At 36.9% G+C, this 248,340-nt stretch overlaps 2 protein-coding genes and 2 pseudogenes across 3 annotated transcripts; 1 reads left to right on the top strand and 3 right to left on the bottom strand.

Annotated features, from left to right (window-relative positions):
• Positions 1-922: 922 nt before the first annotated feature.
• On the bottom strand, positions 923-29,487 carry Dmtf1 (cyclin D binding myb like transcription factor 1). 2 transcript variants are annotated; one of them, XM_069996382.1, is made up of 18 exons: positions 29,398-29,487; positions 27,980-28,092; positions 25,602-25,718; positions 23,462-23,584; positions 20,912-21,006; positions 18,782-18,896; positions 17,919-17,995; positions 15,199-15,356; positions 13,841-13,873; positions 12,857-12,966; positions 10,724-10,952; positions 9,492-9,643; positions 8,487-8,696; positions 6,378-6,463; positions 3,142-3,297; positions 2,187-2,561; positions 1,283-1,427; positions 923-1,032 (listed from the first exon to the last, which is right to left on the bottom strand). In XM_069996382.1, the coding sequence occupies exons 3-18, from the start codon at positions 25,708-25,710 to the stop codon at positions 923-925; spliced, it is 2,283 nt and encodes a 760-aa protein (XP_069852483.1). In that variant the 5' UTR covers positions 25,711-25,718; positions 27,980-28,092; positions 29,398-29,487. The 2 variants fall into 2 exon arrangements, with proteins under 2 accessions (XP_069852483.1, XP_069852484.1); XM_069996383.1 differs by having other exon boundaries at positions 23,462-23,581.
• Positions 29,488-101,878: 72,391 nt separating this feature from the next.
• Elapor2 (endosome-lysosome associated apoptosis and autophagy regulator family member 2) lies at positions 101,879-248,073 on the top strand. Its single transcript, XM_069996381.1, has 22 exons — positions 101,879-102,251; positions 178,575-178,695; positions 192,124-192,319; positions 194,871-195,018; positions 197,431-197,517; positions 200,319-200,424; positions 201,443-201,595; positions 202,201-202,289; positions 210,566-210,746; positions 211,643-211,771; positions 218,513-218,603; positions 219,316-219,418; positions 222,881-223,018; positions 224,394-224,657; positions 225,316-225,489; positions 228,126-228,315; positions 229,686-229,782; positions 230,580-230,681; positions 240,666-240,792; positions 242,628-242,806; positions 243,772-243,937; positions 247,476-248,073. Exons 1-22 carry the CDS (start codon positions 102,060-102,062, stop codon positions 247,533-247,535), a joined length of 3,093 nt encoding a protein of 1,030 aa, XP_069852482.1. The 5' UTR covers positions 101,879-102,059; the 3' UTR covers positions 247,536-248,073.
• Positions 182,916-185,772, bottom strand: LOC138809994 (actin, muscle-like; annotated as a pseudogene).
• On the bottom strand, positions 205,030-205,507 carry LOC138810085 (mitochondrial inner membrane protease subunit 1 pseudogene; annotated as a pseudogene).
• Positions 248,074-248,340: the final 267 nt, after the last annotated feature.

Raw genomic sequence — 248,340 nt, 5'->3', positions numbered from 1 at the left:
AGCAAATTTTATTTTTCAAAATTGCTCAAGAGGGAGAATTATAATGTACTCCCACCAGGTAATGCACTAAGTGAATGACAACTCTAATAACCCCCCCCTCAACTATTTTTCTGGAAAATTTATATAGCAAAACATTTAATGAGTGATCATGTGTTAAATACAGGCAACATTATCTCTTTCTGTTTAACCGTAAATTAGTGAGTGCTTTCTGATGAGGGGGGAAAACTGCTCAGCTTCTGGTGGGTTTTGTTACTATTTTTATCCATATTCCCTTTCAAAGTAATGGATATATATAATATGTGTATTATATATATCCTGTAGTGAATTTTCTCAACTCTTTAATGCCTTCTTTACCCTGACTAAATTATTTCCCACTGCCAGCAATGGGTTAACTAAAAGTAACTGCCATACAATCACCTAAGTTTCTTGGTGTTTTTATGCTCTCAAATTAATACTATATACTCTTTTGAAGGTCAGTGATAAGCTCTACGGACCACTGAGATAGACTTTCAGAAATAAGGTGGGCTAAGACTCAGTAGAGTGCCATGTGTGATTGATCTATTGAGGTAAATATTACAGCTTTTAAACTAGAGGAGTTAAGTTTGATGGTTTTAAAAGTTTCCACTAGCTGGAGTGAATCAAATTCCCTCCTGACAACACTAAACACAAGGACGGCAGTCAATACTCCCAATACTCCCCTCCACTATGCAATCATAAAACTGGACCGCAAATGACAAACTTAAGAGGAGGTAAAAAGTCACAGCAGCAGCAGTGTGCGTGCATGGCTTAAATACTGTAGCTACATAAAAACCAAAAGAAGAGATGAATTAAGCCTCTTGAGAGTTGCTCCTATGTCTTTGGAGATATTGTAACTTCACAGAGTGGCTTCTTTGCACAACTACCTGTTTCTTCTAAGAATTACCTAATGGCAGTTTACCAACTCCTCAACATCTTTTGAGTCTTCAGAAACAGGACTGCCCAAACATGATCCAATGATATTTGATTCTTCCTGGTGATGTTGGAATATGGGATCTGTAATGAGTTCAGTTTCAAGTTAGTCAAATGTATATATATATTTTCACTATGTAACCCATAGTAAAAATGTACAGTATGTATTTTATAACAGGTCTTCATTGGTAAGTCAAGAAAAGACTAACACAAACTAAATGCTTAAAATTTTTATCACTATTTGCCCACTGTCCCTTGCTTTTTTAAGTTCTTAATTCCTTGTTATTTCCCTTATAATTTATCAGGCACATGATAAAAAGTTGTATTACAGTACCTGTTAGTGTTGTCAAAGGCAAGACAGATTCAGTATCAATGACATCAGATGCTTGGATAAAGCCATGAGGAGAAGGAACGATAAGTATTGTTTCATCATCTATTGTTTGATGAATTTGTTCTACTATGGTGGGAGACTCTAAATCCTAAATAATATTTAAAAGAGAAAAAAAGATTCTAACTCAGATTACTTGTTAGTTCTCATGATCCGGAGTACATCTAGATTTGACAGCACTTAATACTCAGGTATTTCATTTTAAAATTACAGTTAAAAAAGGAGCAAGATCTTAAGTAAACTTCAATAACGTCCTAATTTAATGCACTATTAAACAAATTCAAACATTGATACTTGAAAATAGAACAGTCTAGTTGAACTACAGGATGAGGTTCCTAAGTTGAACCCCAAAGATTAACTATACTCAAGAAGTGGGTTACAGCTGGGTACCAGTGGCTCACACCTGTAATCCTGGCCACTCAGGAGGCTGAGATGTGAGAATCACAGTTCAAAACCAGCCTGGAAAGGAAAGTATGTAACATTCTAATTTCCAATTATTTACAGAAAAAGCCAGAAGTGGTACTGTAGCTCAACTGGTAGAGAGCTAGCCTTGGCAAAAGGAGCTTTGAACTGCAAACAAAACAAAAAACAGTGGGTTACACAAATACTTCAATCTACTATAGGAAGAGAGAGCATCAATGAGAAAGTATGCTAAGGTGAAACTCTGTCCTGTCCACTTCTGGCAGCAACATTGGTAGTGCACTGCTAATTCTACAGTCAAGAGATGGGGTTGTAGTTTAAGGGAGGAAAAAAGGAAGTACCAGAGCCTTATCCTTACGAAGGGTTTCTAAGATTTTTTTTCCAACTATGTTTTAAGGCTCAACGTGCTGTTCTTATATATGTGGCTTACCTCGGTAACGTAAGCACTGGCTAAATCAGTGGGTGATCCTTCTTGTTTAAGGTCGGTGACGGAGATTTCTTCTTCTGTTCTGACCATAATGCTATTCATCAGTTCTGTGCTATTTTGGTCACTGAATTTCGATACATGAGTGTCATTAAATGATGGCTGTATAGTTAATTTAGGCTGATGAATTTCAACTGGGAAAGTGTCTGCTTCTAGTGCATCTGGAGGTTCAGGAAAATCAGATGACTGAATATCACCAACAGTTAGTTCTGCTTGGGATATAGAGGAAGTGATGTCCTCTGCGGCAACAGTCTGAATGATGACTCTTGGTGTGTGACACTGCACTGTAACATTGTCACTTGTGTTCAACAGATGTTCTGGCTATAAATGTTAAAGGAAAACCATTAATGGCATAATGAGTAAAAACTACAGGTGGTTTCCCATTGCTCCCTCCCATAACTTTCCCTTCTGGATCTGGAACTTAAGCTTTCTATGTGCGTGCCAATCGTGGGCTTGAACTCAGAGCCACAGCACTGTCTGTGAGCTTTTTTGCTGAAGGCTAGCGCTCTACTATTTGAACCACAGCTCCACTTAGGGCTTTTTCTGGAGGTAGTTTTAGGGGAGATCGATCAGAGTTTCATGGACTTCCCTGCCTGGGCTGGCTTCAATCCTCAATCCTCAGATCTCAGCCTCCAGAAAAGCTAGGATTATAAGCATAAGCCACTGGAGCCGGGCTTGGACTGTAATGTTTATAGTCAGTACTTTTATAAAACTCCTACTCTGTTGCCAATGTCCCTTTCTCTTCTAATTTCCCTATATATACATAAGTAGATACAGAAGAGTAACGAGACTTCAGTAAATGAAGAATTGTTTAGGTAACCTTATCAGTGTGGGTATTTATATCTGTATCAACAGATACATAATACATAACTCAAAAATCAAGTAAAACTATGTAACATACGGATAAAGCATGAACAATGATCTGTTCAGGAGAAGCAGGAGCAGCAGCTGTCAGGGTTACTGTGGGACTAGCAGTCAGAGTTAGGGGAAGGCCTTGACTTGAGCTTGTCTGAAGTAGGTAGGTGCCTGGAGTGCCTGTGGGCTGTAAATGGAAAGACTAAAAAGAAACAAAGATATTTTAACAGAAGTACAACAGACTACTGGCAAAGTCTATCATTTACTAGCCACAAATGTTCTTATCCATCATGTAGTTACAAACAAGTAATAAAAATTGTTAATCTAGCTGGGCGCTAGTGGCTCAGGCCTGTAATCCTAGCTACTCAGAGGCTGAGATCTGAGGATCGCGGTTCAAAGCCAGCCCAGGCAGGAAAGTCTGTGAGACTCTTATCTCCAATAAACCACTAGAAAACTGGAAGTGGCGCCGTGGCTCAAGGGGTAGAGTGTTCGCGCCTTGAGCTGAAGAGTGCAGGGACAGTGTCCAAGCCCAGAATTCAAGACCCACAACCAACCAAAAAAAAAAAAAAAAAGTTAATCTGTCTTAAGTCATTGCTCTGTTCAGAGCATTAACTTTACCCTGCCCTTTGCTCCTATGTATTTCTATATTCTGATTTTAGCTACTTGTTTCAGGGTACCAAGATAATAGGTGCATGGCATCCAGTCAGCCCACCTTAATACTTTTCTTAGGACTAAACTTCACTTTTCTAAAAAGGCACAAAAGCAGTGCTTACAGAGTGTTTTTTGTAAAACAATTTTAGTAAATATTCCTTATATTAAAGTGTAACAAAACAGCAATCAGCAGTGTTCTGAAGATGCTTATGTGAAAAGCTGGTTAGCTGATGTTTATCTCTTGAGATGTTAAAATGAGTACAACCAAGTTATTTGCTAACAGGTTTTTCAAACCATAAGCTCCTATGTAAAGATTTGAGGTAGGTTTATCCTAATATCCTAAAGATTCTTGTACTTAAAGTAGAGCTGGAGCTGAGTGTCGGTGGCTCATGCCTACAATCATAGCTACATAGGAAGCTGAGACGTGGACGATCACATTTGAAATCAGCACAGGCAGAAAAGGCTGAGACACTACCAACTAACTAGCAAAAAAGCTGGTTGGAGGCATGGTTCAGGTGGCATCAGCCATAAGCAAGCAGAGTGAGGAATGACAAGGATTCTAAGTTTATACCCTGAGACTGGCAAAAAAAAAAAAAAAAAAAAAGCTGATGGTTTTTCAGTACCTTTTGTTGGACCAAAACAACTCTCCTGTGTACAGAATCCCTGAATACAGATAACCTAATTGCTAATAAAGGATTATATCTGCCTCTCATGGAAAAGACAGTAGTGTTAGGATTATGAAAGTGCCTAGCACCTAGTAGGGACTCAATTTCTCTTTTCTTCTCGTAAGAGTGAAAGGCTTTATGTATTAATAAAGTATGACCAGGCATTAACATAAAATATATGTGTATGTATACATTAATTTAAAGCTCCGTTTAAGATTAGGTAACAGTGTCATCCTACTAATAAAAGAGAGAAGTCTAAACATTTGACCATGACGCCATAAGCAAAACCTGAACACAAACCTAAATGTACCTGTGTGTGTGTGTGTGTGTGTGTGTGTGTGTGTGTGTGTGTGTGTGTGTGTGTGTGTGTGTAAATATGTTTTTTTTGTACTTGGGGAAAGGAGTAAAAACAAAATAAAATTCTGTTTGCTAATAGTATCAAATGGTTATCATGTCCTGTACACCTCTAACTCTACTCTAGGTTGGGTTCTAAGGATGGAACAAGAACCTTCTGCCATGTTGGCCATTCTCTGGGGATTTGGTTATGGAGAGGATGAATAAACTCTTGCATTACTACCCTTTATGTTCTTCACAATAAATCTTTTTTTTTTTTTTTTTTTTTTGGTCAGTCATGGGGCTTGAACTTGCTGTCCCTGAGCTCTTCAGCTCAAGCCAAGTGTTCTACCACTTGAACCACAGCGCCACTTTTCTGGTTTTCTGATGATTAATGGGAGGTAAGAGTTTCATGGACTTTCCTGCTGGGGCTGGCTTTGTTGAACAGTGATCATCAGAGCTTAGCCTCTTGAGTAGCTAGGATTATAGGTATGAGCCATCGGCACCTGGCTCAGTAAATAAGTCTTGAGGCACTTTAATGTTATATTCTTACTAAAGTATATGAACTGTTGGATTTACTTACTTTAGAAGGCAGCATAGGCAAGGACTAGAACTTTTTTTTAATTTTTAAATTATCACTAAAAGACACTCCATATCATAAGTTGTATGTTCCACTTGTACCACCCAGTGGCAATAAAGGGGAATATATATAGATATCCTCTCCAATTTTTGATGGAATTATTTTTAGATAAATCCATCAGAAACATTGTAACTCAACATGCATTTAATATACCTAGCCTGCTGACCACCACAGCAACACAGTACACTGTGGAGTGTTCTTTACCTTGTGATGGTGTGGCTGGCTGGCTGGGAGCTGCATACAGTTTGCTCCTTTTGCCCAGCCAGCATTGTGACCACATATTGGCTAACACAAGATCAAAATTCAAAATTGAGCACTCATATATGTTACTATGTAGACAGATATCTACATTTTTTTCTAGACATAACTTGAGATTAGAAATGGTAGATCATTTGCTAAGAAGAGGTAACTTTTTAAAAAAACTACAAGACTTCCTCAAAGTGACTTAACTATTTGAGATCTTATAGTGCTTACTGAGAGAATGTGTTCACTAACAGCTCATAAATTGTCCATAAACTTTGCTTAAATAGCTAGTAGGTACTTATGACTTAGTACAAACCATAGTACATACTCATTAGCAATGTTATTTAAGAACACAGAGCCAGGTGCTGGGGAATCCTAGCTACTCAGGTGGCTGAGATCTGAGAATCAAGGTTTGGAGCCAGCCAGGGTAGATAAGTCCAATAGACTTATTTCCAGTTAGTTACCAAAAGCCAGAAGTGGAGGCATGGCTCAAGTGTAGACTGCCAGTTCTAAGCCAAAAAACTGAGGGAAAGCAGAAGGCAAACAAACAAAAGCAAAACAAAAAAGCAAACCTCAAAAATATGCATTGGCTAATGTATATATGGAGAAAAAAGTATGAAAGTGGAAATCTGATTTATGCTTCATCCAAAATCCATTTGTCCTCAAATTTTTAATTTCATCTGCTTACATGATAGCATTTTAAAAAATGATACCAATTGGCCAATATCTATTAGATGAAGTATTACTCACTGGAAGAATCTCAAATGTCTGTAGTGTTCCACTGTTTAGTGTTACTGTTTCTGGGTCAACAGTAGCAGCAGGAGAGTCTGTTGAAGCTGTAGTAAGAACAAGGACAATAATAAAATGTTTGTCATAAAGGAAATTTCATATTGAATAATTTGCTTGCAAACCTGAAGTCATCAGAATTTCTTCTGAAAGAAATCTAACGGATTTATCTAGGGTGAAATACAGAACATATTTATGCACAATTGTCATACACAGCCAACTTAATAAAACAGAAGTATGCCCACTCATTCATGTTTTAAGTACTCGGTATTTAAACTACAGACTACTTGTATTTGTGAGATATCTTAAGGCTCACAAAGCCTAAAAAACTTGTGACTATACAAAATTTTTGCTGGTACTTGGTATTTACCATAAAAGAATTTCTAATGTTAGGAAGCAAGAACATATCAGGACAAACCTGAAGAGATAAAAGGAACTGGCACAATGAATTTTTGTGGGCATTCTGACATACAGTGTAGATGTTTGGATTGGTATTCATAACACTAGGTATGAGTTCAAGTGACACTGCTTCCTAGCTGTATAAACCTTGGAAAATAACTTACTTGATCCAAACTAATGTCTATAGAGATTTTATTGTCTTGCTTGTTTCATATTAGTTGTTCTGAGGATTAAAAACAGGTTTATACATAGTAAATGTAAAGTGTTTTTAGTTCAAAAGATCACATTTGGGGGACTAAACAGGAGATTTTGCATACAATGCTAAATAAGAGTAATAGTTAGAACACAGTCATATTCACTTATCTTGCTGGAAAAAATAAGATTAATATCAAAGCACCATTTACACAGTATTTGCTGTCTTCCTAATAGGTATTGTCAACCCAAGGAAAACTAAATCTTAATGCATTATCAGTTGTTGGCCCACAGTAACTCATTTATTTGAATTAGTAATATCACTAACTTTGCAGTTCTCAGATTACAAAACAAAAACAAGCAAGGCCAAAGGAAAATTTTTTTCATTATTTATTACATTGGAAGGAAGATGAAACAACCAAACTCATATTAGGATTTAAGATGTATGATTGTTTTCAACATCACCCCTCTTTTGGTTTTGGTGCCGGGATCAAACTCAGGATCCCAATCATGATAGACAAATGAACTACCACTGAGTTATCCAATCACATGTACAGTTTTATTGTGTGAATAACAACAGCTGTTTTTAACCAAGAGACCAGACCATACATTTGGAAATGTGTGGGATATTTCTCTTATGATGGTAAAGCACTACTGGTATTTTGTTGGTAAGGTCAAGAGTGTCTATGCATTGAGCAATCTGAAGGACAGTTTTGCATACATTTATTTGTCTCAATGCCAAAGGAGGGGGGTGGGGAGGAGACTGGTTGATAATAACACAGTGACTGGTACATTTATGAGTAGTAACCATTTCATAGGCACAAAGCATTATAGGATCTCCACCTATTTAAATACAAGTGAGATAAGGATTAAATAAGGATAAAGAACAGTGAAAAAGGTATGAAAAGTCAACTTGGTTTAGAGCTAAAGAAAATATTTTGCATCTCAACAATAAATTCTGGGTTCTCATAAATCTTATTAAGTATAAAATTATCAAAAGCTAAGGAAAACAGAAGGATTATTTTTTCTGACACTAGCCCTTTTATTCCCTAAAAAATAATTTCAACCTCAATGAAACCAATTTTCCTTTGATAGTTAATACTTGAAATCTATCCTCAATTGTGTGTGCTCTGGTGAACTTACTATATACCACCTGTGAACTCATTTCTTTCCTTGATATAATTTTAGGTAGTTTCTATTAACCATTAATTTTGATTTCTACTTGAGTGGCTCTTATTAAATCCTTTATTATAAAATCTAGAAAGATGTTAAACCATCTTTGACTGTGATTTATAATGGCCAAGCCTGCCATATACCCATACATTACACAAATATTAACTGAACATAAAAATGCCTTAGATGTCACTTAATCAATCATCTTGGGCACGTTTCTATCAGTACCTTAGAAGACTGAAAGTATCAGAGCCATTAACCATATCATACAAGTCCAGTAACAAGGAGTCTTGAGGTCCCAACACTTACAGACATGGGTAATCTGGACTGGAATCTGCAGTGCTGTCATGGGGCTTGGAGAGATGGCTGTATTATCTTCCAAGCGCGCGACTCTGATCTGAACATGTTGTACACTGGAATTGGAATTACTGTTTGGAACTCCAGATCCTGATTTATTCTCCAAAAGCACTGGGTTGTTTTTTTGGTTCTCGTGTAACTGTTTAAGACCTTTTATTAAGACTGAAGGGAGATGGGTAGACAAAAAAAAAAAAAAGAACATTGACTCTCGGTAGACTACCATCTAAGCAACAAGGGACACAGGGTGAGAGGGAAAGTATTTGGAATAAATTTTATTTTGGATGTAATAACTTACCAAAGAAAATAGTAAAATCATGGCCTGAAATTATTAGAAACATCCATCATAGCAATTATTTGAGATAGAGCTGGTCTCAAATGATCCTTTAGCTTCAGCTTCCTGTGTAGCTGGGGCTACAGATGTGTATATGCCAGATTTTTTAAATCCTCCACTTTCATCCCCCCAATTTTATCCTCCCACACATGGGATGATAGGCAAACACCACTCCCACTATTGGTTCAGATGGGATCTTCAATTTTTATTTCCCAGGCTGGTATTGAACCACCATCCTTACCATCTCAGCATCCAAATATCTGAGATTACCAGCATGAGCCACTGGTATATATGGTGAATGTCTTTTTAAATTTAGTTTTCTTTGAAAAATAAAAGTTGGTGTTTATACTAAGGGGAATGAATCTGATAACACAAAGTGTGTTTCCTCTTCATAGTTTATGTGAAAGAACAAGAGTATGTGTGTAAATGTGTATACTTTCATCTTATGGGCCTTGGAAATCACAAATCATTAACTCTTCTCTATGAAAACAAGGACTCAGGGCAGATTTTTAAGTAAAAAATCTGTTTTGATGATTTTCTTCTGAGGCAAAAAAACTTCTAACCTTTAAACTTTCAAGAGGTAAGTACAGTAAGGGAAGGACTTTAAAAAGCAAGTAATACATTACCAGGGAATGAAACATCCTTATGGTTTGCAATTTGCCTTTTGATGGTCCACCATTTACTTCTAAGCCATTGTGGTGAACGGACGCTGCTCCATCCCTCAGCTAACAGATCCCAGTTTATGTCATTTTCATCAGCTACATCAAGTTCTGCTATCCTACAGGTTACAAAATAAGCATAGATTAGATGCTAACTTTAATTTCTCAGTAAGAACCCTCTTCTTCTTGTAGGTGACAATGACACAAGAAATAAAGGGAACCTTTACTTATACCAGTGAGATGCTATATTAAGTTTGTATGAGGGAAAGGGTTCCATTTACAGACATGCTTTCAGAGCTATGAGTTAAATTGCTATCAGCAACACCCTTTGTTTAAAGATCTAAGTAGTGGCTGAATGGTAGATACATGGTTAGAACCAGATGAAGCATTGTAAAGGAAAGGAAACAGGCTAAAGGTTAGAAGCAGATAAAAAACAGTTTAGTTGTAAAATGATTTGCAATATTTCATGGTGTGGCCTCTGAGCTTTTCCATTTGTAAAAATGTTCAGAAACAGCCATTTAAAAGAAGACAGTTGAAATAGGGAAAAACCTGTACCTGTATTTAAAACAAACTGATAGACAAAAACTATCTGGGGATTTAAAAGTCTTAAATTTTTCAGTTTTAACTGCTTTGATAATTTTGATATCCTCAAGGTATAGCCACAATAATGATATTTAAGTTCAATATCTTAAATATTTTCTTGCTGGTGTTTTGGCTTATTTGGTTCCTGAGTTTTATTGGTTAAACAAAATACCTTGATGTGTGTTTAACTGAATTTGAAAGTATATGCCCCACATCTTGGCAATTTTAAGCACAGTAGCCAAGGATTGAAGGCTATGGAGACTGAATAGGCCTCTTACCCTAAACATGTTCCCCCTAGGCTAGGACTGAGGCACATTGGTGGGACAGTGGAAAAGCTGCACTGTCACTGCCTGTGCCATACCTGTTCTGTGGATATAGAGGACTTCAGTCTCCACGCCTTCAATCTGGTACTTTGCCCCGGCACTAAATCCACTAAAAAGGAACAAACACAAAACAAACAAACAAAAGAGCTCAATATGGAATACTTTAGATCATAAATAAAAGCTCTAAGGAAAGGATGCTTTTCAGATATCAAGCATTTAGGAGACCAAGGAAGAAAGTCATCAAGACTTTTACAAAATTAATCAAGTTTTGGCATTAAAAGATTTAGTACAAACCTAAGGATGAGATTGATTTCATCTTCCTTGGTCCATTCAGTACCCCCACTCTGTTTCCAGTTCAGGTAGTTGAGCCATTTAGAACGACATTGTTTTTCTGAGCGGGTACCCACTCGTTCAGCCACAGCTGCCCAAGACACACCCTGTGTGACTATGTCACCTGGCTCAGTGCTTGTCAATTCATGAACCACCTCTGCAAGTCTCTTTTCTTCATCTTCTGTCCATTTCCCTGAAAGAAAGAAATCATCCAGACTACCACTGCTTTTTTTTTTTTTTTTTTTTTTTGCCAATCCTGGGGCTTGAACTCAGGGCTGTCCCTGAGCTGCTTTTGTGCAAGTCTAGCACTCTACCTCTCAAGCCACAGTGCCACTTCCAGCTTTTTCTGTTTATGTGGTACTAAGGAACTGAACTCATGGTTTCATGCATGCTAGGCAATCACTCTACCACTAAGCTACATTCCCAGCCTCACTGCTACTTTTTTGACTTGTATAGAGCTGATTCAGTCCTATATTTCCAAGTACTGATAGGAAGCATCCAGGAAGATTTCAATTACCCAAAACACAACCACAAAGAATTTTATCAAGTTATGTCAAGTCTCTTATATGTAAAACACATCACTGGGAAAACCTTTACTCTACACACAACCACAAATAAAAAACGAAGTGGTGGATAGTTCAAGAGGCTATTATTGTAAGAATAGATACAATAGGAGCTACAAATACAATATCTTCTCACCTATTTAAGTAATGATCTTTTATCATCTTGTTCAAACTACTGTGATAAAATATCAAATTCTGAAACAAGTATTCAAACATTTTTATTCCTGAGCCTGTAAATTCACTAACACACTAAATATTCCTCTCCATTTAAAAATAAGAGTTTGTGCAGAAAACTAATAAATAAGAAATGTTAACTTTTGACTTAATTCAATTACTAGTAGATAATTATAGGGGTTTCAAAAAAGCTTGCTTCAGGAATAAATTAAGCAATTTTTTACTGACTACTTAGATACCACTGACGGATTCAAAACAAATCTTATTATATTAAATAGCTTGACATCAAAGGAAACATACAGAGTGTCATTCATGGTATAGTACACAAGAGAAATTCACCAGAAGCAATGTCATAACACGAAAAGGAAGCCAGCAAATCAATGGTAGTGTCCTCCCAAATTATGTAACAAAAGAAGCACTGTTCATAGTACTGTATGTGAAAACAACTTATTTATGTTAAGTCATGTATTACCCTAAAAGTAAAGGTCTGATCCCTACATTAAGCTAGCTACACCCAAGAATAACAGAGTAAAATTTAGGCCCTCAGTGTCTTGCTGATAACACTAATAGTGACAGCAACAGCTAAGGACAAAATGGTCTTGTTTAGTGGGGTAAGAGATAAGGATAAAAATTATATGCCTGACAATGAAGTTAAAATGGAGAACTCCTTTTTTGTTTTTATTGAAAAATTGAATTTGGGATTGATAGGGCAAAGTGGGAATTATGATAATGAGGCTCAAAGATCAAGTGATAGTGGCAGAGACAAAGTACTATTTATTGTTGGTAAAAAGGTTAGCTTTAACACTATCCATACATTTGAGTACATTTAGAAACATTTGTAATCTGGGTGGGTGGGAAAATGAAAGCCCTATTATTATAGGTTTGTTTTATGGAAATGTATACTTTGAACTTGCCCTAAAATAGATACAAACCTTTGAACGGAACTTCTATTTTGTGACTTGTCTGTTGCTGAAGTTTGCATAAACCTGAATTGAATAATAAGCTGCTGTTGCTGTTCAGTTAGATTGGCCTATATTAAAAATCACCTCTTGTATGTATGTCGTAAAAAGAAATATTTGCCCTATTGGGACACAGCTTTGAATTTCTGAAAACTGTAAAATGGTAAATGTAAATCTTTTGAAATGGAACAGATGTCATGTCCTTATAAGTAATGCCACCTTATATAAAAGAATAAAACCAAGGACTATAGTTTGATCTGTCTATTAAAGCTGAAAAAAAGGTGAAGACTAGGAAATAATTCACCTTAAGCCAACATTTTTTCCTTCAGATAAGAAAGCACTATCTGATAGGCTAGAAGCTTAAAGAGTGATAAGAAACCCTGCCAGTGCACTCACAGTACCTGTGTTGCAAGTATCCTTCATCAGTCTGCACCGATCTTTGACAGAAGATGCGCTTCTTCCTAGCGCCGCCCCTATTGTTGCCCAGTCATTGCCATGCTTTATCCGGAGCCTAAAACAAGAGTCTGCCAATCAGCATTTGGTTCAACTGTTTTCTCCCTTTTAATTTCATCATTTATTCTTCATTCTTCTTCTTCCCATTTGACTGGTTTGGAAGTTGTGGGCAGCAATACTTTGAGAGCCAAAGTTTGAAAGTGTGGCCTTTTATTGGGGTCCACAGTTGTCTGTGGGTGAAAAAAAAACAGGCAGCAATTGCCCTTTTCCTGGGTCAGAGAAGAAATAAATAACTTGGATATGTGTTCAAAAAAGATCAAATTTCCCCTCAGGTTACTGATACAATCTCCCAGGCTAGCCCCAGATTTTTTTCCCTTTTGAGCACACACCTAACAAGCTCTTCTTTAGATATGTGAAAAAGCTTCACAGATCCTTATCATCATAAATAGAATGTACCTTCAAATTTTTTCATGATCCATAAAGTCCATTAAACCTATTTTATGGCTCTAACTCAATGAAATAAAATCATGCTTGACTTGGCAGTCTTGACCAGCATAAATATTTAGTGAAGTATTTGCCAAGTCATTATTTTAAATTAAGCTATGAAGCAAAACCCTGTTTTTTAATGTTGGTATATAAATCCCCCAAATGTAGTCTTAGGCCACCAAAAATGTCCATTTTATCTTTCTGGAAGCCCTGTTAATGGTCTGAGGAAGTATCCAGTGACTAACAATAGGAGGTTAAATTTGTATGTTATGGGCATAGCCTTATTATATTAGTTCTATAGCTGATAAGCTCTTAAAATAGCCAGTTATGCTTAACAACAAGATTATACCAGTCTGCTACAAACTGCCCCTCTTTCATATTAAAAGTTTAAAATTACAAGACAAAAAGCAAATAACAGAATCAATAAAATAAAATTTAAAACTTACTCCTTGAGCTTCTCAATTTCACCAGGTGTATATCTAAAAATTCAGAGAAATTATAAAAATTAAAATGAGGAATTAAATACTTTAATATGTCAGAATTTTAGATACCTCATTACAATCACTTAGCCTATTGACATTCTTAAAGTGACCCATTTTATTGAAGTGAATAAAAGTTAAAAATAATTCTCTTTTGTTAAAAGGAAAAAAAGGGCCATTACTTTTAGGTGTAATATACATACTATAATTTTCTCTAGAAATATTGAATGTTTAAAACATTTGTTCCTATTATTGCCTGGCTTTTATTTCAAAGTTGTTAAGGCACTTGAAATCATAGCTCTTCTGAAAGATTTATGGATGACAATCGAAATGACAGGTAAAAAGAAAATCCATGGAAAATTCTCTTAAGACACTGAAAAAATTGACATTTTCTTCATTTCCCTCAGCAAAGCATTGACATCTTTGACTGTTTCAATACAGCAGCTGCAATGTCAATTTATTTACAATTTTTCCCCCACTGTCATAATACATAAACTATTTTCTTCAGCTTTCAAGTATATTTTCTTTAGCAGGCTGCTGAAGAGCTAGAAGAAAACCAGTATCAGTAGCTCAGTCTTAGTAGTATCTAGTAAGTCATATTACTAGCACTGAAACTTCCCAAAGACAAATAATATCCAGGCATTGTCTCTAGATAGCTATTCTCCACTATTTTCATTTACAAAAATGGTCTCTGTGCTAATAAATAGTATACTATAAAATCAGAAAGGTTCCAAGGAATACATTTAACACTTTCTACATCTTCAACAACTATGCTTCTATATTTTTTATGCTACTACCTTTTACTTTATTTTTTATGCTGCTTTTTTGGCCAGTCTGTGTCTTTTGAACTCAAGGCCTGGGAACAGTTCCCGAGCTTCTTTTGCTCAAGCTAGTACTCTACCTCTTGAGCCATAGTGCCTCTTCTGGCCTTTTCTGTTTATGTGGTAATGAGGAACTGAACCCAGGGATTCATGCATGCTATGCAAGCACTCTACCACAAGGCCACACTCCCAGCCCCAGCCCTTTATGCTACTTATTTAATACTTTTATGCTACTATACTTTTTATGTTACTTTCTTACAGAACAGACTTTGTCATAGAAAGTTGAACCTTTACTTTAACCTAATAGTAAGACAATTCAGTCTGATTTCCAAAAGAGAGTTTATTCTTTTCAACCTAGAACTAGAAGATCAAATTCTTATGGATAATAATCCATAGCTGTCGCCACTTAAGTCACTGATTGTTGCTGTATTTTAAAAATTAACAGATTCTTTTCACTAGTTCCCCAAATTACATGAAAACATGCAGCATTACAAGTTTTCATACTTTCCCACATGGTTTCTGTCATCATACATGCGAAGCACTCTTCTATATACTGCAAACAAAGGCCGGTTCAGACCCCATGCTATAGTTCTGTAGAAATCTTTTCTTTCGTCCTTTGACATCTCAAAGATGATTTCTGTAGCATCTTTTATTCCGCGTGCCTAAATGGGTTACATTTCTTTCATTTAGGGATTTCTGATAAAATCATGTGAATATACTATGCTTTTAAACTTGCTTTAATGTTAAAGATCATCAAAGGCATTTATTAAAAAAAGATATTGCTAGTTAGTAATGGTTATAAATGTTAAAATGTTTAGGTAATAAATTAATATTTATTGTTCCAAAAATAAAATAATATTCAACAGATTCAATTTAAGTGTTTTAAACTTATTGAAAAAATTTAAATAAAGTAGAAAAAAACATACAAAAAATAAATCTAGAAATTGTATTTTTGATAGTAAGAAAAAATTGAAACAATTTACTTCTAGCAACAAAATAAAACAGAACACAACTGTAAATAATATAAGAATCAAAAAAGTAGGGCCTAAGTAGAGAAGCTTCAGAGATTGAGACAATAAATGAACATTAACAATTTTGTGGCAATAACATCTGAATGTCTATGAAATGAACACAGTCCTAGAAAAAAAAAATCAACTTACCACAAATGACTAGGAAAAATAGCAAATCAACTAGGCACAGACCAACAAGAAACTTTCATAAATTCATTATCATCATCTTTCCACTCTGAAAATCCTAAGCCCAGAGTATAAATTGTAACCAATAGTTAAGAGAAACGTAACTATGATCTTAAATTATTCTACAGTAAAGAGAAGAAAAATGCTACTTCCTTGCTCATTTTATCAGGCTGGCATAATCTCAATGGGAAAATCAGACAAAGACAGTTTCAGAAAATAATTGTCAGGTCAAGCTCATTCATTAATATAGATCCTTTCTTCATAGTGTAGCACAGTAAACCCAACAATGTATAAAGTTAATACATCAATGTCAAAGAAAAGGCAAATGCAAAACTCCCAAATTCCTTTACCCCAGAAATACAAACTCATGTCAGTTTCAGAGAAACTACTGATGTGATTGGTCATATCATTGCATGAAAAAAGGGTAAAATTTCAAAAGATATGGCAAAAGCCACTCACAAATGACTTTTTTTCTTTGGTGCTGGTTCTGGGGCTTGAGCCCTTGAACTCAGTGCCTCATACTATTGCTCAGCTTTTTCCCCAAGACTTGTACTCTACCACTTGAGCCAAACCCCAAGCTCAACTTTTGGCTAATTATTTGAAGATGGAGTCTCTTAGACTTTTCAATCTTCCAGGTTACAGACTGAGTAGTTATGATTATAGGTATAAGCCACCACCAGTACATGGCTCTAAATGATTTACAATGTATTTCTGAATACAATGTTTACTATTTCTTTTTCTAAAACAATAAACTCAGTGAAAAGATCTTTATTCACCAGTAAATAATAAAGGATTTTAAACTTTATAGTTTTCAAATCTTAACTTGTAGTCAAAATTAAGATGACAATATACTTATATATATTAAATAAATGGTTAAATACTGTACCTGTCCCCCACTCTCCAAACAGTACTAATGATGTACTTTTCAAACATACACTATTTGAACCCTTATATGGGGAATCAGTAAGTCTCTTGGAAAGATTTCCATAAGGAAGAGTATGAATCCATCCCATCAACTTCTTACAACTCAACTTGAAAGCTTTAATGCTTTATCTTTGCTTCAGAATAAAGTTCTAATTGTTTGGTCTTGACTTCGAAGTCCAGTTTTACAGGGGCATTTACCTGATTCAAATTAAAGGGGCTAATTTAGTTTAATGTGATTTAGTGTTTTTGATCTCCGATTGCTTGCTAATCAGCATTTATGCTGTTTCCTCTAGTTAATCATATTTAAATTCTTTTTTAGACCTAGCTCAAATCCTTACTCTTCCAAAAATTTTGAACTCTTGTAGTGTAGGTCACAGGTATCACTCATATGTTAAAATCTTGTACCATTCACATGTTTTGTTTTTCTAAATAGATGCTGTTTTGTTTCAAAAGCATATACTGCATATTAAGGAAATTACTGCCTTCAGAGCCACAACATTTTATGTTCAATGGACAAATAACAAAGAATTTTGAGTTTTTTGTTTTTGTTTTTGGTCAGTCATGGGGCCTGAACTCTGGGCCTGGGCACTGTCCCTCAACTCTTTAACTCAAAACTAGTGTTCTACCACATGAGCCACAGTGCCACTTCTGGCTTTTTCTGCTTTACGTGGTGCTGAGGAACCAAACCCAGGGCCTCATGCATGCAAGGCAAGCACTCTATCACTGAGCCACCTTCCCAGCCCCGAATTTTGAGTTTTAAGTGGAAAGAAGATATTTACCCTCAGGCTAAATTACATAAAATAAACTATTTTTAAGTTACTTGAAAAGACAAGGCCAAGCTGTTGACAAGCTACAAAGATTTTTGCCTAAACTCTAGTTGGTAACGAAAGCAATTTTTATTACTATTTTATGCTGAGAACTCAAAAAATTTAAATGTATTATACTCTTAAGTATAAACTTGTGAATTATTAAGACATAATTTATTGTAAATCATCTATTATAAAAGTTAATGAAAAGCTCCCAGCAAATCACAGGTAATACTATTTGGATATTTTTGCCATCAATAAACAAAGTGGTAAACATAAAAACTATGCCATGGAGTACCTTTAGATAGCGTTCAATGTTGCTCATCAAAATATCAATTTCTTCCTTGGACCACATCCCCTGCTTCCACTTATGTCCTTCAAAAAATTTTTAAAATATTACCTTTACAGAATATAAGTGTTAAAAGGAGATTTATAAAATCAAGAAAGTTAAAATAAAAACTTTTTTCCCCATAAAAAATATTTTTATAAGCAAAAGATCTTAGACAACAAAATGAAATAAACTGGATACCAAATAAATTCATTCTTGAAGAGTACTATATAGTATAGTTAGGAACAATTCTATCTACTTCCTTCCTTACTTCAAAATGGCATATATACAAACCCTAGTGTTTTTTGTTTTTTGGGTCCAGTGGTGGGGCCTGAACTCTGGGCCTCGGCGCTGTCCCTCAGCTCTTCAGCTCAAGGCTAGCGCTCTACCACTTGAGCCACAGCGCCACTTCTGGCTTTTTTCTTTTTGCTTATGAAGTGTTGAAGAATTGAACCCAGGGGCCTCATGCATGCAAGGCAAGCCCTCTACCACTGAGCCACCTTCCTAGTGTTTTTTAGCAGCTTTTCAGCTCTGCTAAAAACATGGTTAATTAAAATTTCAGACTAGTTAATTGACTTCTTTCTATTCTCAAGAGTGATAACTGTATTGCTTTTTAAATACCACCGAGCCACATTTGTTCAAAAATAAGCAAGACAAAACCTACTTTGTATTAGAAAATTAATAATTATTGAAAATCAAGTCATTCAGGGTGAAATTTAATTCATTTAGAAAATCTCAATGGCTACGATTTCACAATGATGAAGGTCCTAAGCCCTTTATCTTCTTTTCTTTTTCCCTTCTTACTGGTAACTAAAATGCATTGAACATCTTACCTTTGTTAGTTAGTGAATCCTTATCCTCTTTAGTTGTAAACCATGCTTGGCTAACTGCTGATACTTCCTCATTACCCAAGGCAGATATTTCATCTAGTTGTTCATTCTGTAAAATCTTAAAAAGGTGGAAGTGAAAAAAAAAAGGGCAGTTTGAATCTACCCAACTTAATTCATCTTTGTTTATAAACCATAGCCATTATAAATGCTAACAATAAGGAATTGACATTTTTTAGATACAGTGGCCTCAACTTTTTATAATGTAGGCCAATTACATTATTTAAATAACTGTGGTACACACTTAAATAATTGTGGTACACACTTGTAATTCTAATACTTAGAAAGTTGAGGCAAGATTTCAAGTAGTTCAAGGTCATCATAAGCTCCATAGCAAGAACTTGTCTTAAAAAAAAAAAAAAATATATATATATATATATACACACACACACATATGGATGATACTTATTTACCTCGGTAAAATGAGCTTACACATAGTCATTCCAGATAGGAAAATAGAAATACTACAGTTGGATGCTATTATTGAGTAATATAGTCAGAAGTGGTTTGTTGCTTAAAGATAGTCATCTATAATTTCTTGATAGACAAGATTAATAGGCTCAATCACAAGATGTTATTATGTGATCATTATCTGCTTCTAGTATAGTGATTACTGAATGTTTTATAACCTTATTTATGTATCTGCTTCTCAAAGAACTGAATGGTACTAATAACACTACAAGCTAAAGTAACTTTCTTGTGTAACCCCAACACTGGTCACATTTTCAATTACAGACATACCTTTGTCTAACAAATTCTGCAAATTTTAACAAAGCTGCTTTTAATACAACTGACCTTGGCCTAAAGGAGTATCCAGTAAATGAGTAAGACTTAGTAACTACCATATCAGACATGAACCTATCATAGGAAGACCAGGATAAGAAGAGTTACTGAAGTCTATCTTACTTGGAAGTCTTTATTATAATGTGTGTATATTTATGTTTATAATTGTATATTTATATTTGTATTGACCCAGATACAGAGCTATAGACCTTTTCATTCTTGTTCCTGTGATTCCTAGCTGAATTTAAAAATACTTCATAAATACAGTATGTTGCTACCTGGTAGAAAAATGAAATAGTAAGAGTAGAGGTTCTTATTGTGCTTTAGTTGTTCACTAATATCCTATTCAAATTACTTGCTGAAATCAAAGAGTGAATTGTAAGGAGCTCCTCCATCCTTGTTCAAAGTTGACATTTGAGACTCCCTCCTTTGGTAATTTTGTGATTTTTGGAACTTTTTTGATATTTATTACCAAGGGCAAAGGTTCAAAGTAATACAATGACATTAGGGTTGTTTTTGATGCTACATATGATAACTACCATATTAAATGGTCATTGTGAAGAGATGAAGCAAAAGGAAAAGCTACTTAAACCAAAAGGCACAATCAGGAAGACAAATTTTTTTTTTTTGAGGGGGAGGGTCTGGTCGTGGGGCCTAAACTCTGGGCCTGGGCGCTGTCTCTCAGCGTTTCAGCTCAAGGCTAGTGCTCTACCACTTGAGCCACAGCGCCACTTCCGGATTTTTTCTTTTTGCTTATAAAGTGCTGAAGAATCGAACTCAGGGCCTCATGCATGCAAGGCAAGTGCTCTACCACTGAGCCACCTTCCCAGCCCCAAGATAAATTTTTAAGAAATACAAATTTAAGCTTTAGACTATGTAAGATGGCAAAATTTTCTGATTTTGACCAACAGTAACTTAGGTGGGACTGAAACAATAAAAAAGTTTACTAAATCCTAACTACTTTCTAACCTCTCAACACATGTTATTTAGTTCTATAGACATAAGAAATCACAGTACTAACATACTGTTATTGATTAACAGCTCATCACTAACACATAATGAATGTCCTTATATCCTTTCCTGTTTCAACAGATGTGAACCACTCAACAGGGATTGAATTTTACTAAATTATGTTTACAACTGATACTCATATGTGGGGGACTAGAAACCTCAATAAAGTGCTGTCTTTCATTTTATGATTGTTTTTGTCCAAAAACGTGTGTTCTTAACATTTTAAAATATAAACCATATATAAATGATCCTCCTTTTGAGGCCTTTAAAGATCTACTTTACCTGGATCTGTGTCACAGTTCCCTCAGTAAGATCATCATCTGCCACCTCTGTGGTTGCAGTCATGGTCACCTCAAAGCTCTGATCATTTTCTGAAACTTCAAGAAAAGAAGAATTTATCTTTACATTAATGACAGTCTCTAATTATAATAAGAATTCTTGCAAAAATATGACCACCTAAATTCCCATTATAATTATCAGTATATCCCATATGGAAATACCTGTTTCATGCACACTACTTGTACATCAAATTCATGTGAGGTACAGAAAAATCCTACCTTTGTGAAGCTTATATTCTAATAGAAAAAGACCTAAAATGGACATACCAGTAAGGGGGATGGTACTTACATGGTAAGAAGAAAAATATAAAAACAAGAAAGTCAATGTGTTTGAAATTTTGGACAAGAAGCTGGGGAAAATGACCAGTACTTGACACAGAGAATTAGTAAAGGAAACTAGTCATGAAATATCTTCAGGAAAAGTATTTCAAGAAGGAAAGTCAAACACTAAGACTCTGATGGGGAATGCTTTGAGAGTTCATAAGAATAGCAAGCCCAGTGTTACTACAGTAGAATAAGCATGATTAGTAGATTTTGTGTTAGAGTAAGGACTCTGGCTTCACTGTGATGCAGGAAGAATTTGGATTAAGTAGTGTTTTACAATGACAGTTATTTGCCAAACATAGGTAGCTTATGCTTGTAACCTAACTATTCAAGAGGCTTACATCTGAGGATTGTAATTCAAAGCCAGCCTGAGCAGGAAAGATAAAACTATTATCTCCAAATAGCCAACAAAAATCTGAAAGTGGAAGTGTGGCTCAAATGGTAGAGCTCCAAGTGAGAGAACCATAAGGCCCTGAGTTCAAGTACAGGTAAATACATACATGTATACATAAATGCAATTACATCTGTAAAATTGACCAAGACTTAAAACTGATTTAGAACTTGACAGTCAAAATAGGAAAGAATTAAAAAACCTGTCAACCATTAGGAGGAAAGATCATTAAATTAGAAATATTTTATATTCACAAAATATGTGAACTGTTATTAAGTTTTTTTTATAAAATGTCACAATGGGAGTGGGGTGGGAGGGCAGGGATGGTAAGGGGAAACAAAGGAGGAGGAGGCAACAATGCTTGATAAGAAATGTACTGATTACCTTGGCTCATGTAATTGTAACGCACAATAAAAAAAAACTTACTAATAAAAAAAGTCACAATAATTTTTCAGTGCAATTTAACAAAGAATTGAGTCTAAACACAAAGTACATACACATCTTCAATCTTCAATTTTCCAAAATAAAAATTCTGCCAGTTCTGGTGCTTGAACTCAGGGCCTGGGGTACTGTCCCAGTGAGCTTCTTTAGTTCAAGGCTAACACTCGACCAACTTGAACCACAGTGCCACTTCTGGCCTTTTCTGTTTATGTGGTACTGACGAATCAAACCCAGGGCTTTGTGCATGCTAGGCAAGCACTCTACCACTAAGCCACCTTCCTAGCCCTTGGCTTGATGTTTTAAAATAAAACATAGTATTAGCTATGGCACAACTCTTTAACAACAATTTGCCCCATTCTACCACGGATGAAATCACATACTCTGGCTTTGAAACCAGACAAAACAAAGCAGAATTACAACCTAAGTTGCAGTTATAGTCTTTTGTCAATGGTGTTCAACCTGAGGTATTTATGTCCTCTGAAATCTAGTTTGTTCTAAACAATGTTACAATATAAACATTTAACTTCTACACTGAAAATTAATTAGGCATCTATCTAAATTTCTTTTAGTCATATGCTAAATCTCCAGTACAGCACTGAACTAAAAGTACATACTATATAAATCATAATGCCTAGATATGACTACAGACAAGTTATTAATTTCTCTGTACCTCAGTTTCTTCATTTATAAAACAGAGATGATAATAAATAGTGCCTACTATACAACATGCTTTCCTAATGAGAGTAAATATGGTCCTAGGGAAGGGGTGATACACACATGTATATAATAAACTTAATAGCTTCTATAGGGCCAATTGTACTTTTTTTGGGGGGGGGGGGTGTCCGGTCGTGGGGCCTGAACTCTGGGCCTGGGCACTGTCCTTCAACTCTTCAGCTCAAGGCTAGCGCTCTACCACTTGAGCCACAGCGCCACTTCTGGCTTTTTTCTTTTTGCTTATGTGGTACTGAGAAATCGAACCCAGGGCCTCAGGCATGCAAGGCAAGTGCTCTACCACTGAGCCACCTTCCCAGCCCCCCAATTGTACTTTTCATGGGGAGAGTGTAATCAGCAAAAAAAAAAAAAAAGTCTAAAGAGGCTCCTTATGTAGTCTACAGGTTAAAAATTTAAGAAGTATTGAGAAGATTAAGTTAGCTAACATAGGTAAAGCATTTAGAATTATGCCTGGCATATAAGTACTCATTATGCATTAAAGCTTTTTTTCTTTTTACTAAATGAGTAAACTGCCCAGGCCTACCTGAAAATGCCAACTGAATCTCTTGCAAACTTAAATTTGATTTCAAAAGGCAAACTCTGTGCTCTTAATACATAGTGACTTACTTGGGAGTGCAACAACTGATATGCAAGGAGTAGAATCATCAATACTCTGATCATCCTCAGAGGACAAACAAAGCCTCTTATGTGGAGGTTCAGCACTATCTTCTGAGTCTATTTCATCAGCTTCTAGTAAAAGGAAAAAATATAAATAAAAGAATCTCAAAACCTACTAATCAATTAGGAAAAAACAAAATCTCCATCTGGTTATGACGATAACAATTGTCTTACCCATTAAAACAACGTTTTTATTCAACAATTTAACTAAACCCACCTATAGAAGGAGGACTCAACAGACATTGCTTTCTCTTTATCTACTGACAAGGAACCAAGAACAAAGATAACATATTTTTAAACCAACCAAGTATTTCATATAAAAAACAAGGCTGGGGGCTGGGAAGGTGGCTCAGTGGTAGAGCACTTGCCTTGCATGCTCGAGGCCCTGGGTTCGATTCCTCAGCACCACATAAGAAAAAAGCCGGAAGTGGTGCTGTGGCTCAAGTGGTAGAGTGCTAGCCTTGAGCTTTAGAGCTGAGGGACAGTGCCCAGGCCCAGAGTTCAGGCCCCACGACCGGACCCAAAAAAATAAATAAATAAAAAACAAGGCTGGATTCGTTTTCAAACCAAAGATTAGAAGTCATTCATGATGTTCTAATCAGAACAATCTAAAGTACTGTGAATAATATACATTCTAAGTTTGTTTCTAGAAATTGCAATTCAGTTAATTTAAGTGAATATATATATATATCTAACATATATATGCTCTATAAATGTATAGTGCATGTATTTAAATAAATATTAAATACAAATATATTTGAATAAATATAAACATATTTGAATAAAAAACCAAGGCTGGTTAGTTGATTCATTGATAAATATTTACTAAATGCTTACTATGTTCTAAGTGTTCAAATAGACAATGAAGGGTAAACCCAGAATATCAAGGAGCTTATGATGTAATGGAGATGAGCAAATCAACAATTTCAAAATAATGAATGAAAAGGCCCTGTTAGAGCAGAGCAGTTTTTCACAGAGTGGAAGCAAGGGAGGATTGTCTAAAGGAAGTAACTTAAAGTTGAAAAAGAAGGGAGCCATGAAAAAGTGATTACTTTTCTGGGCAGTAGAAGCACCATTGAACCATGAAAGGTGTAGGTGTGTTAAGACAATGAAAATAACTCATCTACTAGAATGTAAGAAGGAGGTAAGGCTAGGAGGAAAAATGATACATGGAAAGGTCTATGTACCAAATTAAAGAATGTATATTATCTTCTATTCAATTTCATGACCAATTTTATCAACATTTTGACAATTAACTAGAAGTAGGGGACTGGTTATAAGAGATACCCCAAAGAGAAAATAAACTGAAATGACTTGAAATAGAGGAAGAAGATAAAAAAAAAGGATTACAAAATGCTATATAATACAACAATAAACTTCCATGATGGATGGATGTGAGTCAAGAAAAGAAATTTATTCTTAACTACATTTTATAATCTAAGACAATAAATATAAAAGGGAAAAGAAGTATGTGAAAGAACTTGCTTTATGTGAAATTTAAGATGCCCATGGGGAAAACAGGAAACTCAAAATTAGCTACAATTTTGAGTCATCTGGATAGGGTAGTAGGTGAAACCATGTTTGACTGAAATACTTCAAGATATAGAATAAAAAGATAGAATACTAAAGGTGAACCTAAAATAAAAAGTGAGTAATACAAATAAAATGTAAGGAGAGACTTTTGAATCTTAAATGAAATCATACAGTTAGTTGTATAAAATCTTTTAGGATCATTAACAATACCAAGAACAAATATCTGCACTATGTCTACATTTTATGTTGTGTTAAATATGCTACTAGTACTAAATGATATAAAAGAAGCATATTATATTTATTCCATAATTTTGGCGACTCAACAGATCTCATTTATAAAATAGTTGTAAAATTGATAAAGGTTAAAATTACGGTAAATTTTAAAATACTAAAGCCTATTTAAAAATAAGAAAATAAAAAATATGAATTTATATTAATCTACAATCCCTAAAGATCATCCTCTTTTGCCACTAAACTATCAAGGTAATAGGGATCAAAGGTGACAAAGAATTCATAAATCTTAAAAGTCATAATATCTGCCAATAAGTTTTTCTACCATTCTGTGGGCAATGAAGAATAAGGTTCCCTTCTGTGTCTTGAGTCAATGTCACGGAATTCACAGTTTCTACAGTCACTGTGTCAGAATCCTCTTCAACTGTGCTCATACTCAAATCTGTGTAAGAATAAACTCCAGATTAGAATTTTAAAAAATATTTCAAGACAAGAACATTAAGTATCTCCATCAAATAAACACTATTTGCCTACAGTGTTCTGTGTGGGTGTGGGTGTATAAGCACATCGCATACAGGCAGTACTGAAACTGAATCATAGGAACTTCTGCCTTCCTTTGCACAAATTAGGCACTCCACCACTTTAGCCACACCTACATTTCCAGCTTTTTACTAATTAGGGGTATCTCTCTGATTTATCTGCCCAGGCTGGCTTCGAAACACGATCCTTTGATCTTAGCCTTGAAGAGTTTGGAATTAGGCTTTCTTTCTTGGTTTCTCCTTTCCTTTCCCCTCCCTCTCTCCCTTCCCCCTCTTTCTTTCTTATATCAGTAATTGCGTTTAGACTCAGGGCCTGGACACTATCCCTTACTTTTTTAGTTCAAGGCTAGCAGTCTACCAGTTGAACCACAGCTGCACTTCCAACTTTTTCAATGGAGAATTAGAAATAAGACTCTCACAGACTTTCTTGCCTTGGCTGGCCTGAGACTATGATCGATCCTCAGACATCAGCCTCTATAGTAGCTAGGATTATAGGCATGAGCCACCAGCTCCTGACTTAGGCTTTCTTTTGAAAAAGAGAATGCTCAATGTTTAAATTCGTTATTTTTACCCACTATTTTGTACATACATCCTATTATTTTGTTCTTCTTGAGACAGACTGAAAGATCAGGGTCCAGAATACAATATGTTCTTTTATAAGCCAGTAATGGGCTTGAACCCTTAATCTCACTTGGGTTTATTATTATTATAAAAGTGATGTATAGAGGGTTTACAGTTACATAAATCAGGTAAAGAGTACAGTTCTTTCTGAACAATGTTGCCTTGCCCAGTTTTCCCCTTCCATCCTGACCCACAAGTTGTATAGTTCATTCACAACATAATGTTCAGTGAGTACCATTGCTGCATTTGTTTGCCCTTTGCCCCTCCATTTCTGTGCCTCCCCTTATACTACCAGACATATAAATGAACAAATAGAACAAAAAGGAAAGAAAACAAAAACAGCAAAAAAGTAAAAACATCCTATTTTATTTCCTGGATAAATATTATTTTGTATGATCAGATGAACACAGGCATGCGCCTTTCTGTTCTTTTCCTAAGAGTATCTCTGTGTGAATACCTGTATTCATTTGGCTTTTCTTAACACATTCAGTGTTCTCCCATTTGAGCCACACCTCTAGTTCAGTATTTTGCTGGATAATTAAAGATAGAGTCTTGGGGCTGGGAAGGTGGCTCAGTGGTAGAGTGCTTGTCTTGCATGCATGAGGCCCTGGGTTTGATTCCTCAGCACCACATAAGCAGAAAAAAGAAAAAACCTGGAAGTGGCACTGTGGCTCAAGTGGTAGAGTGCTAGCCTTGAGCTGAAGAGCGCAGGGAGTGCCTAGGCCCAGAGTTCAAGCCCCATGACTGGGCCCCCCCACCCCGCCAAAAAAAAAAAAAAAGAAAAGAAAAAAGATAGGTCTCAAAGACTTTTTTGCTCAGGCTGCTTTGAATCCTGATCCTCAGATCTCATCTTTTTGAGTAGCTAGGATAACAATACAATATTCTTTTTTAAATAATAATTGTTTATTGAGACTAAATGATTACATAAATTTCACAGATTTCACAATATTGTAGGATAGTGATACTTAAAGTTACAAACACATTTTAACCTTGACAAGGCAAATTGTCATTATCTTGGTCTATAAAGTTTGTGAAATCTACAAGATTTGACAGTACAACTACAATATTCTTACAGTTGGCAGGGGTAAATGTATTTGACTATTAGTGGCCTTGTTATCTTCAGAATAACCACATAATAGTCCATGAAGTTCTTGCTTCAGTACTCAGTTTGTGTCCTATCAAGTGAGCAAAACAGATGACTTAAATCTTAACATGTATTCAATTAATCCCTATTTGACTCATATATGGATATTAGTTCATTTGATTACAGTATTGGCTATTTAAATGGATATATTTTCCTTTGGCTGAAACCCCCCCCCCCAACATTTATATGGTGAAGATCCAGTGATGTAGTTTATTGTGAGCTAATAATGTATTATAAAATTTTACTACACAAAAGGACATCACTCATTTTACAATTGTAATAACTCAGGTCTTAGGGTGGAAATCATTTAATCATGATTATGATTATACCACAATTATAAATAAAATTATGAGTAAAATTTGCAAATCATGAGATACCTTGCAACAAGGATAGGCTTACCTAGACAATGGTGGGATCAGCTATAGCCCTTCCCAGAGAATCAAGTCGCCTTCCCTTAGACAGCAGCATCACTTTCATGTTATCCAGACTGTGTTTCCCCCATGATCCTGTCTCTGCAACAGTCAGAAAAAGTAACAAAAGGCATTATACATTAATGCTTAGTAAAAGCAAGTAATGTATGCATGTATGCATGTATGTTGATAACAATTGGCCTCTAAGCTTTGTGACTCTTCAACTGAAAGAGTAAGACAAAACCCCAACTCTCTTTAGATGAAGTAATATTGTGGAAAACAGCCTGAAAAAGAACTCTATAATAAAGAACAGGAACAATGAATTCTTGTACCTACTAAGAGTTCAATTTCTCAACCTGAAGTGGTGTTAAGTAAACATTCGATGAAAAATTGGGTTTAGCTGTAGACCTTAGTAGTTTGTTTTTTTTGGGGGGGGGGGGAGGGGTCTTGGTCGTGGGGCTTGAATTCATTGCCTGGTACTGTCCCTGAGCTTTTTTGCTTCAGACTAACATTCTACCACTTGGAGCCATAGCTCTCACTTCTGGTTTTTAGGAGGTTAATTGGAGATAAGAGTACCTCGGACTTTCCTGCCTAAGTGGCTTCAACTTGGACCCTCAGATCTCAGCCTTCTGAGTAACTAGGATTACAGGCATAAGTCACCAGTGACGGGCTCTATTTCTTTCTTTTATTAACATAAGGTAGTTCTATGATGGAAGCTCACTGATATTTTCATAGTCACAAAATAGTTGTCAAAACCTTAGCCAAATGGCTGTTGTTAGGTCTGAGAGCTTCTTCCAAACAAGTCAAGGATCATCTCTCATTTGACAAAAAAGAACACATCTCTTTACAAGAATATATTTTATCTTAAAGTATTAACATGTAATATTTGATCAGAAACCATTATAAAATGACAGATGTATATAGAACTCTATCTAGGAATCTGGAAAAAATAAAATGGCATCAAGCAAGCCAGAAAGGGGAAATTTCAAGATCTTCAATATGAAATGAAACCTTATAAAATGTGGGAAAAAAAGGTCTTCAGAAGGATTTTTAACAGTAATCTGATCTTTACTACAAAAGGCCAATCAAAGAAAAGAGCATAGGATCTCAGTACAAGGATTTTCAACAAAATTGGATTAAAATGTGTGTGTGTGTGTGTGTGTGTTTTGCAGAAATCAAATAGAATTACTATCTAAGATGGTTATAGTTGAGAGTTCTTATATATAATTAAATTTGCAGTGGAAGTTTTTAATCTTGCAAGAGAAATCTCTAAGTAGCTATTTTGTTTGTCTCATTCTTGAAGGCATTCTTTACTTTTAAAGCTGGTCTAAACACCTACTGGAGAAGACACAGAAATATAGAAGACAGGTGAATATAGGAAAAAGGAAAAGTACCCCATAAACTTACCAGAAAATGAGAGCTTTCACTCTGGTATAGTTCCTTTGTATCTTACCCGTTGGTGTATGTGTGAGACTACAATTTTATATTGTCCTTTTTAGAGTCCATTTACACTGAAAAGTACAAAGGAAACAAATTAATCATTTACAGGAAATTTTTCATTTGTAACTTCTGCATTAAAAAAGTAATATCAAATTCCTTATCGCTGGACATTATGTTGTTCTCAAATTTCTTCAAATCATATTGAAAAGGCATTCCTTAAGTATAATAATTTCATTATGCCCAAGGGATGGCATGGAACCTTTCATTGTTGGAGTCTAGTGGAAATTCTTTTTTTTTTTTTGGGGGGGGGTCCAGTCGTGGGGTCTGAACTCTGGGCCTGGGCGCTGTCCCTCAGCTCTTCAGCTCAAGGCTAGCACTCTACCACTTGAGCCATAGCGCCACTTCCGGCTTTTTTCTTTTTGCTTATGTGGTGCTGAGGAATCAAACCCAGGGCCTCAGGCATGCAAGGTAAGTGTTCTACCACTGAGTCACCTTCCCAGCCCCTAGTGGGAAGTTCTTAATCAGTTGGATAAGTATCCTCAATAATTATTAGATTTCCATCTCTAGCTTCCTGTTTTAAAGTATTCTCTCTTCTGAGAATGCTCCTGATATTTATTTTGGGGCCTTTCTAGAGCCAGCAACCTATACTTTGGACTTCCACTTTCTAAAACTGAGCTAAATGAAGTTCTTTTCTTTATGACATGAACTCAGTATTTCATGATCATGACAAAAAAAAAATTAAACAAAAAAAGACAGGGTAGATACAAAAGGCTTTGAAAATCCTAGTTTTGAAACAGGGAATATTATTTAAACTTTCTAACAGATAACTCAGATTGTAGTATATAGAATGAAAAAGTAAATTATAAAACATGAAATCCAAGAGATTGTGGTTTGGAAAAAGTAGCAGGAATTAATGAAAAATGGTTGGACAGAGGATATTGGTTTTTGGCAGGACCAATAGTATTTGTTAAATGAACACATGGAAAGATGTGGTAAGAGAACTAAAACTATCTCAATATGATTTTCTTGGCTTCTATCTTGAATTGATATGAAACATCCATATGAAAGTGCTAAATCGATAGCAGTATATGTAGAAGCTCAACAGCCTAGAAGAGCACTTCTGAAAGAAGATTGAGAGATGTCAATGAGTAAGTCAACTTGTGATAATAGGGTCAAAAGTTGAGCAATTTCACTCAGGAGGCTGAGATCTGAGGATCAACCTGGGCAGGAAATTCTCCGGGCAGGCCGGTGGGTACAGTTGCTGAAGTGAGCTGTGATTCAAGTGGCAGAGTGCTAGATTTTAGCAAAAAAACTCAGGGACAGGGCCAGACCCAAGGTGGGGGGGGGGGCAATTTAGTGCCTGTATTATAACTCATTATACACAAACTATGCTAAACACCATCAATTCACTTTTATTTCCCCTTCTTTTGTAATGAATTCTACCATGTGTCACTTTTATATTACTTACAAATCAAAATATATAGTGCAGGAAATGAAAAGGGATAAGCCTATAATGAAATAATATTCTTGATTTAACACAGAATTCAGTTATTCATGTTAGGCTTTATCTCAGCATTGATGATAAAGTTGTCTTAGTACTGTCTTATCTTAGGTTGGTTATTTTCATTAAGTCTACATTCAAATCAGCTAAATATCTAATGCTACCAGGTGCAGGTGGCTCATGTCAGAATTCTAGCTACTCAGAAGGCTAAGATCTAAAGATCATGATTTGAAGCCAGTTGGGCAGAAAAGTCTGTAAGACTCTCATCTCCAATTAATCATAGAAAAAGTGGCACTGGCTCAACTGGTAGAGTGCTAGCCTTGAGCAAAACGGGAACTCAGAGACAGCATCCAGGCTATGTTCAAGCCCCAGGACTGGCCAAAAAAAAAAAAGTCAAGTATCTTCTTAAAAAAAAAAAAAAAACACAAGAAAAGATACATTTCTTCCTAGTTTGAGACCTAACTTTTGGCTTTTTTTTTCCTTCTTTTTTCTGGCCAGTAGTAGGGCTTGAATTTGGGGCCCTAAGCTCTTGTCTCTTTTTTGTTTTTGCTTATGACTAGTACTCTACCACTTAAGTCAAACCTCCAATTCCTGCTTTTTGCTTGTTCACTGGAGATAAAAAAAAATCAGATTTGTCTGCTTTGGTTATAACTGGGATTCTCAGATCTCAGATATCCCAGTAGCTAAGATTATAGGTTGTGAGCCACCAGCACTCAGCAACAATACATTTTTTTAGGCCTGAGACTAGGACTCAAACTTGGTACTTGATGCCTTTGCTCACTGGCTAGCACTGTACCAACTGAGCCACTACTCCAACCAACCAAATTTTTAAAAAGTAAGTTTTCAAAAGCCCAGCAGGCAACATTTTGCTGACAGCAGATGCTGTCATTATTCTAAATTGGAAAATAAGTCTATATGGCATTAGTTTTTGTTGTTGTTAGGGTAGTACTGGGGTTTGAATTCAGGGCCATTTACTTGCTGGGTAAGCACTCTGACCACTTGAGCCATATCACTAACCCTTTTTGCTTTAGCTAATTTTCAGATAGGGCCTCATTTATGCTAGCCTGGCTTGTATTGAGATCCTACTTATGCTTTATAACGTCATAGCCAGCTTTATTAAATGAGAAGGGGGGGTCTTGGGAAACATGGGTTGTCCTTGAACCATGACCCTCATCTCAGCCTCACAAACAGCAAAGTTTATAGATGTGACCTGCCATACCCAGTAATACACTATTATCATGGAAAACCTACCAAAATATATGGTGAGTTAAAGACTGAAAAGCAGAGACATTAATTCAATAATAAGCAAGGAGACAATCAGTTCCTATTCCCTGATATAATATCAGTTTTTCATATGCCTCTTAAAACTTTTTTATGTTACACTCCTAGTCTTTTAACCATGTATCAGAGTAACTTTGTTTTTATAATGATTCATGATACTCCTGCCTTAGCCTATGTACTTGAAACTACCATGCCTGGTTTCATAACCTCCTCTCTACCCATTTTTTTTTTTTTGCACCATTTACTGTAGCAGGAGCAGTTTCTAATATTTTTAATCCTCACATTTTAAATGGTCACATTTAGTTTGATCAGCAAATATCGAACTTTTTGATTTTGACATACTATTTGTAATAATTTAATCACTGCCATACCTATATTTATACTATTGTATGATTTTTTAAAAATGTTTCTTGAAGTATTCTTATTTTGAAAGAAGAATCTCTTCCAAATAGAAAAACCTTACTGGCAGGTTAACACGTAACACAGGTATACATTCTACATAGGGATACACAGACATCAGAAAACAGACAAGGCCACAGTATTACATTTTGAGTACTAGTTTTATTCCATACAGAAATACAACACTTCATACTTGAGGTAGAATGCTTAGTACATGGTTCCAGAGCCTTGAAATTGTGTCTTTATATAATCTGTGAAAAAGTTTAAGAAGCAGATTTATGAAGCATACAAAATTAAGGTACTTAATGTTCATTGACTTAAACACTGGGGTTGAATGTAGGTCCGTAAACTTGCCAGGCAGGTGCTCTGTATAGCTTGGTTTTTAAGATGAAAAATGACTATAAACTATAATGTGTCAATAATGTTTATGAGTCTATTCTAATAGGTTTCTTTAGTATATGTGTGCATGCATGTGTGCCAGTATGGGGGCAACTCAGGGCCTGGGCACTGTCCTTGGACCCTAATCCTCAGATCTCAGCCTCCTGAGTAGATGAGATTTCAGGCATGAGCCACTGGCACAAAGCTTTCTAATAAGTTTTAATTGCTTCAGATGTAATTATTATTTGAATAAGAAGAATTACTTGGTAATCTAGGTCATTTTAAGGTAAAAGTTTTAATACCTGACAACAAAACTACTGCCTGCTAAAAAGTTATTTTTCATCTAGTGCATGATTTAAGGGTTTTTGTTTGCCTATACTATCAGTTATTCAAGACTGAGCACTTTTATACAAGACACCAACAAAAGCTCTATAAAAGGAAATAAAAATTATTTCCCAGTTCCTCTGATTTACATTCGAGTTAATTTTCAAAGCACATTTTCCTAGCAGATACTTAAATACACATAGGAAATAATTATAGCTAATGAGTAGTTCTTTTACTACCTATTGTGTTGTAAAACAAGTTAATGATTAGGTTTGACCATTAGTGACTGGGAAAAATGGTTCAACAACAGTACATTTAACTAAAATATTTTGTAAGAGGATGGTTTGAGCCAGGCACTGGTGGCTCATGCCTGTAAGCCTAGCTACTCAGGAGGCTGAGATCTGAACATCGGGGTTCAAAGCCAGCCTGGGCAGAAATGTCCCTGAGACTTATCTCCAATTAACCACCAGAAAACTGGAAGTGGCACTGTGGCGCAAATGGTAGAGCATTTGCTCTTCAGCTCAAGGACAGCACCCAGGCCCAGAGTTCAAGCCCAAGAGACAAAAAAGAAAAAGAAAAAAGAAAAGAGAATGGTTTAAAAACAACAGCAGCAAAAACAACAATGAAGTAATTCATAACTACCTCTCTAGTGTGTTTGTCTAATTCCTTTCTGGTATCCAGTCTTGGAATGGGCTATTTTCCCACACATTTGGGGACCAGGGAGTCATGATTAATAGGTACTGTTTGAATATTATCAGTTTATCTTTTTGAAATCAAAGCAAACAAATCTATTTGTGACTTCTATATAAATTATCTTCATAAAGTTAAAACACTATCAATACTGACGGAGAAATTGCATTAAACACCAGATATATTTTAGAACTGCCTTTTTTGTTTGTTTTTGAGATAGGAACTGATCTTATATCCAGGCCATGATGAATTGTAATCTACCTACCCATTTGTGATTTCCCTTGTCACTGAGATGATAGCTCACCTCATAAAGTCCAGTCATTGATCCACATATTGCTGAAAACTTTTTTGTCTAGGCTGGCCTTATATGACTAACTCCTCCAATCTGTGCCTCCCAAGCTGCTAGGATTTTATGCTTAAAACACTATGTCTGACTCCTAAAAATGTTTTATAAACAATGCTAAAAATTATAGAAATAAGAGAAAATAGACCATTAAAAAGGAAAATGCAATGATTAAAAAGGCAGGGTAACATCTCAGTACAAATTAACAGCAACTACAGCATATAAAAATTGGACCGAATCTTTCTAAGCTTTTTTGCTCTTCTGAAGTTTTGATTTCTATACAACAGACAATGATACATATTTAATATGTTATTCTGGTCTTCAATACTTTAAAAAATGTTTTAAGTGTCCTCAATATTTCAACATCCATATTCCAAGGCTGTAAATCCTAAGGATGCTTTTTTTTTTTTATTCATTCATACAAATGTAAACTCAAGCCAGTATACTTAATGGACCAAAAGAAAAGGAACTGTTCAAAAAACTTTTCAAGAACAATTACACATCAATAAATATTAGGGTATGTAATTGTTTGTGAGATAAATGAAGCTATAAAGTATTATGTAGGAAATAGTTTCTTGTTGGTAATTACTAAGTAGTGCCTAATTTGATGAATACACTTATCCCCTCCCCTTTTAAGTGGTGGATTGAAATAAAATGACATTTCTCCATCTTTTTTTTTTAAAAAAACAAAACAAGTAATGTCAGGCACTGGTTTCTCATGCCTGTAATCCTAGCTGCTAAGGAGGCTGTGATCTGTGGATTGAAGTTCAATGCCAGCAATGACATAAGACTCTCAACTGAGCACCAAAAACTACAAGAAATGGTGTGACTCAAATGGTAGAGTGCTACTCTTGAGCAAAAAAAGCTCAGGGGCAGGAAGTGCCAAGCTGAGTTCAAGCTCCAGTACACAGACACACACACACAGACACACACAGACACACACAGACACACACACACACACACGAAAAACGGAAAGAAAAAAAATACTTCTAAAACCTGAATACCAGGAAGAAAAAGGTTTATATAGTCTATACTTTTTTTTGCTTAAGGCTAGCCCTCTACCACTTGAGCCACAGCTCTACTTCTGATTTTTCTGGTAGTTAATTGGAGATATGAATCTCAGGGACTTCTTTGCCTAGGCTGGCTTAGAACTGTGAGTAGCTAGGATTACAGGCTTGAGCCACCCTCACCCAGTCTATATTATTCTCAACACTGCTAAAAGTATGCTCTTAATGTCTAGGCTGATGAAACATAGCAAATAATAGCATCTTGGCTCCATCAACTAGTTTCTTCAATTTTTAACTGAAGACCTGAAGGTCCTAGATTGGTCCCTTAGAGCAAACTTTAAGGTGAGCCTATCAACTAAAACAATGGGAAAAAGTTAGCTTGCTTGGTGGCACAAAAAAAGCACCTGGGATATAAAAATGGGATGAAATCAGCACAGAAGGTGTTAACTTTTTTTCTTCATAACAAACAAGTATTTGGTACTCTCTCAGCATTAAAATGTTCTTAATTTTAGAGTTGTTTTCTAAATTGTAACTAGATTTCTAAATGGTAACCAACTATATGAAATTTTATCATTGCTTCACATTATAATAAAAAGCTAAGATTCTGGGGTGTTATCACCTCAGGAGTTGTATAAAATTAAAGCTGGGTGGAACATTACTCAATTACTAAAACAATCAAGATACAAGAGTGATTATTTAAGACACACACCAAAAAAAACCAGCTTAAAGACATTTAATAGGAAAACCCAGAAAATGCTAAACTGAAGAAAACGAATGGGTTCCTGAAACATTCAACATGAACAAAAATTATTTCATGTGAACTGGTGCCTAAAAGCTAAAGACCGTAATTCACAAATCAAAACTCTTTAAGTGTTACGGGGAAAAAAATCCCAAACGGCATTATTTTTCTCCAATTATGGCAAGGAATAATCACAGTATAGAACGTGCATCCTCCCCTCGGCCCCCTCCCCCCCCCCGTCCCAACAAGGAGGTATACCATGAACTTTCCAGAAAAGCCATCACCCGAATACAGGCTGGGAAGGGCTTCGAGGAGGAGCGGTGTCCATTTTCACAGAACCATCGCCGTTCCCTCATTTACAACTACATGAAGACGGGTTTGCGGCCAGTTCTCTCCAATACCTACCGGAGACGGGGCTACCACTACCTAGGTCCCCCAGGCGATGGTCAAGCAAGTCCACTCGGCTCCCGGCACAGTTCCAGATAGTTCCTGTCTGGCAGGGGCGTTCGGTTCGGCTAGGGCCCCCCCCCCGCCCCCGCCCCGCATCCCGGCCGGTCCCGCGGCCCACCTCCCCGCACGCCGTCCCGGCCGGGTAAGAATGGGAGGCCATCAGACTAGCAAAACCCCGACTCCTTCGGTCGTGAGTAGCCGAGCAGGGCTGCACGCAAACTGAAGCGAGACGAGGGTGATCAGGAGGGCGGTTAAAGGGGGACAGGGCGGGGAACGCAGGGAGAGCCAGCGGGGGAGGGGGCGGGGGGCGAGACCCGCCCCACTGTCAACCCCACCCAACCCCGCGCCCGCCGCCGGGCCGCTTGCAGCCCCGGACCGGCCAGCAGCCCGTCCGAGGCACGCCGCGGGCCGGCCCCCGCCGGCTCCGGACCACCCCCGCTCCCGGCCCCCGCTCCCCACCACCGCTCCCGGCCCACCCCCCCCAGGGGTCCCGGCGCCATTTAGCTCCTCCGAAGCCGCCGCCATTTTCCGCCCCCGCCGAAGCGCGGATCAGCCCGGGCCATCGCTCGATCGCTCGTTCGCTCCCCTCAGTTCCGCAGCTCCCATCGCCGCCGCCTCAGCTCGGCTCTGAGGAGGAGGCCGCCCGGGCCCGCACGCAGCCGGAATCCGGCAGCTTCCACCTCACGGAGACTCAGCTCCAGCCCTGCCGCGGCGCCCCGGCGCCGGCAGCCGGCCAGCCGCAGCTGAAGGGCCGAGCAAAGGGGGCCGGGCAGGCGCCACTGGGCGGAGCGGCTGTGGCGGCGGTTGGGACCTGAAGGTTCCATCGCGCACTTACTTCCTGTTTTGGGTCCGGGCACTTTGGAAGAACCAGGATGGAGGCTCCAAAAAATACCAGGATGGAGGAAGCAACCACGGGCGAGAGTGGCTACAGCTGCAGTGAGCGAACGCGACGAGCCACCGGAAACGGAGCTGCGACCGCGCCCCGCCTCCGGAACGCTCCCTCCCCCCTACCGCCCTCCGACCCGCCTCTCCCGTGGGGCGGGCTCCGCGCTGCGTCACTTCCGGCTAGAGCTGGGAGCGCGAAAAAAGGGTTTCGCTGGGGTCTACCTGGTGCTCTCGGGGCACTTTTATCTGTCTTCAGGCAGGACCTGGTCTCTCGTGTCCACTGCTGCGCTGCGGATGCTCAAAGGGAAATGGTTTTTCTTCTAAAAATTTGTTTTCTTCTGCAACTGTGGTTCTGTGGGCTCGTGAGAACGCAGGCCCCGCGGGCTTTGGTTCTCTGGGAGTCTCGTTGTGAAACTGAACGCGTGTGTCCGGGCCTTCGTGCTTGGTTTGCCTGGTGTCTCTGGACTTGCTGCTCAGTTTTGTTGTGAACATTAAACTTTTAAACAAAGGTTTTGTTAAAAATTAATGTGAAAGGGCTAAGCTTCCTTTTTTTTTTTTTGTCGGTCGTGGGGCTTGAACTCTGGGCCTGGGCGCTGTCCCTCAGCTCTTCAGCTCAAGGCGAGCACTCTACCACTTGAGCTACAGCGCCACTTCCAGTTTTCTGGTGGTTTATTGGAGATAGGAGTCTCATGGTCTCTCCTGCCTGGGCTGGCTTTGAACCGCGATCCTCATATCTCAGCCTCCTGAGTAGCTAGGATTACAGGCGTGAGCCACCAGCGCCCGGCTAAGCTCCCTTTTTAATATGTACTGTTGATAAGTAATTTTAATATAAGCTAACCTATGGGGTAAGATAATGTCATGCTGTAGATGTTGGAGTCAGACCGAGGTGAAATCTTTGCTCCATTGACTGATGGTGTGTTGCTTAACTTCTCGAAGTTTCATTTACCTTAGACAAATGGGAGTCAGAAGATCCACTTTCAAAAAATAATGTAGACAACATGTTTGCATAGAGCTTGATATATGTATGCTTACTAGCATAAGAAATGGAAACTATGAAACGAAGTAGAAAAGTAAAAACTACTCAAAAGAGCAGTTCTCATGCAATAATGACATGTACACCATGGTTGACACATTGATGAGAAAGTCGTTCTTAATTAGCAAGAGTTTTTACTAGCCAACTACACAGGATTCTTTTCACTAAGCCATAAAAGTCATACCTACATTGGTTGTCTGTTCTCTTTTACAAAATCTTAGATAATCCTGAACCCTTGTGTTTAATTTCCTTAACTTTTAATTTCATTAACTCCCTTTCTAGGTGACTTTTTGGCTTTTTTTTTTCCTTAACTATCTTTTCCCAGAGTCAGTTGGGTTTTACTTAAGACAAGTATATTTTAATATTAATTAATGCCTAACTGAAAAGCAAGGGCTTGTTAAAATTTTCTTCCACTAGCAATTGATCAATAAATCTGGGTATCCAGCTGGGTACCCTTCAGTACTGACACCACTAGAGGTAGCATGAAATTCCAGAGTATGATCTCAGTTCCCAAGACTGGTCTCACTGCCTGTACTATAGATGCCATTTGCAAGCCCCAGACTGTTTTACCAATGCTTCTGATCAACACACTGTAAAATTTTATTTCTCCAACTGCATCCACAGGTTTGATTAATTTGTTTGAGCAGCTCACAAAACTTAAGAAAATATTATGCATGAATGAAACAGACATTGTGTTGAAATGTGATTGGACAAAAGGAGTGTGATCTAATGCTAATAGATTGAGGAAGGAGACCCAGAATGACGTCTGTTTAGATTCATTGTGCAACATTCCATTCTTAAGGGCATGCCATGGGGCTGTATTTCTTCTGAAGTAGGGTCTTTTCATCTGCTATCAGATAAGGTAGGTCCGAGAATTTCTTCATAGCCATCTCCAAGGCAGAAAGATGGAGGAGATAAATAGAGTTTCTGTGACTTGCTTTAAGAAAGTCTACTTTTTATGGCTTGCATTGGGGGGGAAGTTACAAGCTGAGAATCGAGAATGAAAATAAAAAATATATAACATAATAATTTTAATCTATTATAACAAAATCTTTATGTCTTTAATTCGAATAATCAATGTTCAAAAACTATCCATACAATTTAAATCATAGAACTTTCTGTAGTTATACATACCTCACTACTCAGCCAATGGGTACCTAAGTAAAGCATGAGACTTTATCCTAAGATTACCTAATTAGGAATTAATGCCTGGTAGAGAAATGAGAAGTATTTCTATCACAAACAGAAATTGCTATATTATAAAAGTAGAGTACAGTTACGGTTTTGCTGCATTTGCTAGCTATGCTTATCTCTATAGCTAGCAAATGAAGCTAGTGTTGGATTTCATATTTTAAAATTACACTTTCATGAACTAGCTGAATACTGATGAAATTTTTGTGATAGGTTGGTATATTAATATTAAAATATCTCAAATACTGAGCTATGGGATTTTTTTTTGTTTCAATATTTATCATGTGCTAGATTCTGTGGTTCAGAACAAAAGGATATGTTTCAAAGTAAGAGAATAAAATTTCTGGGTACTTTTCTTTCCACATAATCCAGTCCTGTTAATAGAATAAATGGGTTCTGGAACACCTTCTCAAACTTTGGGAGACCTGATGGGGATTCCCATTATGTAAAGCAGTCTCATTAAGGCCCTCATACTAGGCTTTTCCAGGCTGAGGCCCACATCAGATTCTTTCTGTAGGCTCTCCTCTGAACCTTATGGCATTCTAGCTCATAACTATTTTCTCACATTTCCATTTTGTATCTGTCTTACTTCGATACTCCTTTTACATGGTCACCACCTCTTCCTACCCTCTTAACGTCTTTACTGAAACCTATTAACAGAATATTAGCAAAACCTGATTTCTCTTCTAGTTAGGGAAGACATTCTGGTGCTCGTACTCAGTGAAGATAAAAGCTTGGAGGCTCTGAAAGTGAGCTTTTCCAGTGAGAACTCAAGATTAAGCCTTTCTGAAAAAGTTTAATTTAGGCAGAGGCTAGAATGGCAAGAAGAAAAGTAGGTGGGAAGTAGAAGATATTTGTCATACTAGTACAAGAAAGAAGATATTTGTAAAAAGAACAGACCTATGTAATATCAAATAGAACATATTACTGGCTTAAGTTCTTTGCAGATGTTAACCAATGTTTTTTTTTCTTAGTTTTTTATTTTATTTCATGTACGAACCATTAAGATCTACCCATTTGCTAGGTGTTAAATACACTATTGTTGACTATAGGTACAATGTTGTTCAGCAAGTCTCATTCGTCTTGGAGTATTATTCTGGTTAATAAGTAGCTCTCCATTTCTTCCTCCCTTCAACTTGTGCTAACCACATTCCCTTTCTCCTCCCTTCAGTTTTTAGTGCAGGTCTTGCACTTGCTAAGCAGGCACCACTTGAACCACACCTTTAACCTTTTTGTGACTTTTATTTTTAAAATATTATTATTATTATTATAAAGGTGATGTACAGAGGAATTACTGTTTCATAAGTCAGATAATGAGTACATTTCTTTTTGGACAATGTCACACCTTCCTTTGCTCTCTCCCAGTTATACTTTTAGTTTTTTAATGTAGGGCTTGGCATTTATGTTGGGGCTGACCAGGACAATAATACTCCTATTTTTGCTTCCCACATTGCTGGGATGATCGATGTATCATCATACCTTGCTTTGTGGATCTGATGAGGGAGGAAGGTCTCACAAACTTATTGCCTGAGCTGGTCTCAAACTACTGTCCTGATCTCAGCCTCCCAAGTAGTTAGGTTTAAGTCATGAAACATCTGCTATCTCTGCCATGTCATAGATTTAATTTGCCAGCATATGGCACAGTGTTTTAATTCAGTAGATGCTTAAACAAAACATTCAGTCTTAAACCAGACACTAGCAATTTATATTATTTTGCAATAGCTACTGTCTACAGGAGATCATAGTCTTGAGAATATTACTGGACAGCTATGAAATAAAACAAAAGTTAGCTTCTATTGTTCAAGTAGCAGGGGGTTATTTTAGCACAGTATCACATATAGGGTATGACTGAATCTATTGCTCAAATCTCATCTGTTTAGATGCAATATTTTATAGGATAGATCATGTCATTTAACCAGCAGATGTCTCTATTGCTCAGCAAGATTTTCTTTTTTTTAACAGAAAAGTAGCTTCACTAGTAGATGAAAATTTTAGGGAGTTGAATTGCTACTGACAGAATATAGCAGGCCACGCACAAGCTTTAACAATAATAAAACCAAAGGGATAGGAATTATACTTTCAACGTCAAATATGACAAAGCTCTTTAGCCTGGAAAGACTTGTTAGATTAATTGCCTTTTCTGCTTTTCTATGCAAGTCTAATTTCCTCAAAACAGGTAAGGAAATGACAAAGAAACAAGTTACCCCTATGATTTTTGCACTTTCAGAAATTTGGATATGTGATATCATTCAACAGATATGCCTGAGTATCTACTTGTGACAAGCACTTTTCTAGGCATAGAAAATATGGTAGAGATCAGGAGACAAGGTCCTTTATGTTCAAAGAATATATATTGTAGTAGAAAGCTTATAGTAACATACCAATTTACTAGGTTCCTGGCACCTGTCTTTAAAATTGTTCATAATTAACAATAAGGCATGGTGATAAAATAATATAAAATTCTAATCACTTGGAATCAGCAGATAAGCTAACTTGCAAATTCTAGGAAAGAGCCAATGCCCATTGCCACCACTGCACCTTTACAGCAAATAGTAAATGATCTGAAAATATTAGACATTATTTGTTTTTACCCATCAGTTAATAATTAACAAGACAAAATTGGTGTTTTGTGTGTCTTTCACTGCTGTGTGTGATCGTTTACAAATGCAACTTATTTCAGTGACGAGACATCAAAAAATGTCTATTAGCATACTAAAATAATGGGCAGTCTATCTAGAGACCATTTTAACTTATTTCAAAATTGTCATCTAATGCCAATGGTATAAAAGGGGATATTATAAATTTCATTTCTATATTTATTTTTATTTCTTCTTGGAAATTGCCTAGCTTTCTTGCTTCTGGGTCAATATTCTGTGTTTACAGAAAGAGATGTGGCGGGCTGGGAAGGTGGCTCAGTGGTAGAGTGCTTGCCTTGCATGCATGAGGCCCTGGGTTCGATTCCTTAGCACCACATAAGCAGAAGGCTAGAAGTGGTGCTGTGGCTCAAGTGGTAGAGCACTAGCCTTGAGCTGAAGAGCTGAGGGACAGTGCTCAGGCACTACAATCAACCAAAAAAAAAAAAAAAGAAAAAAGAAAGAGATGTGGCCTCTTACTTGAGGACTTTTCCCCTGCTCCCTTTTTGAGATAGTTCCAACTCCATAGCATAATCTAGTCTAGAATTTGATTTGTGGCCCAGGTTGGCCTGCAACTCGGTCTGAGGCCTTCCTCAGCCTTCTAAGTGTTGCAGGCATCTGTTCCCCAAATCAATATCCTAAGGACTCCCTCTCTATTAGGTTCAATGGAAACTCTTAATATACATGCAAAAGGTACGTATATCCTCTAGAATGCATGCATGCTAAATTTGTTACTTAACATCAAAACCTAACAGAAAATACTATGAAGCAAAATATTGTTACCCCCACAAAAAAGTTGCAATCTCTAATATCTGATCATCTAATACCTGACTAAGACTATCTACATTATATTATATTTAACACGATTAATTTTAAGCATAATATTTTTATTATAATGATTGTAACCTAGTCAGGTCTTGTGAAGACATGTAATATGTAATTTTTAATGAAATTAAAGCTAATAAGATTAGGAAAGCAGAGTTTTAATGTGCCATCTGTTCAAGCTAGAGGATAACATTATTATATATAATTGTATTTTATAATTGTAGTCAAGTCATTGCAGAGGTATTCTATCTATATTAACAAACAGGGTAAGGAAGATATGTAGCTTTGGTAGTCAGACAATCGTTTTCTTTACTTTTTTCTTTTTTCTTTTTTTTTTGGGTCCGGTCGTGGGGCCTGAACTCTGGGCCTGGGTGCTGTCCCTCAGCTCTTCAGCTCAACGCTAGCACTCTACCACTTGAGCCACAGCGCCACTTCCAGCTTTTTTCCTTTTTGCTTATGTGGTGCTGAGGAATCGAACCCAGGGCCCCATTCATGCAAGGCAAGCCCTTTACCACTGAGCCACCTTTCCAGCCCTCTTGTTTTCTGTTAGGTTTATACCAACCTAGTCTGTTCTGTGTTGGTTCAACCTAGTGTAAAAGGACATAAGATGATCACAGTTACTATCTGAATTAAGTTGCAACTCCTTTCTCATTAGAACTAAATAAACTGTAGTTTTTAATAGGAGTCCATTTTCATGTGATGCTACAGTCTTTTTCTTTGTCAAAGAGTCATCTGTGATAGAATAATTCTTTGTTGAGATTTTTTTTTATATTTAATGCCAGTACTGGGGTCAAGGCCTCTCTAGCTCATAGAAGTTAAGCAAGGACTCCTTTACTGTACTGTACCTCCAGTCTGTGTGTGCATGCGTGCATGCATGTGTGCACACATGGGAGAGTGCATCCCAGTAACTCAGTGCCTTGTCTCATTCATCTTTATTACAGCTGGTACTTGAACTATGCTTCCAGCCTGGGATTTTGCTGGTTAATTGGAGATAGAGTCTTAAGGACTTTTCTGCTTCTGCAGACTTTGAATCTTGATCCATCAGGTCTCAGCTCCTAAAGTAGCTAGGATTACAGATGTGAGATACTGCCCAATTGCCTTGGTTATTTTTGATGTAAGGTCTCACTCCTTGTCCAAGTATGCATATGTACCATGATTTATCTGTTTTAGTCTTCCCTTTGTTCCTGGAATCACAGTTTTTTCCATTGAGAAGAAATCTTGCCAACTTTTCTAACGGACTGGCCTTGACTATGATCTGTTTGATTTCAGCCTCTTCCAAGTTGCTAGGATTATAGGCATGAGCCACTGGCACTCAGATTTACTAAATTTTGAATAGAAAGTTAAATGATTGATTCTATTTCTTCATATTGTTTAAGCAACTAAAAGGGGAAATTTAATTTGAGTGAATCTTGAAAGTCATAGGTTTTCCATTGTAACTCTGTATTAAATATATGGGCTTGTAGCAAGCCTTTGGAGTGTTCTTTAGACTTTGATGGTTTATCTTTTTTTAAATCATTTTCTAAAAATTCCTTCTCCAGTGACTTTTACACATAAGCTTCCTCAACAACCTCCCCATGCTTTTGCATTCTTGTGTGCTCATTCTTAACTCCTTCCCTTCCGTCCTACTGATGTTTCTTCTTTTATTCATGATAACCCTTTCTTTTGAACTTTTGATCTCATCTCCCAGTAGGACTGTGCTTATTACTTCTTTTATGTTTTTAACCACTGTGGGTACTATGTGCACAAACTTGCCAATGAAGTCCATTAACTGACCTCCAATAGCTAAAACAAATGAGCAATTTTGTATGGGTCATTTTAACTTACTATTGCCAGCCATATTTGTTCATGAGATAATACCTTCTTCCTTTTTTAGTTACCCTTTTTCTTGGCTTTGAGATACAGTACATTTTTTATAACCCACCAAACACTCTTTACTAAGCTGGCTTGTAAATTCATAGTCATCCCTGTTGATTTACTAGGTTTATACCTCCCATTGCATCCTCTTTTTTTTTGTCTATTATGGGGCTTGAACTCAGGACCTGGGTGTTATCTCTGAGCTTTTTCACTGAAAGCTAGTGCTCTACCCCTTTGAGCCTCAATGCCACTTCCTGGTGTTAATTGGAGATAAAGAGTCTCACGGATTTTCTGGCCCAGGTTGGCTTTGAACTGCAATCCTCAAGAGTTGCTAAGATTACAGGCATGAACCACCAGGGCCCAGCTCATCCTCCCTTCTTAAATAATACTGTCTACTCCATTGTCTTGAATTGCTCTTTGTAAATTAATATTTCCTAAATTTATAACTTTTCATTTGCTATTCAAATACTCTATTATAAATTCTGAAACCTCTCTATGAGACTTTCAGTGTTAGAGTACAATTTATAAACATGGCTGTAAAAGTAACTCCCATTCAACAAGTTCTTCATAAAATGAGACTTTGACACCTCTCCCAAGGAGTATGACCTCTGCTCCTCTTGAAACTAGGACAGCTTTTGTGGCTATTTTATATAATCAAGTATGCAAGAAGTGGTATAAGCTGACTCCTGAAAATAAGTACAAAAAAGGGAGGGTGCTATTAGCCACCATACAATATTACCAATGATCAGATACCATCCTGGGAGAAAGCTTGAACAGCCCTTAGAAAAAAATCCCAAAGGCTGGGAAGGTGGCTCAGTGGTAGAGCGCTTGCCTTGCATGCATGAAGCCCTGAGTTCGATTCCTCAGCACCACATAAGCAAAAAGAAAAAAGCCGGAAGTGGCGCTGTGCTCAAGTGGTAGAGTGCTAACCTTGAGCTGAAGAGCTGAGGGACAGTGCCCAAGCCCAGAGTTCAGGCCCCACGACCGGACCCTCCCCCCCCAAAAAAGAAAAAAAATCCCAAAGTCCTGGAACAATATCAATAGAGAAGGATTACTGGAGAGCCCCTAAATACTCTAGTCACCTTCCATATTAATGATGTATTTCTCCATAACATATTGTCCCCAAATATAGTAGCATGAAACAGATAACCTTTATTACCTCATGCATCAGGAATCCAAGAGTGGCCTTGAAGTGCTTTGTATCTCATGACATTGCCATTAGGAAGTCAGCTGAGACAGCTATCATTTGGCAGATCTAGTACCAAAATGGCTTATTGACATGGCTGTTGGCAAAAGGCACCATTCCTGGATGTTGACTGTAGGTTTCAATTCCTTTCCATGCAGTCCTTTTCTGTAGGGCTCTTGAATGTCTTCACAACATTTAGCTGTTTTCTCCAAAAGTAAATGACACTAGAATGAGAGCAAGAAGAAAGCTTTAAGCTTTGTTACCACATCTGGTTTGTTCTGTTCATTTGTAGTGAGTCTCTAAGGCAATCCAAGAGAAGAAACATTAGGCCTCACTGTTTTAAAATATATTTTTATTGATTCATGGTAATTGTATGTGTTTATCAGGTTCAAGTGACATTTTAATAATGCACATAATGTATAATGATTAAATCATTATTCATGAATAAATGAACTACCACTTTAGATATTATGATTTCTTTGTATTGAAAATACTCAAAAGTCCTAGTAGTTATTTAAAAATATACAGTTAGCCAAGTACTGGTGGTTCATGCCTGTAATTCTAGTGACTCAGGAGGCTGAGATCTGAGGTTAACGGTTCAAAGCCAGCTCAGACAAGAAAGTCCAGAGACTCTTATCTCCAATTAATCTTCAGAAAACCAGAGGTGGTGCTGTGACTCAAGTGATAATGTGCTTGCCTTGAGCTGAATCACTCAGGGACTATGCCTTGGCCCAGAGTTCAAGCCCCATGACTGACATATACATCTATCTATCTATCTATCGATCGATCGATCGATCGATTGATCGATCTATATAGATGTATATATATATATACACACACAGATATACATATATATACACACATATATACATATATATAGTTATCAACTGACCATAATTACCTTGTTATGCTATAGAATATTAGAAGTTATTCATCCTATCCAACTTCCCACCAATACTTAGCATCTTTCTCTTTCCTGCCATATGCCCTTTACCCTGTTAATCACTATTTGTTAATCACTATTCTACCTTCTCCTTCTGTGAGATTGGTTTTTTAGTTTCCACATGTTATTTCACTCAATATAAGGCCCTCCAGTTCCATCCATATTGCTTCAAGACTATCATTGTGATTGCTGAATGACATTCTTTTTTTATTTTAAATTATATTATTAATTAATTTTTTATTGTGAAAATACCATACAGAGGGGTTACAATTACCTGGGCAAGGTAATGAGTACATTTCTTATCAAGCATTGTTGCCTCCTCCTTTGTTTCACCTTCCCATCCCTTCCCATATTCTAACCTGTATATATATATATATATATATATATATATACATACACACACACACACATACACACACACACACACATATCTTTTTTATTCACTCATCTATCAATGAACACTTAGATTGATTCCATATCTTGATTATCATGAAATGAATGTGAGGATGTAGTTGTTTCTTTTACATATGGATTTCATTTCCTTAGTACACATACCTTGTAGTGAAATTGCTGGATCACATGGCAGTTCTGGTTGTTTTTTTTGAGCAACCTCTACAGTTTTCCATACTGGCTATGTGTTGCTGTTAAAGACTTCATGTTTTGTAGTATTTGCTTTTAGCTCTAGCTAATTAGAACCTTGAGGCTTCTGTACAAAACCCTGGAGAGTCTAGTTTCTTCTGTAATGTCCCATAAAATGTCTGGAAGTTCCTATTCCTTTCTCTTCCTCTGCTCTTAGAGCTTTACTCCAAAAAGGAAGTAGATGGTGGATATTCCTTCTCACCTACCTCCTGACACTTAATGGCTGTCAATGCTTTCATTTCTTTCTTGTTGGGAAGATTGATCATATGCCATTGTTATTCTTTCCTTGTTCTAATTGATGATATGAACTCCAATCTAGGTGGGCTAAGACATTCTCTTAGCTTTCAAAGGAAAGATTTTAGGATTCCAAGTCTCTGTTTTTCTAAAGTTCTTGGCTCTTAAAGATCAAAAGCTCTAGATTTTTAATATTAATGTATCATAAATTTATAAAAATCCATGCAATGGCTGGATGTATAACTCAACAATAGAGTACTTGCCTAGCATAAATGAGGACCTGGCTTCATTCCTCGACACTGCCAAAAAATCTACTGAAAAAATTTAACTTATTTCTTTGTTCTAGCCTTCTCTGAATCAATGTTAAAGCTGCCTTTTTGATAAGCAGAAGGTAATGGGTATACAAAAGTATGGGAAGAAAGAATATTTTATAGCTCAAAATTATGTTAAAGGATTATTTTACACACATTTACATTATTTTTATAAAATAATGTTTGTACAAAGTGTGTCTATATGATGTAATGCATTATATCTCTTTTCAATGACTTAATTTGGAATTTGGGAGATACTCAGGATTGGAATTCCAGTTGACATCATAAGAAAGGGAAACTTAAAAGAAACCTGTAGCTAGAAATTAGTGTATTTTTAAAAGACAGATAGCACAGATGACAGATTTCCAGACTACATAGATCCTCCTGGATCCCCAAAGGGCTGGCGATGTAATTTTATGTGAACCTTTTGCAGGAGTTACAAGACAAGAAGTGGCTATCGGCATAATTTAGAGACACTAAGCCCCTCGCAAGAAATAAATGGGTTAAAATTATTAGGATTTTGAAATGTTATATGGTAGGGAAAAAACAAGTTGTATATTATTTTCAAATAATACGTTGAATATTATTTTTAAATAAAATTGCTACAAGCACTTGTAAGCCAGTATGTGCCAGAAAGGAATATTATCAGTGGACGCTATATTTCTACATTTGTCATATTGCTAATAAAGCTCATAAAAATTACTTGAATTCTATGTCAGTAATTAGTAACATACTGATTATCTGAACAGCAAGGTCAAAAACTGAATTGCCCATCAGTAGCTCAAATAAGAAGAGTGAGGTTCTGAGTTTTCTACTTGGCCAGATATTTTCAATTCTTCTCTCACAGTTCACATGGGAAGGACTGTACTCACAGTGTCAAAAAGGAACTTCTAAGAGGATCACCTGGCATTGTATCTGGTCAATACAACCTAGCATTCCTGATATACCTTTGTTTATATTTATTTGGATCTAACTAAACTTTTACAGGGCTTTTGCTGGTAATGAGCTTATTCAGCAGTGAATTATTCTGTAATCAGGCATGCCACAATCTATGAGAAATTCACAGTTGTTCCTCTGTTGTACAGTTCCCACAAACAGTATAAACCACAGTCCATTGGACTCTGGAAAGACTGGAAATTGACTCAGTACATAAAATGTGCTTAAGAGAAAATTTAGGTGACATTCTTAAATTCTGGCTACACTTATTCTATATTTTAGTTATGAAAGCAACTCATATTTCTTGTCTATATTCAGTAGCTAAAACTAACAGTTTTTTACTTTTTATGTTTTTTATTGTAAAAATACTGTACAGAGGGGTTACAGTTAAATGAGCAAGGTAATGAGTACATTTCCTATCAAGCATTGTTACCTACTCCTTTGTTTTTCCCCTACCATCCCTTCCCTCCCACCTCCACAACTAAATTGTAAAGTTCATTTTTCAACATAGTGTCTTGTACATCTCATTTTTGAATGAGTCAACCTGTATCCCTATTTAAACAATTTGTTTTTTCCCTTCCCTTCCACAAATTATACCAACATCAAATACAGTGAAAACAGGGTTGTACCATGGGGGAGGAACATACAAAGAAACAAAAAAAAATTACATGGCACATTATAAATACGTTAGAAACAATAGCAAGAAAGAAAAAACCACTTGTGTCCCTATCTTGGGATTCATTTCTCTTAACATCATCTTATCTGGTCATATGTACAAAGCTTTTGACCTTTTCTGCCTCCATGAGAAAGAAAAACGAACACTGTTAAACGTAACTAAACCTCTATCATATTGCTAACTTCATGGTTGCTATAATTAGTACAGTGGGGAATTCTGTAAGTAATTACATTTTTCATCTAGATTTAATCCTTGCTTTTTTGTTGTTGTTGGTGGTGGTGGTGGTGATGGTCATGGGGCTTCCACTCTGGGCTTGGGCACTGTCCCTGTATCTTTTGCGCAAGGCTAGTGTTCTACCACTTTGAACCATAGTGCCACTTCCAGTTTTGTGGTGGTTAAATGAACAGTCTCATGCATGGCCTTTCCTGCCCAGGCTGGCTTTGAACTTTGATCCTCAGATCTTGGCCTCCTGAGTAGCTAGAATTACAGGTATGAGCCATGAGCACCAGGATTAACCCTGCTCTGATCACTATTGATTGTTTAAATATTGTGGACTTTAATGGAAACATGATACTTACAGATCATCTAGGGTCTCCAATCTCCTACTGCATAAAATCAATGTGAGATTTTGTTTCTTTTATTTTTTTTTATTATTTTAAGGCCCTGATTGAGCATCTGAGGGAAAAACGTGATATATGCTTGAGTCTGGTTCATTTATCTCTACATAGTATTATCTACTCCTACCCATTTTCCTGCAAATGATACAATTTCATTCTTCAGTGTGAGATTTTCTTTGTATCAACTTTAGTTATACTCAAAGCTTTCTACAACTTTCTTCTGGTTCTCAAGATTTCACATTGTCATGGCTCTCTTTTTCCTCCAATTCTTGTAATCAGGCAATATGCTATTTTACCTTTAACAGGAGACTCTTCACAACTTACCATAATGCTTCTCATTCTAGGAATCTAGAATGAATACATAGGAAAGTTAAAGATTTCAAGAAGGAACCACAGTCTTCTACCATTTCTCTAGTTTCTTTCCTGCCTTTCCTACTCTCTCTGAACAATAACTGTTCATTTTTATTGTCTTACACTTAGTATTTTATCAGGCTGACATAGCAACACTTACTTGCAATAGTGACTATACTGATTCCTAGATTTATTCCTCCCCTCTTCTATTTTATTAGAATGTTTGAGTGCAAAGATAACAATTAAATTTTGTAGCCCTCTGTGTTAAGTATAATTGTGCTCAGCTCACACTTAAGAAATGGGAAGTTATTATATACTCTCCTCTTGCAGGCTGAACATTTATATAAATTATTAGGAATTATTCTCCACAGGAGATTGATCTATTTTGCCACTTTTACTCACTGATTTGTTTTTATTGATGTAAATCAATTGATAGTTATCATATATATTGGGTTATAATTCAATACTACTTTATTTTATTTTCTTGCTTAACTTTTCCAACTTTGTAATATATTAACATGGTTTCCAAAGAGAAAAAAACCCCTATACAATTTGACTTTAGCTTTTTATGCTGTTTGCCTTTTTCACCAGCCTCACTCGATCTGAATATTTTTCTGAACTTCTTGACTCATCTCATCTTTTTAAAAAATTTTTATTTTATTGTAAAGATGTTGTAAAAGGGGTTAAACTTATGAGTAAGGTAGAGTATTCTTGTTGAACACTGTTATCCCCTCCTTTGTTTTTCTCCTACAATCACTTCCCCCTTCACCTCCCTCACTCCTCCTCCCACCCTAAAATCGTAAAGTTCATTTCCAACATGGTGTCTTATGAGTATCATTGTAGCAATAGGTCATCCTGTGTCTTGTTTCAGCATTTTGTTATTCTCCTTCCCCTTCCCAAATTAGATAAATGTATATACAAGATGCAGGGTACCAAAATCAAATACAATGACAACAGGGGATTATATCATGGAGAAAAACATACAAAAGAAACAAAAAATCTCATAGTAAACTAAAAACAACAACAATAAAGAAAGACCTCTTTTGTGTCCATATCTTGGGGTTCATTTTGCTTAGAACATCTTAAATGGTCATACATACAGAGCTTTTGAGCTGTTCTGTTCAACTGATAAGATTATCCTTGACGTATACTAATTATTGCAAATATGGCAAACCATGGGACCTATATTTCTTTGGGTCTAGATGATTTTATTTAATATGATTTTTTTCCAAGTCTTTTCATTTCCTAACAAATGATGTGGTGTCATTCTGATGGAAGCATAGAATTTCATTGTATATATACACCACATTTTCTTGATCCATTCATCCACTGAGGGGCATCTGAGTTGGTTCCATATCTTAGCTATGGTGCATAATGATGCAATAAACATAGTTGTGCTGGTGGCTTTAGTATGGCCTTGTTTGTGATCATTGGGGTAAATGTCCAGAAGTGGGATTGCTGGGTCATAGGGGAGCTCTATGTGGAGACTTTTGAGGAACCTCCATACTGCTTTCCAGAGTGGTTGAACAAGTTTATACTCCCACCAACAGTGCAGCATGGTTCCCTTTTCACCATGTCCCTTCCAGCCATTCTAACTGGGGTGAGGTGGAATCTCAATATTGTTTTGATTTGCATTTCTTTTATGGCCAGAGAAGTTAAGCATTTCTTCATGTGTCTATTGGCCATTATTACTTCATCTTCAGAGACGAAGTCTTCAAGTCTTTAGCCCACTTGTTAATGGGGCAGTTGTTTCTTTGTTTGGGGGGGGATTTAAGTTTTTGAGTTCTTAGTATATTTTAGATTTGAGGCCCTTGTCTATTGTTATGGCTAGTGAAGATCTCCCAATCCATGAGCTTTCTATTGATCTTGCTAGCTGTGTCCTTTGGACTCATCTCATCTTAATGCTTGCTTTCCTCTCAATTCCTTCTCTGATTAAAACTGATCATGCAATAGATTACACATAAAACACTTAAGAACTAATGCTTAAATATTGCTTAAGAATGTAAATGAACCTTACAAAGGAAAGAGAAAGAAGAGGTGTTTTTGTAAAAGGATGTTGTTTGATATTTCTTTTTTGCTAACTCCCCATTCTATCTTTACTGGTTGTTCGTGTGTATGTATGTGTATGTGTGTGTGTGTGTGTGTGTGTGTGTGTGTGTGTGTATGTATGTGTGTGTGTGTGTGTGTGTGTGTGTGTGTGCCCACGCATGCACGTGCATGAAAGCTATCTAACAACCTTGTCAACAAAGTCCATCCACTATTTAACAAGTCGGAAGTGACTATTCAGTAAACATTGATGAGTGCCTACTATATGCTAATCATACTTCAAAGAGGAAGGAATGGATATTAAGTTGAATAATAAATTGTATAGTTTCTATCTTTGGAGACCTCAGTGTAATATAAAAATGAGGCAAAGGAGAAATAATGTGACCTTGTATTTGAGACCTCATAATCTATAATTAAGATATTGGAACACAAAATATTTTGAAGAGTAGATGATACTCAGAATTTGAGTTTTTAGCAATGGAGAAATTCCACTAGAAGGTAGCTTTTAAATTTAAAATTATTTGGGAGGATAGAAGTAGACTTTCAGTGGTCAAGTCTACAATATTAAAAAAAATCAGGATAGATGTTGAAGTCAAAAGATAATAATGTCAGGAGGAGGTAGAGAAAACTGCAAACTTTGAAGTGAAAATGTTATTGAAGGTATGGTACTGTTGGAATTTGGCAGGATACAAAGGCAGCAAAGTACTTCCCTACTGTCTGTTGGGACCTAAAGAATGAAAAAATAATTTTACTTCAGACAGCTTCAATCTTGACAGAGCTAGGAAAGGAAAAACAGTGGTAATTGTAGCAGAGGATAAGTTGTAGGCATGTATGAAATAACTGACCGGAGAATACAAGGGAAAATAAAATCCAATCATCACATAGCAGTAGTTCAAACTATAATATTATCCACTTATCATTACAGTGTTTTATAATCATCGGCCTAAATATATCTGAGACGATGTAGATATAGTGGACAAATCATAGCCGAGACTGCCAGGCTATCCAAGTACATGAAACAGGTGATTTAAGTATAAAGTATGGATGAAAAATGAGGAAGTTGCATAAGGGTAAACAAAGGGCAGTGGGATGCAAGGAAAGGGCTATAGTTCTTGTAATATGAATTAGAAAAACTAACAATTACCCCATTCTAGCAAGTTTCAAGGCTAAGAACATCTTCCGTGAAAAACCAGATTTTAAATATATTATTATACCCGATAAAACAGTTTTGGAATAGTTTAAGGCATAGAGAATTCACAAATAAACAGATGCAACAGAAAGAGGGAGGGAACAGATAGATTTTTAACACCTTCAGCCAAAAGAATACCTGTTTAAAAATGCCACTATCTCAGACTAGGGATTTGATAGTTAAATAAAAGGATAGAAATATCTTCTGACAAATGGCAAATCAGTAACTAATAATTGCTTGTTCAAATAGTGGAGACAAGAATGAATGAAGAGCATATGTTGCTTGATTGAGCTGTCAGCACTTAGATGAGCTGTTGATAAAAGTGAAAGGATATTAAATTAGAAACAAGATTTTGTGGCATTTGGAGAATACCGTGGAATCAGTGACACTTGAATGTTTAAGTCACAATGCAAATTACTTTTTATAATATGTAGAAAGTACATCATATGAAATGAGTCATGTCTATACTCCTCAGGTGGGAGAATGCTCTCCCATAGTACTTTCTCCCACAATATACATTCCCCACATATTTTGGGACCCATTTCTCCTTACTTGGGGGTTTCATTTGGAGAGAATGATAGAAAATGGAAAGTTGGAAAAAATGTGAAAAGTACACTCAGAGTTAAATCAGAGAAAAAGAATATCTTTCCTTACTTTCTATCTCTCCCCAGCATCCCTGGAGAACTGGATTTGTTTGACCTAAATCCAAAATGATCAAAGACCCCCATGTGCCTGCTTTGAACAAGACAATGAGAACAGAATCAGAAACTACATTTAAACTCAACTCTGAAGAGTAAAATCCTTAAGATTTTTTTAGAGGAAGAACTAAGCAATTTTATTTTTGATACAGAAAAGAGATTTATTACATGGCAGCCATGGGAAGATAGCACTTTGGTACATATTTAGCCATCTTTAGGGATACAACATTGCTTTCAGGTTTAATGGGGAGAATTGGGGACAGGGGCTGAGAAAGGGATGCAGAGTTAATACAGTCCCAGGTCACAGGTCTAGAACTAAACAATTTTAAATGACCCAAAATAATGTAATAAAATTGCCTCCTGAATGAAAGATCTTTGTAAATCTAGTCCAGAAGTTTTCATATGTTATTTAATTCTATATGTGATCATGACATTGTTACCTACCTTTGGGCAAAATAATTTACTCTAGAAAGTCAGTTTTCTTATTCATAATGTTCTGAAGACTCAAAAATAGTTCACACATATAGTTTTTCCCCTAGCTCTTAAAATTCAAAATAGAATCATGATTAAACTTAGAGCAAAGTGGAACATGTGGTATAATGACCTTCCTTTTTCATAAGTTATTTGAGAATAATTTGCTGATGTGATGTGCTTTTGTCAGTAACATTATAGAAGGAATGTCAAATCTCTCATTATATATTATTAGTTGTCACAAGAGTTTTATTCATTCCATGTTATTCACTTCTTATTACTGATGTAACAAATTACCACAAATTTAGTAGATTAAAACAACATGAACCTGTTATTTTGCACTTCTGGAAATAGAAACCTTAAATCACTTCATTGGAAATCAGGTATCAGCACAACTACATTTTTAATGGAAACTTTGGGTTCCAGAACATGGTTCTGTTTTTTTTTTTTTTCCTCATCTATAAGCTTCTTACAGCCTTTGATTTATGGATCTCTTCCATCTTCCAGATTGTTTTCATTGCATGTACAAGTCTTATCCTGCTTTTTTTCAAAAGTATATTTATACCACTGGATAGGTCAAGATGGGAAGATTTTCCCATCTTAAGATTCTTACTTTACCACGTCTGTAAAGTCTCCTTTGTCACCTAAAGTACAAGTATTAGTTGCTTTTGTTGTGGTGACCCAAAAACCTGATGAAACAATAGAAAGGAGGATTGTTGAATTTTGGTTCATGGTTTCAGGGCCAAAATAAGATTGAATGTTTTTTATGCTTGGTTGACCACATTCATTTGGGCAGAAAATCATGGCAGTGGGAACTAGTGCCAGAACTTTTCACCTCATGATGGACAGATGCAGAGAGACAGGCAGGGTGTCATGGACAAGATACTCTCAAGTTCATGCCCTGGCAACCTGTTTCTTCTAGGTAGACCCACTTTCCAATATTTCTGGAACTTCTCAGTACAAAACTATCAGCTGGGTAGTTAAGCTTTAGCAAATGAGTTTATGGGGTACACTTTATATTCAAACCATAACAGTAACACATTGAATGTTCTAGGAATAAGTATGTGGTATGTGGCAATGGATGGCATTATTCTGTCCATCACATCCATTTGGAGTCATGATTACTATAACACTTGGCTACCAATTTCCTCTGCTGTAAAGTTATTTTCTTTTTCATTGTCATTAATAACTTTTATGGAAGAAATTCTATGGATTTATTTAAATAGCCCATTCCTCATGGGATTTCTGTTTATTTATTTCACTAAAGACTCGTCAGTAAATTTTAGGATCTACAAAATAAAATTGTTTTTTGTAAAATAAATATATCAACACACCTGGACATGTCTTGTATGAGGTGCGTTCTCTGTCCCAACCCTTGAATTAGTCATTTCTCCAAAACTCCTGGGTTCCTTCCAGTGGAGGATTATATTTAGGAATAAAGAACTGGGTAATAAATGTGACCAATATGATTGGAATATTATTCCTAGATCCTCTTGGTGAGCAGAGCTTTACATATATCCTTCACTAAGAGAGCTGTGCAGAAACAATTATTCAGCTTTATTCATAAAAACTCAAAGCTAGCAGCAGCACAAATATCTACTGAGTGAAAGAAGGTAAAGATAAAAGAAAGAACAAATGGTGTAGGCTACTTAATAAATTTCAAAGTCATATTGAAAGGATCAACTCAGATGAAAACACTTACCATGACTATTTATGTTAAGTTCAAGAGCAGGTAAGACTATACTATAGTAATAGATCAGAACAGAGACTATCTACAGGGCTTGGAATAAATAGAAAGAGATGGTAATTTTCTGCCATAATGGAAATACTTTATTTCTTAAGTGTGGTGTCAATTATATAATATACCCACTCTGATTATACATAAGTGATATATGCTGATTCAATTTGAGGAGTGGGTTTCTTTTTCTGTCATTCATTGGGCCTGAACACTGTCCCCCAGCTCTTCAGATCAAGGCTAGTGCTCTACAACTTCTGGTTTTTTCTGCTTATGTGGTGCTGAGGAATTGAACCCAGGGCCTGCCTTGTGCATGCAAGGCAAGCACTCTACCGCTGAGCCATCTTCCCAGCCTGAGGATGAAAGGTTAAAGTTTGAGGCAGTGACCATCGCATGTTGCTTGTTTCTGTCTAGCAAAGCAACACGTGGTGATAATCAAAACAGGTGGTTGATTGTGTGCCTATATAAGACCTACAAATCCTGAGCTTGGGGCTCTCCTCCTAGGCTCCGCTGTGTCAGAGTGTAGGATGAGGCCCGAGCTGCAGCCCGTTTAAATAAAACAGCTGTAGAGTCTGACTCTCGGTGGTCTTCTTGGGGCGGGAGGGTCCTGCGACCTTGGCATTACAAGGAGTGTCTTTTGAATTCTGTCTTGGTCTTTCTTCCTTCCCATTCACTTAGAGTACCTCTAATAGGATTCACCAGAGAAAGGAACCAATAGGTAACATTTGTTTACTTATTACTTATTTATTATGAGGAATTGACTTGAGAAATTATGAAAGGCACATCCCATGATCTTCTGTTTATAAGCAGGAGATCTCAGAAAGCTGGTAGGATAACTCATGAGGTCTGAGAATCAGTATAATCAGTGGTATGATTCTAGTTTTCTCAAGTCCTTCACAGACTGTATGATGTCTCTTATATTGAGAGAAAACTATGTTTTACTTTGTCTTCTGAGTCAAGTCTAACCAAATTAATAAACAAAAAAAACAAACAACCTCACAGACACATCCAGAAGTGATATTCAATATAGCCACCCCATGGCCTAATCAAGTTGATAAAGAACTAATCTTTAAAGACTGGAAGCTGTTAGATAAGAAATGGCAAACCATTGTCAAAGTTCAAGTACCTCATAACTTGGTAGATCTACCATGGTTCCAGAATAAAAGGAGGCTAAAATCTTAATAGATTTAAGCCATTGTAGCTGAGCCTCAGTTAAAAGTCCAAACCATTTCATAAATGATGTTTCCCTTTATCTACTAGATTGGAGTATATTATTTCTATATTATTTCTAGATTGGAGTATATTATTTCTAAATCTATGAAGGAGAATTAAATAGTTATCTCACTTGGATTACTAATGCTGTAAAAAATGCTATTCTGAAGCTGGGTGCAGGTGTCTCACACCTGTAATCCTAGCTACTCAGGAGGTTGAGCTCTGAGGATTGTGATTCAAAGCCAGCTGGGGCAGGAAAGTCCTTGAGACTCTTATCTCCAATTAACCACCAGAAAACCAGAAGTGGTGCTGCTGTGGCTCAACTGGTAGAGTGTTATCCTTGAGCTGAAGAGGTGAGGGATAGTACCCAGGCCCAGAGTTCAAGCCTCACGACTGACCAAAAAAAAAATTCTGTATTCAAATAAACTACAATAGCTTTCTGCCCCCTCTCTTTTTCTTTGCCAGTCCTGGGACTTGAACTCAGGGCCTGGACACTGTCCCTGAGCTGCTTTTTTGCTAGCACTCTGCTACTTGAACCACAGAACTATTGGCTTTTTCTGTTTATGTGGTACTGAGGAATTGGACCCAGGGCTTCATGAATGCTAGGTAAACACTCTACCACTAAACCACATTCCCAACCCTACAATAGCTTTTTATGTGTGAATAATGGTATATTCTTGAGAATAATACATTTCACTCATTTCTCAACTATCTACTGGCCATGCAACCTTTTTCCCAATGATTCAACTGTCTGAAACAGGTGTGTGTGTGTGTTTTGTTTGTTTGTTTTGTTGTGTTTTTTTGGAAACATGACTCTCAACAACGTCTAATTCTAAACAGTTCTTCCTATGAGGATTTGCCATGTTCATTACCCTGCTTTTCTGGTTTCTTTGCTTTTTTTTTCTTTTTTGGCCAGTCTTGGGGCTAGAAAGGTCCTGGGTGCTGTCCCTGAGCCTCTTTGTGCTCAAGGCTACCACTCTACCACTTGAGCCATAGCACCACTTCTGGCTTTTTCTGAGGTTATTGGAGATAAAAGTCCTACAGACTTTTTCTGCCTAGGCTGGCTTTGAACTGTGATTCTCAGAGCTAAGCTTCCTGAGTAGTTAGGATTAACAGGTGTAAGCCACCAGTGCCTGGCAATTAAGTTTCTGACTCTTGATTTTTTTGTCCTTACTTTCATCTTGTATGTTTTTAAATGTCTGGGAAATGACTATTGTTAAACTAAACTGGTATTCCACACTCAAATATTAACAGTTCCACTTATTTCCCTTTGCTAACAATGCTATTTAGCTTCAAATAGCTTTGTACCTAAATAACACTTTGTAGATATGTGAAAGAGGCTAAAGAAGGAATGCCTGAAATCCAACATTTCTCTGTGTTATGATTATTTGGAGGTGAAATACTTGAGATTGCCTGCAGAGAATTAAAGTGCTAAAAAGATCACAGGGCAGTGTACCAAAATCTTCTCTAAAAAAAGAACGGTTTTCAAGCAAGTGATGTTGAACTGCAACCTGCTTGAAAATATTTGATAGCTAAAGAAAGAATATGTCAGTCAGATAGTATGCTAGCTTGGTTAGCCCGGAGATTTCAGAAAGAGGAAGATCACAGGGGTATAGGTTGTGCCTAGAAGCAGGAGACATTGGTCTAGACTGGTATAAAAAGGACATTCATTCCAAGACTGTACTCAAAATAAACCTCTTGATTACAATTTAGCTTTCCATATAGTGTCTTGATAATAAAGAAGATGTTGGCCAAGAGAACATAAGGCAACAAATACTTTTCTTTGCAAAATTAATATACTTAAATTGGGTTAGTGACATGCTGTGCAGTATTCTATAGGCCAGATTGTAGAGCTTTTAAGGCTGACAACCAAACCTGTTAGGAGTTTATTAAAGTAAATACAACCCTGCTGGGAGGTGAGTAAGTAAATAGCCCTGTTTTCCTAGTTATCTTCTTTCAGATCCCTGCTGTGGTGTAAATTCATTTCCTACAGATTTCTATGTGTAATTCAGATGAATCAAGTGTAGTATTGTGGCACACTGGTACTCACACCTTTTCCTAATCTTTCATAATCTCTTACTTTCACTTTGAGGTGAAAGTAGAATCAAACAGGCATTCTATAACCACACCTGGAAAATTAAACAGAAACAACAATTTCTTTTTTTCTTTTTCTTTTCTTTTTTTTTTTTTGCCAGTCCTGGGGCTTGAACTCAGGTCCTAGGCACTGTCCCTGAGCTGTTTTTGCTCAATGCTAGCACTCTACCACTTGAGCCATAGCACCACTTCTGGCTTTTTCTGTTTATGTGGTACTGAGGAATTGAACACAGGGCTTCATGCATGCCAGGCAAACACTCGACCACTAAGCCACATTCCCAGCCCACAAGAATTTCTTAACAGGTGCCTTTAGTTTTTAAACAACTTTCAATATTAATTTAGCTCCTCAATTAATTTGTGTTAGGAAAAGAATTCAACTACAAGTTGCTTGAAATAGCTATTTTGTTTTTTCTAGAAAATAGAAGTTGGGTCTGATGATTCTACTCTCTTTTCTAGTCCAACAAACATGTTTATTGCTTTCTTTGATATAAAGTACTATTCTGAGCAAGAATCTCTGCCAATTCCTATTTAGACTTTGGGTTGGGGTTTTCTGAAATGTCATAAACTGGGAGAGTAGAAATTAAAATATTAAACATTCTCTACTGAGGACTAATGTTATTAGGACTCTTCAATGGATTGTGTTAACTATAATGTCCTGAGTCACCCAAAGAGGAGCTAAACATTAGGAGAGGAGGAAGCCATCTGATAATCACTAACTTAGAGGTTCATGAGGGCAGAGCTGAGTTCATCACACATCTGTAATATAACATGTAGTCATACTAGATCACACCAACCCCTGCACTTCACCCTTCTGACCACAGTATTATTTTAAGGGTGGGTACATAATTACCCTATTACTAAAATAATATTTATGATGATACTTGCTGACCTGTCACATTAAGAGAAAGCTAACAAGAGCTAAAACATAAATGGACATAATAACTTATATATGACTCTAAGCATTCACATAGAGACCAAAGGAAGATACCCTTAAGAGAGAAACCCAAGGTGTAAGTCCTCTGAACATTTAAAATAGTATTTATCAAAATGAATTCCAGGAAATAGAAACATGTTTTGTTTATTGTTGTTGGTAATATTTGCTTTTGCTTTTTTTTTTTTGCCTTTTTGGGGAGAAGAGAGGGGAATTCAGAAAGCGAGGGAGGGAAGAAGGGTGAATAAATGCAGTCAAGTTATGGTATTCAATATGCCCTAAGTGGAAAGTGAATGATACAACTTATGGGCAAGGACAGGAGGGAGAAACTGGAGGAAAATAAAGGAAAGGCTGACATTGTCCAAAAAAGAAATGTACTCATTACTGACTTATGAAATGGTAACCCCTCTGTATAACACCTTAATCATAGCAATAAATATTAAATATTTAATTTTAATACTTAATATTAAATATTATTAAAAATAATAAAATAAAGCAAACAAGAAATTCAATTCTGGGTAATTTTAAAAAAGATGTCCCCCCTTTTCTAGTCCTCCACTCTTGGGTGGAGAACTATTGTGATATCATTTAGGACAGGCCAGGCCAGAGACATATGCTTCTCATCAGTTACCTGCAGCCATCTGCCAGGACTGATAATTTTATTTGGACCAGAAATGATGTTTTAAATATCCAAATAGACCTTGGCTGCAAACAATTTTTCCAGTCCTTTAGGGAAACATAAATTTGGTTTTATTGTAGTCATCAGGGAAATGCCAAAGCTTCTCAGGAAGGTCACTATGCAAACCTGAGGATAAAATCTATATTATACAAGGCAGAGTGGAAAAATGAAGAAAAAAATGGGTATTTGATGACACAGGTATATTTATTATTAAAGCCAGTTTGGATTGTTTATTTTTTCCTCTTATATGTAATGATTTTTAGCGGATTTGACAATCAAAGTATATAAGGATGCATGCAATGCAGTTTTTCCTGATAACACATATGTGTTAAAGATTGGATTCCAAGGAGCCACTTCTAAGGATCTTTAACCTTTCTAAGTGTTTTCTTATCATTGTTCCCTAACATCTACTACTTATTGTTCAATTTTTGAATAACTTCTGAAATTACTGTATATTTATGCCTGATTAATTTTCACATGAGATCGATTATACTTTCTTTTTTTTTTTTTTTTGCTTATGTGGTGCTGGGGAATCAAACCCAGGGCCTCATGCATTGCAAGGCAAGCACTCTGCCACTGAACCATCTTCCCAGCCCCCGATTATACTTTCTTTATGTAGACTGAAAGGCAAATGTCTTCAACCAACTGTTTGTTGAAGAACGGTCATGATTTTAAAGTAATTTTACCATTCATTTTTAAAGAACAGGAAGAGATAGCTTCTTGGAATCACTTCTTAAGTAACCAAAATTTCTGTTATTCCTATATTCTAACTATATCAACAGAAAGCAGGAGAGATGACTTCTGCTGAACAGCATGGACATCATTAACAGTTTGGCTTGTCTCCATTTTTTGGTCAACATTCTCATACCCTCCCCCATTCTATTTCCAGTATGTTCACGTTTTTCCCAGAATAGCTATGAAATCATGTAATTAGTCTCCAAATCAGCTATGCTGACACAGCCACTGGCAAAAAGTACAGAGAAATTGATTAGCTTATTTCTAAGAAAACACTCTTAAAAGAGTCAGGCCTGCTTCCAAACATTCTGATCTGTCAATTAATAGTATGTTTTTGTTAATGATATATGAAATGGCAACGTAAAAACTGTCCCCAGCATGGCTCTCAGAATTCTTGACCTTGGCTGCTGTAATCACACACTACTGGCTCACATTTCTGCACATATACAATAGCTTGCCCATTACTTGGCCACAATAGCTGTACTTAGAGAACTTCCAACCTGAGACAAAAGTGTATCCGCACAGGCGCATATCCTGGGGCTAGAACTGAGGGCCTGCGTGCTATCCCTGTGTTTTTCTGCTCAAAGCTGGTACTTTACCACTTGAACCACAGGCCCACTTCTAGCTTTTTGGTGACTATTTGTAGATAACAGTCTCATAGACTTTCTTGCCCATGCTGGCTTTGCACTGTGAACTTCAGATCTCAGCCCTTTGAGTAGTTTTGATTACAAGCAGTGCCTGTCTGTTCACTGACTGCATTTGAGACAGGGGTTTGCTTCCTGCTATTGCTGGGATGATAGGCATGTCTCACCATGCCCAGCTTCTTCCTTTGAGACACAGTTTCAAGGTCTTTTCTGCTTGGGCTGGTCTGAAACTGAAATCCTCCAGTCTTGCCATCCATATAGCTAAGATGATAGGCATGCACCACCATGCCCAGCTACTGGTTGAGAAAGGATGTCTGATGTGTATACCCACAATGGTGTTGAGCCATGCTTCTCCTGATCTCAGCCTTCTAAGTAGCTAGGATTACATGCATGGGCCACTAGCCCTGCCTTGCCAAGCATTTACTCTAGTGCTTTGTTCTGCATTTTACAATAAATGTTCACTATAGTTAGAGGAGATAGAGCAAGAAATAGCTGATGCAGAATATACAAGCAATGCTAGCAACTTGCTGCCTTTTCTGCATGCTCTTCCAGAGCTCTGTATATTTCAACAACTTTAATCTTCACAGTAGGCCTATATGCTAGACACTATTGTTATCCCCACTTGGCAAATTAAGAAACTGGCACCAAAATGTCACTTAAGAATATCCCCAAGCCGGGCGCTGGTGGCTCACGCCTGTAATCCTAGCTACTCAGGAGGCTGAAATCTGAGGATCGCGGTTCAAAGCCAGCCCGGGCAGGAGAGACCGTGAGACTCCTATCTCCAATAAACCACCAGAAAACCGGAAGTGGCACTGTAGCTCAAGTGGTAGAGCGCTAACCTTGAGCTGAAGAGCTGAGGGACAGCGCCCAGGCCCAGAGTTCAAGCCCCATGACTGACAAAAAAAAAAAAAAAAAAAAAAAAAAGAATATCCCCAAGATTTCAGGTAATGTTGGAGCTAAGGTAAATCTCAGAGTGCTAGGCATCAGAGTCTGGGTTCCTAGGTACCATCTTGTACTGTTAACATCTGTGGAACATGGAATGTGCATTCCAGGCTCTCAATTTTCCCCCCAGAAGTTTTCTTATCCAAAATTAGCCATCTCATGACTTTTTGGCAGGGGCGGGGGAGGGGAGGGCCGGTCGTGGGGCCTGATCTCTTGGCCTGGGCACTGTCCCTCAGTTCTTCAGTTCAAGGCTAGTGCTCTACCACTTGAGCCACACTGTCACTTCCGGCTTTTACAGATTATGTGGTACTGAGGAATCGAACCCAGGACCTCATGCATGCAAGGCAAGCACTGTACCACTGAGTCACCTTCCCAGTCCCATATCGTGACTCTTGATCTGTGAAAATGCTTATAATATAATTAGACAAATTTACATAATTGTAGATCTGTGAAAATGCTTATAATACAATTAGACAAATTTGCATAATTGTAGATTTACCAGGGACTTCTATATTACTTAAAAAATATCCAGCTTCGTCAAAGCAAACTTCCACTATTTTAGGTAGATGGAGTTTTATTTTTAATCAAATTTTGTAAAAGAATGTTTTCTTAGTCAGATTATAACATACATTTTCTTTATTTTGCTAATGTAATAAATTATACTGCTTTTCAAATTTTTTAGAGCTCTTTTTATTTCTGGGATATACTACATTTGGCTAGTTGTGCTATCTTTTTATATATATTCTACATCCTTATTGTATGAAAAATGCAGCAATTTATCCACTGCACACAAGATCTTGAGTCAATGGACATAAAATGATTTACATAATTCTTGTATTATTTTTTAATGCTGTAAGATCTGTCATACTATTTTATCTTTCACTCTTGATATTTGTTAAGTGTCATCAGGACTTGTAAAGGATCTGCTTATAAACCAACATGTTTGTCTGTTATAGTTGCACAGATACTGGCAGAAACCAAGAAGCCTGAGGGTTGGAAATAAAAGATAGTTTATCACATCAACTGCAGTAGCCAAATTAGACAACTTTACTTCTTGTAAATGATTAGTACTGCACTAAAATATTTGTCTAATCATTTCAACATCTGGCATCTTAAGATTGACACCTGGTGATGGCAGTTTCTCTTAAGGGTTCTTAGATCTTCTAGGTTTTTAGTAAACCAAACATTTTTTTATTTATCTTGAATATTTTGAGAATTATATGAGCCTCCAAGTCTTGTAAAAATATTGTGCAAATGTTGTCTTTGTCCTTTTCACTGTTTTAGCAGGCAATCAATCTGAGAGGATGCTTTTGTGGTAACGGTTTTGATAGTAGAATATTTACAGCTGTCTGGATAGATCACTTATGTGATAGTGGGTGCTAATCTGTCGTTCTATTCTAAAGCCTTCACCAGGCTAACATTGTGTTTGGGGTTTATCTTGAGCATGTACATGTTCTGAGTAGGCTAAGACTCAGTCATCCTGAGATGGTTTATAAGACAGGACATAGGTCTGGAGAATCTCCTTTCACCTCTCTTGTGAGAGAGCTGCCAAGTATCTCTTATTCCACTACTTTGGCTACAAGGCTCCATTTCAGTCTAAGCCTCTTTACACAGCTGTGTACTTCCTATAACTGGTTCTTTGGGACCCAGTGATAAGAGAACAAAGAGAAAACCCTGGGTTTCCTGCCCTCTTTAAGGGCCTTTTTTTCTAGCCTTCTAACTGGAGATTAAAGCAATTCCTGACAGTTTTTGGAGCCTGGAAGACCACTTGTTACTGTGCTCACACAGGGTCTTGCTTTAGGACAGGGCTATGAAGAAAGGAAAACACGAAAACAGAACACAAATGCAGAGACTCCTCTCATGCTCTCTGATTTGCTACTACTCAGTCCTCTTTCTCAGGAGGAGTGATTCTCTCGGAGATTTTCCTATCCACGTTTTAGGATGTGGGCTGCTCTTGAGATTAAGCTGGGAAACTCAATGGTATTCAGGTTATTTGACTTTTGGTTACATTCTCCAATATGCTTGCTCAGATTTATTTCCAAAGAGTTGCTTTTCATGTTCCATTTCAAGAGTTTAAACAATAATCAGCAGGAGAGTTAGATTGTAGTGTGTTTACTCAATTTAAAATGCACTAGAAAGTCCTAAATGGTCTCTTAAGTTGACACATTCATTTCTGAGTGATCTGATAAATTCAGTGTGACACTATGATATAAAACACTCTCAGCCACTAGAGTTATTGATTTATTTATTAACTAAATACTTGAATCTAAACTATGTTTTATATTCTGAAAAATGTGTCAGAATACATTTGTAAATAAGGCCCCATTGTCTGGTAGAAAGGATGCATAAATTAGTAATGCTAGTACAGAATAAGAGCTAAAGAGTACCTTGAATTTTGGAGGGGGGAGGAGAGGAGGAGTGGACAAGGCCTATATTGGGATTTATTTTTTTAAGCCTAAGCTCTTGGGAATATTTTATCTCTTTTTCTTTAATGTAGTCCAAAAATAAAATCAGTTCCAAGGCAAAACTAACTGTATTTCACAAACTGTATTTACACAAATGTAAAGTGTATACGTAAGCAAAATTAAAAGTAATATAGAACCTGACCCATCATTTTCCATTTCTTCTCCCAGTATTACCTTGCAGTCCTAAGGTATTTGATCTAATAATTGATCCTTTGAGTTTTACACAGGCTCAAGTTTCTACTTTCAACCTCTGAGGCAATGCTAAGCTATAGTTGCAAGTTTAAAGCTAGTGCTTCAGCACTCCAAACTATCCCTTGTTTTACTTTTGTATCATCAATAATAAATTACTCCTAAAGCATAGTGGATTTATATAAAAAGCATTTCTGCATACTTTCTATGAACCTGCTGCTGAAGGGTTCATGCTCCAGAACTCCTGTGAGGTTGTAGGTAAGCCCTCAGTTGGGGATGCAGACTCTGCCTAATCTCCACATGGATAGATACACTACCAACTTCATTGATGGGGTTATTGGCAGGATTAAATTTCTTTTGGGATACTGGACTTAGTGTTTCAATTCTTTGCTAACTTGTAGCTTCCTTCTACTCCTTGTTATGTGGAGGACTATTCCAGAAGGCTGATTCTAATATAACAGCTAAACTTTCAAAGAGTATGTAAAAAAAAACAAAAACAAGAGACAGTATCCAAGATGAAAGCCACAGTCTTTGCACCTGATCTCAGAAGTAATATGTCATTACTTTTGCCACGTCAATTTGTCAGAAGCAAGTCACTAGCTCTGCCTTACACATAGGGAAGCGATTATACACCTTGACTGCTTGGATTGATGAATTTCTTATTTGCTTTAAATAGAACTTCTTGTCTGTCCTGGGCTCAAGGCTGTCATAGTCTTTGCATGCCACCAAATATCTTCAATTCTATAGATGTTTATCTTTGTCTTTCAAATCTTATTTTTCTTAGTTATGAACTACTTCTTTCCCAATAGTCTAGATTGCATTAAAGTAGCTGGAGTACAAATTTACATGTTACCAGAAAATAATAATCTTCCTAAAGAAGTCTCTGATGTCTTCCAAAGCATATAAAATATTTAAGATCCTATACTTATCTTTGAAGAAAATATGCCTTATTTGATTTTTACTTGGTTGTTGCTTTGTACTTTCTATTTAGTTTCAGGAAATGGCATTTTGTCAGAAAGAAAATTTTATTTTTCTCTCTCTGACTCTGTCTCTCCCCGTGTGTGTGTGTGTGTGTGTGTGTGTGTGTGTGTGTGTGTGTGTGTGTGTGTGTGTGGTGGTTTGTGTGCACGTGCCAGTACCTTAAACTTGGGGCCTCATCCCCTCACTTGGCTGTTGGTCATGGCTGTCATACCATTTAAGTCATGCCTCAAGTCTAGCCATTTTTCTGGTTCATTGGAGATGGAGTCTGGAGATTTTTCTCCCTGGACTGGCTTTGAACTGTGATCCTCCAAATCTCAGCCTCCTGAAGAACTAGGATAGCAGATATGACTTACTAGCACTCTGATAGGGTAGGAAAGCTTTTATCACTCAGAATCACTTTAGATATAACTTTTCAGGACCTACGACTCTTTCTAGAAGAATTAAGACTTCAAATCATAATTATTCATGTATACATGCATAGCTAGAGAGTGCTCATCCACATCACAGCAAGAGCATTGCTGCCATGAAAAAGAAACATATTCCTTCCATTTCTGTACCAATAGGACCATCTCTAATAGAAAGTTAGCTATACAATTGGAATTATATGAGACAGAATAAGACACTACTTATAACCTTCTAGTATTAAATTTGTATCCACTTCAGGTTTTAATGAGTTAAGTATACCTTCTTTCCTACAAGATGCATTATTTCTCTTTTCCACACGGCTGTGTTTTCCCCTTAATTCTTCAAAGCACTCAATTTAACAAGACTAAATTTGGAGTGTCTGCCCTCTTTTATTTGCTCAGGCAATAATCTGCTTCATCCATATATTTTATAGTGATACACTGCACTTACATTGAGGTAAGAGTATGTAAATTCTGCATGGAGAAGTTACATTTTCCAGAAAGTCTTTCAGATGATTTCTGCTAACAGATGCCTTTCCTTTCTTTAAAATCATCATATAGAGGTAACATGGGATAGAGCAGTGGTCTTCAAATTCAGCAGGCATCAATCAAATCCCTGATGAGGAAGGATTACTAAGACATTGAGTCTTAGTTCAGATTTATTCAAATTTGGTAGGCCTTGGTGGACTCCAAGAGTTTGCATTTCTAAAAAGTTCATTTCAACTTGCATTTTTAACAAGTTTCTGATGCAGCTGGCTTGAGGACCAAACTTTAAAATATGACTATGGAAGTCTAGAAATACAGCCTTAGGGTAGATTATAATATATATCCCTGTTCCTTTGCTTACAGCAATGTGACACTGATGTAGTTATTATATCCCTCTAAAGCTTAGTTTATTTACTTATAAAAAGGAACAGCAACAATAACAACCTCATGAATTATACTCTCTTATTAAGGCAAAATAGAACAATGCATGGAAATGTTGTGAAATACTGGATAGCTCAAATATTGTTTTTGTGAGTATATGGTAGCTGTGAGAAAAACAAAAGCTTACATCAGAGATTTACTTTGACATCCATAAGCCAAACCCAAAGAGAATAAACAGCACTTCCAAGACCTGCATGTGAGCAAGCTTCATGGGAAATAGAGCAATTATTTACTAACAGTGGCTATAGTGACCCACTTCTATGTGCATGCGATTTTATTCTTAGCAATAGCAATGAATTACATTGATCTAATATAGTGAATTTTACTTGGGCAGAATTTCACTCCAAGTATCTCAAAGGATTAGCTCTTCTGATGTTTAGTTTGTGCCTTTAGTATAAACAATAATATCTGTTCTAGTGTGTATGTGCCTTTAGTATATACAATGATATCTGCTTTAGTCTGTGGCCAAAATGGTAGAGTAGGTTGTATACAGGAAGCATAAAATAGGTAAACTTCAGTCCAGGACTAGTCTTGGACAAAAGAGAGACCCTATCTAAAGTGGGCCAGAAGTGTGGCTCAAGGGAAAAGTACTTGCCTAACAAGCACAAAATCCTGAATTCAAACTCCAGAATGGCCTCCTCAAACTGATACATCTGAAGATATGAATGTGAAAACATTTACATAAAAAAAACAAATCCTAAACAATGCAAATAGCAAAATAAATGCAATATAAATAGGTAGTTCACAAAAGAGCAAACCCAAATAACCAATAAACATATTAAAGATGTCATAATATACTAGGAGTCAGAAACTGCAAGTTAAATTCGCATTCTCATTTTACTTTATAGCCTAGCATTGGCAAATGTAAAAAAAAAAATTAAAATATATAGTAGCCATTGCAAGCAAGGAACTAAGAATATACTCATAGCATGCTGGTGGAAGTGGATTTTCACACAATCTACCTCTCTGAATTAAATGTACACTTTCTTCCTGTTTATAGACTCTTTCCCTGTCTTCTCTAAGTCTACCATCTCTGTTTATTTCTGTCTAGCATGTCTCTTTTTGCTTCCTCAAAAGCAAGTGACCTATAAGCTTAAATACAGGTTACTGGTTTCCAGCACAATCAACTTCAATGATTAAGAAGCTGGAAAAGCTGCAGAATCAGCTTACATTTGGAAGGAAACAGAGTAAACGACATCCAGCTGTCACGGGTCTATAGCAAAGAGCAAATCCTTATGTGTGGGACATCAAGAACGCTGTTGTGTCAAAGAGGTTGCTTGCTAATCTAACAGACCTAGTTTGTTTCCAGTAAAATCTCCCTTTTTGGCTCTGGTACCTAGCTTTGGGTACTTGTAAGTAGAGGAGAAATTGTAAAGGATGCTCTTTGTTTATCATATTGTATAATTATGGGCAAGTCAGCTGCCCACTTGTAACAGTTTACATGAATATGTATTTGAATGACAGTACATCAAAATCATCATGTTGTGTGATTGTTATTGCTGGTAGGAGGGAGATATTACTTGTAATTAAATTAACACCTGAGGATTTTCAAAGATCAGTTATATGGTTATTAGGTGACTCTTCTTTTAGCTTCAGTCTTACTGTAATAAGTGATATTATTATGCATGACATACCAGTTCTTGAATGAATTTCCCAGAAAAGAAAAGTACTAGGACTTCCTAGATAAAATCAAGAATTGGTTACTTTCTCAATGTAAAGTTTAACAGAGTGTATGTTTGCTAACCCATGTGAAATTTCCCAAGGCTGGCTAATACATTATTGATTGTACTTATTTCTAATTAGTTCTAGAGAATGGACAGTCCTTGTGCTAGGTAGAAAGTGCAGGGGCCATGACAAATCATATTATGTCCCTTTATCTGATATCCCTGTTTTGTTAATCTAGTGTCATCAGATCACGAGAAACATAGATAGTCTTGGATATCTAGAAGTGTTATGATCTGAAGACAGTACAAAGAAGTAAGCAAGAGACCTCCTTTTAAAGCTGAGTCATATGAATGACAATAAAATGCACTCTGATGGGCTTAAGTCCAATCAATCAGAAGAATAAATTTTTCCCTCACCCCACGGCTGCTACCTTGAATTACATTTTCTTTCCCTTTTTTGGGGGGAGGGAGGGTGGGCAGTCCTGGGTCTTGAACTCTGGGCCTGGGACCTGTCTCTGGGCTCCTTTTGCTCAAGTCTAGCACGCTACCACTTGAGCCACAGGGCCACTTCTGGCTTATCTGATTAATTGGAGGTGAGTCTCATGGACTTTTCCTGCCTGGGCTGGCTTCAAACCATGATCCTCAGATCTCAGCCTCCAGAGTAGCTACGATTACAGGTGTAAGCCACCAGCAACTGGCTTGAATTACACTTTCAATAAGAGGAAAGGAGAAGAAAGGCAAGTAGCCCAAGGCACTTTATCTGATCTTCATATTCTACACCAGTGTTTCTCAAAGGGTTACCTTTCTTAGTGCATGCTTTGCTTTATCAATATGTAGTTTAAAAGCATCCACATAAACCCAAGCCAGGCCTTCCACCTGCAGCTCCCCAGCCCCATCTCTATTTTCTTTATTACTTTCTTGGAAGCCACAGGCCACTAGCTAAGAACAATGATCAGCTCTCTAAGAGAGCCTTCCTTTCCTTGGTAATAATTCCAGGTTGACTTATACACTCAGCTCCCAAAAGCAAGAATGCCAAGGGAAAGCCTGTGTGTAGCTTCGACATTTTAAATCTTCAGTGAATTCTTAGACTTTTATGTATGTTCAAATGAATATTTTTTAATCTTATCAATCTGATTAGTAATTCCTCTTTCCGTGAGGGGAAGAAAAGGATTAGTGTGATAAGGTGGGCAGAGTTGCAGGTAGATTTCATCTGTATGTATCTGCATTCATCTTTTTTTTAATTTAAATTTTATTGTAAAGGTGATATATAGAAGGGTTACAGTTACATAAGTCCAGTAATAAGTACATTTCTTTTTGAAAGTGTCCCCCTTCCCTCATTTTCTCTGTTTTTCCCCTCCAGCACCCTCTCCTCCCCCAAGTGGTATAATTCATTTTCAACATAGTGTCTAGAGAGTATCACTGCTGAATTAGATCACCCTTTGTCCCACCATTTCTGTGCTTCCCTTTCCCTTCCTCAAATCAGATAAACTTAAGTACAAGACAAACAGTACACTGACAACAGTGAATGAATTGATGGAAAAAAAGAAAAAAAAACACTTGCAAATAAATAGTGCATGCAATAAAAAACTTGGTTTCCATTTCTTAAAGTTCATTTTGATAAACATCATTTTATTTAAGTAACAGAAGTCTAAAGATGTGTGTGTGTGTGTGTGTGTGTGTGTGTGTGTGTGTTGGTTTGGATCTTGAACTCAGGCCTGGATGCTGTTCCTGAGCTTTGGTTGCACAAGGCTAGCACTCTAACATGTGAGCCACAGCTCCACTTCTGGCTTGTATGTGATTAATTAGAGATAAGACTCACAGACTTTTCTGCCTGGGCTGGCTTCAAACCCTGATACTCAGATCTCAGACTCCTGAGTAGCTAGGATTACAGGCATGAGCCACTGACACCCAGCATAGAGAATATTTTTGAATCTACCTTGATTTGTGTTCCTTTCCCTTTTGTCCTTCTCTGTATTGCATTTGTGTGTGTGTGTGTGTGTGTGTGTGTGTGTGTGTGTGTGTGTGTGTGTGTGTGTGTATACATACACACATAGTACTATTCTTTGAATTAATGAACTATGGGCTTTACACTTATGAGACTCATGTTCCTCTTCCTTCATCTTTTTGCTTTAGTTACTTTTGAGATAGGATCTCATTTTATGTCTGGGGCATCTTGGACCAAGATCCTTGTACTTATACTTTGTGAATAGCTGGAATGATAGATGTATAACACCATTCTCAGTTTTCTTTTATTTTTTTTGGGGGGGGGGGTCTGGTTGTGGGGCCTGAACTCTGGGCCTGGGCGCTGTCCCTCAGCTCTTCAGCTTAAGGCTAGCGCTCTACCACTTGAGCCACAGTGCCACTTCTGGGTTTTTTCTCTTTTCTTATGTGATGCTGAGGAAGCAAACCCAGGGCATCATGCATGCAAGGCAAGCGCTCTACCACTGAGCCACCTTCCCAGCCCCCATCCTCAGTTTTCTATTGATTGAGATAGTATCTCAAACACCTTTTCCCTGGGTAGACCTCAAACTGATCCTCTGAATATCTGCCTCTGCCTTCAAAGTAGCTAGGATTACAAGTGTGAGCCACTGTACTTGGCTCTGTATTTTGAATATGAATATGAATTATTACTGATTTATAAATCATTAATTATTTTGCCTGCTCTTGATGGGGCAGGGTCCGAAGGTCCAAGGTTGTATAATTATAGATAGATTTTATAAAAATGACTGAAAATTTGTTTATAAATATGATTTTGTTGAATAACAAATTCTGAATTTTTCTATTGCATATAAATATCTATCTTAATTATATCAAGACCAGGTATACATGTACTTCTTGGAATACTTTCCACACTAGAATTGATTATACTATCTTTGTTATCCTAGAAGAAAGGGAATAAATAGATGGAAATTATAGAAATCAAGACTAGATTGAGTTATAGAATCCCATTTGTATGTAACAAAGAGTAACCAGAGACCATAGCAAAGGAATGAGTATGCTTTTCCAAGAAGGAAGCCTTTTTTTGTGTCTGGTTACAGACACCTGATTGAAAAATAACATAGGCAGAGATGAGCACAGCACAGAATACATAGACAGTAGTCTCTTATAAAGGAATAAAAATTTATACCAAAGACATTTTCATGCTTAATTTTGGTTTCTATTTTGTGGTTCAAAGTTCCAAAATGGCTGTCAATTTTCATTTGGTTAAAAATTTAAAAGGTAGCCAGGTATCTGATAGCTCATGCCTGTAATCCTAAATTACCAGGAGGCTGAGATCTAAAGATTGGGGTTTAAAGCCAGCCGGGTTGGAAAATCTCCAATAAACTAATTAGATAAAGCTGAAAGTGGTGTTGTGGCTTAAGTGGTAGAGTGTTATCCTCCAGCAAACTAAGTTCAGGGACATAGCTCAGATCCTGAGCTCAAGCTCTAGGACTAGTAAATTCTCTCACTCTCTTCTCTCAGTCTCTCAGTCTCTCTGTCTGTCTGTCTGTCTGTCTGTCTGTCTGTCTGTCTGTCTGTCTGTCTCTCTCTCTCTCTCTCTCTCTCTCTCTCTCTCTCTCACACACACACACACACACATACACACACACACGTAATTAAATTACAAGATTTACTGGCTGTGTTTGGAAGGTTAAGATCCATAACTCTGAATTAGAAAATCATTGTAGATGGTGATAAAATGATCCAACCCTTTAACACAGCATTCAGGCATTGTTCAAAACTGGGGTAGTTTTTTGAGGGCAGGCATTGTAAAACTCTGTGAGAAGCTATCTGTAATGAGGAATATGAGTATTTCAAGGGGGGACATTCCATGCTCTTATCCTGAAACTACCAGAAAAATGTTTTCTAGAGCATTAAGAAACAATGTTTTGAAGGATGACAAACAGTACAATTCAGAGTGGTACAAGTAATGAAGTAAGGGATACTTCTTAATACAGCAATAAGGATTTTTCTGAGGGCAAACAACCATGAGATTGCTTAATTGTGTTGTGGTATCTTCTGTGAGAACACCCCCTCTCCCCAACCCCACCCTCCCTTTCCTCCCACCTCCTCTCCATAAATGATACCACAGCATAGTTTTGTATTTTCTCAAGCTTTACATTTTTTTCCTCTCATCCTCTTTTTTTCCTTTTCTCGGCCTTAGGACATCATTATTCAATGCTCCAGTTGTTACTCTTTGAATTAATTATCATAAGTTATAAAGATACAAGTTCTGTTATCTGTTGCACATCATTAAATTACTTCATTACAACATTAATTATATCAGGGTGAAAAATATTTGTTAGTTTTGCTCATTTATCCTTACAAACTCTGAATAGCCATCTGTGCAAAAATCTTGGGAGAAGAGAGAGACAAAACCCACAGAACCCTATATAATATACAGCTATTGAAAAAATACTGAGGACCTTGTCTTAGTCTGGTTTGTGTTGCTATAACAAAATATTTAAGTCTTGATAAGTTATTAAGAATAGACATTCATTTGCTCCATCATTCTAGAGGTTCAAGTGTCTGAGATCAAGGGGCTATCTCTGAATGAAGGCTTTCTTTCTGTGTCATAAAGTTGTAGAAGGAATCAAAAGGCTGGAGAGAAAGCAAGACAGAGTCAAACTTGCTTTAATAGAAGAACCATTGTCTCAGTAATGAGCCTATTCCCAGGATAATGACATTAATCCATTCATGAGGGCCAGAGCCCTTAGAAACTAATAGCTTCTTAAAGCACCCATATTATAGCCTGTCTATTAGAAAGTTACTAAACTTAGCAGAAGTGCTACCATAAAGGACTCTGAATTCCTACTCTAGGTAATTGGTAGGAGGAAGGGAGGCTACTGTGTGAGTAATATCCACATAGGCAGGGATTTGTTTGTTGCTCTGCAGTGATCAGAGTCCTAAAACTGGGTCTGAGGTCTACATCTATTGTGCAGGGTGGAGCTTCAGATGTCCCAGCTCTGATGTCAGAAATATCTATGCTGTTTTTGTAAAATAAATACACTAAGATTTAACATTTTATATGTTCTTAGAGTTATAAAAAATATTCACTAACATTTTGCTTGGTTACCTAAATAATGGAGGATTCATTATACCCCATAACTTCTAAAATCCATTTTTTAAAAAGTCAACTTCTTTTTTTTTTTAATTTTATTTTATTTGAGAACATACTGTACAGAGGGGTTACAATTACATTGGCAGGATAATGCATACATTTCTTACCAAGCATTGCAGCCTCCTCCTTTGTTTACCCTTCACCTCCCTTCCCAGCCTCCCCCATCCCCCCCACCCAATCATACCCCCCTCACCCCCCACACCGACATTGTAAAGCTTGCTTTGACATGACATTTTGTAATTCTCCTTGTTGCAACAGGTCCACCTGAATCCTTAAACGACTTGTTTGTCCCCATCAAAAGTCATTTTAAAAATTACTTTTGGGGAAGTGGTGCTGTGGCTCAAGTGGTAGAATGCTCACCTTGAGCTGAAGAGCTGAGGTATAGTGCTCAGGCCCAGGGTTCAAGCCCCACAACCAACCAAAAAAAATTACTTTTGGGGGGCTGGGAAGGTGGCTCAGTGGTAGAGCGTTTGCCTCGCATGCATGAGGCCCTGGGTTCGATTACTCAGCACCACATAAGCAAAAAGAAAAAAGCCAGAAGTGGCGCTGTGGCTCAAGTGGTAGAATGCTAGCCTGGAGCAGAAGAGCTGAGGGACAGCGCCCAGGCCCAGAGTTCAGGCCCCATGACCGGAACCCCCCCCAAAAAAATTACTTTTGGCTGCATGCTTGGGTATTACACTCTTGGCGAAATTGTGGAAATGAAACGTGTCTAGAAAAACTGTGTTTGAATCTTGACTCAAAGAAAAAAATACATTCTACTTCTACTGGGCTTCAGTTTTCCCATTTAAAAACAGGAATAATAATACTTACTTTACAATGTTATCATAAAATTAACATTAATCATAAATTAAGTAAATTAGTAGTTATAAGAAAATCTCTAGTATAGATCTTAGCACCAAGTGAGTGTTTAATAAATACATGTTGAATTAAAATTGGATTTCTGTTCTGGAGATATGCAGAGAAAAATCAAATCTTATAGGTTAAAATTGTATATATCATTAAATCATATAGGTCTTTTCTCTATCAGATACTTATGGTTAATTGATTTGTTTTGGGTTATGATTTCTCAAGTATAATATCTACATTCCCCACTGTCCTTAACATATTCTATTTTTCAGATTCCTTTTAAAGAAGGGGATTCTCAACTCCAATAGGCACTTCTGAAGTAACCTGGTTTGTTTCCTTTCACTCCATATATAATTTTTCTATTACACGAGTTCTCAAACCTGTATATATACAAGTATCATCTTTTTAAAAACCCACAACTGCTACATCTAGCAATTCAGTTTTAAAAGATTCTGAGAGAGCTGAGGATGTAGCTCAATAGAAGATTACTTGCCCAGCTTGTTCAAGCCCCAGAATCACAAGAAAGAAAGAAAGAAAGAAAGAAAGAAAGAAAGAAAGAAAGAAAGAAAGAAAGAAAGAAAGAAAGAAAGAAAGAAAGAAAGAAAGAGAAAGAAAGAAAGAAAGAAAGAAAGAAAGAAAGAAAGAAAGAAAGAAAGACAGACAGGAGGGAGGGAGGGAGGAAGGGAGGGAGGGAGGAAGGGAAAGAAGGAGGGAAGGAAGGATCACAAGAAAGTAAGAAAGAAAGAAAGAAAGAAAGAAAGAGAGAGAGAGAAAGGAAGGATCACAAGAAAGAAAGAAAGAAAGAAAGAAAGAAAGAAAGAAAGGAAAGGAAGGAAAGAAAGAGAAAGGGGGAAGGAGGGAAGGAAGGAGGGAAGAGAGAAGTAAAGAAAAAGAAAAAGTGAAAGAAAAAGAAAAAGAAGAAAAAGGATCCTGGTGAGGAGCCACATTTTAATGGGAAAATCAATGATGTATAAACAATTCATAGGAAAAACATCTCCATAGGATCTACATCTTCAGTAGATGTGGATCTGCTAAATACATAAATATTTTGGCAGTAAAATATGTAAGCATTAAGTGGAAATAACAAAGATTATAAATTACCTCAAGCAAGCTGAGACCAGATTTTGCAGCCAAATGAAATTTGGCACAAAATTTAAGGAGGAATTTGCAGTTTCAGAATTTCCAAATTGTAGATAATGATTTGTAGACCAGAACGAATAGCATGTTTTCAGTGGTTAGCCTGGTGTGCTACCTACTAGCGTATGAAATACATGCAAAGTGTTTGTGTAGCTTATTGGAACATTTCATAAAGTAAAATTTTCTCCACCAATTAGTACCTTCAGATCTTAAAAGTGAAAACAAATTAATTTTTAAAATGCTTAAGGATAATAAAATCAGTTTGGTTTGTTATTGTCTTTGTAGGAATTGTATTTTGGAATAAAAATATATCAGATTAGAGACTTTATTTGTTGGAGATTTAAGAGAACAAATAAAGTGATTTTTGAAGTCCATGATGTTGTGTACAGGGCACTGTTAAAATACTGAGTAAAAATTAAGCAAGGGATTAATAAACAGCTGAAAAATAATCTACATTTCACTAAGAATAATCAGGAAATGATTATGTTGAGTTTCACTAAATGTTAATGTTAACTGTTCACTTGAGATTAAGTAAAATAGAACCTCAGGTATCTACATAGACAGAATTAAGCAGAAAAAGTTAATTTAATTTAACTCCAACTTCTGTTTATCTTTTAAGGAAAAAAATAAAGAAAGGAGAGATATGTCAACAGTACAGACCAGGGAATCTCTAGTTGTCTGTGGAAGCACTTGGGCCAGCACTGGAGGCTCATGGCTGTAATCCTAGCTATTCAGGAGGCTCAGATTGATGAGGATTTCTGGTTCAAAGCCAGTACAGGCAGAAAAGTCTGTGAGACTTCATCTAAAATATAACCAGCAAAAAGTAAGTCTGGAGGTATGGTTTAAGTAATAAAGCATCAATCGAGCAAGTGATATGCCCTGTGTTCAAACCTAGGCAAAATTTTTTTAAAAATTTATTAAAAGCATTTGAGAGGCATTAAGCTGATGAGCTTTAGTGAGTGGTGCTCTGAAACCTTATTCCCAAGAGGAATCCTTCATATGTATAAACTTATATAAGCATAAGTTTTACTATAAAGAACCTGCTTATGTGATCATGGAGAATGTCTTGTCTAAAGTCTGCAGTGAGGACCTTTGGACTTGAGATTCTGGAGAGTCAATGGTGCAGACATTGGTGCAGATTCAAAAGGGAATCTGCTGAAGAATTTCCTCTTGCTCAGAGAGATAGGTCCTTTTTTTTTTTTTTTTTTTTAATTGAGACCTTGCACTGTTTGGATGAGACTCACCTACATTATAGAGGATAATCTGATCTACAGGTTAATCTCATTTCAAAACATTTTCTTGTTTAATACATGAAATAACTTTCCCCAATTTTTACATTCAAGATTATTTTTAGAGCCCTAAATGCACATTGATTGCTCTGTTGCATATATGTATATATATACATACATATGTATATATATATGACTTTGTAATGTACTTAGAACAGTGCCTAACATCACCAATTCTCCACAACTGTTAGCAATTTACTACTTGATTCCTTGATTTTAGATTTTAAAAGATTCTTTCCTGATCCTTTCTTTTCTATCCACAGAGCTAGAGTTCTTCGTTTATCTGTATCTTCAAGGGAGCTAACAGACCCTGAGACCTGTAGTCACCTCTTCTCCAGCAAAGCCTATAGAAATCCCTAGGGGAAAAAGTTGTAAGAAGCAAAAAGAAAGAGCCACCACCTATTCAGAATGATGAGAATAAGGCATGTAATGACACCAATAGGACTAATGGACAAAAGAGGAGGACTTGTAGGGATTGTCAGAGAGAAGAAAGAGAATACATGAAGACAAAGATGTGGGTGTAACCTCTTTTCTCCAGGGACTGAAGTTGGGGAGACAACCTCTTAAAGCGCATGAAGAAAAGAAGGAGACTCAGCAATCAATCTCATGTCCCTCTTCTCTTGATTCTCTGTGATGGGTAGTTTTCATCTGAACCACTGAATAACGAAACAACTTAAGCCATCTTTGGGGTCTAGTGTACACATATTTAGTTTGATCATAGGCAATATATGGTAGCTACACAGAGACAATGGTTATAGACAGACTATAGCATCAAGAGTAGATATCTGCCGGGGGCCTGTGGCTCATGCCTGTAATCCTAGCTACTGAGGAGGCTGAGATCTGAGGATCACAATTCAAAGCCAGCCCAGGCAGCAAAGTCCATGAGACTCTTATCTCCAATAAACCACTAGAAAACCGGAAGTGGCGCTATGGCTCAAGTGGTAGAGTGCTCGTCTTGAGCTGAAGAGTGCAGGGACAGTGTCCAGGCCTAGAGTTCAAGCCCCATGACAGACAAAAAAAAAAAGAAAAAAGAAAAAAAGAGCAGACATCTGAAATTGGCAACAGGCAAGAACAAGAACTTTTATATCTTGCTGATTACAAAGCAAAGTTGCCTCTTGATGATTATGATATAATTTTACCTCTTCAACTATTAACATTAACTATAAGAAATCTTCATAGCTTTAAAGATCTTTTAATATGTCAAATGTAAGAAGGCATAGTGCTCAATGACAGGGAGAATGTGGAGATATTAAAATTCTATATATTATTAGAAAGAATACATAGTATTACAGGAAAACAACAGGGAGTTTACTAGCAAAATGAAAACTAGAGCTACCAAATGATACATCATTTTCATGTCCAGGTATTCAGAAGAATTGGAATTAAGATTTCCAAGAGATATTAGCACTTCTACGTTTATTGCAGAACTAGTCAGAATACCCATGATATGAAAACAACTTCCACACATATTGAAAGATGAATGCAAAAAGAAATCATGGCAGACACATACAATAGAATATAATTCAGCCTTAAAAAGGAAATTCTGCAATATATGAAGACATGGGTAAACCTAGATTACACTAAGTGAAATATGCCTGACATATAAAGACAATTACTTCATGGCTTTTTGTAGATGAGTTACCTAAAATATCTAAAAATCATCTCAGTACAACTGAATGATTGGTCATTACTTGGGCTCAGGAATGGATGAAATGTGGAGTTAATTAATGACATACCATTTCAGGCAAGCAACATGAATAAGCTCTAGAGATCTGCTGTACAATCTTACACCTGCATTCGACAATAGTACACTTAAAATTTTATTAAGAGATAGACCTCATGTTAAATGTTCTTATACAATGGTAAGAAAGCAATCACATTCATTATATAAAATTGGAAAAGATATAAGAAAATAGAAAGAAGAAAAATTTATAACTCTTTGAAAGAAAACCATTGTTATTAACTTGTTTTGTTCAGCATTAATTTTAATTTAAAATGCTAAATAAATAAAGGATTTGTGCATCCATTTTCCTGTTTCTAGATTAACCTCAGATTTATTATTTATAGAATCTTTAGTTAATAAATAATTAGTTCTCATCTGCCCTTTTTCATATGAAATATAAAATTATGCATATTTTCTGAAAAACCAATAAACATATCTAAGATAGGCCATTATTTCCTAAATTACCGAAGTCATTCTGGAGATAAAGTTGTTTTTTGAGATGACTGATTTTTTTCATTATGCTACAAGCCTGGAATATTTACTACTTTGTTCCTTTTTTACTAGTTAGTCATATTTTAAAAAACTCTCAGGAAAAAGAAACATAAAACCTTGTATGACTATATCCATATTGGTGCACCTGTCACCTCATGTCCTTTGTTAGGATCTGATCTATCCTGTGGGGTTCTACAGTGCCTCCTCAGCTGGGCCTGCCCATAGACAAGGTATTTCATATTGGAATGCTTCTAAAGGGAAGCAATAACTGAGAATGTGCCAGCCTGAAGACTTCTCAAGTGATCAACCACTATTCAAACATCATCCATTGAATGAAGGTTTGATTCCTACCTAACCCTTGATTCCTTCCCTCAAGATTGTGCTCACATTTTCAAAGAGACTTTTAGTGAATACTCTAGTACTCTCCAATTCCTCTCCAATGACCTCAAATGTAGCAGCATAAACCAACACAAATCTATTACCTTAACATTAGTTTGCAAAATCAAAAGTCTGAAATGATCCTCATGAGGGTAAAACACTAATCAAGGCCTGGGCCTGACCATGCTTCTTTCTGAAGTCTCTGGGTATCTGTCTTCTTTCCTTTTCTGGCTTCTAGGCGTCTCTCATGCTCCTTCCAACTCCAGAATCACCAACAGCTGGTGAATTCTTTCACATGTCTTATCACTCTGACCCCAACAGTTCTGCCTCCCTCATGGAGCCCACTCTGGTTAATCCAGGATATCCTTCCCTGGCAAGTTCCGTAAGCTAATCAAATTTTTGGCATCCCTTCCAGCATGTAAGTTAACATATTAATATGTTTTGGAGATTAGAACACAAACCTTTTTGGGCTTGTCGAATGTTTTGTTTCCCTTATCACAAATATTTTCAAAGAGTGGATATTATCTGAAATGGGACAGAATCCTTGGGGAGATACTGTTTTCCTTTGGTTGTTTCTCAACCATGCAAGTCCACTACTTCAAATGCAGTAATAAAATATCCTTTTAGAGTAAAACTATTTTTTGTACACTCTGCTACAGGACTTCCCCAAGGCAAAATTATGAAGCAGAAATTTATTGGGCCTGTCAACATTTTCTTCTTGTACTCCTGTTTCTTTTTACCCAAATCGCTGTTCTCTTTTCTGATTCCAAGTCTTGGGCTAGGTCTGATAAGGTATTTCGTAATAGGAGCTAAAGTAATGACTCCCTGTGGACACCTGCATGTTTTCGAAAGGTTTTGAAAATTAAGATTTAAAGGTGCAGTTATAAATTCCAAAATGACCAATAATAGGATGACAACAAATTATATTCAAATATGTATTTACTATATTCTATGGTAGCTCCTGAGGGAACTGAAGCATAGCAAAATTTAGTTGCCATTCCAAAGGAATTGACAGCTGGTTGACTTAAAATTCATGTTATCAGATCAGAGGGCTTCAACCCCCGTTCAAGTTCTAGTCTTTCATACTATACAAATCACATGTAGATATGAGGATTTTAAAAACATTTTTTTCTTGTATGGAATTTTGGCAATAAAATGTACCTAAAAGCTTTCTGTATATTCTCATAGCATGGGAAGGAAGAGCTAGAATGTAAAATTTAAACTTTCTAGTATGCAGTATCTTTTGACAATAATCTCTCCAAACTGATTCAGCTTGTTAGACTAAGTTTTATTCTCCTTCCTCTGATATCTTTTCAAAATGGTATCTTGATATATTTGAGGGAGAGGTTTAAGTAATCCCATCATGCAAGGGTCTCTAGGTTTTAGGTAGTCTGTGATGTGGCGTGGCTATTCTGTTTTTTTCTTTTATTTTTGTTTTATTGTAAAGATGCTGTACAGAGGGGTTACAGTTACATGAGTAAGGAAATGAGTACATTTCTTGTGGAGCATTGTACTCCTCCTTTATTTTTCTCCTACTATCCTTTCCCTCCCCCACTTCCCTCACTCCTCCCCTACCTATCAGTTATAAAATTCATTTCCAACGTAATGTCTTGTGAGTATTGTTGTTGCAATGAGTCTTCCTGTGTCTTGTTTCAGCATTTTGTTATTCCCTTCCCCCTCCCCATTAGATAAATGTATATACAAGATGCAGGGTACCAAAATCAAATACAGTGACAACAGGGGATATAGCATAGGGGGAAGGACATACAAAAAAAAATCACATAATACATTAAAAACAACAACAACAAAGAAAGACCTCTTGTGTCCATATCTTGGACCTCATCTCATATGGTCATATGTACACAGCTTTTGAGTTTTTCTGCTCAGCTGATAAGATTATCCTAGATGTATACTAATTATTGCAAATAAGGGAAACTATGGGACCTATATTTCTTTGGGTCAGGCTTACTTCATTTAATATGATTTTTTCCAAGTCTTTCCTCACCTGAGATAAAATGGCTATAATCACGAAATCTACTAAGAGATTATGGAAGGGATGTGGCCAAAAGGGAACACTACTGCATTTTTGGTGAGAGTTTAAACTTGTTCAACCACTTTGGAAAGTAGTACAGAGGTTCCTCAAAAGACTCTACATAGAACTCCCCTATGACCCATCAATCCCACTTTTGGGCATTTACCCAAAGGATTACAAACAAGACCATACTAAAGCTACCAGCACAACTATGTTTATCACAGCATTATTTACCATAGCTAAGATATGAAATCAACCCAGATGCCCCTCAGTAGATGAATGGATCAAGAAAATGTGATAGATGTGAAATTGTGATAGATGTAGAATTCTATGCTTCCATCAGAAATAGAGGCTATTCTGGTTTTATACCAAGACTTTTCCTTTTCAGCAAAGTACACCTTTGTGGCCATTTGGACACTTGGCTGGCATATCCACTGTCCTAACTATGCATTTCGAGATATGATGTTTCCACATTTTATTGCCTCACAATCTCAACTTCAGGCTTTTCTAGTACTTCAGCTCTTTTAGCATTCTATGCAATCTTCTAAGAGCATATGGGGAATATTTGCGTCGTTTGCATGTCTTTGAGGATACTAAGAGTACAAAAATGTCATGTCAGACTTACCAAACCTTCACCAATGAAGCATTATTGCTTCTGCATCATGCTGGATGAAACTACATGTGTACTGTATGTAGGAACAAAGTCTTCCACTATTGGTTGGGTGCTGTATGCAGGATTACTAGGAAACAGGCTCTGCAACAAAAGTATGTGTTCAGAAGCGTACTATGGAGGGATTCTGAATCTTTACTTTTGAGGGAATGAGGAACTAAGGACTGAAGTGTGATAGAACTCAGCAAAGCCTCAGCTGAGCCTATGGAAAAGCTCTGTAGCTAGGATAGATGATAAAGCTATCATGAATGAATGTATGGGTCTGGATGTTTATAACATTGTTGGACCAGTTCTTGGATTTATTCCTTTTCTCTACATCAAAAAGGCACTTCCTGTGAACAGCTTCCTGAGAAATATTCAGTGTTAACTTTCAGGCACTGACAGTGCCCAGGGAAATGAATGTCTTAAAGGAGGAAGAAATGGAGGGGCACACCACAGCATCTGCTGTTCCAAGGAAGCCCTCAACTGGCCTTTCCTGATTCCAATTAACCTATCTGGATATTAACACTGATCCGATCTCCAGATTCCATTCTCCTGATCCTGAGAGGGAAGGAGTGGCATGGTTATTTGACCTTTTTCATTTTCTTTTCATTTATTTTTTGTATATATTATAAAGATACTGTACAGAGGATAACAGTTACATTAGTAAGGTAATGAGTACATTTCCTATCGAGCATTGTTATCTCCTCCTTTGTTTTCCCCCTATCATCCTTTCCCTACCCACCTCCCCAACTCCTCCCTCCACTCCCCTCAAGTTGTAAAGTTCATTTTCAACATAGTGTCTTGTACATCTCATTGTTACAATGGGTCAACCTGTATCCTTATCTAAGCATTTTGTTATTTCCCTTCCCCTCCCTAAATTAGAAAAATGCATATACATAGAGCACTGGAATCAAATACAGTGAAAACAGGGCTTATACCATGAGGGAAGAACATAGTACATTGTAAATGCATTTAAAACAACAGCAAGAAAGATAAAACTACTTGTGCTCCTATCTTGGGGTTCATTTGCTTAGCATCATCTTGTATGGTCATATGTACATAGCTTTTTCTGCTTGCCCTAGACATATACTTGTTATTGCAAGTAAAGGAAACCACGGGCCCTATTTTTCTTTGGGTCTGGCTTACTTTCGTCATGATTTTTTCCAAGTCTTTCCATTTCCTAACAAATGGGGCAATGTCATTCTTTCTGATGGAGGCACAGAATTCCATTATGTGTGCATGTGTGCGTGCATACATACACCACATTTTCTTGATCCATTCATCTACTGAGGGGAGTCTGGGTTGGTTTCATATCTTAGCTATGGTGAATAATGCTGAGATAAACATAGTTGTGCTGGTAACTTTAGTATGGCCTTGTTTGTGATCATTTGGGTAAATGCCCAAAAGTGGGACTGCTGGGTCATAGGTGAGCTCTATGTGGAGTCTTTTGAGAAACCTCCATACTGCTCTCCAAAGTGGTTGAACAAGTTTACACTTGCACCAACAATGCAGTAGGGTTCCCTTCTGGCCACATTCCCTCCAGCATCTGTTGTTATTGGATTTCTTGATTATAGATAGTCTAACTGGGGTGAGGTAGAATCTCAATGTTGTCTTGATTTACATTTCTTTTATGGCTAGAGAAGTTGAGCATTTTTTCATGCATCTATTGGCCATTATTTCCTTTTCAGTTTCTTTTCATTTCTATTTGCCCACACTCTGCCTGAACAACAAGGTATGGGATTTCCCTATGCTCCTCTTCTTTGGAGTGAACTTCTATACCACATTGTCAACTATGTGATATAAAACTATGTAGGACCTGAGTAGCTAAGATTACAGGCATGAGCCACCAGTGTGTGGTGAACCTGAGATTTTACTTTGTTCTCAAGATAACAGGTTAGCTTGCTGTATTTTCATGGATGTTGACATAATCCCCCTGAGACCTAGAGTAAGTGCTTCATTAGTCATAGGACATTACAAAGCATGAGTTTCATGCTTGTCCCTGAAGTTCCATGGAGCACTATTGATGGCCCTATTGGCCACAAACCCTCATAGCTGAGGTATTCCAAGCTTAGGAAAGCTCAAGTGGTTACAACTTTGATCCAGAGGGAGAATTTTTTTTTTTTTGTATTTTTTGTTGGTTGTGGGGCTTGAACTCTGGGCTTGGGTGCTGTCCCTCAGGTCTTCAGCTCAAGGCGAGTGCCCTACCACTTGAGCCACAGCCCCACTTCCAGTTTTCTAGTGGTTTATTGGAGATAAGAGTCTCACGGAGTTTCTTGCCCTGGCTGGCTTTGAAACACAATCCTCAGAGTAGGAGTAGGTACCTTACTCCTGAGTAGGTAGGATTATAGGCATGAGCCACTGGTGCCTGGCTAGAAATTATTATTATTATTTTTTTTTGGGTCCGGTCGTGGAGCCTGAACTCTGGGCCTGAGCGCTGTCCCTCAGCTCTTCAGCTCAGGGCTAGTACTCTACCACCTGAGCCACAGTGCCACTTCCGGGTTTTTTTCTTTTTGCTTATGTGGTGCTGAGGAATCGAACCCAGGGCCTCAGGCATGCAAGGCAAGTGCTCTACCACTGAGCCAACTTCCCAGCCCCTAGAAATTATTTTTTATTGTACTGTGCACCAAGATTTTTTTATTGTACTGTGCTTAGAAGGATATCCTATATTTCTAGGACTGGTCCTATAAGTTCATCTTTAAAAAGACAGTCCATAATAAAAGATTTTAAATGCCTCTTTTTATGAGATCTGACGAAATTTGAAGGATTTCTGGAGATTTGCTTACCTATCAAGGTCTTAAGTTTCATAGCTTAGTTGTATAGGTAGAAAAGTTAATTTTTATACATCATAAAGAAATCAAGATAGCTATCAACTTTAATGACAGCTTAACTATTATTATAAGATCCTTGGAATGACTAATAACTAGGTATTATTTGCCTTAAAATAAATTAGTTTCATATCTCCCAAACAGTGACCAAATTATCCATTGAATTTATTATAATTTATTTTTTCTATTATTAATACTTTTAGGAAGGCTACATGATGCTTGCAGCACAGAAATACAATCTTTACTAGGACAATAATAGTCTAAGTCATCTAACAGATCAGAACAGAATATATGAGAAAATATTTTCAAGAATAATTTAGATTTCCTAGTTTTCTTGTTATAAGGTTCATTTCATTTGATGTGATGGTTGTAGATTTGTTTTGTTGATAAATACACAAAATTCAATGTGTTTATAGAAAACAGCTAAGGGGAAATTAGGAAATTTTTATATTAAATATAAATGTTTTGACTAGAGAATCTGAATAATTTTATTATTAAAAGAATACATTTACTTAAATTATCAAAAATACTTGTAGGAAGATCATATGCAGCTTAATTTTTGCTTTGTTTGGACATATAAACTATCAGGTAGTAAAGAAGTTCATTGTACTATATAGAGTAATTAATATTAGCTGCTATGAGAAATAACTTCTACAATTCAGTGGCTTAATATGCAACAGTTCTTCTTCTTATTAATATGTTATGATTTGAGTGTGCTTCCCCCCACCCACAAATTACATGTCTTGGAAACTAATTCCAAATGCAATATAGTGTTGAGGGGTGGGACATAAGACGTGATTTAGGTGCTGGGAACTCTGCTTTAATGCATAGATGATGCCATCCTGGTAAATATTGGCTTGTTAATTAAAGAGAATTCCTCCCCTCAATCTTTTGCATGTTCTTCTACCTTTTGCCTAATGGAATAAGATATCCCTTGTCAGATGATAGTGCCACAGCCTTGGACTTCTCACCTTCCAGAATGGCTCGTCAATAATTTCCCATTTATTATAATTATTCATATCTGGCTTTCTGTGAGAGAGAGCAGTTCAAGCAAGCTAAGACAAGGTAATAAACCAAGAAGATCTGGAAGCTTTCTTAGTGGTCTCCACTTGGGCGAATGGATTGAATTAGGGATCCAGGTTCCTTCTTTCTGGTACTTACAATTTTTTGGGGGGGTAGGGTCCGGTCATGGGGCCTGGGCGCTGTCCCTCAGCTCTTCAGCTCAAGGCTAGCACTCTACCACTTGAGCCACAGCGCCACTTCCGGCTTTCTTTTTGCTTATGTGGTGCTGAGGAATCGAACCCAGGGCCTCATGCATGCAAGGCAAGCGCTCTACCACTGAGCCACCTTCCCAGTCCCTGGTACTTACCCTTTCCATGAGACCTCTAGATTCCTTTACTTTGTAACCTCCTTTGGGATAGCTAGAAAGCAGAGTTTGGAGGATCACATGGGATATTTCAGGGGTCAGGTGAGAAATCGGCAGGTCACTACCCATATTTCACTGGCCAAAATTAGTTCATCTACCTTAAATGCAAAGCATGAGAAAAAGTGACAGTCCGATTTTCTTTGATAAATTCTTAAGTATGTATCTGCCAGCCCAAAGTATTTATTGACAATTACTTAGTACATATTATTCTATCAAGCGCTATAAAATACATAAAAATAAAAAGCACATATATGTAGAAATACATAGGTAGACATATATATATATATATATATATATATATATACATGTAGATATATGTAGAAAGCACATTAAGGAATTGGAATTTTCCTGGTTAAGTAAGTCATTTAGTAACAGGGTGATTCTAAAGCTCCATTTTGGGATAGTTAACTTAGAAATCAGGGGCACATTTAGCCCACGGAGAAATGTACAAATGATGGTGGCACTATAGCACATGTTTTCTGAGATCAAATATTTGGGTCCTAGATGCCTGGTAGTGCTTGCAAGGTCATTGTCAACTGCAGAAATAGCAGAAAAAGATGGGCCAAGGAGTGTAAGAAATTAGTCATAATGGTTATAAGTTCTCTTTATAAGGATAAAAGGAGATGTTATATATTAAAGAGATAGTGGTAATCTAAACAAGTTAGGATTTGAATCATAAATGTGTGTGTTTGTGTGTATATAGGAAACAAATGGTAGGATTTGATGGTTTTCATCAATATGGCAAGGACTCTTATATAAAATAATAAGGGAAAATAAACTAGCACATGGTTATTGAATACATATTCAACAGCTATGGAAAAGAAAACATCACTAAAATTAGGATGACCTTTGTCTTACTGCAGACCTATAAGTGCATTCTGAATAAACCTCATAATTTATGGAATGAGAACAAGTTAAACAGCTGCTTGCTTTTTGAGGCTCAAATTTCCTCTTTGTTTTCTTTTTGAATAATCCACATGACCAAGTTGCACCATGACGGGAACAGGGAACTGATGTTATTTTTTGACTTCTCAAATGCTGGGCTCTCTATAGAAAGTTGAAGAAAATAATATATGTTTACTACTTTAATTCTTGAAGTACATCAGTGATCCTAGTAAGTTGGGAGGAGGCTCCGAGGCAGGCATGATTACTTTGTCTTGACAGAATAGAAAAATGAAGCCCGGTGAAGCTGCATCATTTGATGACTATGGAAGTAGAACAAGAAACCAGGTATTTGGACATCATCCACTGTTTTACAATGTGGTGCTGATACTAATATAAATAATTATTGTACTCTGCTCAATATTTTCAGCATTTAAAAACATATGTAAAGTAGAATAAAAGACTACTTACTTAAGCACTGAAAAACTTAATTGAAATGTGAAATTCAGAAATGTTGAAACGTATTGATCTTAGCACTGTAGAAAAATAGTGCATCTCTGTCATTCTATTATTCACATTTTATTATCTCCATTTTCCCTTTAATTTATACACTAATTATTCTTATTATTTTGTGTGTGTGTGTGTGTGTGTGTGTGTGTGTGTGTGTGTGTGTGTGTACTTGAACTCAGGGACTGGTGCTGTTCCTTAGCTTATTCACTCAAGGCTGGCACTCTACCATTTGAGTCACAGGTTAATTGGAGATAAGAACCTTGTGGCCTTTTTGCCTAGATTGACTTCAAACCACAATTTTCAGACCTCAGTCTCCTGAGAAGCTAGGAATTGATATCCAAAAAAGGATTAATAGAAGGTCCTTGGCTGATGCTAAGAAAAGTTAGAATGTAGTAAAATTATTCTCAAATTTGACTTAACTAGGTTTCTTGTTTCAGATTGTGCTGAACTTACAGTACAGATAAATGAGGAAAATCCTCCACATAACATGTTTAAAATGAATGAAACTATAATATATGCATTTTCTATAGCTTGCTTTTTGTTTTATACCATGTCCTTAGGATTTATCTACATTTTCTTTGAATAGCAGTGGTTTGTTTTTAATTTTGTATGTAAAATTCTACTGTGTATACTACAACTTGTTTTTCCTTTGTATTGTTGACAAATATTTGGGTTGCTTCCAGGCTTTTCTATAACCGACAATGTTGATATGTTGTGTTTCACATGTGCAAATGTTTCTGCAGGTGACATATATTCTTAGGGATATAATTGCTGGGTTACAGTGAAAATGTATCTATTTTATGTCATAGTTTCATAATGTTCCCAGAGTGTTTTACTAATATATACTTTCAATAGCCACATAATAGTTTTAATTTGTTAAAATTTTTCATTTGTCACTATGTTGGAAATGAACTATAACACTTGGGGGGTTGGGGTCAGGAGCAGAAGACTGGGAAGAATGAGGGAGTGGTGACATTGTTAAAAAATATACTCATTACCTGACTTATATAACTGTAATCGCTCTCTACATCACCTTTACAATATAAATAAATAAAAACTGAAAAAAGAAATAAGTAGAAAAAAAATTTCACTTGTAAAATTTTCCTCTTGTTTTGTTTGCTTATCTTTCTTCGGGTGCATAAGGGAGCCACAGGAATTGTGGGACAGAGGGTGAACAAATGCAACAGAGGTACTCACTAGACACTATGTTGAAAATGAACTATAAAGCTTTTGGATGGGGATGGGAGGGAAAAGCTGTGAGAGCATGAGGGAGGGAAGGGGTGACATTGTTCAAAAAGAAATGTACTCTATGACTTACTTAACTGTAATCTCTGTACATCACCTTTATAATAATAAAAATGCTCGCAGAAAAAAGTTTTCATTTACAATGACATTTAGCACTTGGTAATAGTTCCTTTTTCTTTTTTAACTCTTGCCAGTCCTGTAGGTCAGTATATAGTAGTAGTAGTATGTAGTCTGGTAGTTGTGTTTGAATTCTCATAACTTTTAGTCATGTATGCATCCATTTTGATTATTTTCTAAGTCATTTTTCTATTTTCACTAGGCTTATCTTTTTTATCTGTTTGGACAAGTGCTTTTAAAAATATATTGTGAATAGTAATAATTTGACAATAACTTGTGATGCAAATCTTCATTTAATTTTTATCTTTGTACCTTTTTTTTTGGTCGGTCGTGGCCTGGGCGCTGTCCCTGAGCTCTTCAGCTCAAGGCTAGCACTCTACCACTTGAGCCACAGCACCACTTCCAGCTTTTTCTTCTTATGTGGTGCTGAGGAATCGAACCCAGGGCCTCATGCATGCAAGGTAAGCACTCCACCACTGAGCCATCTTCCCAGCCCATCTTTGTACCTTTTAAATGACTTTCTTCTCTTGTAGACACACCCATTAAATTTTAATGGGGTCTATCACCTTTTCTTCCATAATTTGTTTTTATTTTGCACTAGTTATCAAACCCGTTCTACCCTAAGGTATTAAAGATGGTCTTGTATATTTCCTTCATGAATGTTTTATTTTTATCTTTTTACTTTTCCAATTAAAAATATATGTTATATTCTACAAATATACTTTTATTTTTATATGGGTACCCAGTTAAAGCACACACATTCTCCCCCATATTGTACTACTCTGTCATATATCAAGTAGCATGACTTGTATAACCCAAACTTGTATGGTTTGTATAATCCATGGCTTGTAAAATTCTCTCTTCTTTCCTTCATCCCTTCTACCTGTTTTTTTCCTTCAAAAACCAGTATTGTTTTATTAATACTTTATTTCTCTTTTATATTTTGAAGGATTTTTAAAATGCTTTTGTGCATTAAATATTTAATGTAATTAATACATGTAAGTAAATATTAATACTTTGTTAATATATTTGATAATTCTCATATTTCAATATATTGAATTTTTACATTTAATATATAAGCCAGGTACCAGTGTCTTACCTGTGTAATCCTAGCTACTGAGGAGGCTCAGATCTGAGAGGATTAAGGATTAAAATCAGCCTGGGTAGAAAAGTCCATGTGACTCTTATCTCCTGTTAACCACCAAAAAGCCAGAATTGGAGCTGTGGCTCAAGTTGGTAGAGTGCTAGTCTTGAGCAAAAAAAGCTCAAGGACATTGTCCAAGCCCTTAATTCAAGACCATGACACCCCCCCCACACACACACAATTTCATACAAAAAGAGAAATTTTTGATTTTTTTGGCTATCTGATATTTTTACTATTTCTCACTTGAGGGAATTAGCCTCTTGATGCCTTTTGTGAGTTTTAACTTCAAGTTCATATTCTTTAAAGCTTATTTGATGATTTTAAGACCTTTATTGATGATTTATGCCTTCAGCAAATATTTATTTGCACTTGCTTCTGTTAAATATAGGACCTAGGCCCTGGTTTAAGGGGAAGCTTTACCAACACAGATATACTTTAAATTTTATTGTCTTAGTTTTTTTTTTTTTTAACATATCTTCAGGTAGTATGAGATTTGGGCTACAAACTCAGATGGGAACCAGATTGTGAATATGAATCCCAGGAGGCAATTTTGTGTTTCTCTCTAGCCAATGCCATGAGTTATAATAGGTAATTTTCTTTGTTGTTATCTGATTTTATTTCTAGTTAACACATACTTTAAAGGTTCAGGCTGTCAGAGTTCCTATGAAGGTATCTCTTATTAAATTCTTCATTTCTTGGCATTTTCCACTCAGAATTTTTCTTCTGTTATCTGTAAATATGCAAGTTCAAATTTCTCTCATGAGCAAATATCCATAAGGGAAACCTCAGATTCAAACTCCTTGCGGGATTCCTAGAATTAGTATTGGGTTATACTTTCTTATTAGCACGTCAATGTGTTTAAAAAATAATTGTATTAGTATTTCCAGTGGTTGCCAAGGATGCCATATTACTGGAAAATGAAGGTTTTACAGAGTACTGGGTAGGTAGGTAACAGGGAGGGTCCTGTGTAACAAAAATGATTTAAAATAAATTTAATATTTGGCATGGAAATAATGGAAGGTAATCCTCTATTCATGTAACATAGTATGAATACAAGATCATACATCAGATACTTGTTCATTTGCTGGCTTTTATATATTTATTGGCATTCTGTTACATGAGATGCCATATTACACTGCAGAAGATACCAATAAATATATAGAAAAGCCCTGGATTTCAAACATGTCATATGTAAACGGGATCAATTTAATGAAAATGTTATAAATTTAATGCTCACAGTCAGGGAACTAAAGCAAATTATTTTGGAAAAGGTGATATTTTTATCTTAATCTGGAGGCTAGAAATAGGGGGATGAGTGGAAATTTATCTAGATAGAAGGAATGAAGGTGTAGATGTAAAAGAAGCATTGAGTGAATTTAGATGACTACTTGTCTGGCTGGATTGTAAGTGATCACAGGGAAATGGTTAGCAATGGGAGTGAAAAGCCAGACTGAAGTTTCAGCATGGAGAGGCATGAATTTCAGACAAAGCAATCTGAACTTAATTTAATAATATAATGCATTATTAAACATATATATTTATATTACTTATGGAATACATTTATAAACATTTACTACATAAAACTGAAAAACAAAGTATATTTAATAAAATAAGACTTAAAATGACATGAGTTTCAACTGAAATACAAACTCTTAATTTTATAATGTTTATAATGTGTCTTATGGAAGGATAGTAGGAAAGTCAAGGAATAGTCAGAAATTATAAATGAATAAAATGAGAACACAATGAAGTATGGGAGTATGAAAAAAGTAAAATATTGATGTATTTTTGTCACTTGAGGGGCTTAAACTCAAAGCCTGGTGCTGTCCTTAAGTTCTTTTGCTCAAGGATAGTGTTCTACCACTTGCTCCACTTCTCAGTTCTGAGTGGTTAATTGGAAATAAGAGTCTGATGTACTTTCCTGCCTGGGCTGGCTTCGAACCATGGTTCTCAGATGTTTCATTTGGTATTTTTGATAAGAATTATCTCCATTTCCAATGATAGCTTGATGTTTACATTTTTGCTTTAATTGCTTACTTACAACTATTATTTTCTTAATTTTGAAATCACATACTGCTTCTATCATGTGAATAAATTCAAGATTGAGTTGACACCTAAGAATGCAATTTTTAGAAACTGTTAATTTCTCATTTTCATTTTAAAGAGAGTGGATTGTGGCTTGCCTAAATAAGTTTGGTCATTTTATTAGGCTATGATACTCATTTAACAGGGCATTCCTATAAATTTCTTACCCCACCTTATCTTGTTACTAAAAAAAGAGAGTCATTAAATGCCAATTAAGATTTGTAGTATCAAAACCCAAGGTCTACTTTATAAATGCTAAGGATCAGAGAATTATCAAAGGAACATTAATAGACATACTATAAATGTCTGCTGTAATTTTTTTCCTGAATGGAGATGACAAATGAGAATGTGTGTCTTTTTCCACTCTATTACCAGGACCTCATTAGGATCTGGTGAACATGTGGAAAAATGACACAGCTGAGGCAAGATACATTAACATTGTAAATGAAACTGGTATGCATCTATCTCAAAGAGTATTTTCTCTCGGAGGTAGAGTAAGAATTACATTACCAGTACAGTTATTAAACTCTATTGAATAATTTTGTATTTTAGAAAAGGAAAGTGACCTTTTGTATCTCCCTAAGGGATAATACCATTGCAGATATATGTAAAATAAAACTAATTGGGATTAGGAAGGTAGTTAAACCAGCTTTACTTGGGGGAAATTTTGGTATTTAGTGAAAGAGCAAGTATTTAAATATTTCCTGACATTGGCTTTAGATGTAGGACTCTTATTTCTGTTTAGTGGGACAGCTCATTTTATGTTTTAGGTAGATGATGGAGAATGGAAAGCGACAATCTACAATTGTGTATTGCTTTGAAATATGAACATAATTATCCTCAATGATGAGCATAAGTATACTTTTCCTTTAATTGTCAGAGTTGCATGTTTTTCACATTTGGGCCTTCTTGAACTCTGGATATTTCTCTCAAAGTGATGTCAAAATGAATGTGCCCCAGGTTCTGGACTTCTTACAGCTCAATATATTTGTGAGTGATAAAAACTGGTAGCATTTAATATAATTTTTTTCCAAGCCTTTCCATTTCCTAACAAATGGGGCAATGTCATTCTTTCTGATGGAGGCACAGAATTCCATTGTGCATATATACCACATTTTCTTGATCCATTCATCTACTCAGGGGCATCTGGCTTGGTTCCATATCTTAGCTATAGTAAATAATGCTGCAATAAACATAGTCGTGTTGGTAGCTTTAGTGTGGTCTTGTTTGTAAACATTTGGGTAAATGCCCAAAAGTGGGATTGCTGGGTCATAGGGGAGCTCTATGTTGAGAACCCTAAGATATGTATTCAAATGTTTTTTTTTTCTTTCATGCGATTGTTTCTAACACATTTATAATATAATTTCTTTGTTGCTTTGTATGTCCCTCCCCCACAGTATAACCCCTGCTTTCACTGTATTTGATGTTTGTATAATTTGTGGAGGGGAAGGGGAAAAAAGTCGTTTAAATAGGGATACAGGTGGACCCATTGCAACAATGAGATGTACAAGTCGTTATGTCAAAAACGAACTTTACAACTTTGGTGGCGGGGCGGGGAGGATGGGGGGGCCGGGAAGGATGGGAAGGGATGGGAAGGAGAAACAAAGGAGGAGGCTACAATGCTTGATAAGAAATGTACTCATTATCTTGCCCATGTAATTGTAACCCCTCTGTACAGTATTTTCACAATAAAAAAATGCAAAAAACTGATAGCATTTAGATGTTTCAATTTTAACTTAAGTTTGCAATATTGTTTTAACTACTTAAAAGGTGTACTGTAATGAAGAGCTAAAGGAACCTTATTTCACACAAAGAAGAGCTATTAAATGAATGAAACAATGAAACTGAATATAGTAGAAAATACCCAATTATTATTGACTATATTATGTCATTTCAAAGCCAGAAAATACTTTATGACACATTTATTCATTTGTGGGTTTAAAGGATTTACTTAGGCCACAAACATCTATCTATCAAGACCTTCTGGATGACTTTCAAGAAAATGTAATTAATTTATAGGAATTGGTGGTTGAAGTAAGGAAAAAGTGGAACTATGATTTTAAATAGGAAATGCAAACATAACCCTATAGTTATACTGTTTATCTTAAAGATGACCAAGAGGTACAGATCACAAGCATGGCTTGATTATAAAGGCAACATATCATCAGATTGTCTAGCTAAAATCAAGGCAGAAAACTCTTAAGGCTCAGTAGGAAGATACTGGCACTCAGATTTGATGTCAGTGATGCAATGTCTTATATATAATTACATAAAGAAATATGTTATTATAACCATGAGAACAATTGCCTGTATAACTAACCTAGTGTTTTTGTTTCTCAAAACATACTATAAATGGTCCTGTTGGATCATTATCTGTAAATTACACTACAATATTTTTTGATTGAGTTGTTATGTATGAGCTCGGTTTGTCAATCCAGTTCAACACTTAAAAAACTCATTGTGTCCTTGTGGAAAAATGGAAAATATATGCTGGATGACAGTGTATTACAGGCTGGATGCTTTTAAATAAATTGATGGCATCTGAAAAAAGAGGTTTTTGCAGGCGTTTGGATTACTTTTTCCTAGGTCTTAAAGACATAGATGCTCTTCTAAGATTTGCAGTTATAAAAAAGTAGGATGCATCAAATTACTTGAGACGATGTATTCAGGAGCCAAAAACCATTGACAGCATAGAATGATGCACCAAATCCAGACCAATTTTTAAGAATCCAGAACAATTAACTTTTTAACGTGTGAGATCTTGAACCTGGGCATATGAAATCAACTTATTCAGATAAGCTCCTTTTTTAATGGCTAAGCATCTCACCAACCTTCCCCATGCCTCTATTTCTCTGTATATGAAATGGAAATAATTATTCCCACTGAGAACAAGGACTTGGCACAGTGCTGGCATATAGCAAGGGCTTGGTAGATTCCACTTATTACCTCTCCAGAAATCTTGGGCTTCAAATCAAACTTGCCACTCATGGGATATTTGACCTTGGGAAAGATGTTTATCCTTTTTAAGCTTCATTTTCCTCATTTGAAAACAGGAATAAAAAATACCTACCTCACTGGCAGTTGCTAGGAAAAGTAAATGATACGATGCCCTAGTTGAGGTGTTTGAGATGTTTGACACCTAGTGAGCTCCTAATGAATGTTTTCAATCATATTGAACATTAGGGTGACTACTTCAGAATCCACCTTGCTATTAAACTGCAAATATACAAATTATAATCTCTCTAGAAGAAGGGAAGTTATATATTCACTGCACTGTTACACAGACTAAACTTGTGTATTTTGTTCATTTGCCTGTAATGTTTAAGAGTCATATTGGAAAATTGAGGTAGTTGTCAAATCAGATCATGTGAAAAATAATGGAGGAAATTATTTTTAATCTAGAGAAGAGAAGTGTATAAAGGAAGGAAGCTATCTGAGAGATTGTCACAGGAAAAGGAACTAGTCTGGCCCTGTGTAGACCTTAGCATTATACACAGAGTACATACTTTCACTTTTTTCTTGTTGTTGTTGTTGGTCGTGGAGCCTGAACTCTGGACCTGGGCTGTCCCTCAGCTCTTCAGCTCAAGGTTAGCACTCTACCATTTGAGCCACAGTGCTACTTCTGGTTTTTTTCTGCTGAAGTGGTGCTGAGGAACAGAACCCAGGGCCTCATGCATGCAAAGCAAACACTCTATCACTGAGCCACCTTCCCAGCCCATACTTCCACATCTTTGAGAGCTTCTATTCCTGTGAGAGTTGTCCAAAGGTAGGATGGCCACTTCCTACCTTCCAAAGATAGTCACTAAAGGGCTTCTAGTTTTTCTTTTCTTTTTTTCTTGAAAAGTCATTCAGGGAGGGCTGTGAGAGAAAGGTGGCAGGAATTTGAGATGGGATTTTCTCAGTGAACTTTAAAGGCCAATCCTTCTCTAAGGTTCTGTGGTTCTAAGTCTATTGACTTCCTTACAGTACTTAGCATTTAAAACCTTTCTTAAAAAAAACCCTTATGCCCAGTCATCTAATCTTTCTTTCAGTTTATTTGACTGAAGTATCCCACACTAAGTAAGAATCACATATCCCTGACCTTTAAGGGCTAAAATATATTTCCTTCATTGATCTTATCTGAGATATTCAGGGAAATAAATTTGCAGAACGTGTATATGCAATAATACTTGCATTTCTTTCAAAATAGGAACACTGATGAAATGGTTAAAGAGCTTAAAGTCACAAGATTTCTAATGACACAGATTTAATATTGGCCATGTGCCTTCCCCCAGTAATAGGTGATAGATATGCAAAAATTGGGTAAATAAACAAGTCTGTAAGGCATTCTTTGAACAATATGTCTTACAGGAAAAATTGTGTTGACATTTTCTATCTCATTTTGCTTCTAAGTGATTCAGTTTTTCCTTTTTGTTTGTTTATGCTTTCTAGACTTAGAACTATGTTTTCAAAAACCGCAGGACCAGCTCCCTGCTTTGGTATTGATTAACAAATAAATCATGAGTGACCCTGAGGAACAATGGAGAAAGGAACTCCTCCAGAGGGCACAACAGAGTCCTCTGCCCAGGAGACGATGACCTAGTATCAGATTCAGACAATTCCTAGGTGGTAGTCAAATTTGGCTACATAGTGAAGGAGTTGTCAAGAGCATAATTTAAGGTCTTAGCACTCATGAGAGAAATGTTCCTCCAGAGGACAAAATTGAACTGGACATTAAGATCGCAAGTTGATTTGGTGCTCATTTTATAAATGGATTGGAAAGTGGGGTGACAAAGCTTACTCTGATGGTTTCTTCTCATTGTCTATGATGGAGCCCAGACACTCCTCTGGAAGTAATGGAAGACTACAGCAACTCTATAGTTAGAATCAGTTAGACTCTGATAACTCACAAATGAAGTTTTGGGTTGTCTCATCAGAGAATCTTGCCTGGATCTGATAATGACAGAGCACATAGGCACATGGAGAAAAAGTTACCAACTCCAAGAAATTCTAAGAGTAATTACAGAAAAAAATTATTATAGGGTGTTCATATTTTCTTCCTTGTTCTATTTATATGATTATTTATTAATATTTTCACTCTCTTGGTCCTCTAGCTCTTTTTCTAATAATAAATACCTCACATCTATAATATCTACCATATTGTCTGTTTTAGTGGTTGGTAATAATATCATTACATTTTACAGTTTATTTTTTAAAAATGTAATTTTGAAATGAACATAGTAAAATGATATTTTGATGTATATTTCTAAAAGTTTTAACAGATGTGTAGAATTCAAACACCTGTTAAAAGCAGGTTCATTGCCTCTAAAATTCTAAAAGTTGTAACAGATGTGTAGAATTCAAACACCTGTTAAAAGCAGGTTCATTGCCTCTAAAATTCTCCCTGTGTCCTAAGGTTTCATCTCCTTCCTCTCCAGCTCCTGACGATCACTGATTTCTATACTATAAGCTTTTCTTTTCTGAGAATGCCATGTAAATGCAATGATACAATAGGCAATCTTTTGACACTGGTTTACCTTAATGCTTTTTAGCTTCATCTGAATTAAAATATATGTCAATACCTCATTCCTTTTTATTGCTGAATAGCAATCCCTTAGTTTTTAATATATGATAGATTGGTGGTAGTTACCTTCATAATTCACCACATATTTTTAGGATAGCAAGATGGGGTTGTTACCAAACTAGAAAAAAAAGGACCATGACTTGGAGATTGAAGTTTTAATACACAAATGAGAGTGCTTTGATATGTTAAGTGGTAAGAAGGTAGACTGAGACCTAAACTTCAGTTTGATTTTCTTGTACCCTTCTTGTCCTGTTTAATGTACCTTGTTAAACTAGAGATTAGTTGAAACATTTCCAAGATCCCATTGTGACTAGATTGTACATTAAAAGTGGGTATTGTTAAGGAAACACGTAAGATACAGTAAGTGAACCAACATGAGGGAGCAGCTATGTGAACATAGATAAAATTCTTCAGGTAAACATAGCCATGATTTAAGAAGACATTATAGTCACCTCCCTTTCTTGGGTTTTTTGGACTTGAAGTGAGAAGTGTGTGTATGTGGATGTGACATGTATGGATGGACTTAGACGTCTATGACCATGATGTGCATGTGTATATGTACATGTGAGACTATCACACATTATTAAAAGAAAACCTAGACATATTCCATTGACAATTTCAGATTCATTTATATTTAGTGTACTAGGTAGATTTTTTTTTTCAGCTAATAAATTCTCCAGATAAACTTGAGTTGTACCTTTTGCTCTGGGCAACTCACTCATTCAAAGATGCTTAGATCAAGATGCTCTGCTACCAAAGAAGATATGCCCAGTTACTCTGTCACTTGACACCCACCACCTAATTCAGACTAGGAGAAGTCATTCTTCAGGAGGAGAGACAGCTTGTCCAGAAACGCAAAGGCCGACTTACTAGCCCAAAGTGACACATCTCCATCTCCGTGATACGCCACAGGCAACAGCATCAACACCAGCATCAACACTCAGCACCACAGCAACACATTTCACACCTACCACGTGCCGGGAACTCAAGGGCTTTATCTGTACCTTGTCAATGCTCACAGCGACCCTACTGGACTTTTTATTATTATTATTATTATCTTTACTGACCAGGCGAGAAAACCCAGTTACATCCTCTCTCTCTCTGTGTGTGTGTCTGTCTGTCTCTCTCTTTCTCAGTCCTCTTTTCCTCCCCGCCATTTCCTGAGGCCCGCCAGCCACAGGATCCCCCTGGGGTGGTTCCTGGGGCACATCTGGGTGGGTGTTTATGGCAGCAGGCATTTAAAGCCCAGCAGTCAGAAGCTCGAGCACAGATGACCCGTGTTTACGCTGGCTTCCAGGCTGTAAGCGCCCCTCCGGCGGAGCCGGGAGGATCTAGACACAGACATTTCGGGGTTCCTGGCTGCGCTTTACGGTATCACGCGACTCCCGCTCCGGTGGCCGGGCAGCCCCTCCAGACCCGCAGGGCTGGGCCTCAGCCCGGGTCCGCGCCACCTGCTCCACGACTCCCGCGTCCCCGCCCCGCGTCCCGCCCCCGCGCCGCGCCCGCGTCCCGCGCACCCTCTCTTCCCCACTCCCTCCCTCCGGCGTGACGGGAGACGGGCGCCGGCAGCCTCGGCCCGGCCCCGAGCGAGCGAGCGAGCGCAGCGCCGCGGAGCCGGCAGCGGGCAGGGGCGCGCGACCAGCCCAGCGCACCCTCCTCGCGGCCCGGGAGCCGTCGCGGCCGCCCCACCCGGAGAGAGGCTCCATCCAGCCGGGCGGCTCCGCTGCCAGCCCACCGCGGCGGGACGGAGATGCCGCCGCTCGCCCTGCAGCCGGCGCGGAGCAGGGGCCGGGGGCGGCCGGCCGGGGGTCCCTCGCTTCGCGGGCGCTCGCTGCCCTGGAGCCCCGCCTGGATCTGCTGCTGGGCGCTCGCCGGCTGCCAGGCGGCCTGGGCTGGGGATTTGCCCTCCGCCGCCAGCCGCCCGCTGCCTCCTTGCCAGGAGGTGAGCAGCACCTGGTCTCTTACCTGGAGTTTGCTGCTGGGGGTGGGGTGGGGCGGGGGCGAGGGCGGCCGGGGAGAGTGGGGCGCCTGCTCCTGTCTGTCTGCCATCACCCTTGGCTTTGCTGGGGTCGTGTCAAAGGATGAAGTTGCCCGCCCCTGGTAGCCGGCCGGGAGAGGGTGTGTGGCTTTGCTGTCTTCCTGGTGATGCTTTTCTGTCCGCGCTTCTGTGTTGGGGAGGGGAAGGGGGGTGCCCTGAAGGACTTCGCGGCGCCGTCTTTGGAGCGAGCTGGGGGTTCAGGACCTGGGGACGGGAGCGAGCGAGCGAGCTCTCAGGAAGGGGAGGAGACCGGGGAAGCCCCACCAGTGGGCTTTGGAGAACTGTCTCAGCGTTTTCAGAGGCACGGATACCCACGCGAGAGGGTTTCCCGCTACTCCCCACTCCCCGCCCCCTTTCTCCACGCCTCTGGGTCTGCCAGCGCCTTCACCCAGGCTCTCCTGTCTGGGTTTCCTGATAAGGCCCTGGGGATTTGCTCAGCCAGTGTCTGGTGTCATTTGACATTCTTCTGGCAAAATAGGGATATAAAGTTGGGGGGTGGGGGAGAGACTGTATTTAGGGAAGAGGCTGGTTGGTGAGGTAGAAAATTAGAAAAGACAGAGAATATGCTCCTTTAGGGAGATATTTTGTAACCTGGTTGAAGCCGTGCAGCTCCATATTTTATATCTTAAGATGATTGTTGATTTATAGCCAAGAAAGATGTATTATAGGTAATGAGATTTTTTTTTCTTCTCCTGCTTTTAGGAGACAAGGTGCTAAAAATTTACAGGGAGGGTGTCCTTGGTACTCGTATTGGGTGTTTATCTTTTCTCTTTAGTGTTCCAGAAAGTGCATCTGCTTAATGAAAATCAATGAGGAGAGGAAGGAAGCAAAATTTCTGACCTACTTTGTTTATTCTGGAGAGGATGTGAAAGGGTACTATGTTTTGCTAGGAATTAGGCTGGTAGGTCTTTTAAATTTATGTAGCCAAAATAGGTTAACCAGAGAGTCTATGAGAAAAAAGGCTAGATCTTGTTCTTTTGTACATATTGGGAAAACTTCAGCATTTTACCCAGAGAGTATCTATGGTCTAGATTTCACCCATCATCCTTGGAATTTCATCTTCCATTCTTACACCACAAGCCCCCAGACAGCCTGAAATGAAAGAGAATCAGATCAAAGGTTTGTGTATAAATGCCCAGAAGCCTTGTCAATGGGTAAATCAGGGCAAAGCCTTGGCAAACAGCTGTGTTTAATTTCATAACTTTTTAGTTATAATTAGTTCAATATGTATTTTACATCTTTATCTCCCACCTGGGAGTAATGTATTCCAGGCTTCTCCAGAAAGCTGCTTCTTGGACATCAAAAAACACTGTTACAGGATAAAGTTTTTCCTCCAGCCGCTCAGTGCCAATATGTAGAATACATTTTTTTTCTAAAGTTAAAGCTTCTGGTAATATTAATTCTTAGTAATGAGTCTTCTTGAAATGGGTAAAGATCACTGTCAGTAGGGGAGGTGCTTGGTCACTTCCACCAGACTTCTTACTCCTTTGAATGAGCATACATTCTCCACATATATACCCCGACAGAATAGAAGCAGGGAGACTGTATCGAGCCAATCGTGTCCCTTTATTGCATTAGCTTTAGACACCACGTTCAATTTCATTCTTTGAGGTCTCAAGTTTGAATTTTCCCTCTGAAAAGATGGATAATGAAATACACAGGAAGATGCTAGTGAGCTTGCTTTTAGCTAGAAATGGTAATGCTCAAATGTGCTTGTATTCTTTCTGATGATTGACAGACATTCCTGAGACCATTAGAAGTTCCTTTGGAAATAGGAGAGGCCTAGAGGCCTAATGGTCTGGGGAGGGGCAGAATCTGTTTGTTGGTACCCTGGTCTAAACAGATGATCAATTTCTTGTTGCTTTTCTTCTCTCTCTCTCTCTCTCTCTCTCTCTCTCTCTCTCTCTCTCTCTCTCTCTCTCTCTCTCTTTCTCTCTCTCTCTCTCCCTCTCCCCTCTTTCTCTCCCTCCCTCTCTTCCCTTCTTCTCCCTCTCCCTCTATCCTCCCTCTCCTCCTTTTTCTCCCTCTCTCTTTCCTCCCTCTTCTCCCTTTTCTTCCCCTCTCTTCCCCCTTCCTCTCCTCTCTCTCCTCTCTCTCCTCCTTTGCCCTTTTTCTCTTCTTTTGTAAGAAGATGACAAAGGACAAGTGACTTTCTTGGCTTTGAGGGTAAAGATTTGCTTGTCCTGGGGACAAGGAGGTGTCTTGCCAAACCCCTATGAACACAGTTTAAAGTAACAACTCTCTGTGCACTTCTGCCTATTTATCCCTTTCCAGTGCTTCTTACCATTAAAGGAGGTGAATACTGGCACAAAGGACAGCACCTGGGAGGGTGTGGGAAGGGAGTGAGAGCAGCTAAAGTTAGAGGCAGGACATGAAAGCCATTTCTTAATATGAGAACATATGTGAAGGGTATGGAACAACCAACAAGGGATTCTAAACCTTATGATCCCTAGTAGTTTGTCTCTCCCTCGTTTATCGGTATTTTTGAAAGAAAAACTAGTTATAGTTAAGTTAAAAAGACTCTCATTTTCCTTGTCAGCTTGTAGAGGAGAACAATGAAAGGAAAAGGAAAAGAAACAGAAAACTTGCCTGTGTTATAATCGAGTGATGATGGCTTCAGGTCAGAAAAAAAAAAAAGGCCCACCTGAAAGATAACTGGATTTGGAGAAAAAAAGAAAGATAACTGGATTTGGGTAAAAGTTTCATTTAGATATTTGGAGAGAATTGGACTCTGGGGTGAAATTCATAGAACACAGCTTCTGTTGTCCAAGTCCTTAGATTATGGAGTTGGAAAAGGGAGAGAAATGATTGCTTTGGAATGTTCAGCTGATGATCCCAAGAGCAGGGTGGAAGTACAAGCACAAACAGGAAGCCGTAGTTTGGAAGAGAAAAGCAAAGTCAATGTGCCAGCAGAGGAAGAGCAGGAATAGCGTGCGACTTTGGTAAAATGTATTAAAAAACAAAAACAAAAAGGAAAACTAGGCATCAGAAAACACAGAATTATCTGGCTTTTTGTATAGAGGAATTAAAGAAGGGTATTTTCTGGGTTTCTTGGCATTACTTTTTCACTTTTAAAATGGTAAGTAAAAACTTGACCTATCTACTTTTATTATGAGGTTGAAAAGAGATAGATCAAAGGAAAAACATACATAAATATGAGTTGTTTATTGTTGTGCTGTTGGCATATGACAACAATATGGAGTACGTTAGATGGATGGGAAATCAAAAGAGGTGAGACCTACCTGGAGATTGACACAAACACATAATGCAGTGGGAGCAGGACTTCTATTAAGGAGAGACAATGAAAATGGAAAAGAGGACATGATGTAAGAAGATAGAATTGACAGATTATTAAAGCTAGATGGCAGTATTTCAGGAAGGGTCTACAAGAAGACCTTTCATAGGATAGAAGGTTCATAGACTTACCCAACAGTTGCAATGGGGTTTTTAAGTCATACTTAATAGGTCTGCCAAAAGGGAAAAAAAAAAGGCCAACAGATGATTCAGAGTTGGAATAAGGTATTAAAAGAGTGCATGAGAGGAAAAAGAACAGAACTAAGTGAATTATGTATGCATTATTTAAATTGGACAAATTATATCATGAGATAGCTGATTCTTAGTTCATTGCTCTAAAATCTTACATAATGTAATTCTACTGGTCTCTGAGTCTTTATTGAAGGATGACTCTTGCTAACCGGTTTTATTCCACAAATTATCTAGCTTATGCTGAGTTGCAGGCAAAAATGTCATGATTTGAAGTTGTAAATTGAAAAAAAAATGTAAGTGGGTATGGTGGAGACAGATACGTAAACAATTTTGATTATGAGAGTATTGTGGTTCCAGGCTAGATCAGGCAGAATAAAAGCTGGTTGTGGTCGTGTGTACTTGTCATCCCAGCTGCTGTGAAAAGTATAAAATAGTCAGGTCTCTGTCCAGGCATGTACCTGGGTACCTAGGCAGGAAGTGACATCTTATCTCAAAATAGCCAGTGCATAAAAGTGCTGGGCATGTGGCTTAGCAGCAGAACACTGGCCTAGCAAGTACTTGGCTCTAAATTCCAACCTCAGTGCTGCCTCTGCCAAAAAGTTCCCACATAAAACAGGAGTCATAAAATATGCTTTAGACATTTGGCAACAATATGAAGGCCACAGTAGAGGGGCAGAGAATGTGGAGAATCAAAAGAAGTAAGACTATTAAAGAGGTGATCCTACCACATAATGGAAGGATGGCAGAATGTTCATTAAGGAGTGGCAATGAAGATGGAAAAAAATGTTAGAAGAATGGACAGTAAGTGGACAAGGAGAGTGGATGAAGGAATGAGAGGTTCTGGTTGTATTAGAAGAATATGATTATGACCCACAGAAAAAGAATATGAGAAAGATAAGGTACTTCCATTTGGGAGGCTGTTTTGTTTGGTTTTGTTTTGTGCTAGTGGTGGGGCTTGAACTCTAGATCTGGCTGCTGTCCTGGAGCTTTTGTGCTCAAAGCTAGAACTCTGCCTCTTGAGCTCCACTAGGGAGGTTGACTTGAGAGTTTTTCAGCCAGTTGGAAGTTGAGTGTCAGTCTATGCATCTCAGGATCATAATCTGGGCCGGTGTGGAGATCTCAAAGTCACTTGAGTGAAAGTCATGATTGAAATGATTGGGTTGAATAAGGTCATCCAGGAAATGAGAACAAAACTGAAAGTTAGCACCTGGGTTTTTACCAATATTCAAAGGAACAGAGATTGAGATATTCACACAGGAGGCACACAGCAATGAGTAGTGTAGGGAAAGTGTGACAGTAAAAAATTTTGACAAAAGGGAGATAACACATTGCAGAAAGGGCTGGGATGTGTGTGTGTCAGTTGCCAAAAAAGATCCTAATCACATGAAGACTGAATAGAGAAGTTGAATTTGGCAACTCTGTCACTGGTGACCTTTGTTAAAGTGATTCCTGTGGATTAGCAGGGCTGAGGTGATACTGATTTGGGTGCACGGCCTAGGGGAGAATTGGCCTTCCTAGATTTGGAAAGGGATCAGGGCTTCCAAGTCCTCATATATTAATAGACTTGTAAATGGCCATGTTTTCTGTGTTAGACTATGAAGGCAACACTTGAGAAATATCCTTCGTGCAATATGTCTTTGTAGGTCATGGGCTGTGGGGGAAGGTGTCAGAGATTTTAAAGTCACACTGTCACTGAAGGAGTTAGGTCTCTGCCTCTGTTTTCAAGCAGTTTGCATAATTAATCTTGCCTCTTATGCCTGTGGAGGTGAATTTTCCATTTCCAGTTCTCATGCTTCAAACCATTTTTCATGTTTTAGGCAAATGTGAGCAAGTATTCACACCATCAATATTTACAATGTAAAACTAAGAGTTGACAGATCTGTGAAGTGTCATATTTTAGCACAAGGGATGGAAATAGCACTGCATAGTATAAAGAAGCACGCTTCTCTACCACAAGTCTATTCTTCACTAGGGCTTGGATTCTTATTCTTTGTTGTCAGCAAAAACCAGCCAGATTTTGGTTGCCTTTTACTTTCCCTTGAACAAGCCATAGATACTCCTCTTTCTTTATTCCTCCCCTCCCCATATTTTAAAAGGGTCAATTAGTTGTACAAGGGGGGTTTGTTTTGACATGTCCATATGCAGATAATGTACCTGGATCAAACTCATCTTCTCCTTCACTCTTCCTTACCCCTCCCAGCTTTCCAAAGCAATCACAATGCCCATTGCATTGCTCCATTTCCACATAAGTGCATAAAGTATCTTGACCATACTTGCCTTTCTTCACCTTCTTTGTTTACCATTCCCCTCCCACTAGTACCCACACCCCAGACAGGACCTGTTTTACATACCTGTCATTCATTTCATTAAAATGTATGCTAATTGCTCAAAAATCATTTTAGCATATATTTCACACATATGTATACCACAATCACATTGACCCCTTTTCTTACTCTCACTTTTCTCATTCTCACTATCTTCTTATTATTCAAAAGCTTTCAGTGAGTTTCCTTCTTGCTATCTTCATTCATAGATGCAATGTATTTATATGTAACATTTCACAAGTATATATGTATATGTATAAGTATGTGATATATATGTATATTTATTATATACTTACGTACCAGATACTGATAGTAAAGTGATGCAAAATGTATGCCCTCTGCCCACATATGGCTAATAATTATTAGCTCTATGTAGGGCAGATTCAAACTAAGCTCACACATCATATACTTACATTGTCCTAAGTGCTGTAATTGAAAATCACTACAAACAGTGAGAATGTACAGCCACTTTAGTTGGGAACAAGCAGCAAGGGGATTTTCCCAAAGAAGAGCTAGTACTCATCCAAAGGATGAGTAGTAATGGTAGTTGGATGAAAGTAATAGATGGTTAGGGTAGAGTGTCTCAGATAGAAGAAGCCTCCTCGTCTAGATTAATTGTCTTGGCAGATCTTGGATTCTATAAGACCATGGGTCTTTTCTTTGAATTCTTGTCAGACCTTCATTTCTTCTATTACTTTCAGGCATCTATATTCTTTCATATTTATGTTTTGTTTTGCACAGGGTCATCCTGTGTGCATGGGCAAGTTGGATTCTGTACAACGACATTCAACTGAGGGGCAAAGACGTGCTGGGATCCTGGCACACGTGCCAGTGTGTCCTGGCACAGGTCCACATGTATATGGAGGAGGACTTGCCTTTTTCCAATTCATATGCTCAGTATGGCCATCATTTCCTAAAGCACTTTAAAGGCTCATATGCTCTTGGAGAGACTTTGAACACACATGCTCAAGCACATGCCACACATCCAAGTACAGATGAAGTCACAGAGGAAGAGAATCACATCATTTCATTCAGAAAACAGTTCTTTAGTGTATTTTTACTCTACTTTAAGGGGTATATGAAAAAGAAATATATAGACCACCTTCATTGGAAGTACAAATCAGTGCTTTAAAATATACTAAGTATACAGCTTCTCAATTTCTAGTTATTCAAAGAAATTAGTCTTTACATTGCACTTAGTCATAATTGATACCTTCTTTCAACTGTATCAGACTTAAGACTGAAATAAAAACCCAATGATGAGAATATACTGAAGTTATTCTCAGTTTATAACTGTGGAATGGAATATGTAATTAATTATTCAAAGTGGACTGTTATGGGCTCTTTCTCTAAGTCAGTAGTTCTTAAAGAACCCGCAGTGTCAACATTGCCCAAAAGTTTGTTAGACATGCACATTCTTAAGCTAGACTCTTGTAGCTCACACCTGTTAAGAGGTTAAGATCTGAGGATCATGGTTGAAGCCAGCCTGGGGAAGAAAGTCTATGAGATACTTACCAGCATCCAAATCAGAAATGCAAATTCTTGAGTCCTGAATATAACTTAGCAAATCAGAAACTGTTAGATTGAGGCTTACCCATTTGTGTTATAAACAGCCCTTGAGAGAATTACTGTGTGCTCTGAAGTGTGTCAGAACTGCTGCCCTCAAAATAAAAGTAAGGAATATAGTTTAGTGCCATGAAACACAGAGATTTACTCTATTGCAAAAATTCCTCAAACTGTCTTGCTGACTTCCAGCTTCTGTAGGGAATCTCTGCAACTCCTTAATCACAACAAATGGACTGTGAGCTCCACCCATGCCCACGAAGTACCTCAGCAAACATTTCTCATTTATCTTCTATACTTTAGGACCTGTGCAAGATACTGATGATAAAACAGATGCAGAAGAAGCTCACCGCCTAAGAGAAGTAAACATGGAAATTATTAAGTACATCCCCCTGGAATGGATATTAGAGTAGAAAATCCTGGTCATATTAAGTGTGGATGGTCAGTTTTTCTGAGAAATGTTTTCCAGAGTTTGCTGCTTTTTGAGGGAGAGGGTTGTTTACATTTTGCTTAAACTGCAAAATGTCTTCTTGATACAGTACAAGCAGTCCTGAAGGTAATTAAGATCCTGATTCAAATCTGAGTCTTGCCACTGGTTTATATGACCTTGAGTAAATGAGCTTCTTTGTATCTCTCCATGTCTGAAAATAGAGATAGTAAATCCTGCTTTAGCTACATTTAGAGTTGCTGTGAAAATCAAGCTACAGCGGTTTGAAATCACACTATAAATTCATCTGCAAAATGATATTATTATTCTCATGTAAAGTAGAGAACTGATTTCTAAGGGGTTGGATTATAGAATGGACAGAACTGGAAAGTGGATAGGCAAATTGTTTACTTATTGAAGTAGTTTATAGGAGATTCCCCCCTATTACTATGGATTGTGTGTGTTTATTGAAGTATTTTATAGGAGATTTCCCCCCATTACTATGGATCGTGTGTGTTGATTGTTCTAGCATTACTGAAACTTAGTTTCAAGCAAATCACACTCCTACTTTTTCTCTCACCCCTCTGTAATTCTCAGTCTTTGTCAGTTGTCTTTATCAGTCTAACTTCTTTCCACTGATATACTCCAAGACATATTCCTTAGCTTTCCATCTGTTTGTCCATTCTCACACACTCTTAGTATGTCACCATTTTCTTGGATTTCAGTAATACCTTCACAGGTAGCTTTCAAGTTTAACATCTCCTGTATAGACCATGCCTTTGATTCTGATGAATCATATACCTTGATGTCTTTAGTTGGAAAGGGGCCTTATATCTGACATGGCATAAATTGACATGACCAACTGAGCTCCAAGCCTTCCTCTTGTGATGGTCCTATTTTATTGAGTGGCAATTCTCCTTTCCTGTGCCTCCACTGACTTGTTTTCATCTACATCTTACATCTAGTCTATCAATAAATATCCTTGCTTGTAGTTTAAATTACCTATAGTCAGAACTCACCACTATGCCTGTGAATTCTGGACCATCATATTCTGCTTGAGCTATTGTCATAATTTTCCATCTTGATTATGTGCAGTTGAACTAAGAGATCACATTAAAATCTAAGTTAAACCCCTTCCTCTTTTCTTCTTGAAACTCTTATAAGGCTCTATTCACAAACAAAGCTGTGATGCTGGCATCTCAAGCTATGCTAGCCAGTTTTCCATCACTGTGACAAAAATATGAGAAAATGTTGGCTCATGTCAATGCATACATTGTCAGAGGGCATTTTTGCTTTTTTTTAGGCATTTGGTAAGGAAGAATATCATGTGGCAGGAGTTGAGTGTGTGATGGAGTTTGCTCAACGCATGGCAGCTGGAATTAGGGGTAGGCATGGGGGGTTGAGGACAAAGGAAAGGAAAAAGAAAGACAAAGAATAAAGGAGGATAGAGGAGCAAAGGAAGAAGGGGCCAGGGTTTCTATCTACACTACAAGGTGTGCCGCAGTGGTCGACTTCTTCTAACTACATCCACCTTTAAATTTCCCACCTCTTCCTAGTAGAGCCACCAGCTGGTGGCCAAGTGTTTGTCTGTTTGTTTGTGTGGTTTTTTTTAAACTCATAAGCCTTTGGGGAACATTCCAGTTCAAATATTGACAATGGTCCCATGTGATTTGGCCTCCATAACTCTGTGCTTGCACGTCTTATGACTTTATCTAAGTTGCTTTGTGCTACTCTGAGAGAATATCATAGACGGGGTAGTTTATTATAAACAGAAGTTTGTTTGGTTCACAGTCATGGAAGCTTAGAAGTTCAAGATCAAGGGCCACATACAGTAACGGTCTTCTTGCTGTGGGAATTCCTGGTGAAATGAGTAGTGAGAGAGTGAGAAAGAAGGAGCAAGAGCAAGACCAGGCCTAAGATTCTTTTACACCATAATAGCATGGAGTCCTCATGACCTAAATACCTCCTGTTAGGGCCCAAATAAAAATTCCACTATATTGGCCACCGCACTGGGGATCAAGCTTCCAACCAATGAACGTTGGAAAGCAGATTTAAACTATAGGATTCTATTTTTCTTTGTGTTCCACCCTCCATGGTGTTACTGTTCTTTCTAGAATGTGTTATGTAAATTCCTTTCTCCAGGTCTCTGCCCTGGCTTTTTCTTCAACCTGGAACCTTCTTTCTTTAGGGATTTACTTGGCTGTCTCCGTCATGTACTTCAGGTTTCTGTTTTCTTTGGTGGTTAGTGGGATTCGAATTCAGAGCCTTTTGCTTACTAGGCAAGTACGCTACCACAACACAACTTCAGTCCTAATTTTTGCCATATATTTCCTGCTCTTTGCCTCCTAATTAGGATTACAGGACTGAGCCACAGGCGCCTGTCTCGGGTTTCTACTTGACTATCATCTTTTTAGTCAGGCTTTCTTTGTCTACCTATTTAATATGGCAGCTTCTTATTTGTCTGTATTTTTGTTTTTCTGCAGGCACTTTCAACATCTATAATAAAATGCATTGTAATCATTTATTTTGTTCATCTGACTTCTGTCTCTCCCCCCAAACTGTAAGTTTGTGTGTCTATGTGTGTATATATACACATATATATTCATATACACATATATGTATATACACACATGCATTTGCATAAGTATATACATATATACATATATGCGCACACATATATGTGATACATATGTATCACTTTGAAGAACACCTTGTGTAAGACATATCAATTAATCAGTGAATACTCATTGAATAAATGAATGAATGAATGAATGAAACTACTTTGGGACAATTAGGTTGTTTTCAATTTTTCATAGTATGAAACTTTTATAATAAGAAATGTGGCAAAAAATGAATTTCAGGTCTCAAACTCATTATCTGGGATGACAGCAGAAGAATCTGAACTAGACACTAGATTTATACTAATTTGGTGGTGGAAAACACTACCATACTTATGTAACTTACCTGTCTTTAATCACTAATGAATCAATAATTTTCATGTTCCATAGTTTTTTTTTGTATTTTATCTTTTGTGTAATTTTTGCTTAAGTGTTTTATTGTGCTTCTTATGTATATGAGCTCTTATATATAGTGAGGATAACATATATACACTGAAAATATTCCCTAGATAGTAACCTTCCTGTTTTGATATATTTATATATCTAGAGAAAGCATTTATTTATTTAATTCAGAAAAATAGATATAGTTTCCCTTCACTTACCAAGTAGGAATAAATTTTACTTTAATCAAAGAATGTTTGGTACATTAAATTCCTATAATATATGAAGTCTTTCATGTGTTTGAGAGAGAAAATATTAAAGGAAGTACAGTGACTAACAATTCTTGTTCTGAGAGTATGTTCTTGAAATTGCAGTATATCTACCTCATTCCCTTATTTTCTCCCCCAGTGGTTATTTCTATGCCTCTTTCCTCATCATGTATTAGTCATAGGCCAACTCACACAAAACTCTAACATTATGGTTCATATGAGTTTAGCATTGTGATGATGTGCACTGGGCTCCATGGAAGCCCAGGGAACAGACTATTAAACCTGACAGGTCTTGGAGTGAGTGATGGTTCACCAGATTCTCAGAGAAGTGCTTCTCCAGATGTACAGAGGCAAACAAACATATCTCAGGCAGAGAAAATAGCATGTGCAACAGCAACAAGAGAACCAGTGATATGGACTATTCCAGGGCACTCTGGGTGAGAGCATGGGAGGTGCCCAGGTTATATGAAAAGCAGAGAGTGAGGGGCTTATGTAGGGTACACTACCATGTAGAAAGATTAGTCCCTCTCCAAGTGGGAAAATATAAAATGCGGGAAGATGTTAGGAGAATGTTGCTGCTTCTGTCAGGAGAAGACAAATGACAACAATAATAAAAATTCCTCCAAACAGAGCTATACAAATGCCAGTGAGGAAGAAGAGGAAGGAGGAGATGGGTTTGACATCTATTAACAAGAATCCATTTTCCGTCTGTGACTGGTGGATTCCAGTCTACCTTGACTTCCAGATTTTTGTTCTGGGTTGATGGCTACTGCTTTTCATTGAGACTGAAAATTCAAGCGCGGGGGTGGGGGGCGGGTGGGGGTGGGAAAGGAAGAGGAAAAAAAAAGGAGAAAGAGGAGGAAGCAGCTGGGAAGAAATAGAATGAGTTCAGTATTGTGTATCTTGTGTTTAAAATGCCCGAGAGACATTCCGATTGCTCTCCTGATGACAGTTGGAGATAGGGGAGTGCTGCTCAGAGATGACTGGGGAGCCCTGAGCACATAATCAGTAATTGAAGGCATCAGTGTTGATGAGATCACCTAGGCTGTGAGCACACAGCAGGAGCAGTGTTGAGGACAGTGCATAGGGAAAGGCCAACACTTAAGGAGCCTGCAGAGCGAGAAGAATTTGATGATACTGAGAAGTTGCTATCAGCACAGAAGCTGGCTCCAAGTGTATGGGGAAGCTGCCAGTAAATCTGGAGTGGGATACAGACATGGTGATTCTAGATATTCCGCAAAGCATTTGCATTGTTGGCCTGTCCTTGTGGGCAGGATGTAAAAAATGATGGTATCCTAGGCAGATTTGTGGCTATTTAAACATATGTAAGCTCATTGATTGAAGGAGTTGCTGATAAACTGGAACAAGTTTTCCAGTGTAGGACCTTTGGGCTTTATATCTAATCTTGGTTTGGTTACTGTTTTACTGCTACTATTGTAACCATTACTTTGGTTTTGTAAAATCAAAAGCTGGGAAGAATGCCTAATGAGTTGGAAAGCAGAATTGGGATTCAAATGATTTTGAAAGGTTATAATAATGAGCAAACAAACAGTTTCAATGTAGACTGTTCTTTTTGATTCCAAAAAGGAAATTATACCTTTAAGCAGAGGATGGCAAATCCTGCTTACTAGTGGCACCGAAGCCCTAGATGTCACATGGTTGCTAAAAGCAATGATGGACAGTCTCAGGTTGTATTGACATGAGCATAATTTTTGGTTGATGGGAGACAGGCCATTAACTTAGGTCATTAATTCAACTTAGATGTTATATTGACATACAGGGTAGCACTGGCTTAAGGTGCAAATTAGGAAGGTATACTTGGAGAGGTCGGCAGAGGACTAGTCAAAGTATTGGGCACGGTTAGTTTAAGGGAGTATGTCAGTTTCAAACACTAAGTGCAGTCAAGTGTAAGAGCCATTAATGTAAAGCTCATTTAGAGCAAAAGCTTTAGTAGGTAGTAGGCAGAAGAAGGAAGAGGTTTTGTATCTGTAGGAGCTGCTGATTATAGTTTGAAAATTGCAGGGCATCTGCTTTGTATGGACTCTTGGGTTGTATGAGAACAATGTGTTCTAGCTCAGTGCACTATACCTTTGTGACCAAGATATGTCCAAGGGGATGCAGGTTCTGTCCATACTTCCTGTAACCAGAGAAAAAGTATAGCTTTGCCCTTGCTAGCTCAGTCCTGGGACATCTCTTCTTATTCTGTCATGTTGAGCATTTTCTTCTAAGATTGCTACGATGAGAACAAAACAAGGACCTTTGGTGTTTATCATCCTTAAATTGAGAGCAGAGAGAGTTGGCCCTTTGAAATGGGAGCTTAATGTAGCCTTCTAAATAAATAATTCACACTAGGAAATAACTTGAATCAAAATAAAAACTGATGTATAATATATCTGGGCCATTTATGCTAGAGAAGTGCCTCCCTTATATTTATCTACACAGCAGATGCATATTAACATCATTCATTCTGTTTTTCTGGTTTCATTCTTACATTTGTCACATTTTAAAATTAAAGGTGATAAATGAGCATTCTAGATAAATGAAGCAATAAAAACACATGTAATTTACTAAGTACACAACTCTTAATAGTAGCATTGTAGCTTTTTTTTTTCTTTTTTTGGTCATGGGTCTTGGACTCTGGGCCTGGGCGTATCCCTCAGCTCTTCAGCTCAAGGCTCACACTCTACCACTTGAGCTGCTCCACTTCCGGTTTTCTGGTGATTAATTAGAGATAATAATCTCATGGACTTAACTGCCCTGCTGGTTTTGAGCTGCTATTCTCAGATCTCAGCCTCCTAAGTAGCTGGGATTACAGGTGTGAGCCACAGGTGCCCGGCCAGTATTGTATTTTTTGTAATAGTAATAATAAATCATAAAAACAATAGCTACATTATACTTCAAGTGACTCTTATATGTTAACTTGTTCATCCCTCCTCCTACTCAATGAAGAGTTCAGTCCTAATATTTTCCAGTCTGGGATAAATTACTGTGTAGTCAGGTTGCTATTCTACCCTGCATTCAACACCATGCAGACTACACTACAGGTAGCAAATGTCCTATGCATGGGTTTTGTTACAAATATACACTAATATTTATCTGAAAAATGAGAATATCCTCTACATACAATTTAGTCATTTAAAAAAATTGTAAAGGTGATGTACAGAGGGGTTAAAGTTACATAAGTCAAGTAATGAATACATTTCCTTTTGAATACTGTCACCTTTTTCTTTTTTCATATATAGCAAGTATTCTATAAACTTATTCCCATATTTGATTCATTAAGAATTTTATTTTATAGTTGATGAAAGTCTCTTTGTTTTCCATTTTGTAGTTCACATATTTTTTCTATATCATATATTGTATATGTGATTATGTACAATAAATGTCCATTATAGTTCATTGTTTTACATTTAATGGAGGATATATACACACATTTATTTGTGTGCTTTTTGTATGAAGGTTGCACACAGTTTTATATTCCTTGCTTTTGTTTCACTCAAAGATTTCTAAGCTGTTAACATTCATTTCATCTTCCAGTTCAACCTTAGAAAAATTTTGAAAAGTTCCACAATTTTTTTCAGGGCTTTGTTAAATCTCTATGTTTATTGAAGACAAATGTCATCTTTATTGTATTAGCTTCAATGGATGTAATCTTCTTGAGTTTTTAGTAAGTCCAGTACTTTTCAGTCTTTGTATTCCTATTTTATTAGATTTTTTAAAAATTTTAATTAATTTTTTCTTTTACGTATTGAAAAGCCATTGGTATTTCAGAATTAATTAAATATCTAGTTACATACACAACTGTCATGTCAGTTACTTTGATTTTCTTGATAGAAGGTACCATTTATTGAGTAGTTAAACATGTGAGACATAATAATTTAATTAACAATAATCCTCACAGCAGTCCATATTTCTGCATTTAGAGATGAGAAAAGTGAAACTCAAGGATAATTAACAACTTGCAAAAGATGACAAAGCTAGTCAGCTGGGAAATAACTCATCTGAAAAACCCCAGTTACCCTGAGCCTCAGTGCCTACCCTCTGCCTACCCAGAACAAATATGTGCTCACAGATCTGTACAACTGCCTCTTAGAGGCTACTTGTTGAATGTTGCTGGGTATATCAAGTAGCTATTTACACGTTTTCTCCTCATACTCAATCATTCTTAGATTAATCATGAGGTAGTAATCTCTTCCACATGTATTTCAAGAATCTTTCAATAACAGGGTAAATGTTAGTTTTCCACATGTTTCAATGAGGAGAAACCTATAAATCACAGGTTGTACACAAGCTACGCCTATGGCTATTGGTACTTCTCTCTCAAGATCTGTATATCTGTGCCAAGACTTTAGCTCAATTTTCCTTGTCTGCAAAACGTACTTCCCATGCTATGTTGATGAGATGCCACCATTCTAATTTCACAGAATCTTCATCAGGAGATTGTTTTATAGAAGCAGAGCGGCTTATGACTTCCAAGGAAAGCAGCATGTGGCACACACTGGACCTACGGCATTTTCTGCTGCTGTTTTTATCTGTGTAGTCCATGAATAAAGGTGGCAGACAAAGATGTAAAGGGGATTATGTTGTGAGAATCCGATGCTATCCAAAGTCAGAAATCTACAAAATAAGGACTGGCTTGAGTGGTAGAGTATCTGCCTAGCAAATGGGAAAGCCCTAAGTTTAATCTCTAGTAAACATTAAAAAAATTCAAAAAACAAAAGGAGATACTCTTGTTGAAAGCATAACACATACTAAAGAAAAATCTGAACAAAATGGGCAATTATTCTACCATATGATCACATTTTAATGTTTTGCTCTTTCTATACTTATATCTTTCTTTTAGGGCTTATCCATAATTATTATGGACCAGAAATTGTTCTAAATGTTTTAGACATATTAACCTCTTTAATACTCAATCTATTCATCATTCATCTGTGAGTGATAACATTGATTTAAAGTGCACTTCAGATATTTTATGTGAAAGGTTAAACCATTGCTTTAATTAATAAAAAAACTTCATTAAAGATGAGTTGAAATACATTAAGCTATGACTACTTGGTCAGTTTTTGACATAGTATCCACACATGAAATCATCATTATAATTAAGATGGTAATTTCTAATACTACCAAAGTTTTAACCTTTTTATTTTTACCTATTTTCAAGCAAGGAACATAACAGATTCAGTTGCCTTTTCTGGAATTTTAGGTAAATGGAATCATATGGTGTGTACTCTTTGTGTATATGTGAATGTGTGTATGTGTGGCCTGATTCTTTCACTTAGTGTAATGATTTTAAAGTTTATTCACACTGTGGTGTTTCAAGTTTGTTGCTCTTTACTGCTGAAAGTATTCCATTACATGGACAATTCACAGTTTATTACTTTACATTTCCCCCCCCTTTTTTTTTTAGCACAGTGTAATCATAGTACTTAATATTCTTTTTTTAGTACTTAATATTCTTAAGCTCCAATATGATAATGTAATCTACGAACATTGAGAACTAATTAGTGAGCATTCCAAATAGGCTATTTATGACGTTCAGAAGCAGTAGACTAAACTGTAAATGTATACACTATGAGAATGTTGACACTCTGAGATATTCTTGAAAGTGATTTTGTTTAGCTCATATTTAGAGCTACCCAGGAAAATCTTGATTTTTTTCTTATAGATCTAATAGATCTTATAGATCTAATTCAGGCAGTGGGAAACGCTGCCAGTTGTTAGGGCTATTTCCACTGCTTCCCTGTTTGCCTATAGAGCATGGTCCATGAATGAATCATGTCCTCAGAGTGCAGGTGAGAATGACGGCTCTCACATTACGGAGTAAGATATTAAAAATGAGGATGTTATTTCTCTGAAGAAGTCAAAAGGTATGTAATAACAAAAAAAATTTAAGACACAAGGGTGTTGAATGGACAAATACCAAATTATTAACAGAAAGCATGGAATATATTTTCTTCTGGGAGCCAGAAGCATGGAAATCGATTTTCTCATTTATCCATTTTTATTTTATATTTGTGGAACTGGTGATCAAATCAAGGTGTTGCACATGCTAGTGAAACATTCTACCACTGAACTATGTCTTTCATTTTATTATTATTATTTTTTTAATGGTCTTGTGATTTCTTTTTTTTTATTGTGAAAATACCGTACAGAGGGGTTACAATTACATGGGCAAGGTATTGGGTATATTTCTTATCAAGCATTGTTGCCTCCTCTTTTGTTTCCTCTTAACATCCCTTCCCATCCCCCCCCTTATTTTTTTTCATATACATATTTTTGTCAATCATGGGACCTGAACTCTGGGCCTGGGCACTGTCCCTCAGCTTTCCAGCTCAAAACTAGTGCCCTACCACTTGAGCCACAGCACCACTTCTGGCTTTTTTCTCTTTGCTTATGTGGTGCTGAGGAATCAAACCCAGGGCCTCATGAATTCAAGGCAGGCGCTCTACCACTGAGCCGCCTTCCCAGCCCCTATACCGTGATTTCTTTAATCCTCATCCTACTCGTCTCTAAAGCATTTGGTCCTGCTTCCAGGTCTCTTCTCTTTTGTTTTCTAAGACACTGTACTTGTGTATCATTCATTGTTATGCCCTTATTTCCTTAGCTAGCTGTTGTTCCCTTACCTCTTTAAGTGCTGGTTATCTCAGATTTGTGATATTGTCTTCTTTCTCTTTGCATTGTACATGTCTTCTCCGAGTGACATGTCCATATTTTTTTTATTAGTTCTTGTTGTTAATGGAGGACACACATACTTCTTTTATACAAACCTGAATAATCTGGAAAAAAGGCAATTACTTACCTGGAATCCCACCTGGGAAAGGACTGCTATGATTGTTTCATCTAACTGGCTTTGTTTAAATGAATCTTAACTCCAACTTCCAATGCCTAGTTTTCTATCAAGTACCCAAAGCAGACTTATAGCTCTTTTAAATATTAAAAATGATAACAGCATAATCCTTTCTTTAGGAGCTTATAGCCTAATTATGTGATTCTTGGTCTGCTTGCATACTAGAAATATGCAGAAATGATTTACTGTCAGTATAAGAATCTCTGAGGATAGGGACCAGGAAGTGGGCAGTGTGCAGCCAGGGTTAACAATCACTTGTATAATGGCTACTTTTCTAAGTGCCACTTATTTAACACTGACTTAATGACAGGCCATGTGATGCCAATTTACTCTTCCTACAAATATTTATTCAACTTCTCTCATGTTTGTTCCTGGTGTAGATACCAGGAGTACGTCAGAGAACAAAAAGTGAGATCTCCCTGTTCCTATGGAGTTTCTAGAATGACAGAGATAGATACTACACAAACACATGACGTAGTGATAAAGGGGAAAAACAAGGAAGGAGATAGATGGGTGGCTGTCTGTTTCAGATGTCCGGTAAAGGCTGTGATGCCATAGCATTTGTGCAGTGTCTGTGTAAAGGGAAGATTCAGGCCATACAGACATCTGGGGAAAGAGTTTAACCATTTCCATGGCATGTTCAAAGAAGAGACACTAACTGGGGCTGAATGGAGAGTGAGGGTTCATAGCAGGAGATGAGAACATAGAAGTCAGGTGGGTAGAGGTTGGAAGAATATATAATGGTTTTTCAGGGATTGCTAAACATTTTGTCTTTTATCCTAATGTTGGAGGATTAGAGTACCGAAGTAAGATGAGTTTTGTGAAAAGAGATAATTCCAACTGCTAGGTAGTAAATAGAGTGCCAAAGGTATGAGTGAGAAAAGGTGAACTTGATTGTTATGGTAATCTTGATGAATGATCTTAGACTAAGGTTCAGGAAGGGAGTGGTAAGGAGCTAGGAGTTATTCAATTCTTATGTATTTATATGTGAATTACATATTTGTATACTTTGAAAGATATAGTAGCTTTACTCACATATTTAGAGTGATCTTAACTAGGGAGAGATGAGGTCAAGGATCAAGCACTAGGTGAGTTATATCAGTGGAGAGTGGTGTCAGGGGCAAATGGAAAGAGTGTTCAAGAAAAGGGAAATAAGTGAATCAAGTATTGTTGTTAGATCTCAGGAAAAGAATACTGAACTTTGATTTTTGGATTTAGCAAGGTAGACGTCTACAAAGGTCTTAAAAGGGTGGTTTTGAGTCAGTGATAGAAACAAAACCAACTAAAAACAAACAACCAACAATAAACTGATTAGAGTATATTTGGGAAAGAATGAGAAGAAAGTTGGCAGATACTTAGAACAGCAATGCTATACAAGAGCTTTGGTAGTCCAGGAAAGAGGAAAGTGATGGTGACTCACTGGGTAAGCAAGTCTGTTCTTAATTTATCATATATGGTGTAAGAATCTCTTAATTTTGAATCTTTTTTTTTTGGTCATGGGGCCTGAACTCTGGGCCCTTAGCACTTTAGCTCAAGATTAGCACTCTACCTCTTGAGCTATGGCACCACTTCCAGCTTTTTCTGCTTATGTGGTGTTGATGAATCGAACCCAGGGCCTCGTGTATGCAAGGCAGGCACTATACCATTGAGCCACCTTCTCAGGCCTTAATTTTGAATCTTTTAAGCAGAGTCATTTTAATCAAGGGCCGCCCTTTCATTTGTAGTATGTGATTATTCCTATGTTTTCTAGTTTGGAAATACCCTCTTGTCTTTGTTAGGGTAGCCATGACACAAACACAACTGGGTGGCTTATAAGAGAGAAACTGAGAAACTGGTCTGGAGGCCAGTGGTGTCAGCCTGGTCTGGTCTCAGGGCCTAAGAATCTGTCCAGGTACTTCTCTTGAGCTCCCTGGGCTCCCCAGCTGTGTCTCTCTATGTATGTTTTTTATTTGTGTCCATCTCTGTGCCCAAACTTTCTTTTTTTTCTTCTTCTGCTTCTTCTGCTATTTTTCTTCTTCTGCTGCTTCTTCTCCTTCTCTCTCTCTCTCTTCTTCTTCTTTTTTTTTTTGTCAGTCATGGTGCTTGAACTCTGGGCCTGGGCACTATCCCTCAACTATTCAGCTCAAGGCTAGCGCTCTACCACTTGAGCCATAATGCCACTTCCACTTTTCTGGTGTTTATTGGAGATAACAGTTTCACAGCTTTTCTTGCCTGGGCTGGCTTTGAATCACGATCCTCAGACCTCAGCCTCCTGAGTAGCTAGGATTACAGGCATGAGCCACTGGCACCCAGCTCCCAAACTTTCTTTCATTTTTTTTTAAATGAGTTTTTTGTTGTGAAAATACTGTACAGAGGGGTTGCAGTTACATGAGCAAGGTAATGAGTACATTTCTTATCAAGCATTGTTGCCTCCTTCTTTGTTATTCCCCCCACCCCCAATTGTAAAGTTCATTTTTCAACATAGTGTCTTGTAAATCTCATTGTTGTAATGGGTCAACCTGTATCCCTATTTAAACAATTTGTTTTTTCCCTTCCCCTCCCCAAATTATACCAACTTCAAATACAGTGAAAACAGGAGTTATATCATGGGGGAGGAACATACAAATAGACACCACCTCACCCCAGTTAGAATGGCTATAATCAAGAACTCTAATAACAGCAGATGCTGGAGGGGATGTGGCCAGAAGGGAACCCTACTGTATTGTTAGAGGGAGTGTAAACTTGTTCAACCACTTTGGAAAGCAATATGGAGGTTCCTCAAAAGACTCCACTATAGAGCTCCCCTATGACTCAGCAATCCTACTTTTGGGCATTTACCCGAATGATCACAAACAGGACCATACTAAAGCTACCAGCACAACTATGTTTATTGCAGCAATATTTACCATAGCTAAGATATGGAACCAACCCAGATGCCCCTCAGTAGATGAATGGATCAAGAAAAAGTGGTATATATATATATATATATATATATATATATATATATAGAGAGAGAGAGAGAGAGAGAGAGAGAGAGAGAGAGAGAGAGAGAGAGAGAGAGAGAGAGAGAGAGAATTCTATGCCTCATCAGAAAGAATGGCATTGCCCCATTTGTTAGGAAATGGAAAGACTTGGAAAAAATCATATTAAGTGAAGTAAGCCAGGCCCAAAGAAACATAGGTCCCATGGTTTCCCTTATTTGCAATAACTAGTATATGTCTGAGACAAGCAGAAAAGGTCAGCTAAGATGATGTTAAGTGAAATGAACCCCAAGATAAAGACACAAGTGGTTTTTTCTTTCTTGCTTTTGTTTCTAACATATTTATAAGGTACCACGTGATTTTTTTGTTGATATGTATGTCCCAAACTTTCTTTTTATAATGTCATCAGTCACATATACAAGCTTATCCTAATAATCTCATTTTAATATTGTTAGTTCTGTTAAGACTACATCTCCAAATAGGATCACATTTATAAGTGTTAGAGGTTAGGACTTCAACATAGGAATTGTGAGGGGACACAATTCAACTCGTGTCAGATTTTTTTTGGATTTCCTTTTTTAAAAATTAAATTGAATTTTATGTGGATTCTTTTACTAGCTCCTTTTTAAATTTTATTATCTTTAAGTAGTTGTATAAAGGGTTTCAATTTAGCCTGTCAATTTATAATTCATCTTAATTAATGAAAGATTTTTCTTTAGTCTCATATTCAATATAGTAAAGCCAATAAATGAGTAGATGAAAATTGTCTTTTACTTTTCAAAGAAAAGATACTTATATGTCTTCTCTAGGTAAAATTCTGAATTAAATATACAAACCACTTCTTATTTTTATTGCAATGGCTGCACTACTTGTAAATAAAGACCAACCTCTGACATGAAAGTATATCATAATGAAGAAAAATTAGGCTTATTAAGGATTTTTTTTGTACCAAGAAAAATGTTGTATATATGGGTGTAATGTTTCCAGTTGACTTCTGGCTCTCTTATTTTCTCTGAGGAGTTGCTTCTTTTCTAGAACTGTTTTCTAGTGGGAATAAAGGCCATTAAGATATATCCTCATAAAGCAGTTTGTGACCATAATGGATTTTATTTGGAAACTGTAAAACACAGATTGTAACTAATGATTACAGATGTCAGCACATGGACCCATTAGCTCAAAGTTCTTTAGTGCAACAAGGGAGAATGTAAATTAAATCAGAATAGAAAATTTTCTTGCACCTCATCAGTCTCTTGTAGTCTTAAGGCAGAAAACAACGCCTGAAATGAACAAAACATTTGTAAGAAAAATGAGTATTACATAGAAGCCTTATCTTAATGTTTTTTGAGTTAATTGATGGTTTTGAATTCTAATTTTTGGCAGAGTCTTAAAATAACCCCTGAATAAATTTCTTTTTTTATTGTGAAAAATACCGTACAAAGGTATTATGAAAATACCGTACAGAGCAAAGTAATGAGTACATTTCTTATCAAGCATTATTGCCTCCTCCTTTGTTTCCCCTTAACATCCCTTCCCATCTTCCCTTCACCCCGCACCATGTCTACTCTCCCCTTCCCTCACCCCCCCAAAGTTGTAAAGTTCATTTTTCGATATAACGTCTCATATATCTCATTGTTGCAGTGGGTTCACCTGTATCCCTATTTTCCCTTCCCCTCCTGAAATTATACCAACATCAAATACAGTGAAAACAGGGATTATACCGTGCGGGGAGGGACATACAAAGCAACAAAGAAATCATCCTATGAATATGTTAGAAACAAAAGCAAGAAAGAAAAAAATTTGAAACCTTATCTTGGGGTTCATTTCTCCTAACATAAATTTATCTGACCGTTTCTGCTTGTCTCAGACATACACTAGTTATTGCAAATAAGGGAAACCATGGGACCTATGTTTCTTTGGGCCTGGCTTACTTCACTTAACATAATTTTTTCCAAGTCTCCATTTCCTAACAAATGGGGCAATATCATTCTTTCTGATGGAGGCATAGAATTCCATTGTGTATATATACCACATTTTCTTGATCCATTCATCTACTGAGGGGCATCTGGGTTGGTTCCATATCTTAGCTATGGTAAATAATGCTGCAATAAACATAGTTGGGCTCCTAGCTTTAGTATGGTCTTGTTTGTAACCATTCGGGTAAATGCCCAAAAGTAGGATTGCTGGGTCATAGGGGAGCTCTATGTGGAGTCTTTTGAGGAACCTCCATACTACTTTTCAAAGTGGTTGAACAAGTTTACACTCCCACCAACAATGCAGTAGGGTTCCCTTCTAGCCACATCCCTTCCAGCCTCTGTTGTTATTATAGTTCTTGATTGTAGCCATTCTAATGGGGGTGAGGTGGTATCTCAATGTTGTTTTGATTTGCATTTCTTTTATGGTTAGGGAGGTTGAGCATTTCTTCATGTGTCTATTGGCCATTCTTATTTCCTCTTCAGAGAAGTTTCTCTGTAAGTCTTTAGCCCACTTATTTATTGTTGGGGGATTTAATTTTTTGAGTTCCAGGTATATTTTAGGTATGATACCCTTGTCTGTTGTATGGCTAGTGAAGATCTTCTCCCAATCCGTGGACTTTCTATTGATCTTGCTAGCTATGTCCTTTGCCATGCAGAAGCTCTGCAACTTCATGCAATCCCATTTGTCCAACCTTTTTTTGATTTGTTGTGTTTCTGGGTCTCTATTAAGAAAATTGTGGCCTGTGCCAAGGAGACCTAGGGTTTATCCTATTCCATCCTGTAATATTTTCAGGGTGTCTGCTTTGACTCTGAGGTCTTTGATCCATTTGGAGTTGATTCTGGTGCAGGGTGATATATAAGGATCTAGATTTAGTTTTCTACAAGTAGTTAACCAGTTTTGCCAGCACCATTTACTGAAGAGGCTGTCTTTCTTCCATTCTATTTTTTTAACTCCCTTATCGAAGATTAGATGGCTAAAGATCTGTGGGTTCATTTCTGGGTTTTCAATTCTATTCCATTGGTCCTGAGGTCTGTTCTTGTGCCAGTACCAAGCCGTTTGGATTACTATGGTTTTGTATTAGAGTTTGAAATTTGGTATTGATATTCCTCCAGCACAGTTCTTTCTGTTAAGGATCATTTTTGCCATGTGGGGTCCTTTATTGAATTTTTGGATTGTCTCTTCTATTTCCTTGAGGTTGGAATATTGATAGGTATTACATTGAATTTGTAGATAGCCTTGGGAATTGTTGCCATTTTCACGATATTGATCCTTCTAATCCAGGATCACTGTATAAATTTCATAGGAGAGTCTTACTTTCTTATTTTATACTTTGTATATTTAGCTTAAATGATTTAAATTTTTATATTGTTTATCTGTTGTTTTTTCCTTTTTGGTTATATGTGGGTTTGAATTCAGGGCCTCATGTTCCACTTGCTTCCTATGTTGGTACTCTACAATTTGAGCCAGGCCTCCAGCCATGATTTTCCTAGTTTATTTTGGAGATGGAATCTAATGGGCTTTTCTACCTAAGCTGACCTCAAACCCCAGTTCTCTAGGTCAAGTCTTTTGAGGAGTTAGGATGACAAGCACCCAACTCACATTGTTTATCCACAAGCATTGATAAAAGATAGTTCAAGAGACCAAGTTCTAGAGTAAAACAGCAGAGAATGTATTCTCTGTTTTTCCCACAGATGAAACCAGGTAAGAGTTCAAAGTATGAAAAAAGAGAATTGTTACCAAGGGTTTCTTGTCCTGCATCCAGAGTCTACCTCAATGCCCAGTGACATCTGAGCCCGTGTCTGCATTTGTGAAATCACAACCCTTCCAACATATTTTCTGTGTATCCTTGCCCATGTTTAAGTGATATTGAAGAAGCATCTTTTCCTTCATGCTTTCTCAGTCACTGTGTAGATGGAAACACAAAGAGCATATGGAAGCAGATTATGCGTAGGTCTTGATTTTATGTTTTGATAGACTGGTTTATTGAAGCAAATGCAAAAGGAGAATGTTTTTGTTTAAGATTTTCTTTTATGCCAGCTGCTGTGTTTTCTATTTCCTGGCTTGGTCTGCCAGATATGTATACCTTTATTTCTGTGCTGTTTCACACAAATTTTCAGCTAGCAGGTTTTTTTTTTTAAATTTTGTGAATTAATCAGCTATTTTTAAAAAAAGATTTAATCTACATCTATCTATCATTTTTGAAGTATTGTGTCCAATTTGATTTTGTTTGAAATGAAATGTTTTTAATTTAATAGAGTTAATTGGCAGTTAGTGCTATCAGAGGCCTACTTGTTCTTATGTAGCGTTTACAGAATGGGCAGTAATTTATAACACCTCCAAAAACAGTCTTATTGTAATTACGTGGAAAAATTTTTTGTCACTATTTTTGGGAAATGAATTGGGTAAAGAGATAATGTTCTGTTGGTTGTGTGTAACAGTAATATTGGATTAACATTGAGTCAGGGGGCTCAGTTATGGGTGTTTGCCTGTCATTATGTGACTTTAGTAATTTGTTTTACCTTGGGCTCAATCTTTTCATTTAGAGAAGAAAGATTGATTTAGGTGACCTATAAACTCATGTCAAGCTTGACATCCTTTTTCCTTCCTGCTGGACACTGTTGATTGAATGGGGAGTTTTTCTATCCATTATTTTTGTACATAGCATAGGATGTAGGTCAGGTTTCAAGAAAATCAGCATTGTCTACACATAGTCAGCAAGTATATACAAGACACAGGGTACCAAAGTCAAAAACAGTAACAATGGGGGATTAACCAAAGGAAAAGAAAAAAAAATAACATCACACAATACATTAACAACAACAAAAACAACAATAACTTGTTTCCATATCTTGGGGTTCATTTCTATTACCACCATTGTATATGGTAAAGCTACCAACACAACTATGTTAATTACAGCATTATTTACGATATCTAAGATATGGAACCAACCCAGATGCCCCTCAGTAGATGAATGGACTGAAATATGTGGTGTATATACACAATGGAATTCTGTGCTTCCATCACAAAACATGACCGCCCCATTCATAAGGAAATGGCAAGACTCGGAAGAAGTCATATTAAATTAAGTAAGCCAAAGAAACATAGGCTCCATGGTTTCCCTCATTTGTAATAATTAGTGTATGTCTAGGATAGTTCTAGCCGAGGATCAGAATAGCCAATAGCTATGTACATATGACCATATAAAATGATGCTAAGCAAGATGTTTTTTTTGAATGTAGCCTGTGGTATTTATTTCTTTCCCTGTCTTTCCTTTTCTGATTTTCGTTATCTCTTGCAATGGTGTTTCCCCCCCTCTAACATTTCATTTAGTTATCATTTCATTTAGTTATCCAAGCCATTTGAAATGAGATATTTAGCACAAGCTACTTAATATTCTTCTAGGTTAGACTTTTGAAGACCTTCAAAATGTCTCACCTTCTGTAGGGTGACCAAATATAAAAAGAATTCATAATGCTAGTGGTAAATTACACTCATTGCAGTAAGCCTAGATATTTTTTTTCTTGAGGTCAAGTGATATGAGGCAAGCCTGGATGGTATTTGCTTTTCATTTTAATTCTTCTTCACTTATTCAGTAATCAATGGACATTAATTACTGAGGTTGAGTGTTCATGTTTGAAAATAATTCTGTCCAGCAAAGATATTTTAGGAGGCTGGAAATGTGGCTTAGTGGTAGAGTGCTTGCTTACTGTGCATGAAGCGCTGGGCTTGATTCCTCAGTACCACATAAACAGAAAAAGCTGGAAGTGGTGCTGAAACTCAAATGGTAGAGTGCTAGCCTTGAGCAAATGAAGCTCAGGGACAGTGCCCAGACCCTGAACTCAAGACTCAGAACTGGAAAAAGAAAGAGAAAAAGAAAAAAAAAAGCAAAGATATTTTAGAAGAACAATTCCTTAAAAGAAAAATCTGAACATTGTAAAGATGTGTACACAGCTCAATTTAATGTATATACATGAAGTAATCATCCAAAATCCTGTAAACATTTTTTTTGTCAGATGATACTGTTTTCTTCCTTATATGAATGCTTCTTTCATGACCATTATTGAATCAGTCTTTTTCTTAATGGCAACAATAGTTAAAAAAAACTATATGATGCCTTTAAGCCTAATTACTCAGGAGGCTTAGATCCGATGATCACAGTTCAAAGCCAGCCTGGGAAAGAAAGTCCATCAGACTCTTATCCCTAATTAACTATCAAAAAAGCCAGAAATGGAGCAGTGGCTCAGTAGTAAAGTACTAGCCTTGGACAAAACATGTCAGATACTCACTCAGAGACATAGTGCAGGCCCTGAATTTAACCCAGGACAGGCACAGATTTATATCTGTTTATCCCTATATATATAGATATATACGTTATATATAATTACACATATAAATATATACTATATATAATTTTTTTCTAGTTTTTATGTAATATGAAGTGTCTTTCCTTGCTCTTTTGGCTTTCTGCCTTTGTTTACTTGTTTTGCTAAGTCTTCTTTAGAATGTACAGAGACTCTAATGCTGTCTTGTATTGTCTGAGCATGAAATGGAAAAGCTGTTTGGCTCAGTATTTTTGTGACAAAACTTCTTCCAGTTAAAGAAAAAAACTATTCAGTTACCTAAGAGCTACTTGAATCATAGCTTAGATTTTCTGTTATACTGTGAAGACAGATGCGTATCATTAGAAAAAAGGGCATATCTGTGATATTTCTCAAGGAACCCATTTTTGTGATGGGTACTGGAGTCAGAATACATTTATTTAATCTCCACTTTGTGTTTTATCAGTGTCCAGGGGCTTAGAACTTACATTACCCTTTGAGGCCCTCAGATCCTAACTCTGCAAAGAAAGATTAAATTTCATTTGACATACTCCATTTACCCCTACAGGAAATTGAACTGACTCATTTTTGGGTGAAATTGTTTTTACCCTGTGAAACATCTCATTTTTTAGATGCTCAAGTTCTTTGCCTTTTATTCTAGATAGTTATTCTGTTCGTGTATACTAGAGACACAAATTTTGAGTTGATATTAACCTCAGTAATTGTGAAGCATTTTTTTCCCTTGCATTAAATGTCAGAATTGGAAGTGACTTTTCTGGAGGTGTGAAATGAAACATCTGTTTACTTCAGGTTGATAATGTTAATGACAAATCATCTAGTCTTTAACTTCTTGAATTTTTTGTTCTACTTCTGAATGGTGTTTTTCTTTGTACAAAAATAATATGATTTTATTATAAAACAATCAGGAAATACAAAATATCCACACATACTGAGAAAATTACTGTTAATACTGTTGCATATATCCATTCACACCTCTTTCATACTTACACAGGCATTCACACATTCTATAAAAATAGAATTGTATTATACTCTCCATAAAATGGGCATCTTGCCTTGTCAGAAGTAAATGTACACAACCAGAGCTAATTAAACAGAACTCTACTGTGTGGAAGTATCAGAATACATTGTAGCAATTCTCTATTGTTGGTTATTTAGAAATATTCTATTTTTTGTTGTTTCAGGTCATAATAAGGAATCTTATCATTAGTTCCTTGCTATATTCAGATACTGTCTTTAGACATATCCTTGGCTAAAGTTCTCAGAGGGGAATATATCTAATTTCGGAATCATCTATCTGTTTTGAGGAAAAAATGAGATTGTCAGGAATATAGGAGCTCTAGACTAGGTGTTTTATTTTTTTTCAAATTCAATACATGAAATCAAATAAAAATGTCTCTCTTCATGTAAAATCATTGTTTATTGTTCTGCTTCTCAATAGCAATTCTTCCACTCCAATTTATTTTCCCACCTATGGAAAACAAATATAGGAGAGATGATGAGATGATATAGTAATTCATGAAGATTTGCTTCCTATCTCTCCTTCCTTCCTTCCTTTTTTCCTTCCTTCCTTCCTTCTTTTCATTTTCTATCTTTCTTGAGCTGTTCCTGGGTTTTAACTCAGGCCTTGGGTACTGTCCCTGGTTGTTTGCTTAAGGCAGGTGCTCTACTATTTCAGCCACAGCTCTGATTCTGGCTTTTTTGGTGGCTGATTGGAAATAAGAGTCTCATGGACTTTCCTACTCTGGCTGACTTTGAACCGTGATCCTCAGATCTCAACCTCCTGAGTAGCTAAGAAAACAGATATAAGCATTGGAGCCCAGCTCTTTATTCTTTTTTAAATTTTTTTTCTTTTTTATTGTGAAAATACTGTACAGAGGGGTTACAATTACATGGGCAAGATAATGAGTACATTTCTTTTTTTTTTTTTTGTTGGTCGTGGGGCTTGAACTCCGGGCCTGGGCGCTGTCCCTCAGCTTTTCAGCCCAAGGTGAGCGCTCTACCATTTGAGCTACAGCACCACTTCCGGTTTTCTGGTGGTTTATTGGAGATAGGAGTCTCTCCTGCCCCGGGTGGCTTTGAACCGCCATCCTCAGATCTCAGCCTCCTGAGTAGCTAGGATTACAGGCGTGAGCCACCAGCGCCTGGCTGAGTACATTTCTTATCAAGCATTGTAGCTTACTCCTTTGTTTCAGCTCTTTATTCTTATTGGGAAGTTACTGGGGGGCATTTTAGGTTCCTTTTTGAGAAAAGTCCCTTTTTTGCTACCTGGATTTGAACTCAGGACTGCATGTTTGTGGAATAAGTGCTGAACTGCTGAGCCATACCTGCAATCCTTTCTTTTGCACTTTTTTTTTTTTTTTTTTTTTTTTTTTTTACCTAGACATGTGCCTGGACCATGATTCTTCTATTTCATGCTGGGATGATGGGCATATGCCATCATACCTAACTCCTTGTTTGGCCTCAGATGGAACCCTGTATATACTCTTTTGCCCAGGCTGGACTCAAACCATGATCCTTCCAAACTCAGCTTCTCAAGTTGCTAGGATGACAGGTATAAGCTACCATTGTCCAGCTGAGAACAAGCCTTTGGTATGGAAGATTTAGTTCTATCAACTATATCTACTCTGTCTTTTTAATGTCCACAGAAGTTTTACTATTGGTTCTGCTGCTGGCTGATTCCTTAACTTATTATGACTGCCTACCTTTTCCTTTTCCATGGACATGAAGAGCTTACCTTGGATAGTTGGTGGGTAAGATTATGAAGATGGAGGAGAGGTTTATTGCTTCTGGATAGTCATGTAATCTGGTGTGACAAATGTTCCAATAGTCAGTTCTTACATAATTAACAAGCAATTGGAACATTACCTGAAGTTATTTGGGAATTATTTTTTCCTTCCTATGGTTTCTAATCATTTTCCCTCACCCCCTATTTTTTGGAAAGCCTTAAAATATGAGCCTAGTACTTTATAATGATAATCTCTTTCTAGAAACAAAAATACAGCTTAGGCATATGACTTTTATTATATTTTGTTCACTGAAGTCAGCACATTCTTTGAAGCCCTGTCTACGTAAGTTGAGCTTCTACTATATTTTTTTTTGTTGCATTACAGTACTTGTTCAGAGTGATATATTCCACAGGTAAAAATGACCAATGATTCAGGAGAGACATAATTGTATACTTAATTATGTAGAAGGGGTAGATCTAAGCTATGTCATAATTTAGTCACTAGTCATGTGTGGTATTGCTCACTTGGTATGTGGCTAGTCAAAGAAATACTATATTTATAGAATACAAACATAATTTAGGTGGTTTATAGTAACATTAAATGATTGTAGTTTCTTTAGTACTATATATTCAAGCAATATAAGGCTAAAATATATTATTAAAATTAATTTTTTCTTTTTCTCAATGAAGTTACTGAAATTAGCTTATATTTCTATTGGGCAATGTATAACAGATAGCTAATCAGATGTTATGCTGGATATATAAAACAGCCAAACCTTGTCTATTGTTTCTTTCATCTTTCTTCCATTCCTATAAATATACCTGTAATGTTATTCTGTTGGGTAGAAGGTAAAGAAATGTGAAAAGCTTATTCACTGGTCAATTCCCTAGTGACCCACTAACCATATTCCTCATTGTAGGTAGTTGTTTGCTACCTTTGCGAAAGCTTTCAAGATACCAAATTAGGAAGAGCTGGGTAATTTAGACCATATTTTTAATATGACAAGGTTAATATGCCATGTGACACATTTGAGACTTGCTGTGACGGGAAAAGCAAAGTACCAAGTGTTTGTACTAAAAAGAGTTTAAATATCTGCAAGCCTTGCTCAGGCATGAGTCATCTTGAAGCTTGTTACCATCAGTCAAGAAGAACTGAATATTACCAGAGTGTTAATCAGTATTCAGAGTTTTCAAAATCTAGATGCTATTTACAGAGGTGGCTTGCATGTAGGCAAAATTATTTTGCTTGGTATAGCATCTCTGCAATATTATTTTGCTTGGTTTAGCATCAAGTTGTTTGCAGGTCTTTACACATGATGAATTATTGTACACTAATATATATATTAATATCATATATTAGATGCTGTTATAATTGACTTATTAAAACTAATGTTTTATGGACTAATTTTAAATTGTGTAAGTTTAAATAATAAATTATATTTTATAATAAAGGCTTTAGAAGTTTAAAAAACAAAAAAAAAGATTTGCTTCTTAAAGTTGTTTATTTCAGATCACATAGACAAGAAGTGTGACTAATACTGAAAATTGGCATCAGGGAAATGGAGTCTTTGCTGACAATAGCTGATAATGTGGTTCTTAATCCTTTGGAACTGATTTGTAAGAGAAATTTGGAAGTGGTTTGAGAAGCAGGCTAGAAAAATCCTAGACTTCTGTAAGTAGAGCTTCTTGGGCAATTTTGCCCAAGATTAGCATGCTAATCGAAATGTGGAAAGTAAAGACTACTCATGTGGTTTTGAATGGGAACAAGAACTGTTACCAAGAGTTGGGGAAAAATGGGAAAACAAACAAAGGGGTGTCATTGATCAGGAAGCATTGTACTCATAATCTGACTTACAGAATTGTAACCCCTTGTGCAATGACTTAATAATAAAAATTAAAAATGCAAAAATTGTATTAGAGGCTATTCCACTTCATTCTAGCAAGGAATTTGCCTACATTTTGTTTATGTCCTGAAATTTTGTGGGAGATTGAGATGAAAAGTGGTGGGCTAATTAATTTGGCAAAGGAATTTTCAAGACAACGTAACATCAGGCTATACCATGGGTATTGCAGGCTGCTTTTACCTATGAGAAATGGGAACAAAACTCAGAACTGATAGACTTGAAAAACTCACACATGGCTCAGAAAAGAAGCGTCTATAATGTTCAGGCCAAGAAAGTATGGCTGCTGAAGAGATTATAACCATTAAGAAAGAAGCAAAATATTTTACAACAGGACAATAGAAAGATTTGATGGTATCTTAGGAATTGTCCAACCTCATTCATTGTACAGATTCAAGGGTATATTTTAATTCTTTTGAAAAAACTTGTAGAAAAGGGAGTTGTAGTGTTCCCTGCCATAGAATTGCCTTAAGCAATTCTTCCTTGTCCTTAGCTGCCTGCTCACAAAGAGCCGCTGTCACCATAGACCAAGGAGGTCTGGTTGCCACTTACTCTCAGACAGAACTTGATGTAATTCTGTTCTATTCTTTTCAGTCGTGCACAGTTCAATAATTGTAGGGTCCTGGAGGCTTCCACTCAGATTTTGAGGCATGAGAAGCCAAGACAATTGTGTGGCAGGGCTATGACAGCATTTTATGAGGTTGTAAACTTATGGTATAATGGAGACCGAGGGTTTTAGAGATGCCCAAACGTGGAATATATGCCAAAGGAAGTCACAGGCCCAGGGTAGAGTTGATTTAGGCTGAGAACAGCAAGGCCTTAAGAGCAGGATTGTCTGAGCCTATAGAGCTCACATCGTGAAACTATGTGTCTCAGATGCTGGACATGGAGCTAAAGGATTTACTGTTTGGCCCTGCTGGGTTTCTGTGTTGCTTTGGTGCAATTCTTCTTTAGTGGTCTTCTAGTCTTCCATTTTGGAATGGGTGTGTTTACTCTATGCCACTGTATCTTGGGACTATGTAACTTGTTTTATATTTTACAATTTGTCACAGCTGAGAGCTTGTTTTAAGTCTCATGAGGCTTTGGATTTAAACTTTTGAACTACATTGGAACTATTAAGACATTGAAGACCCTTGGAGGTGAACAAAATGCATTTTGTATTATGCCATTGCTGTAAGCTTGGGGGCTCAGAGGCTGAATGGTATGTAATGGAATGATGTAAATATGAAATCTTCCTCAGGATTATGGGCTGAAAGCTTGGACTTTCACCACTAGCTGGTGGTGCTAGTTTAGGTGGTTGTGAAATAGTTAGGAGGTGGGGCCTAGGTGAAGGAAGTAGGTCTCTGAGTATGTGCCTTATTATACCTTCCCCTTCCTAGTTTCTATCTTGCTCTCTTCTTCATGTCTGCCATAAGGCAGCCACCTTCACCATACTTTCCTAGATGCATGGGGCCAAGCAACTATGGAATATATGTACATATTTGTATATATATGTATATACATATATATGTATATCTGTATATATATGTCTCCTTTAAATTGGTCGTTTTAGGTGTTTTGATTACAGCAATAAAAATGTGAACAACATAGTCCTTTTTATTTATCCACATTGTTACAAATAAGAACTCCTTTTGTCAAGGCTTAATAACATTCCTTTTACTTTATCCATTCATATGTCTATGGATACATCCAAATCCTGTCACTTCCTATTTTCTGATGGTTAATTGGAGATAAGAGTCTTACAGACTTTCCTGTCCAGGCTGGCCATGAACTGCAATCATCAGATCTAAGCCTCCTGAATAGCGTGCATGAAAAACATAGCTCTTTACAATCCTAATAGTAATTCTTTTGAATATATATATATAATGTATATACATATATATACATATATATATGTATATATATATATATATACCAAACATGAAACTGCTGAATCATTGGGTAGTTCTATTTGAAATATTTCAAGACCCTCCATACCATTTTTTTTCATAGAGATTTGCTACTCTATTTCTACATTATATAAGGATTTCACTTTCTCCATATTCTTGCCACTCCTGGCTCCTTTTTAATATTGGGCCCAGTCCTGGGGCATGGACTCAGGTGTGGGCACTGGTTCTGAGCATTTTTGCTCAAGGCTGGCACTCTTCCACTTGAGCCACAACTCCACTTCTCATTTTTTGGTCATTAATCAGAATTAAGGGTCTCACAGACTGTCCTGCCTGGGCTAGCTTCAAATAGCGATCTGCAGATCTCAACCTCTTAGCTGTAGCTAGGATTATAGGCATGAGGTTGGATTTCAATAGATGTTAGATGATACCTCAGACATTTCCCTGATTAGTGCTTACAATTATCCAGTGTCCATGTGTGTATCATCTTGGCAGAAGTGTCTAGACTAGTCATTTATCCATTTATTAATTAGCATTTTATTACTGAGCTGTCAGAGATGTTCTTGAAGATGTATGGTTCCTGAGGTCTGCTGGTTTCTCATGCTGCCTTATCATAATGAAGAATAATGCTAATTTGCAAGCATTGTTACTATAGACTGTGACATTGTATGAATTAGACTAGAGGAGGAGGTGCTTTCTGTGTGCACATGACCCCATCAGAACAGTGAGGACTGGATTTCAAGGTACTACTTAGTGCCTGAGGAAGGTAGAATCACACAATGTACAAACTACATGGCCAGGGAAGATCCAAGGCTCATGAAGTGGTAGGTACTGCAAAGAACATTTACATGCATCATCTAAATTTTCAAGCATTTCATTCATCATTGTATTAAATCTAGGCAAATTACTTATTCTTTTGGAACTATCATTTTTATTACTGCTTCTAATTATCTATGACCATAGAGGCATAGTGCTTCATATCCAGTAATTGGCAGATATAAAACTGATCTTGGAGACTCCCATCTCAAAAACCAAAAGAAACACTTAGTGACACTAAAAACTGTAAAAGTTCTTGGTGGTCTTTCATTAGAAATATATAACAATTTATCATCTGGTTTCCCCTTCCCCAAATGTTACAGAATGCTTGGTCTTCCTTTATGTGGCTTGTAATTGCAGTTCTGTGTTCATTAGGACATAGCTGAAATACACAGAAATTGCTACCAATTACACTTTTCTGTGTTCTCTGTTGCAGATTCATTTGACTCTATGTGTATCTGTGAAACCAGCTTAGTGTTACTTGAATTTCAGTTTTCAACTGATATCCAAGTGCATAACAAAACTATTGGTAGAGGTGGGAATTTTCAAGTCTTTTAGTTGTTTCTTTTTTCCTATTGGAAAGAGTGTTTGTTTGTAGAAATGGAGGCTAGTTTAGAATGATGAAAGGAAGGCAATGTTAGATTTGAATTCCACTGTGAAGTTTGACAATAGCTCTAGGCACAGATTTCATTTCCAAATCTGTAAAAGGATACTTTTGGAGAAATGAAATGCTTTCAAATTGATTCCACCCCCCCCCCCCTTTTTTAAATTAGTCTACCTGGAAAGAATCTTGAAAGATAGTGTTTATTAAAAGGTTTTTGAACATAAAAATTGTAAAAGGATGTTCTTTAAATCTTTCCTAGTTGTATTAGAGAAAAACAGAAGGGCTAATAAATTTGTACAAATATTGTTATTCTAGCATAGAGAGTGTTAACAGACTTCTTTAAAGATGAGATTAAAATGTTTTGTGAGCATTTTCCTGCTTGACAACTAGTAACTTGGAGCCTTTATATGACTAGAGGTGAGAGGACTAGAGAGTTCTAATAATAGTCTTTATCTATCCTTTCTTGGCATAGATATTTATTCTTGATTTTCTGGTGCAGTAGTTCAGGCCATTAATCCTATATACTTTGGAGGCAGAGAGAGAGGGATTCTGAGTTGAGGTTAACCTTTGTGAAAACAGTTTTGGAGATCCCATCTTGATCAATGGTTGGGTGTGGTGGTACACACCTGTTCCCCCAGCTATGGGGGAAGCATGAAGGCTTGGCATAGAGGCATAGGCTCATCATCTCAGTGATGAGAGAAACAGGAATATGAAGCTCAAAGTCCAGGCTGACCTGGGTATGAAAGTGAAACCCTATTTCCGAAAGTAACCAACACAAGAAGGGGGAAGAGAGGTGGCTTTAGAAATAGAGTTTGCTGTGGTGGCCAAGGTGACCGTGAACCCATACCTCACCCTATCAAGTTTGGGGAGTTAGGCATAAACTATCATGCCCAGCTAAATGTTTTGTTTCACTTGAACATATGACCTATGACTCATCTGGAAGTAATTTTTATGTATCAGTATGAAAACGGGGTTGAGGCTTGCTTATTTTTCCATTGGATATTCTGTCGTTCCAACACAATTAGTGAAGACTTTTCTTTCCCCATTAAATTACTTGGACACTATTTTGAAAAAGTTACCCATATGAGGGTGGGCTCGCTGAATAAATTTGCTTACCACCATGGCTTTGATTTTCATTGAGCTGTTACTTTCAGAATTCATAAAGACTCAGTATTTACCTACCAACAATTTGTTGTGCTTTGGCTACCTTCTTTAAATGTCAGAATAAATTGGAATATGTTCAGCTTGAAGATGAAATTTATTGTAGTCTAGCTCATGTGCCATTTGCTTTTCTCAATGTTGTCCTTTGCCAACATTGAAGATTTCCTGGGTAGTTGCTTTTTAAATCATATTTAAGAATGCAGATTTTAATGCTGTATTAAATTAGTTTTCCATAAACAAAGGAGGAGGCTGCCATGCTTGATAAGAAATGTACGCATTATCCTGCCCATGTAATTGTAACCCCTCTGTACAGTATGTTCACAAAAATAATAATAAAATAAATAAAAAATTAGTTTTCCATTTCTATCAATGCATTATGAGACATGCTTATTACAGTAAACAAGGTGAAGGTTTGGGTGTGCTTTGGTTCCTCTAGTCCCTGCTTTGGTTCCTCTAGTCAGTGCTTATGTATCAAGCTTCTATTATAAACTGCTTTGCTGTGGATTCATAGGATGAAGGACAATTGGCTTTTTGTGGTCATATTTTATAAACCATCAGGAAAGTTCTCAGCAAGTAGACAGGACCTACATTTGGCATAATAGGAACCTCCTCCTGGCCCATATAAGTGTATGTATGTGCCTATACTTCCCCGATTCAGTGGAAGAACTTGGAAATTGCTTTGGCAATGTCATTACTTCTAGCTTCAAGCTACTACAATGAAAGGTCACAGCTTTCTTTCTTATTGCTTACTTTACAGGACTCATTTTCCAAAAATTAATGATTTTCCTTGAAGTCTATTTATACTTTGTAGAAAGGTATTTAAAGTTGTATTACATTTTTTTCTTTCTTTCATACCTAATACAGTTTTGTCTCCTGTTTATATGCTTAAAGACTTTCATGGGAAGAATGTGCTATCTTCAATTAGGCATGTAGATACCACCAGCATGTGGCCTTGATAGCCTGTACGTGTCAGAAAAAAATGTGTTGGGCAGCCATTGTTATCTGCTGCCTACCCCAAGTGAGCAAGAATAATGGCAGCTGACTGGGCATGCAGGTTCAGGGCTCCAAGAAGAGCTGGTTTCTGTAGCGCCTTGTGTACAATGGCCTGTCAAAGATGCTTAGAGTTTATGTTGGGGCACCATATAGCTGACAAGGCAGCAGCATCATGTTTGGAACATGGACAGGTATTGAATTTATATTAGCTTCTTCTGTACGGCAAAGTGAAATTACATAATGAAAGAAGTAACATGTGTAGAAACATTGATTTTTGTTTCATTTGGAGCAGATAGGCCAGGCCTGTTCCCTGGTGCTTGAATGAGAGTTGGTCTTTAGCCTGCAGCTATTTTGCCTTCATTTTAGAAAACAGCATATTCTTCCTTTGTTGTTCCCAGTCATCCAGGAGAGGCATCTGTTGTCATATCCATTATTTATCTGGGAGAAACAGTTTTACTTAATTATCTTCTCTGCTGCTGGAGGCCAGCCTGGCTCTCCCCCTTTAGAAAAGATAATAGGAGGCGATGCTGTAAATATGTTTTAATTAGTAAGCTTATGGCACAAGCACCACCTCACTTAGCTTTGTGAATAGCCTTGTAGATAAGAACCTCTACCCCTGGAAACCAGGAAGCTGGGTCACGTGGGAGGGGCACTATTCTCTAGAGCCAGCTCACATCTTACCACAGCTGCGGGCAGAGCTCTCTCAGCACCATGATTCCCACCTCATTCTTTCAAAGTGACACAGACCTGCTTTCTAGTTGCTTCATGTGGCTCCTTTGCATTGTACCTTAACCAGCTTTGGAGAGAAAATAGCTCTTTTCTTTCCCCCAGCCTAGCATAGTTCATATTCTAGGACAAAAACATATTTTCATTTCAGGGTCCTAGCACTCTTACTTTAAAATTTAGGCATTGGAATCATGATGAGTTTCAGGCACTTGTCAACTCTAACTTTAGAGTCCTTGATGACTGTTGAGGTTTTCGAGATTTGTAATCCATAACATCAGAAGCTCTGAGGTCCAAGCAAAGGCCATTAGTTGGCATTATGCTTGTGGAAAAATTGTGGGTTCAGCCAACCTTTTTAATGTTAAACTTGCCTTTGCTTTTGAGAAAATGCAGGGCCTCTGGCCTTCCAATGTATGATTTACTCCTTATCTTTCTTTGAAAAAAAAAACACAAGGGGGTATTTTTCTCTTGGACTACTAACCTGGGCTTTTGTAACCTCTTGGTATCCCAAATGCTCTCACTATCTGCTCTTACTGAGCAGATAGTATTATCTCTCTCTCTCTTTTTTCTTTCCTTTTCCTGGATGCTTTTGTTCTTTTTTTTATTGTGAAAATACTGTACAGAGGGGTTACAATTACATGGGTAAGATAATGAGTACATTTCTTATCAAGCATTGTAGCCTTCTCCTTTGTTTCCCCTTCCCATTCCATCCTCCCCCTGCCCTCCCACCCAGCCCTCCTCCCCCCCTCCCAAAGTTGAAAAGTTTGTTTTGGACATAACGACTTGTACATCTCATTGTTGCAATGGGCCCACCTGTATCCCTATTTAAACTATTTGTTTTTTCCCTTCCCCTCCACAAATTATATTTGAAGAGGAAAAATGCAGACTTTTGACAGATCAGGTTACTCTCCCAAGCAAGACTGCCCTGCTAATGCACATAATGAATGTCTGGGGTAAGACCCTGTTTCTAGCTCCTGATATTAAACCTGATAATAAAGGGGTTGCATGATAATGTAAAACATTAGTAAGGTGCCCTGACTTTGGAGATTTCTCACAATTGAAAGCACAAGAAAATGTATTGCTTGTGTTTTAGATTAGATAAATGCCCTCAGTGTTGCCAGTCTTAGAAAACATTGCTTGCTAACCGAGAGCAGACCCGCAGCATTGGTGTAACTCTCCCTGTCTACCTGTCTAAGAAGTGAAGTCTCCAAGGAGAGCAAAATTGTGACAGTATCTCTTTCCTCCTATTAGGCTCATTTATCTTGTTCCTCTCCAAAGACAAGCCCTAAAAGGCCAGGAGAGTATCTAGTCCGCATCTGTAGTGGTGGATTTTGAAGGAGTGTGTGTCACTTTTCAGGTGGGGGCAGTTGTTGGCTGGTGACTCGCAGTGGTGCCCTATGCTATTTTGGAACTCAGAGCTGGCAGGTGGGCTTTTATATGTGCTAAGGTGTTTCACAAAACCCCAAAAGACTACAACTGGAAGGTCTTTAGTTTCCTGATGTCATGCATGTTAAGATACACATTTTTTTTTGTGGGGCACAGGGGTTGGTGGGGGCACTGCCTTAGAAGATTTATCCCTACTAAATGAAGAAGCGCACATGTAATGAGTGAGTATCCAATTTATTCTTGGTGGGGTCTAGAAGATTGTGTGCTCATTTGTAGGAATAACATTTAGTATGATTTGCCTCCCTCAGGAATGCTAGGGTGGTAGGAGGCATCCATATTTAGCACTCATATATGATGAGTAGCCATGCCAAAGGCTGTTGCAAGAATGATTGGTCATTGGCATCAGATAGAATAGAAGATTGCTGCCACATGTCCCCTTGGTTTCTCCTGGCTGTTCTCAAGAAAACCTGTGTGTGAAATGTCGAGGGAGAGAGCAGACCACTATCTTCCTATCTCAAGAAGCTACTCTTAACTGAGCAGAAGTGAATCTGTGTTAGAGGAGTACTGTTTGAACTGATTTGGGCTACAATTTAAACTGGAAGTGATTAGAAATATTATTGGTTTAGACAGAGCTATGTCTAATTGGCAAGTTTAACTTTGCTGTCCAGCTGGTTGGGTTGCTTGACATAGAATGGTAATATTTAATGAACCCCCTGCCTCCCCCCTCCCCCCCCACAAATCAACTGCATCAGGGCTGTGTATGAGACTCTTCAGTTAGAATGACATAATAGCAGATTGACATTGACTCGTAGTTCTGGTAGATCATATTGTATTACATTAAGTTTAGATATGTATGGAAATAAAAACTTCAGTTTTTAATAGTCAGTCTTCCTCAAAAGGCTCCCAATCCTGCTGAATCAAAAGGACAGTGGACTAATTTTAGAACATTTAGGCAAATTTAGTCTGCTTCCCAAATGAATTTAAACAGATATCTTTAGTAGCTCAAATTTTTGTGAGGGAGGATAGATGTTCCTTCTTTGTGATTTGAGCCCATACTGTTGTCTGTAATGACATTTGAATGAGTTGGGATGGGGCTGGGTGTTGAGGATCTCATCCTAGAAATAAGAGGGACAGCTGTGATCTATGAGGCCAATACTGAATTTTTCTCCTCACCTAAAACTGAACAATGAAGTGTGAGAATCCAGGTTTCTTTTTTTATTTGGACTCCATAGTCCTGCTTGTTGGCTTGCTACTGTGGACATTTGACTCCGTCAGCTATGTACCATGTCATTTTCTCTGCCAAGTCATCTCTCCACATTCCATGTCTGACTCCAGGGTCCTATAGAAAATTCTGGGTCCCTTTCCTCCTTAACTGAATACAGGAAGCTGGAGCATGCACCTTTCGACTCTTGACTGATCTCACTGCTGTCTTGGATTGTTATAGAGGTGCCCAGGGAAATGTTCTCACCCCAGGATTTCAAACATGAATACTTGTGAGAATTTTCTGCCTGTGGCATTTCTCTCAACCTGTCTAACACATATCTATGCTGTCTAGGACTTTAGCTTCATCAAGGGACATTTAGAGTCATGACTCACCTCTTGCCTGTCTCTCTGTGCCTGTCTTCCTCTCAGTCCTTTTGGGGCTTTAACATAGTGGGGGTTATTGTTTCTTCCAGTGACACCAAGAATTCCTTTATGCCATTCCATGCAGAATGGTTTCTATCACACCTAGTTTATGAAGGAAAATATTAAAATTTTCCCTATCTCTCCTGTCATGGCATCTCCTTTCATCATCCCACAGTTCTGTGCTATAGTATTTTCAGTTATAAATTTAAAAAAATTATAGATGAATGTCAAAAGCAGACTTGAGAGTAATATCCCTCACTTTACTCAGTCCCTTTTCTCTCCATAATGAGCATACACTCCAGCCCAGCTCTCATGATTACAATATCCTAACTTTGCCAGAAATTCAGCAATGTAGATACTTTTTATATGGGTCAATGATGCTGTTTGGTTCCTGTGGTTGAAAATGCTGAAATGATAGTGCTTTCCCTATGTTTTTAATTAGCAGAGCTGAAACTTCTGAGGCGAAGCCAGTGGCTGGAGTTTATTTCCTATTTTATATTCAGAACAATATGTGGAATGGGGTCGTCACTTATGCAGGTTAATAGCAAAGGCAGAGTAATATAAACAGCAGCAGCAAAATAATCGACTGGCTCAGAATCCCCAGTAAGTCAATGACATTGCAGGGTTGAGTCAGATGCAGATTTGGGCCAGTGAATGAATCCAAGCTGCTCCTCTACAGGCTGTCAGGCATGTCTGGCAAGAGTTGTGTTTGCATGACACCTTAATATTTACTGGGAAGGAGATTCAAGAATCTCCATCCCTGGATTACAAAATCACCTAGGGAAAAGATAAAAGCTATTGTATTTTGTCTATGTCTTAAAGGCTATTTTTCTAAATAGAAACCTATTAAGACTACATTTACCCCATGCAGCTTCATTTACATAGTGTGCGCATTTAAAACTGTTTCTTAAAAGAAGAATGATGAATATTAAGGTGGACAGTTTCACAAGAGGTGGTGTGATGGCTTGCAGGCATGGTCATCAACTGTCACATTTAGTATTCCCTGGTTTGTGCAGCATTTTGCCTTGCATATGGACAGTAATGTGCTCTCTGTAAGGTTAATCTGGCTCTTTTGGATGTGTTTTTCAGTGAAATTTAGGAAGCGCCATATGGCACTGTTTTTGTTCTTACATCATTTTTTTAATAGAAGTTAACCTTTGGACCTGAAATTGGTCTGTTCTGAAAATAGATGAAATATGAATGAGAACCATCTCTTGTGTATGGATTTCTGTTATGAAAATGCAAAGAGTTCATCCTCAGTACTTTAGGCCATGAAGTTATTCCAAACCACAGATGAATTCAGATGGGGGAAGAGAATAGGGTATATGATCCACCTAAAACACAGGTAAAATATGATACAGAAACTACATTGAGTGTTGCTGTAGACAGAGCTGGTTATTGCTCACTTTCCCCTGGGGAAGTTTAGAGCTTTATTAGATATTGTTGAAAGAGTTAGTGGGCTATCTCCAGAAACCATTGCTTATTTCTAATAAATAGAAGCAGAAGGGAAACCCAGAGTACGATTATGAGAACTGACCTCATTTTCTATGTCAAGCACTAATTCCAAATCATTTATGTTCTTAATTCAGCATTTTTATATATCCAATTGATTTTTCTAGTTGAATAATCAGGGTGGTAATTGATAGACTGTCTCATTATTAAAATTAGTTGAGTTACCTTAGAAGATTTACTGGAGAGGGTATATAGTTTTCATTTTAACTATTTCTCATCTGGGATATTTGTTGAGAAGCTTTTAAAAAAAATGTTTTAAAATCCCTGTACCAACCAGTGCTCATAGTAGAAGTTAAAACAAATCTGTTGTTAAAGAATGTTAGAAGAGCAAAACACTGGACACATAGCATGAATACTCCACATTAGCGGGACTCCATGTTCAGTGTTTTTAAGTGTCATCTTGGGGAATGCCAAGTAAAGGTTACTGCTACCAAAGCTGTCTTTTTTTCCATGACTGATACTGAGAAGGTAATTTTTACTTCTTTTCAATGGCTGTAAGATACGAGTAAGACCAGAAATGGGAAGAGATGGATAGAGATAAAGAAGCAGTTTGGTACATTAAAAAACAAAAATTTAAGAAAAATGTCATCTTTTTTCCTCTTTTCCCCTCTTTTTATTGTTTTTATAAGGGTGCTATGCAAAGAAAAATGTTACTTTCAAATAAGCCTTGAAAGCTGCTCATAATTTTATATTTTATTTTCCCATTCTTGCATATTGCTGCTTAATTCTTTCAACTCCCAGAGTAGACTTAGCTGCTCTCTGATTTGCTTCCTGAGATAATTATCACATGCTGTACATACCAAGGGCTTCTTCACAAACAGTAAATAGTGAGGGGAACTTTCCTTCATCATAAAAAAGAATGATTTGAAAGTTATGATTCCTGATTCTGTGTCTGGATATTGTTTTGCCAGAGGTGATCACAACTACTATGGGCATCTTATTGCCAATTTAAAGATGAAACCAGCCCTGCCAAGAATCATAGATAGAAACTGAATCATTGAGGACATCCTTGAGTCATTAAGTCAGTCAACTTTGAAAAATCTTTGGCCTTGATGACTTCATGTTATATGTAAAGTCAATTTTCTTGTTAGATAACTAATTAGAGTACACATTTTCTGTTACTTGTTGCCCAAGGTATTCTGACAGATACATTAGTACCTAACATGCTGGCACCCTGACATGTTGAATGAATAAATGAGGTAGAGAGAAGAAAGTGTAGCCCTGTTATTTTACACTGGTCATGGGGAATCCATTAGTAGGAGGATTGCTTCATATGTGTATCAACTCAAATTTCTTCCCCTCCCTCCCTCCCTCCCTCCCTCCCTCCCTCCCTCCCTCCCTCCCTCCCTCCCTCCCTCCCTCCCTCCCTTCCTTCCTTCCTTCCTTCCTTCCTTCCTTCCTTCCTTCCTTCCTTCCTTCCTTCCTTCCTTCCTTTCCTCCTTCCTTCTGGGAATTAAACTCAGGGCCTTTGCTTGTTAGGCAGATGCTGTACCACTTGAGCTACTCACCACCCTGCCAGCCTCTTTTTACCTTTTCTAGGGTTGTATATAGCCTAGATTGCAATCCTGCTATTCACGTTCCCCAGTGACGGTGGGGATGACAGGCTACTGAATCTGGCCATTAGTTGAGATGGAGTGACGTCGACTCTCATGTCTATCTAGCCTCGAACTGTAATTCCTTCATTGTCCCTACCAAGTAGCTAGCATTATGGGCTTGAGCCACTGTGCCTAGCTGATGGAGTCCTGGGGCTTGAACTCAGGGCTTTATCCCTGAGCTTTTGTGCTCAGTAGAGCCTAGTGCTCTACCACTTGACCAAACAGTCCACTTCCAGCTTTTTTTCCCTGTTTAATTGGAGATAAGAAAGAGTCTTAGGGACTTTCCTGCCCAGGCTGGCTTTGAACCATAAGCCTAAGATCTAAGCCTCCTGAGTAGCTAGGATTGCAGGTGTGTTTCTTAAAATGTGTTAGGAAACAGTAAAAGAAAATGACATCATGATTTAGAACACAGATAAAAATTATTTGGCCAACTCATTTTTTAGAAGTGTATATGTTAGTTGAAATGTATATTTGATTCATGCTCTGTTACATTATTAAAGCATCTAAGATGAATGATAAAAACATTGTACTAAGATTACAATTCCTATCTGAAAATTTCAAACTACCTGATCAATGGTTTTATTTGATTGTAATACTCCAAAATGCAAAGAAATGTTTGAACTTCTCTTTTTAGCACTGTGTTTAGAAGATAAGAAAGTCTAACACACTTTTCTCATTTCTCAAATGAGCATCTCATTTCTAAGCTATTCTTCTGCCTTTCCCTCTGTGAGTAGACCTAAGGGATTTGATTGGTAATTGTAAAAGTAATTTATATTCATTGAACATCTCTGCTATTGAGATCAGATGATACAAAGAGATTAAGATTTGCAGTAAGAAAGCATACCTGACAAGTTGTATCAGGACAAAAAGAAACTTCAATTAATAAGCGAAAAAGCTCAAAGATAAGGAGAACTTGGGATTTCCACTGATTTTATCAAGAGAGCTGTTGGGTGGACTTAAAGCAGGTTAATTTAGCTGATAGTGTGCATACATGCTCTAATTTCTTCCCCAAAGACTAATCTACTAATGATTTGGTACTCAGTATAATGCCATAGTGATTTGGTACTCAGTATAATGCCATAGTGAAACGATGGAACTATAAAGAGTTATGGCTTAGGGAAGGTCCTTAGGTCATTGGAGGTAGATCCTCCAAGCACACACTAAGTTCCTGACTTCTTCTTTCTTCTCTTTTGCTACTTGGCCCTTAAGTGAGAAGTTTTGCTCTGCCATGAACTCATGTCATGATATGCTTGCTGACTTGTCATAGGCCCAAAGATCATAGAGTAGAGCTTCCTAGGGAGCCAAAATAAACCTTTCCTCTTTATATCTTGATTGTCTCAGGTGTTTGTTATAGTGTGCATGTGTGTGTGTGTGTGTGTGTGTGCGTGTGTGCGTGTGTGTGCGCGCGCGCTTTGAGTGGGAAAAATTTGTTCAATAGTAGATAGGTCCCATGGTAGGTAGTTCCGTAGTACACTTAGAAGTTAGAAATAAGATCAGTTTTACTGGAGTGTTGGGATTGTTGTATCGATTTTGAGAAAGTTTGGAGGGCTAGATAATGGAGGATTTGAATGATGGGCAAGTTATCAGACCTTTTATTAAAATCAAGTTCATGAGCTGGGTGGTGAGGCTCAGGCCTGTAACCCTTGCTACTCAGGAAGTCAGATCTGAGGATCACGGGTTGAAGCCAGCTTCGATAGGAAAGCTCATGGGATTTTTACCTCCAATGAATCACCAGAAGGCCGTAACTGGAGCTGTGGCTCAAGTAGTAAAGTACTAGCCTTGAGCCAAAAAAGCTCAGGGACAGAGTTCAGGCCCTGAATTCAAGCCCAGGACTGGTGGATGCACACACACATGCACATGCACACACACATATACACACACACAAATTGAGTTCATTATTGTCTTTGGTAAAAGAAAATGAGAGATAATAGTGCTGGGTTCCAGTTGCTAATGCTTATAATCCTTACTAAGGAAGCTGAACTCTGAGGATCGGTGATTGAAGCCAGCTCAGGCAGGAATGTCTGGGAGACTCTTATCTCCAATAAACCACCACCAACCCCCCCCCCCAAAAAAAACACAAAAAACAGATTTGTCAGCATTGGTAACTGTTAGATCCCCTTCCACCATTTGAAGATAACTCTTACATTAATAACTGTGAGTTTCATTTTCTTCTCTCTTGAATGTCTACATTCAGCAGTTATGGTATTTTATAGGAGCAACTTATCTTTAATTTTTTTTGTCCATTTGTTCTAAAAGATAGGGCCATATCTCATTCACTGTCATGCTTGTAGAGACTCTTTCCCCCAATTAACCATGCAAAACACAGAAGTGGCGCTGTGGCTCAAGTGGTAGAGTGCTAGCCTTGAGTGAGTACAAGGAGGCTCAGAGACAGCACCTAGGGTTTGAGTTCAAGCCCTATAACTGACAAAAAAAGAAAGACCTTCACAATTTGACCTTCTAAAGTTATTTTAGATCAGAACATTAGCAGAAATATTAGGTGAACTTCTTTTGTAAACAGTGGAGTTACATGTCTGTAGTAGCAAATGTAGGAGCAATTTCACTTTTTCATTTACTGTGATAAGATAGTCTGCTATAAAAGAAAGACAACTAGGGCTTAGTCACAAGTGCTTTTTAAAATTTCTTTTTCCATAGGAAATAATGTGGACTTCATTTCTATGGAATAAAATTATGATAAACCTCTATCCATTTTATTAGAATTGGATCCTCATTGAAAATATTGAGCATATACTTACTAATCTATCTACCTATATATATATATATATATATATATATGTATACTCAAATTTAGAAATTACTTTTATTGCACATGTCTATAATCCCAGTTCCTTGAGAGGTAAGGATTGGTAGGTTCATAGTTTTGAGATCAGCCCAGGCAAAAAATTAGCAACACCCCAGTTCAACAAACTCTGTCTAGCGATACATGTATATAATCCTAGGTGAGAGGGGTTATAAGGAGGATAGGCTTGCTACCTAGGGTAGCCTGGACAAAAAAATGCAAGACATTACCTAAAACATAACTAAAGCAAGAACAACAAAACGGAACAAAAAACTCAATAGGCTATAGGTGTGGCTCAAATAATAGGTTATCTGTCTAGGAAGTGTGAGGTCCTGAGTTCAAATTCCAGTATAACAAAAAGAAATTCTTTTCATTAGGACTATTAAAAAATCCGTTTTGATTTGCAACAGGAATTTACATCCCTTTCGCTGCATTGATACTTGTTACAGTGGAAAAGGTAATTGAGGTAGTTTCCTTATAATATCCATTATGTGATCTCTTTTGTCTTTAGTGAAAGAAACTGGGATAGTACACCTGATTAGTAGGTTCTTTCTGAGGCTTTATTGCTTATGGTCATCGTCTAAGTTTTGGCAAGCAAGAAACAAATATATATGTCAGATAAATTTTTTTTAATTTAATTTTGTTGTAAAGATGTTGTATAGAGAGGCTACAGTTACATGAGTAAGGTAATGACTACATTTCTTGTTGAGCATTGTTACCCGTTATCTTGTTGTTGTCCCACTATCCCTTCCCTACTCTACCTCCCTTACTCCTCCCCACACCCCTGTGAGATTTTTTTTAAGGAAGTTTCTTTGAAAAGGAGAGGTACAAATTGTCTGCCTTTTCGCCACATTTTATTTTGTCTTGCTGTTTGTCTTATGAGTAGAATGGCAGGAGCTTTAGCAGCCCTTCTTGGGCCAAGAGGTGACCTGGAGTGTGAAAGCCAAGGCAGAAGGAGCTTTTAAAGCAGATCAGTTCTAACCTGCTTTATTTTTTCCTGGTTCTAGACTTTAAACTCAGGGCCTCATGTTTGCTTGGCTCACTTGTTTGGATGGTGCTCTGCCACTTGAGCCATTTTGCCATTGCTCCAGGCTACAGTTTTGGTAGTTAACTGCAGATGGAATCTCCTAGACTTTCTTATGTCTGGGTTGGATTTGTACTGTTAGCCTCCTGTCAGGCATGAATCACTGGCATCAGCCTGACCTGTTTTGTTTTTCTTGCTTGTTGTTATGTAGCATAATAGAACTGAGGCAAAATTTCCCAGTTGTCAACAATAATTCAGCATTTTCTTTTCTTTCTTTTTTTTTTGTTGGTCATGGAGTTTGAACTCTGGGCCTAGGTGCTGTCCCTCAGCTCTTTAGCTCAAGGCAAGTGCTCTACCACTTGAGCCACAGCACCACTTCAGGTTTTCTGGTGGTTATTTGGAGATAAGGGTCTCATGGACTTTCCTTGCCTGGGCTGGCTTGGAACCATGATCCTCACATCTCAGTCTCCTGAGTAGCTAGGATTACAGGTGTGACCCACCAGCATCTGGCAATTTAGCAATTTTTAAAATCAGGAAAATCCTGTGTATGTTCTGAAAGTAGAAAATAAGTTCTCACAACTACCTATCTGATGATATCATCAAAAACAAGCAGATCTAAGAGAAGAATCTATTTAACTGAAAATTCAGGCAATGTGTGGTATACTAGATAAAATATCATTAGATAATTGGCTAAATGCCTACACTTAAGCATTCTGACATACATAGGTACTCAAATATATAAAACAATTTTAGCTGCTAAAATTATCCTGAGATCCCATAAAAACTCACCCTAGTGGGTAAGGTATCTCGGAATGTTTGCCTGGCTTTGATCACCACCCACCTATTCAGTAGCAGTAATTTAATAACTCATGCACTTTTGTTCCTTCAATTGTAAAATGAATCGTTATTCATCTGAAAAATCCATTACTTGATCTTATGTTCACTGTATGCTAGCCATGTGCAGGCACTTTGCCAGCTCTTAGTCTAAATCTTACCTGGGGGAGCTCATTGCCTTCAACTATGACATGTGACAAACCTAAATATGGCACATTTATAAATAAGTGAGTATATTCAGTGATGGGTCAATAAACACAGTGTAGGTAAGATTATTCACACTTCAGGTGAATTAATTCAATTTTTATGGTAAACATATCTTCTAGCTTAGAGAAACAGTTTCCTTTTTCATAGATTTTCCAAGCATAACTTCCATAAAGTGGTTTATTCCAGGGAGATTAAGTGAAAACCTTAACTTTGGGAAGCTTATTGCTACTTCTCTGAGAACACTGAATTAAGGACTCTTCTGTATGAGGCCAATACTAGTTGGGTTTAAGCTGAAGTTATGGATGTTGGATCATTTAGTCAGTTCTCTGACTTTGCTTTTGGCCTAGCATGCTCTGGGTGATTCTCAGAAGGCCAAATATCTCTAACTTGTGCTTTATCTTTCTACAAAGAGTAATCAATCAGCATTTCTATAATTTTACCAAAATCTGAATAAAAATGTTTATGATTTTTGAATTTATGAGTTTGTAATTTTTTCTACAGAAATGATATGCTATTTTCTTCAAACTAGCACTCATCAAATCAAAATAGAGTTCAAAACTAGACTGCAGTAATTAATCCATCATGAATTGAAATAGTCCTGGGCTGAAAATGCATTTCATACCTCTAGTCTCCTAAACCTCCTAGCTAAGCAGTGTAGCATCCTACAGTATTTATCGCTTTGATTGTTGTTGATTGGAAGTTGTGGCTTGCCTTTGAGGCCTGGCAGCATCAGAGTATTATACCATGAAGGACCAGCCTAGGAAAATATCAAAATGTTAAATTTGAAGTACACTTTTTAATGAATGCATAGTGTTGTTGCACTATTATAAAGTCTAAAAGGCCTGAAGAGGAATCATTATAATTAGACACTGGCTGTATTTCATGACTTACCTTTCTGCTCCTTGAGATCTTAAAGAATGGAACTCATTAAAGGCATTTCACTTGAAACTTGAAGCACAGAAGCAAGGTATGTGGAACATACTTCAGAGATGGTGGTCACACCTGCCCCTTGGAGATAGAGTATGGCTAAAAATGAAAATCATTTCTGGCTCATGAGTTTCTTTTCAGTCACTTCTGCATGAGTGATAGTAAGCCACATTTGCAATTGCATGGCATTTTCTTTAAATATAAAGAACAAAAATAAGTTGAAATATTACTTTTCAAATGGTGCACTCAGTTCTTTGGCTTCTTTAGAAATAAGATTGTATTTATTGCTTCACATCCCAGGCGAAGGAAGATTTTCCAAGAATAAAGTCATTTTAGTGCCACTACAATTATGTAACCACTGATAGATTTCCTATCCCCAGACTGGGTCTCACTGTGTAGCCCACGCTGTCCTTGAACTTGTGATTCTCTGCGTCAGCCTTCCAAGTGCATGTGCCACTATGCCAGGCTGTTGGGTAGATTTGAAATCACAAGTTAACCTGAGAGTTTCTGAGGGGACAGGTTGTTGATGGGGAATGAGGCCACTACCATCCACAGAGTCATGTGTGTTCCTTTCTGATGTGTGGAGGCCATTTCAACAATACACATCTCTGAGAACTTACTGTGAACCAGGTGCTGGGCCAGGTTCTGGTGGTGCAGAGAAGGAAAGCAGGACTGCTGTGGGCAATGGTTCAGGTTGTACACTCACACGACTCTGTAATTCATGATATAGACTTGTAGCTCTTGAAGCCCCGCTCCTGCCCATGGCAGGGTAGTGCCTTAGGAACTCTGTGCCACATAGGCTGGAGGTAAAATGGCCAGTGCCTTCCTTCAAGGAACTGACTGTATTTATTATTAGCACTCCCTATGCTACCTGGAGAGCCTAAGCTAGATGGTGGCCAATATTTCTTTCTTTCTTATAAACAGGCTAGGTAAAGTTCAGTAGTAATGGGAAATAAACTCAGGTGTTACAGGTTTTTGCTGTATTGCTGGTCAATGACAGAGAACCCATTCCTTTACAAACCTTCCACCAAATCCCAGGACTGACAATCTGTCCTCCTCTAGACATTGTCTTTTGGCCTTATACTCAATTGCCATCCCTCCCGTCAGATCATAGCTCCTTCTGTTCATTGTTTTTTTTTTTTGGTAATATTTATGTCTGCATTCATAGTTCTTTAGAGGGCTTTGCACTGCAGTAGCACTCTATAGCCCTTCATCCTTCTTATCTTTCCCCTTACTGCAGGTCTGCCTCAGGCTTTCTTGATTTTGTGAGCCAAGGTAGTCGAAAGCCAGTGTGAAGGAATCTCCTATCTCTTAAGTATGCACATATTTTTGAGGGGCATATTTTTTCCTTCATTATGGTTAAACAGAAAGATATTTAGAGCCCAGAGCATATAGCCAGCATAATTTAAAAGGCAAATAAAGTCAACATTGATTAAAATTACATCTTTAAAAAATATCTACAATCTGGTGGCTTGCTAATTATGAAGCTCACAAAAATAAGTGATTGGTTAGCTTCATATGCTCATTTTATTTGAGTATCATGAATATATTTCATTATTTATGAGGGGGCTCTGCAATTTTTTATTGTGAAAATACTGTACAAAGGGGTGGGGTTACAATAACATGGGCAAGATAACGAGTACATTTCTTATCAAGCATTGTAGCCTCCTCCTTTGTTTCCCCTTCCCATCCCTTCCCATCCTCCTCCCCCCCAACCCTCCTGCCCCCCCCACCAAAGCTGTAAAGTTTGTTTTTGACATAATGACTTGGACATCTCATTGATGCAATGGGTCCACCTGTATCCCTATTTAAACAATTTGTTTTTTCCCTTCCCCTCCACAAATTATACCAACATCAAATACAGTGAAAGCAGGGGTTATACCATGGGGGAGGGACATACAAAGCAACAAAGAAATAATCTTATAAATGTGTTAGAAACAATTGCATGAAAGGAAAAAAAACAAAAAAACATTTGAATACTTATCTTGGGGTTCATTCCCCAGCATCAACTTATCTGGCCTTTTCTGCTTGACTCAGACATATACTAGTTATTGCAAATAAGGGAAACCATGGGACCTATGTTTCTTTAGGCCTGGCTTACTTCACTTAATATAATTTTTTCCAAGTCCTTCTATTTCCTAACAAATGGGGCAATGTCATTCTTTCTGATGGAGGCATAGAATTCCATTGTGTATATATACCACATTTTCTTGATCCATTCATCTACTGGGGGCATCTGGGTTGGTTCCATATCTTAGCTATGGTAAATAATGCTGCAATAAACATAGTCGTGCTGGTAGCTTTAGTGTGGTCTTGTTTGTGAACATTTGGGTAAATGCCCCAAAGTGGGATTGCTGGGTCATAGGGGAGCTCTATGTGGAGTCTTTTGAGGAACCTCCATATTGCTTTCCAAAGTGGTTGAACAAGTTTACACTCCCACCAACAATGCAGTAAAGTCCCCTTCTGTCCACATCCCCTCCAGCATCTGTTGTTATTAGATTTCTTGATTATAGCCATTCTAACTGGGGTGGGGTGGTATCTCAATGTTGTTTTGATTTGCATTTCTTTGATGGCTAGGGAGGTTGAGCATTTCTTCATGTGTCTATTGGCCATTCTTATTTCCTCTTCAGAGAAGTTTCTCTGTAAGTCTTTAGCCCACTTATTTATTGGGCAATTGTTTCTTTGAAGATTTGTTGTTGGGGGATTTAATTTTTTGAGTTCCAGGTATATTTTAGATATTAGACCCTTGTCTGTTGTATGGCTAGTGAAGATCTTCTCCCAATCTGTGGGCTTTCTATTGATATTACTAACTATGTCCTTTGCCATGCAGAAGCTCTGCAATTTCATGCAATCCCATTTGTCCAACCTTTCTTTGATTTGATGTGTTTCTGGGTCTCTATTAAGAAAATTTCGGCCTGTGCCAAGGAGACCTAGGGTTTCTCCTATTTCATCCTGTATTGTTTTCAGAGTGACTGCTTTGACTCCAAGGTCTTTGATCCATTTGGAGTTGATTCTGGTGCAGGGTGATATATAAGGATCTAGATTTAGTTTTCTACAATTAGTTAAGCAATTTTGCCAGCACCATTTACTGAAGAGGCTGTCTTTCTTCCATTCTATTTTTTTTTTAACTCCCTTATCGAAGATTAGATGGCTATAGGTCTGTAGGTTCATTTTTGGGTTTTCAATTCTATTTCATTGGTCCTGAGCTCTGTTCTTGTGCCAGTACCAAGCTGTTTTGATTACTGTGGCTTTGTAGTAGAGTTTGAAATTTGGTACTGATATTCCTCCAGGACTGTTCTTTCTATTGAGGATCATTCTTGCTATTCGGGATCTTTTATTGTTCCATATTAATTTTTGGATTGCCTCTTCTATTTCCTTGAAGAATGAGGTTGGAATATTGATAGGTATCACATTGAATTTGTAGATAGCCTTGGGAAGTATTGCCTTTTTCATGATGTTGATCTTTCCAATCCAGGAGCATGGGAGTTTTCACCACTTTCTAAGTTCTGTTTTGATTTCCTTTTTCAAGTTTTTAAAGTTTTCATCATAGAGGTCCTTCACTTCTTTGGTTAAGTTTGTTCCTAGGTATTTTATTTTTTGGGGGGCTATTATGAATGGAGTTGCTTTCCTAATTTCAGCCACACTTTTCTCATTGTTGGCATACAGAAAAGCCATTGATTTTTGGGGGTTAATTTTATACCCTGCCACTTTGCCAAAGTTTTGAATCAGCTTGAGTAATTTGGGAGTGGGGTCTGTGGGATTCCTTAAATACAGATCATATATTCTGCAAAGAGGTAGAGTTTTACTTCTTCTTTCCCTATTTGGATCCCCTTTATGTTTGCAAAAACTTCCACATTGCTTTTTTTTTATGGTCCTAGGCTTGAACTGTTGTCCCTCAGCTCTTCAGCTCAAGGCTAGCACTCTACCACTTGAGCCACAGTGCCATATCCAGCCTTTTCTACATATGGGGTGCTGAGCAATCGAACTCAGGGCCTCATGCATGCAAGGCAAGCACTCTACCACTGAGCCACCTTCCCAGCCCCTGGCTCTGCAATTTTTATTTGTAGTTATTTATGATTTTGGAACTTTGGGTTAGGATGGGTCATCTTCTACATAAACTGCTTTGATGCATAAAAGGAAAGCAAAACAACTCTTTTTTTTCCTTTAGGGAGAAATTTATTTTTGGATAATTGGAATATATTTTAGAATATATTTTCACACACTAAAATATATACTGTAAATAAGTTGTGTGTAATTTAAGGCTTTATGATAGGTGTATAAAATTTATAGAGATAGCACCAACATTTCCTTGGTTGTTCACATTTTCTAGAGAAGAAGGGAGATACATACATGTACCAGGAGCTTATTCTGCTCAAGACTGGCACTCTACCACTTGAGCCACAGCTCTTCTTTCAGCTTTTTGCTGCACAAGCTCACATCTCAGCCTCTGAGTAGGCATGAGCCATTGACTGTGTCAGTTGTGACTTGGGGCATGAATGAAAGGTAAGATGAAAGATTACTTTCTTTTAGTAAGCATGGATAGGAAGAAATGGAGAGCTGAAAGAGAGACATAGGTATAGCAGTAAGATCCCTGTCCAGAAGCAGATGGCTCACACAGAATGTTTGATTTAATACAATTTAATGGGGAAACTCTGTAGTTGTGGACTGACATCAGTGATCCAAGAGTGCAAGCACCAGGACCAAACAGGAACAGATCAAGAATTATATGCACTCATGGGCTGGAATGGGACAAGAGGACAAAATAGTTTTCTGGAAGGTCTGTGGTTCAGGAATGCTGAGGGGAGACAGATACTTCCCCATGCTGCCCTGCTGATGCCTCCCCATGGGACAAACTTAGCCCAAATCCACAGGATAAAGGAACTGGAGGGATACAATCCAGAAAGCTTAGTCTCTCCATGTCTAAATAAGAGCAATTAAGAGTGGAAAATAGATGTGAAGAACAAGTGATGAATCACTAATACACAGGGCCAATAGGGATATTGGTAATGAAAAATTAATCATTGTTGAGCTTAAAGCCAGATAAGAGAGAGGCATGACAGAGACAAGAAAGAGGCACAATAGTTCATGAAACAAATTTGGGTTGAGGCTGGGAGTTAAAGAACAGATAGCACTATTCCTTTTGAAATTAGGAAGGATAAATTGTTATCCAAGACTTCTAAGAACTAGTCAAGCACAAAAATAAGTATATGTGTGTCCAGAACCAAGGATACTTGTGCCTAGGGAGTTCTCATTTTCACATCAAGGTAGGTTGCAAGATTATTCATTGAGAATAAAAAGATTGGATGTTAGCATATGGGTTGAAAATGTCACTGTCAGTTTTTGAATCTTCGTGAGGAGAATGGGAAATTGGATTGACTAGGCCAGATACATAAAAAGACTGAGAGGGATTCGGGGGATACAGCTGAAGTGGGAAGTTCTAAAGGACTGAAAACAAGTTATAAAAGAGAAATACTCATAATACCTATTAATAAGTAAATTGCTAATGTAAGTTTCCGTGAAATAGTGAAGGCAGAATTATACTTGTGCTATTTCTAACTCTTAGTTGTGCCTCACACATGCTGTTGGATCTCAGAAGCCTTGGATGTCAGATGCTCACAATACTACATTTTCTTAATTTTAAATCACCAGTGATTCTAAGTTATGCCAGAGTTTTATTATCCCTTTTCAGAGAGTAGGAGAAATCTCCATTGTGTCAAATGTGCTGTAATTTTGCAATCAAATTATCAGTGTTAATTATGTGTGTGTGTGTGTGTGTGTGTGTGTGTGTGTGTGTGTGTGTGTGTGTGTGTGTATTTCATTGGCATGACCAAATCATTGTCTTTACCTGAAGTTGCTAGACTCTCCTGCTTTAATTTTCCATCTGCAAGTGGTGATAGTGGATGGTTCATTTATTTTCTAGACCTGCTAAGGACCCTAGTCTTCACTGACATATGCAAATCATGCCTTTTATGACATTAGTCTCTGCTTCATTAACCTTTTTTATTTGGTCTTCTCTTTTCTGTTTTGTCTACATTATTGCACATCAAGATTTTGCTCTAGCTCAACAAGGTTTTAGAAATTAGACCATTAGCTCCTTTTCAAAAGAAAATTGTTTTATTTTTGGATTGTAACATAATAATTGCAAATATTTATAGACTACATGTAATGATAAAGTTAGGGTAATTAGACTATTATTATCCTAACTTTTTTCTTTCTTTCATTTTTTTTGGTCCGGTTGGGCAGCCTGAACTCTGGGCCTGGGCAACTATCCCTTAGCTCTTCAGCTCAAGGCTAGTGCTCTACCACTTGAGCCTCAGTGCCACTTCTGGCTTTTTCTGTTTATATGATACTGAGGAATTGAACTCAGGGCTTCATGAATGCAAGACAAGCACTTTACCACTGAGCCACCTTCCCAGCCACTTGTATCATTTTTTAAATATTAAGAATGCTGGAAATATTCCTTTCTAGTTATTTTTTCTTTTCCTTCCTTCCTTCCTTCCTTCCTTCCTTCCTTCCTTCCTTCCTTCCTTCCTTCCTTCCTTCCTTCCTTTTTTCCTTTTTTCCTTTCTTTCTTTCTTCCTTCCTTCCTTTTTTCCTTTTTTCCTTTCTTTCTTTCTTCCTTCCTCTCTTCCTTCCTTCCTTCCTTCCTTTCTTTTTTTATTGTGAAAATACTGTGAAAATACAGAGGGGTTACAATTACATGGGCAAGATAATGAGTACATTTCTTATCAAGCATTGTAGCCTCCTCCTTTGTTTCCTCTTCCCATCCTTTCCCATCTACCCCCTGCCCCCAACCCAATCCTCCCCCACCAAAGTTGTAAAGTTCGGTTTTGACATAACGACTTGTACATCTCATTGTTGCAATGGGTCCACCTGTATCCCTAGTTAAACGATTTGTTTTTCCCTTCCCCTCCACAAATTATACCGACATCAAATACAGTGAATTCCTTCCTTCCTTCCTTCCTTCCTTCCTTCCTTCCTTCCTTCCTTCCTTCCTTCCTTCCCTCCCTCCCTCCCTCCCTCCATCCCTCCCTCCCTCCCTTCTTTCTTTCTTTCTTTCTTTCTTTCTTTCTTTCTTTCTTTCTTTCTTTCTTTCTTTCTTTCTTTCTTTCTTTCTTTCTTTCTTTCTCTCTCTCTCTCTCTCTCTTTCTCTCTCTCTCTCTCTCTCTCTCTCTCTCTCTCTCTCTCTCTCTCTCTCTCTCTCTCTCTCTCTCTCTTTCTTTCTTTCTTTCTTTCCTGTTGTGGGGCTTGAACTCTGGGCCTGGGCGCTATCCCTCAGCTCTTCAGTTCAAAGCAAGGACTCAACCACTTGAGCCACAGCACCACATCTGGTTTTCTGGTGGTTAATTGGAGAGAAGAGTCTCACAGACTTTCCTGCCCAGGCTGGCTTTGAACCGCAATCCCCAGATCTCAGCCTCCTGAGTAGCTAGGATTACAGGCATGAGCCACTGGTGCCCAGCCCCTCCCCCCCCAAGTTGTAAAGTTCATTTCTAACATAGTGTCTTATGAGTATCATTGTCGCAATGGGTCATCCTGTGTCCTTGTTTCAGCATTTTGTTATTTCCCTTCCCCAACCCAAATTATATATATATATATATATATATATATAACATATATATAATTATATATAATAATATATATATATATAAATATATATATAAAATATATGTATGATGCAGGGTACCAAAATCAAATACAGTGACAACAGGGGATATACCATAGAACATACAAAAGAAACAAACAAATCAAATTTGCATTTCTTAATGTTGATTTGAATCTTGTTTTATAAATATCCCTATAACCTTTTTTTGCCGATTAGGTTACACTCATGGTTTTGCTACATGTAGTTAAACATTCTCTCCTAAGCATTAGTTAATGTTTTACAGGTAGTGTCTAACTGATAGTCCTTCAGGATACACAAAGTAAGGTTGTTCCAGTTTTTCAAATTCTGTGGTATTTTTAATACATATTTATTGTAAAAATACTGTACAGAGGGGTTACAGTTACATGAGTAAGGTAATGAATGAGTACATTTCCTACGGAGCATTGTTGCCTCCTCCTTTGTTTTTCCCTTACCATCCTTTCCTGTGGTCTATGGTATATTGCAAGAGAACATACTAATGTCTGTTTCACAGTATTGCCACAAGTATTCAGTCTTGGAACATGCATGGAATCTTTGAAAACAGCAATCTATAGAGATTACTTCCTAGGGCCCACTATAGTGTATGCCTTGAAATACAGTAATTCATAGAGTTTTTCTGGAATATAAACCTAAACCTAAATATTGCTGTATCTCTGTAGGAATGTCATATTTTTTAGTGATTTCAGTTAGTTGATTGAGCTTTACAGTTCTACAAGAGTAGGAGAGAAGGTGTAGATCTTATTAGAAACAGACAAGATAAATGAGACTATGAGGTAGTATTATGTGGCTTTCCTAAGAAACATAGTTGGAAGAATGAGTATGCTAGGACCAGGAATAAGTTCTTCCAGACTCCTTCTTAGATAAATCTATTTGCCTAATATTTCTTTTCTTTTCTTCTTTTTTTTTTGGGGGGGGGTTCTGGTCGTGGGGCCTGAACTCTGGGCCTGGGCGCTGTCCCTCAGCTCTTCAGCTCAAGGCTAGCGTTCTACCACTTGAGCCATAGTGCCACTTCCGGCTTTTTCTTTTTGCTTATATAGTGCTGAGGAATCGAACGCAGGGCCTCAGGCATGCAAGGCAAGCGCTCTACTACTGAGCCACCTTCCCAGCCCTGTTTGCCTAATATTTCTGATATCTATAATATTCTCATATTATAGATATGAGTATGAGAACATGGACAAAATGTTAAAAAACTTTTTTCTATAAAGGAATGTTATCCTTGAGTATTGGAGGAAAGAATAAGGCAAATTGCCATTATCATTTCCAACTAGTATGCCTTATATTTTTATTTTCATTCATTCAAGGGGCATGGATATATATTATATGTTGTGAAATGATCAATGTTTATTTAATTTTTAGTCACTGCTATATTTTATGCTGCTTTAAAGATATAGATCAAGAAAAGCTGTAGAAAAGAATTCCACATTTATCTGTGCTTTCTAATTTTATAGATAGATAGTTATTACTAACAAAATGAAACTTTGATATGGTATCTCCACTTAAAAAATAAATGTGCTTAGGAAAATGACAGCCCAAATGGTTATTTCTGGTTGATGAGATTAATGCAGAGATTAATTTTCTTTGTGCATTCCTGGATTTCTAAACTCTTTCCCTAGCATATATATATTGTGTTGTAATTGGTTAAAACATTAAGTAAATATTATATGGAAATCAATGTATGAAGAAAACAACGGCTTATTATTTAATTATCATTATGAGACAGGGTTTCTATATATAGCACAGGTTGGTCTCAAACTTATGATCCTCCTGTTTTTAACCTCTTTAGTACTGGGATTACAAGTGTGTATCACTATACCTAATGAGTTGTGAAGAATTATTTTTCCATTTATATAAAGGTTATTTATTTCCCAAGACACAGAGTGATATGCTGAAGATGGTGCTGTGAGTAGAGAGATGGTTTTATAAATATGTATATATGGCTTAATATATGTATATAATACATTTGTATATATTAATATATACACTCATGTATTCATTATATATTCATGTATATGTATGTTGAGAGAGAAAGAGAGGAGAAAGAGAGCAATAGGAGATGCAGAGATTGAGTAGAGGAGGCTATTGTTGGACAAATTCTACTTTCTGTGAAATTCAGAGAGGGATAGCAGGGCTTTGGTTTGTATTTTGATTCCTATTTATAAAGTTTTAAGATTTATCATTAAGTTCCAGGCTGCGACTAACTATAATATTCTGGAGAAAGATAGCCTGGGTTCTAGTCCTGGATGTGCTACAGATCAGAATAATGACATTGGGAGGCTGTTTTTCTCATCACCTTATTGATAAAACTTTTCTTCATCGGGGGTAAACAGCAATGAGATATTTGTGAACAGCTGGTATATATTAATCATGAGTGGCAGCTTTCATCACTGTCACAATCATCTATTTGTCTAGAATTTCAGACTTTTATGGATATGAGTTGGATTTGTACAAATAGTGTATATCTCCTATATCTGCTAGAATCTATAGTTGCAGGTAAAATTAACCCATTCATACAACCTCAGCTTATACAAGAGCATTTATTGGATAGAGTAAAAAGTTGGCTAAAATACAGGATCACATTGGATACCTCAGACTCTTGACTAACTTTGTCTCTTGTGGGATAATTATAATACTTTAAAAAAAAATTACAGGGGCTGGGAAGGTGGCTCAGTGGTAGAGCACTTGCCTTGCATGCATGAGGCCCTGGGTTTGATTCCTCAGCACCACATAAGCAGAAAAAAAAAGCTGGAAGTGGCGCTGTGGCTCAAGTGGTAGAGTGCTAGCCTTGATCTGAAGAGCTGAGGGACAGCACCCAGGCCCAGAGTTCAGGCCCCACGACCGGAACCCCTTCCCCCCCAAAAAATTCAGTACTTGTAATTGAGCCCAGGACTTTATGCATGCTATATGAATGTTTTACCACTTGATCTATAATCCTTGGCCTTATAGTTTTTATTTGATAAATCTTATATTTGTACTATTTTAGTGTTGTCATGTGCTGAGTGTCCTTTCTCTCTCTCTCTCTCTCTTTTAAAATATTGTTAAGTAGTTGCTCAACAACTACTTATTTTTCTTGATTTCTTTTGCAATTTTTTTTTTTGAGTCCGGTCGTGGGGCCTGAACTCTGGGCCTGGGTGCTGTCCTTCAGCTCTTCAGCTCAAGGCTAGCGCTCTACCACTTGAGCCACAGTGCCACTTCCAGCTTTTTTTTCTGCTTATGTGGTGCTGAGGAATCGAACCCAGGGCCTCATGCATGCAAGGCAAGCACTCTACCACTGAGCCACCTTCCCAGCCCTGCAATTATTTTCTTTTGATCATTGGCCAGATTGTCCTTGTTGTTTGTATATGAGATAATTTTCTATTATATTATGATTATTTAAAATACTGTTTTGTAAAACTCTGAATCGCTTTAAATTTCCCATAGAATGTTTTTCTGATGAATCCTAGCTGGTCAGGTTCAGACTACATGTGTGTTTTCACTTTCTGTGTTTGGTGGCAGAATCATGGGTTTAGGTTTTAAAGCTTTTGCTATTGTTTCCTCCTTAGAAGATGTTATTGTCTTCTCCTAGCCAGAGCCACCCAGGATTTAATCCAAATATTAACTCACATAGTAATTCAGTTTGTTGTGCCTTAGGTATGCTTCTCTGAGGAAATTCCACATAGATACACTTTTGAGTCAGCATGGGATTTATGTTGGTTCATATACATAGCAGGAGCATTCTCTTCTCTGTTAGTCTGAGATTTTTTTTTCTCGATGTTTCCAGCATATTTTTCCCTCGAGCAGAAAAGGAGCATACTGTATGGTTACAGACTTCATTCTGTGGCATAATTCCACTTGATTTGGATAAAGTGATTAGAGAAAGAAGGGAGAAAAACAAGAGTTCTCTCTCAAACTCTTTGTTTAGCTGCTGTTCCTCACCTCTTCTTCTAATGAGACAAGTTTTCTCCCTGGATTACAAGTGATCAAACTGCTCTGGTAGTCTAAGTGCATGTAACTCATCAGCTAGTGCTGGCATTGGGGCAGGGCTGAAGAAAAGAAGAAAGGGAAGTACTTGGAGTTCCCCAATTCATATTCATGTTCATGTCAGGTTCACTTCAAGTTCATTTTCATTCTCATTCTCTTCCTTCTTCCCTCACTTTTTCTTTCCTTCCTTCTCTCTCTCCTTCTTTCCTCTCTCTTTCTTTCTCTCTGCCATTTCCCAAAGAAATCCATTTTTTTTCTGTCCAGAAAGTTGAGCTCCTGTTTCAGTTTTTCTGGTCTACACTTAACTGTGCATTTCCCTAATTTGGTCACTCTCATCTCAAAAGCCAGAAAACAATGAAAAGAAAAGACGCTAGGAAGTTGCTAGAAAACTTTGACTTTCTTTTTCCAAACTACTTGCTATTATTTATTTTGCAGATCCTTACATTTTGCATTTTGAGTAGAATGGCAAAGAGAAGATGCTGTGTGTTTCCTCCATTCTGGCTACCACCAGTGAATAATTCATTATAATTGGTCAGGCAATGTGTTCACATTAGGACCAGGCAGAGGTTGCAGCTCTGTGATTAACTGTCCAGTAAGTACTGCATGGAATCTTAGGATGGTTCCACAAAGTATAATGAGGGCAGGAGGCATGCTGTTACCTGAAAAAAATCAGAAAGGGATACCAGGCATATAGAACAAATTTCTACTGTATCAAATTGAGAGAGTTTTAATAGGTGTTTTAGGGTTATTTTTTCTAGGAAGTACTGTTATGGTAAGTGATAGTTATTGTGGTTACAGTATTTATTTTTTAAGAATAAAATCTGTTGATTTAAGGGATTCTTTTTTTTTTTTTTTTTTTGGGTCCGGTTGTGGGGCCTGAACTCTGGGCCTGGGCGCTGTCCCTCAGCTCTTCAGTTCAAGGCTAGCGCTCTACCACTTGAGCCACAGTGCCACTTCCGGCTTTTACCTTTTTGCTTATGTGGTGCTGAGGAATCGAACCCAGGGCCTCAGGCATGCAAGGCAAGCGCTCTACCACTGAGCCACCTTCCCAGCCCGATTTAAGGGATTCTTATGAGACTAGTTAAATGGAAAATTACTTAAACAACTACTTAAGCTATAGCTATATAAAATATAACTTGTTTTATTTAGCTCACAAAATTTGCAAGCAGAAACATGATTTTGGATGGCAAAAATTCCAGGGCTACTTATCTCTCATGCTATCTTTGTAGATGCTTTTCACAACTGAAATTCAAAGCATTGCAAGAATTAGGTTTTGAATTTAAATGTTGTTTATAAATTATGTCCAACTGAGTTCTGCTAATGCCTTAGTTGAGTTTACATGTGGAGTTGCCCCTTCAGGAGCCAAATTGAGGAGTCAGCAAAGTATGTTATCTATGTACCTTCATCTCTTTTCTCATCTCTTTATCCTACAATTTTCATTTTCTTATATAATCTACAACAGAATCTGTGTTTGTATTTCTGTGATACTTACATCCTAGGTCTTTCACAGAACTTTTTTGTTCTATGTCTTATGACCTTGTTTTAAATCCTTGCTAAGTGATTGGCACTATCAGAGAAACTTTTGTGAGGGGCTCATGAATCTTAATAGAATAATCGTTCAGTGGTATTCTTCAATTTTTTTGCATATCCAATTAAGTGCCTTGTCTTAAAAGAGAAACCCAAATACTCTGTGTGTGCATGTGTGTGCATGTGTGTGCATGTGTGTGTGTGTGCGTGTGTGTGTGTGTGTGTGTGTGTGTGTGTTGTACTGAGCCTTGAACTTAGAGTCTTGAGTTCTTGCTTAGCTTTTTTCCCTGAAGAATAGTGCTCAACTATTTGAGCTACACTCCACTACTAGGATTAATTTTGCTGGTTAATTAGAGAGGAGTCCCTGGAGATTTTCTGTCAGGGCTGACTTTGAACTCAGTCCTCAGATCACATTTTCCAAGTAGCTAGGATTACAGGCCTGAGCCACAGGCACCCAGCACAAATACTTTTTATGTCATGGCAAGGTAATTACCTGAACTTATAGAAAGCAAAAATTTTAGCTATAGATACCTATAAAAATTTAGAACCATGTAAGGAAAAATAAAATCATCATATTCATTAAAAGTTAACTCTCATGAGTGTTTTAGTGTACATACACATGCACATACACATAGTCTTTTACACATACCCACACTCACTGTTAAAGTGTTCAATTATATTGCTTTATAGCCTTAACACCTAAATATATTATTAATATTTTGTTTAAATATTCCTGGGCATTGTTTTCTTAAATGTGTAAAAACTTATTATATGCCCAACAAAATTTATTAACAGATTTTACTGTTTTTGCACATTTACATCATTCTAAATGTTTCAGTATCTTAAACAAACCTGTGATGTAAACACATGACAGTTTCCTTGAATTACATGCTTAGCACTGAAATGTTGTGGCACAGAGTTTATGTGATATGCTTATAAACTGTTCAGACAGTTTTTCTTGGTGTTATTAAATGATTAGCAGATATTCAAATTTTGCAGAAGCAAGCATGCTTCTGCATGTCACAGTCTGGTTCATTTAGAAGGATATATAGTTTATATAATGTACAGGTAAGCTTGAAAATATATAATCATGCATAACAAGGATTTGGTTTTTCTCCTTTTGGAAAATTATACTTTTGTAAATCACTGTACAACTTTAATTTGGATAGACAAACAAAACAAACCCACAAATAGCCAAGCAAACAGCCTATTGAGAAAAATAAACCAAAACCAAAACCTTCTTAACCCAAAACTCTAAAAAAGGCAGACAGACTATCCCCACCTCCAGCACAAATAAAAAGTAAGATACATTTTTGCTATTCCTTAGTTTAGATGTTGTCCAATATTAGAGCTCAGTATCACCTTAGGCCAGGTAAAAGGGTGGGTCCACCTCGTTTCATACTCTGGGCCTTCTCTAGCCATGTCCCTCCTTTTCCTTCCAGTATATGGAGCTGTGCCCATCTGTACATCATACTGTGTTCCTTTCCCTGTTTGATATCACAGTTTTGGTAATGTAACTTTGCAATTACTTATCTGAAAGATTGAGATTGCCACCAGGGCTTTCATGGGATTTTCTCTGGTTCTTCATGCTGACTGTAGGCAGTGCTATCATGGAAAGGGTACTTAAAACACATGGTTGTGTGGGCTTTTATTGCCACTTGTACTAGAGGAGGCCTCTCAAGTGGTGGGATAGGAATAGAATAGGAAAGGGCAGGAGCTGAAGTATAGCATACTGCAGATGCTTGCCTACCATGTGCAAGGCCCTCAGTTTGAGCCCTCACAAAAAAGGGAGGGCACATGTTATTTATTAGCATTCTTACTCTTGTCCTTGGTCCTAGATGTATGATGGATGGGCTTGAAATAGAACCTTGTTTTTAAATTTTTATTTTTTATCGGTCGTGGGGCTTGAACTCTGGGCCTGGGCGCTGTCCCTCAGCTTTTCAGTTCAAGGTTAGCACTCTACCATTTGAGCCACAGTGCCACTTCTGGTTTTCTGAGTGATTTATTGGAGATAAGAGTCTTGCGGACTTTCGTGTTTGGGCTGGCTTTGAACCACAGTCCTCAGATCTCAGCCTCCCGTGAGCCACTGGTGCCCAGCTGAAATAGAATCCTTTGCACACTGATTTATTATTATATAGATTTCCATATGCCCTTTTAAGGTATGCTCACAGAGACTTTCAGGAAAAGAAGTCCCACGGAAGGGACTGGACCCAAGGAAAAATATGACATATTTACTTCTATAATTGAAATGATTCATACATGAATAATGTTAAGAAATGAACGTTGGAGAAACAGATAGAGGCTGAATCAAGAGAGGCCTGCTCTGTTATACTGAGATCTTGTGGTCCTTATGTCAATGGGAAATCATTATGGGGTTTACAGCATGGATGACATAATGAGATACTGAATTTAGTACTGGATGTGGAGTATAGCAGTATTGAAAAAAGCAGAAATGGGAAGGCCACTTCAGTTGTTGTTGGTAGTCATCTAGAGAGCAGTGGGTAGTAGCCACAAGGATGAGCCAACTTCAATGCAGGACCACGATGAAGACAAATTGAAGTGAAATAATCATTTTGGAGAATGCTGTTTTTACTGACCATGGTAATGATCAATGATTATTGTAGATAAAAGTTCTAGCTAATCTAGAACTAGCAGGGGTGAAGATCAGGTGTAGTCACATGGAAATGAGTGCCACTGTAGGGTTTGGTGGCATCTGAGAGCACCTTTGGGAGAGTCTCTTTGATAGTCTTTGTGGACATGCGGGCATGATAATGGCTTTAGCTGGGCTCAAACACTGGTGTGGAGAAAGTGTTTTTGAGGTGATTCTCAGGGTTTAGCAGTTCACATAGGCTGGAAGCCTTCCCTTCTCTTGTTAATCTTGATACATCTAAATTTACAACTACTGTATTTCCATACTTCTAGAGGAAATACTTCTTGCTTTCTTGTGAAAAAAAAAAAAAACAGAGGGATCTACATCCTCAAACAGATTTCAGCTATTTTTTTTAGACCTTACCTCTGATTCCCAAATTATTTGGTGGCTTTAGATCTGAATCTGCAGCTCACGTCAGCTTTCCTGTTCTTATCCTCTGGTGTACCCCTTAGCTTTCAGATTTTCTTGCTTGGATAAATCAATAAGAGGTCACCTAATGTTTCCATCTTTCAAAAATATATGTTGACCTCTGCATCTATTGCATTTTCCACTTGTATTATTTGGAGTACACAGCACTTTTATTGTTTTGCAGAGGTTTGTGTGTGTGTGTGTGAGCAATAAATAGATTCAATTCACCAAGTTTACATGTAATTAGATAAAACAATGATTTTATACACTTAAAACCTTTTTATTTTTGCTCAGTAAAACCTTCCCTGAGGATTTTTTTTTATATTTCAGGTCATCTAGCTGTAGTTTACTTGAGGAAATTGAAGGAACATACAGTTTCTTCATGGTAAGCTTGCTTTAGAATATTCACCCTTGGAAAGTTTCCCTGACAGTGCCTGATTATTGAATGTGGCTGTTTTCCTTTTATTAAGAAGAGGAAAAATGTAGGACATAAACTATAGTACATGAAGTATAGCATTCTTCTTTCAGAGATTAATAGGAGCCTGATTTAGTTCAGACATTTAAAATCTTTAATTTAGTAATTTAAAAGAGAGGAGCAATTGGGATCTAGAACTGCTCTCAGTTCACTGTCCAACCCTTCACAAACTGGTTCACAGAAGGAACATCATCTAAACTGGGGCCTTCTAAGAAGGAACCTTATGCACTTAAACTCATACTAAAATATAAGCCCTATAAAAGTTGAGATTTGAATATTTTGTGGCTCAACTGTATCCCCAGCAACTCCACTGGGGCACATGGGAGGTACACAGTAATCATACATTAATTTCAAAAATGAGTTGCATATCTATAGGTCCTGTTTACACAGATAGATACTAGAGTCAGGTTTGAAATAGGACCTTTGTGAAAGTGATTAAAAATATAGGATCTACAAATACAGAGAAAAGTATGAATCATAAATAGATCAGATATACATACTTTACTTAGCAGTAGGTTTCCATGGTAACACCATGTTCCTTTTCTAAAATGAAAAATCTGAATAAAAATATTGCTGCACTGTTTTACTGTGCTCATGTACTTGATGATATAGCCTAAAGGAGCCACTATACATTGCATGGGTGTCTACATGAAGTATTTTCATGTTTTGGGCCTTTCTGCATAGTGATTGCACTGAAATCTGCTTACTCACCAGAACTGGAGTTGAAATATTTGTGTTAAGCTCTGTAGTCACATGTTTTCTCCCCTTTTCCACCTTGCTGAAGTGTGCCAAGAAGTGCTTCACTAAGTGCTTATCCTAGGAGCTTTACTCCCAGGGGATTTGTCATCTCTTCCAATATAAGGTTATGCTTTTCTCAACATTTTGCATTAAAAAATTCTAAAGTGAAGAAATGAAATGCAGAAAGGGAATTATATTTGCTCCTCTTTTGTCCCTTCTCTGGTGTTCTAGGATAAAGCATTTCCCCAGGTTTGAAGCCAGAGTACTTTTCATGTCTCTGCTCTTTTTAATCCTGTCCTAGATTTGTAGATATCGGCTACATCTTTATACTTTATGAGGAATTCTTAATTCCTGGAGGATATACAGACAGCTTTAGAGAGCTGATTTTTTTCATTACAAATGAACAAATCTTAGAGTTCAGAAGTCTATGCAGCTGTTTATTGATTCATTAACTCACTCACTCACTCATTCACTCACCCACTCACTCATTCACTCTCGCTCTCTTTCACTTACTCACATATTTACCCATCCTTAGGCTAATGATTTCACTGACCATCTTCAGACATGTTATCTCTAGGATTGATCTTCTTGATTAATATATCCTACCAAACTAGCTGTTATGAAGCAATGAATAAGTACAGGACAGTTATAAATCTTGCATAACTCTCAGGCCCTCCCCTACCTACTGGAGCTTACATCATGACATCAGATGACCTAGGTGACAGAATTAATCTTTTCCTTGCCAGAATTAATCTTTTCCTTGCCATGTTTTTGTCTTCATTTGGTCTTGCTAATCTCCTATGCCTCTCTTTGGGAATGGGAATATTTATGCATTAGGCTCATGGCTATTAATTTGCCTTGAATCTCAGCAGACAGTTAAACTTCAACTTTTGAACAATGTTGGAATTATTAAGACTTTGGAGAAGCTTTGTCATTTTGTGTTATGAAATGGCCATGTACCTTTAGGAGTTGAGTGTTATGGTTTGAGTAAACGCCCCCCCCCCACCCCTTTAGACTAATGCATTGGACCCTTGTTTCCTAGCTGGCAGTGCTATTTGGGAGATTCTGGAAACACTGTGGATGGGGGTGGGGAGCTAGTTGTAGGAAGTAGGTCACTGGAGGCCTTTGTGGGTTATACCTTCCTTGCTATCTGCTTCCTGTCTGTCATGAGGTGAAGCAGCTCCTCCATGACATGTTCCCACTGCTGAGGTATTCTGCCAAAGTACCTGTGGCCAGGAAATCTGTGAAATCATGAGCTGAGAGAAATCTTTCTTAAATTGTTTCTCTCAGTTGTTTGTCACAGAGACTAGAAAAGTAGCTAATACTGTGGGAACCCTAGAGCCCTGTGGGAATTGTGACTGTCTGTGGGAATTCTGCTAATTGGAGCCCGCAATTAAAACCAATAAAAATCCCTTAACTCTCTTTTTAAATATTTACAACTGGTAAATTGTGGGATATGTATTGTGGGGTACCAAAATGTGACTTTACTTTACTATGATGTCAGAGTCAGAAGAAATCTATGTGAGCCATGACAATCTGAAAAGGTAAGGAGAAGGTCCTAAATGTCAGAATTCAATACAAATGGCCTCTAGCCTAATGCCCCCAAAGAGTCCTTGTTTCTGTCTGAACCTTATAAGTATAGTCTTTATGTTCAGGTGGGTTCTGCTTATTCCAGATTTCAATACCCAGATTTTCTACACTTTTCCAAATTTTTTCTGCAAAACAGTTTCAAAGATTCTAAACTACATTGTCAAGTATTCTTAGCGATGACTCTATTTCTCTGATGCTGTTTTCTGTGAATCTTCCTAGTCTTTAAGCTATAGTTTTTATTTAATAATTAAATACTGGGTAAAAATATTATGCATTAGTACTAATATAAAAATGACACATTGATATACACATAAATAATTGTATATGTATATTTTATATACATATATATTATGACAATATTAATGTCTGCCATAGTTTGTATCATGAATAACTGTTAAGGCCCCATGTGTATAAAGCTTGGTCCCCAGTATGGACCTCTAAATATTAGAGGTGGTAGACCTTCATGAAGAGAAAAGCCCTCAGTCATGGGGTGTATAGCTTTAAAGGGAGGAATGGAACTCTTTTTTTGGGGGGGGGTCTGGTCGTGGGGCCTGAACTCTGGGCCTGGGCGCTGTCCCTTAGCTCTTCAGCTCAAGGCTAGTGCTCTACCACATGAGCCACAGCGCCACTTCTGGCTTTTTTCTTTTTGCTTATGTGGTGCTGAGGAATCGAACTCAGGGCCTCAGGCATGCAAGGCAAGCGCTCTACCACTGAGCCACCTTCCCAGCCCTGGGATGGAACTCTTGATTCTGTGGTGCACCATTTCTTTGGAAGTGGAAGGGATTTCTATGGAAGGGAACTTTTAAGTGATGAACTTTAAGTGAGTTTAAGCCTTGTGACCAAGAGTAATTCTTTGTTCTGTTTCTTTTTTGGATTATTTCCTAGTTCCCACGTATCTACAATATAAGGTTTAGAGGCAATCCCTTTGTTTTATTAATTGGGGCATCATTTCTATGCTCTAGCATTGTAGACATGTTTAAGTAACATTCATCTTGAGAGTTAGAGTGGGCCCAGGCACTTCTGCTGCTTTATATTATGGTGAGTGTGGTTGATGAGTGGATGCTCTGTTGTTTAGAGTGTGCATCGATTCATAGTAATGTGTTTGGTGGTAAACTACCAGGAGAATTAAAGTGTAGGAAAAATGTGAACATTTCCCCCCTTGTCAAGAAAAATTGTGAAACACATTGAAATAGGCAGAAGAGATTCTAGGGCTTCTGTGAAGTACGCCTTTCTCAATGATCAGTTTCTACCTTTTATCAGTCTTTGAATGATCTTGTTACACTGTGGTTTACAGGAAACACAGTAGTATGAATTACTCATGTTCACAAAAATTAAAAGCATTCTATCTTTTGGAGTGAAATTGATTATGATTCCCTGGATGGTTGCCAGTTTTACATTGGTGAATTCATTTCACTTTCTTGATAGCCCACTTTTGTGTATCCCTTATATCTTCTCTGAACATCTTACTATTAATACTGATTAATGACAAACAATTAATGACAAAAATCTCTGATATGTATAAATTTTATATTTTTATAAGAAGAGATTTTATCTTTTCTTTAAAAATTCCCCTTTAGTATCAGAAAGTTTCTATTCCCAAGATTGGGTTTAGTGTTCAATGTTTATTTAAATCAATAGTTGAGTGTAGGGGTATTATCTATGAAACTGTAATTTTATGTATCATAATCCTTATCAGTACCCTGAATATTTAGATATATCCTTTAAATATTCTGAATATACCTTGCTCTCTATTTCCTTAGTCTTTCTATGGATTTAAGGTTTCTCTCCAGAAGCAGATTTTAAATATTATTATTTGTCACTTAAAATAAAAGATGAAAGCTGGGTACTGGTGGCTCACGCCTGTAATCCTAGCTACTCAGGAGGTTGAGATCTAAGGATCATGGTTCAAAGCCAGCCTGGGCAGAAAAGTCCGTGAGACTCTTATCTCCAATAAATCGCTAGAAAACTGGAACTGGTACTGTGGCTCAACTGGTAGAGCAATCGCCTTGAGCTGAAGAGCTGACGGACAGTGCCCAGGCCCAGAGTTCAAGCCCCATGACTGACAAAAAAAAAAAAGAAAAGATGAGGTAGCCTGTTAAATAATTTAAAATAAAACCCATCTAACTTGGCCTAAAATTTAAATCCCTGACCTAAAGTATTGCTCTGTGCATAAAATAAATTTGCATTTCAGTATTTTTAAATAAAAAAAACACATTACTCTTACTAAGAGTATAACAATAGCTATGGACCCTTGGTGTTGTTGGGTAACCTTGAGGATAAGAGAATCTTAGGATAATTAATTGGCATATGGCATTCAACATTACAGGCAGAAAATACAATAACTTTCCTATTGCTGTTCTCATAACTGGCCACCTGAATTACACAGAGCTGGTGGTGAAGGAGCACTTTGGGGAGATTTCCTATTTTATTCAGAGGCCTTGCTTCATTTGAAATTCATGTCATACTTCACAGCATCTTTATTTTGCTAGGATGATAAGAAATGACTTAAATTTTACACTTGGAGTTCAGGACCTTCTCAGTGGGAATTCTAAGAGAGACATCCAAATATAAATAACTGGAAACAAGAGAAACAAGAAACCATTATGCCAAGCCTGGCTTTTCAAAGATATTTTACTACAGAGATTTCAGTAGGCTGAATAATACTTCTCCTCAAAGGAAAAGCAAACAGAAAACAAAAGATACCCAAATCATAACCCCCTAGGACTTATAAATAGTGCTTTATATGGCGAAAAGAAAGATGAAAATCTCAATAATGAGAATCTTTAGGGCCTGCATGTAGGCCAAAAATGCAATCATAAGAGGAGAAGGTGACATGGCCAAATGGCAAAGGTGGAAATGAGATGACTATAGGACAGTGATTGCTGCTTGCCACAGGAAGCTGGAAGAGACCAGGGATGGATTTTCCTCTAATGCTTCATAAGGGAAGATTACTTGGAAAAACTCTGTTACAAATGATTGTCTGTTTTTTTAAATTTTTATTTTGTTTTCACTATTCAGGTAGAAATTATGGTCAAGGCATTAAAATCCAGAACCTTATGACTCTACCCCTAGAGAAGCAGAATTTTATGACTCTAGGCTTGCAAATCTGGAGACCATTGCTCTAGGGAATGAAGGCTCTGGACTTTAAGTTGGCTGTTCTCAACTGTTTATTCCTTGGTGGCTCTCTCAAACTCTTCTAGCAACCAGGTCTGTAGCCTATGTAGTCTTGGCTCTTGTCTTTGGCTCTTCTGTATCATCTTTGTTTCTTGCAGTGTCTGGTCTCTATCGCTCTCTGGAACTTTTCAGTTATTTTCTGGTGTTACACTTCAGAGCTTTATGTATCAGATTGCTTACCTTCATTCTCAGTGGCTCTCTGGGACTCTAACTGTCTGTCTCTTGGTGTTACAGCACAGAGCTTTGGGCACTAAGGTCCTCAGTAATCAGTGCCTGTGGAACTCTTCAGCTGCCTTCTTATTACTACTACTATTGCCTTAGCTAAAAGCCCTGGGATCTTATCTGCTCTTTATTCAACATCCACCTAGCTTGCTCTATCCACGATAAAGAACCACAATTAGGCAGAGATTATTCAAGAAAAGCCTTTATTAGACCTAATGTAATACTGGGGGATGAAAAAGCTCTCACTCATACCCCCAAAAGAGTGGCAAATTATCTGTTTAGATTGTAATTCTACCAATCAAAGCTTGTACAGGACCAATAAGAAACTTCAAGTAAGAACACAAATCTCACTTAGGTATGGCCTCCTCTCTGTCAATCAAGCTTTTAGCTGCATCACTAAGAGAGGTAATTTCCTTCCTCCCTGACATCCTTAATAACTGCTGCTGTCATCCTAACCAGAACCTCTTCACACCTAGGAAGTTTCCCAGAAGTTATGGACTTCACACTAGGATGCTGGGCTTGTAACATGGGATGTTGTATTCTTGGTTCCAATGCTGAACCAGTTTGTAACATTGCTATAAAAAACAATTTGAGGATGAATCTAATTAGATGAAAAGTTTATTTAGCAAAAAATAAACACTTTTTTGTCATCTTGTCATTCTTGATAAGCATCTCTAGATTTTGGGAACATCACTCATGTGGGCCAAGTCATCAGAGAAACAATTTAGCATAGATCCTACTTCACTGAGAAGAAATATAGTCACTTTTTATTGATAATGTCTAATTTTATAGTTTTATTGACCCTTCTCTCATTGTGTCTTAAGTTCTGGAATTAATATAGTAGAGATCTCCAAATATCGCATCTCTTCAATTGAATAAGGTGATGTAAGTTTGACGATCTCTCAGTTTTTGTTTTTGTTTTCTTTCTGTTAGAAGATATCTATTGAGGACAGAAGCCAGTCATTAGCAGATATTTATTCTCCTTCAAGAAAGTCTCTTTTTAGTTCAAGGATGAGTTTCACCAGACCTTTGTATCTCAGGTATATTTATCTAGAAGAAATTGTCAATGTGAGGTTTTAAGTGTGGTTAGCTTTTATAGTGCAGCCTGCTGCTGGAAACTTACATTTGTAATCCTAAATATTTAGGAGCCTAAGATCTGGAGACCATCAGTTCAAAGCCATCCTGAGAGGAAAAGTCTGTGAGACTTTTATCTTTCGTTAAACCAGCAAATAGCAAGGCTGAAGGCATGGCTCAAGTGGTAGGGCACCAGCTTAACAAGTGACCCTAAGTAGAGGGAAGGAAACATTCAAACTGCACTACTGTCAAAAAATTGCCTCTTAGCCAAATATCCCAACAGAGTTGGGAGACAGTTTGGTCCTGCTGATTTACCTCACTCTGATCAGACCTTTGAACTTTTGACCTAAGGAGCTGTGAAAAAATAATTTATAGTCTAGAACTGCTGTTTGTGATATTTTATTACAGCTATCTTAGAAACTTGTAGATTTTTGGAACTTTGGGTACTGAGTGGGGTGAGTAAGAGAAAAGAAAGACTTTTTAGAAATTTACCAATACAAGTATGTAGGAAAAGTAAGAGGTTTCAAAGGAAAACAACAGGCAGACAAGCTGTAGGATAGGGACTTGGAAACAGGCTTTTATAGAGTTTACTTGGTATTTTAATGGTTGCCAGTTCTTTCTTATGGGTTGACTTGCTGTTTCTTCTTTGGATCATGGTTTGAATTTGTTAGCTGGAACAACTTGTGAGCTTGGCTTCCAATTCCTTCTGGCCAATTCCATGCACTTCTCCCTGCTACCTGGCCCATTTTCCCACTGAAACCCTTTTACTCATTACTCATTTTTTACTCATTTTGTTTCTACTAAAGGTGGGGATGGGGAATGTCCTTCATAGGATTATAGATTTTGATACCTGGAAGTGACATACTGCTATAACAAATACTTGAAAGTGGGTAAAAGACTTTAGAATTGGGTAATCGGGCAGAATGTGGGAGAATTTTAAAATGCATAATAGATAAGCCTCTATTGTCTTGAATACACTGTTGACAGAAATAGGGATATAAATAACTGCAAACAAGGGCTCAGGAAAAATGGAGGAGCATGGTAGAAAATGCCTATACTAAAGAAGGTATAACTTTTCATGAGAAGAATGCAGTTAGAAATATTAAAAACATATCGGTAAGGGTCAGAAGAAAATGAGGAAGACATCATTAGAAATATTGGTTTTTTTCAGTGATGAAAATTGTTTTGGGAAGAGGTAAAAGGAGAGTGGTAGAGGGTAGGAGATTGACTGGAATAGATTGTATATGGGTGTGGAAATGTAAGCGTGAAATCTCCCTCTGTATAAATAATGTAAGCAAAGAAAAGGAATTTGTATAAAAACAAAATTATTGTCATTCTTTCCTTACAAATGACTTGCTTTCAATCTATCCTTTCGTATAAAATTTTCTACCACTTTCCAAAAAAGTTGGAAGAAATGTTATGCATTTTGTGTAGTGGCGGGAAACTTAACTGTCTGTGGCCATGTGGAAAGCAAAACATGTCAGCAATGAATGTGAATATTTAACAGATCTTTCTAGCAAATGGTTGAAGGCATGGACTGATGGCTTCTTATAACAAAAATGAGAGAAAAGAGATAAGCCAAAGAACTGTGAATAAAAACGAACACAGAATTTATGATGTGGAAAATTCTCAGTATAACACACTGAAAAAGATGTCAAATTCATGGGGAGAAAGGTGTACTGTGGAAAAAAGGTCAGGCACAGTGGTCTTCTCCTTGCCAATTTTCCTATGTCAGTGTAACTTGATATTTCTATCCTTGCCTATCTTAAGAAAAAGAGAGGCTAAAGAAAGAGGACAAAGTAGAACAGCAACATTTAGATCATTGAATTATATAATAGGGCAAGGGCAGGTATAAAGAGGGCAGTTCAGTAATACAGCACTTGTCCAGCAAGTATGAGGCTTTGAGTTCAATCACCATACTGAGAAAAAAATAAGAAAATTTAAAGTTTAAGCTGAAAATATTTCAGGGTTTTCCCTCATTGTTAAAATGTTCCTGTAATATTTTTTTCCTGATTCCTCTCAGTTCAAGCATTGAGCATGTTTAATGTCTTCTAACTACAGAAGATCATTGTTAGAATTTCCAAGAATCAACAGCCAAACACAAGTGGGTTGGTCTTATTTTGGCAATTGTAATATATGGTCTATTTTAATAGTCCATGACTGATGGCAACCTGCTGAGTTGGGTCTGAATTAAGAGTAGGCTGTTTCAAATTTTTGTGGTCTTTTTCTGGTATTTGGACAATTAAATATTCCACTTGCTGTTAAGTTCTTGAAACTACTTGGGCTGGTGACAGTAATAGATTTCCTAGTGTTATTTTGCTTATTCTTATATCTGTCAATTGTTTATAGACTGAAAGCTTGAAAAAAACAAATGTAGCTTTTGGGTAGACAGAACTAATGGAGATAGCTAGAGAGTGTGGACTGTCCTGTCTTCCCTCATATCATTGGTGCCTACTTAGTACTTTTATTTGTTTGTTTGTTTGGGTACTACTGGAACTTGAACTCAGAGCCTTGGCTCTTTTTCTCAAGGCTGGTGCTCTACCACTTGAGCCCCACCTCTACTGCTTTTTTGCTTGTTTATTGGAGATAAGAGTCTCTCTGACTTTTCTGCTCTGGCTGGCTTCAAGCCTTGATTCTCAGATCTCAGCCCCTGGAATAGCTAGGTTTGTAGGTGTGAGCCGCTGGTGACCAGCCATATGATGCACTGTTGAACAGTCAACTGCTAGGTGTGGGTGAGGGGGTGAGGGATAAGAGTCCAGGAGAGGGTACGGTTTACAAACACACCCACTAGGTGCCTGAGAAGGCAAGGTCTCCCACTGCAATGGGCTCTAACAAAGGTCTGTTCTTGTGATTGTTTGCAGAAAGATTACCACTTTGAATACACTGAATGTGATAGCAGAGGCTCCAGGTGGAGAGTTGCCATTCCGAATTCTGCAGTGGACTGCTCTGGCCTGCCTGACCCAGTGAGAGGCAAAGAATGCAGTATGTTTTGAATTTTGACTCTGTTTTTCTGACGCTATCATAACCTTTTCATGTTAGTCACAAATGTTAGTTATACTAATGAATATGAGCCATGGGAATGGACATGTAGTGTCAATGTCTAGAAGAATAAATGCAGCTTTTCTCAGTACCCAGTGTGCTTTTGTCTCAAGCCCATGATGAGACATGAGCCACATCGAAGGATGTTGAGTTTTTGAAATCTGTTTATTCCTTTTTCATTTTGAAATGGTGGAGCACAGTGACAGAATTTCTCCCTAATGGATTCTTTTTTTTTTTTTTTTTTTTTTTTTTTTTTGGGTCTGGTTGTGGAGCCTGAACTCTGGGCCTGGGCGCTGTCCCTCAGCTCTTCAGCTCAAGGCTAGCGCTCTAGCACTTTGAGCCACAGTGCCACTTCCGGCTTTTTTCTTTTTGCTTATGTGGAGCTGAGGAATCGAACCCAGGGCCTAGGCATGCAAGGCAAGTGCTCTACCACTGAGCCACCTTCCCAGCCCCTCCCTAATGGATTCTTAAATACAATTTTAATTGAAACCAAAGCTTCCATCATTTCAAATTTAATCACTTTTAAGTCTATGGTTTTATGACATTAAGTGCATTTATACTGCTCTGTAACATTACCACCATCTCACCACAAAACTCATATTTTTATTTTCATTTTTAATAAGTTTTTATTGTGAAAATACTGCACACAGGGGTTCCAGTTACACGAGCAAGGTAATGAGTACATTGCTTATCGAGCATTGTTGCCTCCTCTTTTGTTTTTACCCTACCATCCCTTCCGTTTTTAGCCACAGATATATCTAAGTTTCTTTAAGTATAATCTGTACAGCGATTATAGAATTGATGAATATCATATCAACTTAATTTGGGACTACTATCAAGGTTTAAAGTACAACATTCTGAATTGATGGAGATATTCACATTTGTTTTCATTTATAAACTAAAAAATTCTTCAGTTTGATAACTCAAGAGTTTTTCAGTCAAATAGTATTTCTTGAAGTTTTTTCATATCATACTCATAAAACTTTAGTTTTTCTGTTTGAAACTGTATTTTGCATAGAATCTTGTTTCTGCTACTATCTTGGAGGAGCGTTGGGTTTACTGGTAAAGGGAGACTCCAGTTGTGAAATGAAGAAACATTAGAGGTATATGCTATCGTTCACAGACAAACAATATGAAATAGTACAAAGGGAACTTGGGAGCCCCTATATTCACATGAGATCCAGGAAATGTCCCAAGAGATAGTGTAGTTAGTAGAAGAGAAGGTGATGCAAGGCTGGGGACTTGGCAGCTGCAAGGGGAAAATCTGTTCTCTGTGAGAGAAGATTGTGTTTAAGAGGGAAATATTCTGAATAATGTCTATGTAATTAGCTTTCTGTAAATTTGCTTCAGTTACCATCCTAGATCCCATATCTGTATAGTATTTCTATATATTTAAAAATTTTACAAGCTAGTTTCATGGTTTTCATGTAACCTAAGCCAGTAAATCTAACCATTGTGAATACTAACTATCTTGAAGGTATGGTGGTTCGGGCTAGCACTGACTGTCCAGAGCTAATAAGCAGTGAAACAGAATTTGAAGCTGGCTATCATAGAGTATCCTACACCATGGAAATTGGAAAACACTCTGAATCAGGGACCTTCCTATCTTAGAACTCAGATTTTACATAGTTAGCTATGTACCAAACATTAAATGTGTTGACTAAGGGCTTAAAATTCTGCTGCAGAATTAATACCCAAACAGAAATAACTTCTATTTGAATGTTGCCAGAAACATTTCTAACTCATATTTTCTGTAATAACCCATACATGAAATTTTGAATTTGACCCTTCAACAAGATACTTTTTAAAAATCGTGACTACTAATCAAATCATTTTTAGTTATGGTTTGCCTTGGGAAAAATAAGTAAATCACATATGTGCATGATTGCTGGGACATTTCTTTTCTTTACATTTTGTCTGATATCTGAATTTCTAAGGGTTCCTGCATAATAAGAGATATGCTGTCGTAATTATTAGTCTGGTTTTAGATTTGTGACTTCTTGTTATAGGAAAGGCAAGTTACTTTAAAGCTCAAAAGTAAGTTAATGGATCTAATTTATTTACAAATGCAGTAATTCATGATGGTACCACATGGTACCACAGTGCTGGAAAGGTGGCTCAGTGGCAGAGTGCCAGCCTTGCATGCATGAGGCCCTGGGTTTGATTCCTCAGCACCACATAAGCAGAAAAAGCTGGAAATGGTGCTATGGCTCAAGTGGTAGAGCACTAGCCTTGATCTGAAGAGCTCAGGGACAGTGCCCAGGCCCAGAGTTTAGGCCCCATGACTGACCAAAAAAAACAAAAAACAAAACCACAAAACAAACAAACTAACCCATGGTATCACATTCCTGGCCATTAAAGCTTGACTGCTGTGTAGTAATAACTGAGTTTCTCCAGTGGCTTAGTTTTTCTATTTCTGATAATAGCTATCATTTCTGAAATTCTGATTATGTACCAAGCATATGACATTATGCCATTGTATCTTTACCACAGCCCTTTCAGGCAGTTTCTATAGGTTGAGTATCCTTTATGCAAAATACATGAGACTACTGATGTTTTAGACTACAGACGTTTTTCTGATTTTAGAATATTTGCTTATTCATAATGAGTTGTCACGGGACTGGGACTCAAATGTAAACAAAATTTTCTTTTATGTATCATATGTCATTAAAATACTTTAAATGTAATTTTGTATAATACTTTAAATAAATTGTTACATGAAATAAAGTTTCATTATATGGGATTTTTATTGTTGACACAATAAAGTTTAGATTTTAGGACATATTAGCTTTTCTCATTAGGGATGCTCAACCTATAACAATTTTCTGTTTTGCTAACTGAAAGAACTTTAAAAGTGGCCAACTAACTCACTTCAGGTCATCTAGCTTGGATGTGATTGATTTCAGATTTAATGCATACATAGCTGATTCCAGAGCCTGTTTCTTACCTACTTGGCTAACCTGACATGTGAAGATGGCAGTCTGGAAGAAATTTTAGGTCTTCATATGGGGGCAAAAGACTCCATTGGTGGACCTAGAATTTGTCTTACATAACAAGCAAATTAACAAGTAGACCATAGCGACTTCAAGTAAAGAATATTTAGGACAGTGGTTATATAGTGTATCATTTCCCCAGATCCTAAATATCTCTAAATAGAATAAAATCCAGATTTTGATCTTCATTGAAATTTCTGTAAGTTCTTCAAAGTATAATTGGGTAACCTCTTTCCTTTTGTCTGCAGAGGCAATAGAGGATGGGATTCCTAAGGAAAGGAATTATGAGAAGGTGCATGTAGCATTGTAAAAATATTTTAGAAAATTCATGGATCCAACTAGTTTATATATTTCTTTTTAAAATTATATGAATTCTAGTAGTTAATAAAACATCAGCTATTAGATTTTCTTTTTAATATATATTTCTATTGTCATTGTAATGATAATGTACAAAGGGGTTACAGTTAATGAGGTATAGGGATGAGTGCAGGTAATATGTACATTTCTTTTTGAGCAGTGTCACCCATTCTTTCACTCTCTACCCAGTTCTTCCCTCTCGTCCCCACTCGCAAGTTATGTCATTCATTTTCAGCATAGTGTCTAGTGAGTATCACACTGTTATACTTGTTCACCGTTTGTTCACACTTTCTGTCTCCCTTACCTTTCCCCAAACAGATAAACTTACAAATAAGACAAAAGGTACAGAAAACAACAACAGCAACAAAGAAAAAACCCTTGTTTCCATTTCTTGGAGTTTATTTTCATAAATACTCTTTTATATGATAATATGCTCATAGCTATTGAGCCTATGTGATCCTCTCCTAAGAATATCTTCCTTTAATCTCACTGTGTGATATCTAATGGATCACAAACAAGGCCACACTAAAGCTGCCAGTACGAACAGGTTCATTACAGCATTGTTTACCATAGCCAAGATATGGAATCAACCCATATGCCCCTCAGTGGATGAATAGATAATGTGGATTTTAGTCCTCTTAAAAAATTGTTTTTAGGTTACAAGTCCTGCTCTGGTTTATTTATAAAGCAATAAATATTACAAGCATGAACAAGTTGCATGTGTGTAAACAAACTGTACAATGATTAAGAGATGTGGGAGGGGTGGCTTGAAGCTAATTCATCATCCTGGACAGAAGACAGACTAAGAGCACCTTAGAAGCATTTGTGGTGGACAATGAATGGGCCCGCCTCATTGTACTCCTGCTTACTGATCCACATCTGTTGGAAGGTGGACAGAGAGGCCAGGATGGAGCCACCAATCTATATGGAGTATTTACGCTCTGGGATGGCGGGGAGCAATGATCTTGATCTTCATGGTGCTGGGGTCCAGCAGTGATCTTATGCATGTGGTCAGTGATCCCAGGGTACACGGTGGTGCCCTCAGACAGCACGTTGTTGGCCTATAGATCCTTGTAGATGTCAAGGTCACACTTCATGATGCTGTTGTAAGTTGTCTCATGGATGCCCGCCGACTCCATGCCAATGAAGGAGGGCTGGAAGAGCGTCTCAGGGCAGCGAAAGTGCTCATTGCCAATAGTGATGACTTGACTATCGGACAGTTCATAGCTCTTCTCCAGGGAGGAGGAGAAGGCAGGCTTGGCCATCTCATTCTCAAAATCCAGGGCAGGAATTTTAGTCTTCTATCAGAAAGAATGATATTATACCATTCATAAGGAAATGGAAAGACTTGGAAAAATTATATTAAGTGAAATAAGTGAGACACACAGAAACATAGGCTGCATGTTTTCCCTCATTTGTGGTAACCAGAATTCTAGTGTCTAGAAATCTACAAGCAAACTCACTGGATGGAAAAAGACAAAAATACACCAGGATCATTCGGGTAAATGGCCCAAAGTGGGATTGCTGGGTCATAGGGGAGCTCTATGTGGAGTCTTTTGAGGAACCTCCATACTACTTTCCATAGTGGTTGAACAGGTTTACACTCCCACCAACAATCCAGTAGGGTTCTTTTCTGGCCACATTCCCACCAGCATCTGTTGTTATTAGAGTTCTTGATTACAACCATTCTAACTGGGATGAGGTGGTATCTCAATGTTGTTTTGATTTGCATTTCTTTTATGGCTAGAGAGGTTGAGCATTTCTTCATGTGTCTATTGGCCATTCTTATTTCCTCTTCAGAGAAGGTTCTCTTTAAGTCTTTAGCCCACTTATTTATTGGGCAGTTGTTTCTTTGAGAATTTGTTGTTGGGGGATTTAATTTTTTGAGTTCCAGGTATATTTGTCTGTTATATGGCTAGCGAAGATCTTCTCCCAATCCTTGGACTTTCTATTGATCTTTCTAGCTATGTCCTTTGCCATGCAGAAGCTCTGCAACTTCATGCAATCCCATTTGTCCAACTTTTCTTTGATTTGTTGTGTTTCTGGGTCTCTATTAAGAAAATTTCGGCCTGTGCCCAGGAGACCTAGGGTTTCTCCTATTTCATCCTGTATTGTTTTCAGAGTGTCTGCTTTGACTCCAAGGTCTTTGATCCATTTGGAGTTGATTCTGGTGCAGGGTGATATATAAGGATCTAGATTTAGTTTTCTACAAGTAGTTAACCAATTTTGCCAGCACCATTTACTGAAGAGGCTGTCTTTCTTCCATTCTATTTTTTTTAGCTCCTTTATCGAAGATTAGATGGCTAAAGATCTGTGGGTTCATTTCTGGGTTTTCAATTCTATTCCATTGGTCCTGAGGTCTGTTCTTGTGACAGTACCAAGTTGTTTTGATTACTATGGTTTTGTATTAGAGTTTGAAATTTGGTATTGATATTCCTCCAGCACGGTTCTTTCTGTTAAGGATCATTTTTGCCATGTGGGGTCCTTTATTGAATTTTTGGATTGTTTCTTCTATTTCCTTGAGGTTGGAATATTGATAGGTATTACATTGAATTTGTAGATAGCCTTGGGAAGTGTTGCCATTTTCACAATATTGATCCTTCTAATCCAGGATCACTGTATAAATTTCATAGGAGAGTCTTACTTTCTTATTTTATACTTTGTATATTTAGCTTAAATGATTTGAATTTTTATATTGTTTATCTGTTGTTTTTTCCTTTTTGGTTATATGTGGGTTTGAATTCAGGGCCTCATGTTCCACTTGCTTCCTATGTTGGTTACAATTTGAGCCAGGCCTCCAGCCATGATTTTCCTAGTTTATTTTGGAGATCCATTTGGAGATCCATTTGGAGTTGATTCTGGTGCAGGGTGATATATAAGGATCTAGATTTAGTTTTCTATAAGTGATTAACCAATTTTGCCAGCACCATTTAGTGATGAGGTTGTCTTTCTTCCATTTCGTTATTGAAGATTAGGTGGCTTATAGGTCAGTGGGTTCATTATTGCAGTTTTATTTACCATAGCTAAGATATGGAACTAACCCAGATGTCCCTCAGTAGATAAATGGATCAAGAAAATGTGGTATATATACAAAATGGAATTCTATGCCTCCATCAGAAAGAATGACATTGCCAATGTGTTAGGAAATGGAAAGATTTGGAAAAAATTATATTAAGTGAAGTAAGCTAGACCCCAAGAAACATAGGTCCCATGGTTTCCCTTATTTGCAGTAACTGGTATATGTCTGAGACAAGCAGAAAAGGTCAGATAAGATGATGTTAAGTGAAATGAACTCCAAGATAAGGACACAAGTGTCCTTTTCTTTCTTGCTATTGTTTCTAACGTATTTATAAGGTACCACATATTTTTTTTGTTGCTTTGTATTTCCCTCCCCCATGTTATGTATAACTCCTGTTTTCACTGTATTTGATGCTGGTATAATTTGGGGAGGGGAAGGGAAAAAACACATTGTTTAAATAGGGATACAGGTGGACCCATTGCAAGAATGAGATGTACAAGATGCTATGTCAAAAAATGAACTTTACAATTTAGGTGGGTGTGGGAGGGTGCGGAAATGTAGTTGTGGAGATGGGAGGGAAGGAATGGTAGGGGAAAAACAAAGAAGGAGGCAACAATGTTTGATAAGAAATGTACTTATTACCTTGCTCATGTAACTGGAACCCCTCTGTACAGCATTTTCACAATAAAAAACTTATTAAAAATACACCAGGACATGGTAAATTGCACAAGGCTCTAGTTTTTCTTAGGCTATAATCCTGATATATACTTAACAATATAAGTAATCATCAAACTTACAGGGCTTAAGAAGAAGAATGGAGAAGTTGTTATAATTGACCCGGGGCCTCATTGTCCTCCTTTACTGTGGAGAACTATCAGTCTCTTAGTGCTGTTCTGAAAGGGCCAGTGAGATGACTTTATGGCTTTCTTCTTCTCTGCTAGCTCCAAGCCCAGCCACCAAGAACTGGCCTGCTCTGAAGGCTCTGGTGCTGAAATAATCTGTGAGCATCATTCACCATTCAAGGTCTTTCAAGTAGCATGCCATTCCAGAACTGTAGCACTGTTTATCATAGTCTCAGAACAAAAAGAATAAAGCCCTTCTTCTAATCTTATGGCTTCTCTACTGTTGATTCACTTCCTCCTTTTATCCTGAGAACTTAGAAAGTAGAAAAACCTCCCATGCTCCTGGATTGGAAGGATCAACATCGTGAAAATGACAATGCTTCCCAGGACTATCTACAAATTCAATGTGATACCTATCAATATTCCAACCTCATTCTTCAAGGAAATAGAAGAGGCAATCCAAAAAATTATATGAACTCTATTCTTGCCTTCCAGGACTTCTATTGAAAGTTTTAGGTGGCTAAAAACAATGGTCATTCTTTGTAGTTGTTTTCTGGGTAGTGATGTGATGTCTTTTATTCTGTCTCTGCCTGCTTGGCTTCCTGATCTTTGTCTATCTGTCTGTCTCTGTATTTCAGTCTCTCTTTGTCTTTATTACACACACATACACACTCACACACACACACACACAAACACATATATGGGGCTGAACTCTTTTGCTTCAAATCAAAACTTAGAAGAAGGGAATGCCTGTCTTTCCTTGGGGAAGAGTAGAAAGACAATTCCTTTACATATCTGAAAACAAATTGAAGTCACTGAGAGGAAAGTAAAGACATTTAATTTCATGTTTTATATTAATTTGTGATATATAACATTACTTTCAATTTCAATATTTCTTAGTCTCTGATTTCAAATACAATCTAACACATCTTCTATTTGAGGATGACTAGTTTTATCTAACTTTATTTTTTATATAAACATAAAATCAATCATCATCCCTTTAATTTCCTATTTAAATATAATCCAGTATACATGTATATAACAACACATATATAATATATGCATAACATGCATAGTATATATGTATGTATAATTTACTTTTGTAATTTTTGTATGAGATCCAATAAGCTAATGTGGCTACAATAGACATGACTTTTATATAGGTCAACATGCATACTTATATTCTAATTTTTTTTTTTTTTTTGGTCCGGTCGTGGGGCCTGAACTCTGGGCCTGGGCGCTGTCCCTCAGCTCTTCAGCTCAAGGCTAGCACTCTACCACTTGAGCCACAGCGCCACTTCCGGCTTTTTTCTTTTTGCTTATGTGGTGCTGGGAATTGAACCCAGGGCCTCAGGCATGCAAGGCAAGCGCTCTACCACTGAGCCAACTTCCCAGCCCTTATATTCTAATTTTTGAATGATTATTATAAACTAATATTTCAGTTTCTTGGATCAATAGGTTCTATGTTAAGACCATAAGCAGGAAATCTCTTTCTGTTATCCCATCAAAAAATGTGGACTTTGTTTATCTTTAGTACAATTCAGTTACTGTAGGATTTTGAGATTGTGAAAGAAGAAAACTAGTATTTATTTTAGACATGACTGATATGAATGAAAATGAATGAAAAAGAATGAATGAAAAAGCTAACAAATGAAAAAGCTAACAACAGCTTTTTATAATAACTGCCTATCATCTTGATTGTTGAAAAGTTCATGTTAATTCAAAAAGAATTAAATGATGGATATAGCCCCTGAGATTTAAAAAAGAAAAGACCCTTATAATCTGATTAAAAGCCAAATGGCAAGATAGCAGTGTTGAAACAGAAAGTGAATAAGGCTTCGATAAGAGATAACAGAAAAGGAAAAGCAGGCCATTGTTGGTGAGAACCAGAACCGGTCAGACATGCTAACTGCTGATATAATCATGAGGAGTCAATTCAGTTTTAACAAGAATACAAGGCTCCAATTTTCTTTTCTCATTTTTTTTTGTCTTTGACATGAGTTTCTAGAATTGGCTACTGGAATGGAAAGACAGAAGAAATGCAAATGATTAAAAAAGTTGAAAAGCTTTAGATGTTTTAGCTTTCCTGTATATTAAAAATTTTTTTTTATTGTGACAATACCACACAGAGGGGTTACAATTACATGGGAAAGATAATGAGTACATTTCTTATCAAGCATTCTTGCCTCCTCCTTTGTTTCCCCCTTTCCATCTCCTCCCTCTCCTCCAGTCCCCCCCTCCTCCCCGCCCAGCCAAAGTTGTAAAGTTAGATTTTCAACATAACAACTTGTACATCTTATTGTTGCAATGGGTCCACCTGTATCCCTATTTAAACGGTTTGGTTTTGCCCTTCCCCTCCACAAATTATACCAACATCAAATACAATGAAAGCAGGTATACTGCTGAATGGTCTTCATGGAATATCTTATTCCCACATTTTTACTGTCTTTACTAATTCTTAATATTACTATCTTCCTTATATAAGCAAGGTCATTAGACTTATGAAAGTTAAGAACTCGTTACATTATTTCTCAAATTGTATGACATATTTAAAATTCCATAAAGATATGAAAGTAACTGGGCTGCTAATGTTAGCTACTCAGGAGGCTGAGATCTGAGGTCAGGAAAATCTGTTAGGTTTTTAAATCTCTAATTAGTTAACAAAAAGCTGCAAGTAGAGCTCTGTCTCAAGTGATAGAATTTTAGCCTTGAGCAAAAGAGCTCAGTGACAGTGTCCAGATCCTGAGTTCAAGCAATAGGACTGACACAAAAGTATTGAGAATAGAAAGTGGTCATGAATTTATAATGTAGATAAACATTGCTTAACAAGGGCAGGAAAGGAAGGATGGTGTGAAGTAGAATAACAAATTCAATTGAAATTTTTATCCTATGCTCATTGGTTGATTGAGCTAAATTTTCTTTTGGAGTACTGCCTTTGGAATTAGAGTAGAATTTGAATATCATCTTTGCTATTTGTTTATGTGTAAGCTTATAATATGGTTATTTAAATTGACCGTGGCTCAGTTTCTTCATCTGATATGAGGACATGATACCATCCTTCTTCACATTTCTATTTTAAGTACAACTGATTCTCATTATTAATGTACTCTATATTTGCTAATTCCATACAACTTATTTATAATCTCCAGATCAACACAGTTAGTGCTTACATAGTCATCTGCACATGGGCAGAGTGATAAACTATTTGAATCACCTAAACACCCATTTGGAAAAGGTGAAAAATTTTTGCTCTCATATTGAAAAAAAACACACACCCAAACCATATGTGTGTGTGTGTGTGTGTGTGTGTGTGTGTGTGTGTGTTTGTGTTGTATTTAGTGCTGTGTTTTTAGTATTCTTTGTTAGTTGATTCTTCTACTTATCATGGCTCTTTAAGGGCCAGCTAGCATCTTAAGTGCAAGAAGTCTGAGATAGGCCTTTTAAAGAAAAGATGCATATTATACAAGCTTTGTCCAGGAATGGGTGAACACTCAATTGTCCGTGAATTTACTGGACTAAACAAATAGTATATATTAAATGGGATGTCTTCAAGGAGAAATAAGGTTAAGGTTAGGTTAGGTTAAGGTTAGGTGTTAATAAATTGAAGAAGTTTTGTGACCAGAAGCTCTCAGGATCCTAACTCTGAATTTCTACTAGGAACAAATGTCTCAGTATCACTAACATTGTGTTCATGGCAAATTTGTGTTACCATGAAAACAATAATTTATATGGTGGGGTTGGGAGGAAGGGAAAGTAGGAGAAACATAGGGGAAGAGGTAACAAGTTGGACAAGAAATGTGCTTATTACCTAACTTATCTAACTGTAACCCCTCTGTATATCACCTTGACAATAAAAAACACAATAATCTATATAGTTATAAAATACCAATAACAGAACCTACTATTCAATGTGCTTACTTTCAACATTTCCTCTCACTTTCCCTTCTGATTCATAGAAGTACTAAAAAATTAATATTCTTCACAATTTTGATAGTATAGTGAAAACTCTCAAATAGAATCATTGTGTTTAAAATCGCAAACACAATTTTCTACCTTTTTTGCTTCCATAGTCTTATATACAAACATAGCATAAAATATTTTTATTAAGTTGTTAATTAAATTAAAAAGTCAATTTTGGATGCAGACTAAAATGCCTTCCAAGATAACTTTATCAGAAAGTAAATAGTTTCAGATTTGTGGGTGATGAATTCTCCATTTACAACTATTTAACTCTATACTATTATGGTATGAAAGGAGCCATGGACAATATGCAAATGAATAACTGTGGTTCTGTTTCATTAAAACTTTATTTATAAAAATAGTGCACCAGATTTGGCCTGTAAACTGGACTTTTGTTGTTGTTGTTGTTATTGGTCATGGGGCTTGAACTCTGGGCTTGGATGTTGTCCCTGCACTCTTCAGCTCAAGGTGAGCTCTCTACTGCTTAAGCCACAGTGCCACATCTGGTTTTCTGGTGGTTTATTGGAGATAAGAGTCTCACTGGCTTTCCTGCTTGGGCTTGCTTTGAACTGTGATCATCAGATCTCAGCCTCCTGAGTAGCTAGGATTACAGGCGTGAGCCACTGATGCCCAGCTTAAACTGGACTTTTTGATGATCCTTCAGTTAGTGCCCCCAGTGGATCTTGGTTCATAAGCATAGTAGGTAAATATTATCTGATTTTCAGACCCATAAACTATTGAAACTAAAAACATTTTTCTATAGCTGTGTTTTTCTATTGATTATTTGGTTTATAATTATAATAATGTATAATGAGCATTGGTTTTATGTCAGGAATTATGTTAACCAGTTTATTTAACTATGATAGCTCATTTTTTGGACACAGAACAAAGCCGAGAGAGAGAAAGTTACTCATTCATTAGGAAGTGGCACAACCTGTTCACAGGTTAGTTTCTTTCATCCCTGGATAATTTTGGCCTTGTAGCCAGTAAGTAATATTTTGTGCCTAATCTATTTTTTACAGACTGATATTTTACTGGTTTGGGGAGGTTGATTTGAGTGCCAAGGTTCATTATATAGCATTGTTAAGTTTTTGGGTGAGTAGGTGGATAAGTATTGGTTTTAGCTCTAATTCTTTAATTAGTCTTTCAAAATTAGCTTATTTTTATTTCTAGCTAAGTCCCCAATGTTTTTGAAAGAAGACTCTATTAATGTGAATATTTGCTACTTCACTCTGCTGAGAGATTTGTTTCTCATCAGATAATTTGGGTATTTTCCTTTGTTCTTGTTTCTTTAATATCCCGATTAAAGGATTAACTAGTCCTTTTGTACATTTGATTCAATAATACTACCCTGCATAGAGTCTTACACTTTGGGACATTGATTTGCATTTGTTGAATAAATAATATCTTAGCAGCAGGGCTCTTTTCTTTTCTGTGTGTTGATTATTGTTTGTATCTATGTCTGATTACTCTGCATACAGTTCTTAGAGTAAGCAGAAAACTTAACATTAGAAATAAGATGTTGATTGTCAAATGGCTTGGGTTGGCATTATAAATATTGACAAAGTATGATTAAGGTTTTAGAGTGGAGATAACTTATTTAGCTACTATACTACTCCTATTTTACTCCCTTTTTATTTTGTTCTGATTCTCTAAATTAATATTTTATTTGATCTTAGTATGTGCTAGGGACTTATTTGATTAGGACATAGTACTAAGAGTAGGAGTTCCATAATAATGACCCTTGTTTTCCTGAAGTTCAAAGTTACATGCTGTCTGTTAAGTGATATCTCTCAGAGTAAGGGTTTGAATAGAGGTAATACAGAAAGCAAACTGCAGGAGATATGAAGGGGGAACAGCTAATTAATTAGTGAGGATGATAGTAGTCTTCATAGATAGGATACTTTTCAGGTATAGAACATTTGGGCAACATCTCTGAGAAACACGGGAAAAATTGCAAAAGAGACAATGAAATATTTAGGGTAAAACATAGATTTTGTTTTGATTGGAAGTGTGGGGCAAGGAATGAGCAGAATCAAATAAGCAAAGACATGTAGCTATAAGGGAGATATTGGAGGTCTTTCCTTGGAGTGTAATATGATCAGAATTTTATGAACTTTATTCTAGTGACCATATGAAGAGGAGAAAGTTAATGGAGGAAGCCAGTGACTAACCGGCCATGCCTTTTTCTGCCTTGCAGCTTTCTCATGTGCTTCTGGAGAGTATCTAGAAATGAAGAACCAGGTATGCAGCAAGTGTGCCGAAGGCACCTACTCGTTGGGCAGTGGCATCAAATTTGATGAATGGGATGAATTGCCAGCAGGATTTTCCAACATTGCAACATTCATGGACACTGTCGTGGGCCCTTCTGACACCAGGCCAGACAGCTGTAACAAGTAAGAATCCAAAGGAGCCTTTGGATCTCTACTAAATACTAGAAAGGTGTATTACTTTTTCCCAGAAAGAAGTTGAAGAATAATCTTCATGCCTAAGAGGATTCTAGATGAGCTAATTGCAAAGAATGATATTTTTTATAGTTATTAAGACTAACCTAGTAAAAGTTTCATGGGGTTAAATGATACTTCTTAACATATAATGGATACTCTCTACAAAATGGAATGGAGTTTTTAGAGAAACTAACTTATTTTCTCACAGTGTATTTATAACTTAGGTCAGTGGTATTTCTCTTAACCTTTGTTTAATTTTTAATGGATAAATCCTGACTTTTTCTTTTTCCTTTGAAAAGTGTATAATCTTCATTTAGGTCTTGATTATCTCATGCAAAAGATAGTACTAGGTTAAGTATTAAGGTAGAAAGGTCATTAACTTATTCTTAGGAGATTATTAGCATTGTTAATAACATGCAAGGAATAATAAGTGGTTTTGAAAATAATAAAGCAAAACATTTTCCTTTGGGATGTACCACTTTCTATTCTCTCCTGTCTCCTATGTAATATTTAATTTAGTATATCAATGCTTAAGGAAGTATGTTTTAGGCCTCTGGCTGCCTTTTGGTTCTTTTTCAGGAAGCCAAAATTGTTTTTTTAATGATTTTTATTTTTTTAACCACGATCTAAGGATTATAGAAATTACTTAGCTGTGCTGAAATATGTTTCCTTCCTTCCTTTTCCCTTTTACTTCTTCCCACTTTTCCTTTTTTCCTTCTTTTGCTTTTTCACTCTAGCTCTTTCTCTCTGCCAATCAACAGTGGTTTTATTTTACTGGGCTGATAATATTGTTTTAAGTGTATGTCTCAATCTGTTTTTGTTCTTAGAAAAGTGGGGCTGGGTTATTCATAAGGGAAAGAAATTTATTTAGCTCATTGTTCTGGAGGTCCAAAAGCCGCATTCTGGCATCTGCTTGGCTTCATATAAGGGCTTCATACAGCTTCCACTCAAAAGATTCCACACAGCAGAAAATGACAGTGCAGGCTGGCACACACAGAGAAAAGGGAGCTTATCTCTAGATTCAAGGAGAAAAGCCTCAGTCCATTTATGAAGTCTGTTATCCACCTAATACTTCATTAAGAACCCAAACCTCAATACTTGCTATTGACAGTTCTTTTCAGTACACACCTGTCAAGGACAAACCATACTCTAGCCATACAAGTTTGTATGTACACATATTGTGTATTAAACAAGTAGCTTCTTAGAGGAGGGTTTGGGGTTAGAGGACCTTAGATTGTTGTTTTGGACTGTTCTTTATATTCCTGGAATACCTTATTCATGAAAGAACTTATGTGATAAGGAAGAACTGTTTCAATGCAGTGTTTTCTAGCATATTCAATATAAAGTTCAGTGTAATGTTGCCCTATTTCCTCCATCCTTCCCCCTGCCTTTTATTCTACTTCCATAATCTTCCATGCTCATTGTTTATTGTTGATTGATAGGGTCATGCAGAATATATAATTATTAAGCCAAAAGAGTTCTTTGAATATTATGAACATGAGTTCTTTGCATATGTTTATATAACATTCACTGTTATGGACATGCACATATATGCATGAGTGTGTCTGTGTGTATATGTGCTGTTATCCCCTCTAAGTCTCCAGCTTTGCTTTTTTTAATCTTAATGCTGTTGTTTGATAGCAAGAAGTTTAACATTGGAAAAAAATTATAATTTTTTGTGTTGTTAATTTTTCTTTTATATCATAAGCTAGCTTTGCTAATCCTAGGTAGTAAATTTGTGAAAGCTAGAAATTCTTTTTATTTCCTTCTGGTAATAGGGTTAAAAAATCTTTAAGTAGTTGTACAGAGAAGTTGACATTTAACAAAGAAATTCATGAATACAGTATATCTTTATCAATGTCACCCTTTCCATGTTCTCACCTCCCCTCCCCACACCTTCCATCACTCTTCTTAATTTTGTAAGAAACATATTGGATTCTTGTCTGCATTTTGCCCCTCTTCATTTTTCTCCCCTTTTGCCCATGACCTGAGTACCTGCTTCCTGATGTTTTATTTTGCTGAGCACTGATTTTGGCTTTCTAATGAATTTCACTATTTGAGATCTCTCTTGAATCCACCATACTTTAGTTAATACATTATGTATGTACTTGCATATGGTACTAGGGTCTCACTTTCCCGCAGCTTGTCTGCTCTGCTGGTGCTCTACCTGTGAGCCATGCCTCCAGCTCAGTTTCTTAGTAGTTATTTGGGAATGGAATGTGGAGCACTCCTCTGCCTAGGGGCTGTCTTTGAACCATGATCAAAGGCAGAATCTCAGCCTCCTGACTAGCTAGGATTAGAAACTAATGTTTGAGAAGTATATGCCATAAAATATGAACCTTTTTTCAGTAAATCAGTTGGCCTGTAGCTGCACAAAAACTTCTGGTGATTTCTGCTATGCTTTGCTAATGAAATTAATTTTGAATATGGGCGATAGCTTTATGAGCAGAAGAGGTTTCTGAATACCAACATAAAACATTTTCTGGTTTTATTTCCACAGCTCTTCTTGGATCCCTCGAGGAAACTACATAGAGTCTAATCGTGATGACTGCACGGTGTCTCTGATTTATGCTGTGCACCTTAAAAAGTCAGGCTATGTCTTCTTTGAGTACCAGTATGTGGACAACAACATCTTCTTTGAGTTCTTTGTAAGGCCTTTTATATTGTTGAATTTGCTTTTAAAGATGCATTCATAGAAATTTCTAGTCTGCTTTCTGACTCCTCAATTATTTTTCTGTGTGTTAACTGAACTTCCTGTTGTTAATTGGACATTTAACTTTTTCTATAGTTTTTTGTTTTCTAGTTAATATTGTTTCTTTACTTTGGCACTCTCCATTGTAGTATAAATTTGTCTTGATTTGCTTTTGGTTACGTTCATTATATGACCATTTATTTTAGACTGCATGTGACAAACATTTTCTCATGATTCATTTGAACTTCATTTTTTTATAGTTACAAATTCTATTTTGCTAAAAATGCATTTTTGTCAACTTTAGTTTTAACTTACTTTTTTGGAAATTCAGTTATTTTACTCACTAGGAATATTTAGATATATTAATGGCCAATTATTTTAAAAGTAAAAGTGGCTATATGTTTGTGATTCTGTGAATTTTGTATATTCTAAAGGAATTAGTGGATGAGATAGCTATATGAGATTAAATAGCATTATAAAACATAGAATACAATAACAGACTAACAGAAAACCACCAAAGTTATTTTACTATGTTAATTAAACAATACTTACTCTACTAAATATTAATTGAGACATGGACTCAAATGCTTGAGAAAGTATTTCCAGATTGTCTTCTTAAACTGAACACCATTTGTGTTTTGCTAGCAAATGGGAAAAAATCAGTGGCTTATAAACAAATGCATTATAATTATTCTAAAACAAATTGTATGTTTTGGTAATGGGTATTTGTAAATCAATAATTAGAATTTCTAAGTCAAAAATTTGGTAGCAAGAGGTATTTTCAATGAAGTATGAGCCTTAGATTTGAAGTCAAGATTCTGGCTCTAGTTCCAGTTCTATAGTTGTTAGCTATGGTATCAAACAATTAAGTTAACTTTCCGGCCCTCAGCATTCCTTTTAATTAAGTGGATTGTGAGAGGATGTATTAAGGAGCCTGCTTGTACTAATATCCTTTGTTGAATTTAGGATATTAAGCAACATTCAGATATATTTGCTTTTTAAGCTACATTTTGTTTGCAGAACACTTTGCATTGCAGAGACTCAATTCCTTGGGACATTTCATCAGCATTGCTAAATTCAAGTCAGGAAACAAGACAAGTATCTAATTATAAGACCAAGCATTTAGTATTGCCCGATAGATCCCTTGAAAACTATCAATAAAGGTACTCTTAGGGCCTAACATTTCATTGCTTGCCTTTGTAATTGCAAATTTCTTCTAGTCATAGTCTGAAAAGCAGTGACAAATTTCAGCTTCTTTTACTGACATTTCAGCTTTCTAGATTGCCATTTATTGACTCAGAGGCTCCCAACAGTTTGCAGTCATTAAGTTAGTGGTTAATAAAATGGAGTGTTTGAAGATTGAAAGATATAGGTGTGCTCTGAGAATGAGAAAAGTGAACATGGCATATATTAAAGCAGAAAATGTTTAATTTCAGAACTATATCTGAGTTTTGTATAACCCTACCATATTTTAAAATGATGAAAATGAAAGCTAGAGATAAATGGCACTAAGTTTATATCTTCACTAGATTTAGAATGAGGAATGGATCTCAGATCCCCAGAATAAGGGGAGACTGTCATGATCATAAATGATGTCTGCTGTTACCTGTTTAACAATTTAAGTTGTGTAAATTTGTTAGAAGGTTGAGTACAGCAGAAAACAATTTCAAGACTAGAGAAATAGAATTCTCTTAACATAAGTACAAGTGATAAGCTCTTTCTTGAACCCGATTTTGTTACTGACTGTAATATGGAAAGATATCCTAACCTTTGGATGCTTCTTCCTTCTTCATAGACCTAGAAGTGTAGTTTCCTAACACTTAGGCATTTTGGAAGAATTGCCTAGATTGTACAAGATGTTGATGCTAAAGATATTATCTGTAGTTATTTGAAGTTGCATGGCAAAATAATATTTATTCCCCAAATAAAAGTTTGGAACTTAGATTTTGGACATAGCCAGTTACTGCTATGTTTGGATTAAGTTCTGATGAATTGAGAACAGAACAGACATGTTTATTCATTTAAAAATTTATTGCCACAAATATAGACATCAATTTTGTTTATATTTTTATACATTCATACTTGCATAGTGAATTCAAGCTGTTAAAATATTTTGATAAGTCGGGTGTATGTTTTGTGAAATTCTTTTCCCTCTTTCTAGTTTAATGGACTGGCCTTTTTGTTACAGTAAAGAGATGGTTTACTTAGAAACAAGCACTCAAATGCAGTTGTCCCTTTGGCTTCAGCAGATTTGGCTGATTTGTTTAGTATGTTTTGAAAAGCATTTTTGCAGTCTGTGCTGGGAACAGAATTCAATGAAACCTATTATTCCAGAAGCTTTACTGAGTCTCTTGTGTTTAATCCACAGATTCAAAATGACCAGTGCCAGGAGATGGATGCCACCACGGACAAGTGGGTAAAACTCACAGACAATGGAGAATGGGGGTCTCATTCTGTGAGTCTCCTTTGTTTTTCTTTCTTCTTTCTCACTGATTCCATTATTTTTTAATATTTTCTCAACTCTTTATTAATATTCACTTTTTAGAAATATAAAATCAAAATGTGGTCTTTTAATTTAGATAATTTTCTATTCACGGAAGAAATTGTAAATTTTATGGATTCAGATTCTTATTTTTTCAGTTGTGTTTTCTTACCCTGTCCTAGTTTCCATTTCTATTATAATTTTCTTCCAAGCTTAAAGGAAGGAGACAGCAAGAAGGCCAATAAAACTGATAGAAAAACATTTACAAAGTTTACATATGCAAGTTTGCAAATGTGCCTGTCACAAGTAATAGAACCAGTGGCTCTTGTTAATGGGAAAAAAATCTTGGAATATTTTATCCAGCTTTGACTAGCTTCAATAAGTGATTTTGTTTTGTTACCTCTATGTTTACAAGATTCTCTCACCTTTGGAAGTTCAAACCTATTGGTCAACACTCTACCATCTTTGGTCATTAAGTATAATAATTGCCTACTTCTTGACTAGAAATCTCTTTAAATGCCTGAAGGCAAAATTAGTAGATAACAAACTTCAAGAAATCTATTCTTATTTGAGGTGCCCTCTTAGAGTGAGGTAGAAATTTAAAATCTCACCCTGGCTTATACTTATGTTTCTTTAGGTTATTTGCTTGTGATTTTTTTTCATTTCAGAAATAAGGATAATCTTATGAGATGATGTGTGGGAAGGAATCTGCAATGTAGACTGAGTTGTGTTTTAGGAGATGCCCATCGAACCTTGCCTTTGTAGTTATAGCAGGCACCTTATGTTTAAGTGATCAAAATGTGTCCTCTCAGAGATTAAAAAAAATTATCCATATACTGGAAAGTAATATTAGTACCACTTAAGATCCATTCACATAAGCATACAATCATCTGGTCTTAAGTTGAAGAAACCCTTGGCAACAAATGTGCTTGCTTTGCTTACGAGTACTTAATATAAGGAGAAAGTGCTTATTCATTACTTTCGCAAATCTCTGGCAAGGTGAAATAGTTGATTAGTTTTTAATTTACAGCTTGAATTGGATCATCCAGACCCTGCCTAGAATAAAGGGAACAAACAAATATGAAGGGGCATGAAACTTATTAGATTACCTTGCTTTATAATTAAAAAACGTTTTAGTGGAAAGGGAAGAAATCTTTCAATGTCCTATCACTTAACATTCTAAAGTAAGGACTTTTTTTTGTTTTCTGGTAAGAACAAACAGTTCTATTTTCTAGTCTATATTGTTGCTATGGTGGTGTTGATGAAATAACTTTTTGAAAAGCTACATCCTTAGTCTATTATTGCTGTAGCAAAATACATAGAACTGGGTATTTTACCAACAAAAGAAAGGTTGGGAGGGATGGCTCAGGCTCAGGTGGTATAGTTTCTGCTTAAAAAGCACAAGTCCTGGAGGCTGGGAAGGGATGTGAAGGGTAAACAAAGGAGGAGGCTGCAATGCTTGGTAAGAAATGTACGCCTTATCTTGCCCATGTAATTGTAACTCCTCTGTACAGTATGTTCACAAATAAAATAAAATTAAATTAAAAAAAAAGAAGCACAAGTCTTGAGTTCAAAACTCCACTATCACTGAATCACAGAGAGAGGGGGGTGGGAAGACAAGACAGACAGACATAGACATAGACATAGAGGAAGGTTTTAATGAGCCTAGTGGCTCAAGTGTGTGTGTGTGTGTGTGTGTGTGTGTGTGTGTGTGTGTGTGTGTGTGTGTTTGTGTGTATTCCTAGATACTTGAGAACCAGAGATTCAGGGGAAGGCAGTTTAAGGCTAGCCCAGGCATAAATGTTCCCAAGAATTATCTCACTCATTGGCTGGCGTAGTGGTGTGTGCCTGCTATCTCAGCTGTGGGAGATGTGGGAGATGGATGATGGCTAAGTGCTGGCATGAAGTGAGATCCTATCTTGAAAATAATGAAGACAAACTGGAGGCTGGAGATACGGCTGATGTGGTAGAACACCTGCCTACCAAACACAAGGCCCTGAGGTCAACCCTAGTATGGCCAAAATGCATAAGTAAAAGAAAGAAAGGAAAGGTCAGTTTGGGAGGTCAAATAACATGGCATCAACATCTGCCAAGCTCTGATGAGGATCTTGTAATGATGAGCATGTGTGTGTGAGTGCTGTCACACAATAAAGCAGATTCAGGAGAGATCTAGGCTTGCTCTTTTATAGGTGCTCATTCTTACAGGAATTAACTCAAAACTAGAACTACCCTTTTCCTAGGGTAGTTCTCCAGTGACCTGACTACCTCTCACTAGCTGCACCACTCTAAAGTCCTACCAACTCTTATGCTGTGACCCTGGGAACTAAGCTTCTCACACACAAGCCTTTTGGGAACAATATACTCAATCCATGTCCAAGTCATAGCAGAAGCAACTCATTTGATTGACTTTATTTTTTCAGAATTCAAAGATCTACGTATGAATAGCAGTAGTCCATAAATATCCAAAGGAGCCCAGTGACTTTTACTGCTTACAATGAATCCCCTTTATATATAAGCCAAGATCTTCTGCAAATGATTTTAAAAAATTATCATTAAAGTTTTCTTTCCTTCTTAGTACATTTTACTTGTTGTCAGACTATATATGTAGATCTGTACTTTAATAGAGCTCATGCTGGAATCAACAGGAGACTCAAATTTATTAGTTCTGTTTTAATTGTGCTTCATTATAATGCATAGAAAAAGTATAGAAAGGAGTAGTCTTGAGTGTGATTAGAAATAGATGACCTATCTGGCCTGTCTTGTTTCTTGTACAGGTAATGCTGAAATCTGGCACAAACATACTCTACTGGAGAACTACAGGCATCCTCATGGGTTCTAAGGCAGTCAAGCCTGTATTGGTAAAAAATATCACAATTGAAGGTAGCTCATGGAAATAAGGTTTGGTAGCCAATTTATCCAGTTTTATGGTTAACTACTTATTAGAGTATTGTCTTTTTGTACTCAAGGTCTTATAGAGTGAGAATTATTATTAGGTATAATGCATATTTTCTTTTTCCTTATACCTTTGAATGGTAGCATTTCATCTATGTAAAGAATTACACGTAAGGACAATTTGGGATGTATTTATTCAAAATGTCTGCTTCTTTGTTAATAAGAGCCTATTTATTAGGGAAATGTATTGTGAGTTTGTTCAGGGATTTGATAATCTGATTTCTGCTCTAGCCATGAAGGCGATGATCATTTTGACCTGGCCTTTTCCTAAACTTTTTTTGTGTCTTTCTGAATCAGTAGGGTCACATTTGACACAGCAGAATAGGTGATAAACCCTGGCATGGTTCATTTTAAGCTAGGGGATCATTTAATTATGGTACTGAGTCTTCTTTATTAAAGTTTGGTTTATATTTTACTATATGTGGGCTTATTCCCATGACATTAGCTCATTAGTTACAGTAACATCTGTTAACCAAGGCTGGAGTTGCAAACCAGAAAATAAGTCAACCCCTTCCTTGAGTCTGTTTGGTATTATCTGTGAAGCAGTAGAGTAAAATGCGACACATAGCCATCTATATAAGAGAATAACAGGCTTATGAATTTGACACCGAGTTTGTCCCATTTTGATTAATAGAGTTGTCCTTTATTTATAACATTACTGGAGGTTGAATTCACAGCAAATGGACAAGTGCTCCTAAACTTTTGATTACTCAGTTTATGTTTATTGAACCAATATAAATCTCTGTCAAGTGTTTCTTGTCTTTGTGCTGGATTCATGTTCTGTCAGTGCAGCTCCTTGTATACAGCAAATATTTTCTTAGTACTGAATTGATGAAATGCAAGCATTTGGCCTGAGCTTACTATTCATATTCCTCTCTCTCTGCAAAATGAGATTTGCTTTTGCCGCCAGGCTCCCCTTCTCACGCCAATCCTCATTTCTACACAGGGGTGGCATATACATCAGAGTGTTTTCCATGCAAGCCAGGTACTTTCAGCAACAAACCAGGTTCGTTCAACTGCCAAGTATGTCCCAGAAACACCTATTCTGAGAAAGGTGCCAAAGAATGCATAAGATGTAAGGAGGACTCCCAGTTTTCAGGTAAGGCTAGTTTTTATTCTTCATTGCTTTCTCTCTAAGTTAATGTTGGTCAAGTATACCTTCATGAGTCAAACAACAACAACAATGAAAGTTTGACCGTAGTATGTGGGTCAGGCAACAAAGTGCTACGTGGATTAATACTGCATGAAGAAAACAACCCCCCTCAGAACATTGTTATTATTTCTTTCTCCATGACTTTATCCCTTTGTTTATGATTTTCTTCTATCCAATATCCCACCAGGTAAGTGCTATGGATATGTTTATATCAGCCTAACAAACTTTTTACTTTCAGATGATTTGTTGTCATAGAGACCTATTTGGAAACATGTAGTTCCAAATCTCCAGTATGCAATGAAAGTGGAACAAATCTAATGTCTTCTGGGAAAAACTGTTATATATTCCATGTGTATCATGAAGACATTTATTATTTCCTCTAGGGAAAATTTAAATGTGGGCCTTTATTTTCTTTAAGCCTAGCCAGTTCTATATAAATTGCTCTGGCAAGGTCATTTTTTTAGTTTACTTTTCTGTTAGAATGTTTGTCTTTTCTTAGCGTCACAAAGGAACTGACCCATTTCTGAAATGCCTTTTTGTATGCATTGCAGAAGAAGGAGCCAGTGAGTGTGTAGAGCGCCCTCCCTGCACAACAAAAGACTATTTCCAGATCCATACTCCATGTGATGAAGAAGGAAAGGTATTAGCAGTGTTCAGACACCATCTCATATTGACCCAGCTCTCTTCCCAGTTTGAACACACTCTAATTTGTTGATGAAATTTGTCACAAATGTCTGTAAACAAAACAGAGGGAATCTAAGAGCTTAGATGTGGATACCTGCCTTCATGGTTTTGACTTTCAAATCTACTCAATGATTTTGTGGACAAATGATTTGATATTTCTAATCTTCAGGGTTTTGTTTTTTCTTTTTGTATGTGTATGTCTGTAAAATGGGGTTGATACTGTTACTTACTTTATAAGACTTCCATATGAATACACTAAATATTCATGTAAAGTCAGAGTCTAGAATATGGAGGATGATCCATAAATGACCTGTATTTTAATGCATTTTTTCAGAAGTAATGATACCAGGAAATTAAAATTAAATTAAAATTAAAATATGCTGTAACTTCTAGTTATTTATTTTGTCACTCAGGTTTTGTCAACAAAATCTATGTAGCCATAGGCTAATTCATTTATAGCAGATTACAGGGTAATTCTATTTAGAAGATGCAAAGTAATTACCATATAAATGACATTTAGCCAGAGGAAAAATGTAAACATGAACCCTGTTGTTTGACCATCAGTCTCTTAATTAAAGAATTGGCTTATACCAGCCTATGCCAGATTACAAAAAAAGAAGTGAAAGTGATGCTACACCCAATTTCACATATATTTGTACATCTTTGAAATGACACTTTTTGGCTTAATTTGGAAACCAATTACATGTTTCCTCATTTAGTTTGAATCTGAGTTTAAATAGTCTGAGTTCTTTCAGGAAGGGAGGTTTTTCAGGAATATTGTAATAGATAGTTGGAACTCTTCTGATCCTGCTAGTCTCATTAACATCGTGAACATATGGAATGCCTACTCATTCATTTATTCCATGAATCTTTACTGAGAACAGATTCTATACAGAATGCTGGATGATGAAGGCAGAACTAAGGATAGAAGGAAAATAGAGATGTCCTCATATGTGTAACAGTGAATGCCAAAGTTCAGTGTGTCTCAGACTTGTCTGGAGGGTCCCATTCCACATTTTCTTATGTGGTCAGTCTGGGACAAGACGTGAGGGTTTGCATTTCCAAGAAAGCCCCAGGTGATTGCAATGTTTTTGATCTAGGATCTTAGTGCAAGGAGAACCATTAGCCTAGAAACTCGAGAAGATAGACAAAAAGAGTTATTATTTCCACTGGTGATTAGTGCTACAGAAGTAAAATCTTAGTTTAGTGGCTTTTTGAAGCAGTAGGGCTTTAGGGCTGGGTAAAAGGTAGACAAGGCCATAGGAGCCTACCTGTAGAGGGAGCAGGGTGGTAAAAATCTGATTTGGGGGGAACATGGTATTCTGGAAGAACTCAAGGGGTCAGAGTGTACATGGAATGTGAGGACATGGACAGGGCTTTCACTAGATGCAATTAATGACCTAGGCCAGTACTTGCATACTCATGGCTTTATAGAGCTACATTTAGGAGTCTTGGAATTTATCCTAAGAGTACTGAGAAGTCATTGAAGGCCTCTTGATACTAGAGAAATGTGACATACTTGGATTTATACTTTATATAGATAGTTTCAGTAGTGTTTTGATTCCAAAGATTAGAGAGGGACAAGAGTGGATGTGGTTAACCACTTAGAAAGCTGGTAATGCTCTTTCCTGGATGAGGGAGGATAGGAGTGGATGGTTATCAAGGGCCAGATGAGAGAAACAGTGGGGAAAGTAAATTCACAAGATAGAATAATTGATTAGACATTGAGGGTGAAAGAATGCAATATTAAAGATGGATTGATATGGGGATAAGATAGGTAGTTAGGTGTGTGTGGGGTGGGTGGGTGGGTGGGGGAGTGCACTAATTGCCCTAATTGTGATGCACCTTCAGGATGCTAGTAAACAAGGTGCCAGTTTTACTTCTACAATTCAGATAATTGCAAAATTCTCTGTTAACAGAATTTAAAATTACTTGTTCAGAAATCACAAACAAATTTCTCTTTAAATCAATGTGTACCTGAGGGGACGGAGAGGGAAGATGTGTCTCTTAGCTCATAACTGGGAAGTCAACGAAGAGACGACTGTTTGCCCTTACTTTTGCTGGCTGATTTTCCTAGTTTGATTTGCTCTCTCCTTTTGGCAAGCTCTTTCCTGTCGTGCAAGAGGCTGCTCCCACAAAGCTTTTGATCCTTTGAGCACTGATCCGAGTTTCAGAAATGACTCTCATTGGCCTTACTTCAATCCTAAGACATCCCACACTGATCCTTCTTTTCAGTAGTGTTGGGTAGTCTGATGGGGTAACTTTGTTCACCTGCACATCCTTGTGACCTTGCAGGTTCAATCATACAATTCTCAGTTCCTTTAAGCATCATATGGATCAGTTCCTAAACAGAAAAAGATGATGCCTCTCACTGTACTAAGAAGAAGAGCAGTTCTGTGAGGTCTAATATATAAATAGTTCTGTCACGATTGTCTTTCTTTACTAGGGACTCCCACAAAATACTGTACATACTTCTCTTGACACTTGGGTTACATTTGTATTGAAATTTTAGCTAATACAACTTGAATAGTGTGTTGCTGTTCTTTGCATTTAGCAATTGAAATAATTAAAATTACAGATAGTTTATTGGCATGTACATGGTTTCAGCTGCAGTGTGAATTCACTTGAACAGGAGACAATAATCAAGTCAAAAGAATAAATGTAAAAAAAAAGTTTAAAAAAAGAATAAATGTTTGCTAGTTGTCAGAAAATGTTTTGCTATTTGGGCTGTCACATAGAAATCCAAAATCATGCAGGGAGATCTTGAAGATTTCTCCTTTTATGAGTCCATATGGAATGGATCTGTAGTATCTGGAATCTATGGAATTCTATAGATTGTCTCCTTCTAGCCAAACATGACACGCTGGCATATAACTATGGTTTTAAAAGAAATCAGATGGACTAGTGATGAAGACTTTGTCTCCTTTCAGGGCAATTACTCATTTACAAATGTTTGACTTTGGATCACTTGAACCTTTTGCAATCACAATGTCACTTCTTTGGATACCATAAAAATGTTGGCTAAGATTTTCTGCGAAGACAATATCTGAATTTTGAGTTGTAAGCTCCAGTGATAGTCCAGAACACCACCAACATAGCACAATGGGCTATGCAGCCATACTGAACAGGATAGCCAACAAGTCGAAAGGTTTCTCTCAGAACACAATGGAGCATAGTTCTATGTTGACTTTGCTACCAATGGCCATACGTCTGTTCTAAAATACATTCAATTTTTAGAGTAGATTCAGGGTTTCCAGAAAAGCAATCTAGATCATGTCTCAGAGCAAATGTAGACGATCCATAGTTTTAGGATATCTCCAATCCAAAAGAAACCTGGAAGATCTGAGATTCAGGTAGACCCTCTCACCTGAGCCTCTCAACAATTCCATTTTTTAAAGTTGCAAATAAGCTAAACTTCATAGAATGTAAGAACCATGATTGTCTTTGTGATATTTCCTGCTTGTCGGACAGAGATTTTTTTTCCTTTATTTATTTATTTCCCTTTATTTATTGTTAGGGTAAAGGTGATGTATAGAGAAGTTACAGTTATGTATGTCGGATACCATTTTTTTTTTATTTTTGAGGAAATCCACTGGATTTTGTGTTTCTCTTTGAAATGATGATGACATTAATTATTATTAAATAAAATGATAGCATTGATATCAGAAGCAACTATAAATTATATGTTTGTATCTCTATATATCAAACATTGCCTCTAATTGCTTTCTCTCAACAGCTGTGCAGTTTAGACATTATTATACTCAATTTGAAGATGAGGAAATTGAGGATTATACTTCCTTAGAGTAATATCGTATAAGCCCTAGAGCTGGAACTCTAACCCAAAGTGTCCATTTCTAAACTCAATCCTTCACGTGTTTTATTTTCAATTTTTTTTAGCAGTTTTTGGACCTGTTTTACCACAATTAGGTTATGACTCTACTTGCAACAAGAAGTCTTACTAATCTTTATATTGCCCATACTGTTTTGTTCTATTCATAGTAGACAATACAATTTTTCCAAGATAGTTCCTTTCAATGGTTGATGGAAATCTTATACAGAAATAGACTTCTGTGCTATCCTATAAGATGAATGTATAGGAGGTAAATTTCAGTAGGATGTAATGGTGTTTTGATGAACATAGCTGCCCAATTATGAACTGGTAAGTCTTGTCACATTAGATACTTCCTCCAAATCTAGAAGAGCAGGTGGCTGAGCAGGATGACTTAGAAGGGAACCAACTTAAAATAGGTTTTATACTATACAGCTTTATCTCTGAACCCAGGAATATTTGACTCATAGGAGAGTTGCTAGCTTTTTGGTATCAGATTCACTTGTGTTTTCTTTTGTCTTTTGTGGTCTTCAATATTGCAAATCATTCTAAAGCTCCTTGTCTATGTACTTCTGAAATACATGGCAGGGCTAAAATGGAGGTATAGTTAAAAAAAAGCAAGGCATAAAGGGATCTGTTCTTCTAACTGACTTTGTTTATGAATTAAGTTAGTCAGATACATTTGGAATCTATGTTTATAAAAAAGGACAATAAGGGGCTGGGAAGGTGGCTCAGTGGTAGAGTGCTTGCCTTGCATGCATGAGGCCCTGGGTTTGATTCCTCATTACATAAGCAGAAAAAAAAGCTGGAATTGGTGGTCTGGCTCAAGTGCTAGAGCTCTAGCCTTCAGCTGAAGAATTGAGGGACAATGCCTAGGCCCAGAGTTCAGGCCCCATGATTGACCAAAAAAAAAAAAAAAAAAAAAGGACAAAAAACTATATGGTATTTCTCAGCATTTAGGTATTTCTAAAGTAGTTTAAAGTAAATATTTTAGTCTTTAAACAAACCTTGAAAACATTTTTTATTGAGATAGAAGTCTCACACCATAAACTGCATCCATTTAACAGTGATTAATTCTGTTTTTTTTACCACAATCTAATTCTAGAAAATTTTCTTGCTTAAAGTCCTGGTGTGAACCTTCTGTAGCGAGTATTAGAGCCTCATGGTGTCTTTTCTATAAAGGATGATGACAACTGAGATTGTTGAACATTTGGAGTGGGGAACAGGACAAATACAGATATAAAACAGACTGAGTAAAACTTATAGATAAACAATGAGATAAATGTTGATAGGTAATTGGGAGGCTGTGGACTACTTAAAGGTATGGACGTTGAGCATGGATATATAGCTGGAAGACAGGTGCATGCCACCATATTCAGGATTTATTGGTTAAGATGGCACTCTTGTGAATTTTTTGCCTGGCTTTGAACCAGATCCTCCTGGTCTGAGCCTTCTGAGTGGCCAAGATAATAAGCCTGGACTTCTTTGTGTTTATTTTTTTTCTAGCTTAATAGAAACAGGCATCATGGCTCTTTTGCAATGAAAAATAATCTGGTAAATTTTCCTGTTAGAGTTCATTTCACAAAAAAACAAATTATAGCTGTATCTCCACAATTATGAACTCCAAGAATGAGTGGATTGTTGATGTTTCACTTGCATCATGAGCCATCTGGTGTTGTGTCATTAATATTAATTATTGTCTTTTCAAATCAGCTAAACTTGAAAGCATCTGTCGCCCTTGGAGAGGCAGAATCAGTCTGCTATGCGAGCCAGAACTATGTAAACAAAGTTTTACTACAGAGCTTCTGAAATTTGACACTGGCATGTTTAAATGTTCAAAGGCACACATTTCCTAATTTCTAATTTCTAAAAATTTTATATGTTTGGAACATGGAAGTTCTATGGTTATCTGACTTCTCAAAATGTAATTGCATATATCATTATTTTTATTCCTACCTACATGATTCTCCTTGACTGGTACTATTTTATCACTTAGCGATTGTAAGTGATTTGGGGAGAGATGTTCAGCAGCTCTAATCTGGATTGTTTCATTATTTGTAAAACTTGAGAGTAATAACAAACACTTCCCATAGTTGTTGAGAAGGTTATGTGGTAATAATAGCTCAAACTCCCATGTGAGAACCCACATTCCCAAGGGTATAGCAGCTCAGCCCTCCTATTAATGTCCAAATAAACAAGGGAATTGGTGACCTGAAATTTGTTTTCTGTACTTGTTAAGAAAGAATTTTAAAAAGCCTGTCCCTCAAATTTATGATGTTAGGTTCTCTGCGTTTTTCCTTTCTTGATGGGAGTTAAGAGCCCTTTATAGATACAACATTAATTACTTTTTTCAGCTATTTATGATGTCCCAGCTGGAGTAGCCATTATTTTACAGATGGTCACAGAGGCAGATGGGTGAAGTTCTGGTTAAAATGTATCATGACATAAGCCATAAAATGAATGTGGGAAAGGGAGTTATTAAAAGAAAAAATATTGTTTATAGTTGAGATGTTTCCCTTTAAACATTTTCTTAAGTATCCTTAGTGTACAATAAACTACTTCTCTGTAAGAATTCTTGAGGATAAATTATACAGTATTCTAGATATTTACATACCGTGAGACTAAAAGAGAAAACTCTTCGGAGAGAAACACAAAGGTGCAATGCTTCAGTGCCTCTTTATATTTATATAACATAACATACATACTGAAAAACTCCAAGATATGGAAACAAAAGAATTTTTTTAGTTTTTGATAGTTCTGTTTTCTTTACCTTATGTATGGTGTACTCATGTGTGTATCTTCAGGAAGGTGGCAGTGGTGGGGGGGAGGGATCAGCACTCAAAGGAAAAATGGTGAGAAAGTTCAGTAGTGGAACTCACTGGACACTGATGAAAGTGAACTCTATAGCTCGTGGGTGGAGATGGGAGGGAGGGACTGGGAGTAAGGGAACAGAAGACACTGTACCAATGGAAATGTACCCATTACCTACTCATGTATTTGTTATCCCTCTGTACTTCTCCTCTATAATAACAATAAAGTAAATTAATTTAAAAAGTGATATTCAGAAGGGTTACAGTTTTATAAGCCAGGCAAAGAGTACATTTGGTTTTGGACAATGTCACCCCTTCCCTTAGCTTTCTCCCAGTGTTTCCTTCCTGTCTCCACCCACAAGTTGTATGGTTCATTTTCAACATAATGTTTGGTGAGTGCCACTGTTCCATTTGTTCACTCTTTGTGCCTCCATCACTCTTCCCCTTTTTACCTTCCCAAAGACAAAATGAAAGGAAAGAAAACAAAAACAAGAAATAAAATACCTCTTGTTAAAAAAAGTGAGTGTTGTTAAGGGCTTACTTATTACTTTACATGATTTTCTACTAGCCAGAAATAATATGAGAAGATTGCCTGTAATTTTGGCTCACCAGCTTTATTGATTGTCTTCTTATTGGAGGAATTGTTTCAAAGGTAAAAGAATATCTTCAGATTATTATATATCCAATCAAAGGAACATTTAGATATTTTAAAATATATTTTGTTAGAAAAGAGTTGGTTTATTTTTCTGTTTGCAGAGGATATCTTACTTTTCTTCTATCCTGTATATCAGTTTTGTTTCAGAACTCATTTGATCATTTTGATTTCAAAATGATAAGTAATTTTATGTAATAGCTTTCTTTTGGGGTTCAGCTTAAGTTCCAGCTATCTTCTCGTGCATTGGTTTCTGTGTAGATGAATGCAGGTGTGGGAAGGAATTAAAGTATGGGTTAAAAAAACACCCATGATTCTGGAGAAGAGAGGCTGTCTATTTAGTCTTACTCCTCAAGCTCAGAGTACATGCACTAGGGCCTAGAAACCTCTGTACAAAGTAGTTTAGCTTCAGCTCGTGAAGTCTAATTTAATCAGGTTATTTAGAAGGACACAGTAAACACTGGTACTTACATGCTATTTAGACTAGAATGTGAAAGTGAATCTATGTTATTGAACATTTTAATTTTTTCTATTATGACTATTCCATGCAAAACATGATGGTATGTATCCTGGCTGGAGAAAAGGGAGCAGTGGATGTCTCAAATAGAAAAGAAAAAGTCACTGCATATAAACTGTTGGTTCTAGAATAAAGTGAAAGGGTGGATACCAGAAAAATCAGGTTGTTTATATTTTAAAGAGGAATTTCATGATGAGGAGCATGTTATCTATGTTGTCAGATTATCAGGAGCTTAGGGCAAAAATACTTCCAACATCATGGTTGTTTTCACAATGATGTATTTTTTCTTTTATCTTTTGACACTCATATTTTAAATTATTTCAGCTGGCTCTTCTCTTCTGCCACTGTTTGCACTTTTCTCAGGCTATCCATGTAATGTTTGTGTTGCAAGAATGGTATATGAATTGCCTGCTTTATTTTGCAGACACAGATAATGTACAAGTGGATAGAGCCCAAAATCTGCCGGGAGGATGTTACAGATGCTATTAGATTGCCCCCTTCTGGAGAGAAGAAGGATTGTCCACCTTGCAACCCTGGATTTTATAACAATGGATCATCTTCCTGCCATCCCTGTGCTCCTGGGACATTTTCAGATGGAACAAAGGGTAAGATGTCCACTGGCTCATGAATTGGACCCCTAACAAAATAATCTTGTTTGGCTACTTTGATCTTGTTCTAAATTCTATTTATGGACGATTCCATTCAAAGAATATTATGTTTTCTCATTTAGACTAGAATAGTTGAGAAATATGAAGGAATTGTGAGAGCACAATAACTTTTCTTTAGCCTATTAGGATAGCTGTTTTAATGATGTTAGAATAACACTGTCTTAGAAGTAGTCTATCTTTTAATATCGATAGTGAATTCCTTATATAAGTGTTTCCAAGGATGTGTATACAGATATACCTTTATTGAGTATATTACAATATACACTGCCATCCAATATATGAGGACAACACCAAATATATACATAAACATCCATAATATATACAAGCATTTAAGCTCAATTTTGAAAAAGTTAGTCATTTCTAAAATAATTGGTAGTCTAATATTTCTCCTTCCCACTTTTGTCTCTCCTGGTTATAGCTTAGTGGTGCTTGGAACAGAAGATGTTCAGATGTAGTGTAATTTTTTAAATTAAGTTTTTTATTGTGAAAATGCCATACATAAGGGTTACAATTACATGGGCAAGGTAATGAGTACATTTCTTATCAAGCATTGTTGCCTCCTTCTTTGTTTCCCCTTACCATCCCTGCCTTCTTCCATCCACCTCCCCACCAAAGTTGTAAAGTTCGTTTTTCGACATATTTGTAATAACTAGTATATGTCTGAGATAAGCAGAAATGGTCAGACAAGTTGATGTTAGGCAAAATGAACCCCAAGATAAGGACTCAAATTGTTTTTCTTTCTTGCTATTGTTGCTAACATATTTATAAGATTATTTCTTTGTTGCTTTAGATGTAGTGTAATTGTAATTACTCACTTCACTTGTCTTCTGTAGAATGTCAACCATGTCCAGCAGGAACAGAGCCAGCACTCGGGTTTGAATATAAATGGTGGAATGTCCTTCCTAGCAACATGAAGACCTCCTGCTTTAATGTTGGGAATTCTAAGTGTGATGGAATGAATGGTGAGTTTGAATTCAATTCTGTCAGGAGGGACATCATTTCTAATGCATCAAATATAGGTACCAAGAACTTGAAGTTTATTTGGCTGTGTGTCGCTCTTCCAGCCTTCTCATTAAAGTAGGAAAAAATCAGATGATATTCCTTTATGAATATAAGTTACAGTAGTAGTTTCCCAGGATTTTTCTTTCTGCAGTTTCAGTTAACTCACAGCCACAGCAGTCTGCAAACATTAAATGGACAAGCCCAGAAAAAAACCCAACACTTTCTGAGCTTTAAATTGCATACTGTTCTTAGTAGCTGATGAAATCACATGCCATCCTTCTTTGTCTCTTGTAGGATGGGAATTATGTTTGTTTGCCTGCACCTGCCACTTCTCTATTAGTCATATAGTATCCATTTTGGCTATGACATTCACTGTCCAATTTACACAAGTGCTCGTGTTCAAAACACTATTTTATCTTAACAATGACTTCAAAGCACAATGCCAAAGAGAAGCTATAAAGCATTTCCTTTGAGTGAAAACGTGGAAGCTCTCAATGTAGTAACAAAGAATATAAATTGGATATTGAGGTAGCTAAATCTATGCTGAGAACGTATGTCACCATGAAATTGTGAAGAAGAACAAATTTGTGCTAATGTTGCTTTCATATCTCAAATTGCAGAAGTTATAGCTGTGTTAAGGTAGAAATGGCATTGAACAGTAATATTCAGTGTTCTCCAGTCTTTGAAACCAATCCCCGAGGATAACGGAAAGGGGACTATGATATTAATCTTTCATTTTTTTGAAGTCAGTTTTATAAACAGTCTTGGGGATTGAAATCAGGGCCTGAGCACTGAACCGGAGCTCTTTTGTTTGTTTGCTTGTTCTTTGCTCATGATCCTCAGATCTCAGCCTTCCTTTTAGGAACTAGGATTACAGGCTTAGGCCTGTAATTTACTCCAGCTGGAGTAAATTTTGAAGTAGATATCTAGAATCACCATTTATAGCTATAAAAACAAGAATAAATAAATTAAGAGAGAACAAAACCTATATTATTTGCCATGTTAAACAGTATTATGTCAGCATTTCTTAATTTGGTTCAGCACTATGGCATGCGAAGGGTTAAACAATCTCAAATTCCACGTTTCTGAATTTTATAATGATCTCTCTAAGATGTACATGAACCTCTCATTGAAAACTTGAAATTGTGGCCGAGTTTCATAAGGCAATTGCTGAATTTGTTTAATTCTACAGTATTTGTGGACTGAATGAATAACCATGTTATATGGAATATATATATAATATTACACAAATATTCTAAGGTGTAATTATTCTAAGGTGATTCTTATATGTAATAGGTCTTTACACCAAAATACATTCTATGACTTTATCAGCTTATTAGTAACTTCTGTCAGCTTACTTTCTCCATATTTTGTTTGATTGTTGGTTTTTAAATTGTACATGTGTTAAATCAGCACTTAGCCTAAAATACAAAGGTTTGAGAAACAGGAAGTGAGGTATACATCATAGGACAGAATATGATAAAAGTTTATGTCTGTGCATAAAGATTAAGACCTACTATGTATCAAATATGACACATATCTCTTTACTAACCATTATTTTATCTTTGAGGAATTTATTTTAAGAAGAAGAAAAACTGTAATAATTATTATCTAACAGTAAGGGTTTATTTTCCTAAATTGTGTCCCTTGGATTGAATTCCAAGTTTAGGAATTTAAGATGAATGTAGAAAATAAGAGTATTAAATAAATGAAGCTAATATATTTGTGTGTTTGTAGATGTATATGTTTGTATATGTTAATTTACTAGAAGAGATTGTTTAGAACTTTTATTTGAACTTATAGAAAGATGTAACCCTCATGATAGTACTTGATTTATTACTTTTTTCAGTCTAAAATTTCAATTTGGGCTGATTTCCAGAGATGTTCAGCTATTAATTTTAAAAAAAGAAAATCTGTGTTGTAGTATATGGACTGAGATTCCAATGAGCAATGTAAAGAGTATAAAAAGGTGTCTGTGGGTATTGGGTTGCAAGGAGAATGCTCTTGAGGAAAACTACAAATGTGTAGAATGCAGAGTTCAGTGCTGTAGTGCCAAGGTTTAGTTTATTTTTCCTAAAACACTGCTTTATTTTGCTAATGATATGTAGCCTTTTGACAAATCCAAAACTTATACTTCACTTTTGAAATTAAGCACATTCCTGCTTTTTTTTGGCTTGGGGGTCTAACTTTTACCTTGCTCTTCTGGGCATCATTTGCTTTTTGGTAAGCATATTTTCACAAAATTAAGGGCTGGGAGATACTAAATGATTTAAACGCAACTGATGACAATGTGGGAATGAATGAGATCTTCCCCACAAAAACCAAGCTGCACAGTACACAGGTAAGACTTTATTTTCCCCAAGGATTTTTGTTGGTTTTGACTGTGTATAATGAACCTACAAATAAGGTCGGATTAGTACATTTTTGTGTGTGACAGGATGGTTCAGTCACCAGCTTTGGGAAGCGCAAATTAAGTGAACTTGAGAGGTATAGGGATAGCTGCCTCAAAACACAGTGTCCCACATAATCATGGGGTTGATGTGGGAATGTTTAGCCTGACTTCATTGTGGGAGATTCAGGATCCTCATCCTGAATGTTACACAGTTGCGAAACAGGTACAAAGAAGTAAACTTTTGTGTATTAGAACTTTGCCTAACAGCAAGGTTGGCGATAAGTTTCTGATTACTCTTGAAAGAGTTCCTTGATCATTGTTTACAACAAGAGAAACTTCAGTTATCTAAATTTGCAGCAATGTTTCAAGAACATCTAGTTTTTCTTTTGTATAACTTTTTGGGATCTATACCAAGGAAATATTAATTAGAGAAAGAACTAACATATAATATGTTAATTTTGTTCTTTTTCAATAAGAGTAAAAAACAAACTAAATTTTCAAGAGTAGACTATGGTTAAGTGAAATTACGATTGGCTATACAGTGTTATTAAGTAATTAAAATTAGATGTAGAAAAGATGCTTAATGGAGAAATGTTTTGATATAATTAGAAAAACAAAAATACAATGCAAACTGGAAAAACCAGAAAATAAACTAAGTTATACAATAAACCCTAAAGTGTATTTAAATATAGAGAATAGAAAGAATATCCATCAATACATGAAAATGTTGACTCTAGCCCTTGGAATAGAGAGGTTTCTGTGAAGTATGAAATCAATTCATTTTTTCATTTAGTTTATTACATTTTATAAATATTCCTTATAGACACACATTGTTTTCAAAATCGCCATAACAGCAGAAGTTATTTGTTGAAATATATATTATTTTGATACAATAGTTGTTTTGTAGTGATTCTTTTTAAGAAATACAAAAAGTTACCAAAATATATGCATTATAAATCCACATTTATAATAGTTAAAGGTAAAGAGAGTACAAATGATTAAAATAAATGTATTGTCCATAGGAGGTAACTCCTGAATTATGAATTATTTTATAAATTATATGGGTCAATGGTATCCAAATGATAAAATATTATTTAATTATTTACATGGGGATTAAGTTTTTATTTGCCTATTCAATGAAGCTAATTTTTAAAACCATGATACACAATGTTATCTTTTGTAAGAGCTCAGTCAGATAAAAATATGTACACTTTGAAGGCAGTGAAAGGAAACCATACAAAATTTTAGTGCTGAGTTTTCCTGTCTGATATGGTAGAAATGATTTTAGTTTTCATGTTAAAATTTCTTGTGTCCTTAAAATTTTTTTTATAATAAATAGAAATAGATTTTAAATAGATCTTAAAATGTGAAGTATAGATAAAAACATGAAAAATATGGGATTAACTGTTAGTGAAAATGGAAAAATACAACATTTCATATAATCTTGTAAAACTGTCCATGTAGGGAAAAGCTAAAAAGGTATACATAAAAATTAAAATAGTTTTTAGACTATTTAACAGCATATGCCTTTGAAATCAACATTTTTGCTAATACTTTCTGTATAATTTAACTAGGGAAAGTATTTCTTGGATTTCTACTAACCTTAATCTGCCTTATTCTCAGATCTCTGCTTTATACTCTTGTGATAGATTGTAGTAAATGATGTCCACTAGTCCATCAAGTGCTTGAGATATGGCCAGTTTGAAATGCTTAAAAAGCATAAAGTGGACACTAACATACTAAAAATACATTGCAAGTTATATATCTACTAGTAATTTATATGAATTTCATATCAAGATGACATTGGGTTGAACAAAATACGTGAATTCCACAATTTCACATTTTTGAAATGTGGCCTGTTAGGTCATTTAAACTCGTGTATTTCTCTCAGACAGTGATGGTCCATACCTTGACAGACAGATTGAGATTCACCCTCCAATTCTTTTTCAAGGTCTTTGTATTGCTTTTCTGGTTTAACTGCTTTTCTGTACCTTCTCACTGACAGAAATTCTCTCACACTGAGAGTCTAAAATTTCAAACCACTGGATTCCTTTATCTTTTTCCTCTTTGGTGCCATTCCTCAGGGATGGTTTACTAAAGCATCCATAACAGAAATCACCGCAAACTGGATGCCTCAAAATAATACAAATAAATGTATTCTCCAAAGTTGGGAGGCCATACATAAGTCAAGGTGTTGGCAGGCCATCTTCTCTAGAACCATGAGGCTGGGGAAGAGTTATTCTCCTCTCTTCCAGCCCCTGCTTGCGCCAGGTGTTCTTTTGTTTATAGCAGTGTAATTGTGATCTCTATCGTCATCTTCACCTGGCCTCCTTCACTACATGCTGTGTCACCTGGTGTTTTCCCTGTCTGTTTGTCCATATTTGGATTATATTTTTCCTAGTCTTCTATTTTCTATTAAGATCCTATTCCTGTATTTTGGGGATTAGCATTTAAGCATGGCTATTTTGGGAGACATTCAATCCACCACAACAGTTATTCTGTTTGCTAAACTTTTTAAAAGCAGTAACATAAGTTTCTATTGGGAACTTCCCTAAACTGTTCAGAACTGGAGTTGTATGTGACTCCAAAGAAAGGACAACTAAATGCCAGGGTGATTAGTCCAGAATATGTATTAAGAGAACTTCCAGACACTGGGGTCTGCAACACATCCTGGTTGAAGGCACAGTGGACAAAGAATGTTCTACATAGTTGTGTCTACAACTGAGTATTGGGTGGAATTTATTAGGGTTTGAGGAATTTGTCTCAGAATCGGGTAGTTTCCATGTTTTGGACAACTATTAAACACCTTTATCAGTATCTGTATTAAGATTTAAGGCTCCCCGCTTGGGTTCAAGTTTACAGGGGGAAAAATAACATGAAAGCTGTAAGTCAAGGTATTCTGTATTTCTTAGAAGTAAGAAAGATGAGGGAAACTGGAGTACCACACAACAGGCAATACTGAAACACAACAAATGTTTGTTTTCCCTTGAAGCATAGTAGCTCCCTCTACATATTCTTCCCTTTATTAGCCCTTTACCACTTGCTTTCTTTTCTTTTGTTTTAGCCTTCTCTGATGCTCTGTTGTAAAAGACACATTTGTAAAGTCTTGCCTTCCTTGGTGTAGATTGTTCTATTTCGGGAACACTGCTATATCTCTTACTCCCACAACAAACTTTCAGTATTTAAACCTAAATTCTTCCCATATTACCTATTCTGCAATGGAAGGCATCTTTTCCTATTGGGCCAGGTTGTTTTATAGGTATTCAATTCTTATGGTGACATTTGATAATGGTTTCTCTTTTGTTTCAACCACATGAGCCTGTAGACAAGAGAACACTCGGCATTTCTCTTATAGGAGTAGCTTCTTTTATACAAGTAGCTTGATTGGTGTATATTTAAGAATGCTTTGCTATAAACTGTTGATTATAACATCTGAAGAATTGCTAAATCATAAGTCTACCACTGATCACAATCCTTTCCTCAGTTTCTTGTAGTAACAGCTATTTTTCTTTGGAGATGAAAGCATTAATGTGATATATTGCCTTTATTTACTCTCTTTACTTGCATGTATATATGGGTGATTCTCTTCTTTCATGTTTGGTGATTTCAGTTTATAGTATGTTGATTATTGCTGTGCAGAGGACAGATCTCATATTACTCCACAGTGAGTGAGATCTTGTCTTATCTTGATATTCTATGTATGTAAGTATTCTGTGTATCCAACTAATTAATATTCTATGTATTTAAACAATATGCCCAATGTTCTCATAAGAGAAATCCCCAATGTTCTATGGTCTACAGGTTCATAGTTATTAGTACTTAATTCATTCAACTTAATTAAAGTTTATCCAAAACAGTACAATTACAAAGTATTTATTGGTATATGGAAGCCTGTCTTTGCCTATGGTTTACAACTGATTTAAAAATAGAGAATTTTGATCAGGGCATCTGTTTTCTAGCTACTCAGAAGGCTGAGATCAGAAGATTGTGGTTCAAAGCCAGCCTGGGCAGGAATGTCCATGAGATGCTTATCTCCAATAAACTATCAAAAAGATGGAAGTAGAACAGTGGCTCAAATGTAGAGCATGAAGTTGAGCAAGAGTTCAGGGAGAGCACCCAGACATTGAGTTCTAGCCCCCTCCAGGACTGGTATACCCTGTCTGTCTGTCTGTCTGTCTCTGTCACTCTCACACACAGAGTATTCTTCGGAGTACTATTATTCATTTTATTTTTACCTTGTTTTAAAAAGATTTTTTGGAACTTATGAATGGAATTTTCACTAATGAAAGTTATTTATTATTGTTTTCAGGTTGGGAGGTAGCTGGAGATCACATCCAGAGTGGAGCTGGTGGTTCTGATAATGATTACTTGATCTTAAATTTGCATATTCCAGGATTTAAGTAAGGACAATCAATTCTTTCCATAAGAGTTCTTTTCATAAGAATCTTCACACCTACCTGTGTGTGTGTGTGTGTGTGTGTGTGTGTGTGTGTGTGTGTGTGTGTGTATGTGTGTGTGTGGAGAGAGAGATAAAATAGGGCTGCCATTATATTAGGCAAATTCTTCAAAGTGCTTAGTGCATAATAAGTTGTCACAGGGTGATAAATAAGATTTAAGAATGTCTGTTGCAACAGTTACAGATTCAATGTGTTAGTTGTATGTTCCTCAGATGAACCTGGAAAAATTTAACAATAATATAACACTGTAATAACTATGATTCTTAGATGCTACATGATGATTTAATCTAAGCAGTTTAGGGAAATTTCTTTTTGGCTTATATATTTAATTTTGCTCATCTGAAAAGTAGCATATTACTTATTAATTGATTTTATTTTGCTGATTTCTCAACAAGTAGGAATCTTTTTCTTGTTTTAAGAATAGCACAGTATTTACAGCAGGAGAGTCAACCTTGTTATAACAGGTGCGTTGATCTACAGTAAACGGGGGTGTGGACAGGCAGAGATGGGTGAGGGAAGGGCTGCACTTTGGAGAAAGCAGGTTAGGGAAAGAGACAAGCATGAGTTTTCTCAGTTTGATGAGAAAAATGGCTTAATCTAATCCAAGTTATATTTAGAACATACTATAAAAATTGTTGTTTAATGTGTCCCATAGGCCACCAACTTCTGTGACGGGAGCCACAGGTTCTGAACTAGGAAGAGTAACATTTGTCTTTGAGACTCTCTGTTCGGCCGATTGTGTTCTGTATTTCATGGTGGTAAGTGAAAAGCAGATTTTGAAGTTTATCATTGGGTGTGAATTTTTATACAAGCTGGGAGAAGAATCTCATTTTTTGACATTTTTAGGGATTTCTACAAACATTTAAATATTCCCCCAAATTCATTAAGAATTGTGCAACTGAAGTCCAGAAAGAGAGCATTAGTTGATCATGGAGAGTTTGAGTTTTCTATATGTAATTTAAATTTTCACTCCTAAAGTAAGGAAAACTAACAACTTCACCAAGACTTCAAGTAGATTTTAGAAGTTTGTTGTCCATTCAATATTATTTATAGCCACTATATAGCTCTTCTTTCTTTTTGTGTTTTCACTAATGCTCTTTCAGTAGTTAGATAATAGTCAATTAACAATTTCTTCCTTGATAGATGAGCTACATGGAAATTTCAACATTTCATTTATTACTGCTGACAGCTTAGGCAAAGGCAAACTATTTTGTTATGAAAAAATACCGACATAGTAAAGGATTATGGATAATCTTCAACACATTTTTCTGTAATACCACCACCAGTCATTAAGTTGTCAGATGTCCTGGTTCTCTTTCCTATTTCTTTAATCTGTTAGATCACAGTCAGTACCATCATGGAAATTCAAATTTCTCTTATCTCTCAAGTAGATGTTCAGTTGTCTTCTGTTTTATTTTCAGTTCCACTCTCGTATACGTGCTGCTGTTATTAAAAATAACCTGTATGCAATAATAATAGAGGTAGAGACAATTTTTTAAAGTGTATTCCCTGGCATAGTAGCTGCACCATCACTTGAAAATGTGGTAGGAATGAAAATTTCAGGGTCCCTCCAGAGTCTTAACTGAAAGTGGAACTTGGATGAAATATATAAGTAAACCTTAAGATGGGGTTCTGATACATTCCAAAGTTTGGGGACTAATGAACCTTGAATGTATTTCATACTTTCTTAGCATGGGCTTTTACTTGGCTTTCTTTCTCACAGCTGGTGCTCTACCACTTGAGCCACACCCCTCCATCTGGCATTTTGCTGGTTAATTAGAGGTGGCACTCCACAGACTTTTCTGCCTTGTCTGACTTCAAACTATGATCCTCTAAGTGTCAGCCTCTTCAGTAGCGAAGATTATAGGCGTGGGCCACTATTGTCCAGCTCCTTTAGACACATCATTCTCTTCTTTTACCTTCTCTTTCCTACCTGGTCCAGACCCCAACAATGTGAATTTACACTCATGTCCTTCATGTTTTAAAAAGTCTAGATTCTGTATATGAGAAAAAATTCAATATTTGCCTTTATCAAGTACGTTTCTGTTTTTTTTTTCTTTTTTGGGGGAGGGGGATCCGGTCGTGGGGCCTGAACTCTGGGCCTGGGCGCTGTCCCTCAGCTCTTCAGCTCAAGGCTAGTGCTCTACCACTTGAGCCACAGCGCCACTTCTAGCTTTTTTCTTATGTGGTGCTGAGGAATCAAACCCAGGACCTTGAGCATGCAAGGCAAGTGCTCTACCACCGAGCCACCTTCCCAGCCCTGTTTCTGTTTTTTAAATCATGCATTTCTTGTCCTTTTATGCCCATGTTTTGTAGGTTTTTGATTTTAGTGGTCCTCTTGTGTTCCTACTTCTTTATTTTTCTTCTTTGTCTTTTCTGTGTGTTCTACTACATCTACTTTGTCTTCCAGCCCTGATACTCTGTCTGAATTGGAAGGGGAGAACATGTTTTCAGATCTTCTCAGCATTGTGTCTGTGGGGGTGGGGTGGGTGGGTGTGTGGTATGTTGGGGAATGTTTGCTATGAAAATCATGGTTTGGAAAGCTTAAACTCTAGTCTTCCAGTCACACCTGGCAGCACTTTTCAGGATGCAGTTCCTGGAAGGGGGTTGCGTGAATTCAGACCCTGCCTGAAGCTTTCTGCATTTTTTCTTTTACGTTTTGGTTTGTTCATTGCTTTCAGCTGTCCTATGACCTCATTTATGATTTCTGATTCTATTCTTGTTTCTTGCATCAGAATATAGTATTTGAATTGTTTCTTTAGTCTTACCACTCTTATTTGTAATTTTGTCCTACCCCTCTGTACTGAAGATTAATTAATTAATTTACTCATGTATTTAAGACCGTGGCTCACACTGTTATTCTTGGCTGGACTGGAAGTTGCAATTCTGTGTCAGTCCCTGAATGTTAATTTGGCTATACTGCAGTTTCCAGAGACCCATTTTAGATTTATTAAGTGAGGAATTCTGCAAATGAGATACAGCAATTTGTGTTTTAAAAGCCTTGAGGCATGAGAGTAGGCCACCATGACTAGTCCACATTATTTATTTATTTTTGCAAAACATTATTTTTGCAAAAATATTCCAGAGATTTTAGCTTGTATCAGAACATGCTAGTTGCCTTTATCCCCTCTCCCAAAACAGTAACTTTTGGAGATACTAAATAACAAGATGTTTTTTTAAAATACTTACAAAATATAAGGTAATATTATTTGTAGTTATGTAATGAATTCCATTTATTATAACTTAGAACTGTGATGTGTAGTTAAACATTGTACATGCTGAGCTGGGTTTTGGAGAGAAGGGTGACTATTTGGTTATTTGTTAATGGGATTCTGTAATTATGACAAGAAGTTTCCATATTTCTATCAGTGGTATGAACTCAAGATGACCCCTTATAACATATATGATTACTTAATAATGTATTTGATTCTTATGTTTATATCATAAAGGAGAAGGAAGACACATGTTTTTAGCTTATGGCACATGATTTGTCAACATCCAAATAACAAATGAGAACCCATCCAAGTTTTAATTCATTTTTCAGTGTTTCTGCACAGAGGACTAGCTTTAATTTTCATTTAAATAAATTAGATGTTATTACATTATTTGCTTGAGTTATTATATTTTCTTTGTAGGTAAGTGGATGATAGACTATTGATGGGAATATCTAAAATCTGTATTTTAAATCTTGAATAAGGCTTATTAGAAATAAAATATTACACAAATCCAAGCTTGCTGAACTTAAATATGAGCTGGTGAGTCTTTCATGGACATTAAGAATAACATTCTAGTTAGCTTGCATTTGGATGAACCTGTAAGTTGCAAGTACAGGTCAGGGGAATTTAGGTTTTCTATGTGAGGACATAGAAATGGAAGGCTGGTCTACTGGTCTATTTGATGAGAATGCTACAATTTTCTTTGAGGACTTTGAGGAATTATATGTCCTCTTCTATGTGTATTTCCCAAGCTAGAATCACACATAGGCACAAAACAATACATCTTTTAAACTATGTTGACACTTTCATTGATACAGTGTATTCCTAAGGACACAAGGTGCTTGTTAAGACTTAAGAGGAATTTTGAAAGTTATAGAGTTACATGCACAGCAGATAGTCACAATCTCTATGGTGTTTAAACACAAACACATAATTGTAATGTATACATATATAGATTAATTCTGACTCTGCTTAAGTTGCATTTATTTTTCCCTATTGTTTTAGGATATTAATAGAAAAAGTACCAATGTAGTGGAGTCATGGGGTGGAACCAAAGAGAAGCAAGCATATACTCACATCATCTTCAAGAATGCAACATTTACATTTACATGGGCATTCCAGAGAACGAATCAAGGCCAAGATGTAAGTTCAAATCAATCAATCATTCAATCTATCTGTCTGTCTGTCTTGTCTACTTACATACTTAGTAAAACACAATGATGATGCCCCCTTGTGGAGGTATAGACAAAGTAACTACTGAAATCCAAAGAAGACTATTGACTTGGAATTGGGCATTTGATTATGTAATGGAGGAGTAGAAAAACTCTTTCATTATGGAAGAATCATAATGCATAAATTGGATAGTGTGGTATAATATGGCTTTGAATTATTCGGAACTCCATATAAATACAAATATCAAAGCCAAAGAGAAAAACAATATTGTAGCAATTAAAAAACTTGTATTTAAAACTTCTGAGACATTGGACAGGTGAGTAACTTTATTCCTTTTCCTCGCACGGATCTGACATTTATCTAGGAGTCATTAATTTGTGTGATTTCTTTTCTTTATGGTAATATTTCTTTGTAGAGAATGTTTTTGTATGTGTTATTACAGAGACTCATTTCTCTTTTTTCCTCACTGTTCTTATTAGAATAGGCCTAATACTCCCTTAAGTAAATCACATTGTATGTTTCAATAGTAGCAGGAACTGCTACTCTTGTGGGTCTCCATAGACATGACCATCCTAGAGTAAGAACAAGGCAAAAATCTGTTGAGAAGTGGCTTTGTTGCTATGACAGCAAACATAGTGCATTTTCTCTTCTCCCTTCAGAATTTTAGTGGGGAACTAATTCCCCAGATTGTACTTAATCCAATTATTCTTTGAGAGGATTCAAACAACCATTTTGAGAGATCAAACACAGGATGAAAACTTACCACTTCTTTACCTTCTTTTTATATTTGCCTAGACAGAAGCATAAAGTTGTTTGAAAACACTTAGAAATATTGGACTAATGTTCATTGCTTGATTAAAAACCAGGTCTTAATTAACTCATGGTTACAAGTAGCAAAAACTCAGTGAGACCCAAAAACTCAGTGCTATTCTACATCCTTTCAGTAGAGGTAGGAGTTTGGCTGGGAGAGCTAAGGAAAGGGTTAGGGAGGAAAGAAAAGGCTCAAGAAAGTGGTGCTAGAAACATAACACAGTATAAATATTACACAATAATTGTGTGAGCAAAAGAGGTCCTAGTCTTCTAAGATTTTATAGTTCCTAGTCCAAGGAACTATAGGCCAAGGTTTTTCAACCCTTGCCATACTAAACAGTGATGAGAGACAATGTTCCTCTGTTAAAGTAAAACAGATCCTCCAAATATAAAGTCTATAAATGTGTTCAACTTTATACTCGTATGACATGCTTAATGCCAATTGTGGAGCTTCATAATGTTCTTGGTTGTTTTGTGGATACTGACATAATATAGGCTCCAAGGCAGAGTCAATTCTTTCTGCTCTTCTTTTTAGAATAGACGGTTCATCAATGACATGGTGAAGATTTATTCTATCACAACCACGAATGCAGTTGATGGGGTGGCCTCTTCATGCCATGCCTGTGCCCTTGGTTCTGAACAATTGGGTTCATCGTGTGTCCCCTGCCCTCCAGGCCACTATATTGAGAAAGAAACAAACCAGTGCAAAGAGTGCCCACCTGATACATACCTGTCCATACATCAGGTCTATGGCAAGGAAGCTTGTATTCCCTGTGGGCCTGGAAGTAAAAGCACTCAGGTAAGTAGATCTGCACCTTAGTTAGCCTAACAAAGTACCTTTTAATAGGGAAACTCGAGGCTTCCCTTCATTTATCTCTAGGAACTTGAAGTTGCTATTCTGAAAAAGAGAATGTAAGCTCTCTTACATTTATTGAGCACTGAATATACTATGAAGGTGCTAATTATGAGGGACATAGATTATGAAGAAAATCATTCTAATAAGAATTCCTCTCCAAAATATTAAAAATTGGTATCTAGTGCACTGCCGTGATAGAACAAGTGAACTCTTCCATAGACTGGCTATGGGAGCTATCTGAGAAGCAGTGGATATATCTCCCAATGATTGAAAAGCAATGATTACTGTTGTATCAAGGGTAAATGAGAATTTTTTTAATTATCAGCATAAGCTAGCACTACAGGGAATATTTACTATTTCTTAGAAAAACACCTTTTATTAAGAAACCAACTTCAGAAAATTTCTCTGACTTGGAAAAATTTTGAATCCTCTGACCTTTGCCTAGAAAAATCTATTTAGAAATCTTCTATATCAGAGTGATACAATCTTAAGTAGAAGAAAAATTTTGAAAATGTTCATTTAGGCCTTTCTGAAACATGCTTTTTAGTAGCAGTTAATAATTTCCTGCAATGCTGTTTTTTTTTTTAATCTTTAAATGAAGGACCACTCAGTTTGCTACAGTGACTGCTTTTTCTATCATGAAAAAGAGAACCAGAGTTTGCACTATGACTTCAGCAATCTCAGCAGTGTGGGCTCGTTAATGAATGGTCCCAGCTTCACCTCCAAAGGAACAAAATACTTTCATTTCTTCAATATCAGTTTATGTGGGCATGAGGTGAGTTCTTAGCTGTCACGGCAAGATGGAGTTTTATGGCAGCTCTGAGTAGATATCTCTGTGTTGATGAATACTACTATGGGAACTAACAACCAATCTCACAAGCCTAGCTTTGTGTTAAAACCCTCTGTTAGCTCCTGTCATATTGTCATACTGACAGCTTTGTCTACCAGGAGCAACCTCACCTAGTCTTAGTTTATAAAGCACTTATCCAGTCATCTGAACTGCAGGGCTTGGAGCTGTAGTTCAAGTGCATTGAGGGCTTCTTTTCAATCTTTCATAGGAAATGGGATCTAAGTGGGTCAGGTTTTGCAAGCTCACCTAATTAAAAATACATCTGTAAGAAGTTGCACAGTTTGCAATGTCAATTTATGAGTACAATGCATTTGGATAATGTCACCTCTTTCACCAGTTATGATTTGAGAAAAGTTTTACTGTTGTTTATGTATTTGTTAGAGATATAGGAAGTAATAAAATCATATATGTAGGATATATATGATATATATTGAGATATATGGCACATATTGTATATGTCATATATGTACCATATGTTATATATGTTCCATACATATCAGAGGATTTTATTAGGAGAATTGCTGCACAGGATTATCAAGTCTGAGAATTCTTATGATAGGCTGTTTGTGAGCTGGAGACCTTGAGATGCTGGTTGATGGCTCAGTCTTAAGTCCAAAGGCCTCAGACTAGAGAAGCCAATAGTATAATTCTCAGCCTGAAATTGAGGGCCTGAAAACTGAGACACTACTGGTATAAGTTCTGGAATCTCAGAGGTTGAGAATCTGGAGTTTTGGTGTCCCTGGTAGGAGAACAGTGACCCAGCTCCAGGAGAACCTCCAGGGAAGCCTTTCTTTTGCTTCTTAGTTCTGTCTGAAGCCCCAGCCATTAAATGTTGCCCACTCAAATTGAGAGCCATCTTCTCTACCCAGTCCACTCATCCACAGACTGGTGTTCTCCTGGAACATCCTCAAATACCCATGTGGAATTAGCACCTTAGAAGTTCTATAGACATTCCTTAATCCAGTTGTGTTTGCACCTAAAGTTAACTATTAAATTGATATTGTTCATTGTGTGTTTTACAAAGAGTTTCAAGAGAATTATTGTCTGAAGAAAAGGAAGTATGTGGGGCCAAATGTTAATTGTTAAGGTAGGGTCTGTGAATAAATAATAAGAGATATTCACTTCCAGAGTGGGGGAAAGGAGAGGTTGATATTGTTAATGAGAGAGTAAAAGAACTGTATGTCCAATATTTCTATAGACCTGGAGTTGTGATTGAGAAGAATGTGTGTGTGTGTGTGTGTGTGTGTGTGTGTGTGTGTGTGTGTGTGTGTCACACACATGATTAACAACTATGAAAATACAATAAAGCATTTCTCCATGTCTCTCTTTATATAAATGCCTATATAATTGTTCTCATAGTGATATCTGAGCCAGACTTGTTCAAAGGAAATAAATGAGCCATTAGTACCACAGAAAAGCTCTATGAAATCTACATGGTGTGCTTTGTCCTGTCCTGACTTCACATGTGGTGATCCTACATACTCACTAGATTGGTTGGTCCCTCCGTCAATTCAGAAGTAAATACATATATATGAAAGATATTTTCATGAGGTAGCAAATGAGGTCACTTCCATTATTTATCACATTTTAACCTCTTTTCTCCTATTGTGATAATTTGTCTCCCATCCTTTGTTTTTCTCTTTGTCCTCTTTCTTTTTTCCTCATTTGCTACTTTGGGTCTGTTATTTCCCTCCTTTCCTAATTTTCTTATCAGTGCTGTTTTCCATTATTTGCATTGGCTTCAACAATTTTATTTAGGCTTAGTTAAAATATAGTTGTATTTTGATGAGAAGGCCTAGTAGGGGGAGAAAAATTGTATATTTGAATTGCAAGTTAAATTAAGCAGAGAAATCTTTATACCTGATGCCTGTGTATGCATACATAAAATTGCTTGCCAATTTTTTTACATTTATTTGTAAAAACGATGGAAAATGCTGTTTTTTTTGCAGTGAGCCTATAGTATAAACACACTATTTAAATGTTCTTCTATATTTCATATATGATATCTTTCAATTAACCTGCAATGATTTAAAAAGTTAAACCCTTGAAGTCTTCAATTTACTGTGTAAGTAAACATGTCGATCGTTATCATTATCATTACATCTCAGAGTAGGTGAGTAAGGAGAGTGTTGACTACTGTTTAGAAATCGGATATCCCTATTCAAGACTCTGCCATAACATGGCTTTTAGACATTCTTCAGCCTTAAACTTTTCTCCATATTTAGGCCTATGAAGCAGTATTTTGCTGGTTTCTTTGAATTGAACTTTTCATAGATGACCTTTGTTTTGGGGGGTTGTATGGCTTTCATCTAAAACAAATGACACATGTAGTGGAGGATGAATGCATCTGGAACAACTGCAGTGAGTCTCAGTCCAGGTCAAACATTGGAATAACCATAGGAGCCTTTAGGAAATGCCAATGCCTGGGCCTCAGCCCAGGTCCATTAAATCAGGATCTCTGCTGTAGAGAGCCATCACTTTACTAGAGTGGCCTATTAACTGAGATTCAGTTTAGAGACTGATGCTTGGGAAACCTCTCACTTATGACTTTATTTTCTTAGGGGAAGAAGATGGCGCTCTGTACCAATAACATATCTGACTTTACTGTAAAGGAAATGGTTACAGGGTCAGATGATTACATAAATTTGGTAGGAGCATTTGTATGCCAATCAACTATTATTCCATCTGAAAGTAAGGGTTTCCGAGCAGCTTTATCATCTCAATCCATAATTCTGGCAGATACATTTTTAGGTAAGTTGCCCATGACTAACATATACTTGCATATATTTTAATACTATGGTAGCAATAACTTGTCAGTGCATTGGTGTTTCCCATAGATGATTAAGGCCTGCATATAATTTCAAATGGTCTTTTGTAAAGTAGTAAAGAAGCCTACAATTTGGGGTCTGTTGGTCATCTCAGAGATGCCAAGAAGATTCTTAAGTTAGGTTTTAATTAATATATGATACATTTTCTGATGATCTGTGCCATATATCAGTTTTTCTAAGACTTTAAGACAAAAAGTAATTTTAAAAATAAAAATCAAAGACAAAAGTAAGAACACTAAACAAAAATAATATAAATCCAAATCATGGTGTGTGCTTTTAGTTTTACCAGCCATTTTCCTACCAGAAATGAGCTGTTAGAAAAGATGAGGTGCTGAATTTTATTTCCACGCACTCACTATGGGCCTGAAAGGTAAATTTTTAAGTGCCCATCTCTGTCTGTGGTCTTTAAAGGTAAAATTTTAAGAAGGATCCAGGTTTCTGGTGATCCTGATCTAGGAATCAGGTTCATTGGAACCAAGGAAGCATGGTGGGGTCCAGGCATATATGATTTTAATATAAATGATTCTGCTGTGCAGCCAGATTTGAAAACTATTTCTTCAGACTCCAGAGGAATTTTACTTCACATTTCAGCACCAAGGCCAGCTACTAGGCTTGTGCTCAGCATCAGGACTTGGCCTTAGAAGCAAATGTTGCTTTCCTTGCTGCTGGAGTTTTGGTTCTAATATCACTTTACCCAGAATAAATAGAAAAAAAATCTTGTTTGTTTTCTTCTTTAGAACAAGGAAGTTTGAGGATTACTATACATTATTAGTGAAACCTCTTTTTTTTCTCCCAAAATGTTCATATTTTATTGTCCAGGCTCTTTGGATCCTCCTATGTACTAGAACCACAGTATGCACCACCACACCTGACTGCAGATTTGTTAAATGTGTGTATTTGTTATAAACAAAAAAAATCCCTCACTGAACTATCAAAGTAGTCCAGCTTGTTTGACAAAACTCAGCAGCAGATAACAATCTTAATAGTAGGCATTCAAAATTGTAGGAATGGAAGGAAAATTAAACACCATCTAAATTGCGGTGTGCATTTTACACAGAAATAAGATCCAGAGAGGTGAAATTACTTAAGCTAAATTACAAGGCTGAGTAGTATCTTTCTATTCTGGAGATTTAAAAAAATTTCTTTTTATTTTACACCATTTGTATTGATTTAATACATTTCTTCTGAAATGATAGTCATCAATGTAAAGCTATCTTCTACTCAGAATCATAGAGACTGAATAAATCTATTTTTCCCATATTGCTGAATTGTTTCTTTGTAAATGTCATTTAGGAGTGACTGTTGAAACCACTTTGCAACACATTAATATAAGAGAAGATATGTTTCCAGCTTCACCAAGCCAAATACCAGATGTGAACTTCTTTTATAGGTAAGTGAAGATGCTGCTTCCCTTGATTATATTGCATATAAAAAACTCATAGATATTTTTCTGTCATTTTGGACTACGAGCTCCTAGTGGCAAGAAAGTTGTGTCACCTCTGGGTGTTTAGCATAATAGTTTGTGCTTAATAAACAATTAAAAATGGCCTTTACCAGTTCTGGTGGCTCATTCCTATAACCTTAGTTACTCAGGAGGCTAAGATCTGAGAATCACACTTCAATACTAGCCTGAGCAGTCAAAAACTAAGACTGTTATCTTAAATTATCTCAGTAGTTTTAGAGCACCAGCCATGAGTGGAAAAGCTCACTGAGAGTATGAACCCCAGAATTCAAGTACTGGCACAAAACCTCCTGAAACAGAAACAGAAAATGTTGACCATTAAATGATTTAGTAAAAAGAAACATGGTATATTTTGAAAGCATGATATAATTTCTCTCAATATATATTTTAAAGACATGTATTCTTTAAAATTAGGCAATAAAGAGATTCTAGTTCATTGTCTTGGAAGTAATTACTTCTAATTCCTACATCATGCCAAGGAGAAATGATCTCTATTATTTAAAAATATTTTGATTATAATTTTGGCTAAAATTCTAATAGTTTTCCTAGAAACTTTGCATATAGCCTTACCTAGTGATATTGTTAACCTTGCATGAAAATTCTAAATTAGTGAACTTTAATACATTTTTTCACTAGCTTCTAGAACATGAGAGCAATTATACACATATTTTTGTCTTTGAAATCTATACAATATGTTTTTTAAAACATCACATCTTTTGTAATAGGTCTTCCACAACTACAACATCTTGCATTAATGGTCGGTCAACTGCTGTGAAAATGAGGTGTAATCCTGCTAAATCTGGAGCGGGTGTGATTTCAGTTCCCAGGTATTATTTTTCTTTGGGATTATTATTCCACTTCTATATTTGGTTTTATAAGTAAAACTCTTCAGATTATTACTATGTAAAGACATACTTCTTAGGGAAAAAGCAGAAGGACAAATGAATCTGTAAGTTTTGTTGTAGGGATGTGTAGAAGCATGGATAGAATAGGCTTTACCCAATCTTACTACTTTCCAGACTGTTTCATGATGCTCCTTTGTTCCATTTGCCTCGAGTGGCTAAGTCTCTTGAAAGTATAGACAATATATAAATAACTCCAGCTAGTATCCTGACCCATTAGCCTCCCATTCCTTGAGAACTGGAGTAGAAACTCTCCTAGGGTATACGTCTAGACAAACCACTACCGGGTGAAATGCTAAGGATTCATTACTAGTTCTTCAGGTTATTGATTAATGGTAGCAGAATCCTTAAGGCAAGACTGATCTATGAAGTCTAATTCAGTTCAGTAGACTTGTTGGCACTGAGGTACTGGCTCTTATTATGTGACTAATACAGACTACTTTGAGGGAGGACACTAGCCATTTTTGAGGGAGAATACAAGCCATTTTCTGGGCTCAAGAAACTCAACTTAAAGACTGCTTTCATGGCATGAGGGACATTTAAATAAATGTGTCCTGATTTTAATTCCTTCATTTATGTATTATTCAAGGTGTAGATTACTTTAAATCTCACTAGGATGAAGATCCCTTTCAATCATAGTTTTATTTACATATTTTCCTCCATAAAAATGCAAAAATATACATTTAAAAAAGAAAACGACGGATTTTATTTGGTTTTACCAGTTTTGCAATAACCATTGAGAGATTTTTTTATTTATCTCCTCCATGTTATGTGTGGATTGAAACTCCTAATCTAAGCATGGCTTAAAGTATTTTTGTATCCTAGAAATATTTCCAGTGGCATCACAGTATTTTCGGTTCATTTTGGGGTGTAAAGCCACTGTAGCACTCACTTCCCACCAAGTACTTCTCTGTGGTTCACATAGATCTGTGAATTAATTTTTCTCTTTATCCAAGGTGAGAGAATAATGTGATTCAAGAATAAGAGTAATAGGTAGCAGTGAGAGGAACAGGAAGAGGCAGATGCTTTGGAATGAGAAAGGATTCTTCCACCAACCTCTGCCTTTATGAAAAAAGATATGTTCAAAGATTCCAGCAACAAAAGCACAGGTCTTCCTCAGTCTCATCAGAGGAAGCTACTAGTCCACTAGTAGCTTTGAGTTCAGGTGCTCATCCTACTGACGATAGTACTTTGAGGGTCTTTATCAGACCATCTATGAATCATCTGAGTCTATCTTGATAACCCTGAAGCTCTTTCCAGGTCTCTGACTAAAGGTGGTGCTTCTAAATATGAGGTGTGACCTTTGGAAAACAAATGATTGTCTGACTCATCCAGGCAAATTTTGATTTTTTAAAATAATTCTCTCTTTCTGAACTTCAAAACGCTATACAAGAGGTTACAATTTAATGTGTCCATCTAAGTGTTCAATATATTTTTACTTCTTGCTATTGTAAAGGTGTTGTACAAAGGGGTTACAGTTATGTAGGTCAGGTAATGAGTACATTTCTTTTTGAACAATGTCACCTCTTTTTGGCTCTCTCCAAGTTTTTCCCTTCCGACCTCCCTTCCAACAAGTGGTATAGTTAATTTTCAGCAGTGTCTAGTGACTATCATTGCACATTTGTTCACCCTTTGTCCCGCCATTTCTGTGTTCCCCCAAAGAGATAAACCTACAAACAAGACAAAAGCTACAGAAAACTATAACAGCAACAAAGGAATAAAAACCTGGTTTCATTTCTTACAGTTCATTCAATGTTTCTTGATCAGAGTAATTCCTCGCATTATTCTCCATCCTGTCTATTCCCTCCCCCAAGACTCATTTCCTGAAAACAGTCTCGGGAGTTTAAATGATAGCAGTTGGCAACCAAAATTTTCCTAATGTGGAAGAAAATATTAAGTTTTTCTTTTGACCTTTGGCAATCTTTGTCACTTCGGAAACTTCATGTTCTTTGCAGAAAACCTTTGAGCATCTATTTTTAAAATTGATTTTTGAAATGTACAGAACATCTTAGTGCTGAGCATCTGAATATTTTTTAAAAAATCATGTCAATTATGATGCATACTTAAACTTGAAAAACATTTGTCTTAACTTACATCCTATAATTTTATTTATTCCTTTTTCCCCCTACAATTCTAATTTTTTTCTTCTTGCATCTTAGTTTACTAAAAACACTAAGTTAAAAGATCAGTGTTCAGGGTGTGGTCCTTCATGTGGTTCTTGATAACATTTTAATTGGAATTGGGATGGTAATTGAGGTGGACACATAGCAGCAGTAAGGAATTACTTGATCTGCACAGTCCAAATGACCTTTAGTTTTCTCTTGAATCAATTTCCCATCAGGGCACAAGGGGGAGCTCTGGGATCAGAACATGAGACAGCAGTGAGTCCTAAAATTAAATTAGATTTTTTTTTTTTTAAAATAGCTTCAGGGCTGAATAGAGATTTTTCTGCTAATAGGAAAGAAATGTTGACATAGCTGGATTTCTCAAGATACTTTTGAAGGGGTTTGTTTTGCATTTTTGGAAGCTTTAAGGTCTCCAGGGAAGAGAGAAAGATGCTAATCAGACTTTTGGCTTTGAGAGGCTTCTTACTGACCAAGAAGTCTCAGGGAGACACAGCAGTGTAAGGATGCCACCCTCAGGAATTCTCCTTCTTGACCAAGAATGTGACTTCAGCAGTAGTAATGTGGATAGAGGCTCTGAATCTTGGTTTCCTGGGAAATTCTCAAAAGACCCTTAGACCCTGGGAAATGATGTCTTAAGAAGGGAGGGGAGACAATATGCATTCCCCCCCACCCCCGTGTCACATGTGAATTTGAGGGAGGGAGCATCACATTGTGCAGGCTGCCTATTCCTCTGCAATTGGAAACCACAACCTGTCTGTTTGGTCTGGTTTCTAATTTCACAATTCTGGAGGGTGTGAGACATTTTAGATGAAAATGTATCAGTATGGTGTCTGTGGCATATGAAGTCTAACAACTGGAATGGACGTTTGAGATATTTTTAGTGAAATGTGTTCCTTGGGCAGAGAATAAACTGCTAATGTAAGAAACTGCTAATATCCCTAAATAGATCCCCTGCCAGGCTTCATCAATCTTGAATCAAAATCTTAGGTAGTGGGTAAGCTCTTTGTCTATCCAAAGAGCAAAGATGTAAGAAATTTTAGCATGAAGGTTATATTAAAGACTGTTAGAAAGCAGGCAAAGGGAATCATTTTGACTCTGAAATAGCAGGGTAGTAATATCTGTGAGGTCCTTGAGTTAAACCCACTCATTTCACACAGTCGGAAGCATTGAGGCCCTGGGGTGCGAAGACATCTAACAGCACAGTCAAGATGGAATGATTTTCTAATGTCTCTTGCTCTTTTCATGCCATCTTGCCTTTTCTTCTTGCCATTTCTGCCTTCTAATTCCTCATGAACAGAGTCTTGCAAAGAAGCACAATAAGCAGAGGTGAACAGCGCATTTATCATGGTTCATAACTCAGCTGACCTATGAGTTATTCATGCCTTCTTTTAAATGAGTTACCTTCCCTCAATCAAGCTGTCTTTATGAATACTATGAATTAAAGTTAAAAGTGTCACCTGTATCTGTCTTTCTTTCTCTCTTGCAAATTTATATTTAGCTGCTTAAAAGTACATTATAAATCAGTATGAAATTGTTTTGCCTAAACCTCTTGAAAGCCCAAATTCGTTATCAGTGTGACCTCCGAATATACTGTTTCTCACGAGGGATGCTTTATAGCTCTGTCCGGATAATGTTCATGGTTTAAATACACCAGGAGCTTATGCCACAGGCTCTGATTTAGAGTCTTTACATCAAAACCACCAGATTTACTGGGAATATAATATAGTATTCGGTAATATTTAATATTATATTTGTAGAATTCTAGCAAAAAGTTTATTCATTTTAAATTGTTAGCAGTCAGAGAAAGATGATTAAATGAGTTCTTTGTTATCTTTTCTCTATATAATATTATGGACAGGTTCATATCGAAATCTGTGCCTGGTAAATTAAAAAGGCAATACAACCTAAAATGTTGAAACCAAGTAGATTTGTAGAACATATAAAAGCATCTTGAATACACATAAATCACTAGAAGCTATTGTGATCAATCAATGGGAAGATGTCTAATATGAACTAGCTGATGCTATTATAATAACCACTAATAAGTAATTTTAAGAGATGATATAACAGTATCACAAAAGATAAAGTATTAGGATCAATTTTAAGATAAGGGAAATGGCATTGTTTTTCCACTAAAGAAGATATAGAATCTGCAGCTGCTGTAATCTTAATCAGGTGCTGACTTATGTTAATTCAAGATGCCAGACTCCTTAGAAAAGGAAGTTCTTGCAGGAGGCCTGTATAACTTTATATTCCTGGTTCTAAGAAGTATGCTCAAACTCTGTACGTGGGTATCTCCCCAAATTAATTGGTTGTAAAAACATGATCTAATTCTAAAACCAAGCTGCTAGAAGGCAGTGAGTCTGAGAGTTATTAGGTCATGAGGGCTCTGCCAATCCTAGTGGAAGGAGCACCCTGATCTCAGGGAAGCCAGAGAGCTACTTAGCCCTTTCTGCTGGGTGGGGCACAGCAAGGTAAGCAATGCCTATGGAGCAGAGAAAACAAGCCCTCACTCCACACTGAATCTGTTGGCACTTTCATCTTGGATTTCCCAGCCTCTAGAAATTTGAGACATGTTCTTGCTGTTTTTAGGTTACTCCGTTTAGTGTATTTTGTTATAGCAGTTTAATAGACTAAGACATACTTATAAGTGACTTCAGCTTTTCCAAAAAAACTGAAACAAAGTACAGTGGTGTTTTATGGATCTTACACAAAAGTATTTCTTGCCATGAAAAGACATCCTCAGCAGAGAAAGGTGGAGTTTCTTGTGATGCTAAAGCTGAAAGAAATCACCAATGGCAGATTAGAGATAGCATCACCCTGGCCAGAGGGTAACAGTTTGAGTACCCTGACATGGGGCTCTACAAAGCCCACAAAAGCCTCATGTGACAATGGTACATTGACACCACATGATAAATGTTCTAGGCAGCCAAGACCGGCCTTTCCCCAGAATTTCCTGAAAATATTTTAGTAGAATAAAAGTACTGGCAGTGTAGATTATGTTTTTCAACTTTGAATTCTGAGTCACGTTTTGGAAAACAAACTAACACTAACTTATAAACTATATAAACAAGTAATGATATGGCGTTAGGTTGTAAGAAAAGATTCTCCTCCATGAGTTCATGATATTAACCAAGTTGACCCTGCTTTAGAAGAGATGATTTATTTAAAAGACGATTCAAATAGTTTGGTGATCTGTCTAGTTATATTCCCAAGAAGTGGGTCCTTTTATGGTATTTAAGAACTACACATGGATTCCTCTGAATTCCTATACATCATCAATGCCAACCCAATTCATAAGACAGTCTCAGAAGTCAAGTAAAGAAACTGGGAAGTCTTTTCCTTATTTATCTATAACATCAGGTCCACACAGTTACCCTTTCAATTGGTCATTTGCCTACCTAGAATTTGTAACGTATGTCTAATATGGACACATCCTGAAGAATCTCAGCCTTGCAAGCTATGGATCATGTTTGCATCCTTCCCCATGTACTCCTCTTTATGCATTTGATCACTATCTGTGACAATTTAATAACCCACAGAATATAAAGGAAATGCAAATTGTGGGTTCTCTGCATTCAACTTTAAAGGGGGACATAGAAATGGCAGTGGTGTACATAGTTAACAAAAAATCAAATATTTGGTAATCATGCATGTTTCTGTTTTACTATTTGCTTTTATCTTCTGACTTGATAAAATAAATTATTATTTTTTTCCTCTGGTGCATTTTCCTTGCTATTTTAATTTTATAAGTGAGAGCTGAAATTGTTATTGTTTCATACATCCTTGCTTCACAGGGAAAACTTGATTCAAATGGAAACATTTATAACAAAGGATCAAATTGGAATGTGCCACATTTTAAATGACTCATGGGGTTAAAAAAATAAATCAATTCTAAACTCCTTTCAATCTAAGTTTCTTTTAAAAGAATAGTACTGAATCACTGTGATGTTTTGAGACTCAATGACAGCCTTATAAATTACAGCAATCTCTCGAATTTTTAGTTGCATTTCTTCTTTTAGTTCTCTAGAAAGTGATGAGATGTGTGCTGTTAATAGTCTTTTATATTTTTGCAGTGCTTTAAACTTTCCAAAATTGTTCTCTTATTTAATCCATTAAATCTACCATGTGAAGCCAATAGGGTAGGTATTCAATTTTGATAAATGAAAAACTAAGGCAGAGAGGAGAAAATGTTGAAACATTTGTGGGAAAACAATTATTTCAATGCCCAGTTAGAAGTGTTACTCTAACTGGAGTCTTCTCTCAAGAGGTTTAAGTACTCCCCCCCAACCCCCCTGCCAAATGTTAACACTTGTTCTTTTAGTTTTCTCTTGGTAAGTAGTTCACTTTTCTTCCTTTTATAAGCCTTTTGAAATTTTTTTATATTACTTTATGTAATTGTACAAAGGAGTTGCCATTTAACAAAGCAGTTTACAAAAGTATATCTTGATATCCTTTTGTTGTTTGGAAAAAAAAAAGCAGAAAATAGCCTGGGGGTAAAGATTTTATATTTTACCAAGTGAACAGAAAATATAATTACCTTTAAGGTTGTAAATCATTATTATGCAAATAACAATCTTTGGAGATATTTTTGTCAGCCACCAAGTATTTTAAAAACAATAACTTTGAGATGCTTTGACTAACCTAGAAAGTAGGGAAAATATTTTCTGTGACATGGCTTTTATCTATTCTATCTTCTTCTCTTTTCAAACTTCTTAGTCTGAAAATATTTATTACTCCTTTTATTTTTGCACTCAGGAGGCCTTGAACTCAGGGTCTGGGTGCTGTCCCTGAGCTCTTTGGCTCTCACTTGGAACCACAACTCACAGAGCCTGGGCTGGCGCTGAACTGCGATTCTCAGGTCTCAGTGTCTTGAATAGCTAGGATTGCATGTGTCAGCTACCAGTATTTGGCTTGTGACTCCCTTTTTACATATAATCAATGAAGATAAGGGTTAAGCTATTTTTTCAGAATCATGTTTTGCCATAATTCTTAGCTCTGACCAAACAACCCCCTTCCCCCAAGGTCTTCTGTCATAAGAAAGGCTGTTCTTATTTACATCCAACCCATATGTACTTAGTCTACAGCCTACATATTCTGGGAAGATTGACAGGTGAAAATAGGTCAGTTCAAAGATGCATAGTTTCTTTTTTTTTTTGTTTGTCGTGGGGCTTGAACTCTGGGCCTGGGCGCTGTCCCTCAGCTCTTCAGCTCAAGGCGAGCGCTCTACCACTTGAGCTACAGTGCCACTTCCGGTTTTCTGGTGGTTTATTGGAGATAGGAGTCTCACGGTCTCTGCTTCCCGGGTTGGTTTTGAACCGCGATCCTCAGATCTCAGCCTCCTGAGTAGCTAGGATTACAGGCGTGAGCCACCAGCGCCCCGCTTGCATAGTTTCTTTAGTTTTATATTTTAGGGTGTCTTAGAATGTATTTGTTAACTATGACTTTTTGTTGGTAGACTGAAAAATATAGTTTCATTAAAAATGCATTTGTAGTTAGACTTTTAGGAAATTTGATTTTTGATTCTCATTATTTTGTGTCTATTAATTTGCTGGTAAGTGTTTCAAGAGTCCTGCATTTGGCACCACCCAAGGTCTAAAACCATTATCAGAAGAAACCTATATTTACATGATTTGTCTGAAGTGAGCTGGAAGTATGGTCGATAAATGAAGACAACAACATTCCTCTAGTGTTAATGAATTCACGAACAAAACAGCTATTCTTACTAGAAACTTTCCACATAGCTTCTGGCTTTAATCAGTAAGCATTCTTTACCCAGTAATAGCAAGCTAATTTTGAGACATGCGGTGTTTCTGTCTTTAAATTGAAAGAGGCACATTGATATAATGAGCCCACCCTTGAGAAAGCAGTGTTTCCAGAAAATCTCCCTTCAGGCTCTGCCTGACATGTGGATCCTGGCAGTCCTTACCTTGTATCTAAACCTCTCCATCAACGGCAGTGGCGAAAGCAGTTGCCAATGTTGCAAAATCATTTGTATTAGTGAGCTGTATGTTGACCTGATGATTGGTTTGCCGGTTTGTTCACATTAGAATTGTGTGTGTAGTGTGTTGGTCCTGGGACTTGAACTCAGGACTTGAGCGCGGCTCCTGAGCTGCTTTTGCTCAAGGCTTGGGCTCTCACACTCAAGCCAGAACTCCATTTTGATTTTTTTCTTTAGAGTATTTTTGTTGTTGTTGTTGATCATGGGGCTTGAACTCTGGGCCTGAATACTGTCCCTGAGCTCTGCAGCTCAAGGCGAGTGCTCTACCCCTTGAGCCACAGCACCACTTCTGATTTTCTGGTGGTTAATTGGAGTTAAGAGTCTCAGGGACTTTTCTGCCCGTGCTGGCTCTGAACCCCAATTCTCAGATCTCAGCTTCCTGAGCAGCTAGGATTACAGGTGTGAGCCACTAGTGCCTGGCTGATTTGGTTTGCTGGTTTGTTTGTGTTAAAATTTTTTATATTTTCCCCCAGCCTCTATGTGTCATTCTGTCACTAAAGCATCTCCCTTCAACAGAAACTACAACTTGTTATCACTTGAGGCCTCTCAACACGTATTCCTCTGTGAGTACTCACTGCCCTGTTCTGGAGCTTCAGCAACTGTGACCCCTCCTGTAATATCCTACCATTAGCTCTCTTTATGCTAGTTTCTTTGCTTTTTATTCCCATTTTGTCTGACTAAATATTCTAGACTCATCTTTTACATCATGGCTACTAAGAAACTTTCAGAGAGTATAATCTGTTTCTGTATTTAGTATTTTAAAAATAGCTTTGTAGAGATATACTTTGTGTATCATACAGTTTACCCATGTAGAGCATAAAAGTCAGTGTTTTGCTTATATTATTCACACACACATATAAAACTATCTCTGTAATCAATTTTATAACATCTTAATCACCTCTAAAGGAAAACCTGAGCACTTTAGGTGTTCCTTTCTAGCCCTAAGCAGTCATCTTTCTGACTTTCCTGTTGTGAACTTCCATGAGGGTAGCATTATTGTAATATGTGGGATATTGTACCTATTTTATTTTATTCACTTAGTATGGTTATTTGTGCATTCCTTTTTATGGCCAATAATATTCTATTGTATGGATTTTTGTGTGTGTGTGTACCTGTCCTGGGGCCTGAACTCAGGGCCTGGGTGCTGTTCCTAAGCTTTTTGTTCAACCCTAGAACTCTACAACTCTACTTCCACATTTTTGATTGGAGATAAGAGTCTCATGGCCTTTCCTGTCCAGAATGGCTTAGAACCCAATTCTCAGATCTCAGTCTGCTGAGTAGCTAGGATTACAGGTGTGGCTCCATTGTGTAGATATTTTACATTTTATGAATCCATTTATCTCTTGACAAACATTTGGATTATTTCTACCCCTTGGCTATTATGTATAATATTGCTCTGAACATGTATGTACCGGATTTTCTGTGAACATAAATTTTCATTTGCCTTGGGTATATTCCCAGGAATGGACATGCTGGGTCAAATGGCAGTGACAGATTTAATAATTGTTTGAAGGACTATCAGACTCTTCCAAAGCAGCTGTATCATTTGATTTTCCCATGTTCCACAAAGTATAATGTCCTCAGAGTCTTCACATCTTCATAATACCTGTTGCTATCTTTTTATTCCAGGCATCCAACCAGGTACAGAAAACTCTCTCATCTCCTTTGGGTTTATTTTCCTTCGGCACCCACATGTTCCCCAGGATGCAGCAGGGCCTCAAGGGCTGATATGACCAGATTGAATATATTATAAAAGCTGTTACTTTTCATTTTTCATTTTAGCAAATGTCCAGCAGGTACCTGTGATGGATGTACATTCTACTTCCTGTGGGAAAGTGTTGAAGCATGCCCTCTGTGCACAGAACATGACTTTCATGAGATTGAAGGAGCCTGTAAGAGAGGATTTCAGGTAAGACCCATACCCATCTACATAGATATCATGTTGAAATAACAACTTTTACCATGTTTCCCAATATATCAGTGGTGGATTTCTTTGGATAAGAAAACCTCCTGATTGAAAAAAAAATAGTAGTTGCAACATATTGCAATAGGTCTATTTACTTTTTAAAATCAGACAGTTCCTTTCTTTCTTTTTTTCTGAGCCATTCTTTATACATTTTCACTTTATGTTGACAGGACGTGTACGTGCCCCAATTCTAAAAATATATGAAACACAGAGGTATATGAAGTTAAATTTATAAAATTAAAGTCCCCCATGCATAGCTTATAGAAACAAAGAGTTATGGAACTTGCAATGAATGTGTTCTTATCAAATTGCATCTCAAAATCTATACTAGGTTTCAAGTGAATATTAAGCATTATAGCTAAAGTCATGAAGTCGTAAAGATGCACAGCGAAGCTGCATAATCACTGACAGATATTTTAAAACTGATCATCAAAGTTATCTTAATCCCCCTGCATGCTGTGGGGGGATTAATCTTTCAAATTGCAGTGTTAGCCATTTTATTATTTTCAATGATATGTGGACAGATGAACAGATAAGGTTTTATCATGAATAGAATGAATAAGATTTTTTCCAGTTGCTTGATTTCTTTTTTCTTTGCTAGCTTTTGAGGAGCCTACTGAAAAGTTAAACATTCTGTGTTTATTAATCTCTGTGTACTTTTAAAGTTCTAAGATGTTTAGAAAGTGGTCACTAGACATTAGATCTTTGCCTTTTTGTTGGGTGGTATTCATGTGGCAAAGTCAAAACAAAATCTTGCACAATCTTCTTTTTTCTTGATAGAATGTACTTTGAAGGTAATCAACATTTTCTGACTAGAGCTGACATTTTCCTCTGCATTGTCATAATTTATACTTAGAGATACAACAACTGAATTTGAGTATGCCTCTGTATTTCCTGCCTCATCATTCTTATACAAATATGACCTATCTTAAACAAAATTCATTTGCTCTATGAAAATGCTACAGTTGTCATGGACTAAAACCAATTCAACCACTAAAGTCCTTTTACAGAGCTCTGGGTCATTTAATCTTCATGCAAATTGCTGTGGATCACTGTCTGTTGAATTGCACATTGAACTCTTGATTTATTTATTCCAAAATTGCTATTCAAGACCCAGTACATTGATTTTAATTGGTGGCTGGTTAATTGTGATTTGGTATTTGGGAAATATTGCCCTAAAGGAATTTATTCACCCATTATGGGAAGGCGAGAATGCCCGGCATAGGTACGTATTGGTGACCTAGAACAATGTCCTCCATGATTTGGCATGAGGGCATGATCTGTTTGCTTATTTTCATGTTAGACACCCAACTTGACTAGGCCTGGTGAAACCAACGTGCCCTGGAATCAGGTTCTTCTCTTCTCAGGGAAGTGGCTTGTTGAGTCAATGTGTATCCATGCTGTATGAGTGAAATCCATTCCAATTAATGCTAAATCAAGAATCTAAGTTTTCATTCAAAAACATGATTAAGAACTAAGAGATTATACAAATTTGAGGAAAACTGCATAAAAGATGGGTCCATTTTTAATCATTTTTATTCAACTGCTTCACATACCATTTTCATTTCATTTTTTATGACTTCACATACTCTTCTCTGTGTTTTATCCCTTCTTTCCATAGATTTCATTACATTAATTTGGAATAATCCTCTATACCTATGATGAATAAGAATTAACCAATTGTTTTTTCTTCTACACAAGAAATTGACCCAATAAGAAATCTAGCTTTAACAATTGAACCTAAGTCTCATTTTTTTCCTATTTTTCATTTTTATAAGGAAACCCTATATGTATGGAATGAACCTAAATGGTGCACCAAAGGCATTGCTTTGCCTGAGAAAAAGTTGTCCACATGTGAAACAGTTGACTTTTGGCTCAAAGTGGGAGCAGGTGTGGGAGCTTTCACAGCTGTTTTGCTGGTGGCTCTCACTTGCTACTTCTGGAAAAAGAATCAGAAGTAAGTAAACCTCATTGGAATGATCACTTAAGAACTAGGGGCTTTGTTTATGTTGTGAACATTTTAGGCTTAATTACTGTATTCAGTAGATCATCTCAGAATCACAAGAAATTTATTCCAGTGAAGGAGTTACAGGAAAGGCCTATCATTAGGTAATAGAAAGCTCATAGGATATCAGATTTCATGGATTCAGACTCATTTATTATAAAACAAAGCAAACTGAAAACTGCAATTTACCTAGGCAGCAGAGATGAGATTGGAAAGCAGAGTTAGTCTGGGTCTGTTTTCCTTTTTATAACTGCATGCTATCTTTTTTTTCCTCTATCTTTTCTTTTTCTAAATTTCTTGTGGGAAGATATTTGCAAGGACATGAACTTAGTATATAAGCAAAATAGCACATTTATACTACAAGTCTCCAAGAATATGGGTTGAATCTTGAGTCTAATACCTGAATGTGTATTGATCTGTTACATGGTCTGAATTTATTTTACTATGATTCTCACCTCAGGATGTGGGGAATTTATATTCTAATATGTAGGGACAATTGAAATATCTGAAACAATATGTTAAGTATAAAAATTAACAGTAAAAATCATGTCACTTGTATGTAAACTCTAGAAAACATAATAGTGATTTGATATCTACATATTAATAAATTAAGGAAACATATTCAGGCCTTAATGCTTTTATTCATTTACAAATGACCTTCCTAATTAGGCAAATTAGTCCCTTTAAAGCAACTGATAAAATGGACTGCATTGAACTGATTCTATGACATCCTGGGAAATTGGGAAATATTTTATGTAGGTAATTGGTAAATGAGTATATGTCTGGCCATAGGTGATGGAAATATGTTGGTGGAACAATTAATTATAAGACAATTTGATGAGCTAGAATAAGACCACCTATAATGAGTACTCATTTATTATTAGGATAAATTTCCTGTTTCTGTATTTATTGCCTAGACTGGAGTACAAGTATTCCAAACTAATTATGACAACTAATTCAAAAGAATGTGAGCTCCCAGCTGCAGACAGTTGTGCTATTATGGAAGGAGAAGATAATGAAGAAGAAATTGTATATTCTAATAAACAGTCACTATTGAGAAAACTGAAATCTTTGGCAACAAAGGTGAGAATAGAATTTTAATCTGGAGTTTCTGAGCATTTATAATTAGGAATCATTTTAACCTATTTTTTTTCCTGCAAGTTCTGCCATTCAACATATTTATATCTTAATTCATATTTGTCCAACAGAAATATTCTTTGAAGTACATAATAGAAATGTAAGAATACATACTGCAGCACCATTTTAACTGCTTAAAAAGTAGAAACAACTTTATACAGAACAAATAAGTAGTTACATGAGAAATTTTCATATGTCAAAGTATCAGAGTACTGTGTGACTTTGTGGCTTCAACAAATTGGATAACTGTGTGCTCATGTGTCATTAGGTCCAAGAGTAAGTGAAAACAAATATCATATTGCTACTAGATACATATTGATTCTAGTGTTTGCATAGAAAGCAATTAACCACAGCTGTTTGGAGTAAGAGAACTAGTAAGAATGTACAGTATTTGAATTAGTATCTTTTAATAATACATTTCAAGTAAAGTATTGAAAATATTACTTTTTACAAAGACAATGTTTTATAACTTTCTAAAACAAAAAATTATCCCATGCTCACCCATACTTCTTGTGTTTATTTATAAGATTAGTTTTCATACAGAAAACAAAATAATGACAAAAGCATTTCAGGCAACCTATCAGGTGCTGTCACTTTTGTTGGCTCTGGCATAATTACTGTTGCCAAATTACTGCAAGGCCTTGAGTATTGTTTGAAAACACATTTTACTGACATTTGTCATCATTGACTTAAAAGATACAAATCACTAGCATATTCATTCAAGATAAAAGTAGAATGAAGCAGAGAAGAAAATGCATATCCAAATGATTTACAGAAAGACAGACAAGTAACAAAAGATTTTATTGAAATTGTTTAGTAACTATTTTCTTCTACTTTCCTTTATTTGTTGGAAAGTCTGTCATTATTTGATGTTCCAGAGCAAGTTGTGGGCTTCAATGCAAATCCATCCTCTAAAACACATATAATTTATGAGAGTTAGACATTTTAATGTGAAGTACATAAAATCACAAGTATTCCTACAATTCTGAATTTTGGAATATGTGAATACTTGTAAAACTCCAAATTCTGTCAAGGTTTGGAATGCTAGTGATATCTTTGGTAAGTAACTTCATGTCTTTTAGCATAGAGTCAACTCCTCATCCCCCCAATTAAATGATTCTGATGTCTTTTAAACTGTATGTATCTGTTTAGAGCTTAATATAATCGCAGTTGTACAATATGTAGTGTTTTATACAATTGTCACTCTGAAAACGTTTTTTCGAGACTCATCCATCTTGCTGTGTTGATTAGTAGATTTTCTTTCATTCAAGAATGACATTCTGTTGCATGGATAAACTAAATGTGTTTATTTGTTCAGTGTCTTTTCTAGTGTTTAAACTGTGAATAAAGCTGCTGTGACTAGCATTGTACAGGTCTTATTGTGTGTTGCCTTTGTCAAAGTTTGTTATGCATGATTTCAAAAGCAAAAATGCTTCTGAGGAGGCTGGGAGTAGCTCAGTGGTAGAGTGCTTGCCTTGCATGCATGAGGCCCTGGGTTTGACTCCTCAGCACCACATAAGCAGAAAAAGCTGGAAGTGGCGCTGTGGCTCAAGTGGTAGAGCACTAACCTTGAACTGAAGAGCCGAGGGGGACAGTACCCAGGCCCAGAGTTCAGGTGCCACAATTGGCCAAAAAAATGCTTCTAAGTTTTTAGTTGTATCATGTAGAGATTTCTTACATATCCCCAATTGTGTTCTAAAATCCATACCTTGCTATGAATCTTCCCAATGCTGCATTGCATATAAAAATATCTGTTTATGTATGTATTTCTTCCAGAAGTTGAAAAATACCATTCAGTTTTTTAAAAGAAACAAAAGTATTTGTTTATTTCGTTGTCATTCATGAGAAACTGTAAGATGCTTTGCGAGGTTTGGGTTTTATATCAAATTAGAAACAGTTCTTATGTTAGACATTAGATGATTGGAGGAGAGATCTCACGTGTGCATGATGTGCATGGTTACCTAGTATGGTAAGAGTAAGAGGAGATGTCTTGAGCATCGATAAGGAGTGCTGCCACGGCAGGAGTGATAAGCTACTGGGAGCTTGGGAATAGATTCTGGAATTAAGAGCATCCATAGTCTGCCTTGTGTATGTCCTTATTCAACATGAGAATGAACTGAAATCCTATGAACTGAAATCTGTAGAGGCTCACTTACAGTCCACAAGGACTAGGTAGGGATTCGAAATCTGTGCCTCCTGATTTCTAATCAGGCTTTTTCCCCTACAATGTTGTATTTTTATATATTTTCATATCCACGGATTGACAACTTACCTGTAGTGTTGGGATTAAAAATTGAGGAGATCTAGTTTCTACTTTCAGACCTTCTAATCTATTGGTGGTACTGCTTGGCTAATTATGAACGTATCCATAATGCACATGTGTACATTCTACTGCCTCAGCAGCAAAGGAGCAAGATTCTGCAGGAATGCTGACAATGTGGCATGGAAAGCCCCATGATCCCAACGTGATTGGATAAAGGGTTGTCAGTGTTTTCCTTCAAATGTTACCTTGAGGATAACCAACAGATGTCTGCTTTCCCTTCCATCAAGATCATGTTGATTTTATTTTCAAATTTATTTTCAAGAAACAGCCACAAAAATCAGTTTCCTTTCTATCTCATGTCAGATACCCTAAAAAGTTATTAATATCTCTCTACCTTTCTTATCCTATTTCCTTTCTTCTTCCTCATGGTTGGGATGAAACCAGGATCTTGCTTATGCTAGTCAGTTCTCTACCACTAAGCTACATACTTAAGTCTTGATTTTCTTATTTTAAAAATAATCCTGTTCTCTTTCCTCTTGTGTTTCCAGAAGTTTTTAGAGTGCTTTTTCAAAGTTTAATAATTAAAACATTTTGGAAACCCTGCCTTCTATTTATTGTTTTCCACTAACACAATAATTTATTTCAATAGATTAATTTCCTGAAATGTATCAGTGAATTCAAATGCTCTCATGTCTTATTAGTGTTATTTATTGTTGCTGTTTGTATTCTTATTTTTCAGTATATGCTACTAAAAATAACTTAATGCTATTTTGAGAACTTTATCATAAGATAACGTAAAATAATGTCAGTAATTTGAGATTATTTAGTTTCTGTCAGTTCAGTGTTGCTCACAGTTGCATGTCAAGGTTACTTGTTTCAGTCCCAAAGCCACATATGTCCCCAGGAAGGGTCTCAGTGTTTTGCTTCTTCACAGGAATCAAAGCTACATCTTCTGATATCCATTGCAATCTTCTGTTTTTGCTTCTATTTTGGATCTGTCTGTCTTGTCGCTTGGACGTCAAAACTACGCTTCAGGGTAGCCATGCTATTTGTTTTTTGTCTGTCGCCTTACTTTAAATGTAAAATCCTAATTGCAACTGGCAGGTGCATGGATAAAAATGATTCTTTGAACTTTCCTTCTGGAGAAATAAGATCCTAAAATCTTATTTGAATTTCGGTGAATTGATTCTTGTTTTTTTTTGTTTAATACCTTTTCTTTAGGATAAAGAAGATCATTTTGAATCTGTTCAACTGAAATCCTCAAGATCTCCTAATATATGAAGACAAGTGCTGTAGACTTCAGACTCAGAGAATAGAGAAACCTGCTCTCTGGTTTCACTGGACCATATGTTAGGGCTTGTCCTGACACCTGTCATGTTGGTGATCACAAAGAGGCCATGATTCTGCAAAGGGCAGGAGGTAGAGATATTGATTGCCTTATCCCATGGTCGAGTACCTTGCCAAATAAGGGGAAACAGATGATTTGGGTCTCAACTGAAGATGTAGCTTTACTCAGGAAGAGATTTGTCTGTATATACACATGACTGAAAACCCAGTTCAAGCCCACCAGTGCGCTGCTGATGCATGCCATAGAATTTATGGGTAACTTTTATTCTTTATCCTGTCTACCGAAAAGAAGTGTGTTTTGGAGGGCAGATGTGAGCATATGCCTTGTGATCCCATTTATGTCTTGTCTTTGTATTTTGAGAAAGAGTTGGAAAAATATTTCCCATTATTTATTTCCAATAGACATGAAAACATCTTTTCTATTAAAATGGTAAACAGTTAAAGACAATAAAATTTTCTTTTTTTCCCTGTAGGGTATGTTTTCTTATTTCAGAAGGCTAAGTTATTTGTAATATTTTAGGGAGTGTTAGCATGTGCTTGGGTTATTAAAATTTATTATGGCCTTGAAATTTCAGCCTTGTTAGAACTGGTAAAAATAGTTTGATTGAAAATTTGAAGGAATCTTAAAAAAATAAACAGAACAGGAAAGGAGAAGTCTTGGCTTTCTATTAACACAGACTATCTGTTAATATAGAAGTCTAATGGCTAAATACATTTTGTGTGGCATTTGAAGATGAAG

The sequence above is a fragment of the Dipodomys merriami genome, unplaced genomic scaffold (assembly GCF_024711535.1).
Source record: "Dipodomys merriami isolate MVZ:Mamm:240054 unplaced genomic scaffold, mDipMer1.0.p SCAF_5, whole genome shotgun sequence".
NCBI classification, from domain to species: Eukaryota; Metazoa; Chordata; class Mammalia; order Rodentia; family Heteromyidae; genus Dipodomys; species Dipodomys merriami.
This window is presented reverse-complemented; position numbering and strand designations above follow the sequence as displayed.

Bases quoted from the DNA above. Each gene is read 5' to 3' on its own strand.
- Dmtf1 (XM_069996382.1), bottom strand. From the start codon at position 25,710: ATGAGCACAGTTGAAGAGGATTCTGACACAGTGACTGTAGAAACTGTG. The intron at 17,996-18,781 runs GTAAGATGTTCA...AATTTTTTGAAG, and splicing joins GGATTCACTAACTAACAAAG to GACATAAGTGGAAGCAGGGG. The intron at 8,697-9,491 runs GTAATGTATTAC...ATCTCCCTTCAG, and splicing joins TAAGGATGTTTCATTCCCTG to TCTTAATAAAAGGTCTTAAA.
- Elapor2 (XM_069996381.1), top strand. From the start codon at position 102,060: ATGCCGCCGCTCGCCCTGCAGCCGGCGCGGAGCAGGGGCCGGGGGCGG. The intron at 178,696-192,123 runs GTATGTTTTGAA...TCTGCCTTGCAG, and splicing joins AGTGAGAGGCAAAGAATGCA to CTTTCTCATGTGCTTCTGGA. The intron at 224,658-225,315 runs GTAAGTAGATCT...CTTTAAATGAAG, and splicing joins CTGGAAGTAAAAGCACTCAG to GACCACTCAGTTTGCTACAG.